Source organism: Hippocampus zosterae, chromosome 5 (assembly GCF_025434085.1).
Source record: "Hippocampus zosterae strain Florida chromosome 5, ASM2543408v3, whole genome shotgun sequence".
Lineage (NCBI taxonomy): Eukaryota > Metazoa > Chordata > Actinopteri > Syngnathiformes > Syngnathidae > Hippocampus > Hippocampus zosterae.
The window spans coordinates 8,984,913-9,269,913 of NC_067455.1; the positions used below are offsets into that span (position 1 = coordinate 8,984,913).

A 285,001-nucleotide genomic window follows, 5' to 3' on the forward strand; every position below is an offset into this window, starting at 1 on the left:
AGAAATATCGCTTGGCTTTAATATGATATTCTTACTTCATTCTTGACATGATTTTTAATTATTTTTTTTTCTTACAAATGTTGAGCGGGTTACAGACTTACAAGAAATTGGGCCAAATGCGATTATTTTACTTCCTGACTTCAATTTGATGTATTTCTACTTCATTGGCCTAATGAGATAATGTCGTAATCATTTTATCACATGCAATAAAATATTGAAATATTTTTTACATGGACATTACGGCTCATTAATTCTAATGACATTGATTAGACGGAATGATTTTTTTTTCCCAATTTGTAAAATCAAATGTTCATGTTCATTTTCATGTCAACTTTCTTGTCAAATGTGCAACAAACAGCACAAAAGTTGGCCCATCCCCGCTATAATATTTGACTTACGTTTTTTTTGCTGGATTTGTGAAGTATGTCTCTTGCCAATGACAGAAAGGACTACAAAATAAAAATAGAAACAGACAAAGATGAATGCTAATGCCTAAGTAAAAAAAAACAAAAACAAAAACAAAACAAAGACTCAATATTGTTGAGTTTGGTGCACTGCAGCTCACCTCCTCGACGTTAATACTGGACTTGGCGCTGGTTTCAAAGAACCTGATACCGTGATCTTTAGCCAGCTGTAAACAACAAGCGCGACATAATTACACAGGGCCAGGATATAGATGGCAATCACTTCCTGTTTCTTATCTCAAGTAAACAGAGCGTGCAGCCAGCAAACGCTTGTACCTTACGCAAACAATCCCGCCCCTCTGATCATTACTGTCGGCGAGAGCTCACACGTGTCACGCTCGCATTGAAAATTGCAGAAAAATAAGCATCGCAATATCGAACGCAGATGGCCATCGCTGTCAGGGTCAGCTCACCTTTTCGCCCGTCTCCTTGGTAACCTTCCGCTTTGCCTCAATGTCGCACTTATTTCCGAGCAACATTTGGCTCACCCCTGCTGATGCATTCTGGGGAAGAAAGTGGGGAGGGGGTGTATTGATTAGGCCGGGTTGAGCTGCATTCAAATGTTGGCTGGGGGATGCGTTCAAGGGAGAAACGGACAGACCGACATTACAAGGCAGCAAACAAACAGGATGATGGATGTTTGTAACGCCATCACAGTCTCGTTTCTAAAGTCGAGATAACTGACAGCGTTTGAGACAAAGTGAGTCAATTTGCGGCTGTTTGGACATTGACACATCCTATTTGGTGATTCAAGTTCCCGGGATGTCAAAACAAATACGTCTTTGGGACACCCCAGATAAGACGGTTGTTCACAAAATGATCAGGTCATGTACTTATTATACACTTGCGTCTAAAATGTAGCTTCAAAATCACAAGAAATACGCCCTCATCCATCCATCATCTACCGCTTATCCGGGGCCGGGTCGCGGGGGCAACAGCTTTAGCAGGGAAGCCCAGACTTCCCTCTCCCTAGCTACTTCTTCCAGCTCTCCCCGGGGGATCCCGAGTCATTTCCAGGCAACCTGGGTGACATAGTCTCTCCAGCGTGTCCTGGGTCTTCCTCTGGGTCTCCTCCCGGTGGGACATGACCGGAACACCTCACCGGGGAGGCGCTCAGGAGGCATCCGAATCAGATGCCCAAGCCACCTCATCTGGCTCCTCTCGATGTGGAGGAGAAGCGGCTCGACTCTGAGCCCCTCCCGGATGACCGAGCTTCTCACCTTATCTCTAAGGGAGAGCCCGGACACCCTGCGGAGAAAACTCATTTCGGCCGCTTGTATCCGGGATCTCGTTCTTTCGGTCACGACCCATAGCTCGTGACCATAGAATACGCCCTGTTCATCAGTAAACCACCAATCAAATATCGCTGTTAATACTTAAATACATTTGCACATTTCCAAACGGTGTTTCAAACCGAATGGCATAGTGGAAATTGTTGTTTCACTTTTTCATCCATTTTCCAATCCGCTTATCCTCACAAGGGTCACAGGGGGGGGGGTGCTGGAGCCTAACGCAGCTATCTTTGGGCAGTAGGCGGGGGACACCCTGAACCGGTTGCCAGCCAATTGCAGGGCACACAGAGACAAACAAGCATCCACGCCCACACCTCGGGACAATTGTGAGTGTTCAATCAGCCTTGCCGTGCATGTGTTTGGAATGTGGGAGGAAACCGGAGTACCCGAAGAAAACCCACGCAGGCCCTGGGAGAACATGCACTCTTTAAAGGAATGCGATAAACTCTACTTTCCGTCTATCAGCATATTGATTGAATAAGCAGTAATGTACATGTACGCAGACGCGTTTCTGTGAAGTGTCTCTTTTAACCGTCGCGCAGTACTTGCAGTGAGTAAAGGCAAGACACTCATGACTAACACGTGTGCGACTCACTGAGCGCGCTATTTTTAAATGTTCGCTCGAAGGAGAATAGACTCACTTCTTTGATGCTCTTCATCCAGTTCTGGATGTTTTCGAAGGACTTCTCGTCTGTGATGTCGTATACCAGGATGATGCCCTGGCAGAGAGCGAAAGAGAGGTCAGCGCTCTTTACCGGATGTGATGAGCACAAAGACCTGATCATCTTACCATGGCTCCTCTGTAGTAGGCCGTGGTGATGGTCTTAAACCTCTCTTGGCCCGCTGTGTCCCTGCGCATTGCAAAAGTGGTCAGAACAGAGTGGACAGAAGGCAGGGCTGCACTCTTCATCTGCCGGGTGCGTTATTAAAATGTTGGCAGGGATCAAAACGGCTATCATCGGCTTGCCAAGAATATGTGCAGACGCAACCAATGAATCTGACTTGAAGTGACAGCATGGAGAGCTACAGGCAGGATAGGAAATAATGTCACAATCAAGCACAGTGGAACTGCTGAGGAATTCAGAATTTGACCTCTCTATGAAGTCGCATGAAATGAGTTTGAACGGAAGTCATGCATGGGCACCAAATGATTAAATCTGGGGGTTTGTTTCACCTTTTTGAAGAGTCACTACGATGGATGACATCCAGCTGCAGTTTCTGGCATGTACATTAAGTGTGGCCACACACGGCAGCGTTGCTTAGGGGGTCGGATGTGCCAAAATTAAATACAGGTAAAAATAAAAAGTCTGATGAAATTGCAACCATTGGCGTTTTTTTAATGTTGAATTTGCATTGTGGGGTTGGGCGGTCTCGGGGAATGATGCGAAATGCAAGTTAAACTTTGCTCTAGTATTGAGACAAGCCCGTGGACAGTGTCCTTCAAAAATGATCATTCTTGCCTTTGTAAAGACAGAAGTTTGAATACTGTTGGAGCTCACTTTGATGGAGGTGCTTATAACGTGTACTCAGCGAGTGTCACGTGACACACAGTTCAAAAACACATCATCATTTCTTACCATACTTGCAGTTTCACTTTCTTCCCGTCAACTTCAATGGTTTTAACTTTAAAGTCGATGCCTGGGAAGAGGGGTTGGGGCAAATAATCTGTTAAAATATCACAGTATTGAACCCACCCACTGATAAAGACACACAAACGAAATAGTGTAGCATAATATAAGTCACAGACCGTTGGGTGGAGACTGCTTCAAAATCACAGGGAGAGATGGTTGGAAAGATTGGAATGAGTGTGGGTGGAAGAATGAGATCTGTGTGTGTGTGTGTGTATGCGTTGTGTGTGAGTGTGCGTGAGTTCACATATTGAATAGGGAGAGGAACAATGTGTGAAAAAGACGAGAAGACAAAAGGCACAGGCCAGTCTAGACATGGTAATAAAATGGAAGGAGAGCTTCAGTTGGAAGTGATACCCCCGCCCCTGCCTAAAAATTTAATATATTTAAAGAAAGAAAACGTACCGATAGTTGAGATGTAGGTGGAGTTGAAATTGTCCTCAGCAAAGCGAATGATCAGACAAGTTTTACCGACTCCACTGTCCCCGATGAGCAGCAACTTGAACAAAAAATCATATTTTTTCGCCATAGTTTACTGACGTTCCTTCAAAGAGAGGTCCTTAAAAGTTGACAGAAGCGCTTGGGCTTTTTTTTGTTGCAAAACGTTCCTCCCTTCCTTCTCAAACTAACGCCGGTGCTAAATTCGGATTCCTTTCAGCGCCCCTCTTCTGTCCCGTTTGGGTTGACTAGCGTTGTTGACCAGTTATTCACATCCGCATACATCACCGTAATGTCGTCTTACTTTTTCAACAAAAATAACTTTTGAGTCCGTTTACAAACATACCAAAGTGTCTACGTGTTTTTTTTCTCTGGCTCCCCCCAACAACAACGAGAGAAAAAAAATTGCTTCGGCCCAGATTTTCGTGGGAGTATCTTTCAGGCGAGCGTTACTGGGAAGCTACACTAGATGGCGCCATTTGATTGCTTTAAAAGTAAGGTTAGCATGAGCTTCAAAAGCAACGTAGGTAATGCTTTATCAGAGGTTGGATGAGTACCCAAAAGTATACTCAAGACTAGGCATCCTGCTTTTATGACACCGTAAAAAAACACATTAATTAAAATAAGATAATGAATTGAGTAAAAGTAAATAAGTACTCAGTTACAAAACTACTCAAGAGCCGAGCAACTTTTAAGGTCTGATTTTTTAAAAGAAGATCAAGAACTAAAGAAAAATATAAAATATGAATATGCACCGGGCGGCCCGGTAGTCCAGTGGTTAGCACGTGGGCTTCACAGTGCAGAGGTACCGGGTTCGATTCCAGCTCTGGCCTCCCTGTGTGGAGTTTGCATGTTCTCCCCGGGCCTGCGTGGGTTTTCTCCGGGTTCTCCGGTTTCCTCCCACATTCCAAAAATATGCATGGCAGGCTGATTGAACACTCTAAATTGTCCCTAGGTGTGAGTGTGAGTGCGAGTGCCTCCCACATTCCAAAAATATGCATGGCAGGCTGATTGAACACTCTAAATCAGGGGTCTCCAACGTGGTGCCCGCGAGCACCAGGTAGCCCGTGAGGACCACACCAGTAGCCCGCCAGTGCTAGGATTGTGATTTGCTCGTAGAAATTATGATTTAAAAATGCAAACATGGGCAGTATTATAGATTCTATAGCTACCTATTTAGCTATCTAACTAGCTAGCTACAGTATACGTCTAGCTAGCTAATGTTCTAATATTATTAAATTTAATTTGTACAAATGTTATTTCAGACGCGTATCAATTTGGTAGCCCTTCACACAATCAGGACACATGAAGTAGCTCTCACTCTCAAAAAGTTTGGTGACCCCCGCTCTAAATTGTCCCTAGGTGTGAGTGTGAGTGCGAATGGTTGTTCGTGTCTGTGTGCCCTGCGATTGGTTGGCAACCGATTCAGGGTGTACCCCGGCTACTGCACGGAGACAGCTGGGATAGGCTCCAGCACCCCCCGCGACCCTAGTGAGGATCAAGCGGTTAGGAAGATGACTGAATGAATGAATGAATGAATGAATGAATGAATGAATGAATGAATGAATGAATGAATGAATATGCACCTTCAAACATTGTCCAAATACGGCGCTTTAACTAAATGGTTAACTAAATCTTTACGAAATACCTCAAATTCAGGAAAAATCAGCGATAAGAAATTAAATGGCAGAGATCAGAATGTCTCAGAAAAACATTTTCAGAAATAGGTAGATATCTTGGCACCACAGACTCAACTCTTTGCATACAGCATTAAAAAGTGTAGTTTTCATTACAAACATTTACATAGCCTTCTGTCATTAAATATTTCCACAGAGGAGATAAGTTCTAGCGATAGTCATTATTGACAATTAAAAAATACATATTAAAATACAAGGTATCTATTGTAAATAAAAGTGTGGAACAATATGCAAAAAAGGCGATCTTTTTTTATTTTTCTATTTTTTCCCAAGGTCACGTGACGCTCTATCAACTTCCGCTGCGTCATCCGCGCGTCTTTTTCCGGTCTAGACTCCGAACAAGTACAGACATGCCCGTAAGTACGGTTACGTTCACTCAAGTAGTTTCCGTCTTTTAAAAGTGTATAAATCGATAGGGTTATTTCGCAATTAATGTATGTTTTTGTTTAATTCCGTTGGTGACGAGTCGTTGTGAGTGTGTAATGTGGAAATTAGAAGCCAAGAAAGGACGCAATATGGCGAGACACGTGGACGAAAAAGCAGCCCACGTTGTCCATTGGCGATGTGAGCTACCCTGTCGTTGAGATATAGTGCAGACGATTGTTTAACCAGATCGTATTGCTTCTTTAATCAAACATAATTCTGGCAGTAAAAAAAAACAAACTCGCATCTTTTGAGTTAAAACACTATCCATGATAGTTTACTGGGAAATGCAGTCGAGATATGATTAAACATTTTTCGTTATTGCCTCAAATTGTTTGCTTGTCATATCCATTGATGATAGTTACATAGTAATGGAGTTATTCTCGACTCTTTGTACTTGCAGCTTGCCAAGGATCTGTTGCTTCCCTCCTCTGAGGAGGAGAAGAGGAGACACAAGAAGAAACGACTCGTCCAGAGCCCAAATTCCTATTTTATGGATGTAAAATGTCCAGGTCCGTTTGTTAAGTTTTTTAAAAAAAAAATCATTATTTAAACATGTAAAAGCAGTGGTAGCTGTATTCTGCAGTGATTCTAGTTTTCCACTTAAAAATATTTTGCTAATCAGTTAAATGATTGTTGTTTGACTTTTGGCTTAGTTCCCATTATTTAGTTAAAAATATAATATGCTCCAAAATATTCAATGCATACGTATTGTACTTTGAAGTTGACTGCAGCTGAACTATATTACTTTACTCGTGATTTGATCCTTTGCTTTTTACTTGAGGGATTTTGCATGCCACATGAAAAATCACTGCTGTGGAGAGCGATTTAAGTATAAAGAAAAAATACATTTGATAAACATCTTTGGATGGATACTTTGCCTTGATGTGTTGCCCTCTCATTGGTCTATGTAGTGATGAGGGTGTCAAATGAGGCACACACTGACTCTTGCGGCTGCTATTGAATTGAGTGTGAAATGACTCCTTTGCAAGTGTTGCTGCAAGCACATTAGGGCTGAAATGCATCCTCAAGTAATTTGTATATCTCGGTTAAAAATAATTTTGATGCTATATGCATGACAGTAACCACTGAGAAGGCCAACTTCAAAATAAACCATACCTTACCAAATAATATGTGGACATCAGTCCCTTGCGCTGCTTTTATTTTGAAGTTGCTCTCGACGGTGTGTAACAGCTTATTTGACATCCAGACTGTTTGGACTGCCACAAACTGTTATCTATTTTCACAACAGTTGTTTTAGCCGGCAAAATCGCTACTGTGCTTCTGACATCACCTCGTCTCAAAGATAAAATTATGTGGGGAGAGATTTGCCTAAAATCTCACAAATCTTTCTGGAGACGAAAATAGTGTGCTGCAATGAATGCACAGTTTGACTTAAAAGTATAAATTGTTTGTCTAAAAATGAAAACTGGTTGGATGTTAATTATCAAGTGGAAATTGATTTTTTTGTCTTCTGTTTTTGTAACCAAGTATTTTAAAATAATTTCATAATACCTGATTATCCGATAGAATTTTCAGTAGGATGTCCGAATACCAAAATATTCAATAGCCACAGCCCAAAAGCGCGCACACAGTTGTGTAATTCTGGGCTGTCATATTTTCAGGTTGTTACAAGATCACGACCGTGTTCAGTCACGCTCAGACTGTGGTGTTGTGCGTCGGCTGCTCCACGGTCCTCTGCCAGCCTACGGGTGGGAAAGCTCGCCTAACGGAAGGTATGTGCCACTTTAGTGTTGTCTTCTCATGATCGCACACTTGTAGTTCCAAAACGGTATTGAGAGTACTTTACTCTGATCATATAATTTTGATGACACACGTGTTTGTCATCAAAAGTGTAAAATGCAGTGAAACCTCAGTTTTTTTTTAAGTGGCACTCATCTGAAATAATGGGGGTTGAAATAATGAGCTAATTTTCACACCTGAATTAAATGCACAACAATCTTAACTGTCAAATAAGTGGAAGTTACAACAGAATCTGTGTGGGTGTGTACAAACAGGAATATATTTGTTGACATGTTGCAATGCGTGTATGCAATCTTGGAATGTCAAATTTATTGTTAGTGCTGTTTCTCTAATGCTGGCACAAAATGAGACTACATTTGTGGCCACTAGGGGGAGTCATAGATAATATAATTTTAAAAAAGACCTCCTTACCAATATTGTAATGACAAATGCTTGCAACAGAAAAAATGCTCAAATGCAAATGTAACCAAATGTGTCCCAGTTTGGTGTCTATATTTATTTTTCTACATATTTCACTTTCAACGGTATCAGTTTCCTGTGCATATTTTGTATTGTAGAATAATATACAATTCATCATTTTACATGTTTTGGCTCTACTAGAATCCCAAGGTCTGGGGCTCTGTGTCATCCGTTACAGGATTTTAGAGAGAAATCAAATCTTCACAAAAGCCTCAAGCTTTCAGTGTATTATGCATGTGTTTAGACGGTGTGACACAGCCGATCTATACGGAATCACTTTAGAAAGTCTTAAATCATTGCCTTTGTGTTGCCCTTTCATCGCATCCATCGTGAACCGGGTGTCGACTAAGGCAGACATTGATTCTCGCAGCTGTGACAGAAATTCATCATCACCGATGCATTTCCAACACATTCAACTTGCGAGCACAAACACGGCGCGGCATTTTTGCGGGTGAAAGGGAGCGGCAGCAATGGTTCCAGAAGGCTGATGGCATTTGAAGGTGTTCGTAAAGGAACGCGGGTGCACAAGAACAAGACGGCAACAAGACTCTACTTGTTTGCACTGGAGCATCCTGGCTTTTTTTTTGGTTCTGTATCTAGCTGCCATGGCAACCATGACTTTGGCAATGAGCTGCATTTTGAGATGGTGTGGGTGCACCTGACCTCCCCCCCAACACTGCATAGCGCATTTGTCGAGACGTCACTATGATCGGGTAGATAGAATTAATGTCTGTCATTGATTCATTCTGTGACTCTGTTGGCCCACCAAGATATATGCACAAACTTTGTGAAATTTCAATCTGGCATCACATTCAGTCTCCCCACAAACTTAACGTTAAAACCACAAGGGGTTATTTTTCAACCCACCAATTATTTACTTAGCCATTCACCCATCTCTTTGAGGTGTTTTAACAGAATTTCTGTCCGTGTCTCTCTCTTCCCAGGATGTTCGTTCAGGAGGAAACAACACTAACTTGAATCAGGACGCAGTTGAGAATGACCAAAAGTTTCGAATCAGGTGCCGCTGCTTTGGCGTCGATGAGGAGAACGCACAAAAGCAAAGATCATCCGAGTCGAGATAAACAGCGCCCCATCCTCAGCCGCCACGTAATCATGGCCTTGAAAATAAACCCAGTTGGCTCAAATGTTATCGTTGCCCAAGTGCTTTGTGTGCACTCGCTAAGATAAGTTCAAATTTGCTGAATAATTTACATGAAGCAAGACTGAGGTGGTGAGAGAACGGAGAATATCCAACAAATCCAAACCAATTTTAAGAATAGACACATTTGGCTCCACGTGGAGATTACAATTTCTTGATCTGATCCTGTGAATGAGTCCCGAATCAGCCGTTTGCATGATTCATGAAAGACTTTTAAAACCTGCCAAATAAATGCAACAATTAGGTCAGCATTTGACCAAAAAAAGTTGATGTTGCGGTATTTGATATGTTCGGGAATTGGCCGGGGTCGATTTCTTTCTGGGGGATTCAGAGGACCACGTTGATTTTGGCTTGCTACACATACGAATAGACATTATGATGGCACTTTTTTGTGTGTGATATCAGTGAAAAGGTTTTTATAAGGTTGCACAAAATCATTTGCTGTCATGTGTATTGGAAAAAAAACCTGGCTACACTGTTGGCCATTTTCACAATGTGATTAATCTTATGCTAAACGTTCAATTATTTGCTTTTGCAGTTTTTAATGTTACTGTGGTGTATTTTTTTTGCTGTCTTGTTCATTGACCAAATAAAAAAAATCTGGCTGATGTCGAATCTGATTGTGATTACTCTAGTTTTCGTACCTCGTACTTCAGAGAGTCCTCATCCATATTTAATCTTGGCTGATTAATCATGACACTCATTCATTCGAGTTAATTTCTTGTCTGGGTTGCACTGATTGGGTCTCCAGTTCTTGCAAGATGAAACTGCAGCCTTCCTAATGAACTGCAATCTAATGAGAGCCGACCAAGAGTAGTATTAAAAAAAAACGGCTAAATAAGGCTGTTTTGATTGGCATGTCTACGGCTCAAAATAACTTTTTATCCTGAGCAATTTTGCGAATGAATTATTCATTTGAGGAGCAATTTTTTTTGCAATCATTCGAGGCTTTTAGCATTAGAGCAAAGGTTTTTATTCGTTATTTAAGTGGGTAATTAAAAAAAAAGATATACCTGTGTATTTGAGCTGTGGCTTGTTTGCTCTACACAACGTCATGTAGTCAAATGTAAGACTTTCTTATTATGATGTACATTTTATATTGCAGTACTGTATTCAATTTGCTCATACATCTAAAAACGCTGAACGTGTCACAAAATCCACGCCGTTTGACTTCTTGTGGATTCACTTGCGATCTCATTCAGGCTTGAAATTTAATTCGGTGAAAATTTCCAATAGCCCCCGCCAAAAAACATTGACAGCTCATCGGCACGTTTTGTAAAATCTTGATTCCGATTCAGATCATTTGAATCGGGTGTGTTGGAGGAGAGAGACATCGAAAACAGGCCAGATTGGGGGTCTGTTTTGGGGCCAACATATGGTGTTGTTTTAAATATACAATGTGCAATTCTCTTCGTTTAATGTTTTTTCTGAGAGTAAACTTCAGATGGGAGTGTGGAATATGTAACTCGAAGCCTCTTTTTTTTTTTTTTTTGCCAAAATGTTATTTTTTTCACTTGGTGCTCATTGTGAGGTGACTTGAGCTGGATTTAAATTAGGTAATTTTCTTTCAATACTTTTAGTACTTTTTTTTAAACACCACACCGCACATTAAACCTTTTGGTTAGCATGTCTGCCTCACAGTTCTGAAATTCAGGGGTCACAAATCTCCCCTCCGGCCATCCGCCGTAGACTGTAAATGTCAGTTTGTATTTATGTGCCATGTGATTGGCTAGCGACCAGGCTGGCTATCATTCCAGAAACTGAATAGATGGGTTTGTTTACACCAGTTCCCGTACCTTCTATCAATCAACGAAGAAACAACACCACAGGTCATGTAAATTCGTCTAACCTTTAAATTTGATTCTTTTCTCCTTTTCCAGGCGCAGAAGCTTCACTTATCTTCCTGCTTTGCGTGCATGCAGTTGGTGTAGGTCAGGACAACGAGTCGGTGTGGACTTTACGAGAGCATAAAGGATGAAGGTAAGACACTCATTCATCATCTGTCGACCGGTGTTGGGCCGGAGTAAAATCTTGCTGCAGGGAGGAGGAGGTAAACTACCGTCAAACTTCCCGGCAGCCGCGGCAGAGACTCCCAAAATACGTATTAGAAACAACTCTCAGTATGATCTTAGTGTATTTTATAACCACTGAATCTCAAATTAACATTATTGGCACTTGCTTGTTTTTGATATATTTAACTCATTCACTCCCAAAGACGTTTTTAAACGTCTTTTCAGACTTGGTCTAGAATTGGCTGGTACTGAATGAGTTAAGAATACCTCAAATTATCAATAACAAATACTGTACAAAATCCCAAAAGTTGGACAGTTTGAAATATAAACGCTTCAAAAGTTAAACAAAACCCGAGTTCAAATACAAACTATGCCAAAGAAATGAACATGGAACTCGCATGTTTCAACACTTTCGCGTTCCATCAGTAACTACAAAACACCACTAGGTAGCGGTATCGCTTCGCATACACTTTGCTGTTCCCACTCTAGAACGTGTCTGTCAGCGATCTAAAAAAAATGAGTCATTTTACTTTTCTGTAGTTTTATTTATGCCATTTTTTTGTATGAGTGACTGGAAACAATGTTGAAATGTTGCCTCATCATTATCGGTACAATTAATAATGGTAGTCTGAAAAGGATTGATTCACTAGATCAACGTGGACACTTTTTTTTCCTTTTGAAAGCTTGCCCACATTTTTGCGGAAAACAAAAATTGGTGGTTTGTTATTTGAAGAATTTTTGGGGTGTAAAAAAACCCAAACACATTTTAATTAGTGATGCTAATTCTCCAATGCATTTCAATAGGCGATTCTCATTATTTGTGGCGCAGTCCGTTCCCTATCCTCCATGAAACAGCCAGGGTCCATTTTAATGCATATATTCTGTCACACCAATCCAGGAATCTTTCTGACACCCCTTGTACATGATTAACCGAGAAATCTGTAGTTGAACTATTAGATGTAGATGGTAAAGAAAAATAAAGTCTGATGAATTGTGTAGCTGGAGTTATGCAGTAAATGGAAGCTGATGGAAGCATTGTAAGTATGTTTGAGACATAGAGTATTCGTATCTTGGTAGCATATAAAAAAGGAGAATAAAATGGAGGCACTCGTTTTGCAAGAGTTATGAAATGAAAAAGGAATAAGTAGGAGGATCATTAAGAATATTTGAATGGTTGTGGTGTAAAAATATTTGCATCTGGACAGACTTGAAGTGGAAAAACCCAACAAGTGGCAATGCTGTGGGGTGTCTAATCCTTGATGCACGCACGCACGCACGCACGCACGCGCACAAACACAAACACACCTTGTCTCATACATAATAGGACGGAGGTAAAGGAGCACAGTGGGAAGGTGTGCGTGTGGTGTGCAGTGAGTGTGTGTGGTGTGCTAAGGACTCCCAGGTAGCGCCAGTGGAAGTGGCAGCAGTAGGAGTTCTGTCAGAAGAGGTAGCGGCGCACAACTCCCCTGTGAGATCATTAAAAAAAAAATCGTCTTGTGCCTTCATAACGATTCAACTGTCTGAAAAATAGGTCAGTTAAAAACCTCTGCTCACGCGTACGTGAGCAATGGTGCATCCCCGTTGTATGATGCTAAAGGGAAACTGGGGTGGGTAGGGTTGGGGCGGGGGAGGGCGTCAAGTGTGGGAGGTTGGCGTTGTCAGGGAGATGATGTTGTAATCGTCTGCACTGATGGTAACCAAACTACGTCCCGCTACAGTGAGCAAAGTGACTCCGCTCAGGAAATGTGCTCAATACTAATAAACACAAACAGATGGTATGCTCCATAGAAGATCTCACCTCATTAGTCGCTTACATAGCAACTGGACAGTCAAATCCGTTAGGAACCAGGGAAGGTTTTTCGATGCAAAACATATCCTCTCCATTGAGGAAAGTCTTCAGTGTACTTCTTTGCTTGTGAAATAACGGCACAGTAAGAACCTGTGCTGAGTGGTTGTCCATTCATCCATTTTCTGTACACTATCCTGGCTGACTTTACTTAAGGACAACCTGGATTGTTACGAGCGATCTGTTAGGCCAGGGCACATACAGACAAACATTTGAACTCACTGTGGGATTGAATTTAGAATGTAGGAGACTAATATTTAGCGGATGTGGTGACTCAGGGAGCACCAAACTAAATGAAAATGAGAGCTACTTCTTGGTGACTGATTAATGCAAAGGGATACCAGACCAATTTGACATAAACTTCTACACGTAAAATAACAAATTCGTTTGAATTACTTGGTGATAATATTTGGAAGTTTTGAAAAGGCGTTTTTAGATGAAAAAAAAACGATATATAGTCAGGCATTTTTACCCCCAAAAAAGGACCATAAATAGTAAGGCGTTTTTAGCCCAAAAACGACCTTGTATAGTAAGCCATTTTAGCCGAAAAAAACGACCATGAACAAAAAAACTTTTCGGCAAAAAACGCCTTACTCTACATGGTCGTTTTTTTCGGCTAAGAGCGCCTTGCTATACATGGTTGTTTTTTTCGGCTAAAAACGCCTTATTATACATGGTCCTTTTTTTTCGGCCAAATACGCCTTTCTATACATCGTCGTTTTTTTTCGGCTAAAAACGCCTTACTATACATGGTCGTTTTTTTGGGTTAAAAACGCCTTGCTATACATGGTCGTTTTTTGGGGGCTAAAAAATCCTTACTATACATGGTCATTTTTTTGGGCTAAAAACGCCGTACTATACATGGTCGTTTTTTTCCCGGCCAAAAACGCCTTACTATACATCGTCGTTTTTTTCAGCTAAAAATGCCTTACTATACATGGTCGTTTTTGGGGTTAAAAACGCCTTGGTATACATGGTCATTTTTTTGGGCTAAAAACGCCTTACTATATATGGTCGTTTTTTTTCGGCTAAAAACGCCTTACTATACATTGTCGTTTTTTTTTTCAGCTAAAAACGCCTGACTATACATGGTCGATTTTTCCGTCTAAAAACGCCTTACTATATATACATGGTGGGGTTTTTTTCGGCCAAAAATGCCTTACTATACATGGTCATTTTTTTGGGGGGGCCCAAAATGCCTTACTATACATGGTCGTTTTTTTTCGGCCAAAAATGCCTTACTATATATACATAGTGATTGACTTCTATGCAAAGTCATTTCTCAACTTGTCTTCCGTTGCCATGTCATGCCTGTTGAGTGTTGATTTACTTCATATTAAGAAACGACTGCACCAAAACATTAATTCATAAATGTATATCATATGCTTTCTTGTTTTTCTCAGTATAAATAACACATACCCTGCCTGTTCTACTTTTTGAATAAAAACACTTCATTCAAGCGTTAGGGAGTGCAACGGGTTATGATGGAGGGGTGTTGCAAATCATGAAGACCTGCCAAGCGGTATGATAGCATTGTTTTATACATGTCCTCGGCGAGGCCTCAGCTTCAAAATCAGTCCTTGGTCCTTAGCCTTGGAGGCAAGTCCTTGATCCTTAGCCTCAGAGAATTTCTCAAGTCCTTGGCCTTGGCCTTGCCTCAGAAAATTTTCCAAGTCCTTGGCCTTGGCCTTGGCCTCGGAGGCAAGTCCTTGGCCTTGGCCTTGGACTCGGGTTGCCGGTCCTTGGACACAACACTGCCCCCTAGCCACCTGGCCAGCATACACATTAGAATTCTACATACTCTTGCGTCACCGTATGCACACATATTTTCTCTCCGAAATACTCATCTAAATGCGAAATAAAAGATGGCGACGAGGCACCACTTTGTGTCTTCTGTTCAGATCGTCATCATATAAACGCAGCCTAAAACAAAGATTTTAGAGTCACTGTCTTGAAACACTCAAGCCAAATTCCGAAACCTTGGCCTATTGATTTTGTCTGCTCAAAGCTATCAGTGATTCACACTGCGTGCGGAGACTACGGGCTCTCCTTTCATCATCGCACTTCAACCTACCCAACGTTGCCTTTCCCCAAAATGTGCACAAATGCACATCACACTTCCTTGCAGAATTTAACGTGAGCACACACGGGTACAGACCAGTAGATGTCAGTGGAGCACGCCGTTGTTGCTGGGGAAACAGAGGGGGCATAAGAACATAGGCTTGCTATTCGTGCAAGGAAGTCATAACTCCAATGGGCCCATATGTCTTAGTTCACGACTAAGAATCAATTGCATGCGGAGTGACAAACATTGGACAGCAGGGATTTACATGTGAGCGATCTAGCATTAAACTACTTTGTATTCCTCGAAAAATGCCCGCTGAAGGAAAATGAGCATGTCTGAACATACATGACATAAGCTGCGTTCCATTCCATTCCATTCCATTCCACGTGTTTATTTCCTTTCCAAGGAAGTGTAAGGCTATGCGGTTATATTTCCTGTAGGATTATGCGTTTCATTTCAGCTGCTGCTATTTGTTCGTATATATTAATATATATGTATTTATCAAAGGTTGAATTTCTTGGCACTCCGTTTGCAAATGTCACGCACGCAAGATCGAGGCTGCTTTCCCTGCACGTCGCCTTGTAAGCCCGCCTCCATGACTGTTCCCCCATTGTGTTCTCAATCAATCACTTTCGAGCATAAAAAAAAAAAAAGGTCAGGGTCCACACATGACAGCAGGTAGGGTACATGACGCCAAGAAACAAAACGACATTACTCCTGTGCGTTGTGCTTTTTAAATTGATATTTTTCAGCGATGGTAGATAGGAATGAATGCAACAAATAATACAGGGCTCTTGTGAGTTTATTTGATTAAGTCACATGGAAGTCAGCCTGGTTTTGAAGGGGCGGACCTGTCTCAAGAAAATGAACCACTGCACACCCTGCCCACATTGCAGAGTATAATATTCATCTCCACAATGACTGCAGTGTGAACAAAAAGCAAACTGTTAAAGCATCAATTCTGTTTTCACTTGTCGAGGCAGCGCTTCCCCACCGTGCTGCACACTAGCTGACAAGTGTGTATTATATTGATAAGTGTACGCTCATACTTATGCACTATAAGAATAAAAATAAAAACTACACATACGTTTTTTTTGTGTGTGTTCGTGTTTACGTCTGAGATTAAATTTGCTACAGTGAAAAGTCCCCTGTTGTGAAAAATGTCTTGCTGCAAACATGATTTCGTTGTAGAGGAGTTTCAATGTACATACTTGAATGATTGAGGCAAAAAGAAAACAGTGCCATCTGTTGGAGTTGGTAGGGCATTGCATCACCTGCCCCTCATGATGAGTCCATGTGTGGGTTGATACATTTTTGTGCTAGCATTTTGAATAAAATGTAACTAACAGATACTTTACCTCATCTCCACTTTCTCCGGACTGGTGGACCAGTGCGAATTGAACTGTCATGCTTCTTTTTCTGTCCTCCCAGAGTAATCATTGTGGGGGTGTCCTGGTGCATGCAAAATGACTGAAAATCACTTTAAGCTTCGAAGTCGGTACACAGATTACAGCAAGAGAGGCATCATGTTGTTGGAGCACATCAAGAGAGTCGATGAGAAACCTGGCGGCAAAAAAGGCAGATAACATGTTGATCGTCATCCTGCTCGTGGAGCACCGCCGCCTTGCATTCACACCTCTGTTAACCTTGTTTTGTTTGTACAATACACAGTGGATTTCGATGACACCTTTACAAATACACCGAAATCAATTTCCTCTGTCAAACGGAATCAAAAGTAAATATGTAAATACGACCACAAGGAAAACTGTTCGGTTGTCATGTTATAGATGTATACTTTATTGATGCTCTCTGATAAAATAAAATTAGAAAATAATTTCCAACTTAGACATTCCTTCAACGCATTATTAATGTACAGTTTATAGAGTTGTTATGACGAATGAGAAGAATACGATATATAAGATATCTGCTAGGACCGAGTTTGAATCAGAATGGTAGAAAAGACAAAGCGATACAAAGCTAGTCCAGGAATTAACAGCATACTGTACAATTATATTCAGAGCCGACGTAAATCAGTCTTCCGGCCAACGCTTGTCACTCGAAGACACTCTTCCACACTGTCTCTAGAACGCCACGAGTAGGCCTTTTTTTCCCTATTCCCAGCACTCCAGTCGACCTTCATCTCTCTCTCTCTCTCTCACCCTCTCTACGAGTTATTAAGTCATTATTTCAAGAGTATTTTCTTCATGGCCATGTATCCTTTATAAGGTTTATTTGTGTCTGTCAGAGTCCACCTTGGGTTGTTTTGTAAGCGGACGTGAGGTAAGAAGCCCCCCCCCCCCCCCCCCCCCCCCCCCCCGTACTGCTCTTCGGTACTCCAACAAGTCCATGCCTGGATTTTCACAGTTATTCCCTTGGGAAAAAAATATATCATCAAGGTGTCCATGATGTCTCCTGCTCTGTTTTGTCCCCCACCCCAGCGTTCCCTGCATTTTTATTGGAGTGCATTTAGGAGAGAGCACTTTGGTTGTTGAAGGGTGTTTGAATGTGTGCGTATCTCCGTGCGTGTCTTAAGTGTGGTGGTGGTGGTGGTGGTGGTGGTGGGGGGGGGGGGGGGGGGGTATGTGACCAAGTGAGCTCAAGCATACATTCATGGTAACAGTGAGTTGTTTTGCTGTGTGGAGAAAAAACATTTGGCAGTACAGTAGTTTCCTTCTATATGATGGGTCACAGGGCTGCATTACAGGGAGGAGGGGGGGTAAGATTTGCTCTGTGAAATTGGATTTTAACTGTATATGATATGTCATTTCTTCCCTAAAGTCCATTCTCTTCATTTAGTCGCATTTCGCTCGGCTGCACGGCAATCGGGCAGCAGAATGGCGATTGAAATTTGAACTGCGGGAAGTCGAATCGAAGCTCCATAAACTTCCTGATGCAAAATTCAAGCGTAGTGAAACTTTACTGTGTATAAGCCGTACATCATTTTTTTGTGGCGGGCCACATTTTTGTTACCATTTCCCTTGGAGGGCCGTTATGACTGAAATCAGATAAAGAAGTCAACAAGAACAGTTGATTCAACTATTTTTTAAGTTACATTCATGAGGTGTTTGGCAACAAGAAAATGCTTACAACGTCTCTTATTTGTAATAAATGAAAATTAAAAATTTGGGTAGATATTTTAGCAAGCGTCATGGAAGTTGCCATGTTTGATTTGCTTTCGCGGGCCACATAAAAGGACAAACTGTGCTTGAAATATTTATAGAACTCGATCAAATTCTTCCGCAAGCTTAGAAATGACTTCTGTTGTATTGCCAAAGCCATTTAACCATGAAATGATCGCTGTCATTTGTGCAGAAGATTAAAAAAATAAATAAACAATCCTCGCATGTCATTAGTATTTGATAAGTGCATGACATCACATCTCCGGATGCATGAAGTGCAGTTTAATTCAAGTCAAGGCCGAAATGTGCTTTGACCAAATAGTGGATGTGACCTCACAGGCATGCATTTGCAATCCTCGCTGAGTTAGCGGCGTTCAGTGTCACAACTCTGCATTGGGGATCTCAAACTCAATCGAAATGTTGACATTGGTTTCTTGCTTGGCAGTGCTGTGTGCAGCTTGACGCTGCATTGACGACTGGCAGTAGAGGCTTCGAGTGTTATCTTAAGGGCATTGTGAAAGTGTGCGCGCATGCATGCGTGTGTGTGTGTGTGCGTGCCCGCAGCGCATGCCAGCGTTTTATTTCCTTTTTTCAAATATATTCTGTTCGTATTGATCTAACCTGTTAAAGGGATGCTCGTTATCACACAATTAGCATTCTGATAGAAAATACATCATAAGGGTAAAAAGTCATGGTCATTAATTCCTGATGAAAGGGCAGGGAAAGCGAGAGAGAGAGAGAGAGAGAGAGAGAGAGAGAGAGAGAGAGAGAGAGAGGAAAAAGAAAGAGAGTTAAAGGCTTTTTCTTTTTTTCCATTCAGAGTTCGCATAATTAGTCCTCATTATTTCTCCTCCTCCTCATTTTATACGTCCTAGCGTCATTTGTCACCCTCTTGACGTCCTTCCTCGGCCCCCGCACCTTTCCGAGTCTCCGTTCTTGCTAAATTTCTCTTGCCCCCGTTGCTCTAAAAAGGGAACGCCCCCCCCAACCCCCCAAGTGACATCACTCACACCGGCGCTCCCTCTCGCTTCCATTACTTCTCCCCGTTGTCCCATCTTCATCAATTTGAGAGGCTCATTTGTCAGCGAGCCCACTCTCGCTCGCTTCATCTGCGGGGGCCCTCGTCCCTGCGTTTGTCCTCTCCTGGGCTCTCTTCAGCAGGTGGAGGTGTTGCCGTTTGGACTTGTAAGCAAGCTCCCCTCTGGGTCGGGCAAAGGGGGCACTGTGGGGGCCAGCGAGGGGGCAGGAGGAGGAAGAGCTGGCGTTGATACTGGTGTGGCCGTAGCTGGAGTGGAGGTTCGAGAAGCTGCAGGGGAGAGCGGCACCACAGCGCCTGATCCTGCATCCCTCCCATCCCTGGAGTCCCTCTCCCGGAGGAGGTGCACCAGGGCGGCGTGCTGGGCGCCGAGGGTGGCCGAAAGGTGCGCCGGTAAGGCGTTGAAGCCGGCCGTGAGCTGCTCCACCCGTTGCTCCAGGGACAACATCTGGCGCTCCAGGTCCTCACTGCGGTCGTTGAGCTCCGACATGAGCTCGTACATGACGCTTTGCATCTAAAGGGCGAGAGATGAGACGCCGGATGACTCATGATTTTTTTTTTCCCTGCCGTGAAGGGAAGGATAGGGCGTTTTCAGAACTTTGTTGGGTCAAAGTGTCCTCATTAGGATCAATCATTGTGAAAACGTAGCCGACTCCGAGGTCTTATTTTAAGTGGACAAAGTTTGGCTACACACGAGTACAGGGGTGACCAACCCGCGGCTTGCGAGCCGCATGCGGCCCTTCGGCTGGTTCAATGCGGCTCCTGGGTTTTCACACTACAATTGTCGAAAACGCCTTGGCGATGGCGCTCCCATTCAAACAACGGTGCTCAATACACAGAACGTAACTACGTCAGCCTATCATCAATCTCGTTACTCGATTGACATAGAGGGCAACCAATCAGATGACTGAATCAGCGCTCATGCTCAGACAACAGCGCTAAGTGCTAAGCTAGTCAGTGAATTACCTCTGTTTATAAGGCAGGGGTACCGAATACGTCGATCGCAATCGACCAAGAGCCAGCAAACTGGTCCCAAGTCGACCACGAGGGGTGGGAGGAGGAAATGGGTGGGTGAGGGGGGGAGAGATTTGTGTGTTGGTGTCTTTAGGTTTCATTTATGTTCGGGCGCTCCGGCTGTTGCTCGTCGTGGCGTGCATGCATATGTGCGCGAGTGCATGGTCATATGTGTGTGTGTGTGTGTGTGTGTGTGTGTGTGTGTGTGTGTTCATATGCTTGCACGATCGGGTCGATCATGGGAGGTTGGTCGCTCCAAAAGTTGATCTTTGGTCAAAAAAGTGTGTGTGCGGCTCTTAGCAGTAACACAGTCAAAAAAATTGGCTCCTAATCTCTGACTGGTTGGCCACCCCTGCACTAGTACAATGATTAGACGACACGTTTCCTTCATTTTGTAGACTCTTAAAAACTGCAGCATTAAAAGTAACCCAACATGGAGTTAAAAATTGTGTGTCTTGCTTGTTCTCGATATGACACCAATTGAAATGGAGCGTTGAGGCACTGCCTCAGACACCACTGCGGCCATCCAGATGATTTCACTAGTAGCAAAGGTCGTAAAGCTCACCCTACCACTCTCTGCTATTGTTGGCCGGTGTAATCTTGTTACCAAAAGGACAATATCGTGTTGAGTTTGAACGTCACGCAGAGACTCTGGAAGGGGTTTCGAAGGAGCAGAAGTGGAAATAGGCCGCCTGAGAGGAGTGAGTAAGTCGGAGGGGGGTAAGGGGGGGGGGCATGGATGTCAGAGATGGAGCGGATGCAGGAATAAAGAGGAGGCTGGAGGGAAGTCGCTGGAACATCGTGAGAGACCAGAGAATGAAAGGAAGGACTACACACCCGCACACACACACTTATGTCAGCTCACATGCTCACTCAGACACCCACACGGTCGCACCACACACACAAAAAAAAGAGAAAAACACTCCTCTCTTTTCACCTCACATTCCCACTCAGTCATCCCCTGCTTCATAACACCAATTCCGGTTGCTAGGGAGAGACAAACAGGCAGGTCGTCATGGGAACGGCTCAATTAAAAAAAACAAAAAAACAAGTTCATTAACCGAGGCTCTGCTGTACGTGACTCACCTTTGACAGGTCCACCAGCGTGTTGGCCTGATCGCTGAGCTTCCTCTGTTCCATTTTCACGCTGCGTAATCTACCCACACACACACACACACACATGCACGCACACAATTAGATGCAGGGACAGCCATCCAAAGCTGCAGCTCAGTGAGTACACAGTGGTCAGCGCGGTGAGTTAAACCCCGACGAACTATGTGACAACAAAACTGCGGCACGGTCACCTTGCCCCCGTTTCACCTTTTGCTGCTCCCTGCGCCGTGTGTCCGGATGCGTGAGTGTGCAAAACATTCAGGCACACCGTGTGCTCTCCCTCTCTGACGGCTTCGTAAATCACCGGACAAAATATTTCAGCTCCGTCGGAACCGAGAGCTCGGCAGGAATAAATAAGTGTGGCCTTTAATATGACGAGACCTTGGGAATAATGAGTCCTTTGGGGAAATAAATGAAGGGGAATACAATTAGTTTTTTTTATAAATTATCTTGCCAGGCAATTATAAGGAGGAGCCGTTAAGTTCTCGGAACATGGAGCAATGACTGAGTTGTGATCGCCCGTTATGATCAAGTGCCGACGGGATCATATGACCGTGCGTCTCGAAATGCTCACCGTTGGTAAGAAGGCCGCCATTAGAAATCTTGTTCTAGCAATGCTGGAACGGATACAAAAAGTCTCCACACCCCTTGTTCATGTGCAACATTTTTGCGATCCATTCATCCACCCATCCGTTATCTGATCGGCTTTACCCACGCGAGGCTCGGGTGCCGGAGCCTATCCCAGCTGACTTTGGGCAGTGGGCAGGGCACACATAGACGGTCATAAGCACACCTAGGAAAAATTTAGAGTGATCAATTAACCTACCATGCATGTTTTTGGGAGGTGGTAGGAAAGCGGAATACCCAGAGAAAACCCACATCGGCATGGGGAGAACATGCAAACGCCACACAGGAAGGCGTTTGCACCCTGAGGTGGACGTGCTAAACCGTCAACCACCAGCATTTTCGTGAAGATTTAGAGGAAGATAAATAATTAATTAAATTAAAATAATTTCTTAACTTTTTACATGATTAATGGACATATAACCTGTAAGACTCATGTGAAAATTATTTATTTATTGCGGGTTAAGCAACAATCAATTGCACACCATCATACGATCGCCCTCTGCCGTGTGCATTTTGGCCTGTTTTAATGCCCATTCTCCTCTCCCCTTGCCCCTCCTCTGCTGGTCAGAGAGTAGGCTAAATGGCGGCAAAGGAAAGTTAAGGTTGTTGTTGTGGCAGATTCTGCATCCACCGACAGGTCCTGAGAAGAACCACTTGCCTGGGAGGAGTCTACCTGCGGCGCTTCGTTCATTAAATGGACCTTTATTCTATTGAAACGAACATTGTACAATCTGGCATCATGGCATGTGATTGCCCATTGCAGCCTGGTCATCCCGGAACGGGGGAATCCCTCCACCTGCCAGAATGAACGACGCACTCGTATTACAATCAGTGCGTTAGGTATGATGATCAAAGTCTTTGTCACGGAATGATGCCTGTCGGTTACCCACAACTGTATTTGACTGGATGAACCTTCAGTTGGTGATGATTCATTGAAGTCGTGGGTGGAAGCAACTGATTTCAAAGGTAGCGTTATCGTGCGCATGTGTGTGTGTGAGAGAGAGAGAGAGTGGGTGTGTGTTAGTTGTGAGTGCTCTCACTGGTGAATTGCCTGCAGGAACTTCCGCTGGTGTTTGCGGACTCTGGAGTGGTCGATTTTCTTCATCAGCTTGGTGTGCTTGTAGATGAGCCAGGTCTCCCTCAGCACGTTGGCCGCCGCGTTTTTTATCTGCTCCCAGACGACACACGCAAACACATAAGCAAACGCATAATCATGAGCAACAGGTCACCCTTTTGCAACAGATTTGTTTGTCCTTCGCTCTGTTATCTTAAAAAAACCCTTAAGCATGCTCCTTTTTCTTAAAGGATTCCCTCATTCTCAGTATAAAACACACACACACACACACACACTTTGCCTGCCAAAGCTTTCTTTTCAAGCGCACATAAACAGCTCGTTCCTCGGGGACTTTTGGCAATGAGAACCAAGCGGAGTCTCTCCCCCACACGCTGTGCCACAATATATCTTAGAGCAGCTCAAAAATGAGCTGCATCACGATGGCTAGCTGCGTGTGATCCAGTACGGTGGTTTATTAAAACAACAACTAAGAGAAAATTAGTCGAAGCTGATACAGAAGCAGTGCGGAATAATTCCACAGAGCAGCCAGTGCGGATGTTCAGTGATGGTCGTTTCTCCCCATTTAGTGGCCGGGGAAAAGCAATTATTTTGACAGTCAGGGCAGGAGATTGCTAAATATATAAAAACAAACAAAGCTGCTACGAGAACTTGGCAATGTTTAAGTACAAAACGAAGAATGTAATTGGAGGAATAGAAATCATGCATTTTTGTGGTCTTAACCCTTTGGGGGACAGCGCTTATGACAGTGAACAGCTTATTAGCTTACGGGTTATCATGACTGGTGCGTAATGTTAAATTTGACCAAATAAATGTTGAACATTGCCATACTTTCAAAATATTTCCGAAGCGAGATCGTAGAACTCAACAATATGGCAAAAATGCGGCCATTTGTCATGATTCGGCTTGCGACCAATAGGTGGCACTGTAGGGCGTCCCCTGCAGCTGCACACCTGTTGGTCGTTAGGTAATCAGTTCTATAAAAGGACTCCCGCCCGAACACTCATTGTCGGGTCATTGTTGGTGCGCTTTGCTACTGTCATGTTCGTTTGTTGCTGTCATGTTTGTTCTGGTCATGTTTTGGTTATTGATAGTTTTTGTTTCAGTCATGGTTTTTGTTTGTTACTTTGGACTTTGTTTTCTCTGTTTTAAATCCAGTTCGTCAAGTACACCCTGCTTCTCCCTTTTGCCTGCTTTTTGGGGTCCACCTTCCATCGCGACACCATTAAATCATTCCACAAATATGGCCGACACCTTTCACATTTCAGTCGTACAATCTAATTCATCAGGCCGGCCATAGTTGCGGAATGGTTTGTGGCAAGGGTTTACCGCTTGCGGGTTATTTTTCGGCAGAGTTGCGAACATCAGATGACGATTTCCCCAGAATTTAAACAAGAGCACATTCGACTGATTTTTACGTTTCGTGACACAAATTAACCATCGGCGAATGTACAGTATGTCTCACACGTGAGTAAGTGTGACGGATTGTAATAAAAGGTTGCCGCGTAGTTCGAAGAAAAGCCAAGTGGCCAACAGCGCGGCGGTGTGGCAGTGGGCAAGTAAAGGGAAGCCTGGAATGTATTAAGGACATAAATTGAATGAGAGACTTCAAAGCCAAGCTGAGCGCTGAACAAAGAACAATTATACCGCCACCCCAATCACCCCCCCACCCCTTGTTTGGGGAGCACAAAAGACCCCATCAGGCCGGCTAATCAGCACCCATCCACTGCAATCGAGCTCAACACACACACACACACACACACCACACACATTGACTTAGTAGTACACGACACTAGCCTCCTGCATGTACTTTTCAATGACACGCACGAAGTCAACCTGGCAAATCACAAAGGATACGGGAGGCCAAATCAAGAGTTCATGTTTTAACCCGCCACCCCCACCCCGTGCAAAATTGGCAAATTTGAGCTGTAACAGAACACCCAAGCTCTATTTTACTTAACTGTATCATTCTGCAGGATTTGACACAGAACCAAGCGCACATTGGGCATTAATTTAGATTTTTTCTCTGCAATGCCATCTCATTGTAATCTGCATAGGACCTTCAGAATCAGAACAAGAATATCCAAGAGATGCAATGCAGACAGAATTTCTCAAATGATGTCATGATCATTTTGAGACGGATAAGGTCAAGTAAATCTTCACTCTAGGCCCAGGAACAAAATGAACAGCCCCCATTCCATGATATAAAGATGGCATCCCGCCTCACATTTTACCTTCAAAGGTAGAACTTTGCTGGGTTGACACTTTTGTGTCGGGATACAGAACAGAGACCCTGGGAAAATGCTGACTTTTACAGATAGTGTAAAAAATGGGCTGTTGAAAGGCACAAAAGCCATACCACGTTGTCATGGGCAACCGCATCCTTGTCGCATTTTGCCTACCTACTGTACGTCAAGGACCCAGCAGACGTTCGTGGGCGGTTAATCTCGAGACAGTTTGATAATGACCTGAATTTCCATGGTGTAGTATTTTGCCAACTACATTTTGTGAAAATCCAAGCCCAACTACATTTTATGATGTCACACTTGAAATGTGGGGAAAATGTGTGTATGGCTCTGATGAAACCAAGGTAGAATTTTTTTGGGGGGGCCAGAATTTCATCACATTAATAGTAGAAATACGTAAAAAAGAAAATCGGAGTCCAATTTTTTTTATATCACAAATAAGTGGCATTTGAAAAAATGGAATGCGGGCTTTTTATGTCAGCAGTAGTGGCGGCATATGTTTTGTTCATGGGGAGCTGTGTTGCTGCCATCTGGGCCAAAGGTGTTCCGTTGCATCCCGCGAATGGTGCACCTTATGTCAGGCACACGGGAAATATGTTACAACAAGCGGCGTTGAGAGGTTGCCATATTGTGAAGGATTAATCAATCACTCATCACCGCGACGGTGGCTGCCTGCCCCTTACTGCCTTAATGACCTGCGTGTGTCTGTGTGTGTGTGTGTGTGTGTGTGTGTGTGTGTGTGTGTGTGTGTGTGTGTGTGTGTAAAATAGGTGATTAGGTGGAGGGGACAAAAATATAAACAAAGAGAGCGGTCACCTTGGCGACAAGTGCCCACCCTGTTCCTCCATGTGCCGACTGGACACGTGTCGACTCTCGGGTTTGACTTTCCCAGCAAACAATGACACGGAAGATTTTGATGTCCACTCCCCCAAAACAACAAAAAGGCAGCGCGGTGTGTTTTCGTGGTATCCGCATGCTCGGAGCTGGATTGAAGTAGTCAGAGCTCCTTTGCCAAAATGTTTCCGGAAACTACAGTGGTACGTTGACTTACGAATTGAGTGACTACATTTGCCAATAAAGGACCTCGAAAGCTAACTTGCGATGATTTCAATGAAAAACGTAAAATTTGTGCTCGGATAACGCCGTATGCTATTGGGGAACATATCGTCTGTGTGTCTAGCTTTTTCTTTAGATTTTTCATGACGCCGCCACAATCAATGATGCAAACAGGGAAAAAGTGAGCTTAATGACTATCGGTCCAGTTTTGAGAAGTTTTCCACTCTTAGGATTACAAGTCATCATTGGTGTGATCGTCGGATGTGTCAAAAACAAAATACTGAGTGATTATCCGGTGGTGTGGGATGTGTTGAAAGTGATTTCCTCATACCCCTGAGTCTGTTTTGGGTCAATAATCGGAAATTTTAAGCCCGTTTATTATGAGTGCAAATGGTTGTGTGGTCGCGCCATGGACCCGCGATAGCGACGTGAAACGGAACGATAGCCAATCAGGAGGCTCGTTGAAGCTCACGCTGCTGCTAAAACGAGTTTTTGTATCCAGCAGCACGTCGGAATAAAAAAAGACGAGGCAAGTTGGAATTTTGTCATGGGCTTAGAATCTTTTCATTCTAAAAATCGAATAGACTGTAAAAATAATTGCTCCGAACCCGTTTAAGGAAATTAAAGAATTGGATTGCTCATGACGTTATAAAGAAAACAAATGAAACCTTGACGTTGCCTTGGCGACAGCGCTGCTGGTTTTGCCTGACTTGGCTTTGTCAACAGGTACATTATGTGCGACAAGAAACATAATGACAAGCATTGTGAAAAGGAGATTGCTTGAACAAACTGGGACTGCGTATTAACCTGGCCTTCAACAAATTATTTCAGTAAATTGAAAACCCCCCCCCCCATCTCAGAGAGCATCGATTTTCTGAAAGAATGATCAGGAGTGGGGATGGTGTAGTCCTTATTTAATTTTTTCGATTTTTTTTTTCTTTTATGGTTAACACATTCCAGCTCCGGCTTCCCTGTGTGGAGTTTGCATGTTCTCCCCGGGCCTGCGTGGGTTTTCTCCGGGTGCTCCGGTTTCCTCCCACATTCCAAAAACATGCATGGCAGGCTGATTGAACACTCTAAATTGTCCCTACGTGTGAGTGTGTGTGCGAATGGTTGTTCGTTTCTGTGTGCCCTGCGATTGGCTGGCAACCGATTCAGGGTGTCCCCCGCCTACTGCCCGAAGACAGCTGGGATAGGCTCCAGCACCCCCGCAACCCTCGAGAGGATCAAGTGGCTCGGAAGAATGAATGAATGGTTAACACTGTATGTTATGTCATGTTGAATTTATGTACATTTACATTTAGCATTAAATCCCATTAGAAAAAAAACAAAACCAAAAAAAAAAAACCCTCGATAAGTCAACAACGACAACAAGAACAACAAATGGAGAACATGCAAATCCTGCACAGAAGGGCCTGAGCCGAGAAATGTGTCACCTTTTTGTACGTTAGCTGGTTGGTAAAGTTCATATGTGTTTGCTCTTGTGGCAATGTTCCTGGCTGCCAACGCTGATAACGCTGTTCCCCATTCTGCGCATGCAACAACATCGCAGCCCTGCGTGTCTTTTGCCACTGACATGACAGTGATTACATTTACAGTGGTACCTCTACTTACGAAATTAATTGGTTCTGGAAGAAATTTCTGAACTAGAAAAGTTTGCAATACGAGACGCGTTTTCCATGTTAATGCCCTAATCCGTTCCAAGCCTCCCCCAAAATTCAGACATAAATGTTTTCTAAAGCATAAAAATGCAACAAAATATGTAACAAATACACGTTACACTTAGATCATTGCACAATAAATGACAATTGTGCATAATGTAAAAACAAAAACGAAGAATAAAAATGCTGGTCATTAAACTTTTAACTGCGTCCTTGTTGTTTTTTGCCCTCTTTAGTTCATGTTCTCTCTCAGAAGTTGTTTTTGCCTGGCGTTTGGTAAATAAGTGATCCAAGGATGTTTGCTTTTGTCGACTTAACAATCCTTCGAAAATGTCCATGGCAAACCTCAGCTTAGTGAGCGATCGCCCGACTGGTCAACACTTTTACGTAAAACTATTGGAACACCTTCTACATACACAGACACGTACGGTAGAAGTCCCTCTTAAGCAATGGGGTGCCAGGATGATGCTTGGCAGAGCAGCTATGAGTATGTTGCGTTCAGGAAACTATGCGAGTAGCGGGCCAGACTATTTTTACCTTTTGTATTGAAGTGTAATTTGGAATTCCCTCTCTATTCCTGTAGGTGGCCTTAGAATGTCCACCTGGCGTCAGTGACACGATTCTATTCTATATTTGTGGGTCAGGGAGAATTCAGTTTCAGCAATGTGTGCAATCCTATAATAAGGTATTGTGGCTGTTGCCGTCCATCACTGTTAAGGAATTATTCCGCTAGAAGTAGTAGTAGAACATTGTTGGTGAATTTCATCTTGCTGTGAGAACCATTGACACTAGTCTCTGTCCTGAACATCTGCTTGTACTTGGAACAAAGAGTGTGTTGTGATGTCTGGGCCCTAATTTCCCTTTGGTTAATTAACAGCCCCCCAAGGGTTTTTATTGCCTCCACTTCCTCATAAAAGTCCCTGAAGGCTCTCAAGTGCCCTCGGCCCCCACCACATATGGGGCCCCCTCCACGGGACATGTTTTTGCAGTTGGTTCTCATAACCTTTGGTCTCCTCCGGCCACACCGGGACAGATGACATGTTACTTTCTTTGTTTCGGGATTTGCATGGGAGGCGTACCTCCCCGCCTCTCATTATCATATTGTCTCTATATAATCTCATGAATGTGTTTCTTCGGGGCGGCCTGAGAAAATCGGAGACTCACAGGAGCCAGAATCGATTCCACTCTGACATCGGTAGAATAAAATCTTTTCCCAATCAGCCGTGGTCCCTGAAATGCTCATTCGTCGGGAAACAGCTACCGATCACCGAGTGTTTTCTGAAGACCAGCGAAGCAGCAAACACCATATACCACATTTTTGGCGTCACGAACAGGATTCGTGTTCTCCAGGGGACCGTCCCGTCCGCTCTCTCCGCGAGCATCCAGCGGCCAGCCGACGACCTGTTGTGAGGTGAGTTGCTTGCACTCAAAGTCGCCGCAGCATGCTCGCTCTTGGAAAGGGGGGGAGGGAACGTTGTCCCCCGCACGGAGGACAGTTAAGCGGATCTGATGGGGCCACGGCGGGCTCCAGGGAAAGTTGTCTCTCCTAGTCAAAAGCCGTCATAATGCGACTATTGAAGGGGGAGTGGCCCCAAATAGAGACAGCGAAAGAAAAGTAAAAATAAAAACAGGAAAAATAAATAAAAAACAATAAATAAAAACAGGAAAATAAATAAAAAACAATAAATAAAAAGGGAACAGTAACAAAACGTTTTGGGAATTGTATGCGTGACATGTCTGGTGTGAATGATAAACGAGAAGAAAATAGTAGGAAGTCCCATAAAACGTGGACGTGGAAATTAGTCGTTTCAGTGGTCCCGCAGAGGATCGAAATTTTAGCTGTGTGATTGTGGCGGAAACACGGGTACGATTGAACTATGCTGCGACAAGAGATGGGTGAACCCAAACGGAGATGTCCGGTGGGAGCCTAGTCCCTGCCAAAGTCCAGCGCAAAAGGGAGGTTGCGTCGACCGCGTTTGGCTAATAGGAACGAGCGCAACCTTGGCATCCGTACCGTGAAGTGTGAGAGACGGCCAGCCACGGAATGTGGGCCGAAGAAATAGACGGCCAGCCACGGAATGTGGGCCGAAGAAATAGACGGCCAGCCACGGAATGTGGGCCGAAGAAATAGACGGCCAGCCACGGAATGTGGGCCGAGGAAATATACGGCCAGCCACAGACATGTGGGCCGAAGAGAATGATGCGCGCGAAGCCACGTCGTTTGGGCACTGATCGAATTAGAGGTGTATGTGAGTTATAAGGCTTGTCAATTTAAATGCTGGTGTAAGAGGCCCCCAGGTAAAACGAAGGACTGGCGGTTTTTGAATATTGATTGAGCTGATACGATCTGCTTGCGGTTCGATTCCTCTATGGGGACGTGTCATAACAGCATACACATCTGTCAAAGTTTGATAAATTTGAGCCTGTACAGACCGCGTTTGGGAAATAGGTGCTGGACGGCTTGTGTGTGTAGAGAAAATCCCTCTGTGTGAAAAAGGGAAAACGTGGCAATGAGGCCTCTGGAATGCAAGGAGTGGTATACCTGGGGAAAAAAGTATTTTGTGTACACACTTAAGTTAAATTCTGCAGAAAATAAAGGGGAAAATATAAAGCGCTATTAGAAACGAAACGAAACGAAAGTTAAGTAAGACGTGCGTATTTGTCAGTGCATATCTGCACTGTTAAACAACAAACTGCATAGCCGCAGTTGGCAAACAGCAAAACGTGGAATGGATTCGAATCCTGCTCTGTCTTCTTTGTTTGTGAGTGTCTGTCTTCTTTGTTTGTGAGTGTCTGTCTTCTTTGTTTGTGAGTGTCTGTGCGTGCAGAGACGTGTGGGATCCCTGTGTATGTGTGTGTGTGAGTGTACCCATGGGTGTGTGTAGGTGAGCGTGCGTGTGTGCGCGTGTGCGCGATCGTGAGTAAGTGTGTGTGTGCTCTTGAGTGCGAGTGAGTGAGCGTGCTTGTAGAAGAAACGAATGGAATGGATAGGATATTGTGCTTCTCGGTGCTCTGGGGCGCATGCCCGCCTGCGGTGCCCGCTCGGGGAGGGGAATCTGGCTTCGGGGGCGGGACAGGGACTGGCCAACCTGTACCTGCCCACCGTGTTTCAAGGCTAGGCACTCCCCGTGTGGGTGACGTGGGGGCGGGGCGTGGGACCAGAGTTGGGCCCATTTTGGGGCCGACCTTGCTGGTAGCGAGAAAATGTGACTGGATGATGGGGGACGGCATGCTGAAGGAGCAAAAGAATGCATGATCAACTGTGGAGGTCCTGAGGTAACTGAAACCCAGGAGAATGAATGTGCCACAGCTGTCTAACAAGAAACAAGAAGCACGGGAATGCTACCTAACGACACTAATATAGATGTGCATGTATGCATCTCAAGAAAGAGTGTGGCCCCTCATAAATAATACGAGGGTCAGCTGGCGCCCCCTAGACCCTCTGGGAGCAATGAGAAATTGGAGTTGCAGAAAAGCCCGACTTGTTAATTTAAATTAAAGACAATAGTTTGAAATATAAAAAGAAAAAACTAAGTGTATTCAATTTGAGCTATAATAATATAATAATAATAATAATACATTTTATTTGTGGGGGTCTTTCTATGAACTGAAGGACACCTTACAACAAGCAGTCAAAATCACGAATACAATGTTAAGATCAACATCAAATAAAATAAGAAAAAATACAACAACAGAAAGAATAATGGCTTTATGGTACGAGTGAATAGGCTTGTCCAAACAGATGTGTTTTGAGGCGGAATTTAAAATGTGTTAATGAGTCTGTATTACGAAGGTCAGCGGGGAGCAGATCGACTGAAGGCTCTGTTTCCCATGGTGACGAGACGAGCAGGGGAGGCAGAGAGAAGGAGAGAGGAGTAGGAACGAAAAGAGCGGACAAGTGTAGGAATGTGGATGAGGTCAGGTAGGTATGGAGGGGCTAGGTTATGGATGGCTTTGAATGTGAGGAGTGAGAAAAGAGCGGAGCCGGTGGGTGTTTCTAAGATGATAATATGATGTGGTTGATATGCGAGGGGAAAAGAGAGGGTCAAGTTGACAAGTAGAGGTTCTTCTACATATTGCATTTCATGGGTAGTTTGAACACTGCCTTCGACATTGGAAAAAGAAAAAATATATAACCAAAGTAACTCGACAAAGTTATGATAAACAAGGCAGCGAGGATGCCTCCTTCACCGCATGAGGTGACGAGCGCTAAAATTATGACCTCACTACAAGCGCCGAGTGGTCACTTGTACATAGACAAGGCAGAAGAAATTGGAGCGGATGGTCAATCTGCAGGCAGAGAGACCTGAGCTCACCACACACACGAAAATGTGTCTATATTCATGACAATCGCAGACACTGTTGTGAGGGTTAAAGATATTGAGTGAATTAAAAAAATATATATATAAACGTCTTAACAGAGGGGCACTTTAATCATTGTGTAGGCTCCACAGGCAAGTCTGTAAGCACAAACCTACAGGAAGGGGGATAACACATACTAGCCGTTTTACTGGCCCCCACCCGAATCCCTTGGGTGCCAAGCTTCCCCCTGATCTGCCCAGGGTGGTTCATAAACAATTGGTAAAAGTAGAAAAATGTATGCAAATTAAACAGGATAATGAAAGCATGAGTGTTTGGGATGCGACCACTTTTGTAACTAAGGAGACTGAATTGACGAGGCAAATATTGCTGGATTTGCCCAAAATTGACTAGGACATACAGTTGGGAGCAATAGACTGGCTTAAGAGTAAGTATTTACCCAAAGAGATTATGGACCTATTAGAAGGAATAGCCTCTTGCAAATTGACTAGGTTGAATGATAGACAATCAGACGCGCTGAGTTCCATTTATCCAACAACATTGGGTCCTTCACAACAATTGGCGTTTGAATAGCTATCTGAGGTTCACCCAATGACGTATTTGGTTAATTGTATGGATGCTTGGGTGACAGGCAAGCAGTGCTGGGGGGTTGTCCGTCTGATGTGCAGAAAATGATGACTAACTCTCCCACTCTCCCCACTTCAGATGACGTGAATTGGCGAACTCATTTCCTGTATTATGTGCAACAATCTCGAATGAGAGCCGAGGAAGAGACTGAGAAAACATCCAAGCTACAAAACGACTTTTTGAATTCACAAGTACAAGAGGCTAAGAGAGCCTCCAGTAATGCATGCAAAAAAGAGAAACTTGGGAGATCTAATCAAATGTCAATCAGTGTCTCTCAACAGGCTCCACCACGGCTGATCACACCCACACCGCAGCTCCAAGCCACACCTCAACATTACGGCCTGCCGACAAGGCAGGGCCGAGACGCATGGCTGGGGGGAGGTCTGAGACGGGAAGGTGGGCGTGGACGAGGAAGTCACGGGAGCCAAGCTGGCTGTTTCATTTGTGGTGATGTGAATCATTGGACAAGGAAATGCCCGCGCCGCCGGCACCCACCTGTTCATCAATCAGGCTATGATCAACAAGCTCTGACTCCTCCTCCGCAAAACCAACAACAATGACAGGATACGGCACCCCCACATGGACAATACCCATCTGCTCCATGGGTACCTGACTCCCCAACAATAGGGATCACTGCTGGCCTCACTGAAAGACTGTCATGAACTTGGACATGCTGGACCACACTTGCTCCCAATGCCTGCTGATGCAAGGCTGACTGTTGCTAAAGTCAGCCGATGACCCACCACAGAACTCTGTCTTCCAACAGTATCGGCTTTGGTCTCCTTAGACTTCCTCCATATGACCTTACCATCCGCTGATCGGTCCTTCCCACTGCACAATGCTTTTGACAAACTAGAGATTGAAATTTATCGCATGGCCTGGTTGGGTGAAACACAAGGCAATTTGTTTAATGTTCCCTCCTCCTCAATTATTGTAGGTCCTGAAGGGTGTGGCAGCCAGAGTGGACCTGTCAGAGGATCTCATCTCATTGACTGGTATCTAGGCCTGACATGGCCGCGCTGCTCATACTTTTTGCCGTCTACTCAAATATCCAAAAATTCTCATTCGTACACCTTTTTTGTAGTCAATTTAGCCAAGTTTTTTCCATATACCACTTTCAGAATCGTATAGGGAATTTTCTCATTCTCTCACCTTGGAGTTAAATTTTACCACACTCGGTTGCCCCACGTATTCGATTTTGTCTTCTGGAATTTTTATCCAAGTGCTTAAACAGCTACTCTACTCTTTCCGACCCATGGATGGCGTTGTACATATTCGGCATGGTAATGTTCTTATCGATGCATCATCTAAGATTTGCTGTTTGGAAGCCGCAAGGTGGCTCCTTTGACGTTTGGCTTTTTGCGGTTTCAAACTATCGCACGGAAAAATTGCAATGCGCACTGCCTTTATATTTTTGGGGAGACTGAACACATCAGAAGGTACAGCGATGCCGGTTTCTTTTGTGCAGCCTGGTCTAGCTGATTTACTTAGATGTTTCTGAAAAAGAAGGTTCTGTTTCTGTAGTTCTTTTTCAGAAAAGAGAGGGGAACGTGAACAACAGGGAAGTAAAAGACTAATTTTGATGAATTTTGACATACGTCAGCAGGCAATTGGACCCAATTGAACAAAAATATTCAGCATGCATCAGATATGCGGCAGCATGACGCAAATGTTTACAATAAAAAATTTCAAAAACTGCCACAGGAACATCGATTCAACATAGTGAAGAAAAAACAAAGAAACAAAAAACTTAGAGAGGCTCTGCTAAAACCAAAAGAAGTAGTTATTAAATGCAGGGCACATATTAGAAGGACTTTCCCACGTAAAAGACAAAATGAAAAAAATGACAAAGCAGACTAGATGACTAAAGAGACTGCAGAAGACGACTTGATCTTTAGTGATGGAAGTGGAATCAAAAATGGGAAGTTGTATGTTTTCCAAACTAACAACCTTATTTCAGACCAAGAGAGGGTATCCCGGAGGAGAAGAACTAACCGGGTGGCCAGGGATGAGACTGGTTTGTATCGGCATGAAATTGATGGACGCCCAGTCCTGTCAGCAACTAAATTGAAGACTCCAATTCGGGAGGCATGGTTTTTTTTCATCTGCAATTCAAGGTAAGCTCGAACCAACGTATCAGAGGCTTATATCAAAAACTCAGATGGTGATGGCCTGAGTTTGTAACGATCAAAAGCCGAAGTGGTGCCACAACCGGCCTCGGCCCAACTTGCTGAACTGGTGGGGTTAACAGAAGCATGCCTGCTCGCAGAAGGGAAAAGAGTGACAATCTACACAGATTCGGCATATGCGCATAGCGTGTGCCACCTGTTCGGTGCTGTGTGGAGGAATCGGGGGTTCAAGAAGACTGACGGTTCCCCCATCCAGCATCATGCGCAGATAATGAAGCTGCTGGTGGCCATGATGAAACCTAGAGAAATAGCCATTGCAAAATGTGCTGCCCACAAGTCCGATGCATCCAGAGTCACGCAGGGAAATAGAGTGGCGGACGAAGCAGCCAGGGCTGTCACGAAAGGCAGCCAGAAAGGGAAAGTTTTGTTGGTTACGCATGAGGTCGATCTCGAAGACAGGGTCACACTCAGAGATGTAATCTTAATGCAGGCAGCCGTTAACCCGATGGATAAACACCTTTGGGAGTAAAGGGGGGCGAGTCAAGACCCTACTGGACTGTGGAGAAATCACGAAGGTCTGGTAGTGGCGCCGTCGGATTTGCTGGGACTATTAATCCAAGAGGCACATGGGTTGGCCCATGTGTCAAGGGGGGAGGTAAAGAGAAAAATAACCGCAGAATACGGGTTTTGGGCGCCATATTTGCTCGAACAAATCGACCAGGTAATTGGAAAATGTGCAATCTGTTTGAAAAACAATGTGAGAAGAGGGGTAGCCACCCCCACGGGTTATATCCCGACTCCTAATGGCCCCATGAGAGAACTAGTGGTGGATTTTGTCGACATGATACAACCTGTCGAAGGGAAAAGATATATGTTGGTGGTCGTAGACCGGTTTTCAAGATGGCCGGAGGCCTGGCCAACTAAACGGAAAGATGCTCAGTCTGTGGCCAAGTTTCTGTGCCGCGAAGTTATCAGCAGATGGGGTCTGCCGGATAGGATTTCTTCAGATAACGGGAGAGAGTTTGTGGATAAAACGGTCAAAATCATAATGCAAAAATTGGGAATTAAACAGCGACTCGGAGCAGTGTATCATCCACAAAGCCAAGGCATTTGTGAAAAAATGAACGGCGTCATAAAAAAATCGAATTTCCAAAATTTGCCAACATACAGGCTTGAATTGGATAGCTGCCTTACCACTGGCACTGATGGTTTGCCGGTCGAGTGAACTGCGCGATTTGCATTTGACCCCACATGAATGGGTAACCGGTAGACGCATGCCTTCGCCGTGTTTGCGTACCAGTGGGAAAGGCCCAAGCCTGTCAATTTTGGAGGACGAAATGAAAGCCTATGTCAAACATTTAACCAAGATACATAGGAATATCTCCACCTATGTTGTTGACAGGCAGAAACAAGAAGAAACACAAGAGAGACTCGAAGCAAATACTAAAGACACGGTTCAGCCAGGAGACAAGGTGTATGTGAAAGTGTTCCGCCGCAAGTGGTACAACGAAAGACGGCAGGGGCCATTTGAAGTTGTCCGCTGTACCGGAACAGCGGTGCAAGTGAAAGGGTCGCCTACCTGGGTCCATCTGACACACTGCGTCAAGGTGCCCAAAGATGGAGAACCCCAAAGGGGGAGTCGCGGCTGCGAGAACTCCGAACAACTGCCAGAACAAGAGTCGCCCAGGGGCCCAGATCGGGAGGAAGACGGGCAAGGTCGAACTGTGGTGGATAACGTGTCTGCTGTATCTGTTCCTGAGGACATCGGGGGCGGCACAGCCGACGATCAAGGAAGCCAACAGTTCGACAATGTCAATCTCGACAACGCGCCCTCCCCAGATACAGGTGGCTCTCCCCAACACAGCGACACCGAGCCAACTACCACCGGAGATGGTGTCCCCAAGGGACACGGTCACCCAACAGGACCCAGTGACGGACGCCCAGTCCGCCACAGAGTCCGGTCGCAGCGTTACATCGAGCAATGTTGAGGGAGTGTTGGGAAGTGCTGTCATACTGCCATGTAGTTGCGCAAGGGCAGGAAGGTCCCTGTGCAGACACACAGCCAAATGGGAAGACAACACCGGTAACACCCTTGCCCTGGCCCAGCGTACATATGGGGACAATGTACTGTTACTAAATACATATAGGCGATTTGAGGTGTTAGGAGATTGCGCTCTATTTCTGACAAAAATTGGCATGAGTGATTTCGGAAACTATACGTGTACCTGTTTCAAAATGGGAGTGGGAAAAGCAGAACGCATGGGCGACCAAACTACAGTAGACAGTGTTACTTTCGTGACATTGACGGAGAAAAATGAAATTGATGACGAACAACCAGACAGCCCAGCCACTGAGTATGTTAAGACGGAGAAGGCAGACACAATCAAAATTGACAGTGTATCCATGACAACGAGTGGCGACAACATTGAAACGCAGCTGGCCGCGTCGGGGACGCGCATGACAACGGCGGAGGCGGTAAAGCCGACGCCTGACGTTCCAGGACCTGTCCACGAAGCGTTTGCGGACTCGGACTGGTCCCCGGCGGAGGTGCGAACCAATTTGCATGCTATGGCAAGACGGGAAGCTGTTTGGAAGGCTTATGGGTTCGATGCTTTGGCACTACCGGAGGTTGATGAATGGGCAGGAAACATGACATGGCTTTGGATTATATCTTGGCGAGGCAAGGGGGGTTGTGCATAGCCCTAAACTTGACGGATGACGCCTGCTACACTTTGATCCCTGATAACACCGACAACATTACCAGTATCATCGACGCGCTTAAAGTCATTCGAGATTCTTTTGGGCCGTCTGAGGGAGCTGGTTGGTCAGCAACCAGCTGGATACAGGATAGACTGGGACCTATAGGGACGATAGTGGCGCAGGTGTTGGGGGCGCTCGGAATATCACTATGTGTGATGCTTTGTTTTTGCACTGTGATAATGACTGGCGCAAAGGCCATGATATTACGGTGGATAGGCGTGGTAATGCCAAGGGACCAGACCCAGATGCCGCTGCTCCCGATCGACCGTAAGACTGAGTCGACTTACTCTGGTGAAATGATAGTGACTGACAGGTACTCGGATTAAACATAATAAAATGATAAGGGGAGTGCATGTGAGAGGAGAATTGATATCAGAAAAATACAAAAAATAGAGCTATACACGAAAATGAAAACCCAAAGTTAGGGGATGAAGGGGTGGGAACATCGGCGTAGCGCCACTTCCTCGGGTTTTTATTTTCCTGTTTGTGTGATGTGTTGCATGATCCTACTGGAATGTGATCCACCATATGTCGTTGTCCGGCCCGCGACCAGTTTACCATCGTTATTGTGTCAAAAGTTGCATGTGTTTTGCGTTGAGTGCCATTGTCATCACGCGATACTGGCAGGAGCTCTTATTCGTTCCAGAACCTCTGGATGCTGACCGGGGCCGTGCAAGGGACTCTATGGACAGTGACCTGGACATAAGGACTTTGTATGGACAGCAGGCCCTGGGCAGTGATACCCAGCACGGTCCATCGCTGAAGATTCGGGGAATGGACTCTGCCTCGGCACGCACATACACATGAAGAAGGGGGGCGTCGTTTCGGGGGCTTGTTTTGATAGCATGTTTTGATATCTCATTACTATATACCTCATTGTTTATTCCAGTATTTTTACCTCATTTTGTTACCTGCTGGCCGGCTGATCATGTAACGGTACAATTTCACTGTTTGGTGAGCTCATACTGTTTTGTGGATTGTAATGTGCCAGGGCTCCTTACACCTGGTTGACACCGGGTGAAGGGAACCACTGGGAATGGTAGAAAGGGCCTTCCTCTTTTTCCTTGTCATTAGACTGGCGAGGTTTTTTTCTTGAGGAGGGGCCGGCAGCTTTTTGGGGCTTCTAACGGGCCACACCAAATTCATTACTTTGCAATTTGTCACCGTTGTAAGGGTATTACCTAAGGGGGGTGGTATCGTCGTTTGAATTATGCGGACTTCAATTTTCTCTGCTTGTGGTACCTGAGAGGCCTCAGATTGTTGTCAGGGAGCAATTGGCTAACTAAATAGTTTGAGCTTTCCTAGTTAAAATAACCTTAAGTAGCATGCCTTGAGCGTGGTTTAGGCTGAAGATTTTAGGCCAAATTGTAGACGTGAACATATATAAAATTTGATTGGGGAAAGATGTTTGGACCTTTACCGATGGTATCTTTTGTTAGACCGTTTCCGGGACTACTACTTTGTCCCGGAAGGGGGGAATGAAGTGTAATTTGGAATTCCCTCTCTATTCCTGTAGGTGGCCTTAGAATGTCCACCTGGCGTCAGTGACACGATTCTATTCTATATTTGTGGGTCAGGGAGAATTCAGTTTCAGCAATGTGTGCAATCCTATAATAAGGTATTGTGGCTGTTGCCGTCCATCACTGTTAAGGAATTATTCCGCTAGAAGTAGTAGTAGAACATTGTTGGTGAATTTCATCTTGCTGTGAGAACCATTGACACTAGTCTCTGTCCTGAACATCTGCTTGTACTTGGAACAAAGAGTGTGTTGTGATGTCTGGGCCCTAATTTCCCTTTGGTTAATTAACAGCCCCCCAAGGGTTTTTATTGCCTCCACTTCCTCATAAAAGTCCCTGAAGGCTCTCAAGTGCCCTCGGCCCCCACCACATATGGGGCCCCCTCCACGGGACATGTTTTTGCAGTTGGTTCTCATAACCTTTGGTCTCCTCCGGCCACACCGGGACAGATGACATGTTACTTTCTTTGTTTCGGGATTTGCATGGGAGGCGTACCTCCCCGCCTCTCATTATCATATTGTCTCTATATAATCTCATGAATGTGTTTCTTCGGGGCGGCCTGAGAAAATCGGAGACTCACAGGAGCCAGAATCGATTCCACTCTGACATTGGTAGAATAAAATCTTTTCCCAATCAGCCGTGGTCCCTGAAATGCTCATTCGTCGGGAAACAGCTACCGATCACCGAGTGTTTTCTGAAGACCAGCGAAGCAGCAAACACCATATACCACAGTATCTTGAAATTTGTTTCGTAACAAGAGGCAATATTTTCCTGTTTAGGCATTTTGTAACTTGAAAAGTTCGTATGAAGATACATTCGAAAGAAGAGGAGCCACTGTAGTTCATTTACCTTGTGGCACAAACAAAAAAGGCAGATCTTCACCTACATTGCTGCAAAGTCATTTCGTTTATTTGGCGTAAGGCGGCGCACATAAAAATACTCGGTTGCCTCATTTGATACTTGATTGGTGGCGGGGTACTCCAGAGACACCATTTGTGCGCACAGGCAATTAAAAAGTCAGTTTTCCATCACGTCTATTTAAATTATCACCACCTCCGGCACACAAGGTGTTCGGCCTTGGCGGACAGCTTGGCTCAATGGAGGGCTCTTTGTTTTCTTTTGGAGTGGAAGAGAGCCCGGGATCTCTGGGGAATGGGCTGTTCCCAATCGGCTCATGGCGCAAACAGTGAGCGATCTTGCAGCATATTCTCTTTGGCTGCAGCACGAGTCAATGAATTAGCCGGTGCTACAGAATGGGGGCCAAAATCGAGTGCAAGTTTGGCCCGACAAGATATGAGATCATTAAAAAAAAAAAAAAAAATTATGACTAAAGTGCTGCCATTAAAAAAAAAATGCAGACATTTGTGTCTTGCTTCTGCTTTTAATTGAGATTTTAGCACCTGCGATTTTTCCATCATCCACCACGAACGTGTTCAGCTCGCTGCAAAAAGCGGAGCGCCGAGTTAAGCGCCTGCAGCAATTTAGATAAAACCTTTGATGCTAGTCCTGACATCTCACATGAGCAATTAAAACCTCACACACCATCGACTCAGGGGTTACGCTAACTATTATCAATTAAGATCTTAAATCCTATTACGGGGAGAGGAACACTCAGCTGAACTGAAATTAACCCTGTGCTCTCGGTGTTAGCTCATCACCGATTAAGCCTCGGCGTTCATCAGCCCTTACTGTGATGTCATGATGGCTCGCAGTTGATCGGAGTGGCGACAATGTGATTATATCGATGAAATCTTACTCAAATCTTATGCACGTCTAGACGAGTGTTATGCAGAATTTGCTGCACTCCATCGCTGTGAGTACACATTCAAATTTTTGTGTCCAAAACCCGTCCTCGCCGGGCTTTACAAATTAAAACAAAGCTGAGCAAGCTCACTAAGAACACTTTTTCATGACACACACACAAACCCGCGGCGACTATCGACGCGGTCCACCGGTCGCGCTCTCCACTAATTGGCAATCCATTCTTGCTCGCCTATTTAAAGGGGGGACATCGTGCCACTGAAGTGGATGGCACGTGTCTCGGTGTAATTCCGTTTTCCCCGAGTGTATGTACAACGTCGGCAAGATGGACAGGATGTCAGGCGGAGTCTATTGTTGTATTATTCATCATTATGGACTTGAGTGATTGTGTTCTCGCGTTGCTGGCCCATAAGACGGAGAAAGGCCCGGGTGCATGTAAATCAATATGCGTTCAACAGCTTCAATCATGAGTTGCTCAGTAATCGAGGGCAGGAGACAATTACCGCCGCGTAAACCCAAAGACCCTGTGAGGAAATGTCATTGTGCGCGCTGCACGTTGAGTGTGTTAATTGAGATCACGTCACTTTTCAAATTGTATGACATTTCTGTTGGGATTGGGGGCCTGGGGGGGGGGGACATTCAATATACAAGCAAAGATACTTTAGAAGTCAATGCGGAAAAGGCCGGAGAAGCAGATCTCAGGGTGATGGTGTGTGTGTATTTTTTTAAAATAGTTCCTAAAAAGCCCACACATAATGTACAATAAATATGGCTCTGGGGGGGGGGATTTTTTTTTGTCTATTCACTGTTTAATCTCCAGCAGCAGATGACAGATGATCCTAAGGGCTCACCCCCCCCAAAAAAAAATAAAATTAAAAAAAAAAAAAAAGATTGACATTTAACTCATTCACTCCCAAAGACGTTTTTAAACGTCTTTTCAGACTTGGTCTAGAATTGGCTGGTACTGAATGAGTTAATAAGAAATGAACCAAATACTCCCTTGTGAGCACTGTCCAAATCGTCAAACACGTTGTGAGGCATAAGGACGCCCAGAGGACTACCCTGCGAACGACTTATCCTCTTTTGAGGAACATGAAGTCATTGATCTTCCCTCCTACATTCCCTGCTGCCATAACGTACGCTACATATTTGATACTAGCTGCTATTTTTAAAACGTGGGTCCTTCAATTGTATGAAAAATAGAAAAGGCCCAGAAGAGCGAGGGAAGGGAGGCCAAATGGCAAGAGCCACGAGAAAGAAAAGCAAAAGAAAAGAAGATGACGGATTGAAAAAGAGGGTCGGGAATTTACAGTAAATGTGACAAATGTCGCACTCGTGGAAGCAGGGTGGGAGAATTGGAGGACGGCGGAGGGAAAAGCTCGGTGATGGAAAGACAGTACGACATTTGGCGAGACAAATTCAGAGGAGATAACCTTTTTTTTTGGCTTCCAATCTGTAGAATAACACGGCACGGTCACGGCGACGCCGAGCGGGATGCTGTTATTATGGAGGGCAAAGGAGGCGCAGCAAAAGGACAAGCTGTCAACCCCCGACTGACGTGAAAATCCCTCAATGGGATAAATGCGGTCCTCTCCCCTTTCAACTGAAAACCGATTCGCAAAAAAAAGGGGATTGTTTTGGCAATGGAATTTTACAGCTTGAAAATGCCAACACCCTTTACCACACGGCCTCTGCTTGCATTACTTAAATACCACAAGTTTAAAATCCACTTAGCGTAATGGCCTCTAATAGATGCCGTGCACCATTTAATCATCCGATAAAAGGTCACGAGTGAAGCCATTTTAGAAAAATCCCAAATGGAATATTTTTATGTCACAAGTCAAGTAATTAAAACAAAATACCGGAGACAAATTCCTTGTGTGTTCTTCATACTTGGCCAATAAATATGATTTTGATTCTGTTTCTGAATAGGGCATAAAAATCAAAAATTCTATTTTGTAAATTGGACAAAGTAATCATTTTCCCGGAGTGAGATTCTGACGAGCGACAAACTTGCTAGTGTGATATCACATCAAGACAACAATAGCGGGGCTGACTGTGGAATGTGTACAAAGCCTGTCGGAGTGGAGGCGAGACCCATCGGGATTGGAAGAACGATAAGCTGCGGTTATTAGCTTAGCATTATTGTTTGCAATTCGTTGCTGTATATTGCGCATGACGGGATTCCCTACTTGGTGCATGCATTCCCGCTAGCACTGAGCGTACACGTTATAGTGAGTTGGTGTCCGACATCGTCATTGCCAAGGTAGTTACGTTGGGCGGTCGGCCACTCCGCACGTTATTGTAAGTTGCAAGCCATGACACAGGATTCCAACCATGCACTCATATAGTTTGAATGTTTTCGTACAGGATTACTCAACTCAGCTGCATTTATGGAGCACTTTCAAAAAGCCATCGCGGCATACAAAGTGCTGTACATGGAGCAATTTAACATATACAATAAACAATAAAACAAATCGGTAATAAAGACGCTATATCCAGAGGCACACAATATTTTCAGAAACGTGGCCCCGGTGGTCCAGCGGCCCCTGTGTGGAGTTTGCATGCTGTCCGCTTAAATGAATAAGCGACTCGTTGGGTCAGTGGTTAGGTCGTCAACCTCACAGTGCAGAGGTCGTGGGTTCGATCCCGGCTCCAGCTTTCCTGTATGGAGTTTTCATGTTCTTTCCGGGCCTGCGTGGCTTTTCTTCGGGTACTCCGGTTTCCTCCCACTTTTCGAAAACATGCATGGCAGGCTGTTTGAACACTCTAAATTGTTCCTATGTGTGAGTGTGAGCGTGGATGGTCGTTCATCTGCGTGTGCCCTGCGATTGGCCGGCAACCGGTTCAGGGTGTCCCCCGCCTACTACCCGAAGACAGCTGGGATAGGCTACCAAGCAACCCCCGCGACCCTCGTGAGGATAAGCGGATCAGAAAATGAGTGAGTGAATGAATTATTATTATTTTTTTCCAAATCGTGTTGAGAAAGCGGAGGTCTTCTCAGTGCTTGTAACAAAAAAATGCTCATCGACACCGGCGTGGAATTCATTCGCTTTGCGAGAACCGAACCGTATCGTTCCAATTTTCTGGTCCATTTACGTGCCCTAGTCTTTTCTTTTCGGACCACTCAAACAGCCGTTCGCCTGAACGTGAACGGTGCATCGGCACGCAGCGCCGAGCCATTTTGCCGAAAAACTCGACAACGTCGGCAAGGAGCGGTGAACAGGACAATCAACAATGCATGACGATGGCTGACTGGCGACTCGGCATTTCCGTCACTGACGTCACTCAGCGGAGCCTCTCTCATAAAATCATTTTTGTTGTTAAGCGTGTCATAAATATAATTGGTTATAATTGTTGTAGAGGCACAGAAGGAATAATAATACTAATAATACGATATTTATGTGTACATTCTGTTTCTATTATACATAATACATTTGTATTCCCATCACTTTATATTCATTCGAAACAATGGCAAAACAGAGCCAAACAGACTTTAAGAAGCCCCACACACTAATTTACCCGCTACTTGCCATCCCCCTCATCTTCCCTCCACTCATTACTTTTATGTGCGTAGTCTGTTAAGAAAATGGCGATGTCTGTGTGTGTGTGTGTGTGTGTGTGTGTGTGCGCGCGCGCTCATGTGGCTTGACTCAGCATCAGCCGTTAACTTGGAGAAATGCATGCCAATGAATCCTTGTGAGGAGGAAACGCTTAAAAATCCACTCCGAGCAGGAACAGAGAGTTCACCGAATAATACACGTTGGTCGGCGATTAACGCTTAAAGTTACGCTCGCTCAGATGTCAAAAGTCCCTCCCCCCGTTGGCCCGCACGCTGGTTGCGTCATTCGCCGAAGATTCACGAGCAAGTGACAGAAAGCGGCAGTTCCGCTCCCGTCTGACAAACGGGGTGGCGGCTGACATCAGTTGAGGAACGAAACGCTCCGTCAAGTGATTCCATTCAGGACGTTCACTCGAGAGACACGTCATTGAGTTCGCGGACAGATTCGTGAATATACATTGCACATAAGTTTTGTTCATGACGCTCACCCTCTTGGTGAGCTGCGTGTCCATCATGAAGTTGTGGACGTGCTTCTCGGCCTTGGTCAGCTCCAGCTTCCTGGCTACCACGGCAACCACCAAAGCCGTGCAACCGGCACCCTGCAGGGGCGGGTGAAGGGGGGGGGGGGTTGGGGGGGGTCGTATTTTGTGTGTGTGTGGGGGGGGGGGGGGGGGGATGAGGGGGGGTATAAATAGAAGCAGAACACCGAGTCAATTGCTAAGGAGGCGGAATTGCCTAATTTGACTTTGAGAATTAAACCCGAGTGAGTGACAAGAGAACGCAAACGAGCGCCGAACAGAAGTGATAGGAGAGAGAGGCAAAGAGAGAGGGGCTGGAAAAAAAAGGATTAGGTTAGACTTCCGTCTCAGATCCGCAATTCTTCATGTCTGCGAGCAAGCCAAATCTATTTTGGTTTCCAATCCATCTGGTAGAAGATCCCTCCTCCTTCCATACCTCTCAAATACGCCACTGAGACACACGCTGGAAAAAGCATCGGAGATTGACACTCCGTAATGTCATTTCACGGGAGGACAGCGATCTTAATTGCGTGGTGTCGGTCTTCGGGCGGGCCGACGGGAGGCACGGATGTCGGGGAAACGAGCGGCGGCGACGGCGAGTTTGCTACGCTTGTGCGGTGAAGTGGGACAGCGGGGAGGATGACAGACTGAAGTTAACTTTCAGATTAGATACTGTTTTCAATGGGGATGCTGAGTGCTGGGAAGAAGAAGGGGGTGGGGGGGGGAGATGGAGGGAGGGAGGGAAAGATAAAGAAAGCGAGCGCAGGGCGAGTGCGTCCGTATGGCGAGACGGGATGAATGCTGGAGGAAGCGGACGACGATGGCGAATGAAGGCGAATGTTAATGAGGTCGCGTATCTCCTGATAAGCAACGAATTAAGATTCAGAGCGTTGAAGGAAAATTTATGGCCGCTTCCTCCTTCCTCGTGGCGAGAGGAGAAGAAAGAAGCACACCGCAATGCCAAAGTTGTTCCCCAAAATAACTCTGCCCGGGGTCAGTCAAAGGCAACGCAAAAATGGGCGTGAGTGCTCATATACTCGATATACTCGTCCGGAGCTATGAATAAATATAAAATATAAGTCAATGGAAAGCCACAAAGCGTTCACAAATATGAAAGTGTCTCAAACTTTATACTCCTCCAAAAATTCGAAACCAGTGTTTCTCAACCAGGGGTTGGGCGAGTCGGTCTCAGGGGTTCGACGGAGCCTCTGCCGTGAAGGGTAAGACACACGCAACTCAACATGTTCATTAGTTATGACACGCCCGCTTCGCCATCACTGACTGCAGATGATCACATGACATTGCTTGTCCAATCAGTGCTGTGGGAAATTTATTTCGCCTCGTAGTCAACGTGTGACTGTCGTGATAGTATGTCATACGATTGGAAAAAAAAGTATATTTATCTCTTGAAATTTTATTTACATTTTTCTGTTTTTAATAAATGCGTTTTTTAAATATCTTGAATTTGTAAAAAAAAATCTCTATTTTTCACTCATGAAGGGTTCGGTGAATGTGCATATTAACTGGTTGGGTTCGGTAACTCCAAAAATATGAAGAACCACTGTTCTAAATTTTTTTTTTTTTTATTAAAACATTTTTTTTTTAGCCTGATGCTAATCCCAGTATGGGTCAAGATGAAATTCCAATAACTGATTAATCGGCTGATTAATTATTTTCCAGTGACTATTGTCTGTTCATATGTGTTGCTCCAGTGAATGTGCATATTAACTGGTTGGGTTCAGTACCTCCAAAAATATGAAGAACCACTGTTCTAAAAATTTTTTTAATTACATTTTTTTTTTTAGCCTGATACTTATCCCAGTATGGGTCAAGATGAAATTCCAACAACGGATTAATCGGCCGATTCATTATTTTCCAGTGACTATTGTCTGTCGATATGTGTTGCTCCAATGTTTGTGTTCATATATCTTGCTTAAAGGGTTATAAAATGCAACATATAATATTCATTCGCCCGCGCCTCAGGTGTTTTGCAGTATTTGCTTAGCAAGAAGCTAAATAGACTTCCCTAAGACATAGCTATGGTTGTTTTAAATATACCAAGCATTTGCGTAGTGGGGGCCCTTACACTGGCAAAATGGAATGTTTCTAGTAGAGCTTAGCTTCTCTGATCACAACAACCTGCCACGTTCTTGACCTTGCTCACGTGGATATGGGCCTTAAATGCACACAATTTTTACTTGTCCCAAACAAACAATAATTCCACTTCATTAAACCCGTTTTCGTCTTTACATTTGTGTTATGGTTCATATACTCCACTTTAAAAACCACCGCTGCCGAGGGAAAAAAAAAGCTCTGATGAATCGCTGCAGGAGAACGTGTACAGCACAACACCGAAGCTCTGCGTGTGCAATTGTGCCCTGCGGTCCAAATCAGCATGGTGCTGATTGTTCTATGTAGACATTGTGTGTGCCCACGCATGTGTGTGTGTTGGAGTGGGGGGAGGGCTATGTGGGAGTTTTTGTGTGTACTCCCACACATGTTGGATCCGGCGGGGTTCCCCGCGTAATCTCTGCAGACTGACTGACGAGAGCTGAGCCGCTGTGATTTGTTTCTTTGGCTCAAGTGTTTCCCCTCGCTTGCTCCGCCACGCCGCTGCGATCCACCTCGCTGTCAGAAAACGGCAAATTACCATCTGGGCCACCGCCTGACAATTGCGCACCGCGAGACAATTTGGATCATTTTAGCTTTGAGAAAAAGCTAAAAGGACACAAAGAAATGATACAAACTGGTAATCGTGCATCTGCCTATAATGAACACAACCAAAATTCCATATTCTACACATCATTACCATCAACCTCACAACCTACAGATCATAACTCACTAACTTATTCTACCTACCTACCTAACCAAAAAACTTTTACGATCGACCAACTGACCAATCAACTTGTTCTGTCTACATTCACTCCCAAAGACACATTTCTATGTCTTTTCAGATGTCACAATTCAATCAATCAATCAATTTTCAGATCTGCTTTATTCTCACCGGTGGCTGGAGCTTCTCCCAGCTGTCTTCAGGCAGTAGACGGGGGACACCCTGAACCGGTTGGCAGCCAATTGCAGGGCACACAGAGACGAACAACCATCCGCACTCACACTCACACCTAGGGACAATTTAGTGTGTTCGATCAGCCTGCCACGCATGTTTTTGGAATGTGGGAGGAAACCGGAGCACCCGGGGAAAACCCACGCAGGCCCAGGGAGAACATGCAAACTCCACACAGGAAGGCCGGAGCAGGGATTGAACCCGCAACCTCTGCACTGTACATTATAAATGCCGCGTTTTGTCATGTAAAGTTAAAAAGATTGCCTTGAGTTTTTTTTAAACCTTTATTTATGTTTAGTGAAGTCTAGAAAGACTGTCTCTCCCTTTTTTTAAGTAGCTCACTTAATTATAAGTGAGTCAAAAAAGTTGTCTTTAGTTTTACTTTGGATAAAAACAAACTTCATTCTTAAATGTCACTTGTAAAAATGCCCGATCAATGAAGTGGCAAAACCGAGGTTCATTTTTATGCAAAGCACAGTTGTCGGTATCTGCTGAATGTAACTAGTAAAGTCACGTGTAATCTGAACTTGGTTACCGTATTTTCACGACTATTCGACGCATCGTACTAATGGCCGCAGTCTCATTAATGCGTGACATTTCTGTATTTTACACATACACAGGACGCATCGTACGAATAGCCGCAGTTTTACAGTGGCAAAACATACGCCAGCTTAAACATACGGCATGCATGCGCACACTCTAACACGTTAGCTTGAAGCATACGGTAGCATGCCAAGACATACAGATAAGATAAAAACACGTTTTTAAAAAGGCAACGAAAGCAGAACTGAGTTCGGGTGTATTTTATTTAGCCATCGTACAATGTTCTCACGTTTTTCGATCAATCATCACCCAGAAATCCATCAAAGTCCTCATCCTCTGTATCAGAAGCAGAGGACTGCACATCTCAGTTGTCATTGAATGCATCACATGCTAGTGTGAGTTGCTACGCATTGCCGAGCGGAAAGAAGGAGTAGCAACAGCAAAGTCAACATTTCTCTCGTGTGAAGCTTTCCCACATTTGAATGTAAAGAACAGTGCGAAACATGGTGGCAGCGCGTGTGTGTGTAGAAAGAATTGAACAATTGTGCAAGTACCGTAATCCATCAAAAACGCCGCGTTCCCTCTCGTTGTTGCGTATTGTGGCGTAACTCGCCCAGCGCTGCCTCTCACTCTTTGTAAAGTTGTGTTTGCCATCGATCATTGTTCCCATGCTGTTCGCAACTTTACTTTGAACGCCCGGTTGATGCCAATGTCCAGCGGTTGGAGTTCTTTAGTCAAGCCTCCGGGAATAACGGCAAGCTCAGAGTTCATTTGCTTGACTTGATTTTTCACCGCTGCTGTGAGATGGGCACGCATGCCAAAGGCATAACCGGTGGCTTTAAGTTTTAACTGAGCTTCGTAGGCATGTCTCTTTGTCGAATTTATTTTCAGGGGTTCTTAGAAACCAAAACCGGAGTTGTTTTGCAACAATGCACATTGCCACACGCTATACAAGTGTTGGTACTGGCTTGAGGCGTCCACTTACACGCCCACCCTTCACCATTGGCGGACTAGCTTGTCTGTCCTCTCTCTCTCTCTCTCTCTCTCTCTCTCTCTCTCTCTCTCTCTCTCTCTCTCTCTCTCTATGTATATATACACGCCCACCCTTCCCTGATTGGCCGACTTCTTTCACAGTCACTTCCGCCTTTTCTCTATATAAACAGCGTGTCGGCTGTCAGTCAGATTTTGGAACTCAGCGCATATAAAGGACGCTCCGCACCATAAGGCGTCCTGTCCATTTTGGAGAAAATTTAAGACTTTTAATGGCGCCTTATAGTCGTGAAAATACGGTACTTTTAAAAGCAAGTCATCGGGAAAGTGACTAGGGCTTCACTTTTCCCTCACACACTGGAACACTCATCACTCCTCCTCTGATGAGCAGTGAAAATAAACCACTCCGCAAACTCTGATGTGTGTGTGTGTGCGTGTGTGTGTGTGAGTGGGAGTCCTCTTTAAGAGTGTGTGTCAAGCACTGTGTCAGCACGCTGTGGAGGATGCAGCCCGCGGCGGCGAGCATGGGACGCTCGCTATTCTACCCCCTTTGTTTTTGCGACTGTTGCCTGGTTCGTTCTCTCCACATTCGGAAGAGCGCTAGCAAACATTTAGCCTTTACCGAAGTAAAGACGATTCAGTTATATTTGTCCAAACCTGATTCAATTACAGTCCAGTGGTAACTCTACTTATGAAATGAATTGGTTCTGGGAGACATTTTTTCACTAGAAAATTTTGCAATACGAGACGCGTTTTCCTTGTAAATGCCCTAATCCGTTCCAAGCCCCCCCAAAATTCAGACATAAATGTTTTCTAAAGCATAAAAATGCATCAAAATATGTCACAAATACATGTTACAATTAGATTATTGCACAACAAATGAGAGTGGTGCATAATGTAAAAAACAAAGATTAAAGAATAAAAATGATGCTCATGTAACTTAATAATAATAATAATAATACATCACATTTGTAAGCGCCTTTCACAACACTCAAGGACACTGTACAGCCAAGACCAATAGTAAAACACAGATAAAATAATAAATAAAGAAAGAAAGATTTAAGGCGGGTAGGCAAGTCTGAATAGGTGGGTTTTGAGCTGGGTTTTGAATAAGGAAAGAGAGTCAATATTACGAATGTTGGGAGGAAGTGAGTTCCAGAGTTTGGGGGCAGAGCGACTGAAGGCTCTGCACCCCATTGTACTGAGACGGGCAGAGGGTAGAAAAAGGTGGAGGGAGGATGAGGACCTGAGTGAGCGAGAGGGAATGGAGATTTGAAGAAGATCTGACAGATAGGGGGGCGCAAGGTTATGGATGGCTTTGAATGTATAGAGAAGTATTTTAAAGTTGATTCTAAGTTTGACAGGAAGCCAGTGGAGCTGTCGGAGGATGGGGGTGATATGATGGAAGGAGGGGGTTCTCGTGATGATCCGGGCTGCTGAATTCTGAACAGCAGCCCTTGTCGTTTTTTGCCCTCTGTAGTCCATGTTCTCTCTCTGAAGTGGTTTTTGCCTGGCGTTTTGTAAAGAACTGATCCAAGGACGTTCGCTTTTATCGGCTTTTAACAATCCTTCGAAAATGTCCATGGCAAACATCAGCATAGTGAGCGATCGGCCAACTGCAGAACATTTTTTCTGGGTGATTCACATTTACGTTAAACTATTGGAAGGCCTCATGGCCTGAGGGGTGAATAACGAGGCCGCTGCATAGACACATTGTGTCTATCTCCACACTTGGTAGAGGTCCGCCTTAGCCAATGGGATGCGAGGAAGATGCTAGGTAATAGCCAATGGCCAGAGCAGCTATAAATATGTTGCGTTCAGGAAACTCTGAGCTGCGAGAAGCCGGGGAGACTGTATTTTTACCTTTCTTGAAATTCCTTTCGTAACAAGAGGTAATATTTTACTGTTGAGGCGTTTCGCAACTTCAAAATGAAGTATGAAGAGACATTTGTAAGTAGAAGTACCATTCTCTATTCTTAGGCATCTTCACATGCGCAAGCTAGCAAGAAAAAGAGCGATGTAAAACGATTGCTATTCACTACACTTTTTCTGGATGAAAAATGACATTTTTCAGCTAAAGATTTGTTTGTGAAGAGCGGTCTTTAAAAAAAATAAGTACAGGCACCCTATGCCATGCCTGTGCAATAATTACCCTGTCTAATTAGCATGTGGCACACGAGTGAAGTGAATGGATTATCTCGGCAAAGGAGAAGTACTCACGAACAGATCTAGACAGAAATCATTTGAGATTTGAAAGTACACAGAAGAAGTCTGAACCCTGTCGAAGCACGCACGAATGTGATGTATTTTCATAAACAACTTGCCTTGTACGGTACTTCGCACAAATTGTCATCCCCATAAATAAGAGCTTCGGCTGAATAATTCCGCTCTTCAAATTGCAAAGTATAACCAAGTGGCTTCAATTACTTGGAAGTAAATGGATTTAAAAGCATCCCCACTATGAATTTGCATTTTTTGGAAAGAAAAAAAAAACGCTTCTGAGAACGACAGCTGACACGCTCGGGGAGCTAAATCATTCCGCCATTCGGAACGTTAATACGATTAGGTAACATATTAAAAAATGTATCACTCCCAATTGAGGCGCGCACCCACTGCGCGCTGTCTCGCAATTAGTCTCCGTATGCTACATGTCCTTTGAGGGAGGCAATCATAGGTAACATGCTTCATTTCAATCTTCTTCCCTTTGCCCGACTGGGCAAACTTAGTCAAAGTAGACATTTTGGGGGGAGCCATTTGCAATAACGTGAAAAGTCCATCATTGCCTCACATCAGATTAATCATGTCAATCAAATAGATGACGAGTGGCACAAATAGCCAAAATCGCTTTGAGGCCAATCCGAATGAGTAAATTGGAATGCCGAAAGGGACACTGAGAGACAGACGGCGGGTAGAAATAAACAACGGCCCCGGCACAGGATGAGGAGGAGTAGATGGACAGCCAGGGAAGCGAAATGTGATAAATAGGAAAAAGATAGAATTGGAGAATGAGCGAGAGAAACTGCGAGTGGGAGGATGTGACACCCTTGAAAGGTAGGACCTTCATTATGCGACGAGGACATGTGCGCACACATGAACATTAATGGGCTCTCTCTTGTTTGTGCACCTACACGCAAGTACTGTCGAATTTGGCTAATTCAGGAGGGAGGTCGGGGGTGGGGGGTGTCCACGTTAAACGAACAGCTGAATTTCTTAGGCGAGGGTGAAAGTGCTCTGTACTCTGTTGACCTTTTGAACGAGCCAAGGATGGCAAAGAGAGAGAACGAGGGAGAACGGCGGGGCCGGGGACTGAGGGAGAGGCTGCTGTTATGCGTGCCATGCCCTCCAGGGGGCAGTGCATGCAGACAATACATAGATTTAATGAAAGGACGCGACGAAGACCGTTTTTTTTCTTGCTGATCTGAAATAATCCATGCCTGTGAATATGAGGGTCATTCAATATATAAGGATTATTTGCTATTAGGACTTCCAATAGAGATAGACTCTTTCCTTTTTTTTTTTTTTTTTTTAATTTTCAACGTCATTTTCACCCTTTGGACTGATGCCTCAGCCAGTCGCTTACAACACTTTTGACTTCTCATTGTCACTTACACCGAATAATTCACCTTATTTATTGAATGACCCTCGTATTAAATTTCAAATGAGAATGTCAACAGCTTGAAGAACTGTTTGCTCTATGCCAAACCGGTGAATAGTATACAGTAATTATTCCCACCTATGGACTTCTGTCAAACGGAAATTCCCACACCCTGAATAAAAGCTTACGCATAAAAATTTCGACTACAATATTACTTACTTTAACGATCAATTCGTAACAACGGAAGTTCCGGTACCTGAAACCAGGGAGCCATACGGAAGCCCGCAGTGGGGCAAACACAAGCAAGTCCCGCTCGATACTCCGGAAAAACAGTGTCCGCGCCGCTATTTGCTCTCATTGGATCCAAAACGGCGACACGTAAGTTATACTGTAATGTATTTTGTTCATATACCTGTAGTGTATGCTGCAGTTTCTGTGTTATAAACTGTTTTTAGACCATATATTTGGACATGTACCATAGTCGTTTCCCACATAAGGAAATTCTGTTATAAGGAAAGATTGGACAACACAAATAAGATTCATTATGAGAGAATATATATATATATATGCATGCTGGTTAAGTGGTATCAATGTTATTGTATCGGAGTATTTTTATGTGCTAGTTGAGAAGAACAGTGTGGCATTGTACCCACCATGATTCCAGTCAGCAAACACACCCCTTTGCCACAGTAAGTATGAGGGACCATGTCTCCGTAGCCAATGGACAGGAAGGTGATGGAGATCAGCCACATGGCTCCCAGGAAGTTGCTGGTCACATCCTGTGCATCGTGGTACCTGCATGACACATGCACATCCGGCTAAAATGTCCTCAAAGGGGGAAAATCGACCGATATCTTTTGAAAACAACTCCACATATTGTCAAAACAATCTATAAATTAAAAAAAAGTATTATTTGTACATTTGTGAAACAAAAGTTCCATTAAAAAAATAAAATAAAAACAAATACATGAAAAATGGCAATTAAATAACACAACTCAAAATAATAATAACAATAATACAGTTGAGAATGTATGTTATGAGAGAGCGTAATTATAAAATGGAGCCCTAGGATGCTTATATATGGACAAAAAATCCTATTATTATATTTCAAAAAAGTACATTTAGAATTAAAAATGACTTCAAATTGCATCCCAAAAAACATATGCTGAGAGTACGTTGTTGTATTTTGCATTTCAAGATGGATTGTATTGCATTGTATCATTTTCAATGCATGATTGGAATTCACAAATAGCACAATGAATGCAGAACAACAGCGCAAATAAATCTCAATGTGTTTTTGAGAACTCCAACAAAAAAATCTTGGCACACTCGCCCGAAACAGAAAACGATGCCGAACCACAGCTCATTTCGCTCCAGTGCGAGCGCGCCACACACACACAGACACACACACAGGAACACAAATACTGTTACCATAGCAACCGTGCCGGTGCAAATCAGATACAATCCTGTCTTGTCGAAAAATATTCATCAGAAAGGCATCCTGTCGATGATAGCTTTGAATGTTTGCAAGAGTGCGCTCCCTCTACCAGGTCGTGAGAATGTTGCCGCGCTCACAGTTTTGCACCTCATTTGAGGCCCTCTTTTGTCCCCTTCATTAGTTTGGCTCGCAGAGGAGAGGGAATACCAATTAAACTTGGATGCCACCCAAACGAGGGCTTCCCAGCCCCAGTCCCAGCAGCAGGGCATTGATGCATTTAAATAAGCTTATTAACCAACGGATAATTCCTCCATATTGACTTGTTTTTGGCCGGCGAGAAGTTAAAATGATGCGTTCGTAAGGCTGCAAAACTTCAACAAATCAGAGCATCGATCTTGAGAAGTGTCGAGAAATCCCTTTCGTTCTTCCGTGTTTGACCTTGCGGGAAAAGTCTTCCTCGAGTTGTTGTTTTCTAATCTCGCAAGGACATTCGGTATCATGGAAAAAGTGCTTTTTAAGGGCTTAGAGTGGCGAATGAAGTTTTATTTGCCCGCAATTACGATGGCACTGACTATCCGTGACAACAGCAAGAGCCAGATACTATTTTGACAGTCGCTGTAGCACTGCTGTCAATGTCAGCCGAGGAGGATGCAGAAGAGCCAAAGTGGAGAGCGGGACGAGTGATGCTTTTCACAAACATGCGAATACAGTATATCCATCCAACCATTTTCTGACCCGCTTGTCCTCACAACAGTCGTGGGGCCTATCCCAACTGTCTTTGGCCAGTAGGTGGGGGACACCCTGAACTTGTATTACAGGGGGGGGGGGGGAATTGAGGGAATAAAATGTCAATGCATTATGGGAATAAACTAGCATTTTTTTCAAGGAAAGAAGTTGTCAGTTTAGAACAATAAAATATTTTTTCAAATATTTTTTCTTTCTTTTAAAAAAAAAAAAATGTTATGCAAATAACGTTTTTTTTAAATCTAAAGAAGTCACATTGATAGACAAGCAATTGGGGGATTTAGTAGGTTGACCATCACACACACACACACAAACAAACACACGCATACATGCACTGTACTACTGACCTCTCACACACTCGTACAGTCCAGGCAGCGATGATCCATAGCGAGATGCTGAAGACCAGCAGCACCGTCCCGGGGCAGATGGTCATGAGCGTTTTCATGACGAACCGCGTGTTAAAATGCACCTGTAAGACACCCACACAATCTTGTTACATGATGGCTTACAAAGTACACCCTGATAAAACACACCAATACGGTACAATATTTTACTTGTGGTTGTCATCATCTTCATCGGCGCTTTACCTTCCTGATTTATTTATTTTTTTGCATTGTTGTATGCAGGTTAAGAACCTGACCGTAAAGTTCAATCATGGCTTTGTGTCCTCGAATAAAGACGCACAGTGTGCTTCTTCTCCAGATAATACGAGTTCATGAACAAGATTAGCATGCATAAATGAATGAATGAATAAATGAATAAATGAATAAATAAATAAATAAATAAATAAATACATCAATCAATCAATCAATCAATCAATCAATCAATCAATCAATCGATCGATCGATCGATCGATCGATCGATCGATCGATCGATCGATAAATAAATAAATAAATAAATAAATAAATAAATAAATAAATAAACAATGTTTTGTTACCCGATGCAAACAAGCAAGAGTTGAATTTCAGGGCTTGTAAGCCTCCCTGTGTATGTTGCAGTGCATCGCCGCAGTTATGAAGAGAATTTGACGTGTACAACTTGAAGCCTTTTTCCTTCTTGGCAGCTGACGCGGATGAATTTGCTTTAATGGTATGACCATTGGAGTGACCTTGTGAAGAATGCAGTCATTTTGCTTGGATATAGCCTTACTTGAAAGAAAAAAAAGAAAAAGAAAAAAAAAGAGCCGGTCCGTATAGCCAATGTAGTCTTCATCCTTTCTTTGCAATTACCTTCAGCGGGGAGGTTGTATCTTTGTATCTTTGTCTGTTTGTTTGTTCGTAAAGAGATGTAACAAATTGCTGCACCAGAGCCGTAACAGCAAACAAAGCATTTTTCTGCCTTTATCAAGGACAGAGATTCTCGACACAGGATCAGATAATTGCTGCAGAGGCAGCATCTGCTCAGAATACTGTACTTTTTTAACAGGGGCGTGCAGAGGGTGCAAGCAAGGGGGCAGTGCCCCCCCCCCCCGCCCCCCAGCCTCCCCCAATCCTACCAAGATTAATGCGCATGTGGAGAGGGGATCCTGCCAGGAAAGAATGGGCATATACTTTGAGAAACACTTGTCAAGACTCACTTCGCATACCTTCTAATGCGGTTATAAAGTGCGACGGCGGACCGAACTTTCAGCTCAAGGTTGGTGGTTGCCGCAAGAGTGGAAACACCAGCCTTGGTACATTTTTGCCGCCGATAGTGACGGGAAATCCAAATGAAAATCCTTCATTCTCAAAAGGAAATGTGTCAGTATATTCAGTATGTTGTGCCTTGAGATATGCGTGATGCGTGTTTTTCGAGACATTAGCAGTCATTCAGCCGATTTTTGGGGGGATTTTCACTGGAACATTTGCGGTACGAGCGCTGAAGAATACTCAACTGGTCGATAATGATAATTGCTCAAAATGTAGACAGTCAAAGTAAACATCAAACAGGGAGAATTACACAAAAGCTTTCCTTCAAGTTGCTAGCTTAGTGCTATTGCATAATGGGAAACACCATAGTCTGACAAATGAATAGTGCCTAAGTGGTAACCCTTTAAGCAACAAATATTTGAACACAAATTTCTGCAGCGATTCATGCAGTGATGTCACAGCAACACTACTGTAGGAGGTGGGCCGTCTTGCCACAGTTACCTTGAAAAAGCACTTTAGATGATTGACTGATTATTTTTTTAAAAAGTTAGATTTCAAGTTACAGTACTTGAATAGCAACATTCAGTGAATAGCAAAAAGTGTGGGTATCGATGACGTGGCATCATTTGGTGATGTTCCAAAGTACGATAATCTTTTGTGGTTGGATCAATTTCCACATTGTTTTATTTGTCAGTTTAGGTCAGATGCTCAAATTCAGGCAATTGGTTCATCTCAAAGTTGTGAAAGCATTCACTCTGATTGTAGCCTCGCCTCTTTTTTTCACCTCATTGGAGGGATAGGAGACGACAGAATTTCTCCTCAAAACATCCTGCGTCTTTTTATATGTGCATTCCGTCTAAACACGACATCATCATCATGATCATCATCATTTAACGTCATTAAAAACCAGCGCTGATCATTTACCGCACGGCTCCGGCACATCCCGCTACCACCTCGATCTTTTCTTTTCATGGCCCATTTGAGCCGCCCGTAATATCGCGCTCCCATTTCAAGCTCTCATTTCATATTGCGTTATAAAGGATTCCGAGTAGCTTATGTCTCGAGTGCAAAGGCAAGACGTGCGATAGGAAGGATGGAGAAGAACACGGATCTCATTTGAGCTCAAGGGCTTTTTGACCTTATCATTTTCGCGCAGGGCATAGCGACAAAAACGTGGTTCGCATGTCCTAGTTACACCAGTTCTGAAGTTTGGAGGCGGGTGGGGGGGGTAATCTCAGCATCCTATGGGAAAAGTGTTACAATATTTCTAGTAGGTCTTTGTTCAGCATTCGAGAAATGTGCAGGGGGCAGGGGAAGGAGCCCTGCAGCACAATGAGGCAGCCCAATGGTCCAGTGGTTAGTGCGTCGACCTCACATTGCAGAGGTTGTGGGTTCGATCCCGGCTCTGGCCTTCCTGTGTGGAGTTTTTCTCACTGTGCCTGCCTTTTATCTGGGTACTCTGGTTTCCTCCCACATTCCAAAAACATGCAGGTTAATGGAACACTCTAAATAGTATGTAGGTGTGAGTGTGAGCACGGATGGTTGTTCGTGTGTGTGTGTGCCCTGCGATTGGCTGGCAACCCATGACCCTGATGGGGGTAAACACTGTAAACACGATAGAAAAAGAAAAGGATGCCGTTCTACGCAGCCTCTGACCTTATTGAGTGCACCTATACTCCTTGACGAGGCGTCGGTGAAGAGTTTGCTGTGCAGGAGCATGACCCTGGCGATGAGGTAGAGGCGCAGGAACATGGGCACGCTCAACACCATGTCCAGGTCGGCCTCGGCCTGCGACGGCGCGTACGAGAAGGCCAGTCGCGCCCGCCACTGGAACTTGAAGTCGCCGGGCACCGGGTGCACGGCCGACACCAGCAGCTCCAGAGCGATGAGCAGAACCCTCTCCATCGTCATGGCGATGCGCCAGTCGTCCGCCCCGTTGTCGATGACAAACAGCTGCGGAGACGGGAGAGATGCCACAAGGGGTCCACTTATCAGTATGCATGATGGATGTGATGATCTAGGGCAGCGCTTGCTATTTTTAAGGGCATCAATTGCTCTTGATAGGCATCTATTCAGCCTTGGTGCCGCCTCATGAGCACAACACACAACTCTTGCCTTGCACACTTGCAGAGTCATCTCGCGTCGGGGCTGCTGAGCAAAAAAGTAAAATAAAAACAACGGCTGCTTAGCCGAGTACTCTCGAGAAGGGATCATCGTGACCGTCTCTGCTAATTGTACTTCTCCCCACCCTGTTGGATTTGCGTGTTGTAGTTGCTAATTGCCGTGTTAATCTTGACGTTGCTATGAAAGGCGCCAAGGAAAGCACTAAAGGAAGGTTTCATCACACAGAGAGCTGAGAGGCGGTGGAGGGTGGGGGGGTGCTGATGAGACCAGGCGAGAGATGGATGAAGAGGAAATGAAAAGATATATATTGGGCCAGAAAGGCGAATCTGTTCTGCGCCGCTGGTTGACATCTTATTTGTTTGGATTAAGAAACAACTTTCCCATTAAACGTAACGGAAATGAGAGTTGCCGAGGGATGGGCATGTGAAGTGAAACAAGCCAGAATATTTGAGGTAAGTGTTTACAAATGGAACAATATGTTTTCATCAAATGCAAAGCAATTTATTTCCAAAAATATTTCAATTCCCTTCATTGATGAGTATTACGTACTCGGATAAACCGAGTTAGGGAGGGGGATCCAAAAAACGTAGACAAAAAACAAGGTCTCCGATGTAAAGACAATTTAATGTCTAAATCGAACCGAAAATAAGCGAGAACATAAAGCGCTGGTCCACAATGAGGACCAGGAGGTAAATCAAAAACGACTAACAAAAGGTGCTTGCACAAAAGAGCAAGAAAAGGAAAGTAAAGCCCACAAACTACGAACGAAAAACAATGTAACACTTTGTACACGCATGAAAAGCCAGATCATCAAAACAAAATGGTACTTACACAAAAACTTGGTACCGAGACTACACATGAAAACACGACGAGGTCAAAAGCCACTAGTCAATGAGCAGTGAGAACAGCAACGCCATAAACAATACTCCCACAACAGGTGTAGAACGTAGGAGTCCTTAAATAGTGTCTCTCTTGATTAATGATTGCCAGCAGGTGTGCTAGGAAGACCGCTCCTGCCACCTGCTGGCCAGACCGAAAAACCGAAACGTGACAATGAGCATGGAATTTAGTAAATTTCCACTTTAGTGAAAAATAAACGCCATTCGCCCCCTCACTAAAAAAAAGTCTCCAACTTTTGCAACCCAAATAATTTGGTCTGGGGTAAAACTGTTGCTGCCATAAGACAAAGCAAAGACAAAGCTTGGTGTTCGGAAGGAATTGTGCATTTGGTTAAATGTACATGTGTACTTCCCTTTGCCTACTGTTATGTTTCACAATAAATTCAACTGACTAGAGTTGACACGTGGATCCTTTGGCACTCAGAGATTCGCCTATTCATGGTTTAAAAAAAACATAAAAAAATATTTTATATCAAAACCAAGTGTCACTATCAGGCCAAAACCGGCTATCGGGTACTCGTGAAGGCTGCCGATACCAATACCAAAGGGAACCAAAATCTGACCTCGAGTAGTCGCCTCGACACTGCGGCAGTTTGCCGCATGTTGCAAATTAGCATCTGTCTCAGAATGAACTCATTCAGTACCAGCCAATTCTAGACCAAGTCTGAAAAGACGTTTAAAAACGTCTTTGGGAGTGAATGAGTTTCTTTGTTCACATTTTGTCTTCATGGCTTTGAAATTTTATACATCAAAAGTACGACAGGTATCGGTACACCGTATCGGTGAATACTCAAAATGGAAATACTCGTATCGGTCTGAAAAAAAAAAGTGCTCCTGAAGATCACTAATATTGAAGGTTGTTTTGTTTGTCCTCAATGCATTTAAATAGCCGCAATTGACCGTCGCACGGCGGCCCGGTAGCCAAGTGGTTAGCACGTCGGCTTCACAGTGCAGAGGTACCGGGTTCGATTCCAGCTCCGGCCTCCCTGTGTGGAGTTTGCATGTTCTCCCCGGGCCTGCGTGGGTTTTCTCCGGGTGCTCCGGTTTCCTCCCACATTCCAAAAACATGCGTGGCAGGCTGATTGAACACTCTAAATTGTCCCTAAGTGTGAGTGCGAATGGTTGTTTGTTTCTGTGTGCCCTGCGATTGGCTGGCAACCGATTCAGGGTGTCCCCCGCCTACTGCCCGGAGACGGCTGGGATGGGCTCCAGCACCCCCCGCGACCCTAGTGAGGATCAAGCGGTACGGAAGATGAATGAATGAATGACCGTCGCACATATATAAAAGGCGTCTGGTGTCAAAGTATTGAGTCCAAGTACGAGTAAAGATGTACAGTTTCACCATTCCTGGTTTGAAAGATGTATACTTTAACACACAAACATTCATTACACGTAATATTATTTCATAAATTTAGCATGGCCCTCAGAGGACTTCCCCACTCGTGGTTTAGAGTGGAAGAGTCTTGGCAACATGAGAACTGTTATAAAAATAAATGGAAACCGAGAGGGAATTGACATCCCTGTGGCAAAACATCGAAGCGCATGCTTTTGTTCTTCATTTCAGAGCTTGGCTTATATCCCTGTAGAGCAAATAAAAGTTTGGAAAAAAAAAAACAGGATAAAAGGTAAAAGCAACACCTCTGTAGTGGTACTAAGGATTAGGGACCCTGTGACGCTTAGGGAAATGAGCCATGGATCTTCCAGCCCACCCCATGTTGTTAGTTTTGTGCCCATCAACGCATCTCTTCAAGGGAAAACAAATGAAAACGGGATTTCACCAGAAGCCGGCTCCGCGTGGTCGATGAAATGACAAATCTCTGCCATGACCACCTATGGATGAGCGCCTGACAGTCCATCATTAATGTGGTCGATGGCTCAGCAGGATGTGTGCTTTGCCACACGGCCTACACGCGTGCACATGCCGCTAACATGTGCACAAACACACTCGTATGGAGTCGATGGGGGAAGCCATCAAGCCAACCAAGGGTCAAACGCTGGTCCTTGCTTTTCCATCAGCCAACGTGTGTGTGTCTGTGTGTGTGTCCTGTACTCGTGTGAGGGCGTGTGCGTGTGTGTGCAGACCCAGCCTCGTCATGGTGACTGTTGCCACGGCGACAACATCAAAGAGCCACCAAGCTTAATTAGGATCCCCGGCGAGAGCGAGAGGGAGCAGCAGGAAGATGGCGGAAGCGAGGGAATCAAAAGGAACAGAAGAAGGGGGAAACACGTTGAGAGACGAGATGAGAAGAAAGGGAAAGGAGATGTCGGAGAAATGACGGAGGTGTGTGTGTGTGTGTGATACAGAGAGAGGGAGGCTGAGACCGGCTGTCTCACAATGGAGATGTGCATGTGTCTCCACATGTGCATGTGATTTGGTGGAAGGGGCACGTCTCATTCCTTGTTGAAAATGCAACAGTATACAGTAACTATAAAGTAAGGCAACTTTCAAAGCAATCCAACAAGAACTCTGAACATTTATGGATTTATGTCGGCTAATTGATTGCCGAACGAGACAACCCCCACCCACACACACACACACACACACACACAAAATCATGCTTGGTGGCACAGCGCCATCCGCATTAATGAAACAAAAAAAAAAGGGCATATTATGGCAAGTGGACTTTGAATGGCTTCTACACAAATAACTGGGCCTTAGTGGCTTTTCTCCGGGTATTCCGGTTTCCGCCCACATTCCAAAAACACGCACGGCAGGCTGATTGAAAAGCTCGAAACTGTCCCTAGATGTCAGTGTAAGCGCGGATGGTTGCTTGTCTCCGTGTGCCCTGCGATTGGCTGGCAACCGTTTCAGGGTGTCCCCCGCCTACTGCCCAAAGACGGCTGCCGTAGGCTCCACCAAGCCCGCGACCCTCGTGAGGATAAAGCGGATCAAAAAAATGGATGGATGGATGGTCTATCTGCCTACTCCTCAATTACAAAATGAAACAACCAAGCAAGGATAAACTGATACCAAGACCAGTACACCTGCAGTCGCATTCCGATATCTGCAAAACCTGCTGCGATTCTACAGTGCCGATCTCATTTCATCAGCCTGACAGATACTATTCAGAACCTCGCAAGTGTGTGGTGCGCAGTTTGGTGAGAGGTTAATCAAAAAGGATCCGTACTGATGTGGGTCAAGTTTATTTTTGCAGAGGATCTGGAAATGGCCACAATAAACTCAAATTGGTCACGTCTCATCAACAAAGCCTGTCATATTTCTGTACATTTTTGAGGCGGAACTTCCCAATGTAGCACTTTATCGTTCACTCTGTTGTGCTAAACATGCCCTTTAGACTTCATTGGTGACAATGCCATCGTTTTGCCAGACTTTTCAAGCGGCACTACTGAGTGAGTTTGAACAACTGAACTTTTTTAAATTGAGAATTAGATGTGATCAATTCTAAAACCCTATTTGGACAGTCTCGATTCATTCATCTTTTTCCCTTGCTTGACAAGGTAACACAAAAAAAAAAAAAAAAAGAAGAGGTGGTCCAGATTTTGCCACAAGGAAATGACCACCCCCCTCGTCCCCCCACTGCCCTCTTCTACTCCCGCCTCCTTCCAACCTTCCGGTCCTGTCCTTCCCCTGCCGCCTCCTGCTGCTGTCGGTCTTTTCCTGGCTAAACCGCCATGAGGAAGGGATAAATAATTAAATTCCATTAAGAAAGTAATCTGTCAATGTGAGTGAGTGAGTGAGTGAGTGCCACTGCCCGTTCATGACCAAAATGGGAGGAAAGTGGGTTGGCGGTACTTTGATGTTTGGATGTGTGCACTTTTGACCAAAACAAACACTGGATAAGCCCCATAAGGAATCACTGAGCAAAACCCTATCTGTCGTTTGCTGCTTTAACGTTAAGAAAATGTGACAGCGGAGGTCAAAGGGCGAGCGAGACGACGTCACGAAACGAAGAGTGAGCCGGACAGAAGGAGGGCAGTGCAAAAACAATAGCAAGAAAAAGAAACAGTATGCACAAGGAAAGCCGACGTCACACGCCGGACGCACTCCTCTACCCTCTCTGCCGTGACCTTTCACCTTTTCTCCTTCATCCATCCATCTCTACCGAAATTCCATCCAGGCCTTGAGGCCATTCCACCCATCTAATCGGGTTAAATCCCCGATCGGGCGTGTCTCATCACGGAAGCAGATGCGGCGCTAGACACGAGCTGCCAGCATACACTGAGATGCAAACTTTACACCCAGATAGATGGTCTCGACAAGTAGCAACCATAAAAGAACAAGAAGAATATGCGAGCAAATTAGCCACGGGGTGGTGTTTCCCCAAAGGCGGGGTGGCGGGGAGGAGGGAAGACGCAGCTAATCAGCGAAGGAGTACGCCAGAGCACAAGACACACACACACACACACAGTCACACCCCTGGGGAGCGTGTGCGTCCTACAACTTGGAAATCCCCCAAACAGGCGTGCATGATATAAATGGAGCAAGACAAACACATTTGCAAATCGACAGATCGGCGCATACGCTTTGGCACTAAAAGATGAAGATAACATGCATCCTTTTTCTATTTTGACTCCTCATGTGTTGGTCACGGGTGAGCTTGAGTCTATCCCAGTTGACTTTAGGTGACGAAGCAAGGTTCATCCAAATCCACGCAGAATGGGTTTGTCTTTCGTTTTTTGTTGTTGTTGTTGTTGTTTCTACGTTTCTTCCACATGCAACGTCGATTTGGGAGCTGGTTGCGATCATTTTTCGAAATTGGGTCGCAGAGGGAATCAATCTGAACACGCTGCCCTTGAGTTTCTGAGCCCGATTTTTGTGACGGGTGCCCGTGCGTTCGGCGTAAAAACAGGTAAACCTTCATTTTGGTGTCGGGGTAAGTCGAATTTACTGCGTTTGGGAATTTTGGCAGACCACGTCGCACCTCGCTAGGCGTTTGGGTGAACGAGGCAGGCCCGCCCCCGGTGCATCTGACAATTTGGTGACAGAAAGGAGACTGCGCTCAGCACGGATGCAAAATCGGGGGTGGAAGGTGCTGTATTTAAATGAGGTTGGGGGGGCGGGGAGCTAAGTGGGAAAGCAAAATGACATTAGGTGAGTCGGCTGTTTTAAGAGATGTGCTTTGACTTCTGATTGATGAAAAGGTCGCTTCCATGTTCCGCCATGCTGTTCGTGGCACCGTGTATGCTTTGCCATGCGAGCAATCAAGCGGAAAACAGGTGCAAACTGCACTCGGCTGACAAACTCTGTGGCCGTTTTTGCGCCGGTATGTCATTTGTGGAAAATCCTTTGTGAATAGGACGTTCAGACGAAGCAAATTGCGGGTGCGAATTGAAGTGCAATTCAAGGTGCGAACAGCGGCCGCGGGACATTCTTTCTGGATTGGGCCCTGAATATTCCAAAAGACTTTGCACATCTTACTTATGGTGCTCACAGTTACCCATTTAATCCCATTTGCTTTTGTTTTTTTTGACCCGTTTTGTTTTTGCTTTTTTAAATTTTGAATATGGCTCATCTTGTCGACCCGTGTGCCGATAAATCCACATTTTTTATGCTTGTCATTATCGTCGCCATCTCCCACTCATCTTGTAAGGACAAAACAAGAGAAGTACACATGCTGACTTCATTCTTTAGATCAGGGATTTCAAACTCATTTTTGTCGCTGGCCACATTGAAGTGACCGTTTTCCTTGGAGGGCCATGAGGTAACACGAAAATAATGACAATATCTCTCTTATATATTACATATAAGAAGTTGAAATTTTGGTCCAGATTTTAGCAATCATGGTAGAAGTTGACATGTTTGATTGGCTTTCACGGGCCGCATAAAATGATGAGCCGGGCCAGATCTGGCCCCGGGGCCTTGTGTTTGACACCTGTGCTTTAGATGCTTGCTGACTCATCACCTTGTAATGTTAAAGCTCCACATTTTAGTGTGACTTTCAAAATAGATTTTCTACCGCTGATCATGTGAATTATTTGACAAAAATGATCAACGATGACTGAACCAGGAACAGGAAACAGATAAATATCAATATGCAGCACTATTTCTTTCAATTCTCGAAACTGTTGACATTTACAAACAATGACTTCCACAACGTCCTAGGAAATCCCAATATCCCATTACTGGTGAACTATTTTTGGGGGAACGGGCCTGCTGGTTACTCATGTGGTCTTTTGGGACGACCTATTGGTGACCCGGCGCTGATATAAGATAAGAAAACCTTTCTTAGTCTCACAATGGGGTTGGGGATGTAAAAAACAAACAAAACACCCAAGCCTGATTGTTCACGGCGTCAATATGAAGAGTGGGACGTGATGAGGTGACAAAGAAAAACGTTCACACTTTGGCCGTGTGCTGAATTTCACAAAGGTCTAAAAACAGCAAGCAGGTGTAAAGATGATTCCCCCGGAGATGTCTCGAGATGGGAACTTCCCTTCATTCGCCGCTAATTTGCATTGCGCCTATAAATGGCAACAGGACCGGGCGGGGCAAATAAATAAATAAAGCGGCATGTATGGGAGACGACGTGCTGCGCTGCATTATGCTCTTCCATTAGCGTTCCCAGGGTGCATACACAATGTGGTGAGCGTCATTAAATGCCCATTCAGATATTAAATACCAGCCCGGCACTAAGAGGATGACCCTTCATGCTTACTTTACTTTCCGTTCGCCATCTGCTACTTTGTGAGCGCCAAGCCTGGTGTCTTGTTGATCAATGGAGCGCTTGGGAAATGCACCAAAAGTAACTGAATCAACACAGTTCACTAATGCTAGAAGCGCACTAATGGACTGGAGAAATACCGCTCTTCACTCTCTCTTAAAAGGCACACACAAGCACACACACACATACACATTCTTGTTTTGTATTTGATTCATTCAAAAACAACTTTCATTTGTTTGCCTCTTAAACACTGGCACTTAAGACAGTCAAGGCAGGAGGCAGTTCAGAATAGGGCTTGACAAGAAATCAAATTCAAATCGTAAAGACGCGCAGTTTGGAAAGGGCTAATAAAAAAGTCATTTCATTCATTAGGCTTTATTTTGTATTGTTATTTATTTATATGCTGTCTATATAAGTGCAGCTCACGTGTTTAAGTATCGTCAGTTTACTAAAATAATGGCCAAAAGTCATTTGGTCAGTTTTTTGAGAAAAAGCAAAAACAACGAAACAAATAATTTCATTTTGGGGGCAGAATCGGACAATCTGTTTCACTAAGGATGTAGCCGATTTTAGCAGCCTCCTGGGGATCTGTATGGGGGAAAAAAAGGTTTCCTTCATTTATTTATCCATCCCGCCATCCATTTTCCGAATCACTTTATCCTTGCAAGGGTAGAAGGGGGTGCCGGAGCCTATCCCAGCCGTCTTCGGGCAGTAGGCGGAGGACACCCTGAACCGGTTGCCGGCCAGCCGGAGCCGGGATCGAACCCACGACCTCTGCACTGTGAGGTTGACGAGCTAACCACTGACCCAACAGACCGCTTATTCATTTATTTTTGTGAAGATATGACAAAAGCCGTTGTTTTGGTAGTGGTGGGGGAGAGGGTGCAAGGGCGTCCCTGTCACTCAGAAAAACGATAAAGTACCATATTTTCTGCACTATAAGGCGCGCCAGATTATAAGAAGCACTTTCAACGAATAGCCTATTTTCAAACTGTTTTCATACACAGGGCGCACCGCATTATAAGGCGCATCGAAAAGAAGCTCCAATAGTGGCTGCGGTTGCGCGATGCCTCCACGAGATGGAGCTATTCTCAAGAGAATACAATAGAATACAATACAGCTTTATTTATAGACAGCCTTCGCAACCACTGCAGCTGCAACAAAGCTATATGAACTGGTCACAAACACGGACATATAACTACAAATGGTAACAGTAAATGAAAGACAAACGTTATGAAGACAATTGATTCAACAAAAAGGCACACAAACCTTGTGGGCTCACATCCACAAGGGGTTAAATATCCTTCGTCTTACTTGTCTCCTTCCTTCATTTAGTCAGCCATTAACGATGCTTTTGGTATGATCTTCGTTTCATAACGGATGCGCGGAGCTCACAAAGTAGTTGTCTGTTTGAGTGCGTGTTGGCGAATGCACAAGTCAACTATAGGTAGTATCGGGTAGAAACCCTTTTAGGTTACAATTGGTTCCTGTTAATAATCACCACTAGATGGCAGAGGAACAATAGCAGGGAAACACCTCAAAGGGGAATATAAAGAGAGTGCGACACCATATATAAGGGGAATCGGATTATAGGGCGTACCGTCGGCTTTTGGGAAAATGGAATGCTTTTAGGTGCGCCTTATAGTGTGGAAAATATGGGAGAGGCTGCCAAGTCCTCATGGCCTCATGTCTATTCAATTGATACCTGAAAAAATAAAAAAAAAAGCATTTCGTGATATTTACAACACTCTGTATTTTATCTTATTTTCTCGGAAACGCTCATAAAAATGAGTCAAAATTGAAATTCCCCCACTGGGAACCATCCATCTGCATCAAACACTATTTAGGAGTGAAACAACAGTGCTTACTTCTTATGGGAGAAAAATTACGGAGACACTGAACGCTTCAAACAGCCCAGAACGTCAAATACTTGCCGCTTGCTACATAAAATGTCTGTCTGGTGCAAGCGTTTTTAAACATACAATTTTTGGACAATCCCCCATTCATTCATCTCCCGAGCCACATAACCATTTACAGTCTTCTTAATGGGAATAATAGTTGTCTTCGGGGTGTTTCTCCTGATCCATAACTATTATATTTCAGGCCGGCCAAATCAGACAAATGGCGGCGTGTTTGGACATAACGGCCAATCCATCACAGCACCTTTACACATCCTGAGGGAGACGGGCGATGTTCGAGCTGTAATGAAATCCATTTCGCGTTCGGCTGTCAGATGGGCCGTGCTTTTATTATTTCTTTTTGTTTTTTATTATTGCGTTTATTTTGGTCTTTGATGGCAGATTAGCGAGACGATTTATGGCACTGTTGGAATACAACACGAGAAGAAAACAAGCAGACAAAGTACGATTATTTACCGAGGTTGACACGGATTACATTTTTTTGGGGGGGGGGCTAAAAGAGTCATTTGATTTGGAAGAATTGAAAATGTAAATTCTTGACATTTATGCCAATAAATGTTAGTTCACACAACGACGCAAGCAAGTTGTTTGCGGCCAAACAAATTTGCAGACAAATTTACATGCTTTCAGTGAATTATTTTTATATGACTCCACATTATTTCCCAATGAGAATTTGTTCAACCAGCGTCATGGAACATGTTCCACTTTGGAAGTTTCATTGCATTGTAGTTTTTTTTTTCCCCCAGTGGATTGAACACGACGAGGTTATTATTGAAGGAGCAGAAAGATGTCGGGAAGTAATGAGGGTAAATGGAATATGTAAAAGGCAATTAGCAATAGAATATTCTATAGGCAGCTCATGTTGACTCTGTGATGGAAACGTCTCATCTTTAAATCATCTTAATGTTTAACTCATGCCTTTCATATAAGCCCTCGTGGTTTCCAAAACGGAAGAGTTTATATCCGTCCTGAGAAATCGACCAAATGTTCTTTACACAACAACACTCTGTACAGATCTTTTTTTTTTTGCAAATGTGGGAACATACCGTTCCGCTCAAGGGATGAAAATGATTTAGCGCTCCAGCGCAGGAATGTCATTTTATCATTTTTTTTTTTTTAAACCAAGCTAGAAGCAGAGAGGTGTGATGGCCACGTGCAGGGTAATTAACATGGCCGCGAGCAGCTCCATAAACACTTTGGAATATTGCACTTTGTGAAAGGTCAAGTTGAGGAAAAGCGCATTTCCGTCTGAGGAGGAATAACAAGAGAGAAACGATGGCAATGCAGGGAGAAAAAAAAAATAACCGTCTGTTTGGTCCCATCTGGTCGACCTGACTGAATGTGTAATCAACGTGAATGCTCTTTTGGCCAGTTATTAATGACAACCGCACAGCAGCAATATGTGGGACTCCAACTAAGCCACAACTCAGAAAAGCTGTCATGATTCACAAGCAAAAAGTTTGACTCTGAATGCATTGCATCATCCATGAGATTGCTTCTTCGGGCAGTTATAAACAGAGGTGAGGAAGTCACATATGCGGGAGTTCTGAGGTCCTTCACTTCAAGTTTCTAGCAAGATTCAAGTTGCTGTGGCAAAAATCAACTTCCCCTGACTTTTCAAGTCAAGTGACAATTCGCTCATTAGATCACAATAACAAATGTAAGTTGACGGATAGCAGACGGTGGGCTCAACTTTGATGCTAATATAGTTTACCGTATTTTCCGCACTATAAGGTGCACCTAAAAGCATCCCATTTTCTCAAAAGCCGAGAGTGCGCTTTAGAATCCAATGTGCCTTATCAATATTCTGATTTCTTGGACGTAGCATTTGAAATGTTCCGTAAAGCACTTTGTTACAGCTGCAGCGGTTGTGAAAGCGCCATATAAATAAAGATGTATTGTACTGCCTTCAGTGTAGCGCCATCAAGTGGATGCATAATGCAAAAGCAGCCACGATTGCCACTTCTATTCTATGCCCCTTTCAATGCGGTGCGCCCGATATATGAAAACATTTTCAAATAGGCCATTGACTGAAGGCGCGCCTTATATTGCGGAAAATACGGTCCATGTTTATTTGAGTTTTATAGAGACAGATGAAGTGACTGTACAGTAGATGTGTCTTCTCAGTTCAAAAACTGACGTGTTGCCATGGGTGTGTTGAATTGACTCCATTTCTTTTCGTCAAGTTGTTGCACAAAATGTCAGAAAATCTGCCTCCAGATATTCTTGAAAATGCTGAAATGTAAGACTTGTCAAGCTGTGTTGCTCATTCAAAGTCAAATTGAGTGTTTTACAAGCAAATCCCAAAATCCTAAAATTGGCACAGCAGCCAGATTAGACTTGCTCGAGTCAAGCCGTGTGACTCAAGTCCAACACCTCTGGTTATTTCTTGATCGTTATGAAGTAATGAGCGCACAATCAAAATAAACAACTCTAAAGAAGCCGCACGATTGGAAACCCTCGAGTGATTCATTGTTGTATTGTAAAGTGATGCTTGCGTTCACGCTGGACGTAATTGTAATCGATGTGATTTCTCTTTCCTGACAATTATTGATGGTTGACGCACAAATAAAACAAAGGATTAAAACAAGACAAATCGTTCCACAAAAGTGTTGCGTTATGAAGTGACAGTAAACGCCAACGTGAAAACCGCTCACTGGTTTACCATCGCCGACAATTAGGAGTCCTTTGTGTTGAAAGGCACACGAGAATCCTTCGACCTTGGTGCTCCGGCAAGCTTGAATACGTTTGGAGGACTGAAAAGCAAGGGAATGTGTCAGCATTGTTCTCAACACGGAGGGGGGAAAAAAAGTCTCACTTCAAAATGAAGAATTTCTTAGCAGGTCAGCCTGCTATCTTCCCTTGTGATGCCCTACACACACACACACACACACACACACCCACACACACACACGCAAAATCATCCAGAGCAAAGCAATCTGTGAAAACTTACGCTGCCTCCCTTGACAAGACGGAATAAAGCAGAGATTTGCAGTCCGGTGCGATTAATGATGAATTGCGCTATAGTGAGGAGCGATTGCCTTTGCTTTGTTTCAAGCCAGACACGGCTAGGTCGGCCTGTCCACCACCCCACGGCCCCCCTCTTGACAGATTAGCGGAGAGGTTGAAGAGACGCAAAGCGAGCAGTAGGGGAGAGACTGATGAATTTTGGCAGAGAGAGCGTGTGAAACCCGCTACGGGTTGAAAGTCCAAAAAGTTGAAAAAGGGCTTTTAGAGGGCGATGTTGGCGGTACAAGCAGGCGCGAGTTGAATAGGTGAGATGTTGGATACGGAGCCAGAAGTGAGGAAGGAAAGGATGTGAAGTCGACGGGCAAATTGAATTGAGTCCCAGTGGAACAGAAGGGAGGCAGATGTAATGTGATAAAGACCGATGGAGGGAGAAAAGAAACGAAAAAAGAAGAAAGATAGCCGGGGAAGGTGCTAAGACGCTGGTGCAATCTTATAACATCTTTCTCGTGTTGCTTCCTACAATGTCCGTGTGTGTGCGTGTGAGTGTGTGTGTGTGGAGGAGGCGTGGGGGGGTAATATCATGTTACATCCCAACTTGGAGTCTTCAGTCGAGTGTCCTAATGTGAGATGGCCATGGTTATCGGACAATGCCTTTCAGTTTGCATGCGGCGCTTATTTTTTGTGTGCAAAGAGCAGACGCCGAGTGAAGCGAAATTTGCTATTCTGCTCATGTATGGAAGCAAACGTCAAACATGATGACGCGTGTGATGTGTCACATTTTGAGACACAAAAAGCTACGGTGATGAAGAGTCGTATTACAAAGTGAAGGGACACACATTATAGGGTTGCATCGTCAAAGTGATTGGACCTTCAAATGTCCTCCATGCACCGAGCGTCACGCCCCAACACAACTGAACAAGACACTCGAAAAAAAATTTTTTACAGTGGGTGTTTCCATCATTGACTGTACTCTTGGAGTGGAGTACCAGAGACTCTCCACCCTTTGCTTGATTTATTTATTTTTAGCTTCAAGTATATATAAAGTGTGTGTGTGTGTGTGTGTGTGTGTGCGTGTGTGTGTGTGTGTGTGTGTGTGTGTGCGTGTGTATGTATATATGTATATATAAAACTGCAGGGTGTAAGATGCTGGCAGGGAAACGCCATAACCAGGTGGCTGGCATAGTCTACCGAAACATCTGTGCGGAGTATGGACTGGAAACCCCAAGGTCAAAATGGGAAACACCTCCGAAGGTGGTGGAGAATGACAGAGCGAAGATCCTGTGGGACTTCCAGATCCAGACTGACAAGATGGTAATGGCGAACCAACCAGATATCGTGATCATAGATAAAGGGCAGAAGAAAGCCGTTGTAGTGGATGTAGCGGTCCCAAGTGATGGAAACATCAGAAAGAAGGAACATGAGAAATTCGAGAAATACCAAGGGCTCAGAGAGGAGCTGGAGAGAGCCTGCAAGGTAAAGGTGGCAGTCGTGCCTGTGGTGGTCGGAGCACTCGGGGCAGTGACCCCCAAACTAGATGTGTGGTTGCAACAGATCCCGGGAACAACATCGGACATCTCAGTCCAGTAATGTGCAGTGCTGGGAAAAGCAAGGATACTGCGCAGAACCCTCAAGCTTCCTGGTCGCTGGTAGAGGACCCGAGCTGAATGAGGGACGGACACCACCCGAGGGGCGGTGAGATGAGGAATTTTATACAATAAGGATTATAAATCCATTATATATTTTTCCCGCTCAGCATTAACTTCCACAAAATAAGAAAAATAATCATAATTATAAATTCACATATAATGTGGGCTCGTTCTTGTGAACAAATGTTCTTTTGGTCAAAACATGGACATAAACAAATACAGAAACATTTTCAACATTAGCTAAATTCAGTCATTCATTCATTCATCTTCCGGACCGCTTGATCCTCACTAGGGTCGCGGGGGGTGGAGCCTATTCCAGCTGTCTTCGGGCAGTAGGCGGGGGACACCCTGAATCGGTTGCCAGGCAATCACAGGGCACACAGAGACGAACAACCATCCACGCTCACATTCACACCTAGGGACAATTCAGAGTACTCAATCAGCCTGCCACGCATGTTTTTGGAATGTGGGAGGAAACCGGAGCACCCGGAGAAAACCCACGCAGGCCCGGGGAGAACATGCAAACTCCACACAGGGAGGCCGGAGCTGGAATCGAACCCGGCACCTCTGCACTGTGAAGCCGACGTACTAACCACTGGGCTACCGGGTCGCCAACATTAGCTAAATGAACCGTCAAAATGCCTGGCTCGGCTGGTCCAATATTTAGCAGTTTGGAAGCACATACCTCGGGTCAAAAACTTCCAACATGTCGATAAATCACTGTTGTTGCAACATATTACCGTAGTGTTTACAAAGTCTTTGTTCAGAACAAATGGCTCCTTTCTTGTCCCCCACCAACCCCCCACAAAAATGGAAATGATTCTGCTCATGTTGTAGGAATTAAAGTCATCGGGTACCTTAAAATAAATTACGGTAATTAAGTCTAGTGGTCAGAGGTTAGCGACCACGGCTTTTGTCCAGAAGCTCCTCTCAGATCAGTCGATTTAAAACGAGCAATACAATTCAAACCAAATCGATCAAGTTAAGATGTTAAAATAATCTGTACCCCCGCTTTCGGCGACGTTGCAGGCGAATAGCTAAAATGAAACATTCAACGTCTAGACTGATAACATCCCCCCCTTAATGCTTCACAGTCACACTTTCCTGAACTCCTCCTGTGATTTCATCAAACAGAATCATATCACGGATAGGACAGGATGTTATATCTCTTGTCACCGTAACTTCTTCATCCTGCCGCCGCACGCAGCCTCTACCGTCAGCGTGGGCGGATGAGACCAAAAAGCCTTTTTTTTATTTTATCAATGACTCTTCAGCCGTGTACTACTCAAATGCATGCCGTGCACAGTACACGGCGGTGGTAATGGACTTTTCGATACTGTATAATGTCATGTAAGCAAGTCACGGCATTAAACTAGTATGAGGCTGGATGGATGATTGTGATTTCGCTGATGGGGAGTAATAGCTGGCGTGGGGGCAGAGGCGGGGGCGGGGGCACTCACGGCTCACATAAAGTGTTGATGTGCAATGAAGAATGAAAACACGGGCCCAATGAGTTTAATACCGTTGTATTAATCCAAACGACCGAATCACATATGATGAAGCATGAAGGCACACGTGGATCGATGGCGCAGAGCATTTTGGTCGTTAATGGCATTAAATGGTGAGGCGGACACACACCTGCCCCCCCCCCCCTCTCTCCCTTCTCCCACTGATTGTCGGAAGGCGCCTGAGGGATGGAGCGCATTAGAATGGGAATAGACCTCCATCGCAACAGCTGCACAGCGAGGCAACGTTCAGGTATAGTTCACACACCAGCATGACACTTTTGCATAGTTAGCACGTCATGACGCAAGAAACCTTTTTTGGACACACTGAACTTCTCGTTTGCCATGATGTCACTTGTATCGATCTCACTGGAGCAACCCCAAAAAATATAGGATACAGCTATGATGACAAAGCTATCATCATCAGATGTGCTAACATGCCATCCTGGTTAAATGTAAGGTATGAAAAGTATTACAAATGCTTATTAGGACGTAAAAGTAAGAAGATAATGTCAGAAAATATTTTTCATTTCCATGTAATCCATTATTAAGGGTTAATGGAGTGGGTGCAATGTATACTCCAGACCAACAGAGGGAAGCGTAAAACCGCTGCTCATCCACAATAAAGGTTTGACACCAATAACTAGCTCAATGAAACGACTATTGCTACTCCTGCGCTATGTTGCGGTCCGGTTATTGCGGCTTTACGCTTATCGCAGGGTTACATTTGTGATCACAACTTCATGTCTTCCAGGTACAGTAATCCCTCGCTATTTCGCAGTTCGTTTATCGCGGCTTCAGTGCATCGCGCATTTTTTCAAACATATTCATATATACATGGAGTACAGTACTGTATATGTTGCTCTATGTGACTCGCTGTGGTTTTGCAGCTTCTCGTGGACCATTTGCGGGCTTTTCGTGGACGCAAACATCTATTTATTTATTTATTTTAACCTGTATATGTTCATAGATCGCTACTTCGCGGATTTTCGTTTATCGCGGGTGGTTTTGGTCCCCATTAACCGTGATAAACGAGGGATTACTGTATTTAACATCGGACTAGTCAAGAAATGTTGTCCATCCATTCATTTTTTGACCCGCTTTATCCTCACAAAGGTCGCGGTGTGTGCTGGAACCTATCTGGGCTGTCTCCTGGCAGTAGGTGGAGGACACTGAACCGGTTGCCAGCCAATCGCAGGGCACACATAGACGAACAGCCATACACGCTCACACTCACACCGAGGAACAATTTAAAGTGATCAATCAGCCTGCCATGCGTATTTTTGGAATGTGGGAGGAAACTGGAGTACCCGGAGAAAACCCACGCAGGCCCGGGGAGAACTTGCAAACTCTACACAGGGAGGCCGGAGCTGGACTAGAACCCGGAACCTCAGCACTGTGATGTTGACATGCTGACCGCTAGACCACTGGGCTGCCGAAATGTTGTTTGTTAATATTTTATTTATTTATTTATTCACTCTTTGCATTACTCAGGGTGTGCGTATGTGTGTGTGTGTGTGTTATGTTCTGAGAGGCAGAGCACGACCCCCTCTCATTAATATCGCGATCCCCTCTCGTTAATTTCCGGACACAGCCTCTGTTCTAAAGCCAATCGGCAGCTCGTGCTTGGACTGTTTTCCATCCGCGCTGCCTGTTGCACTGGCACATTATTTCCCCAGTTGGAGTGCAGAGACTCTCGGCTCAAAGGCTCGAAGGCAATCTAGGCCCAAGAGCACGCACCAGCACTGTTTTTTGTTTTTGGCTACACTCTCAATAACTGCACAGCACATTTCAACAACACTCTGAGTTTCTGAACAGTTGGCATGAAGCAGTGTCAGCTCAGGGGAGCTCGTTGCCCCCCACCCCTCCAAAAAAAAAAAAATCCCGCCGCCCTCATCGTGAGTGCATTCGGAAATACCCTCCAAGCACTTCCCTCAGCCTGTTTGGAAACTCAGAATGTTGCTCAAATGTGCCGTTTGGTTATTCCGAGTCCTCCCACATTACAAAAAAACCTGCATGGCAGGCTGATTGGACGCTTTAAATTGTCCCTCGGTGTGCGTGTGAGCACGGATGGTTGTTCGTCTCTGTGTGCCCTGCGATTGGCTGGCAACCGGTTCAGGGTGTCCCCCGCCTACTGTCCAAAGATAGCTGCGTTAGGCTCCAGCACCCACCACGACCCTCGTGAGGAAAGCGGATCGGAAAATGGATGGATGGATGGATTTCTTGTACATCTTAACTTTGAGTCTTTGAGTCGCATGTTGGCAATCTCTTTTTCCTAAATTGATTAAAAAATATATCACTGTATATATATATATATATATATATATATATATACATATATATATATATATATATATATATACTGTATACATGTGTGTGTATATATATATATAATTATATATACATATACATACAGTGATCCCTCGCTATTTCGCGGTTCGTTTATCGTGGCTTCAGTGCATCGCGGATTTTTTCAAACATATTCATACTTTTTTTTAAGTCCGCAAAATGACAGAGTGAAGCAGCGAAATTCAGCAAAACAACAGCGAGTCACATAGAGCAACATATACTACATGTATATGTTCATATGTTTAAATCTCTTAGTATACAGCATTAAGTCACATTAATTACTTCAAAATTTACTTCTACATGCATGTAGACCATTAAATTTGGCCTTATAAATATTATGTACTGTACATGTACCTATACGGAGGGGAGGCTGGGTCGCTACTTTGCGCATTTTCGTTTATGGCGGGTGGTTTTGGTCCCCATTAACCGCGATAAACGAGAGATTACTGTACTCCATGGATCCAATGTTGTGTCCGGTGTGTGTTCAAAAACAAACAATCTGTTTGGGGCGAAAGCAAACGCGGCGGCAACCGATGCCGAATCTCTCGCTGAATCTCTTTTACCTGAACCTCCCGTGCGTGATAGGCGATGATGAGGCCCAGCAGGATGACTGTAGACAGGCTGATCAGACACTTCAGGGCCAGAGAATACATGGAGCTCTGCAAGGGGGGAGACACAGAAGGCTGCAGTATGAGTAGAAAAACACACACACACACCAAGCAGGAAAGATGCAGCCTTTTTACATATTGGGTCACATCGGTGTGAGCTGTTGCCCTGCTTTAAGCCGACATTTACCAAACCGATTTTCAAAGGCCGAGGAGAAGTACGGCACCCTGTCAATAGCGCTCGGCTGCGGAGATTTAAATCTTCTGCTCGTCTGCTTTCACAGGGCTTATAATCAATGCAGCGAGGGGAACTTTCAATCAATACAATTAAATCGCACTTCTGGGGGTTTTCCTTCAGCCCACCCCCACTCTCCCCTCCCTCTGGCGCACTTATGCAGAGCTAACTGAGCTGGACTCGATACGTACACGCACGCTCAAGGCTATATTATTCTTTGGCTTTTTGGGGGAATACCAAAGAGATGGAAAAGAGGGGAAAGGGGAATTCTCCCCCCGACCCCCTCTTTTTTTTTAAACAATTGCATATGCTAATTTAGCAATTTATGGAATTCAAATAGACATTGCAATGTACACTAAATCAATCTAGTATTGTTTATTGTAATACTGATTGATTTCTTGGTTTGTGTTTGAAAAAAAACATAGGTAAAGGTTCTTGAAAAAAAGAATCACATATCAAATCACAATTGCGATATCAAGGGGGAGGGAGGGAATTGCAATTCGATATTTCAAACATCTTTCAACTTTCATGTGAATTCAATGAATCAAAATTGAGCGGATTCATTTTCATGATGACGACCAAAATATTGAAATGAACAGTTCTGCTCTGCCCGCGCAACTTGCCTCTCACTCCGTTAGCTGGACTACAGTGAGGGTTGGTGAATCATAACAAAATAAGTGGACATTAAAGATTTAAGGGAAAGCTCTTTTTCCCTTTTATTGATTGGCCATAATTTAAGAGCATGAACGCCCTCCAAAGTCTCCGGATGCATAAATATCTTCACAATACGTGTCTTCATATTGAACACTCGATCAGCTGAGTAGGCAAGTGGTTAGCATATCTGCCTTACAGTCAAAGAGGTCTTTGAATCAAGCTCCAGAGTCCGCGTGACCCCCCCCCCCTCCCCCCACCGTGCTTGTGATTTATTTCCCAAAGCTGGATGGCAGACAATCCAAAATGGACAGTTTTTTGTCCATCTATATACCATGACATAGATTGACAGGGGGCGCGATTACATGTTCGTCCACTAGATGGTAGAAGGTACAATGAGCATGCATATTCACCTGCTGAAATTCAGACATTATTGTCATAAATTCTCATTATTACCATAATACATTGGCCATTCCACAGGAAATAAAATACAAAAATGCACGATGACACTAAACGTAAAATGTTTTTTTTTTGTTATTGTTTGATGCAAAAAAAAAAAAAAGTCCTGCACATTGATCCAATCAACACAATTTGAAACGCGGGATGACGCAAATACAAATTCGGGACCGTACTGCTGCTGTAATTATTTTTTAATTTTTAATTATTTTTTTTAATGTTTTTATATATTTTTTAATATTATTTTGGGTTGAAACGAGGTAAGCTTGTGAAAAACTGTTGTAGTCTATCATGAGGAAACACGACATCCCAGTGGTCTATTAACATCTACTTCACACACACACGCACACAGCTGGAGATCACATCTTAATTTTTTTTTTTTCTTGTTCATATCCGATTGTTCTTCTAAGCCAGTTGTCCCGACGTCAGCAACGAGTAAGATAATGCTCAAAAAGTTCATTTTGAGCGAGCCCTTGTGGAGAAATTTAACACACTCCGGGGTCACATTGTAGATGATTTTCTTCATTAGTTTAACTACTGTGTACTTCACAGCTATACCAGAGGCTCACAACGGCGTGTGGAGACGATCGTGAGATTGCGCCGTTGTTAATGGTGAGCTGCATGTGTGTGGAACTCAAAGCCTGATAATAGCCCAAGTGCACATTATCAGGTAAATGCACTTTAGTTTATCCCAAGTAGACTTGGGATACTGGCAGTCAAATAATTGATCAAAAATCTTCTCTGTAGGGTTCTAATTAGCTGTGGGGGGTTGAAGGCAACAGCAGACACATAAAAAAAAGGTTACCAGAGCATCATCTCATGCAACTCACGGTTCTCATCCCAAAAATTTGCGCTTGAACGCACCGCACAAACAACAGCAGATGTCCTGCGACCGAGTGCTGCGGATATCAACACTGCCAGGCTCGCAGTAATATTCAAAGCCCTCTCACATCGTGCATAGTTCCAATTGAATTGGAATGGAATATCAAAGTATTCAAAATGGATGACAACTGAAGAAGAGACCTTTAACTTCTATTACTGTACTGTACTTTGCTTACCCTATTTTACTACACAAGAGAGTTAAGATATTTTTTTAAAAATCAGGATAAATATAGTGGTTACTACGTCAGACACATTATGATGGCGACATGTGTGTGTGTGTGTGTAATCGTGCAAAGCACTTTGAGTACCCGATCACAAGTGGATTTTGGCCTGTTTTGCTACCACTTCTCCTCTTTTTGCTCCTTCTCTCCTGCTTGCTTGTAGAGGCTCCGAGAATCTTTTGTGCATCATCCCCTGCGACATGTGCCACCACATGCGGAATGACTGCATCATATCCTAATAAAAGTTAATCACTTTTTCTCCTGTTTAATGTTATGAGTGCTGAGTTGTGCCGTTGGATGTTATTGAGTATCCAACCTCATTCAATGTTGAAATTGAACCGAGTTTATGATTAGTTCATCAAAGTAGAAGAAGTCGACCTGCAGCTCATTTCCTCTTTATTCTACACTACAACCACTCGCGACGGCCAAATATTAGCGCACGTTTTTATTTTTCTTCCCCAAAACAACCTCGCTGCCGTGACTACTTGAAGTGTAATGCAGCTCTGACTGCCCGAGTCGAAGCTTCACACGAGCGCGCAGTCAGAGTCTTAATTTAGTCTCTGACTCCTGAGTTTCCCCCATGAGGTGATTAAGCACAATCTGCATTGGTTCATGAATATATATTGCGAGTCAGTGTCCTGGAAAATAGAGTGTGTCAGTGTGTTATCGTGTCTCTTGCAGCTCCTCCAAAATGTGCGTGTTGCCCCAAATAAGTGGAAATGCAGCTGCATGTAAACACACCAGCTGCCGAGTCGTCATTTTTATGTCACTCGTAATATGGGCATCATATTTTCATTAACTGAGCTGATTGCGTGGGATTTCCATCCGTCCATCATTTAATGTGAATGAATTCAGCCGAGAAACTTGTAAGTTGAGGTGGAGTGCACTTGTTGGCGGCAACCGGCAGAGGTGCTGTTCGTTCAGTCTCGACTCGTTTGCTTTCTAAAAACGTCCAACATGTCCACATAGCACTCTGAAAACAGTTGAGTCCAAAAAAATAACCCAAATTGGGTCAAAATGGGATCGAACCAACTGTTTGGGTTAATTGTTGAACATTCAAACTTTTTCTAAAATTAATAACCAACAAAACATTTTGGGGTTGTGGAGTACAAAGCTGGATTTTTCATCAGACTTTTGAAGTACATTTTGACATTTATTTATTAAATTCAGTTAATTTAAATTAATTATCAAAGCAGATTTGTTAGTTTTTATTTGTCCATTTTTAAAAATAATGCCTCGTTTTAGTTGAGTTTTTGTTCATTTTTGTATTTTTTTTTCAATAGATGGAATATTTGGGGAGTGTAAGATTAAAAAGAATAATAAACAGTCAAAGTATCGAGTAATGAAGTAAATCACAATTGCATAACAACTGTTTGACCTTCGCTGTATGGACGAATAGCAATCCCGAAATAAATACACTTTGTTTTAATTATAGATAGTTTATAAAGATCAGTATAAACAGGAGTTCAGAACATTCATATAAGGTCCATCCAGCTTTCCATTTTGTACCGCTTGTGTTCATTTGGGCCGCGGGGTGAGCTGGAGCCTATCGCGGCTGACTCTGGGCGAGGGGCGGATTAGATACTCATTTTATTTTTTAGGAAATAAATAAATAAATATGCAATTATTCAAAAAGATAAAATGTCTCATGTGATTGAAAATCATATCCTGCAATAATAATTCACATCGTTGAAGTGAGTTAGTAGTTTGCGGTTGTTTGTTATGAGCCCCTCCGCAAAACACTTTGGCTGATTTTGGCTCAAAGCTTAAGCGGTCGTCTGCTTTTTTTATTTCCCCCATTTTCTCATGTTCCTGTCTCACTCACCCCCCCCCCCCCCCGTCCTCCCCCGATTGCAAACATCTCATTTGTGCTCACTGGAGCAAAAGTGGCTGCAAAGGAAGCGCCGCTTGTCTTGTTAATGAGAAAAATACCCAGCTCAGCGGCCTGACTGTAAACACGCTGTCACACCAGCGAGTTGCACCCTTATTTTATTTTATCACCTCTCTCGTTCTGCCTTTGTTGTTCTGTTGTACTGTTTTTAGTGGAGAGAAAAAAAAATCCGTTTTGAGTCTGTAGGAGTCACCTGGATTAAAAAAATAAAATCCATTTTGAGTCTGTAGGTGTCACCTGGATGCTTTTTTTAAAGTTTCACGAGGGCAGATGGGGGCGGAAAATGTATGATTGAAGCAGTATTCGATTTGACACAATATTATCAGATTTAATACAAGGAATGTATTTTTTTTTTGATTGTCAGAGATTCACTTCACAATTGTCTTTTTTATTGGGGCTGTACATCGAAGTAGTGAACAATTTTACAATTATGAGGTAGACAGTGGTATGAAAAAACATTCTTCCATTAAAAAAAAGTCTAATTTTCTTTTTTTTTCCTATTTTCACACCTTCCATCGCTTTCTTTTTTTATTTAGCTAGAGAGCCAAAAAAAGAGGTATGGAAAAGCTTGATTTGGAGTTAATCAGAGGTGGAGGTTGCTGACTCCTATTTAACATCAATTTGAATGTTTGGTTAATTTTGACCCTAGCTGTCAACTCGGTGATAGGAGGGTGCGCACAATTTTACATTTACGTAAAACTATCGGAACGTCTCATGACCCATAGACATATTCTATCTATCTACACACATAGATAAATACGGTAGAGGTGCCTCTTAGCCAATGGGATGCCAGGAAGATGCTTCGTAATAGCCAATGGCAGAGCAGCTTTAAGTATGTTTGCATTCAGGAAACTCTGAGCTGCGACTAGCGTGCCATCCTCTATTTTTACCTTTCGTAATTTGAAATTTCTTTCCTAACTCGAGGCACTATATTCCTGTTGAGGCGTTTCGTAACTTGAAAATGTCATATGAAGAGACGTTCGTAAGGAGAGGTACCACTGTAGCGTCATCATGATAATTATTATTCTTTTCGTTTTATTTATTTGATTATGTGCAGAGGTACCAGGTTCGATTCCAGCTCCGGCCTCCCTGTGTGGAGTTTGCATGTTCTCCCCGGGCCTCCGTGGGTTTTCTCCGGGTGCTCCGGTTTCCTCCCACATTCCAAAAACATGCATGACAGGCTTATTGGACGCTCTAAATTGTCCCTAGGTGCGATTGTGAGCGTGGATGGTTGTTCGTCTCTGTGTGCCCTGCGATTGGCTGGCAACTGATCCAGGGTGTCCCCTGCCTACTGCCCGAAGACGGCTGGGATAGGCTCCAGCACCCCCCGCGACCCTAGTGAGGATTAAGCGGTTCAGAAAATGGATGAATGGATGGATTATTTAAATGGACAAATAAATAAGAGTTCGAATCTTTTACATGTATGATATTACGGATAGTCAAATAAAATGAAAATGAGCACGGAACACGAAGAGCTCGGGTCATCGATTATATGAGCTTGCACTGACGGCTGCAAGTGTTTCAATAGTCTAGGTTGGGGTTGCCAGGCAACCAGCCAAGAAGCTTTTGCGGGTGTAAATAATCAAAGGGATCACGGCTGGACTGAACGGGAGATACGTTTTTGTTTGACGATGTTAGACCTTAAGAGCAACAACAATGGCAATGCGCTGCGACTCTTTGAAATGTCGTTTGCCTTCACGGTGGCCCTTCAATTCACAAACGTGACACTCATAATATATTATGGCGGTTCATCCACACCAAATGAATTCAAGCATGCCTTCATGGACCTTGACTTGTCAAAAGGGCGGAAGATAAGGATCGAACAAACGCTCCAGGATGAACAAAGGGGGCTCGCCCAACTTGGCATTGATCGTTCCAATTGATTACGAGGGGTGACCAAAGACTTTTATCTCACACATATGGGTTTCCTTTATTGCTTAGCCAAGTGTGTATATGTGTGTTTTGATCGACATCTTGCTGGACAGCGAGGAGAGATAAAAGACAAAAAAAACAACAACAACAACCAAAAATCCAGTGGAATCGGATGGATTTTTGCTCATGAATAATCAGCTCCACAGTTATTTTGAATTTGACTGCTTTTGCCTATAAGCACTCGCACACACACACCCACACACACACACACACACACACACACACACACACCAATGGTTTTGCAAAACAACATTCAACGTGTGATTGAAGTGTAGTCCACAAAAACACGACCTGCCTCAAGTACCGAGGGTACAGAGTGCAACCATTCTCAAGACAGCTAAAGTGGATGATTGCAGAATTGTTGGCGAGGGGAAAAACAAAAAACAACAACAACAAAAAAATGAGGGATGACCAACTTCACAACAAACAGTGTTCAAAAATACTCTAGAGAAAGTTGCCAAAATGTACCATCTATGGTTGCACGGATGACTGTTATTAGTGTTTACAACGAGGCGCACACCACAAACTATTTGAACATTCGGGAACAGGAAAGGGAAATTACTTTCCGCTGTTCAGACACTGAAGAGAAAAAAAAAATTGTATTGTGTATTAGACATGAGAATGTAAAGATAAGGATCATGATCCAAAGCAAACCACATCATGTGTCAAACATGGCGTAAGGAGTGTTATGACATTAGCAGCTAGACATGAGCACTAATGGAACACGATGGCCGGTGTTTATTGATGATGTAACAAGATGAATTGTGATGTGGATGGGACGAATGCTCACAATGGCGTTAAAGTGAGAGGACAGATGGATAACGACTGTAAACACACCGGGAAAGCAACTCAATACTTTTCGAAGCCAAGGGTATAGAAAAAAAATCAGTCACCCGATCAGAAGCAAATAGAGCGCGTGCTTTGAATTACCTGAAGGCAAAACTCCGGCAAAAGCTTTCCGTGGCAAAAATGATGAGAGCAGTAAAAACAAAAAGGAATTCCAGAATGTGAGATAACATTGTGTTGTGGAGAGTTGCCACAGTTACCTTGAATGATGACTTGATTTTGAAAGTAACTCGGTTAGAAGAAGTTGCTTAATTGGTTACATTACGTAGATGCCGACAACTGCGCAGAACATAAAATGGCAGTTTTGCTTTTGTTGGAATTACAATTTTGTATGTTCAAGCAATATGTTTTGCTTGAACATAAAATAAAGACAACCTTTTTTTTTTTTTTTAAACGCACCAATCGTTATTTTTATTTTGGGAAAAAAGTCTATGGATTTCACTTAACATAAAAAGCTACTAGTTTTTATTTAACAAAAAAAAGTATTTCTCGATTTCACTTATTTTTTTTAAAATGTAGTCTGTTTTAGCTTGACATTTATAAATAGATTGATTTTCTTTTTTCTTTTTCTCAACATACTGCCAGTGTGTTTGAAGCTCAATAACACTTTGTCACCAGCACAGAATGTGCAATGTCCCCTCATATTTTCTTTCACTGACACAAACACAAAATAGGAACGGTATTTCCAGCTTGAAAATGCAAAATTGATCTGCTTTGTTGACGTTTTTCATGAGGTGGACACATGACGTGACGCATGCGTGACATCACTTTATAATTAATGGGAAGAGGGAGTACCGTAAGCTGACTGTCACCATTCATTGCTATGAAGTAACAAAGTGTGATTTTGCAACTGTCATCCGATTACTTCAGAAAGCAACACGTTCGATTAGTACTTCCATTTCGTCGAACAGGAAGTCGAGCTTTCAATGACGTTTCATTATCAAAGCCATTAAGACGGCCTTCAAAAAGTTTCACTCTTTTTGGGAAAGGGTGGGGGGGGGCATTGATAGAGACAAAAAGCGATTTGTGTTTGATTCCATGTGCTGCTGCTGATAAAAATGAATCTGGGTACTTGCGACTGCGTCGGAATGAGTTAGCCTTGAGGCGCTCCTTCTGTCAAAGTGGCACTTTCTTGCAATCAGTCTCCTGGGAAACAGGCGGGGGGCAGAGAGGCTATTGTCACCTTCGCCAGATGTAATCACACACACACACACACACACACACACACACACAGCGAGAAGACTGACACCAAAGCCGAACAGGACTCTTCACCACACTCCAACTTAGTTACATCACAAGCACCAATCAATAATTCCAATAGTACAGGGTGTCCATAAAGTCTCTTTACCATTTCAGATATGTATTAAAAATGCAATTTTTATAAATAAAATATTAAATATTTTATTCACATTTGTTCTATTGTATTCAGTGTTTTAGTTTTTTTTAATCACATTGCATTTGTGGTGTGGGATCATGTGCAATCGAATAATTGGTCCATTTTTCTTCAACGAGACATCCATTTCTGCAAATGTTCACCTTGACCTTTGAACTGAATATATGGCACCACAACTGAATGACCTTCAACCAACCATCATTTTTCAGCAAGATGGTGAACCACCACATTGGGGGCTGCATGTTCGTGGGTTCCTCAATCAAACATTTGCAGACCGGTGGATTAGGAGGGATGGGCCAATTCCTTGGCCGCCACGTTCACCAGACATCACTCCCTTGGACTTCTTTCCATGGGGCTATGTTAAAGTAATCATGTATCGAACAAAGATAAGGGACATTACTGACCTAAAGCAAAGGATGACCGATGCCATTGCCACAATTGATGAGGCTATGCTACAGCGAACAAGGCAAGAAATCGAGTAGCATCTTGATGTGCATCGTGCAACTAACCGTGCCCATGTAGAAGTGTATTAAAAGAGATTTTTTAAAAAAAACTTTCATAAACTCTGAATACAATCAATTGCATTTTTAATACATTTTTGAAATGGTAAAGAGACTTTATGGACACCCTGTATATAACGTAAATCCAAATAATCCATTCCAGACATGAAAAAAAAATCTCTCTCTAAACACACACAGTATATACTGTATTTCCAGTATACTCTGTATACATCTACTGTATATACGCACAGAGAGAGACAGAGAGAGAGAGAGAGATGCCTTACTACAAGGGGAGAAATTTGTAGCAGTTAGCAACAGGACCTGAGGGATGCAGTGGCCCTCAGAAGCCTGAAGGTGGCGTCGTGGAGGGGGAGGAGGACCGTGACAATGCGCAGAGGGGACACAAGTACTGGAGCGGTTGATGACTTCCCCAGAGAATACTGTATGTACGTCAACGACAGGCTAGTTTAATGCTCTGCCTCATTTATTGTTGTTGTTGTTGGAGCGACCGGCGAGCTACCACAAGAAGGAAAAAGGTCACTCCGGAAAATGTCTGCCAGAAATGTCATAGATGCAGGGGTGTGGCCAAGGCAAGCAATGAAGGGAACCTGCTGGGGTAGAAAGGACACCACCACCCTCCACCCCCGCCTTGAGGAGATGGAGACGTATTTCGGATCTCGCAGGGGAGGAGGAATATAAGCACCCTCTTTCAGTGTGGAGGAGACGACGAATGAATCCACACAATGAAAGATCACCTTTCGTAGGACGGTCACGTAGTTCCCCAAAAGGATGGTACATGGAGTCGCACAACTTTGTGGGGCGACCACGTCAATATCTAATAGTATACGAATCACGATGAAACGCCATCTCCACAGAAATGGAACATTATCTTGACTACAGTCCGTTTCCATCAGTGTTTTAGGCATTGACGGCATCATTTCCATGTTCCACACAGGCGCCGAACACGCAGGTACACAGCCAAATAAAGTCCATCCATCCATCCATCCATCCATTCATTTTCTGAACCGCTTATCCTCACAAGGGTCGCGGGGGGGTGGGGGGGGGGTGCTGGAGCCTATCCCAGCTGTCTCCGGGCAGTAGGCGGGGGACACCCTGAATCGGTTGCCAGCCAATCGCAGGGCACACACAGACGAACAACCATTCGCACCCACACTCACACCTAGGGACAATTTAGAGTGTTCAATCAGCCTCCCATGCGTGTTTTCGGAATGTGGGAGGAAACCAGAGTACCCGGAGAAAACCCACGCAGGCCCGGGGGAGAACAGGCAAACTCCACACAGGGAGGCCGGAGCTGGAACCGAATTTCCCCAAAAAAGTGGGACACCTATGATTGAAGTCCGTGGGACTGAAAGGTACACATTTAAATATTTTTTTCTGTTTTTGATTGCCTGTCAGGTGCGCGGCACCTTGCGTGTGACGTCATTCCGGTAAGTCTGTTCTAGAAGCCGTTTGCCTGTCGCCGACGACTCGAACAGAATTGGCCGGCCTGAAATACTGACGACAGCTTCCCAATAGACTGGCGATGCCCGCCTCTGCTAAACACACCACATTGCGTAGCGCGAAATGTCAAAGTCTAGTCGTCCACTAATTGCCGTTAATAGCCTCTAGCCACATAAACCTTGATTCAAGAGTTTGATTCCTTTCCCTCCGTATATTTTATTACATCTATTCATGGATTACATTCCTCAGCGCTACGCCACACACACACACGCGCGCACAGGCAACAGGCACAGCAGCAGCCATCTGTACAGTATGTGTCTATTGACAGGTGATGTTGACAACAGCTGTGCATTCGCCCAGAATAGCTTGTAGTGTTTTCATCAGCGGCCCAGAGACATGTCGCGCTGGGCCCGGGGGCCACCGAGGAGCAATGCGGGGACTTCTTCCAATGATGTATTGATCCGAGAGGCCTCACGCTGCGGTCCCGAGTGGACGTGTAGCTTGAGTTATTCTCAGATGGAAACGGATGTCAATCTGCCAAGCTCTCACTTTAATATGTCGCTGGAAAATCCCAGAGTAGAATCGCTTAAAAGATGTCTCTGATTGCTGCTTGGCTCGATGTGAAGATGCCAGGCTTGCTGTCAGTGAAAAGTGAGCCCAGGAAAATTTCAGGTGAAAACAACTCTGTAGGATGGAACCCAATCGAGTTTCGACATCTGTCTAATTTGGACTAACATCAAGATGATCATTTGACCTAAATTTCAAGGGAAAATACGCCTCACGAAAGCTCATTTCATTTTGAGTTTTAATTGATTTTTAAAAATTGTGATTTTACACGTATTCTGAAAGGAGTGGGTTTTTTTCTAAATATAAAAAAAGCAGTGTAGTTGGTATATATTACATAATCCAATAGAATGAAGCGAATAAAAAAACGTGCATCACGATTAATTCATTGCAGCTCCTTTTAGTGTGCATAATTTGGCCACCAGGCACAATATAATAAAGTCATGCAGGCACAAACGAAGAATTAGTTGGTTTTCGCAAAGAATTGAGAATATATTTTAAAATGGACAAAAAGCCACTTTTTTCCCCCAATTTTTTTCAAGTGAAACAAAGTAGGCAAATATCCGGTTTGTAATTCATATCTATATTGTTGTAATTGTTATGGGACCCCCCCAAAAAGGTATTTAATTTATTCCATTTTTTTTCTTAGTCAGCCCATTAATCAGTTATCAGAATTCTGCCAAACACCGTAATAGGGCTCCAAAAACCCATCATCTGTTGAGCCCTGGAATATATGCCTGCGAGCATCAGTATTTTGTTTGACAATATGTGTTGCTACACCATTTGTGTTCCACTACCCATTGCTTGAAGCGTTATTAACAGGCTACTCCATTATATGTTTGCATTAAGCTAACAGACTTTAAGGCGATGTGACGTGGTTGTTTTAAATACACGTGTAATTCCTCTCCGTTACATCTTTGCATGAAAACAGTTTCACATCTCGGTTTCAACGACGTGTTCACTGTCAAAGATCTAACCGTAAAGCAAAAATATTTCTGTTTCAATTAGTTTCCGTGGTCCCATCATAGGAGAAAATATGATGTTCGACCTTAGAGGCACCGCCGTATTCTACATATGTCAAATTTAAATAAGCTAAATAAGATTCATGCATTATTCATGGTAACTGAAGGGAAATGACAAAAATAAATTGGCCATTGTGCAATAATGAACAAATCCCATTGCTGCAACTTCATAAAAAGGAAATGGACTCTTCCTTGGCCCGTGCCCTCCACAAAAGATGAATGGAAATCAGTTGTGCAGTTTTGGCTAGCGGTAATAAAGCGAGTTGCAAAAAACTGCAGACGTGCAAACAAATCAAGTCTCCAAAGCCTCCTTTTGCATGAAAAGCCACATTTGTGCCGGAGGGCCCCATTTTCCCCTTTCCGTGAAATATTGCATGGTTCAATACTGCAAACTGTTTGCAGGCCAGGCAAATTATGCGATGATTAGAACCCAATCCAATCATGTGCAATGCAAACTTTCTGATAAGCTTCGATTTCGTTTGATGACAAGGCGATACGAAACGTGCATAGCATAGCAGGAAGCGGGAAGAAGGAAAGTCGAGCAGTCGTCTGGGAGCTGTGGTCTTTTTACCGTGTGTCGCCGAGAAGCGACGTCTAAAGAAGCACCAACCACCAACAGATGATGTCGCTCCTTGGCGATGAGCATTGTTATGGCTCCCCTACTTTTGTCAATTAACTCAGCCCATCAAATGACGCTAGGTAACAATCGCTCTCCTTTTTTGTTCACATATACCATTTATATGGAAAAATAGTCCACAGTAACACCGGGTTTATGGATGATGGGTTTTTTAAAAAATAGTTTTTAACCCTTTCATGGACAGCGGTCACTACAGTGGACAGTTTATCAGGTGATCAGGTTACAGGTTCTCATTATTTGTGCGTGAAAGGGTTAAAATAATATGCTGTTGAGTTTTTCCTACACAATATTACGGTAAGCCTGGTGTTTTCTTTTTAAATCTTGCACACAAAAAAAAAACTAAAACTAATATTAAAACTAATACAAATTAAAACAAAGCATTAAACAAACGAACAAGCATTGAAAAATCTGTTGAATAAGGCAAAAGATTGCCGGCAAAGATGTCAAGTAAAAAAGTCTGAGATAAAGGAACCAACAAGTTCAACAAGCACGTTCTGAAAACTAAATTAAAAAAAAAAGTTTAACGAAATTCCAAAACTATTGTAACACCATCAGACACAACAGCAAACACCCTTTTGGACAGTGTCAGTCCTAAATGAGCATTATTATCTCCATAAAACCACATATTGATATTAGATCTCATTCAAGCGTGTGTCCAGACCGGTCAGTGTGTGTCCAATATTTGCCCTCTTCCAGGAACAAGCATGCGTACACAAGCAACACACCCTCTTTAGTTCCATTCTTATTCTTCATATCTATTTCGGGAGGCTACACGGAGCAGCTGGACCTGCTCAACAACAATCACGCAATGAATGCAAACATTAAAAAAACAAACAAAAAAACACAGTGGTCAAATGAAATACATTGTGCTCAAATAAATTATGCCGGCAACGGAATTGACCGTAAACACTGACGAATCCGTTCATTCCGATTCCAAGTTCCTCATGAGTTGTCAATAAACAACATAAAACACAGCACCTGAAAGGCAGCATCCATTTGCGGTGTGCCATTTGAGGCAGTGCGCCGGGATGGATGGCGCATACCGGTGGGAGATTATCAATAATCAATAGTTCAATCATCACCGAAGACCAACGCCGTCTCAAAGACGGCTGAAAAGTTGCAGCTCGAAGCTGCGCACCTCCCATCCGGTTTGCCCATTTGCAAGCCATCGGTTACAACAGCGTGCAAACTTTTTTTTTCCCCATTCGTTTAGCCAGTTCAAGTGCCTGCACAAGTCAAACTTGATCAGTGGCGGGGTGGGCAAACTTCAGTCCCATGAGCCAGAGTAAAAAAAAACAACAAGGAAAACCTCAACGGAACGGTTACTTAATAAATCCACACATTGGTATAATGTATGACAATTAGGGTAAGGCGAATTAATCGTCCAGCCGATGTAATAAAATGATATTAGGTCTTTTTTTTTCTCTCTCTTTCTACACATGAAAACATGACTACATAAGTTAAACATATACTACCGTACATACTCTGATAAAACTGTCAACTGTTCTACCTGTAATTCATACCGCTGTTGCTGTAACCGTGAAGAGGACCCCCCCTGGGGACTCCCCTAGCAAAAAACAAAACAAAACAGTGATTGTCATATATACTGTATATTTTTTAAAAATAATATCATGCACTTGATTTTGAAAATCTGCCGAAGCAGAGTCCCAATCATATACCTTTACGATGCATTACACGGGAGGGGGCAGCGGGGGCAAATCAAAACAGTACAGAGTGTCTTCATTTTTACGGTGATCAAGTGGTTCGCACGTCAACCTCACAGTGCAGAGGTTGCGAGTCCGATTCCGACTCCGGCAACCTCCTGTGTGGAGTTTGCATGTTCTCCCTGTGCCTGTGTGGCTTTTCTCCGGGTACTCCAATTTCCTCGTACATACCAAAAACATGCTTGGTAGGTGTGAGTGTGAGCGTGGATGGTTGCCCTGCGATTTTCTGGCAACTGGTTCAGGTTGTTCCCTGCCTACTGCCCGAAGACAGATGGGATTGGCTCCAGCACCCCCCACCCCCAACCACCCACCCACCCACCAACCCATGTGACCCTAATGAGGATAAAGCGGTTCGGAAAATGGATGGATCAACGCCTTGCTGCATGAACACCCAATTGGGAATAGATTTATCAAGATGAAGATAACACCTACAAACATGGTACCCTCCACACACAAATTCACCAATGCGGATCAATTTGAATTGATTGGCCCGAGCTGTTGCGATGTGCGGCATTGCTTATAGCTTAAGAGCCTAAATCAGGCCTTTTTCACACACACACACACAACCTTTCATTTCTCCCCTCCAATCCCACTCCCCCACTTCAACGCCAACTGGAGTTGCAGGCCAAAAAAAAAGTGAGGTGAGGTCAAAGAAAGAAAGCCAAATAAAGAGAGAGTCAGAATAGAAAAGAGACAGAATGATCACGCGGTGGCCGACAGAGAGAACGAAAAGAGACGTGAAACAATTCAGACCGTGAATTTCCCTTAATGAAAAAAAAGAGTCAAAGACGATCGCAATATAATGAACGGAGAGTAAAAGCTTGAAATGTGGCGTGGCCAGATACTTTATTCCTTGCAATCATTATAATGGAGAGTCTTCTAACCACCAGATGGATGATGCCAGACACGCCCACTCGCCAAAATCTTAAACGGCGACGTGTCCACATCATCCATCGTGCGTTTGTCGAGCCCATCGGGATGCTTCCACTTTATTAGCTGAGCCCCCGCTGACCTTTTGTGCTATGTCACGCTAAAACAAAGGCCGGGACAAGGGCGCTGGCAGGGAAGAGCCAAGATAAACAGACAATAGCAGCTGGAGGGGGGCCGATTCATCTTATTACACTCAGCATTTAGGCAGACAAATGAGATGCTGGCTTCCTGCTAATAATCTACATTGGCCACCACTTGGCCTCTTTATCATGATATTACATCACTGGGCACACACCTCCGGCATCTGACCGCTGAAACGTCATCACAATTCACTCCATCTTCTCGTCATACCCCGAGAGGAGCTCAAGTAAGGAGTCTGTAAAATAACAGATTCAAATGGGTAATTATCGGCTAGAAACATATGCTCCTGTAATTTAAAGTGGCACACAAACTGAGGACCACATTTCCCATGATGCAACTCTACAATATTTTCATTTTCCACCAGACCATAGCATCAGTTTGTTGTTTCCCACAAGGGCAAAGGCAGTCGATAAAGCAGTTCTACACCCATGAAACTTCAAAAGAAAAAAAAAAAGCCAAGCCGACTCGGGGGACAAGCCCCTCCTAGCACCTCTCATCATGTCCACAGCCTTGTCAACTCTCGTCTTTACAACCTCCTCGGTTTCACTCACAAGTCCCTCCATAAACGTCAACTGCTCCAGAATTCCGCTGCAGGTTTCATCACAACAAAACTCTCACTTTCCATGACCCCCCCCCCCCCCCCCATCTCAAAACAACTTCACTTGGGACCTGGCCAAACTCACAATTCAATTGAAGGTGCTCCTTTACGCCTTCAAGGCCATTCCCAACCTTGCCCCTCCATACCCATCTGACCCTCTCCGCATTTCCTCCATTCATCCGACTGTTCCACCTGCCCGTCTCAACAACACTACGCTATTTAATTGCTTCTTGCCATTTCAAAATGCCAGACCAGACACAGTCTTTGTCTTTAACCCAAGTGACCCCCCACTGATGTCGACTCGCCAGGAAACCAGAGACGACACGTCTTCAGTTTCTACATTCCTTGCTGTTATTTAAAAATGTCGAATCTTCATTTGGAAGCCTTTAGGCCAAGTAACCTCGGTTCACACGACATCAAGTGGCCGCTACACCACGCTTCCTATAATGCAACATTAACGTATTTAACGTCCACCGTTATTTAATAATGCTAAACCCACCGTTCCAAGTCTTTAGTCCAGGGATTGCATGTCCTAAAATGCAACTATTCACATCTACATCATACTATTATTTCAAAATGCCAAACCCCCGGTTAGTAGTCTTTAGGTCAAGTAAGCCCTGGTAAACCCTCTTTAGCTTATCCAGACAGCCATGACTATAGCCTATATTGTAATAATGTAACTCGACAGTATTCCCCTGAAATCTTTGCGAAATAAACCGCATCCCAAATTTACCAAAATCCGGTTTCTCGGATGATCCTGTTCTTCTGCGTCTCCAGCAGGTGGCAGACGAGGGACTTTCCATCAGTGTGCACACCTGCTGCCAATTATGATCAGCCATGTATTTAAGGACCGACGAACTGCCTGCAGTTTGTCGGATTATTTTGACCTTGTTGCTGCTCTTGCTCTTGTCATAGTCATTATTGTTACCTTAGTAGCCCGTTTTTTTGGGGGGGGGGGGGTTAGTACAGTACAATAAACCTGCAGTACAGTCTCCGTTTTGAAATTTGACTGTTTTTGTTTCACCTGTCAGATTCTTCACAGTTTGTTGGTTTTCTCGATTTAACACATTTCTTGCTTTTTGCTAGCAGTTTTTTGTTACCGTATTGTTTTTTTTTCTGGTTCTTATTGACGAGAGATTTCTGCTCATACTTTTTCGGTGCACTATTGTTTTTGTCAATGTTTTTGTTACAGAGTTTCATTCAGTGTCTCTGTTTCTGGGATCATAAACATTCGGTTGGTTTCAAACCTGAAGAAGCCATGTGAAATCATGACATACATTCCCCATGATGCAGCCATTCAATGTTTCAGAGTAGACACAAAACTAGTGTCAACTGCAGCCAAAACTGCTTTTGAGAGTCATTGTGCACTCTCAAAAGCAGATAATCCACACAGATATCACCTAGACAGCCATTACATGAGTGTAACTATCCTAATCGATAGAACTGAAATCTAGACTTTCCGCAATACAAAATGACTGGACAGTATTTCATTGATTCTTTGCTAAAATAAAGATCGTTAAAAAAACAAAACAAAACGTCAAACCCTGATATTCGAGTTTCCAAGACAGACTGACGAATGTCATGACAGCCACGACGAGAAACTCCATTTGATAAAATGCAACTCCAAAGTATCCTATCGGACAGCCAGTACATGATACAAACAACCATTCACACCTACAGATCATTTAGAGACTTCAATGAACATAAACATGCATGGTCTTTTTTTTTATGTGGGAGGAAGCCGGAGTCCCGATGGAAAAACCTACGCAAGCAGAGGTAGAAGATGCAAACTCAGCCAAGATGAGAGCTTGCAATTCCCGTAAAGCAACAGCACAGTGTTTTATTTCACAAGTGTGAAATAGACAAGTCCCATCCAGAGGTTTTAGTTATCGAGCCAAGTCACAAACGAAAAAAGACAAAAAAACAAATGAACAAAAAAAATAATTACAGAAACAAAAGACGATACTTTTCCATAATGCAGCTCTACAGGACCCTCGTCATATTTCTATTGGTGCACTTTTCCCAAAAAGAACCGATCAGTGCCAAGTGAAATTTTGTGGTCATATTTCAGTCAATTTTGGACCTGCAGTTTTCGTGATCATCCTCAATTTCTGTATCAGGTGCTGTGAAAGAAACTTCCAACATGTAAGCATGTGCAGGTATGTTTTAAGATACGAGACACAAACAGTACATTTTCTTTGGTGTTCTCCAGCGAAATTGAGACGGTAGGAAAACGTCGAAAGTCGAATGTGACAGCAGTTAGAAACACACGACTTCTTTGGACCTGTTGCATCGCAAAGAATTTGTCCCGCATGTTCAGGACAACATCAAAACAGGACGAGTAAACATGGTCTCACCTTGGTGTAGACACCCCAGGACAGCTCCGTCTCGATCACCATAACGACGATTCCGAACATGCCAAAGATGAGAGCGTAGTCACTCAGTCGCTTCCTCTTTTCGAAAAGCGCCCTGCGATGGCCGAGTTTGTAGCCAATGTTTTGATTCTTTCGTTTGGGGGCCTTGGTGCCGGTCCTGACCCCGGATCCCACTGTCCCGGAGCCACCCTGACTTGCGCCCCTCCCCGGTTGCGCCCGGCGACTCTCCACCAGGGCGTTGTTCTGGTGGTAGATGGACATCTGGTTGGAGGTGGTGTCGCTGATGTCATATCCTGCCCCGGGGTACGGCGAGTCTTCTTTCGATGAGATGACAATCTCTGGGGGGCTATGGATGGGCGCTTGACTCGTGGAGGACTGGGTGACCGAGGAGGTAGGCGGGGCTTCCCGCTGCCGGTCGTGACCCCCGGTGGCGCTCGCCCCGGCAACAGCGGAAACCCCGGCCTCTTTGGTTTCGCTGCTGCTGTCCGATTCGATGAGGTTCCTTCGGGAAGCGCTGAGGCGGCTCAGGGGCTTCATGACGCCGCCGGTGTACTTGCAGGAGCTCATGGCGATTTCGGTGAACGGGTTGCTGTCCCTGCGGTGGACCAGGGGACTGGCCTGCCTGTGCTTGCACCCGCGCTCCCGGTCCCGGTCGCGATCCATAGAGGGCGAGTGGGAGGTGTAAAAAAGGGTGTTGTAAATCGGAGAGTTGTCCCCGCTTAGGCTGTGCTGTGAACCCAAGCAGGAAGAGAGCGGGGTGTTGGTGGGGTGCAAGGCATTCGGGATGGTCGGCGGGGCCACCGTCGACAGCTTGGGCAGGGACGACGGCGTGGCGGCGGGGGATGGCGACGGGTTGCTGCCATTGAGGCGGGCAAGGCTAGATGGCGTCGTGTGATTGGAGTGGTTGGATCCCGGACCCTGGGCGCCGGGGGCCGCGGAGTGCGAGATGCCCGCAAGGGGGAGGAGGAAACGCTGGTCTTCTTCCTCGCTGCCTCCGAGGAGAGCCAGACTCAGAGAGGGGCCAGGCTCCATGGTCACAGCTCTGAGCCGTGTACCTCTTGTCTGGAGGAGACAAACACAAACAATTACCGTGACGCCTCTGAAGCATCAGGTGGAGGCCACCTGAGGTGACTGGATCGAGGAAATTATACACAATCCGGGTGAGAAGCAGAACATGACTTATGCACGAGCAATATTTACTACAACATGTCAAGTTGTTTCAGTAGCTGAGAGATAGATGACTCCTGGAAGAAGCTTAGGTGAGATCCAAACAATAACCTACTTTCTTGGTGTGACATAAGCAGACCCCCCAGCCACATTTTCTACCTACCGGTACCTCTTTTCTTCCACTCCCCCAGAGCAGATGTGTTGAATCACTTGGTCGGATGAATACAGATCACCCCACTTTTTTTCTTTTTCATGTTGTCACAGCCATGCCATCATCCTCTCGCTTTCTCTCCGTGCGTCTCGTCTCTGCGTCTCTCTTCCCCAGCGGTCGCCTCCGTGCATGAGGCTTCCTCCACAAGTCCACCAAGCCGCCTCTCGAGCTTTGCGCACGGCGTCCCGACACTCCAACGCCCCCTCGCCTTTCCTCCTCTCTCCTCCGCCCTCCTCGTCCTCGTTCGACGCGCTTCACTCGGCGTGCTTCCCCATCCTGGGCGAGCCGTCCGCGGGGATCCACTTCGACGACGACGTCGCCGCCGTCGGACACGGCGGTCGCTCACGGACGACGAGCCGTGGCGAGATGTGTCAGTCAACCTGTGGCTTGCGCGTCTCTCTCTCTCTCTGTCTCTCTCTCTCGCAACCAAGAGAAACCACCTCAAAATGTATGCGCGCACGTCGGCGCGAGCCAAGTGATTGAATACGTGCGCTTCCACTCAATCGCCGCACGGCGCGGACGCGGATGAGCGTCTCTCACCCTCTCCTGCAACTTCCCTGCCCTCCCTTCAACTCACCCCACCCCCGCTCGCTCCCATTGGATGGAGGCAGAAACAGGTGGCCACGATCTGTATCCACCGTGTGGGACATGCAATTACACAGGATGGAAATATTATATCAGCGTCATATCGTTTCATTGGAATGAAGTCGACCATCATGGCCTATTTGAATATGGATCGCTAGCGATTTGCAAAGTCTGCATTTTTAGCCATGTCATTAAAATACATTTGGCATGAGATTGCATTTTAGTTCATTTATAAAGTAAATCACATAGTCATCAAATGCATTATATCAGAACGTAAAAAAATATATACTTTTAAAAAGTAGACAACGCCTCCATTGTGGTTTCACAGATTTTTTTTTCATTCCACTGATGACTATTATAATGGTGGCACAGTAAGAGTTGACACTAAATTTCACTAACAAGAATACAAACAGAAAATACTGTGTTTAAACTCACCCGCGTTTTTTCTTGATTCCTGAATGTCATTCCTCTTTGATCCTGCTTTTTACGCCTACGCAAAGCAACGCCTGCAGGTTTATTTTATAATGTAAATCTTTGGGGATTATTTATTGAACTGTTTGTTGTTGTTGTTTTGTTTTGATATATAACTGTGGAATGACAAATTTGTTCATTCAGAAAAAAAAATTATTTGTTTACTGTAAACACAGATGGATCACCGGTACACTGTCCAATATTTTTCTGTCATTCATTCTCTCTATATACTGAAGAGCAGTATAATACAGATATATGGCTGAACATGGACGCTGTCAACACCTCAAGTTCGCCACAGTGATTAGTCAGTCTCCACACAAAGGATAAAGAATATATGCCTCTGCATATCGTTATACCAGTAACCTGTTTACTTGTGTTGCTCAAACATATACATCCAAATATCCATTGCTTAAAATATTAAACACTGGAACACTGAGGCTATTTGAGTGCCCATCTATGATGTTTCCCAGGAGACTTAAAGGCCTAGTTAGTTGGCTGCTTTAAATACACAACATATAGTTCTCCTTATGTTTAGTTTGACGGTAAAATTCAGATGGGAGTGAGAATAAATTTGCAGGATTCCTCGCTATCCGCAAAGTTCCTTGCCACCATAAAGGGCAAAAAAAATAGGTCGGATATATACCCTGCGACTGACTAGCGACCAGTTCAGGGTGTAGTCCGCCTTCTGCCCCAAATCAGATGGGACGGGCTGCAGCAATCCTGTTCAGGAGAAGCGGTGTTGAAAGTGGATGGATGTATGTTCAGCATAATCCTGGCTAATGAGACCGTGATACCTGGATTTAATGGTACGAATATGACGGGCGCGCTAATGTTCGTTGTAATCGGATGAGCTCAGCTCTCAAATTTGAGGGGGAGTGGATTGAAGAACATACTGATCACAGGTCAGCCTGACGGGCGTCAATAACGCGGATCGAAGCGTATAATTACAAGTATTAGTCATGTACACAATAAACAGACATGCAGAACTTCTTCCACGGTGAGTCACTTTTTTTTTTTTTCGTTGCTGGTTTTAATGTCACGCTCGCATCATTTCATGTGCTGTTTCAGGTGGGAGGAATTAGTTAGAGGCTTGTTTCTACACTGCATGTGTGGATTCATAATAGGGCAGTAATGGAGAATAGCTCATAAAGGTCAAAGAAATAAGAAAAGCTTTTGTATGGACAATAGGGTGCAAAAGATGGAAAATGAGGGGGAGGAAAGGATGTAATTGCAAGCTTTGTTAGGCTTTATTGGAGGGGGGGACTATGATGCACGCTGATGATGATATTTTGAGGATGTGTAAATATGCTATGAGGTTCTTGATTAAAGGTACGAGTTGTGCCCTTTAGACGTTCAAAATCGGATTTTTAATCAGTCAGCTGTCGAATAGGTTTTAAACTTCTGCTGCTGTTCAATAAATCACTGCATGGTTTGGTTCCTGAATACATTAAAGAAACCTACGCAATGCACGCAGTCGTGGGCATGCCATCAGTACTGATGGAAAGTCTGTCAATCCGTTACTGACCGCTGCCTGTTTTGCTGAAAAGAAAAAAAAACCTGACAGACTAAGCACTAACAGAAGTGGGCGTGGTTTCAATTTCAAAGAGACACCAATCAGGATCCAATCCATCTGACAGGCCATTTTAACTCAGCTTCAGTGTTACATCTTCGACTACAGAGGTTATCTTACTGCTGAGTGGTGTTAATGCAAAACCAATATTCACTTTTTTTCTTCCCCCAGCTTATTGCCATGGTGACTCTGGTGTTCACACGAATTAACCTTTGCCTGATAGATTGCCTTTCATTTAAAGCCGTTTATTGCCAATCCCAATTGAAGTTTATTGTCAAACTAAACATAAAACAAAGAGAATCACTCGTGTGTTTAAAATATCATCACCTCAAGAAGCATGAAGTGGATTTTTTTTTTTTTAAATCTTGCAGAATAAGAAAATGAAGCACAAAATTATGGGTGGCCCGGTAGTACAGTGGTTAGCACGTCGGCTTCACAGTGCAGAGGTACCGGGTTCGATTCCAGCTCCGGCCTCCCTGTGTGGAGTTTGCATGTCCTCCCCGGGCCTGCGTGGGTTTTCTCCGGGTGCTCCGGTTTCCTCCCACATTCCAAAAACATGCGTGGCAGGCTGATTGAACACTCTAAATTGTCCCTAGGTGTGAGTGTGAGTGCGAATGGTTGTTTGTTTCTGTGTGCCCTGCGATTGGCTGGCAACCGATTCAGGGTGTCCCCCGCCTACGGCCCGAAGACAGCTGGGATAGGCTCCAGCACCCCCCGCGACCCTAGTGAGGATCAAGCGGCTCAGAAGATGAATGAATGAAAGCACAAAATTATTCCTCATCCGGTTGACCACAACTATGCACAAAAATATCAGCGGGGTCACGTCAAACGACTCAACCTGCGGCCCTAGACTTGCCGTCGTGCTTATTAAACGCCATCCGTTGCATTATGAGGACTGGATTGGCTGACCTGTAATGTACAACTACTGCCAGATGGATCGCTATGCATATACAACCCATCCGACATAGTCAAGGGCTGTATTATATTGCTTTTCATAAATCTGTACTTGCGATGAAGACACCCAGCATTTCTTTCCGTCCCTGTTTTATGAAACCGTCAACACAATACCCAAGGAAATGAATAGCGGATTATGGTGCTTGCATACACATTACCCACCCGACCTCCAAACATCACTGAAAATGAGCATACACAATATGATATCCAGGTATTGGATATTGCATCTAAACTATTGAGTATATCAATTTATTATGATGCATTTCTTATCATTATTTGATATTAAAATCTCACCGCTGTCCCCAAGAAAAGTACTGTACGTCAAAATCCAGAATTATGAGGGGGTTTTTTTTCTTTTTCATGGCTGACTATCATTCTGCAGCGTCAGCAGACAGACACGGAAGGTGCGTTCAAGTGCGCAGACACACACATACGCACTTCCCGTCACTTTAACATTCCGGTCGGATTTCTTCTAAGCTCCCTTAAGAGATGATTCAGATGTCCTTTTTCTTTTCTTTCTTCTTTTTTGAGCAAGCGTCGGTGTCTACACCTCCATCACCCCCCTCTGCAGTGATAAGACCCTCATAAGATGCCGTGTCCACATCGGGCCTCGTTTAATACATTGAAACCCTGGTGGAATGCTGTCGCGGTGTCACATGTGATTGAAGAGGCCAGCGGTCTAACTGTGGCTGCGACGAGCGCACACAGCAGTCCCTAAGCCAATATTTACAAGTGGCGCACGGGATAGCTGCGCTCCCCTTAAAAAGTCAGCGAGATGGTCGAAATTTATGCAGGGTTGGCGTTGAGAGATGACTGCACACGCTTCCCCCCGGTGAGTCAGCTGGGCCCAAACCGTCAGCCAAGTGACGCCATTGGTTTGTCTGACTCACATGTCACGCCACAGCTCCTGTCACGTGACCACAGTTTTACATTTAGCAAGTAGGATTACCAGGGTCCATATCACGATAAAGATAAAGAAATAAACTGCAGTTTTGGCATACGTTTGGTGATAGTGACTCACAGCGGAGAATGAAGCCTAATTTGGAGAAAAATGCATGGTTGCAGACTGCTGGAGTGAAATTCAAGGTCTATGGGCCGGATCAGGCCCGCCGTGTCATTTTATGTGGAAACAATTCATGTGTGTCAACTTCCATCAGAATTGCTAACATCTGTACCGAAATGTCAAATTTTCATGCGTAATAAGTAACATTGAGATATTGCAATAATTTTGTTACACACACCTCAATAATTGAACAAGCAACAAATAAAATGTTTACTGATTCCAAAGCTAGTAATACATCAATTTGTTGTGTAGAAGTAATCATATGATGTGATGATTAAACATTTTCATTGTCGTCGCAGCCCCCTACGAGGCAAGACGTCACACTCCAAAGTGGCCCGCGACAAAATGAGTTTGACACCCTTGTTGTAGACAAACAAGGTATCGCAAAAGACATTTTATCATGAATTACAAATAATGAAGCATACCCTATCAATGCTTTGGTTTCATCAAAACATTTGCTCACAAATAGTCAATACATTTTCAAAACTTTTTGCCCCTCAGCGGGGTTGTGGTTAACTAAAGCCGTTTCATACTTTGTTTTACCCAAATGCTCATACATACACGTGTGTTTATGAATATTTTTTTTTTAACCTATCCTCAATTTTCCACTTCAAAACTCACCTATTCCCCGTTTTTGTGCTCAGGCCAAAATATAAAAGTATAGGAACTGCTTGGGCGCCATCTTTGTGCCAAGGAACTATGATGAAGTGAATTGAAGACTTCCATTTAGACAAATGCAGTGCTTTGCGACCATTTTGCAGCATCTATAGGCATTTGTAAACCATTTAACCTTTGTTTTCAAGGAGGGTGGCATGGGGGCGTTGTTGCGGGTTTTCGTTATCCAGGGCACTGAATTATTTATTCCCACTGGTCACATTTAGTGAATGACAGGTCCATGAAGTGGCCATTAAATTCAGGAATTATGGACAAAAAGTTGAGCCACTATTTGTTCTCTCCTTTTGTCCAATTTGTAACCCTGTGAGGCTTTCTTACCCCAGCCGCCTAGTCTTTATTAAGCGTATATGCACTTACAAGTTGCTGTGATCTTGTGTCTTTTCACACTTGACTCCAATGAGGACTTTGCACGCCCCGCTCGGTTTCTGAGATATTCCCCCTTTCCCTCTTCTCATTTATTTCCTTTCGAGAGCATCGATTGGCTCCTCTAAGCACTCTGCTCTGGACTAATATTTCACTCCAAGACCCCCCCTGCCCCCCCCTCTACCCCTTCCTCCTACGTGCTTGTTGCCTCACTCTTCATCATTAGTCCCACTCTCAAAATACTTGACTTGGAAAAAGGCTGTGGGGGCGGGGGGTAGCATTGATTCAAATAAGCTCTCATTATTGAACAGATGCATGCATAGCGGATGACAAATTAGTTTGGGGCTAATAAATACATAAGAGATTATACAAATGTTAACTCCTGCGTGTTGTTGACTTTGTTTTCCCCAAGTGTCTTTAGGAAGGGATGTTCTAATAAAATTATTTATGAGTGACATGACTAATTAGCTGGTAAAATTGCTGCCAGGAACAACGATTGCTCAGCTATGAACAAGCTCTAACAGTTAACGTCATTCAAGATCAGGGGCAAAGTCAGTCATTTGGTGGCTCAAGACTCCGGTTATTGCACTAACAAAAGTTTTTCCACCTCAACACGAGGTCTTCAATGATAATGTACTTTGATTATTATTATCTAACAAGTCATTCCTATTCTGCAAATGGTAAGGAAACGAATCAACCTTTCGACAGTTTACAGTTTGGACCACTTTAATACTCACAAGTCCGTGATGAAAAGGGGCCGTCACTCATCGCTCATGTAGCTCTTCCCTTCCTCTCGATTACACCTTCATCGGCTGTCACTTCTGGCAGCAGCGCTCCCGCAGCTGGCAAGATTGTTTGGCTCTGGCTGTTGACGGTTGCGCAGATTCGGTGTCACCCTGAACAAGTTGAAACATTTTATAGGTTTGATTAAAAAAAAACAACAACAACAAAAAGGGAAGAAAAAATTCCTCTCACCGTCTCTCTTCGCCGAGTTAACTCGTCATTGTTGTTGTGCCAACGGGTTTGGATTATGAGTGACTAAATCAAGTCGGCACATGCATAATTAAGAAGATGGAATGGTTCACTGCTTGAAAAGAGAGGGCGGTGCGGTCAAAGCGATTACGATCGATCATCGGTGTCAAACTCAGGTCCTGGGGGGCCGCTGTCCTGCATCGTTTTCCAAGTCTCCCTGTTGCAACACACCTGATTCAAATGATCAACTCATCAGCAATCTCTGCGGAAGCTTGACACTGAACCTGTTCATTTGAATCAGGTGTGTTGCAACAGGGAGACTTGGAAAACATGCAGGACAGCGGCCCCCCAGGACCTGAGTTTGACACCTATGCGGTAGATGAAACATTGACGTGAATTTAAGAACACCAATTAAGACGACAACAACTGTTTTTAAATCTGGGAGAAAAAAAACAGTTCTTACAAAATGCTCAGCCCCCCCCCCCCCCCGTTTTGCCGAATGGCAAATCTTTCTCTGTTCAAGATGACAATGGTCCTTCCACTTGTCACGTAGAAACGAAACGACGTGAAATTAAAATGTAGTGTTTCACCAACTATACCGAAAGTGACAGAAAATAGCCCCTTTTTTACACGAGTGACAGACAAAAACGTAGGACTGTAGAACGCAAATGTCTTGCGTCATTCTCCTCGGCGACTACCATGCATTGGCGAGGTACAGCTTCCTATTGACGCGTCTCTTTCTACACGAGCGACAGATTGCGGGATCCGAGTCACATCGGAAGACGCAGCATTCAGCCGTTTTACACACAACTCATCAAAGGGGGAGGGGGGAGGGCATTGCTATCACTGTGTGCCTTTTCACACAGCAACGCCGTTTCCCTAGAATCAGATCTGTTCGGTGGCGTTAGCGTGGGAATCATTGATTATCCAAGAGTGCTTTTAACACATCTGGGAATAAATACACTTTCGCAAAGACATCGTCCTACGGGGTTGCCAACTCCGGTATGGGTACGGAATTTTCAAGTTATAAATCTGTAGCTATACCCGTGCTTACATTGTACGATTTCTTTCAGTAGCCTCGGTGTTCAAACTTTGCCATGCAGATACCGCAGTGATTGGCAAGACTTTTGCACTGAGGCCCACTCAAGAAACCCTCAGACAAGATTTTTTGAAAAAGCATCAATAACATCAGGTCACCTCGGACCTGATTCCACAAGGTCTAGTTCTACATTCCCATGCCAAGCCACCCCCCCCCCCCATTTGTATGGAAGCATCACATCCTTTCAGTCATCTTTCGGCATCGTGGGCTAAGCACATAGATTTGACACAGACACGGCCAAACCCTGAAGGTTACATACAATAGCGCGCCGGGCTCCAATATTGAGCCCCGAGGTAATGAAAGCACCCCGCGCCTCAGGGCTTAGCAGCAGATGATGTATGAATTCTGTATGATGGCTGAGAGGAAACCTCCAAACACATTTTGTTGGAATATGATTAATTTATTCTTTTTGAAATTTCCAATCTTCATTTGTAAAAAAAAAAAAAAAAAAAAAGCACAGTTGCATATAATTTTAAATTATACACATATACGCACAATGAGTGTATTTCTAACAAGGCGTCCGGAGGGACAACTATTATTTTTATGCATTGATTGGAAAATAAAACATCCTGTTCAAACAGATTTTGCACCTACACCAGAGGATTGAAACACTTGGAAAGGATGCACCACGCCATTAAAAAAAAAAGGGGCTTAGGGTTACTATCTTAAGCTTTCAATTACTAGAAAAGAAATGCAGGGTGAACTTTTAAGAGCTTTGCCGCAGGCGTCAAGTAGGCGCATGGGAAGGAAAAGCAATAAAAACTCAAACTTACTTTCCAGTTGAAGCGTACGTGTGCTTAAACGCGGTAGTCAGGAACACTCGTTTTTCTACAGTAAGGACATTTATTCCTCCGACAGTCGCGCAACATTTGGGCTACTCGTGTCTGGACTTGGGTATTTGGATCGCATATTTGCATTGGTATCTTTTACATATTGCATCACCAAAATAAAAGAAGAAAAAGGTCGCTAGGTAACAAATATGGTCAGGGTCGAGGTGCTTTTCAATGTACCGGTAAAAAAAAATAAAATATATGGATGCCGGACAAGGTAAAAGAAACGCGGTGGTGGGAACCTCACAGAAGTACATCCTGACGAAAAGAACGCGCGTGCAGCCTGGAGGCCATGACATCTTCTTTCTTGTGTGTATATATAAACGCATAGGACTGATAAAAGAGGTGCACGAAACTCTGATGTGCTAGCGGTAACCACGGCGACCACGCCAGGATGGATGTGTTTTTATCATAGCTGGTTTAAAATCGCTAGAGGCGCCTTTAGTCCACTCAAAGAAAAAGCAAAGTAAATCTCGCTGCTGCTTGGTCATCTTTCAGCATCACCGTTGGTCATCGTGAGAGATCTTTTAAAGACTAAAGGAAGTCACGAGCATGGACTGCATGAGACTCTACAAAATGGCGCCTTGTCAACGCTAACATAACCTGTCGTACATAGCAGCTTTATTTTGCTCCTCCATTCTTGGTCTTTCTAGTTTGCCATTTTCAAGGCCGTTCCTCCTTCAGGCTTCTGATCTAGCTCCTCTTCTGCCCATACTTTGCCATCAGTTTGTCGTTAGCCCGCAGCCACGTTTGCATCAGACGACACATGGGCGGCCGGTGGCTAAGGTTTGATTGTCCTTTTCTTGTCTCCCTCCCTTCTCGATCCGCCTGGCGGCCGAGTACCATGAGCACCGCAAGCTACGCCTCCGCTTGGTTGTATTCCATCGCTCCGCCGTTCCGAGCGCCGCCGAACGCGGCGGGCACGCTGGGCGACTCCTCCCCCGCCTCAAAGCTCTTCTCCTCCAGCGGTTTGCCGATCCACGCGCCGTAGCCGTGGTCGCCAAGCGCTTGGAAAAAGCGGTACTTGGCCAGCTGGAAGGAGTTGGCCGCCAGCTTGGCCTGAACGTATGAGTGCATGGCGAGGAGGTCCTTGCGGTCGCAGCGCTGGCACAGTGTGCGGAACAGACAGAACAGGTTGGACTTGGACACACGGGACACGCCCAGCTTGTTCCTGTCGGGACCAAATTTGGAGCTTAGCTGAGCTATGCTTGAAAAGAAAAACACAAGTTGAAGTTTGTGTTTATTGTTACAGCGGAACCGTAAAACCTGCAACAAACCGACCCGAACCCGAGTGACTCATCGTGCAGTGTGCGATAACTAGCTTTCACAAATCGCTGACCGTTTACTCCTAGTTTTGCAGCTATTCCAAATTTAAATCGGCGTTGAACGGCATCCCAAAGTCGTGGACATAAAAGCCAAACAAAGATGCATTCAATTTCACACACTAACGCAAAAAAATGAACAAATTCTGGTTTGGTGACATACCCATCGAGTTTGCCTTTGGTCCCATCCAGAACCTCCACACTGGTGTGGTCTGGAAGGCTCCAGTTTACGCTCGACTCCTTGGTTTTGCCTGTGTGACGTGTGGAGTCGTAAACGCTGACTCGGCCCACCTATGGAGCAAAGCAGACGGGATGGGATGCAACAGGGTGTTGCATTGCGCCTGGTTAGTATCGAAATGCTAACGCAGTCTAGTACTCGCATCCAGGGTAATTAGTGCAGCGGTCGTCGGCTCAGAGTAAAAGTGACACTCGTTTGGTGCCGGCAGATCAATACGCTTGTTTCATTGATAAAGAAAACAGCTGGAGGGAGGGCTTTGATTAGCGAAAGGAACGCGGGGTGATTTATGACAGGGCTCTCACCTCAGGGTGGTTTAGCTGGAAGGGAGCCGGGAGACTTTGGCTGAATCCGTCGCCATCCCGGCCCAGCCGACAGCACACAGCCCGAGTCAGGTGACCGTGGCTGTACAAATAGCCTGAACAGGAGGAAAGATGGTTACAATGTGAATGAAGATCGATGAGGAAAGTTAGGATTATTTAGACACAGAGAGATGTGTAGACGCAAGAAAGAAGGAGAGCCATATGCGACAAAATGGTTTACCAAGTGTAATTGACTTCAGGTAGATGGGATTCAGAAAGTGAGTGAGCAGCGCCCCCTGTAGGCCCAGTACGTTCCAGCGCAGGATCTTATCACTGCAGCTCATGGTGCGCAGCCTCTCCCCATGCTGAATGCCATCCCAGGTGGGCACAATAGCGCTAGACTCAACCGGGATGGTCCCCTCACCTTGTAACAGCACACACAAACCGACAAAGTCACATGGGTCCACGCTGTGCGCCAGATATCATCATTGCGTGTTTCGAGGCTCTCACCGTTCTCCACTTTGGTGCGCAACTTGCCCTGCTTGGCATTCTCAAACAGAGGCTGGTGACAGCCCACCTCTTCTCCCGTTTCACTGCACGACTTGTCAAACAGAGCGCCATCCCCGCATGGTGCCGTGCTTCAAATTGAGAAAGAAAAGACTAGTTTGAAATGACATATCGTTGCACATGTGGCGGTAAGGGGGGGCAGAAGGGGGAATATGAGGGACAGGGAAAACATCATCTCACCTAATGTAGAGGTGAAAGGTGATGTCAGATTTGATCTGCAGTTTCTTGTCCTGCGCGACCTCAAATATACTGTTGTCTGCACCCTCAAAGTGCTTCAGCAACTCACTGTACAGAAATCTAAGAGCGGAAAGACAGATTTGTGAATAACGACACAGGAGAGACAGGTTTGTGTTCCCAAAATGAAACAGAACAATTTTTTTGGTTTGTTTTTCCTCTAGAGATCAATTTGTACCTAACAAAGCCCCTTCTGGAGATGATTTCAGCATGGCCGTCATTCACAGTGTCTCCTTTGAGGCTCAGCTCCTCCCCTTTCACACAACGGTTGCCTGGAATTGAAAAAAAATGAATCAAATAAAAGAAGAGGGTCAATGTCGCAAATTACGGATCGATAAGAGTTTTCTGGAAAAGACCGCACGCACCCGTTCCCAGGCTGACAACAGTTCCCAGGCCTTCGCCCCTCCTCATGACGATGGTGGCCAGAATCTTGCGTCCCAGCAGACTGTGTTGGATGCGCGTGGTCAAGGCGTTGAAGCGCTGGTGGCTTAACATGGCGATCTGGTCGTGCAACGTGCTGCCACTCACGGGAAGCTAGAAAAAGTTAAAGTGACAGGATAATCACGACATTCTACAATCAGTTCTTTCACTCAAAAACAATTTCCTCTGGCTGTTACGAAGGCATACTGGACACATAAAAGTTGTTTAGGACAGTTGTCGCTTTAGGCCAGGTGAACAATTCTGTTGATTTATTGATGCATCTGCTTGCTAATTAAAAATATTTATCCATTGTGATGTTTCTTTTATAACGGAATTACGTGCGACTGTGCTGTAGAGATTGTGGATGTAAAATAAATTGGAAGGTGAAAAAGTACCGAGAACATAAAGACACCACTGGTCTCTGTGACTTGATTACCTTGGATAGTGGCCACAGACAATGACTCACTCATCTATAATAAGTATCAGACACAGTGATCGACTGGTTAGCACGTCAGCCTCACGGTGCAGAAGTTTAGGGTTTGATTCCGGCTGCGGCCTTCCTGTGTGAAGTTTGAATGTTCTCCTCGTGCCTGCGTGGGTTTTCTCCGGGTAGTCCGGTTTCCTCCCATATTCCAAAAACCTGCATGGCAGGCTGGTTGAACACTCTAAATTGTCCCTAGGTGTGAGTGTCAGCGCGAATGGTTGTTTGTTTATGTGTGCCCTGCGATTGGCTGGCAACCGGTTCAGTGTGTCCCCCGCCCACTACCCCGAAGACAGCTGGGATAGGGTCCGGCAACCCCCCACAACCTTTGTGAGGATAAAACGGTTCAGAAAATGGATGGATTATATACGCTTGGAATTATTGATTGTTGCATGTGATGTAACCAAGTTGGAATGTGCCCACAACCCGTGTGAGGGTAAACAGATTAGCTGGATGTTTACTGGAAAGGGGCCACTAGTTACACAAATACATTTAAATATAAAGCAAGCATCCAGAACCACATTCACTGTTGAAAAAAACACTTGGAAGCATTATTTTCGATTGTAGTACCTTAAGAACCGGACTAGCCATTCATGACTAAAACTAAGAGTCTACTTGGAGGGGGGGGGGGATACCTCAGCAGGGATCAGCTCCCCGGTGCGGGCTGCCCTCTCTGCCTCTCCAATCAGAACGCGAAGAGCAGCGTCGGCTGCCTCCTGTTTGCCCTGCTTCTTGTTGGAGGCGCAAACTGGCGGGAACCAGCGTCCACCCAGCTTGGCCTGATATGTGAACCTGAAAGCCGGAAAGGAAATCAGGACCTGCCATTTTTTTTCACACCCACATCGCACGGCATTCCAGCGACCATTGAAACAACACACGGGAATCTCTCACATACTTGGGCTCGTGCGCTGACCCTGACTGGCCAACCAGGCGGATCTCAGCAGCAAATCCTCTGGCCCTGGCGTACTCCAGAAGCCCCGACACGGCGTTGTTATTCAGGTGGTTGATAAGATCTCCGACTCCGGCTTCGTGGGCGGCTCGTAATTCGTCGGCTGTCAGAGGTGGCAGAGAGGGGCAAGTCCCGCAGCTATCGCTGTCGCTGGAAGACCCGAGGGGCAACTGGGGCTGCGAGGGAGAAGGCCAGGAGACAAAGCTTTACGGAACAAACAGGGAAAGGAAGACAATAAAACCCGGAGGAGTTTGCTCCTATTATTGCCCCTCACCTTGTTGAGCTGCAGCCTACCGTCGGCCATCAATTCTTTGACGGCCTCCTCAGCTGCCAGCTGGCGCGCTGCCTTTTTGCTCGGAGCAGAGGCCTCCGCAAACAGATTCTCTCCAACCTTTACTCTGTACATGAACCTGAGGACGAGAGAGGCGGACGGAGCCAGTTGGCGTCGAGTTGAGCGTTTGATCTCGAGTCATCATCACATCACGATGGATGTTAAATGGAGGCTCCCATTGGACGGGGAAAGTACCATGTACAGTACAACTATACTGTAAATATATTGTTGCAATGAAAGGAGCTGGTGGTGCAAATCAAGACAGAATATGATATGACTTGTGGCAAATTCAGAAAACACAAGCGTTCTGTGTGTCCTAGTCAGCTGACTGTGAGAAGGTTCGGACTAAACGTAGAAATACCGGGAAAAATACTGGCCAGGCAGGACTGTGCTCCTGGAAGAGGAAAGTGGGATGAGAAAGAGAGCCCTCTGACAAACATGTGAGAGGGAGGGGGCATCACACTCCAAAAGGAAGACCCCGGAGGGGGGTAGCGAGCAAACTTAATGCTAACTGAAACATGGCTGGCTTTTGGTTTTCTGTGCAGGAATGTTTAGCGTTAAAGGAGGGCTGCACTGCTGCCATAATTCATGGTTTTTGAATCACTTTTAGCGTGTAAGCATCATTCAAACAAAGAAACGGGGGTTTGGTTCTTCTCACCGCGAGGAGAGGTAGTCGATCTTTCAAGGACGATTCGGATAGCATGACATAAAAAGCCAAAGGCTGTGTGGCAGTGAAGTCGAAAGTACCTTGGATCATGTGGCGGGCCAACTTGGCCAGTGATGATAAATTCAATGGGGTTCCCGCTGCGCTGGCTGTATTCCATCAGAACAGACACGGGGTTCTTCCCCCCAGGCAATGAACGCGACAGTGGCTGGCGAGGTCCCTCGGGCATCCCCATCACTTCCACAGTACCTGGTCCGAACACGCCCCCCGAGCCCTCAATGGTGGCCTGAAAACCACAACCGATCGTTATTGGATTGTCACGATTGAAACTGAAACCGGGAAGTCCTAACTTACGTCCGAGTTGGAGTGCACGTCCCTCGATTGGTTCATCCCAGCGGTACTCCCTTCATTCCCGTTACTCGCGCCTCCCTGCATCTCGCCGAAGAGAATCAGCAAAGTGGCGGCGGCGGCGTCTTTCTTTGCGACCTTCTTAGCGGGGGCTTCGACAATTGGAAACAGTCTCCCGTTCAGCATGACCTGCATGCGGAATCTGGCAAACGGCGCGCCGTTAAAAGACAAACGAGATGTGATCAGCTAAGCAATCATCCGGGTGCGAGCATTAAATGTCTGTATTCAAAGGTATTGATTTTTTTTCCCTCTAAGTGCAGCGTGGAGATCAATCAATGAAAACTTCACGGTCTGAGCGCGGAAGACTAACTGACCTGGGGTCATGGGAGGGTCCCGACTGGTCAAGGAGTATGAACTCACAGCTCTGGCCCAGATATTGGGCGTATTCCATCAGACCGCTCACGGGGTTCTTCAGACGAACCTCCTGCAACTTTGCCCAAAGGTTCTGCGCCGGCGGGGCGGCCAAAGACACAGCGACAGTACCGATCGGGTTGCCGTACTCGGCGGACGCTCTCTCCGAGTCCGTCTGTTTGCGAATGGCGTTCAGGTATTCCGGGATATCGTCGGAGGCCCACTGTCCTTCCACAGCCATTTCCTCCTGACTTGTGTTTAAGGGCGGACGTTGATCCGTGGCAGGGGACAGCTAACGGGAAAATAAAATGTGTTATTCAAATTAGGGAGCGCTGTGCTTCACTCTTTTGTCTCATATTGGACTTTTTTAGAGTAAAACACTTTGGGAAACATCTGATTGTTTGGGTAGAACAGCATTTAGGAGCAACTTTCAAACATTCTACAGTGGACCACAGGAACAGGAAAAAAAGATGTATTCAAAAAGTCAAAGAAGTGGGCTTGATTTAAATGATGCCCTATGCAGAAAATGACATTTTTTTAAATCCAAACAAATCGAAGGTAAACATATGAATCAGAACCTACCACTTCCGTCTTTGGTATCCAACTTTCGTCAAATGGCAGCGGCTCAAGTTCAGACATTGGCTCAGGCGCTAAGAGAGGCTTCTCCTTATTTTTGGCTGGCGCCATCTGCTCGCTCTGTGTGGCTTTAAGGGTCCTCATCATCCTCTCTTTGCGACGGGCTGAGAGCTCCCACGTGGGCGGCTTGACGTCACCGTTCTTCACGACGTCGCCAAGCTTCTCGAGGGCGTACAAGGTGGAATTGACCTGCTTGGAGGTCTTCAAGCCCATGTTTTTGGAGAGCATCAGAGCAGTTACCGGCGCCAAGTTCAGGAGGTGCCGCAAGACGCGCTCCTTTTGATCTGTCATTGTGAACATTTCTTGTGGCCGACTAGGGCTAGATGAGTGAGATGCTTCTGAAAGTGACGATTCTGAAGAAGAACAGGAAGACTGTGTCTCTCTGTGGGGGTCTTCCTCTCTTTCTGTTTTGATCTCTGACTTCACTTCAGCTTGTTGGGGGTTCCCAAAAAGAGACCTTTGAGGGTCTTCAACCTTTGCGGGCTTAATATATAACGTCCACTTTGGGGGTGAAGTTCCTTGCTTGGAGACTTTCTGTGAACGCTCCAACGAGTAAAGGGCCTGGTTGACTATCTTTTTGGGAAGATGTAGTTTTTTGCCCAAGGATTTTGCCGAGACTCTTTTGGTTGGTTTTAAAGCCCTGTGCACCTGGTCCTGGATTTGTGGCGTGAGAGTGATGACGCTCGGTCTCTTTTGGTAGACGGACAAGCCCTGGAAACTGTCGCAGAGAGCGTTAGCACGTGCGCTCCATTCACCGCTGGTGCCGTAGGATTTACTTTGCGCCTGGTTTTGATTCGGGTGTCCAGCAAAACTGGGGGGCTGGCCGTAATAACCTCGACCCCAGGGGGGCTTTGGATATTGAACGTAGCCTGACTGCTGCTGGTGTGGGAAATTATTTAACCTGACGTGTTTTTGAGGAGTGACTTGGAACTGCGGCGCCTCAGTGCGCTGTCCTCTCAGAAACTGGACCTGCAGGTACTGAAAGGAATTGAGGAAAGGGCGGGGATTGTAACTCCGACTATGTGACGGTGCGTTCGGGGTGGGAGGTTTCTGAGTAGAGCTTGGTATGGGCGGGGCAGAGGGGGTAAGGGGAGACGGAGGCCGTGGGGATGCTACAGGACAGACAGGTCTGTTGTAGTGATTTGGAAATGGCTGCTGAAGCTGCGGGCCGCTTCTTTTGAAGGAAGCGGACGGGCCGGATCTTTCAGGATGCTCCCTTGCTTGGTAATATGGTGGTGGGTGCCGGTAATACTGTTCGTTGTAAGGCCCTCCTCTACCTCTGCTCATAGCGCAGGGGTCGAGAAAGAAAGGGGGCCGACGTGGCTGGATGCGCGGTCTATATCCAAATGTACACCATCCAAAAGCAAACCCCGATCATCAGAGGAGGATAGCTTCGGTACACCTAGAAGACAAACAAAGACAACCATAGGACAACATTAGATATAGACAGAAGCAGGAAAGGGATAGAAATACGAGAAAAAGAAGAAGCTATTTCACATTAAAACCCCCACTGGTGACCCTTCAACCTGACATGATCAAATCGCATAGAATATCCAATATCAAGACCACATCAGGGGGCATTATTTTACCAACAGAAATTCCTATGCTGTGACATAAAAAACCTATATCAGTATCACGGGGAAAAAGACGATGGAAATCAACACCATGGCTACCAGCCCGCCGTTGTACGCATTTATAGAATTATAACCTTGTCAGTCAACAAAGACATTGCAAGGTGACACTCGGTACCAGTCACGCAGAAACTTAATCCCCGGGTAAAAGAACATTGATGAATAATTTAGATCTCCTTCCGACTATTCCATTTTATTTGGAACCTTCCAATGTTTTTGATAGATGTGAATTTAACACGGACTGTTGCAAACAAACGTCACCCGACAATGAAAAAGGCTCAGAAACTAAATTTACTTACATCCACAATACACTACATGCACATATACTGAAATTGACGATATTAACTTGATATTTATAAGTTACCAAAAATATATAATCAATTAGCAAGAGCTTCATGATCATCTCCTGGTCTCTCTTGCTTGGTGTTGCATGCTTAGCGAGTCCTTTTATCTCTTTGGCGAAAGCTACTCGTGAGAAGGGGAATGTTTTTTTCACTACCGAGGACAAGCTCCACACCGCACAGCTCGCTATTGTTGCTCGGCACGGACTGAAGAGTAAGGTAGCTTGGCACATGGTGTTCTCAAACAGTCACAAAAGAAAATGGTCTTGGTCTTTCACTTGTATAGCGCTTTTCCATCTATTAACCCTCCTGTTGTCCTCATTTCCTGTACACACCCTGTGTGCTCCGGGTCAAAATGACCCATCTTCACAAACCCCCCCCCCAAATAAGCAGCTAAATTGAATTTTAAACACCACATTTCATATTACTTGAAGAAACAACCTGTCCTTCACCACATTATGTGTGATATAGTTCTCCCTCTTCACTTGGACTTCTAAAGCTTAAGAAAAGGAAAAAGAATTGTGCGAAAATTAGTTGTGGGTGTATTTGTATTCATTCCACTGACTAAAGTTGTTTTCTTTTTTTTTCATCTAGTAAACTATTTAGGAAAATACAAGACAAAATTATGAAAAATAAGATGACCCATTCAACTAATTAGCACATGTAGCGCAGTATGCAAGTGCACTGCCTTTGCAGATATATTTCTTTCACCTAGAGCACACAGTATGTGTTTTACAGTCCTTCTTTTGAGGGCAGAACTGGCATTTCTTCTTCTTCTTACTTGCCCTCGCTGGGGAATTGGCTGTAGAAGGTGGATCATCAGGTTTCTCAGGAGCTCGTGTACGTTTTGTTCTGCATGCCTGCCTTGTTGGTTGTATGCTGCTGAGGGCCATGTTATTTTGCCATTTTTTTCAAGGAAAGTCTCTCTTTCATCTTCAGGGATTTCTTGTTCTGAAGATGATTCATCATACTCTGGGTTATATTCCTCCCCATCTTCTTCTGATACATCCTCTACTTCCTCTTCTGAATCAGTTGTCTTGCTGGACAGCAGAAAAAAAATCAGCTCTAGAGCCTCTTCAATGTCATAATGCACACTAATGGCGTCAGCACAGAGAGAATTCGGAGTCCTGTCATCTGTAGCACCTTTATAACCCCTTGAAATCTACAAAAAAAGAGTTCTGCCATCTACGAGAACGCGACCTATCTTGACTTGTTTATGTCTGCTACTGTCTTGTTCACGTGTTCTACTAATTTGATCCGAGACACAACTAAAACATTGAAAGGTTTTATGGTGTGTAAATAACTTTGTGACCTTGATTTCAACCCTATTAGCCTCATGGGTCATTTTGACCCGAAGACCACCTTTGTACTTCTTTTGTACAGCTTCCATGGAAATGTGAATAAAAACAACACAGTTGGGGCCGATCTAGGAAAAGTCATAAAATTTCAAGTTAATAAAATATCATTTAGGGGCGTTTTTAACACAGTGACGGGTCATTTTGACAGAGGACAACAGGAGGGTTAAGGCACTCAAAGCGCTTCCCACTAATGTCACATTCACCTACTGATGATGCAGCATCAGGAACAACTGAGGGATCAAACCCAATACCTCTGGGTTGAGGACACAACCATTCTACCACTGTTACATGCCGAAATAAGTTTTTTTAAAAATCGGATGTTATTAAATGCTTTTATTTTTTTTCCCAAGTGATTTACAGTAGTATCAGCAATACATGTGATCCTCACCTTATTGTTGGAAGCGGCTGCAATTAACACTTTATAAAGAAGATTCCTTAAAATGGGCGGTGGTGAAAATTGAAAATAAAACTCCCAGTTGTGTGCTTCAGGTTACAAAATATTTATCTGCTTCTTCCAAGTGAGGACTGGTTCTCGGATTTGTCCACGAAACAAAAACAACATGGGTGATGATATAAGTACGTTATGTTAAAAATCTATTTTAAATATACAACTGATCTCACGAGCAACCCCCCAAAAACGATGCAAAAGGACGAGGTGTTAACACTGCCACCAGACATTCGGTTTCGATTTCACTTCTTGAGGTTAGCTTTTGTTTGAGTCATGTGACCGGAAGTCAGACTTATGCTGTATGAATGTTGTATTGAACCCGCCCCCCTAAACTGACTCCTGTGCAGGGAGAAATTATGATGCGTTGTTGTGGCATTCGGACAGAAAGTGGTCACCACAGAAAAAAAACACGGCAAAACATGATATCAATCAAGAAACAGTACGTGCACGACAGCACTTTAAACGAAAACCACAGCCGAGGAATCAAAACGCATTAAATAAAAAGCGTATTCTATTTTAAGCCTAATTTTACCGACAGCCCATAACAAACAAATACGCATCACTCTTTTTCAAGTGTGCACCAAAACATATTTTACATGTGCTACAGTATTATAACACGTTTTGTCGAGAGGGCAGCATTGCGCGATTAAACCACGTGCACGCGAATTCGGTGCAATTTTGAGACAAATAAAGAAACCGTGACAGACAGGTGCGCCCCCAAAAGTAATCGAGAAGTGCTACATTTTAAAAGTTTTGTTTTTGTTGTTGTTCGTGGCGATTTTGAGGTAGCGAGACAAAGCGGCAACAACCTCCACGATCTATCCAAAGAACACGTGTCTTTAAATTTTTCCAAGCATCACGGTAAAATGAATTAAAAGTGCGAAGCGGCGATAGCGCCTCTTCAAGCTAACGGAGGCTAGTCCGTTTAGTAGCCTAGCTCCATTCCGATGGCGGTCATATATAGTGTATACTGCACCGCCACTGCGCCATTTCTAACCTACTAGCCTGGCGCACACGCCAGTCGTTGGCTATATATCATACCGTTTCATCAACAAACAACAACAACAAGGAATTCCATCTCTTACCTCAATCCACTATTTTGCCCAGCTGGCTCAGGGAAAAGCGTCACAGAGATGGAAACAAGCTCGGGCACCATACAGAGAATTTTGACGATTACGCCTTGCGACAAGAATGTACGACGACCTGTCGCGGAATTATGACGTTGCATCCAACGTTTTCTTATTTTGGCTTGAAAAAGGGAAAACATTACAATACTGTACACAAATAATGAAATCCACAAATAAATAATATGTAGTTCTAACAAACAAATACAATGATTAAATTATGCACAATGCAAACAAACAAGCAATGCATTTTTGGGGAATTATAGTAATTAAAGGGAATAACCTATTGCGCCTCAATTTATACAACGGTATAACTCATATGATAAAATGTTTTAAATACACCAACAATGAAATGTATTTTTGCACTTGATCAAAAGTTAAGCGGGTTAAACGTAACTAGGTGATTACATGATCAGTTTAGAGAATTTTTAGTTTCACTGTTTATTGAAAACGTTTTGTTGTTACGCAGACAATACATATGGGGATGTCTTATTGTCCTTAAAAATATATAGCATTGTGCTATTGATATCTACGGTATAGTATGAACATTCTAAAAAAGAGCGGGATCCCTTCATAACATTCCCAATCTATGTGCCGTGGCACAAAATTGTACTGTGCTGAGAGTCAGGAAATTCTTGAATGTCACTTATTTTAGGGGAAAAAGATGTCGATTTACGAGAAAAAAAAGATTTTGGTTATGTACGTCAGTGAGGACTAACAGGAAGAGCGATTAAAATGCTCTCCCACTAGATGGCAGAAGGTACATAATTAACCTGTTTATCCACTTTTTGTGACATAAATGAAGCGGTATTCTGTTAGATCTTTTTTTTTCAATGTTAAATTTGTGCCTTGGCTAAATATAGGTTGGGAAACACTGCTCGACTCATTTTCATCTGTCTGTCTCGGGCATCCATTTGGGTATGCCTGACACATCCCTGAAGCACATGCGCATGTGGAGAAAAGAAGCCACACAATACAACATAGCGGAGGAGCCTCCACCTACACTTGATCATTCCATAGGATTGATCTATGACCAGTCTCCTACATCTATTACTGGGGTTGTGCAGCTCCTCAGCCTCAGGCCCGGATTGGGTAATCTAAATGTTCTGGTAAATTTGCACTGGGGGCACTGCATTGCATTGCTCAAGTGCTACTCCATTCGTGCATACGCCATTCCGTAAACATAATGGATTGATAACAATGGCTCAGCTGATGGTCCTTTTGAATGGTTACGGCAAAAGATAAACTTCTATACCTAGAGTTCAGACTGTCTTAAAATAACTAAATGCTGCATGTGTTTACGTCAATGTAAGGCACACTACTACTAAAACAGAGCATCCTCCTTTATCCCACCAGTGTTTGTCTCACTCTATCTCTCTCCCACCTGCTCTCTCCCCTCCTCCTCCTCCTCCTCATCCCACCTCCCGTTTCTTCCCTCACTCCACTGCTGTTCATTTCACATTCAACCTCTTCTCACATCTGGATCTGGATCTATCCATCATCTTCCACCAGTCCTTCTCTGTGAACAAACGAGGGGAATGCACGCAGCATGTTGCAGGCTGCAGCTCTTTGGCTTCTGACACTTGTCACGCAGCTGCCCGGTAAGTAACTTTGACAGGGCTGGCCTCAAACAAGTGTGGTTTTGTTTGTGTTTGCATATCTACCTGTGTGTGTGTGGGTGTGCGTGCGTGCTCGTCATTATTGCTAAGCAGTGCATGAGAGTATTGATGGAACCATCATAATGAAATAAAGACACAGCAAATAGGGATCATTAAGTGGTTGCTTAAAACGACTTGACACTTTGGACGCTATCAATATGATCTGTGCGCATATATACTGTATATATATTTAAATATATATATGTTGTGCCTCATCTACAAATGACATGGCCTACATGTTTGTCTCAAAAATCAAATATGGCTCTTAAGCACATAATCTTGCCCACCCTCAAATATGGACAACATTATCCAGACACACTTCATAAATCAATATATTAATTAGTTAGACATTGAGTGTTACTCCTTGCAGCTTAATATTTTAATTTCAAAAGATACTCTATACTGCATCTGACTGTGGGAACAATGTGAGGAAGGTCCTTTGGTTCCAAGAGCTTTTTGAATAAGAACTGGCCAACGCTTTTGTCCATATGCAAAGTGTGCTGTGGCTCTTAAATGATCGTTGTGTCCACATCAGTGTAATTGCCCTCATGAGAAATCACTGAATCAAAATCCCCTCGTCTGGAGTTATGATCTGCGGAGTGAAAGCTCATTTTCCAGTCAATGCTGTGCGTCCCGGTTATCTCCACGTTTAACAGCCACACTTTCTGCGACCGAAATGAAGCGGACATCTTTACAACAGCAGGAAGACATTGTGTGTCCGCCAGTGATCCATCAAGGGTTGTAATTGATTAAAAGTACTGAAGTTCTATTACTCTTTTGCTTTCTTCTGACACAGCATTCTCTTCTTTATGGTTCTCCTCTCCTCTTTTGTCCCCCCACATAATCAATACTTTCCAAATTCTCCATCTTCGAATTGTCGATCCATGAAGAGACCACACAGGGTCCCCATCAACGCTTTTTGCTCAGGGAGCTGCTGAGAGATTATAACCCCATGGAGAGGCCCGTGGCCAATGACTCCGAGAGCCTCACCGTCCACTTCTCCATCACGCTAATGCAAGTCATGGATGTGGTAGGCAACTCGACGCAACAAGCACAACACAAACAATGTCCCAAAAGTCCATCGTCCAAAAAAAGACTTCATGCTCATTAGGATCACTGCACAGCAAGCAAAGTAACTAAACAGTTCGGAAAACACATTTTCTGAGTGGCCGACTGTTGGCAGCTAGTTTTGCTGCAATTTTTTTCTTCATAAATAAAGAAACAACAATCACGAAATTATAGTACTGATCAAGTCTTCATAATAATACTGAAAACGACTTTATTCTTATGGTCTAATATTCATATTATTCTTGTAAAATTAACATTTTACAAAGTAATTAAATGAAACAAAATTTAAAAATGGTAATGTAATTTTAAAAAAACGAGAATAAATTAAACAAAATGAATTGTTAAAATTGTAATTATTAATAAAAAATAGAAACAATGACATCTGCCTTTCGCCCGATGTCAAGAACTACACGTAGTACCGTATTTTAAATCGTATACCAGTAATCTGAGGTGATTTAGGCCCGATTACTTTTTTTTTTTGGTCACTTTGCAACTCGCTATGGGACTTCTCTCGCAAGGACACTCCTGACGTCCCACGTCAGATGTTTCCTTTGATGGCATCTTCTTGCCTGACGGCAACAAACTCTCGAATTAGAACTTTACGGGATACAGTGTTCTCTAACTTTGGGTTAGATGCCTAATAGCTTTGTTTACACTTAATTAAAGTCAATCAAAGTCAATCAATACCTGACAACTGTTCAACGGCATCGAGTCGGCTTGGGCTTGCCAAGGTTGACCAATTCTTTAATTGCTTAAAAGCTTTTTTTTTTTTTAAACCTTTGATTTTTTTTCCCAGGATGAAAAGAACCAGATTCTCACCACAAATATCTGGCTGCAGATGGTGAGTTTTTAATTCCCCATCTGTTATTATAGCTGTGTAGACCTCGACAAGCCCACATAGCAACGCAGATGGCAAGAATAGGTGGAACACAAACGCATAATTGAATAATTGAATACGGATACCCGCACAGGACTGTTGTATAATTTATGCACGTTATCCAGAGCTGACTACGAGATTAATAATCAATAACATGTATCTTTACGTCCCCCAGCAGTGGTATGATCACTACTTGCAGTGGAATCAGTCAGAGTACCCTGGAGTTAAAAATCTTCGCTTCACCGCAGATCAAGTATGGACACCTGACATATTCCTATATAATAGGTGGGTCTCTCACACACACTCACACACATACTGCTTTTCATGCAGGATGATTCTCGATCATGATATTTAACATAATGTCATGATTACATGATGTCTTTTTTTTACAACATCCGTAACTGGCAATGATGACACCTCAAAGTTGCCTACTCATGGAGGAAAGCATCTTCACTGTGCATCTTCAGTGATTGAACCTGGTGTGCATGTCGACGCAAGACCTTGTAAAAAAAAAAAAAGGCCTTAACAGTTGGAACAGTGCAGAAAGACACCTCCCCACACTTCTTTAGGTGGTTGCTTAATTAAAAGGGCTTTGGTTGGCGACGTCACATTTGTCTTGATGTGCACACTCTAGGTGTTGAGCTATCTTGGCCAAAGGCCTGGATTAGAGCAATACAAGCAACAATGTCTCCTGCTGTGCATTCTTATTGCACTTCTTTTATGGCATGCCGAAATACATTTATTGTACTACTTGAACTTGGTTTGTCCCGGGATGTTGGTTGAATCATCTAATTGGAGAAAATCTTTAGCGAGAGTAGGTTTCATCTGATTTGGAAAAAAGTAAATCCCTTGACCATGGCAAATTTGATGCTTATTACATCTTGATGGTGCCAGTTTTTTAATACAGTGGTGGCTTGAGATACATGTGACATCTAAGCCGGCAATGTTTTGCTCTGACTTGAACTTAACTGACTTCACAATATGCAGCAGTTTGGCAGCTAGAAAACAATTCTTTAAAAAAAGATTTCAAGCCACTGAGGGGATTTCAAGGGGACTGCGGAAAAACTGTCAAACTGAATAAAACAAAGGGAATTACACACTGAGCATTTAAAATAACCAATAACTTTGCCTAAAAGTCCACAAGTTTAATGCTAACAAAATGGGTAACGTCATCGATGGGCTAGCAGATAGCATCGGCTGTATATGGCACGTTATAAACGCCTAACATTTGAACACAAACGCCGCAGCAATTCATGGAGACAGAAAATATATACACAGTCACAGTTACAGAAATGTATTCTTTATCATTTTGGAAAGCGATTAAGATTAGGGGAAATTACTGACTCACTTACAGTAGTTATGAAACTCTTTTTGTCTACACTACCCAGTGGCCAAGTCACACACACCAAACGGAGACACAATGAATTCATCACGATGGACAAATTGATTATTTATATTTTATCATGTGTAATCATTACAAACATGCACTCATTACTGTCATTCTACTGCAGTGCTCACGGCAAATTTGACGGCACCTTTAAGACCAACGTGCTGGTAAACTCTAGTGGCTTCTGTGAATATCTGCCTCCAGGTAAATTGCTATTTTAATTTATATCTTTTTTGAATTTCTTTGTGTTGTATTCATACGTAATTAAAACTATTTTTGTTGCTATTTTCTCCCTCTGTGAAAAATATTCTCTTGTTTGCATGCCTCTGGAACACTAACACTCTCTCTTTTCTTTATAAGGAATTCTTATCAGTACCTGTAACGTGGACGTACGCTGGTTTCCCTTTGATATTCAGCGATGCGAATTGAAGTTTGGCTCCTGGACGTTTGACGGCTGGCTGCTGGACATCCAGATGAAGGAGGCAGATGTGTCGGGATACATGCCCAGTGGAGAGTGGGACCTACTGGGTGAGGCTGCCTGTTAACACCCTGGATGGGTTGCCTACATTGAGGATGGAAGATGACAGAAGTTGGTGTTCAATATGAACCTTTCATGCCTCATTACGGGTTGATGTTGTAATGATATACCATACTGTGAAAAAGTCATTGCTTCCTTTGTTGTTTTGTATAATAAAACAACAAGAAAAAACATTTTGCATTAGTTACATTTATGTTGTAAACAGAAATTGTTAGATTGTATGATCATAGCATTGCAATAAAACACATCCCTTGGTTAACACAGTACTACAGTATTCCCGGGAAATACAATTATAACATAAAATGTTATGACCAATTATTTTGGCAAAAGATGAGATATTGTCATTTCAGTTCGGTCATTAACAGCAAAAACCTACATGCATTGATCGCAGCTTTAAATATCTCAAGAATATGCCAAGAACTAATAACTAGAAGTGCAAGCAGCTATCCCACTGGGCGTCCATTTCAGCATTCTATATTTAGCATGTATTTCTACCGAGAAAGTTGCTCCCCCGATGGGATATTTTTTTCCCCCATAGAAAAGTCCCCACTTATTTTCCTTCTAATTTATAGTCTAAAATGCGTTATTAGCTCTGCTGCAGCTCCTAATTTAACAACCTACACAGGAGGTGCTTCATTTTGCTTGGCTTCCTATGGTAGCGACGTAACCTGAATTTCAACATTAACCAGAACACTAACTTAGAGTCTCAAGAGAAGAAAACGAGAGATCCACACTTGCATGCAAGAAGTGTCTGCCTATTCCTCCATTGGTGTGGTTATTTACAATTTGCACACATGAACGGGCAGTTATCGACCTCACGCAACTGCACCCCCCACTCCTCCTTCCAACTACAGATCAGTAAAGTGATAGTACAGTATCAGTAGCCAACAGTATTCAAATTAGTTAACTGCACACGGTTCTGATCCGGGTCATGGCACCAATTGAACAATTCTGGCAAACTCCAAGGATCCTTTTATCTTTAATGCTTGCAAAATTATACTAACAGTAACACCCAGAAGAGTGTATACTCTCAGTTGAACTATTTCTTGCCAGGAATGCCAGGAAGATTGAGACATGCCATGGGGCCATTTTATGACATGCAGAAGATTTAGTCTGCCTAACCCATGTGACAACATGTTACTTGATGCTTTTAACTGTATTCAACTTGATATGCAATGTGTGCAATCGATAAGAAAGCCAAGCAAGAGCGAAGTCACAGCGTCACAACGTCCTAGTTCAAGTCACTTATCTAATTATCTGTGCCAAAGAGGCCTCATCTAACAGTCCATAGCCTCAAAACCTCATAAACAGTATAAGGACCATCATAATCTGAGGAGCAATTGTACAGTATTTTTTTCCTTGTCCTGACCCACTTGCTGCATCTCTGACCCTTCCGTGTCTCCCTCAGAGGTACCTGGTGGTCGCCATGAGGTTTTCTATGAGTGTTGCGCAGAGCCTTACCCTGACGTGACCTTCGTGGTCACCCTACGACGGCGGACCCTGTACTATGCTCTCAACCTCCTCATTCCATGTGTGCTTCTCTCATCCATGACACTGCTGGTCTTCCTGCTCCCTGCCAACTCTGGCGAGAAGATCAGCTTGGGTGAGGAGACACGAATATGAAGAAATCGTGCTCGGGTTATAAGTTGAAACACGCGTGCCTGTCTACGGATTCAACCCTCTTGTGGTGTTCCTCAATTCTTGCTCTGTCAATTTGACGAGAAAAATTTCCTGTCACGCTTCGGAGACGCTGTAGGGAGAATTGCGATGGGACTGAGACGGTGAAAAAGAACAGACAAGAGGGAAGATGAGAGGGAAAAGAGGAAGGAGTGTTGTCAGAAAGTCAGCAGAATTAAAAGTCAAGCACAGAATACCAAGTACAGTAGAGTCGTGTTTCCAAGTTCAACCGCAAGAAGTAGAATTTTGCATATGGGCATACCACACGCACCAAACAATCTACCTGTTCATGACAAGCGACAAACATCCGGCAGCTAAGAAGTTGCCAGCTAGCATAAGAAGCTAACGTAGCAGTCGGCATCTTGATGGACTCAAAACGCACACAATCATAAAATATCCAAATCAAAGGTCCTGTATTGATAAAAAGTTGTGTTATCAGCTGAGGTTCTTATCCAGCAAATGGAACAAAAACAGGAAGTAGAAACCAACCAACATTTCATAGTAAGAGTTGAAACAATAATTGGAGTACACTTAACAGTACAATTCATGCACCAAAGGGCGGATAGTAAATACCTACTGGGAGTAAATAATGTCAGTGTCTTTCCCAAGGACATTTCAACAGCATGAAGTCACAACCCGGATTTGAACTAGTGGTCCTTAAATTGCTGCATGACCTGCTCTAACAAATGAGCCACAGCTGGCACCTAAAAAAAATATAAAAACAGCCAACACAAGTGACATTTCTGCTTCGGCATCCACATTATAACTGGCCAGCTTCAACTATTATGACACTGAAACTGGACTGCCTGAGTCTTTCGCCGAGGTATATGGAAATGGAAAAAAAAAGTCACTTGTTGAGGCAGCAGCTCACGCGTGTACGTGGCACAAGGACACTTTACTAAACATGAATAGGTGTATGCCCATCACACTGACAACTTCACTGGGCAATCAAAAAACCTTAAGCGACTTTGCTGACCTTGTTCAAAGGCATCTCTGTATCCATTTTCCGAAACAGGCAGACACAAAATGTATTTGATGGTTTCATTTTGCCTATAATGGTGGAGCTACTGATCCAACTATGGGTATACAGTATAAGCAACAAAAAGTTTCCATGATATAACTTGACCCTTTAAAACAAGTTGCGGCTTGGAATAGTGTGCATTAACAAAAAGAGATTGGCTCTCATCTCCTGTCCCATGTAAATCCATTACATCTGTGCTCTATGTTGCACATACTGCACACTTGACAAAGTTGTACTTGACTATGTCACAGTAACTGTTGCAAAAACCCCAGGTAAAATGCTAAACACACGCAGCGTTCATCCTTTTGACACTTGCAGAAATTAGGTCAGGGTAGGTGTGCTGTCACTTCATCCGACATGATAAAGGTTTCAACTCCATCTTGAAGGTACCCCTTTATACTGACTCTTCTATGAAAGATGTTTATTTTTTATCTCTTTCTTCCAGGCATTACCGTTCTACTTTCCCTGACTGTCTTCATGTTGATGGTTGCTGAGATCATGCCCGCTACTTCAGATTCCATCCCACTCATAGGCTAGTTTCTTAATTTCTTTGCAGTTTGACACCGGTCTAAATGGATTTTCAGGAAAATTGACCTTGTTGACTGTGTCTATCTCAGGTCAATATTTTGCCAGCACCATGGTGATTGTTGGAATGTCCGTTGTGGCGACAGTCTTTGTCCTTCAATTCCATCACCATAACCCCAAGAATGGGAAAATACCACATTGGGTGAGTTGAATCCTTCATGTTGTTACCTCTACCAAGAAAGAAGGTGCAAAAGTGAGAGCTATTTATTGTATTCTGTTTTCAAGCTTGTACAAAAACCACGTGGGTAGGTGATACACCTGCACAGCAGGAACCCACTAAATCCTGGTGCTCAACAAAACAAACGTCGATTGGGGAAACTGAGGAAGGCGATTAATGCCTTTGGTGGCATTTTAGGGCAGTGGTCCTCAACTAGAAAGGCTTTAGGTCCACTTTTTTTTTTTATAAGACCAAGGTCCGGTCCCATGCACGGCGGTCATGGGGAGCAGGGCTATATGCCAATTTAGTATGGTCAAGATGAGCTTATACAAATCAACACTCCTCACAACCAACCAATAATGGGGTGCATGAAAATAACAATTATTCACTTTGCCAGTACACAGCAAATAATGAGAGGTATTGTGTTGAAGCAGAGGAACTCTTTTATTTTGTTAAGTTGTGCTTGCTTAATAATAGAAATAGCCCTTTTAGGGAAATAAGATATTTTTACTTTAACTTTGTTAAACAGTAGTTGTCTTTTTTCCCTTTAATTTAACAAAAGCCAAACATAAATACTAATTTTACCAAAATAAATACGTACTAAACATGAAAACAAAAATATTATTTTCATTTGTACAATTCCCCTTTTCACATCCCCTCTGAAATCACTGAAAAATATATCAGAAGAGGAGTTAAGAACCATTTTAAATAATGACACAAGGGAGCACACGAATGCGGAGTGCCGTTCTTCCACTAAAGGTGAATGCAATGTCTGAGGCAGGCAAATATTATTTGAAGACGCCATTGGGATGTTCATTTACCACGTTGCGGTGTTCTGCTGTTAAACAGCTGCAAAGATCCCCGGGTAGACGGGAGCAAAACTGCACACAATCGAAACCTCCCGCGATTCGTCTTGTCTAATTGTCTGTGCGCGGCTCTCCTGTGCTGAAGCTGTGAGCACACTGTAGCGTCGCGCATGCATCTGTTTCCTGACACAATCATCCATTTTGAATGCGTGACGCTGATGTATAGGCACACCTTAAGTTCAGAGGAGCCAATCAGCGCATCGTTATCGCCGACATGTCCTGCTCAGCCAGCCATGAGCATCAGCCAGTTCGTCAAACATTATACATACACAGTCGCGCTGCTGTGTCCTCTGCAATACATCTCTTCGTGCACGCAAATAATAAAACGGATACTTTTAACAAGCGATCGCGGTAATGCGCAGATTATAGTAAAAAAATATAAAATGTATAACGTAAAAATCACTTTATAATTTATTATTTTATACAATTTGCCGAGGGTCCGGACAGATGAGGTCGGCGGTCCGGTCGTGGATCGTGGTCTGCCAGTTGAGGAAGACGGTTTTAGGGTGTTTAAGAATCAGCATAAAAGCTGTGAATAGGTGTGGTTTTCATTCAATGGCTGAAGAAAATGCGAATAAGTAAATTTGGGATGGCTGGATGGTGCTCTGCAGTGGACTTGAAACCCGAGTGTACACGGACTCTTGTCCGGTGCCATCAAGGATTGGCTCAATCTCAACTGAGACCCTATTGAGGACAAGAATTATAAAAAAGGGATGGCTGGTACATGTATATGACATCTTATATATATTTGGGGGATGCCTGGTAGGATACATTGTGGTTTAAAAGCTAGTTGCCGTTTCCTCTTATTCTGTTGTCTCACAGGTCAACCTGGTTTTGCTGCAGTGGGTTCCTTGGTTTCTCCGGATGAAACGTCCGGGCGATGCAGCCGAACAAGAGCTTCACCACAGCCAGGGAGAATCTCAGAGCAAAAACCTGTCTTCACCTGCCACCACCACCCAGCTGACCTCAATCCTCCCCCAGAGCCTAGCCTCCCTTACAGCCAGCCTGGCTCAGCTCCACAACTCAGCACCACACGGGTGCATCATTCTCCCACATGCCATCCACAGAGAACCAAGCCCTAATTTTCATCCTCAACCGAATGGCCATCTGCCTTATATGGGGTTTCAGGTCTTTCCATCCACAGCAGAACTGGAGACTCAGAGTCACAGTCAAATGAGACGCTCCTACGCACCAGCAGGCGGAGATGGAGAAGCATTAGACGGAGGGGGAGATATGCCGAGTCATCCACATCTTTCATTTAGCAAATCGCAGGAAACGCTAAACCATGACTCAACAACCACATCTCCGGGGTCATGTGGGGTAGATGCTGGGATGGGCTTAGGGAGGGCTGACCCCTCAAATGCCCAAAGTGGTCTGAATGGAAGCAGGGAAGTGGACAACCAGCTCCAGGCTCTTCTCACGGAAGTGCAGTTCTTGGTAGAACGGGTTCGCGAACAGGACCGGCAGCTTAGTCTCACCGAGCAATGGCAGTTTGCTGCAGCCGTCATCGACCGCCTGTGTCTGGTCGGATTCAGCGTTTTCAACATCATCTGCACCATCGCCATTTTCATGGCCGCACCTAACTTTGGAGAAGCTCTGGCCAAAGACTTCTTCTGAGAGGCAACCAGACAGACTGGATGAAGCAAGCACAATTGCTGGTCATGATTTTTTAAGACACATTTGCCGCTGTTTGACCAGGCAACATAAACGAAACCTGAAGACATGAGAACTGCATGAAAAATACGTGTCACGTCACATATCATGTCGCATACCGCATGCATGAACATGAAGTCTGAGCTCTTCAATCTTTTTTTTCACATTGGCAATTAAAACAAACTGCTCACATTTTCAGAGGAAAGATTGGTGTTTCTTTACAGCAATTAAGTCTTGCTATACTGGCATTTATAACATGGATCTTCATTGCCAACATTTTTTTCAGATCAGGCCAGTGCAAGTAGTCAACTGTTGAGAACTAACCCATGATGATATCAAGAAACCAATACCAGTAGTAGTTTTGAGCCATAAATAGTGTAACATATAGAATTAAAAAATATTTTTTCCCCAAGATGGCAGCCATCGGCAAGTGCTCTTCAAAAGCCTTGTTTTTTTTTTGTGTGTTTTGTTTTGTCACATGGTGTTTGTTGTTTCGTCATGTGCAACAAAAAGCACGTGCTGCCTTCATTGTAAGCCTTAAATAAGGCGTAGACTTTTTTTGCGGCTCCAGACATTATATATATATATATATATATATATAAAAAATTCCTCGTCTCACCCCCCCACCCCTCGGCTAGTGTCCGTCCCTCATTCAGCTCGGGTCCTCTACCAGAGGCCAGGAAGCTTGAGGGTTCTGCGCAGTATCCTTGCTGTTCCCAGCACTGCACATTTCTGGACTGAGATGTCCGATGTTGTTCCCGATCTGTTGCAACCACTCATGTAGTTTGGGGGTCACTGCCCCGAGTGCGCCGACCACCACAGGCACGACTGTCACCTTTACCTTGCAGGCTCTCTCCAGCTCCTCTCTGAGCCCTTGGTATTTCTCGAGTTTATCGTGTTCCTTCTTTCTGATGTTTCCATCATTTGGGACCGCTACATCCACTACAACGGCTTTCCTCTGCCCTTTATCTATGATCACGATATCTGGTTGCTTCGCCATTACCATCTTATCAGTCTGGATCTGGAAGTCCCACGGGATCTTCACGCTGTCATTCTCCACCACCTTTGGAGGTGTTTCCCATTTTGACCTTGGGGTTTCCAGTCCATACTCCGCACAGATGTTTCGGTAGACTATGCCAGCCACCTGGTTATGGCGTTCCATGTAGACTTTCCCTGCCAGCATCTTACACCCTGCAGTTATGTGTTGGATCGTCTCAGGTGCCTCTTTGCACAACCTACACCTTGGGTCTTGTCTGGTGTGGTATATCTGGGCCTCAATGGCTCTGGTGCTCAGGGCCTGCTCCTTGAGCAGCCAGGATGAGTGCCTCTGTTCTGTCCTTCAGGCCAGCCCTCTCTAGCCACTGATAGGACTTCTTGAGATCGGCCACTTCAGTTATGGTCTGGTGGTACATCCCGTGTAGGGGCTTGTCCTCCCATGATGGTCCCTCTTCCAGCGCCTCATAATCTTCTGTTCCCTACTGTCTGAGACATTCTCTGAGTACGTCATCCGTTGGAGCCTTCTCCTTGATGTATTCACGGAGCTTGGATGTTTCATCCTGGACAGTGGCTCTCACACTCATTAGTCCCCGGCCTCCTTCCTTTCGGCTTGCGTACAGTCTTAGGGTGCTGGATTTGGAATGGAACCCTCCATGCATGGTTAGGAGCTTTCGGGTCTTAACGTCCGTGGTCTGAATCTCTTCCTTTGGCCACCTTATTATTCCTGCAGGGTATCTGATCACTGGCAGAGCATAGCTGTTTATTGCCCGGGTCTTATTCTTGCCATTGAGCTGGCTTCTTAGGACTTGCCTCACTCGCTGGAGGTATTTGGCCGTAGCCGCTATCCTTGTTGCCAGTTCGAGGTTGCCATTGGCTTGTGGTATACCGAGGTACTTGTAGCTGTCCTCAATGTCTGCTATTGTTCCTTCAGGGAGAGAGACCCCCTCAGTGTGGACTACCTTTCCTCTCTTAGTCACCATCCGACTACATTTGTCAAGCCCGAATGACATCCCGATGTCGCTGCTGTAGATCCTGGTTGTGTGGATCAGGGAGTCTCTGTCCCGTTCGCTCTTAGCATACAGCTTCATGTCATCCATGTAGAGGAGGTGACTGATTGTAGCTCCATTTCTGAGGCGGTATCCATAGCCTGTCTTGGAGATTACTTGGCTTAGTGGGTTCAGTCCTATGCAGAACAGCAGTGGGGAGAGTGCATCACCTTGGTATATGCCACATTTGATGGACACTTGCGTAAGTGGCTTGCCATTGGCTTCAAGTGTGGTTTTCCACATCCTCATCGAGTTCGCAACGAAGGCTCTTGGGGTCCTGTTCACCTTATACAACTCCAAGCATTCAGTGATCCATGTATGTGGCATCGAATCATAGGCTTTCTTGTAATTAATCCAGGCTGTGCACAGGTTGGTACGTCGGGACCTGCAGTTTTGTGCGACTGTTCTGTCAACCAGGAGCTGATGTTTGGCATCAACTGTAATATATCTATATATATATTGCGCGTCGTCCCGCACGCGGTCTGTCCTTCCGTCTGTCCCTTTTCAAAACGTACCTACTTCACCGCGCCGCTGCGCGCCGCCACTGCGCCGCTCAGGCAGTGGCTCACTACGATCGCGCGGGCATCTTAGCGAAAAAATTTTGTCTACCCACAACCATTGCAATGAAATTGTTAGTTATTTAGTAAAGCTAAACATCTCTTTATTTTCGCGATAAGCAATGAAGATGAACAAAAAGTTGAACCAAGCAACAACACTTTTGTGGGCCGAAGGCCCACCTTACCAGCCTTCCGCAGGAACTAGCTGATGAGCCGCCCGGAGGGCGGCGAACCACCACCTTACCAGCCTTCCGCAGGAACTAGCTGATGAGCCGCCCGGAGGGCGGCGAACCAGCTAGTATATATAGATTATATACTGTATACTGTGTTTGCAATATTTTGGGTTGCAGACCACTGGGTTAAACTATCGACAAATTGGTGTGACTTGTATGTATTCTGAATTGTACATCAATTTATGCTTATTAATATTTGTGCTATTTGCGGAGCATCACGAGACCAACCCCTGAAACGCTTCCTGCGCATGCTGCAATAACAAGCAAGACAGCAGGTTGAGATGCTTGAAAGTGGAATAGCAAACAAACCAACAGATTAATAAATAATCTTTATGGTTGGTGTCTTTGGACAAAAGTTAAATTGATTATTTAGTTCTACAAATCTCATATATGTTAGGATAACTAAGATTCGTTTTTTCATGATTTATTAAATATCAGGTGAAATTGATGTAGAATAACCATTTACTTTTATTTTCTATCTCCACTTGAGAACGCGCTTTTCTGAGAATTTTTATTGTCCCTCGGTGACCTTATATTTGTTCGACAGCCGAGAATTGAATTTGTAACATTCTTTTAAATCCAAACCACTGACGTGCATGGATTAGTTGTAACGCTTTTATTTTGAAGGTGGCCAACGCCACTCGCTGGCGGCAGATTGCCGTTATGCACAGTAGTGACAATCGCATTGGCGGCTCACTTGACTTCAGTTTTGCCAGTGGAGGCGAGCGTGACCGCAGTGAAAAGTTGCCGTTTTTTATATTAGGACAACCACTCGTTGAGAAAATACCAGTTGGAACATATTTGAATATCCGACTTCATAAATAGTTTACCGAGAAATCTTCAGGCAGAGAGGCGCATGACGTAACAAAGGAAAAGCTGTTTCTTTGTGACGTGAGTGGTGACGATGAAAGGGCGAGTTTTACATCAAAGTGATGAAAGGGCCTCCGCACGTTAAACCCCACAGAGTGTATAAATATACAGTAGAACCTCACTCTGCAAACGTAATCATTCCAAAACAAGCAGAAACGCGTGGAACACTCATAGGACTTCAACAATGGGGAATCTATCTTCTATCAGGTACTGTATATAAACTTATATGAAATATTGCATCTGTTGAGAAAAAAATTAAGTTCAGAAATGAGTTATTTTAAGTTGCAATTGCCACATGAAGTTTTCTTTACTTACCTGTGCAGAAGATTCTGGGAAATTATTTCATATAAAATGTAGACCACACTGAAATATTGCACCTTTTTTTTAATACATTGCTGATCTGTTTTTATCTCACGGGAGGCTTTTTCATATGTTTGATATTGCATTCCCATGATACTCAATATTTTGTTCTGTTCTACAATCTGATTTCCCAAGACCTTACTTCAACGATGAGGCCTTTAACCTGCTTAAAGAGCTCACCGAGATGACTTCTTTAACAGAAAATGAGCAACGAATGTCCAATGCGGAGGTAAAGGATTTTGAAATGTACTACGAATATTCTGTCTTGGTGGAGCATATCAATAGCATGTTTTGTGTTTGTGTTGTCAGAAAGCGTTCATGAGACAGTTTGTGCTCTTGACCAAGGAAAATCGAGTACCACCATGCCTCTCACCCAAAGACATGAAGGTGTGGTTGCTGAAGAAAAGAAATTTCCAGCAAGAGTGAGTAGAGTGTGTGTCTTGTCTGTGTGTGGGTAAATCCAAAAGGTTGGCTGCATGTGGAAATAACTATTATTTGTGTGAATTTGATAGCTACCAGGAGATGCAAACGAGGATGGATCCCAGGATGTTTTATATGCTTCAGGTGGTAAGTACAGAATATTTGTGTTATTGAATGAGCAATTATACTTCATGTTTACAATTACAAGAGCACATTATACTTCCAGTTAATGTTTGCAATTACCAGTGTCGCTGCACATTAAGAAAATTGTGGGAAAAAATTATTTTATCGCAGCGTTTTACTCAGTGATACTAAAATATTGTAGCGTATATATGATTTATGGAGTGAAATATTTCCTTTGAATAATTTGTAGGAAATCAAGAAATTGCAATATTTCATGAGAAACAATATTTTTTTTCTTAAAACAGCTCAAATATTTTCATTTCAATGTGCTTCATTCATTTATTAAAATACAATCGATGAGTTTCACTTTTTGGCTTCAACTACTGAAATACATGAGCTTTTCATTTTTGAGGCTCTTGCATCTTATTTTGTCTCAAACGTATTCATAAATGCATTTTAAGACAAGCGTTGTGTATCTGCTATTCATTTATTTGGGACAATTTTAAATCGAGAAACATTTCTGTCAAGATGCCTCTTTTTTATTTGTGACTGTGTTTGCGGTGTACAGGCCTGGACAATAGAAAGGATCCTGCACTTGAATAAAATACAAAAAGAAGTCTACACTGAACTCTATGAAGAGGAACGCCTTTCGCGATTGCTAGGGAGGAAGGTAAAGAAAATATTTCTTACCCTTAATGAAGCCACGTGCAACAATTGGGTCACTTATCCGTTTGTCTTCCAAAAGGTCACACTCCAAGGCCTCGACACATACTTGAGAGTACTGTGGCCCCAAGCTGAACGGGACACCGAGACCTTCTTCTGCCATCTGTATAATGAACTGATGAGGTCATTGCAGAAGACCAAGATGACCAGGGTACAAAGACTGTTTTTTTACCCGCTGTTTCATCGTGCTATCGGCACCCTGGCGCATGAGATCACAGAATTGGCTCAGGACATCCTTCTGGAGGAGCTGGAGCCACCTGGCAATGAGAAACCCATCATGGCAACGTTGTCACAAAGAGCTGACGACGCCAGCAAGGCGATAGGAGGTATGATCGTCGACGCTCTGGCTTCCATCCCCGTCCTACATGAGTACATCGCACAGGGTGATCTCATCCGCATGTGTTCGGACTGCGCTTGGAAAATGATCCAATGCTTTTACAAAAAATTTGTCGAGGGCTCGGAAAACTTCCACCTGATGGACTGCGACGATACCTCGGCCACTGCGCGGTGTGGCGTCCTGAGTGCCATTGTGCAGATGGTCTACACGTGCAGTCAGTAGAACTCCTTGCTTCGTCACTGCTGTTTCACACAGAAGGAGGAAGTGATGGGTTCGGAATTTCCACATGTATATATTTTTTTGTACATTAAATGGTTTTACAGAAATTACTCATCGTGTGTGTTTTTTTTTTTTTTGTCTTGTGTGCGCAAGTCTCTTGTGCACTCTTAAACTACAGTCAAACCTCGGTTTTCGAACGTCTCTGTTCTAAACCAAATCGGTTTTCGACCAAAAACTTTTTTTATGCCTCGGATTATGACCGAAAATCGGTTCTCGACCAAACTGAGCGCACTTGAACACGCCACTTGACTCCTCTCACCTTCCTTACACGAGGAAGTGACGCTTCCTCCTGTAGCGTTCCATTGTGAGGAGACGTGTTCACTAAAGTGTTTTTTTTTAAAGCGTGGTTTCGGTTTTCGAACAAATCGGTTTTCGAACAGCCTTCTGGAATGGATTATGGTCAAAAACCGAGGTATGACTGTACTTGTATTCTTCCACCCAGACATCTGATGCAAAATCGGCAAGTGAACACTCAAGAAGTGTGATGAATTGAAAGATAATTGTCATTGAAATGCATGAGAAAAAAAAAACTTTACTAACCTTTAAACACAAAAACACCTTATTTAGGAGATCTGCCTGTTTCTGTCGGAAATCTGAAAAAAGTAAGTTAATCAGAAGACTAAAGTATAATTGTGATTGGATGCGTGTGTCTTGTGTCTGCCAGTAGTCGGGGATGGGGCGCATCCTCTGTCTGGTGTTTTCATTTTTAAAGGGGGCCTCAAGGCAAACATTTTCCTTACAATAATATATTCAATGTGCCCACAATATTCTGGTGAATGTGACAGTGGAATACAAATTAATAGCAAAACAATCCATCTATTTTGAACTATCTCTTGGCCCTGCCATCACAACACGAGACCTGTGGGCACACTTCAATAATTCCCGTGACATGTTAATTCTTATTCATGAATGCAATATTCATCCGAATAGTTCGGGGATATTGTCTGAACATGTTACTGCAGAAACATTCTTCTTATGATTTGAGTCTCCATTTAAAGTGTGCTATATTTGTGTAATGGAAAACTTTTTGATTGATCATTTCTCTTTCTACGGCATGTTTTCTTAACTCACTTCCTGGGATCATATTGTACGCCAGCAGCAGTCAATAGCTTTTCATTATTTTGCGATGGGGAGTTGATGTGGGTCGATAAGGAACGGCCCTTTCTCCGCATTTGGGTATTTGTCTCCCACATCTCATTAAGAGAAGTTGGAGACGAGGAGTTGTATGAGAAGAGAGCAGGTTGAGAGAAGCAAGTGGGAAGACTGGCGGAAAATCCCCCCGAACAGGATCAGTCCCATTCCAGGGGCTCATCCGAAAAGATAAAGAGGGTAACCAGTGCTTCAATAAAACGGTTTTATTTAAAAGAATACTTTACAATTTCTTACAATAAGCCAACAATCTGCAGGTTGCCAGTCATTTTTTTTCTGAGGGAATAGGCTTATTTCCACTTCACATCGATGCAGAAGTTGATATCATTAGTCAATAAATAATCAAGGCGACAAAATAGTCTCAAGCGGGACTGAGCGAGTGAAAAAGAAGTGCACGAATAATCGAGAACATCAGACACGGCCCATTAAACAAAGAATCCCGCAAAAATGGCTCCGGCAAAGTCAAAGCGATCAATTTGAAGCTCATCACATTCAATTACCGGTACCTTCACACAACTCTGTTGATGTTCAATTAATCACTTTTAAAGTAAAGTAACATCTTCCAAGATTGCATTAACCTTGCTATCACCGAGAGCAGTGTTTTTTGTTTCTTTTTAAAGTGTGTGAGGCGCAGCAGTTTAAAAAAACTGTGCTAATAAACTAACTTCTGCAAAAATGATAGTGGTGGGAAACAGTTTGAGAGAGAGAGAGTATAACACTTTCAAAAAAAGACTATTGCAATTCCATTTGTTAATGAGGGCAGCTATTTAAGACCTTCTGGAGTGAATTCAGAGGTTGGTTTAGAAGTACATCACACAAAGATAATTGTTGAAAATGTGCAAACTGAACTATGCAGTATTCAATTGAGCAATAGCATGAAACAGATGTTCACAATTTCAGCGTTCCTGTTTTTTTAGCAGTCGCTAAAATAACTTAGTTAAATCTTAGTTGACAGAAATGTTGAAATTTAATATTTATTCTACACATTTTTACAGCACTGGAAAATGTTAAGAATGTTTGTGTTATGTTTGTCCTCCCCCAGAAGCCATGTTAAAACAACATTTTGTTGACCCCCGTCTTAAGCAGTTAAGTGCAGTTGTGACCTGCAGTTCGTTAGCGACTTATGCCAGCACTCAAATAACGCATCTTCCCTTTGGATAGTCCTATGGCGTAGCCACTTTAGAACACCTCGTTGTCAGCTGTGAGTGCAAGCGCACTCCCCAGAGATCGGCGGAAGGGCGAAAAATAATATTTTAACAAATCCGTTTTGACAGCCAGGGGCTTCGGGCTGGCTGGCATAACCGCTTTAGAGCGCCACATTGCCTGCTGTGAATGTGTCACGTCACAGAGAGAAGTCATGATGAACTATGTATACGTGGCAATTGTTTTTTTTAATCCTTCAAATGTGGCAGGGTTGCTCATCCCTCTCTGTGGTGCGGCAAATTTGCAAAACTTATTTCCACTCCACAGGAACTTTAAAAAGATTGGCTTATAGTTAGTGAAAACTAAAAGGTTCAGCACATTCACTTCTGTGACAATGGCAGAATTCTGAGGTACTCTCATTTTTAAAGAAATCCCCCCTCCCGCAACCCCCACGGCGAATAATGCATAGTGAATTAATTTGTTGCAGGCTTAAACAGGTGGCATTATAAAATGTTAATTAAGTCTCCAGGCTATGTTTTAATGAACATTTTTGCATTCTTAAAGTAAGAAGCAATTTAAGTGCGGATGTGGAGAAACGCTGGTCTGACAATGCCATCAAAGTACAAGTACATATTGGTACATCAAAACTTGAAATAATTAACCCTCCCAGGCAAAGCATTACTATCATGATAAGGCAGAATTTTGAAACTTTAAGTGCGTGACTTTGTTTTGATGACCTCATCATTCACGACACAGATTAAAGAAAACATGAGGGTTCGGTTTTGATTACAACAACGACTTTTCCCTCGTACATGACTCGAGATACAAATAATAACAAATATCTCTATGTATCCCTGTTTCACAGATGTTAATGTTGCATATTTTGTTTGAATAATGTGCTAAACTGTAATTACAATCTCGTATTACATTCCTCATTTGCCATACATCATTTTGGTGCCGTTTGAATTAGATTACTGCGGGAAACAGTAACAGGATATTAAATTAGACATTTCATCACATTAGACTGCAACTACAGCGTGTTCAGCCTTGTCGAAAGTGCGTGTGTCTTTACATTTAATTAGCATGAATTTCTTTTGTGCTGTTGTAAATATTTGTCAAACAATGTCTGAATCGAGGGAGTGTGAGACATTTACCCACGAAGCGAGGACGCATCTGCAGTGGTAAAATTGTTTGAATTAAGTCCGATTATCAATCGTGTGGACAAGGTAATCACTGCCGGTGGGGGAGCCAGCAGATGGAGAAGGGCCCACGCTCTTCTGTCTGGGTCATGCACACAGCTCAGAGGAAACAACTGTCACTTTTTCTCAGGCGAATGCCCCACAGAGAGTAAGCCAGTAGGCTTGTTTATACAATCCTATAAACATATGAGGGTCAATGGTGGGTAAATGTGGAACATGCAGTGGCTTATTAACCAGTCACTCACAATTTCAAGTAAACGACAGTGCAAACTGCATTCTACCGTCAAGAGAGAAAGTGATCAAGAAAAATTTGACCTAAATCCAATTGAAAAGCAGGAAATGGGCTGCGCCCTCGCAATCTGACACATTTGGAGCACTTGCTGAGAGACTACGACCGAAATACTGCTGAATACTCTCATGAAATCAAACGGTGCTTCAACAATTGTTACGGTCTCACAGATTTCAGATCAGTTCAATGTCAGAAAAGATCTTTTGAGAGAGTTTATCATGGTGTCAGAAGAACCTACTATTTTGACAGGGGCTCACGTTCTATAACCTCAGTTGATGTCATCCTGTCATCCTTGTGGATAAAGCGTTAACCCATCCGAGACGTGCATGCACGGTGGTTCCTTGAATTCTAAGCGACTTGGATTTTTGCTTTTGGCAAAACTGCAAGATACAAGCGCAAGGTGGTGGCAGCAAATTCAACTCAACTCGCTTCAAAAGAAGTGAACAAGTCTTTAAAAAAACGACTTTGAGCTGCTTAATGCCAATAATGTCAAATAAAAAAAGAATTCCGGATCGTTTATTTAAAAGAACCTCAAAACCTTGCCTTAAGAATCTCCGCTAGCTTAATGGTCACGCGCAATGTAAAACACCATAAATGGGTTGAAGAATAGCACTGGTGTCACGATCTGGTAACCCGTGAAGCAACGGACATCTGAAGACAAATGGAGAACGAACAAATGAAGGCAGTCGTACTGTATTATATTTTCCTAATCTTACCCCCCCAAAAGAGTGCCGCTTACTGGGTCAGTTGCGAATCTCTTCATGTGTGTCTCCGGCTGATTTTGCAGCACAATGTGATGCTGCAACATTGTAAGGGAATGAAAGTTGGAAGGGAAAGGGAAATTGAGTTCAAAGTGTTCTGAGGTATTAGCATAGTCACGGATCGAATTAGACTAGTTAGACTGTATACCCCAGTTTAGAACAAGCTTTGCAAAGCCGCATTATTTTCTCCTCTTCTTTCATTTTCCACATTACAAAATGATAAATTAATTAAAAACACAACAACACAGATTCTGCTGAGCTTGACTAATGAATGACACTGACACATAATATCCACACCATAGCCGCCATACTGTAGACGCCGTTGCGCGTTTATGTAAATGCGTGACGCCGCGTCACCGTGTGAACACATACACAGTTTCAGCAATATCTTGCTTCGATTGTGGCTCTGTGTAAAAGCCAAAGGCTGTCGTATCTTGTTGGGGGTCTGACGAGCCTATTTTGCATCCATTTGACAAGACCTTTTCTTGCATGATCAGTTCCCGTGCGCTTTTACAACCCGTTACAACATGCCAAGCCTGTCTGAGGATCATGGTTCCATGCTCCAGATTTTCCCGTTTCCCTTTTCAGAAGTTTCAAAAGAGTTGTCTGTTCAGCTTAGTCTATTGAGGCGAACTTACCTGCCTTAAGTTGTCCGCACTTTAGTGAAGTCGTTCTTGAGGCGCCCAATGCCTGATTAATGTGCTGGATTTCAAAAGTTATCTACATGTTTTCTTGTTTTGCAGATGTTTTGCTGGGTCTTATGAATAGGAAATGTGGATCTGCTGGATGGAAGCGTAAATGCTGACTATGTCCTCAACAGCCGAGCAAGCGTCTCTGCATTCAGAAGAGGGCCGGGCTGGGCAGACCGGAGGATTCTGCCGCGTCGTCAAGCGATAGCGATTTCTCTTGCTTGGTGCCTCCATTCTTTCGATGCCTCAGCAGCTGGAAAATATTCTGCCACATCAAACAGGACGGGGTCAGAAATAGACCCGAGGGGGAAAAAAAAAGGAAAGATCATGTCAGGCGTTTGGTTATTGGGACAGAGGCAGGCATACTGAAGCCTTACCTTGCCACACATACCGTCGTGGGAGACGTTCTTGTTGTCTTTGTCCGTGGCCTCCTCCTCCACCTGTGGACATTGAAAAAAACTGCTTGGTTCTACTCATGACATTTTTCCATTGGCAAAAGCATGTACAGAACATTTGCTGTCTGGTGGAATCGTCACCTTGACAAAATCACTACTTTTCAGGATATCAAAAGATGTCCACATTTCTAACCAAACACGGCATTGTTCAAACGGGCAAATGCAAAATTAGAACATTCCAAAAGAGCTGCTGAAGGCCACAACTCACGCCCAAATGCTAACACTGAACTAACCGGGCAACTTTAGTCCAGTTCCCAATGTCACTCACACAGCCACGCCCCCTTGTAGGCACATATCCAAAACACCAATGCTACAGAACGCTCAGTTAACTACTCTATAAAAGCAGCGAATTTCTTTCCATTATAATTTGTTATGCTTTTATACATAATTGAAAATAAATGGTGGCTGGAATTGATTGCAATTCATTTTAATGGAGAAAATCGATTTGTTATATGAATAATTGAGCAAGGAGCTTGGCCACAGACCAATTTCAACCTCTATGTCAGGGTACCACTGTACATTTTGTGACAAACTTTTATCATTACCGCGTCCTTGTCATTTGAGGGTATACGGCTCGAAATACAAAAAAAAAAAAAAAAAAAAAACAACACACGCTAACCCTAGCTTACCTGCGGCACCATTAACCTGCTATACTCTTGAACATAACTCTGTGCTTGACAAACCCTCATTACCCTCTGTTGTGGGAAGCAGCCAAAACTAGATGGTCCTTACCTCCTTTCTCCACTTTAGCTCGCAGAAAACTCTCTCGAAGCATTCATGCATGTAGTTAAACTGGAATGACAAATAAGAAGTCAGTTGTGGTCGAGTGCAAAATAATTCCACTTTTTTTCCTCTGATGAAATGACCAAAACAAAGAGATGTCTTCTCACATAAGGTGTGAATATCTTGACCCAACGTGGTTTCTTCTCCCCCCGCGCATACTCGAAGCAAAAGGCCATGCCCTCTTCGTCTGTGTCCCACCTCAGCATTTCCCCCCACTCAAAGGCAATCACCTGGTTCTGAAAGCACAATGGAGTCCATTCAGACACAGTGTTTGTTAGCAGACACAATGGAGAGAAAGAACGAAGAGCTGAACATGAACATTCACTGGTCACTTCATTAGGTACACATGCATTTGATCCACATAAAGATCTGCATCAAAAAGTCTGATTAGATCATAATACAGATCTGCTGAAGGAATCTCATGTAGGTAATGTATATTAAAAATAGACTATGCCGGGGTTACCAATTGAAGTGGTGTACAGTACAGCACTGCAAAATAACGTGAGCTGCAATGAACATTTTAGTTGCATATACAAAATCCATTTGTATAATATTATTTTAGCTGTACAATTTAAGAACCGGGACAAAATATGAGTTGCACCTTTAATATGATGCAAAGCAGTACTTCACTGAAAGCATTAACCACAATAATAAACTGTTTCTTGTTAAATTATCTCTCCAACTTGGACACTGAATGTATATATATTTTTTACCCATTGAGCGGAACAGCTTTTTGCGGTTGGCATCTGCTTAGCTCAAGGTCAGCATCACGTATCAAAGTAAATAAAGGAAGTTACTGCCCCCTGATAGTACCACCTGGATTTTATTTTTTCCTGAGGCATACAGTGTTTATACTTAAAGGGAATGACATATCCAGTAACCAGGAGCGGCAAGGGCATCTATTAGAGCAGAGGCCAGTATTGTTTCATAAATGGCCTCTGGATTGGATCGCATTAGATTGTGCAGGTGTACCTTGTGACGTGCCTGGAGAGTGTATGTCTACAGTTAAGTGGCGCACGCTAAGAAAGAGTTGCCCTTGCCTCGATTGTCCCCTCCTCTGTGCAGGCGTGCAGCTTGAAGTGCTGAATACTGATGGCTGCGATGACGTGTCCTTTACGTCTGGAGTCGCACGAACAGTGAGGGAACAAGATTTCATTGTAGCCATCACAGCCTCTCAGCAAACTTAGATACTGCAAGAGTCAAAGGGAAAGGACATCGCAGGTTTAAACATGACTTGAAACACGATGAAACTTCTGATCTTTTTTGACAGATTGTTTTTAGTTTTACACACTGCCACAATGGATTTTAAATCGAGTCCACTATGTGATCACATTTGTCCTTGGACTCATGACCCAAAGTTATTTACAGGCTAATGAAAACGGATTAAGAACATTTTCTTCAATTTAAAGGAATTACTATTGCTCTGGGCTTAATTCACACACTCAAAAACACATCAAAACATTTAATGTATCACGAAACTCTGGAGGGCTCCCATTTCCCCTCTCTTGCAATGGACTATTCCATGTTCTTAGAATGTATATGTTGATGAGTGTTATCAATTATAGGAAAGGTGTTGAGATGAGTCACTCATTTCCTAGCTCAGGAGAGTTTCCGTAAATTCACACTTTAAAGGGATGCGGAGGGTCTTATGAGTGCGTTTGCCTTGGGCGCACAAATAAAATGAAATAAATGTGCCTCTGGTAGCTGTAAACAACTGCAGCTCATGTGGATAAAACGTATGAAAGCAGCTGTTGTATTTGAAAAGTGAGGTTCACTGCGATTTAAAATGGATGCAATTGTAATGTTGTGAAACATCTTGAACTGAAGCTGAATATCTATAATTCGATGACATGTACATTGTTTTATTTCAAATTCACTGCGGTTTTCAATAGGCTAAATTATAAGAACGACATCATTGTCCAAATATTTCTGCACCCCCGCTCTGCACAGTTTGAACCCCGATGCTGTTGTGAAGAATGATGCAAGAAATTAAATGACCTATTTGGCAAAAATGAACTTACCATTGTTTGAATGTGAAAGCTGTGTACAGAATATAATTAAAGTCATAAAATACCATTGTTTTATAATCCAATGGTCACTTCAGGAGTAGGGATTTCCGAGAAGACATTGACCTACTTTTACGAGTTCTGACAAACGTGGATTGGAAAGCCACTGTAAAACCATTACTGTGGTGTAGATGCGAGACTGACCATGGACATATTTTTCTGCTCTGCAACCATCTGCAACTGGTAGGACTTCTGCTCTACTTTGATAAAACCTTTCTTGACATCCTCCAAGGCCTGTAAAAGAGAAATCGCTTTAGAGGGAGAGAAATATATGTCCCACCATGATGTACAAATGCAACATAACTCACCTGGTGGAAGAAGTAGGAGACAGCAAGTTGGTTGTCATTGAGTAACGTCTCCTCTTCGGTAGTGAAGAGCCACTTGCGCATTGTGAGGCAGGTTCTAGGGATGGCTGAAGTGTAGTTTTGCACGTACAACTTGTGGGGGAACTCGTTGGGTGCAAGCTTTCGTACTGAACAAAAGAAAAAGAACAGTTGCAGAAGGCCAACAAATTCAAAACATAGTGGACAAATATGCCTCAAAAGATAAAGAAAACATGGAGTTCAAATTATCATCATGCATAAGGGCCACAATTGATTCTGATTTGAAAAACAGTCCAGGGTAGTAGCAGGGCTAGAATAACCATTTTAAATGTCTGTGTCAAAGTCGGGAGGTTCTTTTTTTGGTTTATAAAAAAAACATGTTATTTAATTGACATTTTATATTCATTATTTACAGTCAATGTGAGTAGTTTTGCTTCATTTGTTGAATTGTATTTTATTATGAAGTGGTTCCCCCATGTTTATACTGTATTAGTTGTGTAATACTTAAAACAATGCCTGGACTGTTGTTAAAAAGGTTTCACTTTATTTCCTCTACTTCCGTCCGAGAGTGAGAGTGAGAGAGTGAGAGAGTGAGAGAGAAAGAGAGAGAGAGAGAGAGAGAGAGAGCAACTTTGTGTTCAATTCTAATATTTACTCACAGAAGGTGTGGTTGATGACCTCAAAGAGTGCAAAGTAGCTGGCCGTTATGCTATCAATCCCGAGTTTCATGACCAAAGCCTGAAAGACAAAGAAAGGGGTCAAGGATGTCGGGCATGAAATGGACTATGATGGTGATGATTATAAGATAAGATAAGATATCCTTTATTCGTTATCATGTGATAAATGATTTTTTTTTCCCTTTTTTTGGATACCTGGTACACTTGGTCAGTGGTGGAATTTTTGCGAACCCGCACAGTAAGTGAGGTCTTATCGGGAACGGCTATTCTCAAGTCCACATCCCACAGGCCGTTGTAGTTCTAAAACATGAGAAGGAAAGATGCGGTGAGGTCACAGTCCCGTGCAACAAAACCGCATGCGCAGGTTTAGAGGACACCAATCATTTCTTACTTCATCTGATTCTGACAGGAACTCCTGCATGATGTCACTTTCGCCAATGACCCTCACAGAGCACACTGCAGATAAACGGTATAAAAAAGTAAATGTGGAAGGAATGGATGTTTTACAAGTCCTTCCAATTCAGTGTGAAAACAGTAAATGCTATTGGGAGTTCATTCATTCATTCATTCATCTTCCGAGCCGCTTGATCCTCACTAGGGTCGCGGGGGGTGCTGGAGCCTATCCCAGCCGTCTTCGGGCAGTAGGCGGGGGACACCCTGAATCAGTTGCCAGCCAATCGCAGGGCACACAGAGACGAACAGCCATTTGCACTCACACTCACACCTAGGGATAATTTAGAGCGTCAGATCAGCCTGCCACGCATGTTTTTGGAATGAGGGAGGAAACCGGAGCACCCGGAGAAAACCCACGCATGCCCGGGGAGAACATGCAAACTCCACACAGGGAGGCCGGAGCTGGAATCGAACCCGGTACCTCTGCACTGTGAAGCCGACGTGCTAACCACTGGCCTACCGGGCCGCGCTATTGGGAGTTTATAAATACTAATAAATACTTATTTAGGATCCATGCTGCAAGATACACTCAAAAATATTGCAGAGATACTTTCTCACTCCACACCTCTCTCCAGATATTCTTCCAGGCCTCTACGTCGCGCATCCAGCTGCTGCTCCGACAGAGAAAAAGGCCATTTCCCGGGCAGCTTGGGGAATGTGAAGTTGGCAAACTCCCTCTTCAGGTTTTGGTGTAGAATCACAAACTCTCTGTAGCGTTTAGAGCAGAGCTGCCTTCCCGCCATGAAGACATTATATACCTGGAGGGAGAGAACAGATGGGGTTGAACCTGGGAAGCATTAAATAAAGATAACTGCAGTATATCACACATTTCCTCAAATAACAGCTTCCTGTTTGATTAGCAAAGGACTTTAGCGGTTCCAATGTATCGACTCATTGACCCAAAACCTTCCAATCCATCCCCTCTTCCCCTCATGTACTCACCACAAACTTTTCCTGATGGAGCTCAGTGTGTTTGTAGCTGGGCACAGAGATGGGGACGGCCTGCTTGTCGGAATAGTCGTAACAGTACTGGGCCGAGCCATCGTCTCCGACATCCAGACAATCGGCTTCCAGAGGCGGGACTGAGAGCACGGTCAATACCAGTTCCCGCTCTCCAGCCCGGATCAGGTCCACCACCTGTTTGTGTGTCGCGCCTTCAACATTCACCCTGTTCCTATTCAAAGGAAGAAAAGACAAGCACACATTTCAAGGAAGGCAAAATGATTATTCATTGACAGGGTCACAACATTTCACATTATGTACATTACCGGTACTTTCAGTGCCCAACCCTGTTTCATCGTTAGCTCATTTAGTAGAGCCTGCCACCGCTAGTTACAATGTAAGCATTAAAAAAAATATATACTAACAAAATAATTGATATATGATCTGATATTGCCACAATTGAGGGCCAGGCACTCAATAGTCAACAGACAGACTGGCTAACGGTCAGCCAGCTGCTAACCTGAACCACCTCAACATTCTTATTAACTGATTCCCACATCATTCACCAGGCTAGCCTCCCCCCATCTTTTAAAGCCACACACACTGAAAGTCAAAAGATATAACGTGGAATGTGACAATGCAGATCTCAAGTTGACAACAACAATGAATCCAATTATTCATTCATTCATCTTCCGAGCCGCTTGATCCTCACTAGGGTCGCGGGGGTGCTGGAGACTATCCCAGCTGTCTTCGGGCAGTAGGCGGGGGACACCCTGAATCAGTTGCCAGCCAATCACAGGGCACACAGAAACGAACAACCATTCGCACTCACACTCACACCTAGGGACAATTTAGAGTGTTCAATCAGCCTTGGAATGTGGGAGGAAACCGGAGCACCCGGAGAAAACCCACGCATGCCCGGGGAGAACATGCAAACTCCACACAGGGAGGCCGGAGCGGGAATCGAACCCACGACCTCTGTACTGTGAAGCCGACGTGCTAACCACTGGACTACCGGGCCGCCCTTAATTATGGCATAATGTGGCATTTGTGCAAGCTAAAACCCAATGTTGAAGTGAGGAAAAGAACCTCGTTAGACACGCCATCACCCCGTTTATGCAACTCACATTCACATCTAGAGCACTTTAAAAATGGACAATTGCAGCTGTAATTGGAAAATTGGAAGTTGGGTTTTTGTGAAAATGTTCTTAGATGTATTATTTTAAGGTCACCATGAAACAAGGGCAGCATCGTGTTAAGTCTGTGGAGGAGATGTTTATCGTAAAGCAGCGGCCAAAAGTGTGCATTAAGATAATTAAAACCATTCCCAGAGAGACCTGATGGTGTTTAGTGTTGTAGATGGTAGTACCGCCGAAGCCAAGGATAACAGCAGTGAAGCAATATGCACATCCCTTTACAATCGTCAGCTGGAACTCAGACTAACAGGAAATGTTTCAGTGGAACTTGTGACTGACAGCTCATCTGGTGTCAGATGTAATCATGTCACACAGCACAGTGTTATGCTATGTAGATACAACAAATGAAGCCAGGGGGTTAGAGGCAGTAAACATGTATCATGACAAAAAAGCGGTGACCACTGTAAAGCACTGAGTTAGCGCTTTGGCAGCACTTCAATCTTGCGGTTTTATGACTCCATAAGCACCTCATGCAGTGACTTCTGGTCTTGCACATTCAGCACTTTCCACTGTGCCATCAAGGCAGTTGTTTTCCCGTGATTCCAGGGAATGATTTATTTTGCCTTGGATCAGTTGCTTTGAGATTTTTTGTCATTGTTGTTGTTAGTTCATTCATTCATTCATTCATCTTCCGGACCGCTTGATCCTCACTAGGGTCGCGGGGGGTGCTGGAGCCTATCCCAGCCGTCTCCGGGCAGTAGGCGGGGGACACCCTGAATCGGTTGCCAGCCAATCGCAGGGTGTTGTTGTTAGTCATTTATGATTTCACCCTCTTGGCAAAACTAGTCAATGTAAATGTACTCTGGACATTTAACTAATTTATAATATTTTTTGTCTTCATGTGCCACCAGTTTTTGCATGAAAATATATTTATAAAAAAGAAAAACTATTGTCCATTTGTCATACTATCATATTTCTATGTCTAATAAAACCTTTCCATCAGGTCCACCGGAATAACCTGCAAAAAAAAATGCTCCTCAAAATTAGAAAGTCGATCCTCAAATCAAGTCTTTGATTCGCAATTGCGCCTAAAAGCAAAAAAAATATTTAGAGCCTTGCGTACCACAAACCAGATGTTTCATAACAAAATCAACATTGTGGCAGCACAGTGCCACGGGGCATACAAATGACTGGAAAAAACTAATAACAAAGAGCAGTAGTAGTCGAAGAACAAACAATGAAGCCAGGCAAACTGATGGGCCAGACTATTCTGAGCGGACCGATCTTTTGCTGGGATATGTTCTTGCCATCATAGACATGTTTTAATAGCATAAGAGCATTTGACTTTCAAGTACTTTCGGTGCAGTGACAAAACCTGGACAACAAGCGCCCAGAAATAAGGGGGTCAATCAAACTGCCAGGTTACTGCAGGCCATCCATCGACAAAGCGGGCAGGCAACTGCCAGCCAATGAGATGGCAACTTTGCCAGAGCAAAGCCAATCAGGGATGACCGTTCTTGTCTTTCTGCATACCTTGCACGCACACACGCGGAGATGATGCTGAAACGGTTGCTGCACGCCCCTCTCCACAGCAACAGAGCCCAACATCAGCCACCAATCACCCCACAGCACGGCGTAATGCGGTGAAATATTAGAGCGCTAGCCAGTCACAACTTAGTGATGTTGATGAGAGTTGACTAGCTTAGCTGTGATGGTACAATAAAAAGGATGCATAAATAGGAAAAAGGGGGAGGGGTTTCGTATGTGGGGCTGAGATGGAAGGAGTGTGACAGGAATGTTTAATGAAAGACCCTTACACAAACAATCCATTCACCATCTCGGGGTAGCTTTAACAGTGGCACTCACCGTTTTTCACGTTCATTTTGTACACAGACAATTAACAGCATGGGTGACCCTTTAAGCACAGCGTCCATACGAGAGCAATTCCACTTACACCTCAAGAATCCTGTCTCCTTTCGAAATACCGGCTATGTCGGCGGCACCTCCCGGCAGGACAGCGCTGACGTGCTGCAGCGGGGCGTACAGTTCCCCGTTAATGCTCCGGAGCTGCCCTCCTTCACTAACTTGGCCCCGGACGTTGAAACCGTAGCCCGAGTCTGACTTGACTATTCGGATGAGCCGTGGGCCCGACGTCACGGTGGTGCTCGGGGTCTGGAAGCCGCCGCCGGCGTCGGGCGTGATATCGCCGCTCCGGGTGCCGTTATACGCTGAGTGCTGAGGCAGCGGTGTACAAAATGCGTGCCCCTCGACATCCGCCATTTGTTACAGCACTTGTGCCATCCGCCCTACTTGGGAAAACGGTGTATAAGTGGCGGATATTAGCTGGGTAGCAGCAAGCTAATCAGCTGTGCTAACTAGACCATCAAACTGCCCGGGAAGGCGAAAAATGCCGAAAGAAGCCGATGATTAACGAGACCGCGCCTTAGCGCGTTCACGTGAGCTGACTCTGCGGTCACAGTTGTTTCAGCCGTGTTCCCTTCCATAACCTCTGTGAGCAAAGACGCGCATTTATATTCTGGAAAAAAATGTCTTTGAAACAAATTTCACGGCAAACCACCATACAAAAACGTCACAAAACCTATGAATACCGAAATAAATACAATACAATACAATACATGCTGATTTATATAGCGCTTAGTCTCAATTTACTGCAATTGATTTAATGTGTAAAATGGGTTTATTTACAAAATTTATTTGATTTAATTTACAATTCATTTATTTACAAAACTGACTTTCACGTAGTAAGCTATGATATTAGAGTAGCCAAAAATTCAAGAGTAATGTGAGCTTAGAACAATATTACTCAAGTAAAAGTTAAAAGCACACCTCCAAATAATTACTTGAGTAAGAGTAATTGAAAAAAAACTATGTAAGTACAGAGTAACTAGTAAGTTCCTGATTTATTTATAAATCATAATATATAAGATATATAAAATATATATCTTATATAAAATATAAGATAAGAATAGGCAAATCCAAATATTACCCAACAACCGAACGTTCTTCTTTAAATTAACTTTCTTTAACTCGTGTGACATTTTTACTTGTGTGAAACGGCACAAGAGGTTCGCCACATAGAAATGATTAATTCTACAATTAATACATCATTTGATTAAATTGGACTTTGACAGATGGCCCTGATCCGACTGACATGTTTGATTATTAAAAAACTCAACATGAGGTGGCAGCAGAGATGTAAAAGCAGTCAATTGGATACCCATGCAGTAACGTATAATTTAAAGTGGAACAGCATTTCATTGTTTCACACAGTCAACCAAATAAGTCATTTAGTTTTTTATATTTTATGGATGATACTGTAATACATTGAAAAAAAAATCATCTCGGTTCTTTGGCTGTAATTAATTCGGACATGTCCTTCGTTTGTACACGATTAAAATGTGTTCAAGTTACAGATTTGATCTGAATATTTTCAAGGAAGAGAGTACACAATTATGTTCACCACATTTTAATCATATGTAATCAAAAAAGACATACTTTTTAAGAAGTGTATAGGTTCTCGAGGACTCATGTTGTCCTTGTTAAAGCAAGCATAAACATGCACAATCGTTTCACATACCGGCAGGTTCCAACAATTTCAAGAATGTTGCCATAAGAACGCAAAACTCATTGAAGTCGATAACACCGTCACCATTGGAATCCAGCTTGTCGAAGAACTCCTTCAGTGACTGATTGCTGTCGAGCTAAACAAAAGCAGGAATCAAATCGCATCGGAATGTGAAGGAACGTAATCTTTCGCTCTCTCTCTCACCTGTACGCAGCACTCTTTATGGAGCATCAAAGCAAAATCTTCTTGAGTCATACTGTTTTGGTCTCCTGATTTCCCTGCATACTCCACAAATGTTTGCTGGAGAGTGCACATCGCCTCGATCAACCTTACCTGAGTGGTCATGTTGGCCATGGCTGGAAAGAACATCATATGTCTTATTTGATGCTTAAAATTAAGTATTTTGGAAAGAAACAGCCACTTACCAAACTTGTGTGATCAGTTGACGAGCTCAAGTGGTGCCGGCAAGGAAAAATGTCAAAAGAAGGTGGCTCACCTGTTATACAACAATCGGTACAACGCCCTCTCACGCCTACCTTTTTGATTGAGGTGAGATGTTTTGTCTGAACCACTGCTGCTTGTTTTGTCATGTTTTGGTATTTTTAAGTGTGACAAGAATTTTAAAAGCATATACAGAACAATGGTGCCTGAAAATGCAAGTTTAAAGTTGAGCTCAAGTCTAAAAGTGGCATTTTGATTACCGGTAATATTGCATTTTTCGTCCATCTCAGGGGACGGCCATTTTGTCATTCTACCACCCACTGCCGTTGACTGAAATTAACATGAAAGTACTCTCTTACAAACATCATGTGACCAAACCCATAAAACTGGTTATCCGTGACATGAACAAGTTGGTTTGCTCATACAGTATTTCCAGGCACCACCGCGGTGGACGAGTACAGCTTCCACCACGATTCCCAAAACAGGCGTGATCGGTTCATTGAAGGCTCTGACTTGCGCCTGTCCATACTCTCATTCATTCAGGTTGTGGTATTCTTAAGACATAAATCTATCACAAGTGGACTATTTTGTTTGACTTAGTCGAGATTTTTGCCTCCCATCCAATTCAAGGTTTCATCATTTCATGCACATGGGCGAGCTAGGACAGTTCGATCCTGAGTGTTGGCATGGAAAACAATCAAAGTGGAACCTCTATTTAATTAACTAATAGGGAGGAGGGGTCAAGCAGCCCATCAGTTTGCTCAGAGTCAGATAGGAGAGTCTCCAGATCACCGGTGACCCTGATGAGGACAAGCGCTCCGAAGCATGGATGGATGGCTCTCCACTAAGAATTTAGCACTTAAGCCATAGGTGTCAAACTCAGGTCCGGGGGGGGGCGCTGTCCTGCATGTTTTGCAAGTCTCCCTGTTGCAACACACCTGATTCAAATGAACAGGTTCAATGTCAGGCTTCCACAGAGCTTGCTGATGATCTCATCATTTGAATCAGGTGTGTTGCAACAGGGAGACTTGGAAAACATGCAGGACAGCGGCCCTCCAGGACCTGAGTTTGACACCTATGACTTAAGCCAAAACACAAAAATGCATTTGAAAAGTTGTGAACTTTCCATCATGAAGGGGAATTGAATGCAACGCATTGAATGAGGATGTTTTGGCATGCAACCGTAGATGACTTTTTTTATTTACTTGTTGTTACTGAGAAATGTGCTTCTATTTTTGGCCCCATTTTGCCGACACACCTTGTTTGTTCCAGACTGCAACAGGTTCACACATCCAATTTGATGTTGGCAGTGTACCGGTAGTTATGAACATGAGGATTTGTAGACGTACCCAACAACACACCACAGATAGTAAACAGTATGTTATGGTTTCATTTGAGGGTTTGGAGTTACATAGCAAAATGACATTCTCTTGATAAAGGCGACTGTAACGTGTTCATTTCAGCTGGAGTCTATCCCAGCTGACTTCAGGGGAAAGGCAGACTACACTCTGAATTGGTCGCCAATCAGTCGCAGGAAACGTATAGAGAAGAACAATCATTCACACCCAGCTCCACGCCCTCATTGAGTCATCTCCTTTATCAGTAATGAAGTAATCCTAAAATAAATACCACAATTGCTTTAGGACAAGTCTTTCAACAGCTTTCTCGAATGCCTTTTTGCTGTCATGGCAACTGCCACAACAGAACATGACATGACCTGATCCGACAAGAAATGACATGACAATCACTTGACTGGGCATGGTGTGGTGTGATGTGACGTGTTGTGACATGATCTGACATGACATGACCTATAGAAAACATGTACCGGTAAGCACAGGGAGAGCATGCAAACTCCACACAGGAGGCTCAGAACCAAGATTCACCTCAAATGATGTACTTTTAATTAAAGTATGTGACGCATATTGATTCACGCTGTGTATGGAATGCACTATAAATCAGTATATATATTTTTTGGGGGGTAAACATCTAAACAATGTGAAATATTTTTTTTTTCTTAATAAGCCCCCTGTATCATACCCCCAGCCACAATTGATTTTTTTTCCTTTCTTAAAAATAACACACACATATATACACACACACACACACACACACACATACTTTTTGGGATGGAATTTTACAAAAATATTCAGTATGTATACTATAAAATAATAATAATAATAAATGTACAGGATCACCAATAGGAAGATATAGCGTTTTAATTTACTTTCATTGATAAAAGCAAACACAGAAACAGCACGAATAAATGACCGACCATTATTAGCATTTTATTCATCATCACAGTCCCTTCCGCCCTTGCCGCCCTTGCCGCCTTTGCCACCCTTACCCCCCTTACCACCCTTACCACCGCCACCCCTACAGTCTTCATCATCATCGTCACTGCCCCTTCCTTTACCACCTTTGCCCCTGCAACCTTTGCCGCCTCTACGGCGACCCTTCCCTCCAGCCTTTCTGCGTTGACGTTTTGTCATTTTAACCATGCACATGATGTACTCCTGGAAGCTGAGCTGGTCGTCATCGTTCTTATCCAGCTGGTCAAAGACCTCATCGATATCGCATTTCTCTAGTTTTCCCTGTGAACATACAAAAAGGGCCACTTGACAAAAACAAAAACAAAACAAAAAACCCCCCACATAACCGCATTCTTTGGTGAGAATAATTTTGCTGATTTGTCACTTACTTTATAGTCAGGGGAACTGATTTCATCGATGACCAGCGCTTTAAACTCATCCCTGCTCAAACAATCGTTATCCTCACTGGCGTACTCTTCAAATAGATCCACAAATTTTTGAATGCACTCTTCCAGTTTGTACATGGCTGCTTTGGGAGGGAAACAAATTTGTTTCTGGTAAGGTTCTGGAGAAACAGGAGAAAAAGGCATTGATTTAGGATGGCCGAGAGTTCAGCTCAAGGGGTCCGGGATATTCACCATGTTTACAAAAAGACTAAAAACCAAACCAGAAGTTGTTACTAATGCACATAGTGTTGCAAGATAGATAAAATCATGTGGATAATGTTGATAGTCTCAAAGATAGACTCGTAGAAAAGTCATACAGTTCATATCAGAAGTTCCATCAGTACTTACGGTACGGCGATGTTGTCTGCTTCTCCAGCAAGGCTAGTGTGCGAATGAGGTGAAATCCTGTTATACAGTCAACACAACAGCCTGATGACTAATCTCACTGATGAATAGGCGTGCAGTGCATTTGGAGCAGACGCAACATTTTTGAAAGACTGTCAAGTCACTCCAGAACAGGTTATACAAATGTTTTTGTTTTGTAGATAAGCAATTTTATATTCACGGGATTCAAACACATTTTTGCCAAGAACACTTGGGATGTTTCGGTTCAAATCTAAACTCAGCTCATCTTTTTAATAAACCTGGTTTGTTAAAAGTGGGTCGTGTTGAACTGCATCTGTGTCAGGTTGTCACTATCAATGACACTGAAAGTGTTCAGATTCGCTTACGTCCTTTTCGACATGGTGGTGATTCTGATGGCAACAGATTTTGCCAATATAACCTGGGTTGAGGCCAACCTCGAATCAAAACGGACACAAGTCAAGCCAATGCTTGACGTGTTGCATGGGCCAACTTCAAAAGAAAAGCCTTAACAAGGTGATGGCGTGTTACCATTCTGTATAGTGGCACTGTCTTGACTTGTTTTGTCAACTGGAGTCTGACCTGATCACAGTCAATAGAAGCTAGAGCAGTGGTGGGCAAACTACGGCCCGCGGGCCAAATCCGGCCCATTGGTCTTATTAATCCGGCCCGCCGAAGGTTGGTCCACAATTAAGGTTCGATGTGAATGATAGCATTCATTTCAATTGGACTTGTAATGACAGGCATTTTACCACCAGGTGGCGCATTGACTTGAAGTTGCAGAACAGGGGGGGGGGGCAATCTTTTCGACCACCTAGTACCTCTGTATCGCTCTACTCCTACTGGTCTCATCACAACCCATCTGCAGCGATGCACAGGCTAAAATAGGTCATCAACAACACTTGTCATTCAAAAAAAGTATATTAATACCGTACTTTCATGCTTTTGTTCTGTTGATGTTTGATATGGACTGTCAACAAATGCAGTTTTTTTTAATGTACCATAGCTCGTGCTGACCTGGCACTTTTGTCAAATTTTAAAAGTCAATGCGGCCCCCGAGCCAAAAAGTTTGCCCACCCCTGAGCTAGGGTATCAACTTGAATGATAAGAGGACAAGCTCTTGCGAGTCAGCCAAGTCGAAGCTGGCTCCATAAGTGGCTCTACCGGATGTACAGCTTGTTGCTGAATAACGAGTATTTTTGTCTTGTGCTGTTCGTACCGCAAATAACCTGAGCAGGAGGCGCTGATACATGTCTCAATCTCATGACTCGGCACTCTCAATTGACTGAAAAGACTTAAAAATGGCTGCCCATATAAATGAGGTGATGCCATGTTTTAAAAGAATGATGTTTTTTGTAGACTTCATTAAAAAGCATTACATAGCGAAGATATTGACAACTCAAACGTAACAGAAAGTTTTGACATCTTGCGTTTAGTTCCTCTGAGCCTTTTTGGTCCTTCAGAAGTACAGTGCTGAATGTGCGTCACAGACGAGATTATGTTTGTTTTGTCATGTACGCAACTGGCTTTCCATTGGATTAATGGAGGTGGCGTGTTCCAATAACCTGGAGGGCGTGACTGTCTACAGTTCGCTCCTGGTTGAGTCACACTTGGCAGACCGGTCTTCGGGGAAGGTCAGTCAAAACGTGTTTTTCCATTTCGGGCCATTATATTTTTCACTTTTTAGCATTTAATAGAGGAACAGAAGGAAGGAGGTATCACGACCAAGTTCACCGTGGTTGACATGGCCTCGAGCGACAGCGCAATTATAAAATGCATAGTGATTGAGAGAAATGACGCGCCACTAAACCCGATGCAGAGGTGACATGAAAGTGTATTTTTTGTTATTTGCACACACAAAAAAATGACTCTAATGGAAAAGTAAAGATGATTGGCTGCTACTCCTAATAATGTTGCAGTTTTTTTCATTGGGCGTATCCAAAAAAGATGGAGAGCCATTGCAAGGTTCCATTCCGATCTTCCTGAATGGAGTTCGCATGTTCTCCAAATGCCCACGTGAGCTTTCTCCAGGTACTTTCCTCCCATAATACAAAAACGTGCAGACACTCTAAATTGTCCCTAGGTGTGATTGTGAGCGTGAATAGTTGTTTGTTGACGTGTGTCCTGCGGTTGGCTGGCCACCAGTTCAGGGTTTTCCCCCGCCTACCGCCCAAAGACAGCCGGGATAGGCACCAGCACGCTCCGCGACCCTCATGAGGATAAGCGGATTGGAAAATGGACGGAAGGACCCTCAATGGCTTGTTAAATGTGTATTGAGAAAAATCATACAGAAAAAAAAAGACCAGCAGCTTTGTAACTGACCCACATATTTTATTGGACCCAAATGAAACAATTCCTTTGCAGTCAATTATAATAACATGTTGCCATTTTTCATTTAATCATCATATGACTTTGTCTTGTTGCGGTGGTACACAATCGCCAGTTGAGTCAAAGCTCTGCCAAAGTCAAGGAGTCTGAGCTCGGTCTCTTGGTTACTTTTCAACTGTTTCAAGCTCCCCTTGACAATGTCCATCGTGAGGTTCCCCTGTCAAAACAGAAATCAAGAGAACGTTAAGTTACAGGCGATATTGCACGCATCCGTCATCGAGTCCCGCGCTTCCGAGTGCCTTCACTGTGTTGGCTCACTTCAAAGTTGTTGAAGTCGACTTCCTTCTCAAGCAAGACTTTCATCTCCTCCGAGTTCAAATACTTGTCGCCGTCAGCGTTGTATTCCTCAAAGAGGCTCGCCATCGTTAAAATTATTTCATCCAGGCGGCCCATGGCGACTCAGCTTGGGGAAAAATTGGTTCCTTTAATTTTTTTTCTCTTTTAAAAAAAAAATACAATAGAATCGATTCGAATATCACCCACGATTACCAACACATACATCCAGCATACTCCAAATGTCATCGCACAAATTCGTTTAGCACTTACAATTTGTTCAGTGGCAAAGAAGTGATCTTGTGTGATTTTCCAGAGATGTTCAACAGGCTCCCGTGAGATCGTCTTATATAGTTCGGCTAATTCATTTAATGACACACCCAAACTCAAATGTGATCCAAGTAAAATGTTGCAGACTCTACCTAGACTGGTTTTACCGTTCTGATGTTGCCTCAAATACATGCGCTATAGCCAGTTTGACAAAGAAACCACTTGTATGTGTGAGCGCGGTTGAACACAAAGGGAGTTTCTCCAGGTGATTAAGTTGGAGGTGTACTTAGAAAAGGATCGTTGTTTACTTGCCACACCTATGTTAAAAGATGCTTGGTGAATCCCAAGTATTATGTAACAACACCTTTTCTAAATATAACGATCAAATGTCCAACCACCTATTTTCTGTGAATTGTGATTTTTTTTTTTTGATTCATTAGTCCTCCATAAATGCTTACCGTCCTGTAACACTGTCATGTTGCACAATATGACAAACCATTGATAAAACTACTCTATTGTCAAGTGCTGTGGCACATGAGTGTGTCATAAGATGATCCAATATCACCGAATTGGTTCATAAAATTGTATTTATTGACTTCAAATAATGTATCTTTTATCACGTGTTGCGATTGGTAGAACTAAATTCCACCAAATGGCAGATGGTAGAGAATTAACCAGTGTATTCACCTGCAGTTTCCAGTAAGATTTTGACACACTTTTTGTCTGGTGATGTACCATGATATTTCTCGAATGGAAGCTATTGATCCTTGTCCCAATAAAAGTCAAGAAACACTGCCGTCGGTCAATAATATGAATTGACACGGCATGGTTAGGCGGTATAACATACTGGGACTGTAGTATTTATCTGCGATGGCAAAAGATGCTACGGCAAGAGATAACATGATATTTAAATTTCCCCAGTGTGGGACGAATAAAGGATATCTTATTGTATGAGAAAATAAGAGCATCAAATTATCCTCAAAATGAGGGTAGTTCGGGCGTGTTTTTTTTTCTCCCCCCCTCTTCCTCTCTTGTGGTTTCTTTCCGACTTCCGGGTTGAGTGAACGCTGGTGCGTTTTGGCTGCCGCTGCTCAACCCGTATTGTTTTGTGTTTTTTGTTATTGTAAAGTGTCCTTGGGTGTCTTGAAAGGCGCTTATAAATAAAATGTATTATTATTATTATTATTATTATCTGACGTTTGTTTCTGGAACAATCTGGTCAAAAATGGAAAGAACGTGGTCAGGTGTTCATTTGTGCAGCATCGATGATAACAAACTAAGAGACAGAATTACATGATTGATCTTGATTGCTTTTTATTGTCTGGCCAAGATCAAGAGAAACAAAACAAACCATGGGACAGATTTCTCTTGCTTATCTGAGAATGATGGCAGTCAAATTTGGTGGGCAAAAGAAAAGCGATGATTGTGAGCCGTTACTTGCAAGAGCCCTTGCCAGCGCAACGCCCTTCACCGATTTTTTTATAATAGCAAGCTTTGATCAGTAGACCTACGACGGCGCTGTACTCTTCCATGTCGAGCTTGCCGTCTTTATTCTGGTCCAACCTGTCAAAGAGCTTATCCAGAACGCTTTCATCAATGTTCCCCTGTGGAGCACAAAGTGGCCTTTTTAAGAAAGAAAAAAAAAACGTTTAAAAAAATGGGAATATACTTGCTGTGTTGTCGCTGATGTACCTTGCACTCTTTTTCGACGATTGCTCTAAATTCCTTCTTGTCCAAAACGCCATCCTCACCCTTATACTGATCAAAGAAGGCCAACACTCCTTGGATGCTCTGGTGGATTTTGGCCATGGCTACTCGGGTTGTGTGAAATATATGTTCCTGGTAAATTGTAGTATAAAAACAGGACAGACATTTCTTTAATAAATAATAAAATCAATAATAAAAATACAAGTCTAGATGAATTTGTTGATGTGGGGATTGTTTGAAAAATGTCCAGGTGGTTTGTGGTAAGGGGTTAGGATTAAGTTGTTAGGGCTACGGACGGTTTAGATCGAGGATTTGGGTTGGTGTTAAGATAATGGTTATGTGGTTAAGGGGTTTGGGTTAGATTTAGAGTAAAAAAGTTAAGGCTGGCGTTCATGGGTTATTGGAAAGGGAATGGGAACAGGAGGTTGTGAATGATTGCAGAAAGGGGCTGTTGAAAACCTTGCACCGACTATTTTCTCCAAAGTAAACAAAATGCTTTCTATTATTCAGAGATTGTGGGCTTCCTTCTAACAGGAACACAAACTAATGCCTGTAAAATGATTTTTGTGTCGTAATGAACATTTTGGGAGCAGCCGGAGGCAGATGTTGGTTTTTTTTTCCCCCAACATATCGCCAAGGTGAATTTAGTTTCAAAGAGTAATGGTTTCAACTTAAACGTAAATTAATAGAAATGCACTTTAGTTATTGGTTTGGTTTAACTAAACGAATTGTCAAGGGTTTGAGTTAGGTTGAGGGATGCAATACAATACAATACATATTGTGGAAGATGCTAATTGAAGTAGCGTATTCATGTCGTCATCGTGGCATGAGATTGACAGGTGACAGTTGCATTCAGCCGACACACCCATGGCACTTGAGAGTGGAAACAGGAGCAGGATTTTTCTTTTTTCTCATTTTAAAGCCACTTTTAGATATGTGGCAACTGTTTTAGTCGTTCCAATTTGTCACGGTTGTTAACTGAACTCTTCTCTGCAGTGTTCAGGACTTCTGACTTAACAGGGACTATAAAGTGTCGCCAAAGATACCTATTTATTGATGGAAACTGGGCTTTTCATTTATCCTTTATATAATTGATGCGAGGTGGCACGGTGCGCGACTGGTTCGCACATCCGCCTCACGGTACGGAGGTGCAGAGTTCGATTCTGGCTGAGGCCTGCATGCTTGGCAGGGTAATGGAACACCCGAATTTTTCCCAAGGTGTGAATGTGACTGTGAATGGCTGTTTGTCAATGTGTGCATTGTGATTGTCTGGCAACCAGTTCAGGGTGTCCCCCGCCGACTGACCGAAGGCAGCTGGGATAGGCTGCAGCAAGCCCGGGACCCTCATAAAGATAAATAGATTGAAAAATAGATGAATTGATAATTTATGTGTCCCCAACATTGTATTCCACCATGTTATTTTTATTCTCTTCAGGAAAAAAAAAATACAGTATACAGGTCGCGCCCTCGAATACACAGACGATGAGTGACAACTTGTTTTGCCAGTTTGTTCATGGGATGTTTGAAACCACAATTTTAAAAAAAACATCTTGAAAATCAAGTTTGTGTAGAGGCGAGAGCAGCAGAATAAAAAGTCGCGACATAAATTGGAAAACACTTTGCAAAAGGTTCTATTCAAACCGGCTGATGAATAAAAACAATACAGTCGCTAATTTGTTCCATGTCAAGGTCTGATTTATGAAATCTATCTGACACTAGTAATTGTCGTATTTTTTTCCTGAACTAAAATGATCTTCCTTGCCACCTACAGACCCTCCAGAATTTTTAAGTGAAACTTTGAAACTGTTTGTACACTCTCAGCCACTAAAACTCTCGTTTGATTATCAAATCCCCGTAATACTCACGGTATATTTAGGTGAAGTGAGTTCTTGTGTTCTCCAGCAATGCCAGCGTGCGATGGTGTCACACTCAAGACACGTCCGCCTTTTTATAGCTTCCTGATCATTATTAAGATAAGATAAGATAAGATAAGATATCCTTTATTTGTCCCAAATACACAATACATTCCTGAAAGGGGAAAGGAGATGAGAGCAAGTTTTCACGATTAGTTTTTGTGCCTGCAAGCGAGCAGTTTACTGCATTGTATTCTTCCTTTCTGTATTCACTTTGTATTGTGTTTCATAATCCTGAAAAGTGAGCTCATGACATGAATGACACCCAAAATAAAATGAATCTGTCCGGAATCCAGAGACATATTATCAAAAAAATATATATACTGTATATATTTTACCCTCTTAGAAATACTGATCTTATTGTAATATTTAAGTTTATTTGAGTAGGTGTTTTTTTTATCAATCATCCTTCAGCTGAGTCAAGAGTCATTTTTACTTATTTATTTGCCATGAAAATTATTTTTATAATGGCCAGTCATTTTACGGAGGGCATACTTGCATACTGCCAATCCTAAAATTTTAGAGGACAGAGGAACAAAATTAGCACCCCACACATTTCAATTTTAGTTTAGAAAAACAACAAACTGTATCATTTGAAAAATAATATTTTTATTTCACACAAAGATAGGTTAAAAAAAAACGTGTGTACAAAGCATTTGCGTTTGTGGCAGCCACGTACAAGGAATTTATAAAACAGCCATCGGCCATCTCCTTCTACCTTCACGCCCAAAGTAACTGTGCACGCCAGCTGCGTCTTTAAAGTCAGTGGCTAAGTACTCCACTCGTTGATAGGTACTTAGGAAGACAATGGGCAGTAATTAGGGTGTGACACATATTTGGTTTCTGTGGGGAGGAAACAGACTGGAGAATCAAGTCTCCCTCTTGAGAGTCTGAATGTTATAAAATACCTCTCTGTCTTTTTAGGCAATAATAGCAAAAAGATGATTACCTGTCCCAGCCACCGAAAAGCTGGTTGCACCAATGAAACCGCTTCTTTTTTCAAAAACTTGTCACCGTTACAACATTGAGAAATTATAACGTAAGAGGCGACCAAATTGGTTGCACTCACACCATGTAAACCAGGGGTGCCCATTAGGTAGATCCTGATCTACCGGTAGATCTAAGACGGGTCCCAAGTAGATCTGAGGAGAAAAAAAACAACAACCATTTGTGTGTCTTTGTACATATTAATAATATATTTTTTGTGTTAATGTACACTGCACACTTATCATCTTATCGGTCTCATTTTCAAATTTTCAAAATATTTAAAAAATAAAATAAAGCAGGTAAATCGTGAATTTACGGTGGGGCGTGATGACATCACCGGAAGTTGTTAGCCCTCAGCAGTCTGCAATTGCAGCTTGTGATCAGAACTGTTGCGCTGTATCTTTTATCGTCATTGTTCTCATTCAGAGTTTGCTTCGTGTACAATTCACCAAAGGCACAAGCAAAGAATATGAACCGAGGAGGGCCCAGGGAAGCACTTTAAAACGGTATGTGTGAGCTACGATAGTTACAAGGCTGCAAAAGTGCGTGGCATGCCTCTGTTTCAGGCTGTTTCTCATCATGGCGAGTGTGTGCGTGTGTGTGTGTGTGTGTGCGTGTGTGTGCGCGTGTGTGCGTGCGTGCGCATGCGTGCACCGATAAGGGTAGATCCCGGGAGGTTAGTTGATCGAAAAGTAGATCTTTGATCCAAAAAGTTTGGGCAACCCTGATGTAAACAGAACAACTTGAAATCAACCAAGAAATCAGTAAGATCCAATGTGTTTGGGGAGTCTAAATGTAAAACACTCTGGAGGAGGTGGGCAACAGAAGGATGCTAACTAAGCTAAGAGCTATCATGGCCAGTCCCTCCCACCCCCTCCAGCCCGCCCTGACAGCACTTGGTAGCTCCTTCAGCCAGAGACTGTTACACCCGCGCTGCAAGAAGGAGAGATACCGACGCTCGTTCCTACCGACTGCTGTCAGGCTGCTGAATAAAAAAATATCATAATAATAATAATTGTTATCAATTTGTGTTCATATTGTATTTAACTGAAATATGTTTGTTGTTTTTTTTCTCTTTCTCCTTTCTTCTTTCTACATACATTCTTGCTGCTGGAGGCTGTAAATTTCCCCATTGTGGGACGAATAAATGATATCTTATCTTATCTTAAAACAACAGCCAGTAGTATCTTCCTCACGTGACCCCCCCCCCCCCCCCCTGTGGTGCATCAGTAACGGCGCCATTTAGAAAACAAAGCCAGTTCTTCACACCTTTGCCTTTATGTTAGCCCTTATACTCTGACCACAGTGGGATAGTCTTGGGCAGGGGTGCCCAAACTTTTCGGATCGAAGATCTACTTTTCGATCAACTAACCTCACGGGATCTACCCTTACCGACGTGCGCGCGCACACGCACACGCGCACACACGCACACACACGCACACGCACAGACACACACACATACGCACACACACACACACACACACACGCACACACACACACACACACACACACGCCATGATGAGAAAGGCATGCGACGCACTTTTGCATCTTGTTAACTATCGTAGCTCACACGTACCGTTTCAAAGTGCTTCCCTGGGCCCTCCTCGGTTCATATTCTTTGCCCGTGCCCTCGGTGAATTGTACACGAAGCAAACTCTGAATGAGAAGAATGACGATAAAAGATAGAGCGCAACAGCTCTTATCACAAGCTGCAATTGCAGACTGCTGAGCGCTAACAACTTCCGGTGACGTAATCAGGCGCCAACGTAAATTCAAGATTTACCTGCTTTATTTTATTTTTTAAATATTTATTTTGTGAAAATGAGACTGATAGGATGATTAGGGTGCAGCGTACATGACACAAAAAGATCTACCGGTAGATCAGGATTTACCTAATGGGCACCCCTGGTCTTGGGGGAGATCCCAAGATAATCAAAAAGGGAGGACCGTCAGGTGTAGGGTCAGATTTGGACTCATGTCCCAAAAAGGAGACCACTGGTAAAATTAGGGAGCACCAAAATCTCTGGGAATCCCAGTGTTAAATATAACACATTAAACTACTAGTAACACAAACACACATATGACAAGGATTAAAGTCCTTCTAGCTTCATGAATTAAATGTATTGCGGCACACGTTGCATTTTGGAAACAGGGCTATTACCGTCGTATAACACACACACGCGCGCGCGCGCACGCACACGTACACGCACGCCATCGGACAATTTAGTGTTCAATTATGACATGATCAGTTAAGATTACACAACATAACAAAAGAGAAGATGACGTGAGGCTGATTGTTTATCAATATGAGCAATAAAAGACAGAAAGCCAAACACGCATGTCAAATTGTTTCAGTAAAAATAAACAAACAGGGTTTAAATGGGGTGCATTTTGCTGCTTAATTCATATTTCACAAACGCAATATTAATCAGAATGCCTTGTGAAGAGTAGTAGGCATGAATAGAACATATTGTAAAGAAAATGTTTGACCTGATCGATGCTGCCACCTAGTGCTTAGTTTATGCTTACCAGCTCCCTTCAGCAAGCGTTTGAAAAATACAGTACATGAACTCGAATCATTGCATACCACCTGTTAGCATTTTAGCAATCCTCTTTGAAAAGCTTTGGCCCGTTTTGGACTCGGGCTTGCTTATTGCTATTTATGCTATAGGTTTTCATAGTAAATGGTAACATATTAATATTTCAGCTGTTGCTATTAGAAATACAACCAGACTACCGAGTAAAATCCAAATCCATTGCATCTATTTAATTGCATTTATTCAAACCAAGGTTGCTATTATTTCACATGTTAGCATTGTTAGCATGTTAACACCAATTGTGTAGGTTGGCTTTAGCACAACAGGCTGTGGCGGGCCGTGCATTTCAACCTTCGGCCTTCAGTGACGTCACATATATTAACACAATATGGGCTCGTCAGGCAGCACTTTATTTCAGGAGCATTTAAAACCATCAAGTATGCATTCACAATTAAGAGCAGGAAACTAAATTTACAGATATATCAAAAATAAAAAGATTAAAAAAATACTCAATAAAATGCCACCCAAATTACGCTATGTAATCCTAAACAAGTCTGTCAAATAAATTGCGCAATGTCACAGTTTCATATAAGACACCAACCACACAATAACAAAACAAACTATTCTTTGAAAATAAAATTAACAGATCATTTGCATTTTGAGAATAGGCTATACAACAGCAAATAACTGAGAATGTTGAGCAGCTGAGATTGAACTAATTTTAGTGCACGAAGCTGACTACAATGCACCATTATAAATCGCAGGTGAGCTGATTTATTTGATACATTTTTGTATCTTTGTCATTTTATTTCGTTACCATTAATACTAATGGAATAGAATAACAGGAAGAAATGCAAAATAAAATTCATTTACACACCAATGTAGTGCCTGTTCACTGAGCTGCAGATCTACGCGAGTGTCCCCAAACGCTTTTAAACGCACCGTAGCTTGTGAGTGCCCAGCCGTGCTCTGATCTTTCCTTGCTGCCTTGGTAAAACAACTTAAATTGGTAAATCCAGTGGAAGGTCCGTCTTGAAAATTGTGTGGAAAGTAGTCCTACGACCAGATCAACGTCTTCTCCTTCGGCCATTTTGGGTCAAAATGCAGCAACAGTTCCCTCTAGCAGGCGCTCATCCAATCACCGAACGCGCACGTCCAGTGTCGACGTAAGCCCTTCTAGCTGGCCCTGGTACGCAGACTCGTGATCTGATTGGCTATTGCAAGCTGACAGCGCACAGGGGCCTGCTTTGTTTCATCTGAAGCCCCCGAGCAAGTTTAGTTTACCTGGCAACACAAGCTATCTGAAATATGATTGGTTAAAAACTCTACCATAATAAACAAGTTATTTATTGAGTGGCTTTGAATGTTCTTTAAAATAACATTGAAAGCCACTCAACTAAGTGGAAATAATATGACGTGAAGAATACAGAGAATACTTTTGTTTACACATTTATGGAAAATAAAATAACATCACTTACATTTATGTTATTCTCAGAAAAGTAAATTTACTTCCAAAATGCAACGTAAATTTACTTTTCTGAGAATGTTTAGGACAGCAGAGAAGGCCTTGCTGGCCCTGACGGAACACCACTGACAACAGCACATGTCCTTTGAGGAACATTCCAGAATGAACATTTATGATTCCATGCCTGATTGTAAGCATATGCTTTAAGTTACCATGCCGACCTTAAATTTTGTGTAGTACTGCTGTCATAATGATAAATAACTTTGGTTTGATTTGGCACTCCCAAGTAATGTCATCTATTTGAAATGACTGGATTCTAGTGTGGGCTAACATCGGTGCACACAGTGTATACGCAACGCAGCGTTGTCATGGCAATGTATCAGAAACTTGGGATTCCTCAGATACAACGATCCTGTGTTCTAAGGGCGTGATATAAACCACTTGCAAACCTCCGTGCCAGATGCTGAGTCATCCTGCAGGCGCTGTTAAATATTGAAGTGGGAGGAGTTTGCCTCTATTAAAGGGGCAAGTCTTGAAAATTTCTCACCGGCTCCAGTCCATCGTGCTGCTTTAGAATGCTGTCTGTAATCTGCAAAAGTTGAATCAAGGCAACTTGACTGAGTGAAATTGTGAAGCTCTTTTCCTTAAATCTGGACAGATCATGGTGTCAAAAGCGAAAACTTTTGAAGTTATGTCATGAAAAATGTGTTTCAGTGTTGGTTCATGGCCGATTACAGCTTTCGGGTTTTTTTGGTGTGTTTGTCTTTTTTTTTGGTCTTGTATTCACACATTTTTGGACCCCCGTGAAACTCTGCGTAGCAACAGCTGTAGATGGCCAGTTGTTTTTCTTAATTTCTTTAATAAAAACAAGAAGAAAACTCGTGAACATTTTATTTCAGCCGTGAAAGTTTTTTTCATGACTCACATACATGGACAATTAGTTTGAGCATTTGTTAGCTTTAGTACACAGTGGTGAGAAGATCGTACTGCCAAAACATTTTTGGGCCACCTGCTATTTCTCAACTTCATGCTTATCAATCACACTTTTTCAGAGACAGGAAGAACAGGGTGGACATCTTTGGACTAAAATGTTTCCATATGTTCAAATCATGGCGAATACAAAGACAATAACATCCTTTCATGGTGTGAATAATCATGCAGACAAAGTGATATTCAGTCAAAGGTTTATACTCATGTAACACTACAGACTCTCAGAACTGAAGTGTCCATTGCCTTTATTGTTTGCCCTTCTTTTGGTGGAGCACGTAGCACTTCTCACACGCCAAGGAGAGGCCCGCGACCAGTGGGAGAAACTCTTCAAAGTCTAACTTGTCGTCTTTGTTCAGGTCCAGGTCCTGCAAGATGCAATCCACTGTTTTGGGGTTCTTTTGAGTCTGCAATAACAAGCAATGGGCGGGGTTAACTTTTCATCACATTCCATGAAGATCGAAAAATCAAATACCGGTACTTCATTTTAGATATTGTGGAAAAAGGACACTGGTTTAATAGAAAAATAGGCATGTTCAGGTTATTTTTAATTGTGATATGTTGTTTGAGCATTTCTGGTTGATGAAAAGCCGTCTGTCTCCATTCGTCCATCCACTTTCTATCAATTATCCTCATAAGGCTTGTGGGAGAGCTGGACTCAACCCAACTTAGAGCCAGCAGTCAATTGCAGGGCACACACCAACAAACAACTAATCACACTCACATTTACAAATCAAATGCACAACCATATTGTAATATACAGTTATGGTAATGACTTTCAAATGACAGTAGCTACTCATAGCCAATATGATTCATTTTGTAAGTGACTCGCACCATTACATCGAGAGAACATGTTCTCACCTTGAGGAAGGTGGGTAGCTCTACCTCCAGTAGTTTTTTCAGTTCTTTTTTGCTTAGCGTCCTGCCATCGCCGTCGTCTTTGGCGTAGCGGTGGAAAATGACAATGAGGTTCTCCATGCATTTCTCCAAGTCACTCATGGTTGCAGAGATAGGTGGGCGCTGTGAATACGCAAGGGATATTATGAGGAGTGGTCCTGGCAGAGCAGTTCACGATGTGATATTGCTGATAGATTTATGATGAATTTAAAAATGACAATTGTCATTCAGTGTCACATTGGACAGTGATAATATAAGGATTTGTATATAGACTGTGCGTCTTAGATAATATTCTGCTGCATCTCCTATTATTTGTGTATTATTTGTTATTCAAATATTCGTTTTAAATTAAATCAAATGAATATATTTTATTAATAATTAACTACCATATATTTTATTCGGTACATTAACAAAATTATGATCATTGTAACAATAATAAACACAGTATATATACCTGTGTATAAGAAACAAAAATAATATATGACAGCATGATAGCATAAGCTTTGTTTATTTAAAGGGTACCTTAAGAACAAACAGTTCATTATATCATCCGCAGCCAAACCAAACAGTGAAGCTCTATGGGAGGACACGGGTGTTGCTTTCATTGGCACTCGGAGCAAATTCTTTTAATATTACAACAAATGTTCCAGAAAAAACGGACATCCTTATCTCACGGCTGCTGCCCTGTGCTCTACATCCGCCTTTTTCCGACTGGATTGCAGCAAGACAAAAAAGTCGTTAAAAAAACCCCAAAGGACTATAATGGAATCACGTCTCACAAAAGGACAGGAAGCAGAAGGTCTGCAGCAACGACTTGTCGCTTGGGAGAAGTGCAGTGTCCCAAACCGCAGACCACCCAATGACACGCCCAGTGTCCAACATGCGACTTTTGGCGTAAAACTGAGAATGAACGGCAAAAAAAACAAAAAAAAAACACCCAAATGATTCACTCAAATCCATACAGGTGACGTTTTAAACCTTCGCGAATGTGTGTTTTCCCATTTTCATTGAACTATAGTTTCTGGTGTAGCACGATGCAAGCGTAAAATGAGCGCAACCTGCCCAAAAAAGTGTCAAATTGAAGAAGCGGCGACTTACCAGACGAGGAGGCTGAGTGAACAAAATGGGTTTGAGAGAAAAGCGGGAGTTCAAGAGGATTTTATCCGAGTATATATAGTCAGACGGGCAACGCCCGGCAGAAGGAGATGGGAGGGAGATGAAAAAAGAAGAGGTGGGAGGGAGTTAAAGCAAATACTTTGCTCATGCCTCTACACTACACACCCATTTGAACACGACTCCCAAGATTTTTTTCGAATATCAAGACCACAACCGCAATTTTTTCCCGATTGACGTTTAGATGGAAACTATACTCTATAATCAGCGTTCTTGCTTGTCGTGTGAGACGCTTACATAGTCCGTTTTCGTTCCCTTTCTCGGGCCGTTAATTGAAAGGGTGTGTCGAAACTTTTCACTCAAACGGCTTTAAACGGTATCTGAAACTCTTCACACCAAGCGCAATGCTGCCTTGAGATATGACTTTTATTCGTTCTTTGGCCACACTCAACACGAGGCACTTGTACCTGTATCTCGAATCATTTCCCTTTTTTAAACGAATACAAATGCAAAAAAAAAATCGCAACGTGTTACTTGAATGTACTGTTCGGCACCCACAAATCCGGTGGATTTTCTCTCGCTATCTATATAATTTATATTAGCTTTCAATTTTAGCCGATTGGTGGACTAGTCCACAATATATAATGACATAAGTCTGGTGTGTGCGTCTTGGTTACCCGGGAGAAGTATAAAGGCCAATTCATACTTCACACTTACTTTCCCGTGCAGGAGCCAATTGCAAAGGGGCACACCCCACCTACAATCCCAGCGGGATTTAAATGAGACATAGCCCATGAAAAACTGATTCCAGCAAGACAGGAAATCGTGTGTGTGTAGAACACGTCATCATGCTTGATCCTTGTGCTTCCTCCGCAAACTGAGAGCAAGAGCCCCGCCCCACCCACGATGCAGACATTCGATTGAGGCACCGTTGGAGGGCACCTTGACCAGCTTGCATCACCAGCGTGTGGTGCGGCGGTTGCACCGTGTCCTGCCGAAAGAGTCTGCAGTGCATTGTGAGAGCAGCTGAGATGATCATTGGTGTCTGTCTTCCCCAACTCGGCGGCCATTTCCAACTCTCGTCTGACCTGCAATGCCATCCGGATCACAGGTGACCCCACCCACCTATCTCACTGCCTCTTCGACCTGCAGAAGTCGGGGAGGAGACTGCGATGTCTCTGTGCTAGAACCAGCAGGCTCAAGAACAGTTTATTCCACCAGGCGGTCAGGAGCCCCCCCCCCTTCCATAGTCGGTGACCCTGCCTCAGCATCTGACATCCAATTATTGCATTTAAGCAATTCACTACCTAAGCTTTAACCTGCAACAACCACAAGTGCCCTTCCGTTGTCTGTTATCTATTGTTTTATTTGTTCCTATTGACATATTTACGTCTTAATTTTTTGTGCAGTTCAGGTTGCTGCCATTATTTTTCGTTGTGTTTCAATGTGCTGCATGTTTGCACCGTGGTTGAGAAAGGAAAGTATTTTCATCAGCGCTGTATGTTGCACGTAGAGCATATTTGACAATAAAGCTTGACAATTACATATTTCTTCTTATAGCACCTCCTCTGAGGTTTTATTTGCCCTCAGAATTACTACGCCAGCCGTAGGATTCCCCGAGCCTTGCTATGAATCCTCAAGTCTACAAGGACAGTCAGTCACCATGTGCTCTGCAGCTGAAACTCACTGTGGTAAAAAAAAAAACATAACTATAATTTAACTATGTGAGTCACGAGTTCAGGTTCAAAACCACAATGTTCAACTCAGACAAAAGTATTTTAACACATGTTACTTAGCATCAACAGGAAGTCAAGAATAAGTCACTTTTGTCTTCATTTTCAAATGAATATCAGTGGAAGTGTTATTTAAAAAAAAGTCAGCTGACAAAGTTCCAGCAGCCAAACAACAATAGCCAGATGTGACGTCAGCTTCTTTGTGGTAGTGTGCCACGGCCAGTGGAATTTACTATTAATTAATTTTAGCACTGGTGCTTCCTATTTGTGTTATTTAAGGACACAAAAAGAGAACCTCCAAAAGTTGGGTGATATTTGTTTTTCATTGTACAGCAATGATTTGTTGAGGTGATGATGTCATACTTGGCTATCGCACAGTCTCTGTTCTAATTTATCATTTGAGGCATTTGGTAAGGAAAATCCTTTTACACCAAACCCTTCCAAATGTGCCTTGACATACCTGAGGAGCAGAAAAGAGCCGTCTGAAAGAGACAAAACACATTCAATGTTTTTTTCTTTTTTAATTTAATAACAAAACGACTTGTGGCGTACGACTATGATGTGCAGTCCTAATCTCCAGAATGGAATGTGGATATGGCCAATGAAAGTTTCTGTCAAAAGTGGGACATCTGTTTTCATTCATCAGTTCTTCCTCTTGCCCTTGGTGGCCATCTTGGCCGGCACCGCCGTGGGCACCGCCGCCTGGTAGAGGGCGGCTGATATTTTGTTGATGTAATACAGGGCGAAGAGAGAGAAGATCAGGCTGCAAGGAGAGCATATTGACCGATTTAGGAAGAAAAAAAAAGAAGAAGTACATGTGAAGGATGGTCAAGTGAAAACGAGGTGACTGACCATGTGGTGACACACACGCGATGAACCAGGCCGGATGCAAAGAGCGACAGGCAGAGGCACAGCAGAACTGAAAGTCGAACAATGTTGGTCAATCAGAGTACTGTGCATTACACTCACGTTATGTAATGCAAGAGAGACGAATTCCTTCTCTTCATCCCTTTACTTTCTCTAGCACTTGTCCCAGCTGACTTTTAGGTGGGAGACGATGACTCATTTATACAGTACTGTCATATTATTTCACTGAATTATAAATTGAATTCAATCCAATAGTTACAATATGATCTAGAAATACAGCATTGGTTATTAATCAACATTTGTGTTGAAACAGTCTCCTCCAAAAGCCAACGGAAAGGCCAGGATATTGTACTGCAACACTGAACTTGCTTAACAACAAATGGAGTTTTCTCTGGTGACGACACTAAAAACAAGCATCATCTGTTAAGCAATCAATCAAAAGTGCCACGTTTGAGCAACTATCAGAATCAGCTTTATAGGGCAAGTATGCAAAACACACACGAAATCTGTCTCCGGAAATATAGGCTACACTCAACAAAAAACAAAATAATTGACCGTGCCGTTTAAATACTTTCTGACTTCTGACCACGTTCCAAAAATTATTTTTCAGGTGAGTGGCAGCACATTGATTGGTGTTTAGCATGTCTGCCTCACAGCTGAGATGCTCTGGTTTGGATCTCAGTTTTCTCGCGATGCTTCCTCCTAAATTCCATGCAGACTGCACACATGAGCTCAATGAAAACTCTTGATGTGCTGATATGTGAAAGTACCTACATACCTGTATATTATTACACACTAGGCAACGTGTCCAAAAAGTCCAACACTTTCCTTTTTCTATTTAGACAACGTGACCTCATCACAGTTTAGTGGATGGATACAGACTGTTAACATTGAATCTATGATTTAAAAAAAAAACAATTGGTATATTTTCATCTTGCATGAACTTACTTTCTGGGAAGATCTTAGCTTGAAACCCTTTCCCAAAAAACAGATTTTCCAGATTGCTAAATGCCTGAAGAAGCCGAGTTAAGGTTAAGTGTTTGTAATAGAGAATGTTACGTAATGGCAAAAAAAAACACAAGTCAAGTGATCACTCCCGTGGGCACAGAGGATACGGTGAGGGAGCAGATGAAGAGCACAGAGCCAAGGAAGCCCCCCAGAATGGTGAGCCACTCTGTGGATGCCAGCTGCTTATTGAACATCTGCATGCCGGCAAACACCAACACCGACAGCAGGCTGGACAGCACCAGAGACGTGCCCGTGTTCACTGCTGCAAGGACGAAAACAAGAAAGTTAGTCCGCTTGTTTGCTCCATTCACGACATCAGCAACATATCAACTAATATACCGGTTAGGTTTATTTGCTACACAAAGGGCGAAAACATTAAATCTCTCTGTATAATGATGTGAATATACTACTTTCCAAATTATGAATTATCTGAAATGACTAAATATTCAATGCGACTTACAGTGAAAGTTTGTTTTTGCAAACAGTCCTACAACCTTCTAGAACAATGGTTCTCCATCTTTGGTATGGGGAAATTTTGCACGATATTATCTCTTTTTGAAGGGCATATCTACAGTAAAACAAACATATTGAACCAATTACTCCTCCCTTCATTGGCTTTGGGCCATTTAACAGGGCGGACGCGAACACAAAAACATGAATTTGGTCTCAGACTTATATCAGTGAAATAAACCGACAGGAGTAACAATTTTGCAAAAACGTCGCCAGAAAATTACGAATGAAATGTTAATTAATTCAGAACGCATAAGAGTTTGCAACGCAGTATACATATATATTAAAAATACACCACACATACGAAACTGATTCATTTTCGTAGATGAAGTCAATGAACATTTTCTCACTTGTATTGTTTTAGCTGTATTGTATAGGCTAACTTTTTACTTTTCCAGACTGAACCACTTTGGGAAAGCCTTATCATCATGTCAGTACAATAATGGTCAAACATCCATTTCATGTTTTAGAACTGTTCTCTCATAAACGCCTTCCGAATGACACGTCAGTGTCCAAGGGAAAGCCTTCCAAATGCTAAGCTAATGCTACCGTTAAGTCAACGCACGTAAGCGTAGCCAGTTGTCATGTAAATACAACGTTTTATATTTAGAATAAAGCTTATTGCCATAATCAAGCAAACATTGACTGCTAATATTGTTATACATTGGTGCTAGTTTGCAACTAGTTAGCTGGACAAGCTAGCTGATTGTGGGGCTGAAAGTCTGCATACACACGAAAGGCACATAAATAAACGATTAAGCGCGTAATACATACCCATAGTTCCAAATGAATTGCTCGTAATTGTGGTTATTTATTGATTTTTTTCTTTTCAAATGTCCAATTTAACTTCGCCGAAATAGCCGAATTGGGAAGAGTTAGGACCTAGGAACCAAAGGAACCTTCCTTTACCCGGAATTGCATTACAAGGCTGCTGAGCGTTGTCGAGGTATAAAAAAATAGTAGCAATTTAAAAAGAAAATTACAAATAGTCAACAAATTCTCATTTATCTGTAACAAGATATCTTATGATAATAATGTAATCATAAACGGGAAAAAATACCGAAATGAATTAATGAACGGGAACAATCAACATGACCAATAAAGTATACCGTAATGAATAAACTTCAATAATAAAGAGCTTCAAAATACATTTCTCAATATAACTAATCATCAATATAAAAATAGTGCAAATAGATAATCATCTATACAGCTATTCGTAATAAAAACAAAATCAATGCGTAAAACAATTGTAGATGGTGATCTACAATTGTTTTTAAATCCATAATATTAAGTGAAATGGAAAATTATTTTAAAAATAGATTAAATACCGAAGGCAATAAAAGGATATAAGAACAAGGACAATAATAACATATAAAATAAGATATAGTAGTGTTAAGCCATCAAACATTAAAACAAAAAAGGAGTCAAATGTTGTTGTTTTTTTACAAACTGTATTTATTATTTTACACTTATGTAAAACTTTCAGGCAGCAGTAACAGATTTCAATCGGACAAAAACCAAACAAATAAACAAAAAAATGGGTGCTAAACTACAAATACGCGGCAGTCCACTGTACATTTGAACATCCTTCCCTCCTTCCATTTTCTACAGCACTCATCCTCATTAGCGTTGGAAGCTAGCTGGAACTTGTCGCTGCCAAACACAGTGCCCAGGTACATAAGCAACCGTTCACACTAACACTCAGACCTAATAACATTTCAGTCTCCAATGAACTTAGTTTTTGGAATGTGGGAGGAAGTTAGTGCAGCCAGAAAAAAAACACAACACTCGCATGAGGAAGACCATACTCCCGGTGCTTGCTCGACACAGAGAGGCCGGAGATAAGATTCTAACTCACAACTTCTCAACTGTGATGTATGGACTTACTAACCACTAGCACGTCGCTTACAAGTGAACATTATAGACCGAATACAAAGGAATGCCTTTGCGACATTGTTTTTATCCACGTGTACATTATAGTGGCTTCTTTGACAGTCCAAAAACAGCGATAAGCAGAAGAATTTCCATGAGGGCAGGCAGCACACTAGAAGAAAATGGAGAGAATGACATATACAAATATTATTTTCAAATTTACATTCTCGGTCAATTTTAACCCCTGAAATGAGACCCATACATATAAATCTGTTTAAATCAGCACGTGCACCAACCTGCAAGGGACAAAAATAATCCAATATGTCCAGCACTCCCACTTCTCAAAAACAAAATAAGACAAGGAAACGGAGGCGCTGCAGTGGACCGTCAATGCTAGGTCATGTGTATGTCAGGGAAAAAAAACCCCAAAACTCCTTTTGGGAAAACTATGGCAAACTAACCTGCAGAAGGCAAGAATCCACCAGTAGACGGCACAATCCCATTGCTCAAATAGAAAGAAAACCAGAGCAACTGAGCCACTGGCATGGGCCCCAGTAGCTATTGCAGGAGTCATGGAATTGCCGTACAACCGATGACAGTTAACACTGCAAAATTTACTTACATATTGTAAATTGATACATGATTTTATTTAGTTTTAGTTTTTTTTAGGATCGACAAGTACTTCCTCTATTGCTATTCTTGCTTGACGAATTTGACCAACAGTAGCTATAGAAAGTTAACAACAAATGTGTCAGAGGGGAAAAAAAGAAAAACTAAAACAAATCAATCTGCCTACTCTTTTCTGTTGAAGTGCTCTATATGAGTCGACAGCAAGGGCAAGTCTTTTGTGCACAGCCCCCTTCGAGTTCCTCCATGTATTTGCAATTAGGGTCAGGTCTGGGCTCTGGCTACTAAGTGTTGTACAAACAAGTTGAATAATCAACTAGTCAACTACTCCGCAATGACGTTTAGAGCATGCGATAAAGCATTCCCTCCTCCTGCAATTTTTTTTGATAATAGTAATATCCTGGAAAAAAATATCAATGACATCATCTTGATGTTGACTCAGCTTCGTTAAAAATCTGAACTCGAACTATTCGTACTGGCTTCCGACCATCTGTTTGGTAAAATAATGGAGTGATCATTTCGTACGTCACAATAACCTCCATTTATGCTTCAATAAATATGACATACATTTCCTCTTTGTGACACTTTCTTTGACGGCTTCAGCACAATCTAAAACACTGACTTGTTCATTATTCACAAGCTGAAGTCTCACAACATTGCTGTTGATGATGTTTTCAACTTGGGACTGTTCAAATTTTGGGGCACGACACTTTGCAGTTCAACTTAACAGGGATGTGCTCATTTTGTCTTAACGTCGCATGTACATCATATATATTATGTGTTCATACTTATATGAACATTTCAGAGTGGGTGAAGGATACACAGAAGGCCTTGGCTGCCGTTGAACATGGACACTCCTGAGAAGAAGCCAGCAAGCTCGATGGCGAATAACCCAAGTGTGATTGACAGAGCCACCACCAACCTGCAACACACATGCGTGCAATGCATATTGGTTTATGATGTAAGCATATCGGTCTGCATGCATTCCGTTTGTACTTACTTTAAATCCTCACTATTGTATTGCTCTTGTGTAAACTCCAAAGGCAAGCAGGCCTTCACGTTATATTCCTGATGAACCAACAAGATTTGGTGTCAGCTCTCAAACCAACTTGAATATAGCCAGCTAGAGCAGTGTAAATATTGTCAACTCATTCTACCATGCTGCCGCTGCAAATTTTAATCCAAGGATTTTTCTGATTCAAGACAAAATAATTCGCTTTTTTTATAAAAGAACAACCAGTGTAAATGAACTCACTCGCGTCCAAAAGATGGTGATGACAATCACGAGGTGGGCGATGATGGTCAGGAACCTCGCAGGAACAAGGCTGCTGATGACCGACATCTTAACTTTCTAGTTACCTTTATGAGATTAAAACAACAATTAGTGGGGTAACATTTCTCTATTAACCTGAGGGTGGTGGTGGGGGGTTAAGATTATTTGTCGCCGAAATATGCAGTAAAATACGCGCGACGAGACATCCACAGCACGCTTGCCGTAGAACATAAATACAGTATGAGGTTGCGTGGATTAGTTTGTTTCGCTGTTCGACAACAACATAACACTACGCGCAGCACCTTTTTTTAACGAACTACACGTAAATTCACCTTGTTAAAGTGCACAGCAGACAAGAACAATACACAAGGTAGTTTCGTCCATCTGTAGCAACCTTTAACGTGTTCCAAATCACTCTGGTACAACCGGAAGTAGCATTGGTTGCCAACAGCAACAGTCAGATTGGTGCATTCTTGATTGCCAACCGGAGGGAAACAGCTTTTGAAGGTTCCGACTAGAAACCAATAGCGAGGAACGATTTTTTCCGGTCCATAGTTCTTGTAGTGTACTTCTATGCTGCCGTCTGTTGGCAGTAAATGAAACTAGGCCACAAGATTTTAGTTATTAAAATGCTGTCAATAAAATTGTAACATGAGAACTACGTAAAAGTAGAAGGCAGGGACAGTAGATTAATTTTTGAGAACTCGAACACATTTAGAACTGTTATTTGATGATAATAATAATAGGAATGACAATAATAATAATTGTCATTATTATCATACATGGAGGGGAAAATGGCAATCTAAAAAAATCTCGTTTCAACAATTCGGCTGGCCGGCCTCTCCCATGTCCCCCCGTCGGCCCCTCCCAACAACGTTTCTCATTCCGTTCACTGATCTTCTACATCACCACCAGCATAATAGATGGCAGTGTGGACGCTCATAGCTGCACGTCAGTAGGATGTGTGGGCCTATTTTACTAGCACAGACATAAAAGAGCTCCCTGGCACCGGCATTGCTTCATGGCAGACACGGAATTAAAAAGCTTTATCTCCACCATGGACTCCTTGCTTCGTGTCAGCGTGAGTATGAAAAACACTCTTACGATATTTATTCCGCCAAGCAACGTACATTATCGCATCTCACCTAAAAACACTTTCAAATGCACCTAGTCCATTTTTTAGCTACCGACTGCTAACTGGAGGGTTTTAATGGCTAGAAAAAGCGGCTAATAATTAACGTGAGTCCAAATGTGAGGCAAAATCTGTTGAAATATAGGACATAGCAGGAAGCTAAAATCAGAGATGATGTACGTTGTCATAGAAACGGGATGCTGCTTCAAGCCGCTCATGATAGAAAATAGATGTGCTATATTTATTTGAAAATATTTGAAAGATAATTTTCCCATTCCAGTCCAACATGAAGAGCATGGAGCCGGAGCTGCGTTGTCCCGTGTGCAACGACATGGTGAAGCAGCCCATCCTACTGCCGTGCCAGCACAGCGTTTGCTTACTGTGTGCATCCGACGTGTTGGTACAGAGGGGCTTCCCTCCTCCTGACCTCCCCCCGGAGCCACGGTCGCCAGCTTCCACTCCCAACTCTCGCTCCCCGCGCCAGCACCGCAGACCCACGCCTCGGACCCCAGAGCACCTGGAACGCATTCTAAGAACTAGTAAGGGCGGACGAATGCGTGGTTTAAGTGTGTGCATGTGTTGAATGTCCCAAAGTGTGTGATTTTTGTGATATAATGAGACCAAGATACATTCTTTTATTTGGAGTGCTTGAATAAGAGGAACCTTCCAATGTCACCCGCCAAATTGGCAAACAAATTTCCCCAACAAATTTTAAAATACTGACACTGCATATAGAGGTCTACCGCGACATCCTAGATGACTAGCCCACTTTTGGATGCTGCAAAAAAAAAAAAAAAAGCACAACACTCTCTGAAGTTGGGTTCGTTAGGTATGGTGAGGTCTCGCGTGACGAGATCAATGAATGCCGTCCTACTTTTGGAATGAACATCACGAAAAAGCAGACGACAAATCAAAACATGAACTCAAATCCTTTTAGGTTTGCTGAGCTCTCGTGAGGGCTGACGATGTCGCATGTGATATCATTCAATGTCAGGAAAAAGCCAAAGAAAAAGAACAACGTGCTAAGATGAGCATTCTTTGTTTTTGAAAAATCCAAATAAAAATCAAATCACGCACCCAAAATGAAGACATTTTTGCAATGCTAATGTGTGTGTAAATACATCCTTTCCGTTGACAATCGATTCCACATCTTCTTTCCTGTGCCCCCAACACACATTTTCTCCTCCCCCCCAAGCATGCAGCACATACCCCGGGCGGCGGCGTAAAGACGCGGCCCCTCCTCCCATGCTGTTCCCATGTCCTTCCTGTCAGGGGGATGTGGAGCTGGCTGAGAACGGCCTGACGGACTGTCCCCGCAACCTCACCCTGGAGCGCATTGTGGAAAGGTAACTGGAATAAAACAGACGGAGGAAGGAAATGAAATTAAAAATTGTATGACACTGGATTAAAAAAATAAAACAATCTGTATAGCTACAAGCAGCTTAATTCAAATATGTTTGATTGCATTTCATGTTTAAAATTGTATTTGTATACAGTGATTCTTTTGCACATTATTGAAGAGAGCCCACATTCCACTCTAAGGACTCGTACCACACTTCTAGAATCATTATTCAATTTTATTGGAAAGCACCTTTATTTATTTGATCTTAAAATGTCTTTTAATTTATGCCCGACCACAAGTAGTAGCCTGTTCTGGTAGACTTCCGTTACTACACACACACACACTATATGACATGGATGTGTTTTGCTGTTGGTCTCTGTCAGGTACAGGCACACGCTGAGTCTGGGCAGCATCGCCATCATGTGCGCTTTCTGCAAGCCTCCGCAATCTCTGGAGGCCACCAAGGGCTGCGCCGACTGCAAAGCCAACTTTTGCAATGAATGTTTCAAACTCTACCACCCCTGGGGGACCCCCCGAGCCCAACACGAGCACATCCTCCCCACAAACAACTTTCGCCCAAAGGTTTTGTCTCTCATTTCGTTTCCTGCTCATGAAGATTTTCCGTTGAAGCTCATGGTTTTTCCTCCCTCAAGGTACTGACGTGCACCGATCACGAGCAAGAGCGTCTGCAGTGGTACTGCTGCGCTTGCCGCAGGTTGCTGTGCCCGCTGTGCAAGCTCCGCCGCATGCACCACGGCCACAAAGTGTTGCCGGTGACACAAGCCTACCAGGCCCTCAAGGTGCCCCGCATCTGCTCGTGCCGTCTGCTTAACAAATTGTTGACATCATTGTTATTTTTATTTTTTGGGGAATTCTGATACCATCTGCCTCACAGTATCAACTTTACTTGCTGTTGTCACAGGATCAGCTGACCAAGGAGGTTAACTACATCCTGGCCAACCAGGAGACCATACAGAGTCAAATCACACAGCTGGAAGGGACCATCAAACATATGGAGGTCAGATTTGACCTTTTTTATTTTATTTGTGTGTGTTATTTTTTAAATTGCATTCTTTTAAGTGTTTTTTTTTCTTAAAAATACATCTTGGTTAGGCGGCCGTAGTGGTTTTTCAAGACGTATTTATACGTCATGGGGAGTAAAAGAGTTAAACAACCAACATTGTTGACAATGATAACAAGCAGCTAGCATATGCAAAGCTAAGACATCTTTTTTTTTTTTTCGGTAAAGGTCATTGAGTACATTCTCAGAGATGCCGGCCTTCTGTTTGTGTGCGCAGGCCAACAGCGCTGTAGCTCTCGGCCATCTGAGCCGCTGCGTGAAGGATCTGGCCGCATCCATAGCCGAGCGTCTGGGGGTCTTGTCTGTGGCCTTGGAGGGCTCACGCAACCGCAGAGAGGAGGCGCTGTCCGCCCAAGCGTCAGCCAGGCGAGACATGCTGGAGCACGCCGGCATGATGGCTTACACTCACGAGCTCCTCAAGGAGACCGACCAGCCGTGTTTCGTGCAGGCGGCCAGAGTCACTCACAACAGGTTGCTTGTTCTTTACATTTGCTGAATGTAAAAAATTTTTTTCCTTCTAAGTTTGATTGTTTTAATTTCCCTTGGCAGGCTGGTGAAGGCCATCGCAAACCTGCAGTGCTTCTCTCCCTCTGCTGATTCCTCATTCAGACATTTTCACCTGGATGCAACAAAAGAGATCAAGCTCATCAAAGGCTTGGCATTTATACATGGTAGGTCCTGCACTGGACACTTCTTTAGGTATATTGAAGCATATTAAATAGTTTTCATGAAACTGACCAAAGGTTTTTGGTCAGTTTCATGAAGAAAAAAAAATAGCGGCAATTTAAAAATCCATCCATCCACTTTCAACACCGCTTATCCTGAACAGGGTCATGGAGAGTTGCTGGAGCCTATCCTAGCTGACTTCAGGCGAAAGGCAGACTACACCCTGAACTGGTCGCCAGTCAGTCACAGAGCACATACTGTGACAAACAACCATTCACACCCACATCCACACCCTCACTAAGTGGGAACTGATCTCACACTCACCCGCACACAAGTCGGGCGAGTGTACCACTACACCATCAGCAACTTAATATTCAAACAGTGTTTCAGTACAAAAAACTACTATGAAAAAACACGTTTTTGTGATGGATCAATCATTGAAATGTTCAATATGTGTCTCATCAAATTTAGTGGTGGGAAAAAAAAGTGATACCTAATGTTGTGGTTGGTGAATGTACAATATAATAGAAAGCAGGTTGAAGTACCGGTAAATATCTCTACCTGTTTCGTTCCTCGCAGCCCCTCTGGCTCCAGTGATCGACACTCAAAAGACGCTGGCGTACGACCAGCTCTTCCTATGCTGGCGTCTCCCTCAGGACTCGGCTCCAGCCTGGCACTTCTCCGTCGAGTACCGAAGACGGACAGGGGCGTCGGGAGATACGTGGGGAGGCACCCGATCCCCCAACGCCTCCACGACGTGGCAGAGACTGGACGAAGTGCGAGGGACCAGCGCCATCGTGGACCAACTGCAAATAGACAGCGTTTACATGATGAGGGTTCGAGGCTGCAACAAGGCCGGCTTTGGAGACTACAGTGAGGAGGTGTACCTTCACACGCCGCCCGCTCCAGGTAAATTCTCTTTCACGTATTCTCATTTACATTCGCTGCCAAGATTAAAACTAATAAGCAAAAACTAAAATCAAATATATATGTTATTCGTTATTATTAGTTTTCTGTGGATGATATTCTTTGACTAAATCTGTATTGTTTTAATATTAAGTTATTATTCATAGAAGTTATATAATAGCGGTATATTTTGTGATATTAGTAGTCTTAGTCCAAAAAATAAATTGTGATATTAGTAATATTAGCCCCTGCAATTGACTGGCAACCAGTTCAGGGTGTCCCCCGCCTACTGCCTGAAGACAGCTGGGATTGGCTCAAGCACGCCCTGCGACGAATGTGAGGATGAATGGAAGTAGTATTAGTCGTATTTGAATTTATGGAAAAATTTCAGAGGAGGAAAATTATTTAAACTTGAACTAAAATTACTTCAGTTACATGTAATGACTACATTTTGCACTTTATTTTGTGCCTTCATATAATACATAAATGTACTATAATACAATGACAATACTCACGGGTATATATTCTTTATCCTTTACAAAGAATGATCAATATTATAGCCTCACTGAGGAGCTAAGACTCTTTCGGCTATGCTGATTGAATTGTTTATGTGATGTTTATTCAGATGGGCAAAAGGAATACACTATTCCTGTTAACTCATTCACTCCCAAAGACGTTTTTAAACGTCTTTTCAGACTTGGCCTAGAATTGGCTGGTACTGAATGAGTTAATCTGAATAAAATTCCATTCGGATTCCATCTTTTTATTCCAATCAATATATTTATGGAGAGCATTTTCATTCCGATTAGTCATTTGGTTTAATTCTAATCGGAACATGAGGCTCTGGGGAAAACCTGGTTTATGCCTCCACGTTCATGATTGTTTTTCAGGCTGTATTATACTGCCCCCAGGTGGCCAAAGTCTAAACATCAGAAGCAGCAGCATATTAAAACATTGAATGTTCATCTGTGTTTTTTGAAGCATGTTTTTTTTAGGTTCAATTTTGTTCCCAATGCATTTTAAAGGGTGTTAACATTAAATAAAAATGAAACAAATTAATTAAAATATTACATAGTTGTCTACATATTATTATTAGTCTTCATCATACTGGGATTTATATGCTTGCGAAAGAAATTAGTAATAAATCATATCAAAACTCCTGTGAAAATGTGAAAATCCTCATGACTACTTTAGCCCAAATTTGCTGCTAATTTCATTTTGTCCTTTCTTTTGCGCGTCCTACTGCTCATTTCTTTGTGTTAGCAATCATTGCATCATAATCAGGTTGTATGATATTCCTTTGCAACGGCAAAATGGCATCAAAATAAATACTATCTTTCCATATTCCCTACTCCTTCCCTGATATACTCCTCCTGTTGTTTTCTCCATTGTGTGTTCAGCTTGAGAATTCCTCTTCCCTTTTTTCCCCTTCCTGTTATGTCCTCTGTCCGATTCTCTTCTCTTTTCCCGCCAGTGTTATCTTTTTCCCTGGACTCTCGCTGGGGCTTGCATTCCGACAGGCTGGCGTTGGGCAAGGGTCAGACGTACGCCCGCAGCGTGCCGGGAATCTCCCTGCTGAAGGTGGCCGACCGCGCGCTCACTTCCTGTCACCTGACCGCCGACCTCCTGGTGGCTGACCTGGCCGTCTCTCAAGGCAGGCACTACTGGGCCTGCTCGGTGGAGCCCAGCTCCTACCTGATCAAGGTAGAGAATGCTACGTTTGAAATTAGCTCAAAGGGGACATATGGAAAATTCCATCTATCCATTTTCAGATCCACTTATCCTCACAAAGGTCGCGTGGGGGTGGTGGAGCCTATCCCAGCTGTCTTCGGGCAGTAGGCGGGGGACACTCTGAACCGGTTGCCGGCCAATCGCAGGGCACACACAGACGAACAGCCATCCGCGCTCACTCACACCTAGGGACAATTTAGAGGGATCAATCAGCCTGCCATGCATGTTTTTTGTAATGTCGGAGGAAACCGGAGTACCCGGAGAAAACCCACACAGGCCCGGGGAGAACATGCAAACTCCACACAGGGAGGTCGAAGCTGGAATTGAACCCGGTACTTTTGCACTGTGAAGTCGACGTGCTGTTTATATACAACTCTTTGTGTCTGTAAGAGAGCTATTCTGAATTTTGTTGGATTGTGACATAATAGTGGGGATTATTTACAAAATATCACCCGGCGCCAAGTTTTTCCACCCATTTCAAGGGATTGTCATGTTAGCACAGATTAGCTTTGGTTGTCTGAGTATTTTGATGGGAGCGTATCACAGAGATTTTGTTAAGACGTCGATAAATGACTGTCAAGTTTTCTTATGTCAATCATGCAGGTCGGAGTCGGGCAGGAGGCGAAGCTTCAAGAGTGGTTCCATCAGCCGCAAGACATGGCCAGTCCACGGTGAGCGCCTTAAATATACTTTCATGATTGACAGGTGACCAGGGCAAAAAAAAAGCTGCACACCACCAAACTAAAATGTCACAACTGCAATCTCGCACTCGCAAGACAATGGCTAGCTGGATATGTCCTCCTTTACTAAATGTTTTCTACCCATCCTAAGCTATGACCCAGACAGCGGCCATGACAGCGAGGCAGAGGACGGCCAGGACTCGCCCTCCTTTTGCTTCCTCACCATGGGAATGGGCAAAATCCTTCTCCCTCGAGGCCAGAAAAACACTAACTCGAAGCCCGCCCACCCTTACACGACGCCTCTGCCGCCCAGACTGGGCGTGTGCTTGGACTGCGATGAGGGCAGCGTGTCCTTCTACGACGCCCACTCCTTACGCCTGCTGTGGGAGGGCCACGTGGACTGCTCGGCCCCCGTGTGTCCCGCCTTCTGCTTCATCGGCGGAGGGGCCCTTCAGCTGCAGGACCTGGTGGCCAGTCGCAACATCGAGGAGGATCCCCCGCCGCTGCCGCCGAAGGTGACCATCAAAACACGCGCAACCAATTTTAGTCAAGAATGAAGCGACTTTCACCTTTAATTACATTTATGTATTTTGTTTGGTTTGCTGCTAATCTTTGTTGCTTGTCGACTCCCGAAGGCATGAAGAATGCCGTTTTAAAACTGTGTGGTCAAAAATAACTCGGGTCAAAATGGAACATCATTTTGACCCAACTTCATTCAGCACAAAAAAATGTATGGGTCAAATGTATAACCCACAAAATAACCCAATTTAGGGGTTGTTTAGAACCAAATGGTTGGAGTATTCATTTTATGAGGCAATATATACACTCTTAAAAGTCAACAAGTCAAATAAAAAAATAGTCTTTACAATAATATGCTCTATGCGCCCCAACCTCCCCCCACAAGTCTAATAGAGGGTATTCTGAATAAAGTTGTGTTTGTCGAACATGAATTCCGATACAAATGCACCCATTTTCATCCATTTCAAGTGGCGGCCATTTTGCCTCATATTGCCACTTGGTGTCAACTGACAAATGACATCATCATCATGCCCCAAGGATCAGCTTGCGAACATCATATAACCAAACGTAGAGATCAGGTGAGCCGTAACAGTCGTGACTTCAGCCCTTTGGCACTGCGATGGTCCAAGTCGCTGTACATGACAAAATGGCCGCCACTTGAGATGGATCTAAACGGGTGGATTTTTCTGCCTAATTCATCGTCCACAAATGCAATTCTCATCAGAATAATGACTGTGGCAACTGTTTGAACAATTGGGGGTGCACAACACATATTTCTTTAAAAAAACACAAAAAAAACCCAACAACAACTTCACTTCCCCTTTAAAAAATCGATCATTGAATATTAATGTAATTAAAAAAATATGTTTGGTTATTTCTTTGATGCAACTTTGGGGGTGAAGTGAATAATCCAAAAAGATGTGTGTCGACTGGTCCGTTTTCGGCGCATAATTGGGGTTATTTTTTGGGAGTGTCTGATCACAACAGAGCTGGAAGCCGCCATCTTTCTTGTGGGCATACACCGCCGCCTGCATTGGAGTCAAGACGAATGTACCCCGACAACATAAGTGACCCATCAGGTGACCTCGGTGGTGTCATCAAACTCTGTTCAGCTAGTTTTTGCAGGTACTATTTAACTTTGCCGTGGCACAGATTTGGAAGGTCTTGTGTAGGTTCCACAAAATGTTTCATCCTAAATCCAGTGTGATGGCCCATCATGACACAATAATCAACACTTTGCTATATGCGGGTTCATATTCTGATTGTTACCATATTAACAGCACGACAGATGTACAATTTCTCAGAGTTAGAAGCCTTTATTTATAATGTCGCCATTGGGGAGAGGTCATGGTTAATGACGGATCCCATCAAGCTTCATTGACATTTCATATGACCGTTTTGTATGTTGACCATGTATCGATTGCATTTTGTGCATCTTGTGACGTCTTTCAGAAGATCACGGTACTTTTATTTTCGTCGCATGTGTTGGAACATGCGCCAACAGTTCATGTTTGACTTACTGTATGTGTTGCCTCGCCAGCTACTAAGGCACATTTACTGCATCATAACTTAGTTTTAAATCCCTGCAAACAATAATAATATGACATAACATGTTCAGTAATACCTCCGTAACAGTGTCAATGAAATATGAGCATTCTTCTGTTTTTTGTGTTGATTGGTGCAGGTAATGAAGTGGTTGTTTATGTCTGACAGCACAGATTGTTTGTCTATATTGTAATATTTCTACTTGATTGTAGATTTTTTTTTCGAGTGAATGTAAAAGAAAAAAAGGGGAACCACTTAAGACTGTAACAGACATTGTGCTTTGTTTTTCTTTTTCGTTTTTTTAAAATTATGACACGAGTGAAAATAAACAACTGGTAATCTGACACGTAACAGTGTACACTGTGGAAAAGGAAACACACACGAGAACATCTTTTCTCGTTACGTGATACGTTTGCGCCCTTGAGCGACTGAAAGATTGGATGTTTTGTTCGCTTCTACTTTTTAATGATGTTGTCAGTTTGGGATTGTTAACTAGGAGACAAGTCAGGATTAGATTGCGGGGGTGGGGATATACACACTCTCCAAATGAGAATGTTGCACGACACTGGCACTGAGTGCTGCCGCAGTCATGTAAGGGCAAGCCTCCTCTTAATTGTTGGAGTGACATAACCGCTCCATTTGTGTCAAGGGGATTCGATATCTCAGCGCGGAAGCGGATTTCATCCAGACAAAACTCATAAATGCAAACAGGTGTGGGTGGGCTACACCAGTGGTTTCCACTCAAAGGCCGAAGTTTTATTTATTCACCCCCGCCAGGCAACTTGATTACCTTTCAAAGAAAAATAGACGTGGGGCTGGGTGAATGGCTCCAGACATGCACCTGAAGGGAGGCATAAATTTGGGAAAAATTCCCATCCGCCACACCTGAACAGGATTTCACTTGACGGTTTCCAACTATGGGTTAGGAATCAAAAAGTGTTGTTTTTTTTTTGGGGGGGGGGGTGTTGGGCGCCCTTTCAAAGTAGGGTTTTAAACCAGGGTTAGTGTTTGTAGGGTTTAAGGGTAAGGGTTAGGGTTTGCAGGTGAGGTGACAACCAAGTGGGCCAATCGGACCGGAAGTTAGGGGATCATTTCAACAATATCACACTGTTTCACATGACTTGGCTTTTGTCTTCGTTTTGTCACTCCGGTCAACAGCAGTTCAAAATAAACAACAGTGCAGTCCGCCGAGTGGTCTAGCAATGTCAGATATGAACCAGCAGGTGGCGATATTGACTTGGATTCTGTGGTTTTCCTCCTGCCCAATGTGAGGTGGCAACAAGTACAACTTGCAACAGGTTGGATGCATAAAATTCAGAAGGATACGACAGGCTTGCCAGACGTAGAATCGCATGGACTTTATTTCCATAGCGAACCCGTATCACCGCCTACAATTTCGTGTACGACCACAACTCCAGTGACGTCGGGACGTTCTGTTAACCAGGACCTCAAGCACCGACCCGCGACCGCACGTACACGCACGCATGCCATGACGAGCAACAGCCAGAACGGTCTCGAAAATGAACGAAACAAAAAAAATCAAGTGGATATAAGAACCTGTGAGTGTATAGATAGGAATCAGCGCTTACCTTAGTCGAGCTCTGATGCGGCGCCATGGGACGCACTTTGGCTGCATCTTCAGTGCGACAACGTCACTATCGTAGCTCACTTGTGTAGTTTTATAAAGCTTCTTCTGGCTCTTCATATTTCCATTCTTTGCTAGTGCCATCGATGAATTGCAGATGAAACAAACTTTTATGAGGATGATTAAAAAAAACAAACAAAGTTATCGGGCAATACGTGTGTTGACAAGATGGCTGACTGCTAACAGCTTCCGGTGATGCACGTCACGCGCCGCCGTGGGTTAAAGGTGACTCGCTTTGTAATATCAGTTTATTTTTTAAATACTTTTTGTTTGTGTGAAAGTGAAACTGCAACATACAGAACTCAAAACTGAGCACAATGCTTTGCAAATCATGTTCAACATGTACTTAATTGGATCCGCGACAAAGGCACAATTATTGAATGTTCACAATGATTAATTAGATTTTTTTTAGCATCGTTAACTTAAAATTTTATGGCTGGGACAGGTGGAAAAAAACTGATATAGTTGAGGAATTTTCATCAAACACCTGTTTGGAACATTCCACAAGTGAACAGGCTGTCCGGGAACAGGTGGTTGCGGCGATTGGGTAGAAAAGGAGCTTCCTTGAATTGTTCAGTCATTCACAAGCAAAAATGGGGTGAGGTTCACCTCTGTGTGAACAACTTTGTGAGAAAATTGTTTCAGGGCAATGTTCCTCTTCGTACAATTACAAGTGTCAATTAAATATTGGTGCATTATGACTTTCATTTAAAAACATACACGATAAAATGCAATGATAATAATAATAATAACAACAACAATAATAAATGAAACAAATAACAGAGCACGTCACTGCAGAAAGCAAAACACGCTTTTAGCATTTTTTTTAAATTGGAGTGTGTTATCCTAAAAAAGTGCACTCAATCTTCACACACACACACACGCACACACACACACACACACACGCACACATACAGTCGACTGAGAGTTGTTTCAGTGGGTAATTTGTTATAGTTGCATTATGGTGAGAAAATACATTGTGTCTTCAGCAGTTACGTGCAGGCACAATCACATGCTGCACTCCTACAAGTATCGACACATGCTGTACACCGCAGGGCATTTTCTTAACACAGTGCTTGTATCTCTCTTTTTCTCTCTCTCTAACTCTCTCTCTCTCAAACTCTCTCTCTCACACATGCACACACATACACACGGACTTGAAATGCATCACTTTGGTTGTGGTGAGCTTTATGATCCTCAAGAAGTGTTTGGTCCTCTCATTAGGACAACAACAAGTACGTAAACACACTTTATGTACATCCCTTGCTTGGTTTGGTGACAGCCCAGTTATACTATATACTATAAATATAACCCCAGGAAGATTTTAGTATCCAGATCAGTCATAACAAGTACACGCGTGCGTGTGTGCACGTGCACACGCACACACACACACACACATGTTCAGTCGTGACTGGCTTTATGGTCCCCACAAAGATTTTGGTCCATACACGAGACACAATAACGCACACATATACACAAACTTTACATGCATTCCTCGCTTTGTTTAATGAGGGCTTAGCTTTATGTTCCCGGGAAAACTTAGGTCCCCAGTCATAACAAGCAGACACATACACGTGTGTATACACACACACACACACACACACACACACACACACACACACGACACATGGACTGAGGAATATAAGTCTTCAGCTGTATGCAGTTGGCACTTAAAGATCTTTGCTCTATACATATTGTCGATATACATGCAGAAGCCACCCACATTGTGTGTGTGTGCGTGTGTGTGTGTGTGCGTGTGTTTGTACTTGTTTTTCTCGGGACACTGCAGAGCAAACCAGATTGTTTTACCACCTTCCTGCTCATCTTGCGGCTATTTTGCTGGCTTTGCGACGGGCGAGGTGACATGTGGACAGGCGCTCATTAAGCTGTCAGGGCAAGACGGGCCGCCTCTTGCCTGCCTGCATGCATGCACACTTCTTCATTTCACACAGATCATCTAACATGCATATCTCACTTTACACTGACGTTTCAATAAACTCATTTCATTTGGCCACAAGCCGGATTTACTCACTTGTATTCTTCCATAGCGTAGTAAGCTTTTTTCTTTTCTTATGGTTTTTTTTTTTTGTGGAAGTTTGTGAACATAACAGGTGCTTGCGGCCTTTTCGGATGGTAAATGTTATTCCACGTCAAACTATGACACACGTTCACAACTTTACTCCCGCATGTCTCGGCACGCTCCAAGCCTGTGGCATATTTTGGGTGTGTGTGGGGGGAAGGGCAAATATTGTTGTAATACAGTATAGACAAAAGCATTTCTGATGCCATTTTGAAGCCTTTTGACACTTTTTACAAACGTACATTGCCTGAAATGAGTTTGTGTTTGTTTGCACTGTATTTGTTAGCATGTGCACTGTAATTGGAACGTGTATGTAAGTGCAGACTTGGTGTGTATGCAGGTAAGTGTGCACTCTGTGTGAATACTTGTACTGTATACGTCTGCATGTGAGCCGGCATATGTATGAGCACTGTACAGCGTGCATGTGCAAGTGTACAAGTTTTTGTGTGTGTGCAGTGCATGTGCACAATTTGTGTTGTTCAGCTGTGCAGAGCATGCAGGAGGCAAAGGCTGCTCTTGAGAGCAGAATTTGGTCTCTGTTCAATGTGAAAATAAGACAAGTGCACCTAAGTAAACAACACCGGCACTTCTTGGCCGGAAATAAGCATGTGTGCAGTGGTCAAGCACATGTCAGAAGCGGGGATTGAAATGGGGGCAAAAAAATTGAAACCATTGAAGGTCTTTAAAGAGTTAGGCCTTCGGAACCCAATGACGGCCTTTATCTTGAGAGTTTACGATGCTCGCAGTCAAGTAAACACTACAGTGGACTTGTTTGTTGCGTGTGAGTGTGTCGTAGTGGAGGAAGGGTGAAGGTGGTGTCGGCGGCGGCGGTGGGGGAGGCTACAATCAGCTGAACAATGAGTTTGACTTGCAAACAGGATCCCTCTGTTTCCTGCCTCCTTGCGGACTCCACACACACACACACACACACACACACACACACACACACACACACAAGCTGACGCTCGCATTTTGCCCCCCCCCCCCCCCCCCCCCCCCCCCCTGCATGAAGCACCTTGTACAGCTCGCAAAGTGATGACACACACACAGGGTTAGCGGACACTACTCAGCACTTGGTGCACCCACGCAGGGAGGCATCGCCTGTCCGAGTCAAAGCACACCTGTTCCAGCTGCTGTTTTCCACATTAGGAATGTGCTTTCTCTCATTTTCTACCCTACGGTACACCCACCCCCGCACCTCATCATCACACCTGATACAGTGGTGCCTCTACTTACAAAATCAATTGGTTCTGGAAGACATTTATTAATTAGAAAATGTGTAAGTAGAAACACGTTTTTAATGCCCTAATCCGTTCCAACCCCCCCCCCCAAAATTCAGACATAAATGTTTTCTAAAGCATAAAGATGCATCAAAATATGTCACAAATACATGTTACAATTAGATCATTGCACAATAAATGACAGCTGTGCATAATGTAAAAAACAAAGAATAAAAATGATGGTCATGTAACTTTGAACTGCGTCCTTGTCTTTTTTTTGCCCTGAGGTAGCACTGTACTACTAATTTTACCCAAATAGAAAATAATGGGGGGAAATGTGTTCCAGGGTTGACGTTTGTTCATCAAACTTGAATGAACTGTACAGACACCGGTTAAATTAGTATTTCGACATTCTCAACTACCATTCAAGTGCAAAAATAAGTCGATCTTCATCGACCTTAAAAACACGTTACCACATTTGCTATTCTTGCTATTTTTGCTGTATAGTTTTTTTCCTTTCGTTTTTCTTTTTTTTGCAGTAAATATATTTTCTCAGTTGTAACCAACACTATTTTAATAATTGATGAATCTATCGACGGATTTGTCAATTACACAATGAATTTAAATGTCTGCCTTTGATTCATGGCCCGCCTTCCATTCAATATGCCGCCGACTCTTTTGGCCGCCGTTTGTTTCCCACCTCCACTCACTTAGTGGCACAATGCCGTGTTGTGTCTGCGTGTGTTGTGTCAGGGCTGTTTGAGCGCAGGAAAAGGATTCATTTAACACACACACACAGACGGGATGAGAACCTCTGCCGTGGCCTTTCCCACCACTGGCCTCTCTGTATCAACACACTCACATACAAACAAGTCCATTGGCACTGCTGCGCCATGAAACAAGCTTTTGTCTTCTACGCACTCAGGCGAAATCCTTTACTATCAGGGGGATGGGCTCCAGGGGGCGCTATAGCTCCCTCTGGAATACCATCGGTGTTAATATATTTTTTGTCTGATTCTTATTATGCTCATTATGAAATGTGCAACTGGTCACAAATGCACTTTACACGTCCAAATGTAGCGATGGCACAAGCGTCACAACAGCGCATGACACATTGCTTCAAATAATGAAACTCTCGAGATGATCAGGATTGATTTGGATCCTAGATGTGTCCGGAAAACTGCCCCATGATGGTATTACAAACTTAAAATGGCTACAAAGATGCCCAAAAATATAGGAAGAAAGCGAACGGCCATGAACTGCATGATGTTCGAATAGTACATGCAATATGTACATACAATAGTACATATACCGTATGCTTTAAATGGCTACAAAAACAAAAAAAAGATAAAAAATTTGTTTATTATTCTATTTGCAGTTCAGTGTGTTGCTTGGTTGTACTGATGTCGGTTCCTAATATTTGGGTTATTGATTGCCATAGATCGGGGGTGTCAAACTAATTTTACTCCAATTAGTTTGGCCAATTTAGAGTTACATCTTCCCTCGCAGGGCCGTTATGACAGTGAAACCACAAAATTATTACTTGCACAAAACAAATGAACAGATCACTAGTTTTGACATTAGTCAAGTCAATTATAATAGTTTGTTTAATATAATGAATGACGAAAAAATTACTGTTCAAATGAGTGTTAATACGGTAACCAAATTATTGCACAAATTTCAACGTTATTTGACATTTCGGTACAGATTTTAGGAAGTTGACACAGGTGATTTTGCTTTTGCGGGCCACATAAAATGACCTGGCGCGCCAGATCTGGCCCCGATGCCTTGAGTTTGACACCAGCGGCATAGATGGTTGGGTTACATTGAAGGAAAAAAAAACATTTGGCACTTTGTCATCCTTCATTGACATAAAACAGCCTCCAATCATTCAAAGGTCCATTTGCACTTATAAAAAAAAACTTATTTAAAAAGCTTGCAAAAAAAAAATTGGCACAGTCAGCATAACGTACTGCCACTGATATACAGTGATATGTTATCTAATATAGACAGGCACAAAAGTTAACAGAATAGAAAAGTATTTTCCCATTAGAAGACGGTAGAGAGGAAATGCCCGTTACGAGTACACTCTATTCAAAATAGCAGCTTATAAACAACCTCCTCTTTGGATTGTACAAAACAACACAATCCAAGTCAACGCGTTCGAATTGAACATTTCACAATGTTGGTGGCTCAGCAAATGTCCTTTTCTTCAGAGCAACAACTGCGAAGGAGGAGTGGAAACACCCGAAAAAGAAAACTTATACCACGGAAACCAAACAATGTTTTGAGAAAATGTGCTAACATTATGCTAAAAGCTTTTTTCTGGGGGAGGGGGGAATAAAATTGAATTTTCTCAAAACAAAAAGTTGCACTCTTACGAGAATAAAGTAACTAAAAGGAAAAAAAACCCCACTAAATGTTCAACATAGTGATTCTGGAGGAAATAAAAGTTTGGTATTTTGGGGGGTGAGAAAATAACTAATCTAAACAAGAATAACAATTTCCTTATAGAAGTCTTTATTATGTTTTTTAAATGTTAAATCTTAATACACGTCAGATTGTCTTTCAATGAGCTCTCCCTGTGTTTCGGGGGGGGGGGGGGGGGGGGACTCCATACCATATTTTTCGTACCATTCGGGGCACCGTATTTGGAGGCACAGTATCAATAAATGGGTCCAGCCATCTCGTTACCTCTGCGTCCCGCATCCTAGACGCAGAATTTTCCCGCGGGACGCACAGTTCCAAATAATGTGCATTTTTGTGATGCAAGGAAATTTCTCAGTCAAAACATAAAAAAAAAAAAAACTGTGGTAAATCTTTTTTTGTTCCAGCAACGAACGCAGGATGCCCATCACCGCCATTGTTGTTTTGATCACTCGTTAAGTAATCTCGCGTGACAAGATTGCCGTTCTCGCAAAACGAGATTGGCAAAATCGGGCTTCACCTCGCGGGAAGCAGACGATTGCCAAGTTGTGTAACGTTAAAACAAGTGTTGCGAAAGTTTATTGCTGAGATATCACAGAGGAAGCAGCTAAAGTTGGATAGTTTTTTTGGGGGGGCGATAATAAGTTGACTTTGAGAAAGCCTTGCATCTTTGGAAGCAGAGTAAAGAGAGGAGAAAGACTGAACCATGGGATGAAAATAAGAACCTATTTCTCAGCAAATCTTGTATGCCTGAATTACCTTATTGGCCCGAATATAAGACGGTGTTTTTAATACGATACCATATTTCTCCCCTTAAAAAACGACTTTTTGATTTCTTTTCTGTTTACTACCTTCTCTTCAGTGTGTCCCTTTAATACTCACTCGTATCCAACACAAGGCACTTGAAGGGGACAAATTAAACCGAAACCCAGATTTAGTTTTTCTTCTCCAAAGTAATTTTTGAATACATCCTTGAAAAACAAACAATCTTTGTATACTTTTCGTGTAACTTTGTGGAATGTAGACATTATTGCCAACCTGCCGCGTGGCGGTGCTTTCTCTTCGTGCAACGTCCATTACTGTACATATCGTGGTCATATCCGCATGGATTTATAGGGAGGGCTGACGTGGGCAAATCTCCAAAACAAGTAAAATCTGATGACGCTAGTGAGGATTCCGGGAAGGTTCGGAACCTAAAATGCACACACACATAATAATAATAATAATATTTAAAACAATTATGCTAGTCCCGTGGTGCACCAACTTTCATTTTTTGTGTTGAAGGAACAACTTCAACCGATTACGCCATTGGGACCACTGCAGTGGGAATACATTTTGCTGCGAGCGTGTCGTACCAGGATGTAGTAGTCATTCAGCTGGAGGCCGTAGAAGAACCAGGAAGTGGAAGTGAGGAAAGTGGCCACCGTCAGAGGGAAGGACAAGCACTGCACGTCGCCACTCTGCACGATGGCCATCTGAACGTGAGGACCAAACAAAAATATCGTCTGTGTTGCAACACGAGGAACAGACTCGACAAAAGGCAGCTCGCAGAAGACTTGAAACGAGTTCAACAAGCGTGAACAGGTTCCGTGAAGTGTTGGCAGACTCAAAGGAGTAAGACTTCAAGAGTAGACATGAAGTCTTTTCAGTTGTTGTTTTTTTGTTTTTCTTTTGGGGCTGGGGGGGGGGGGGGGGTGAGCGGGATCTAACGGAACTTCAGTTTTTCCTGGAAAATTGTTGAAGGCTTATGAGTGTTTTTTGAAGACATCTTGGGGTTGTAAAATGTATTCAATCGATTTCATAGATGGTCAAGGACACTTGACAAACAACAAATGAGCGGATGCACCACATTTTTGTCTGTTGAAAAGACACATTTTTCAAAAAATAGTCATAAATAAAAAAATTGCCTATTTAAGAAAATGGATTTTATTTATAGTTATAGTTATATTATTATAACTGCATTTAGCTCAGACAAAGGTTGTGCCATTTCTTAGGAATGGTCTTTTTTTTTCGCAACAAATTTATTTTTTTTTGTTTTGTTTTAAGATTATAGTGAGGTTTCTTTTGGAAAAAGTCAATCTTGTGAAAATAAAGTCAGGTTTTTAAAAAAGTAATTTGGGAACAACTGTTGTCATTTCCAAGACTGAAATTCAATTTTTGAGAAAAATCTAAAATTAAATTGATTTAATCACTTGGCATTGAGAAAAAAAAGACATATTACTGGAATTCCTTTTTAAAATATTATGTATTCATCAGAACTGTGTATAATAATACTACAATAATAGTCATTAAAAAACAAATTGTGAGTGTTAAAATGTTCTTCAAACTGGGGTCTCGACTGTTCATAAAGGTGTTTGAGCAGATGACAAATTATTTTTATTATCATTACTTATTATTATTCACATTCATTTTAGCACCAAATACAAAACGCTATCTAGTCATTCATTATTTTAAAAAAGTCCAAGTTTGGGTATTTGAAATCGACTTTTAATGGGTCAAGGACAATCGGGATGAAGAACCACTGAAAGAATGCTTACTAATCAGTCTTGTGCCCGCTGAAATAAGGACAGGATTTTTCTAACTAATTAGGGGATGCCAAGTGCCAACACGTCATTAGGCCGACTGTAAGAAGGCAACCTGGCGTCTCCGAGGGGATGGGGGTGGAGGGGGCGCAAACGGGGAAGGAATAACAGGAAGACGCGGATGAGGAGCAGAAGAATGGCAGGAAAGCGACAGGCTCGTTTCTGACGGCGAGGCAGATGGAGGGAAGGCGACAAACAGGATCATATACAAACACAACAGGAAAGAAGACATCTGATGGGCCCCCGCGTGACACCTGACTGTTCTCTTCGACGTAAATATACACACGTGGGAGCACCAAGCCAACGATATCTGACAGTATTGAGCTGGACAACTGCACCGCAAGCGACAATCGTGGGCAAAGTCCAATGAAAGTAAATATGAACGGCATACTGGTAAAAAAAATAAGGTAACTCGGCCCACCCTCGAGAGAATGAAATGATACTCAAAGAAGCCATACACGACGATAACTCGGCTATATTTAAAGGAGGGCAGCACGGTATTGTAAAAACATGCACTATGCGATAAGGGTGTTGCATATTTATTATGGCGATATTGAACATGTACTGGAAACAAATGCCATCTTTATTATCGAATGAAAGCAATGCATTTTTTTTCTCATGGCGAAAAATATGAATGCATTCTAAGCTCATGATTTAGTTTGAATTGTGCGCCTAGCGACTGTTCTCCTATTGGATGGCAATGCACATTTAAGGTTGCATCTGATTGGATAACGTTAGAATAAAGTATACGATCCGATATGAATTTAGCAAGTGTCTTTTTCAGCAACAAGATGAGGTCCAGATGTCACATTTGGACATTCGTTCATTTAAGGACAAGTTTATCTTACCAGGTCCACGAGCGGGGACAAGTACACGCCCACAGTGGCCACGCTGCAAACGAGTCCCAGCTGGTTGAGCTGAATGTCACCTGGAGGAAGAAACAACATGAAGTACATCCCGGCGCTGGTCACCACTGCTCCGATGGCAACTATTTGGAATAGGATCTTTCTCTGATAAAACAAAACAAAACACAGGTTCAAGCGTCAAAACGTAGACGCACACAAACGCAATGACAGCTGCCATGCTGACCTTTTGTTTTGTGTACTTGAAGTAAACCAGGATGTAGAGGGCCTGCAGTAAAGCCCCGATGAGATTGACCACAATAAGTGTTTGGTCTGTCTTCAGCATCCCATAATAGAACCATCCGAGGTTACTGTGGAAACAAAAACAATGGAAAAGGATGAACGGGGCAAGGCGAGAGTACAAACAAGTACACTTGTAATGTCAGCCATGTCAGACTGTGTTATGACATTTAAGCTCTGTTGCCTTTTTTGTGACCCGTGTCTGTGATTGCCACGTAGACCGCAAGCAAAGAAGCAAAAAAAAAAAAAAAAAGGAGAAAAACTTCAGAAAAGGATTGGTGAAGGCCTATATTACAAAGTGTTTCTATGGCTAATGGCAGATTTTTTTTTCCAATTTTGAAGTCAAGATGGCGCCCGAGTAGGATTTTTGTTATTTTGACTTCAAAATGGTGCCGCGTAAGTGGCTGCCTTTCCAGCAACTCCTCATTACTTTGCTGCTGTGAATCGAGAATTTCTCCATTGTGAGACTAATAAAGATTTTCTTATCTTAAAGAATGAAAACACATGATTTTGGTTATTCTGGCAAAATAACTGGAATGAAAGACTTTAATATAAGGGACTGTGTTGCACATTGATTTTTTTTTTACCCTGTCAGTGTGTGTTTGAAAAATTTCTAATCTAATCAAAACTTTTTGGGTCACCTGCTAGACAAAATTGCACAAAATGTGCTGCGACAAATTTGTGACCTTGGCATTTGTGAACTAATCAGCCGTTTGGAACACAGAAGGACACGATGTTGCTGATCGTCTTCACAAAAAGTAACATCATTTTTAAATGTTGTGTGGAGTACTCATTTGAAACATGCAAGTCTCCACACCCACACTTTAATTCAACTGCAAGACCTATTAAAAGTTGCTCCCGTTTTGATTACCAAATGCCTCAAACAACACATACTTGGCACATGTGGTGAGGAAAGGCAGAAATTGAATGTTGTCGGTGCTCTTGGATGTTTGCATTTTCTTTAGATCGACCCTGCACAAACAAACACAAAGATCATGCCATCATTAATCTCGTAGATATTATACACTGAAACAGACAGCTACCGTGCAACACGTTTACAGCACATTTATTTCCGCCAGTTGAAGATACTTCACTTCGCAGACACAATAATAAAAAAGTAAACATTTGCATAGAAGCAGGTTTAAAGTTTGCCACGCCGCAAAAACTGAATTCCACTTACAGACCAGTCGAGAACATCCCGAGTGTGAACACGATGCACGCCCATGATAAAAGATACAGCAAATCCATAAAAAGGATTTAAAATAAAAAATACATATGTTAGGTATGGAGACTACAATGTATGCTCTTCGACTTTTAAAAGTCTCGAAAAGCAGAATTAAAAAAAAAACGCAACTGGCTTCTTTACCGGATAGATTTCCGTGTTTGCAAGCAGTGGCTCGGTGATTCTGCGTTGCGATTGGGTGTTCATCGAATCACGTGATGCAGAGTTGGTTCAATGGGGTGTAGAAACGAGCGTCTGACGTCACCATGTCAACAAAACCCGGAATGAGTTTAGATTTGGTCCAGGAAGTTGCGTTTTCTTAAACTTTAGAAATATATATAACACCATTAAAATAACTTGTCCGAAATTATACAACAAAGTAAAAATTACGTATTAAACTATATTACTATATAACTATATATAAACTGTACTAGTATATATATACTAAAATTAAGTATTGTCAGACATTCTTTGATTAAATTAGGAGGTTGAAATCAAATGTTTTTCGGATACCGGACAGAAATCTATTTATTTTATGTGATATCGGGCTGCAGTTTTGATCAACGCAGTCAGAGTAGTATTTATTTCACTGATGTTTATTGTAGTGGTGCATTTTAATTGAAGTTCATTTTATTGATACGTTCTACAGTATTCAAGAAAAGGTCTTGTCTTAGTATCAAATAAATGAAGACAATATCAACTGACGAAACGAGTTTTGTAGAACATTCTCGTCACGTGGACAACACTCGTGAACAACTCTCAAGTTTGACCTTTCCGGATAGCCCTGCACGTATAATTTCATCTCCCTTCCTGTCTATGCTTCGATTTTTGACATTTTACTTGACATTTCACTATTGCTTTCCCTTTGCTCTCCTTGTTTTATTATCTTATTTGACTTATCGTGTGGACTCGGGTTTGTTAGATTGCACAATATCAGAGTGTCTGAGCTCATCTCTGGCGAGTATGTATAAAGCAGGCATGACGTCATGGTGGAAAAGCAAACAAGTGGTCCTTATGTTCTGTTCTGGGATTTACAGTATATCTTGCTCAGTTTTACAGAGGATAGCAACTTTTAACAGTTTCCAGCCATTTTTGAGGTTTTTGACGGCTTGTTTGCCGTGTCGCTCTCATTCCAACGTGTGGGCACGTCCTCTTTTGCCTGCAGAGAGGATGTATGGAGCAGTAAAATAAAGGAGGCAAAAAAGGCCAAGGGGGGAAAAAAAAGGTGCAAGCAGTGAAGAGGCGAGGGTGATACCTTCGCACCCGCCTGCAAGTGTGCACCCCCCCAACCATCCGTGTTTGGTTTGCAGTCTGTGAAAGGGAAGCCAGAGCAAACTGCGGGACACGGGATGAAAGTCGTGGAAAGCCGAGGCCGTGAGAGGTTGGGAAAGACCTGTGGGCGGGTTTGGAACATATTGGTGGGGGGATAGCTTAGACATTTGCCAAAATGGAGTGAGGGAAAAAAAAGACGACAACATTTATATTACAACACTTTTGTTTATTCCATCAAATGTTCACATCTTTAAACAATATCTTATATTTTTTCTATGTACACATGTACATATAAACACATAGAAAACAACTGTACAGTGTATGTTTTCAAGAAGTCCCTTCAGTTTGAGGTTCGACAAGTTGGGTGGGTGGGGGGGTGGTGGTCGGGGGCTGGGGGGTTTCGCATCTGCAAGCGTGTACCATGACAAGACTGATTAAACATCATTGCACTCAATGTTGGATGATTTAACCATTTGGGGTTCTCAAGGACTCGTGACCATTCACCAAGGACAGAAATGTAAAATGTTTCCATATTTTTAGCCAATTTTGGATGTGCGGTGAAAGAATTACTACCCAAGTACAACTTTTAGTCATTTATTTTCCCCAGTATTAATTTCATGAACACTTAAGGCTCGCTGCACCTCTGTATAATTAATGTTGACCATTATGGTGGTATTTGAAGCTCTCAATATTCACCTGGGGGGCGGGGGGCGCATGGTGTAAAAAGAATGGAGGAAAATCAACGAAAGGAACAATTTAAAAGATATTCATTACAAACATGATTGAACAATGGTCAAAGTATAAAAACAATTGTACTGATGTCGTGAACAGTGGGATGCGGTCTTGAGGCTTGCGGAGATGAGTGCTACATAACAACGGCCCCCCCCCAAAAAAAGAAAAAAGAAAAAGGGGATCCCAAATAAGCGCCACGGTCGTAGTGGCTGACTCAGGAACTGGAGGTGTACCTACCGAGTGGTATGAAAAACCCATTAGACTAATTGCTCAGAACGGAAAATGCTGCTTCATCCTCATCATAATACAAAAAAAACAAAACAAAACACACACACAAACAATACAGAAGTCCTTTGAAGTGATCCACACTCCACATTCACATTGCGATACGCATTCACTCACAGCTTAGTCTTTGTATAAAAGCTCTGTATTCATTATAAAAAAAAAATAACAATAATAAAAAAAAAAAAAAAAAAAAAAAGAGAAGTGTCCGTGACCCCAGTGACCCGCACTGGGCTGCTTTGCAGTTTTCTTTTCAGTGTAGTATTGTCACAAAGAAAACCGGGAGGAGCGTCAAGAGGAAGGCGAAGGAGACGGGCCTCGTTCCCGAATTTCCAATGCTCCTCTGGACGTTGGGTTCCATGGCGGTCGGGTCATCTAAAGTCACACACACACACACAAAAAGACAAGAAGTGAGCGTGTGACTTGGTGGCTCGGGGGTGCGAAAAAAGCACCCTGGCTACCGGTTGATTCCTCACCTGCTGGGAGACGATTGGAGAAGTTGTGAACGCCGCCGGCAGAGACAAACTTGGCTTTTGACGCATCCGCGCTCTTCTCCGCGTCGGCCTTGGACTTGCCGGCGAAAGTCTTTGCCGAGCCTTTCTGTCCGGCCACGTCCACTTTGAGCCTCAGACAGTCCTGGCCGTGATGATGCATCGGCTTGGCTGTTGGGAGCACACGCAGAGGGAACTTATTATTAGTTCATATTTCAAAAATACAGTCTTGAAAATTAACTTCATTTCATAGTGCATGCTTTTCCGTTTTTTTTTACTTGAACAGTTAAAAACAGTTGCTAACTTGTTTTAGCACCACTATGTCAGTAACAATGTTAGAATTTGTTTCCAAAGCAGAGAAGCTTACCATGTATGGTGAAATACAGTCTCCATTATGTGTATATGAGGCTCAAATAGTGAGTCGTTTGCCTTTATTTTTTGTTGTATCCTACAGTGGTTGTCTTATTTTGAAACTCGTGTGGCATGTTGGGAACGATAAAATGTTTCACTTTGACAAATTCTACTTTGCAGCGAAGCTTTCTGTCAGTCATCCACTGTGATGGAAACGGTCTTGAATTTTTTTTTTCTTTTTACGCCTCCTTGATGTGTCTTTCGGGCCTCAAGTGGTGAGCGGTTTTAATTGATCGTAGTTGTAAATAGAAAGTGGTTGACTTCTTTTTACACTTGTACGATCGTTAGGAATGTGAAAAGTCCAAAAACAAAATTCGAAACAGTGACCCCTCTTTGATTAAAATTGTTTTGTTGGACTTGAAACTCTGCATGGTTCCTAATTGTTTGGCTACACTTTGACTTTTGCTTTCCATGACTTCTCCTGGGGGGGTGTAAACGTGTTTATCCTAACCTTCCTGAACCATCGCCCGCGTTCAACCTCATAGTTTGCGCCGTACTCTCATGAATATTTCTAAGAAATACTTACAGATGTAATAATAGCTCTCTCCCTGCTTGAACTCCTTGCCCAGGGTGAAGGGGGTGAAGCGCTGGAACTTCTCCGAGAACTTCTCGGGGGCGTGGGGGGCAAAGGGTCGCGAGCACTCCCAGCGCAGCTGGTCGAAAGAGTGCGGCTTGCACACGTCGTAGTCGTCCCTTTCCACCATGTAGAGTACGTAGCGCTCGGCCGAGTGCGGCGGCACCTCGCCGTGGCTGTAGTGCGGGCAGATGATGTCCAGGTAGTCATTGATGCGGACTTCCACCGTGTAGTCGTCCCATAAGAAGCTGAGGAGGGAGCGGGAGGGGCAAGAAAGGCACATTTAATGATCGAGGGCCTCACAAATGTTTTGATTGCAAGCAACCACATTGACACGAATAATGAGGTTTAATTACGCGTGGCAAAATGCAACACGCACCTGTTTCCCTTCTGGTGCACGTGGAGAGTGTTGCTGTAGTTCAGCTTGGTTGCATAAAGCGCTAATTAGTGTGACAACTTAAAAGTCAGGTTGGACTTGTTCAGCCTTGGCGCCATCCTGCTTACACACCTTACACTTACTCTCGCGCTAACACTTTTTTTTTTTAAAGAGACACACACACACACACGCACGTGTTTTTTTTACAGTCTCAATGTGTTTTTCTCCACTTTGCTTCCTTCAAAGACGGAGACAGAGGGGGCGCGGTCGAGTCAGACTGTCGCCCTCCCTCTCTCTTTTCATCTTTGTCCTTCCTTTCGGTTTTATGGCTCTTTCCAAGTCTCATCGTCTCCGCGAAAGGGTTGCCTCACATCAAACTGGCTGAAAACTATGAGATTTGGGGCTTTATTTTTAAAATGTTTTCATTCCGGTATTACTGTTCATTTAGTTTAATTGTGAGGATTTATTACATTTTTTTTTAAATCTTGCACTCAAGAAATACTTCCAACATAAAACAAACTAAAACCAACACTCAAACTAATAAAAATTAAAACAATGCATATGTGAAAACATAAATGTCATTCAAAAATGTATACCCACTAATTTTTTTTAAATAACAAAATTTAAACAACAAAGCCAAAATGACTCTTTAAAAAAATGCGTCACAAATGACGTGCTACGATTTGTGCTGCTTTTGAGCAAAGTATGCCCAAGTATATGCGAGGAAGGCAATCTATCAATGGCAGGCTTTTAATTTGAATTGAAACCCGCTTGCAAACGAGAGTGCAGCAATGAGTGAAAACCACAACAGCTCCTGTGTGGCGTTTGTGCGTCTGTCACCATCAAAGCGCAGGACGTGGTGCCTCTTTAACCCAGACCCCCCCTCCCCTCCTGTTGTTGCGTCTCCCGCTTGGACCCCCCTGGCCAAAGCAGACACAGTGGCTCCAATCACGGGCCTTTAACCCCTCCTTCCTGCCTCTGCATGTGCGGATACGTGCGAGTGTGTTCGCCATAACCCTCCAGTCAAAACATGTTTTGTTAGCCGAGCACGGTTCTAAACTTTTAATAATTGGGACTAATAGGTTGGAGAGCTACCCGCAACCGCTTTTTGCAATTCCTCAAACATGTAAAACCATAGCCGAGTTGTTGCCTTGTTTTATTTATCTTTTGCGTGACACGTTTAGACATTCAGTTAAAGCAATCAATCAACCCTGTCACCGTAGCTACTCAATATCAGCTTCAGGTCCATGTACTAACTATGCCTTATGTCTTCACGAGTAACACCCCCACCCCACACCCGCCCCTACTAATACCTTTCACCACTGTGTGACTAGGTTGCACTAGTACAACAACTACTTGCTACTCGTGAGGCATCACTGCATCATTTGACATCTGCGTGCTCCTTCGAATACAGTGGTACCTCTACTGACCAACGTCTCTTCCTACGAAATTTTCAAGTTACGAGATGCCTCAACAGGAAAATATTGCCACTTGTTACGAAAGAGATTTCAAGATATGAAAGGTAAAAAGTATGGACTGCTACTTGCAGCTCCAGGTTTCCTAAACGCAACACACTTACTTATAGCTGCTCTGCCATTGGCTATTACTAAACATCATCCTGGCATCCCATTGGCTGAGAGGGACTTCTACCGTATGTGTCTATGTGTGGAGATAGAAAGATAGATAGACAGATCTGTGTCTATGCGGCGTCCTCGTCATTCGACCCTCAGGCCATGAGGCATCCCGACAGCTTTACGGAAATGTGAATCACCCAGAAAAAGTGTTCACCAGTCGGGCGATCGCTCACTATGCTCACGTTAGCCTTGGACATTTTCGATGGATTGTTAAAAGCCGATAAAAGCAAATGTCCTTGGATCAGTTCTTTACAAAACGCCAGGCAAAAACAACTTCTGAGAGAGAACATTGAGTAAAGAGGGCAAAAAACGGTGAGGACGCAGTTAAAAGTTAAAGACCATCATTTTTTATACTTTGATTTTTTTTTCATTATGAACAACTCTCATTTATTGTGCAATAATCTAATTGTAACATATATTTGTTACATATTTTGATGCATTTTTATGCTTTAGGACATATGTCAGAGTTTTGGGGGAGCTTGGAACGAATTAGGGCACTTACATGGAAAACGCGTCTCTATTTACAAAATGTTCTAGTTAAGGCATTTTTTCCAGAACCAATTAATTTCGTAAGTAGAGCAAAGAGCTATGTCACTTGTAGTACAAGTAACATGCACTCTCAACTCAGAACAGTTTTGCCTCACTAATGAGCAGGGCGTGGAACTGCCTTATCGTGAGAGGGCAAAGAGCATACGACAAAGGACTTGAAGCGAGATATCAAGAATAATGAAGAAATGCTTGCCGCTGTACCAAGAGTGCAAGTTTGTGTGTCGGTCCGTCTGATTGGCTAAACAGGCTTTTGTTTTGTCTCTCTAGTGGTTCCATCTAGCGGCTCGGGGCCAAAGAGGAGCAAACGGATTTTTCCTTCCTTTATTCGTCCCGCAATGGGGAAATTACAATCAGAATTCAGAAAGGAAAACGTTGGGTTAGTGTCGCCAATTCCGTTCACAGCGTTCATCATTAGGAAAAAGCCTCCTTTTATTCAGCGCCTCCAATGGCCGAGATAATTAAAAGCTGTTAAGCGGTTGGGGGGGGGGGGCAATGTGTTGACTAGAAAAGGAAGGGAGGAGAAATGAATCGAGCGTAATTAGAGCCTTCCCCTCCCCATCGAGACTGGAGGCCTGAAGGCTCCGAGCCTCCTCCAACCTCGGCCACTTTACCCCCCCCCCCTCCCTCTCCCACGGAGCCTTCACATTACTGTGATTAGAGGGGATGTGTTCAATTTATGAGCTCATCAGGCGTACATTTTCCTCACAATTAAACCCAACAGTTGTTTTGGAATGTATCCAAAGGGCTCTGTGATGCAACAATCGGAAAACGTTTATTTTGATGTATTATGAGCATTTGTGGGTTCAGAGTTTTGTTTTTTTTTTGGGGTTCCCAAGGGCCACTGGTTTCCCGCCGCTTTACATCTGGCCCATCAAAGCTCTCCCGGCAGCCGCAAGACTCGCTGCCACCGGCTGGCACTTCTCACGGACGTGAGAGTCGCGTTAACGTGATACCGAAGCCGTGTCGTGTGGTTGCGCGGCCAGGGGTGCGTGTGCGAGCTCACACCGATCTGCTCAGGTTTTTCCCGTGCGCGATTCTCACGGGAAGGCGCTCCGAAGGCCCACGTTAGTCTCATAAAGAGAGAGGGGTGCATTTCAGAAGGCTTGCAGTTTAAACGGTACTTAAGAACTTTTGTCAAAGCGCCTGCGCAGGTAACACACAAAGTGGCGCAGACCGACTCGACCTGATTCTCCGCTGTACTGTTTGGATGAATCAACCCTGTTGTATTCTGCCCTTTCTTTGAGATGTACTTATAATGAGTGGCAATTAGAAGTGGATATTCTTCATTTGCGGGCAAGCCCATTACTGCAACTCTGGCTTTCCCGGTTACCCCATCGTTTAATTGAGTAATCGGATAAAAATAAAATAAAAATAGATGATACGTGACTAAACACAAGTACGTGCACGTGAAGTGAAGGTATTATTTTTGTCTACTTTGGCTTTAAGAGGCGGGGCCTGGCCTGGTGACAGCAAATGACAGTGTTGGCTAGCTTTTAGCAAGCTAACCAGTTAGCCACTCGGAATGTTCAGTAACTTGGCCCAAGTTGTGTACAAATACGCGTTTGTTTTCGCTCCGTTTTTCAATAAAGTCAGCGAAAGTGACCGGCGAATGTGTCTATCCTTCATTGGCGGGGACATTAATATATCGGTAGCTTATATCGATTTAACGAACATTGATTTAGTAACTTGCTATGCCAAGCATAAAAGTGTTATGGTACATATATAAAATGCTTTTCAATGTTAGTTTTATTCTTTTCGTGAACGCGAATAACCTTGATACAGTGTTTTGTGGGTGTCCGTACTGCGGTAACATCAGCCAATGTAGATAAATGTTCCTTGCTAAGCTTGCGAGGCAAAAAAAAAACCAAGGATTCAATTAATCGCCGCCACCCTACTGGTCATGCCGTGGGGACGGAACAGTGCCCAGGTCCTGTTCCTAATTGTACTGCTTGGTGGAAACAGGATTTAAGGCGGCGCGAGACACATTTCGCTCTGAAAGAATCATCACTTTGGTACGAGAATGTACCGTGCCGAAATGAAGTGTAGCGCCTGCTGCCAACGTGGCTATTGAGGGCAACTCGTGCCGGCGGGCTCATGAACACATCTGTTTATTAAGGTCGACTGTCTGTTTGTGGCAGAGGTGGGTCGATTCCCACTAATGAGCTTTTTGGAGGGCATTGTTCGCACGCGAGTGCCTACAGCGAATTTGTTTCGCCCATCGTCGCATTTTTCGACTTCAACCCCTCCCCTCATTCACTGGTCCTTTCTCCATTTCACCCCGACCCCGCCGGCTACAATGCTTCCATTTGTCCCCGGAGCGTTTGACTGGCTGGTTTGGGTCAAACAACTGACACACTTTTTTTTTTCACGCGTGGGTCAGGAGGTCAGAGTTCACGGTTGCTACGCTTCGCGTCCGAGTCAGCGGCAGCATGCGAATAAATCTGTTTTGCACGGGCAAAACCGCAGTCAGCAACGTGGAAACGCTCAACAGATGAACCTCCGATGCACCTCGCAAGCGCCATTTGCTACTCAGGTGATCGGAAGTAAGCGTGGGTGCACTGGAAAGTTTAAGAAAAGGGGTTTGCAGTTTGGACGGTTTAGTGCGAAGTACCTGTACTCGGATGTGCTCATTTAATACCCGATGAATTCACTGCGGCGTGTCACATTTCTGACTCTTAAACCCCGGCCAAGGAGCTGTCAATGTTCCACCACTGTTGGATCACTCCATTACAGTCTATTGACTTGAGTGCCGTGCCACTATTATGCAGTAAAAGGTTGGGCATAATCATAACAGTGCTTGATGAACGGATCATTACTCATTCTGCCACTCGCACGGGGTTAATTGACTGATTGCAACAAATTGGGAGCGCACCGGCGGAGTCGTCTCTCAGACTACTTTTGCCATCAAAGGAAAAACAACATGATGATGTTTGATACTTCTAAAGACAAATGAATCTCAACGTTTGATTTATTCCATCCATTAGTTCCGGATGACAAACTGCTCATCCATCTACGCCGGTGACATCTAATGACAGGCAGAACAATTAAAATTTAACTTAATTTTAATTTATTCAAAAATGATGGTATAAGCAACCTGTGGATCCATCCTAAATTCAAGCCTACTTTTTGTGTCTTTTTCATTGAGTGGTGGAATTTTTCAAACGCGAAATATAGAACTCTGGCTTTATGGCAAGCAAATGGCATGGGAATGGGAGTTCAGAATAATCAGACAGAGATCGCTTCATCTCATATGTGAGTGTCGATTCCCTACCAAGGAAATCTAGTCAAAGGGCCATCCGAGTCAAGACTTTTTTTTTTTTGCACAATGTTTCCTAAGGGGATGATAAACCCAGCCCAATTCTGTCCGCTATTTGCTTTTCTGCGAATACATTTTTTTTGACATTTGCAGAATAAGAGGGCTTAAAATTGTCACCGCCACCATTTCACACCCACTGAAGCCCCCAAACTGCTCCACTCCCTTCATCCATCACTGTCCACTCTCTCCTCCCTTCGTCTGCATTGCCTTTATTCTCCCAAATGAGCCCAACCCCCACGTCTTCACCTCGGGGTTGTTTCCGTCTCTTAATGTTGGCTTAATACACCAGAGCTCTTCATCCAGGCTAATTTTTCAACACACAGCTTCACCCTTCTTTCACCCTATGCCAAGACCTCTACTCCTCCCCTCTGCCCCCTAAATCCTTTCACTCATCCCCCTTTTCCCCTCACATCCCCCTATTCTGTCAGGCATGAATAGAAAAAGGCTAAATGGTATCATCTCGGAAGAATGTGGTGGAGGGGTACCCACACGGGGAAACATTTTGTGAGAGGCTTGCATTATAAATCGACCAAGTTCCGATTTCATTAAGGCGAGAGAAAAACACCCAGCAGAGCTCAAACCGGCCTTAAGGGGGCGATGGTGGGCTACAGGGTGGATTTGCACAACTATGTCTGAAATGCAATGAATGGGCAGTGTACATACACATAACGCATGCCTGCCCACACATACTACAATGCCGGGCCTCTGGGATACTAGCAGAGTTGAGAGGTGCACTGTCCACCTCCAGTGGAAAAATACCAGGGCCAAAACAGAGGAGGATCTGTGAGAAATGGTTTGGGGAGGGGGTGGGGGGGGGGGGCGTAAAAGTGAGTTGGAGAAGGAGGAAGTCTGGAGCACAGATAAGGAAGTGAGATGAATAGGAGAAAGAAAGAGAGGACAATCACAGAGTTGGAGTACATCCACAGACAAGTGAGTGATGGGTGAAAAAGAACTTGGCCTTGTTATTGATTTTTTTTTAATGCATCCTCAGAAAAAAGGGGGGATGTATGGTCCCATTACTGTCATTAGTGGCACACTACACTACTGGACTCAAAGGTAACTACAGTGAACCATATCTATTCGTGGTTTGGCATTCACTATGATGTGGCATCTTGGTGCCATAGAACTATGTTGAAGACGGTTGAGGAGCTTCATTTGGACAAAAGGTGTGCTTTGTCACCGTCTTGTCGTCCATTTGTGTCAAGGAATTTTGTTGAGGAGCTTTATTTGGACAACAGCAGTGCTTTGCCAGCATCGTGGTCCCAAGGAACTATGTAGAAGTAAGTTGAGGAGTTTTCATTTGGACAAAAGTAATGCTCTGCCACAATATAATGGCATCACGGTGTTTCAAATCTTTGTTGAAGTGAGTTAATAAGGAGTTTCATTTAAAAGGTGGTGCTTTGTCACCACTCTGCGGCAATAATAAATGTTCTTAAGGTGGAAGTCAATTAGTCACAGTGCTATTCGTTGCAGGGCTTGATCCCCTTCTCCTACCAACAGCAGGGGGTTCACTGCACAAAGCCAAAACAACACATCTACACTGGCTAAACATTTGGGGTTACGGTCTTTCAAGTGTGCAGATCGATTCGGAGGACGTTCAGCTGTCATATCAAATCAATTGCATTTTAGCTGAAAACCACATCCAGAGTGAAAGGTCAACTAGGAGAAGCTGGTCCGTGCTTTTATCTCCAGTAGACCTGACTGTTGTAATCTTTTTCTGACTGAAGCTATTGTTTATTTCTGTAGTTTGCTTTCAGATGTCTTTAGTATTTTTGTTTGTAAATGCTTTCACATGTGTTTTTAATTATGTAAATCAGATTGTGTATGAAATACGCGGTCTAAATAAAGTTCGCCTGTCTAAATTAGATTTTGGAGTCAGCCAGTCAGAGCCAAGAACTAAATTGTATTGATAAATTGCGCCCCTGACACACAGTAATTGAAGCCCTTCCGCGTGTGCCATGCTGTTAGAACCTCATTCAGAAAGGAGAAAGTACAATAATAGTTTCCGAGTATAAAACCCACATCAGAGATTATGCAAGGATTCATCCTGGTGGCTATTTTTGCCTCATAGATTGTCGAGAAAATAATGTAATGAAACGGGCCAAAACGTTATATCACCGGATCACAGGAGAAGATAAAAAATAGCACAGAGCCAAGCCAGTGAGATGATGGTTTTGTGTCTATGGGTCAGATGGTCAGATTACAAACCGTCTGTAATCTATGTTAGTATGCGCTCTCCTTCTGGCGGGATTAAATGGCCTGGGGGAACAGACGGGCTGGGTCTGAAAAAGAGAGGGTTAGGAGTGAGAGAGTTGGACGTTGGCTCGGAGGGGAGGAGTGGGGGGTGGTTGGGGGTTGTTTTGACCCTCTTCAACTTAAACTCGTGCCGAGACAGGCCCGGCCGACTGCCTCATGCTGAGACGTCACGCCGGAGTCCCGACACACAAATCACGGGAATGCGCGTGGGATGATAGTCAGGAGTCTGGAGCAAGTTCAGGGGGGGGGGGGACAAGAAACAGAGCAGACAGGTACTCACAGAAAAACGTCTCCTAAACACGCAGCTGACTGCGTGGACCAGAGCACAGGAATGCCGCCCGTTGCTAATATTAACATTGAAGTCCACCCGCCCCTCTCTCACCACCCTTCAGCGTGTGTATGTGTGACTCACACATTTTCAAGTCTACGTGACGGGGCCTGAACTGATTGCCTCTCCCCATTTGACTCTGACGTGTGCACACGGTAGCCCACCACTAATCTCCAATCATTTCCCATTCAAAGATGGCTGGAGGGGCCAAAGGCTTCTATGAAGTAATGCCACTCTTCTACTCGGGCACACACAAGAAGAGGCATGCAACATGAAAAACAAGAAGAGACCTGCGAACAACACGCCTCGCCACCTGTCATGAAGGAACACGCACACATACACACGCACTAAATCATTACCAGCGGACACTTCTCCCAACACACGCACGCACCCACACACATACACGCCTACATGAATAGGCAGTCTGCTACCATCTGTTTACCGTCCTCATCCCTAAGACAAATCACTCGCTGTACAATCGAGACAGAGAATCAATTAGCATCACTTATCCACAGTCACGGGGCTGTCAAAGGGTGCTGGCGGATTTAGTGAAGCTCTCCCCCAACAGGTGACCGATTGATCACCAGGGGGTGGGGACCAGATTGAGGATTAAAATGAAGAGGATTGTCAGCTTGGAAGTGTGTGATGAGTTCAATCTCTGTTAAGACACCTCACAAAAATGAAATGGTGGGTAGGATATTTACTTCGTGTGACATATTAAGACCACTCCTGTTATTTTCCATAGTGCGCCGGTGTCAAATTTATGGCCTGAGAGAGCATTTCTGAGAAATGTGAACAAATAAAACCTCTGTTGTGAAATCCATTTGACCCACCAGGAAACTTTCCTCCCCCCCCTCCCCCTCAGGTGGAGTGATTCAGGTGTGTCAAACCTTTTGAATCACTCATGACAGCAAAACAACTCATGGCAGCAAACTTTCCACTATAGCCTGACCCCTTAAAAAATAAAATCAATTGCAGGTACTAATGTGGTCCGTTTTTGTAGGCTTATTGTCATGGTAAAGGTCAGCCGGAGCGCCACTAACGTAATAAAGACATCGGGCTTAAATGGCTGTTGCCTTGCAGTTTTTATTTTTAGTCTCGATGAAGCGAATGAGCAATAAGGGGGCGTAAGCTACAGTCAGTCCTATTTAAACCAAATAAAAATAATCTTTCTTTTCTGTGTACATGGCCCGAACCGAGAGCTCGATTAATCGCACTTCTCCACGTCAAGCCGCGTCGATTCTATTGTGTGGTCGGCTGGCATTACGTTTCTGAACCCCCCACCCCGCCACGGCAAAGGAGTACAATCGGCATTCTGTGCACGAGATGTGGCACTAAGTGACGATTTAGCATCATCCATTTATTGCCTTTACACTGTGCATTGCTGTTCAATACACAGCCTACTAGTGCACTAGCTGCCCGAACTGTTGCGGTTGGAAAAAGTCAGACGCATATGATGCTCTCTACATCAAATGAATGCAAGTCGAACTAATACGGCGAACTAAATGACGTTGAACGCCTTTCAAAGATCATCAAGCATCATAGTGGACGACGTACATTGCCTCCCCGCACTTACTTTGGATTGGAGCTGTTCCAGTAGACGCTGTGCCTCTCCGCGCAGGCGAACCAACCTCCGACGCTCAGCACCAAACACAGCACACGCGCCAAATCCATGGTTTAACCTTCTCACCAAACAAGCAGCGCTTTTATAAACTCACGCGAGTTTTTTTTAACGTTTTACTCGAAGTGGGTCAGGCGTTCTAAACAGAGTATCGAAACTCTACTATGTGTTTGGCCGGAGCTCCACTCCCGTCTGTTTTGTTAACTCCTAACTCCGCCCCTTACCTCTAGCTAACCAATTATCGCTAGGAAGCTGCCTCTTTGCCCCGCCCACTCAGAGGACCAAGCGCCCTCCAGCTGCCACTGAAAAAAGAGAGAAAAAAAACACCCAACACAAAAACACCCATGAGGAGTTGTAGAAATGGAGTCAACAAGGCGTAATTCGTAAAGCGATTTCAAAATAGTTACCTGCATCAGGGCAGACGGTCAAAATAGCATGTCAACAAAAAAAAACAACGCAGAAAATGCATATTCCCTACTCAGAAAAGTTGCAAATACATTTGTAAAATCATATAATCACTGTAAGAAAAAAATATTGTGGGACAAACAGGAACGGAAAGGAAAAGAATACGGTAACAAAATTGTCTTGTATTATTGGGAAGTATCCAAGAAAAAAAGACTTACCGGTACTAAACTTAAACTTTTTGAATCAGACAGTGTGAGTACTTTTGCCACATCTGGAGCATGATAAAAATAATAATAATACATTTTATTTATAAGCGCCTTTCAAGACACCCAAGGACACTTTACAGTAACAAAAAACCAAACAATGGGTTGAGCAGCGGAAGCCAAAACGCGCCAGAATCAACAAGATACAGATGCAGATACAATGTGTTGAATAGGATGTAAATGTAAATACAGCTGGCAAACATAGTTTTTGTTTCCCTTCAAAATTTATGAATGTATTTGTAAGAAAAAGGGTATGCATTATTAAACAGAAAGAAATGGGACAAAAAAACGTCTTAAAAAGTTACAAAAAGCTTGCTTCAAAGTCAAGTATGTACATGTTTCACTGAAACCAAACATCTCATTAAGGTGCTGGTATGACCAACTGCCTTTAAAAAACAGCTTCACGGTGATAAACACTTTTTGACCTTCAAAATATGCAAAACACGTTTGAGTGGTTGGGATTCAAATACCTAATGACCAAAAACTGGACACAGTTCAACAAATGATGAATACCGCAAATATTTTATGATTAAATGCCATTTCTGTTTATTGAGGCCTCATTTAAGTTGCTGGTGAGCCTGTGCAGTAACCTTTTTTTCACTTCGCTTCTCATAAATATTTAAGTTGTAGAGTTCGTCAGTTACAAAAATGGTGGGGGAAAAAAACACTCTGGAAATAATTTACTTCAATCACAAAATGTGGGTATTTGCACTGGGGTGTGTAGACTTCTTATATCCCCTGACAAGAATTCACATATAAGGAAAATTTAGAGTCTTCCATGAAGATAGCATGGGGAGAACAGGCCACAGTTCAAATTGAAAATCCTGAACCTCACAACAAGGTGCTACCCGTTCATATCTCGTTGAGTCTGTGTTCCTTTAAAAAAAAAAAAAGGAAATAATGCACATTAATCAAAGAATTACGCAATTGTCAGTCAAATGTTTCTCCAACACTTCGTCTGAGGTTAATGTACAAGTCATACGCATGTTCCCCCCACTGCTGGCGCAATCTGTTCATTTCCACACTAACTCACGGGATTTGCTTTCTACACATTTTGTGATATCATATGGCGATGTTGTAACACAAGTGGTCTGTGTATCCTCTCTCGTGACGTACTGCGCTGCAATGCACTAATCTACGAAAACAGACTGTCAAGCCGACCGCTCGTATGAGAACCCGACTCATGAGAAGTGTGTATTTAGTTCCAGACCGTAGCCGCCGAGGCGGGCTGATTACATTTTGTCAGGTAGTCAAGAATTATTACGCTCTTATCAGTTCCATCTCGTGCTCGGCACTCGGGCCTCGTCCCCAGACGGGAGACTGGAGAAAACACGGTCACAGATGGAGTGGATAAAGTCCAGGCCGTGGTGTGTCAGTGGGATTGTGGCCCCAGCAGGAGAGGCCTTCCCTGGGGCAGGGATGGAGCCCAGCCCGGGTCAGCTGGCTGAGAGTTCCATGGCTGGGGGGTGGGTGGGTGGGGGGGGGGGGGGCAGGAGGGTGCATTGTCTGTGCATGTATCGACATGGACGTGTGTGTGTGTGTGTGTGTGCGCGCATATGGGGGTTGGGTGACGCGGGTTGTCTGTCTGTCCTGAGGCTTGGCTGGGCAAGCACACACACGCTCCACTACTCTGACACAGGATCCCTCACACACACTCGGGGTGTTAATCATGGCTGAGGGAGTTATTGCACTCCAGTGACGGGGAAAAAAAGTACGCAAAATGATGTGTGACTAAAAATACTGAAACTTGTAGTCAATTAAGGAACCAGAAGAATGTCAATAGACTCACCAGCCACTAGTAAGTCAAGGAAGGAAATACTGTCGAAGAATATCAAGATTTACCAACCACTCCATTATGGATACCAGCTCAGTTTTTGACACGATCTGTGAGGTATTTTCTTCATGTTTATTATTAGCCTATGGAAATATATTGCAGAGGTGAAGTGCACTGCATCATACCGAGAGCTGTTTTTAATAATTTGGCGCCCTTGCTCAGCTATGAGAGGTGCAAAATCCACAAAAGAGTTCTGAGGATGATGTAGAGCGGTTCTTTGGCACTGCAAACTACAGCCACGATAATAAATCTATGTCGGAAGCTTGAAAGTTGTGAACACAATCGTTTCCAGGAAGCTTTTCGGACGCCGGTTTGTTGATATTGAGAAAAAAAAAAATTCCAATAAGAAACAATGGAAATAGAAATCATCTGTTCCAGAGTTGACTTCCATCATCATGCAATCTTCATTAAAAGGTCAACTGTGAAGTCATTTTAGAAAATGCTAAACGAAATATCTTGACGTCGCAAGAAATTAAACAAAATACATGAAATAAATAATGCATGACAAAATAATTTCTATGGTGATCCTGACAAAACCGGGTCACATGACGTCACTTCAAGACAACAATAGCGGGGCTCTCACTATGGAAAGTGTACAAAGCCAGTCAGAAATCGATTTGGGAAGCGACGTTTCAAACTTATCTGAGGGGATCCAGGTGTTTGAAGGGTTGGAGAAAGAGGAGGTTGTTGGCAAAACGGTATGTTGGACCATACATGTACGAGCCAAATGCTCAGGACGCGGAAAATATTGTGCCCGAACGGCCAGACATGGAGGCGAGACCCAACGAGATTGGATTGGGTTACGTGAAAAAAAAATAAAGAATATGCTTTGTTTGCGTATGCTTGAAATAGTTTTAGCCCCAATTACTTAAAAGATGGTTGGCTGAGTTGACTTCAAACCTGACCTTTAATTCGACAGACAATGTTTGAAGTAACATTTCTAAATGATCTAAAATATAGGATGATAAAACTTAAAAAGTAGTCAATTGGCTACTCAGTAACTTGGAGGAGGTTTGAAGGACATATGCGACAATGTGCACAAAGTGTGCCTGGAGGGCGAGTCTCTCCACATTAGCACTCAACACAGCAGATTCAGGAGTAGAAATTCTGTGCTCGCTTACTCAATGATGCTGACTTGTTGCTTGAGCGATACTGTACTGAGTAGCCAGGACGGAACCACGATTTTCCAATCAGTTCTATTCCTTGTCCTCTGGTCGTCATCCCACTTTTTTTCCTCTGCTGCTCGAAAAGCCCTCCAAAACAAAAAAAATCTAAAAACGATTTACGAAAACGACCTTCATATTTTTATGTTGTTTTTCAGTTGCAAACAGTTTCAAATATCAGCACAAAACTTTCGGACTTCTGCTCAAAAGCTAAAAATGTCAACATGTGCCTACTTCACTTAGTCCATGACCCCTCTGAATAATCATAATAGTCATCATCGTCGTATTGACATGTTTTTTAAAAAAAATTTTGGGAGGGGTTGGGGTAGGGGGTTAAAGCTCTTATGTTGCTTCTCTCGTACCCAACGCTCCAAAACCCCAAAATAGAATCAAATATAAAAGCTCACCAATCCATCTCAACTATAAACTGGTGTCAAGCGACAGCCCAACTGCATATTGATTACTGTGGGAATGCATGAAATGCAAATACAACTCCAGCAGCTCCAGAACCAGCCAATGACTCACAGGGTTCAGACTACTGGCAATCGGATCGCCCAGTTCTCACTCTCACACACACTTCAGGGAGTGTACGGTACATGTCAAACGGCCCCTCCACTTCCCCCGGCCGGATTGAAACACCTCCTCCTGATCGTTTCGACATTTACAACCCACAAATACACTTCGCCTCTGCCGAGGCTGCCAAGCATCAGACGGTGGGGATCTCCCTTCGCACCCACAGAAGATGAGCAATATTCTGTAGATCCAAAGCCAAAAGGTTGCTGGGTAACTGAAAGGCTAGAAAACACACACACACATGCGTGCGACATAGAGACAGACAAAGTGTTTTAAGATGACAAAAAAAGCCATTTGAGGGACATCCTGACCGCGCTGTGTAAAACTTTCCGGAAACTCGACTTGTTTATTTCCCGCTGAGTTGTCTCCAGGCGGTGCAGTGTGTGTGCGTGCGTGTGTGCGTGCCAGGTGTTATTCAACAAACTATGGGAATTCCATAATGACATAACATCTCATGATGTGACCTGAAAGCAAAATGCTTTTGAATGGAGCAGCTTTTCTTTGCGTGGAAAACATGTTTTTCAGCAGAGGGGTGAACATGAGGGCGACGTGGAGCGCACCACGCAGCTGTTTTTAACCCTCAATGCACTTTTTGTTGACTCGCCGAGCTTCTTGATCCTCCTAGTCAACAATTCTCTTTCTTGCGCGCACCACCTGTCTAACCTGCACCTCCAGGTTGCTCTGAGCGATGAAGTCGATAGCTGCTGACCTGCGTGAATACCGTGTTGTTCATCATGCGTGCACGCTGATGCTTGCCACCCGATTGTGTTGCTGTGTTAGTTCTGTAAAGCCTCCACGCAGCGCACTTCTCGGCAGTATGACGATATCCGTGCTTGTCTTCCTATAAATGGATGAGGCAGTGTTGAGCCAACAGCCACTTTTTCTCACCCAAAAAAAAACCAAAATGTTTTTTTCTCCATTTGGTCTATTAACGCTGTAACTTTTTTTTTTGTTGATAAAACTTAAGACTTTATTCTTGTAAAATAACAATGTTTTGACTTATTCTCATATTACAAATTTCTTATTAGGTTATGACTTAAACAGAATGACAGAACTCTAAATGACATTTTTCTCATAGTCTGAATTTATTATCAAAAGACACAACATTTTATTTCTCACCCCCCCTCCACCACAAAAGTCACCCTTTTTCTTGAATTCTATGAATTATTAAAAAACTGATTTATTCTCATAAAACCTACATTTTATTTCTCATAATTTTTTTCTCCGGATGTTTCTCAAATGTTCTTATGGTCATTTATTCTTGTAAGATTACAACTTTTGTTGTCCCAATGACTTATTCACGTAAAATTACTTCTTTTATTTGTATGACTATTCTCGTGAAATGACAGTTTATAAAATTCTGGGCTTTATTTTCGTGACCAGCGCAACATATAATCTAAATCCACGCAGAGGTGTAAGTAATTTTGCAGATGGCCGCCAAACCACCGTATTGAAAAAAGGGCGGTTTGAGCCGTTGTGGGCGTGAACATAGCCGGTTTCATTCACCGCCAATTCAAGGAACACCTCTGATTTTCTTCAAAATCTCACATGGAGACAGAAGGACTCAGCAATTTGTGTGTTGTCATTTCACTAGGTCGGCATGGCAACAGACATTTACGTGGGCATCCTCAATAGATCCAGAATGAGCTGGTGATAACTTGTGGTGATTTAAAAATGTCAGTGGGCCTCATGTTTCGCTCCACACCACCAATTGTTGGTGCATCATCCACATCTAACTGCCAAAGAGGCAAACAGGCACAGCAAGCCTTGCGCCTGGATGTTTCCCCACGAAAATGTCCTATGACTTTGTTTTTGTCAAATTAGAACTTTTTTCTTGTTTTTCGTGTTTGGACCTTGTATTTTAAAAACTAAAAATCTTTTTTCGTCGCCAGTAAAGCTATACTGTAAATTAAAGATCACATGAGAGGCAGCAATTATTTTTTCCTACAAGGTCCTGGTGAGTACCATCCTCATATGTGAGAAACTTCAAATGTTATTTTTTGTTAACTATTTTTAAGCTTGATATTTCAGAAGTAACTCCCTTTTTCACACTCACTTCACGAGTATGATTTCTATTTTCCTCGGTCCGCTTGTGTTCTTATCTTACCTTTTAGCACATATGCTTCTCATTGGCTACGATGGCCTCATGGTTCGGGGGTCATTGCACTCCCCCGTTGCTTTGGTATGCACTTGACAGGAAAAATGTGTTTGATGAAGATGGAGATTTCTTTTAAACACCTAAAACAACAACATTAAAAAAAGCAACTCTTTTTAGCCTTGATAAGTTCTTACTTGAGATGTAACCAAATAAGGTCACTTGACCTTTTCCCCCCAGTGATGCGGTTGAAAAAAAAAAAAAGCAAAAACAAAAACACAAAAAGACATGACTCATTCATCTGAGCACCTGACAAGAGAAACACAAATCAAGGTGGAGTAAACGGTTGAAAACATTGCGTGGCTGAAGGGGGTGTTGATGCTAAAAATATGCATGGAAACATTGAGTGTCACCCTGAAGCTTCATAAAGACGTAAAGATCTTTCGACTAACGCAGGTCGGTGCTTGCGCGGATAAATTAAGAATGGGTGCGAGCGTTTTCTAATTTTAGAGAAAGGACCTGTTGACGACGTCTCTGACTCGTTTTCTCATATCATTGCACGTGTTGCCAGGTCGCCCATCATCGTCGCCTCCCCGAAATCACTCATGAATAACCTTGCGCGTCACTGTAGGGGCGGGTGGGCGGGAGGAGGGTGAGGTCATATAGCACATCAAACATGATGATGAAACAAATGTGGGATGAAGGAAGCTCAACTCTGTAATATGCTTCTATTGACTCTAGCGGTTCACTGATTGCATTTCAAATGGCGGGTTTGTCCAGCCGATCTTTGCCATTACTGCCAGCTTAGGCTTGTTAACATTAACACTTGGCATTGTTTCATGTTCACATGGACAGCTTGTCACCTCCATGCCCTCTGACTTTATCCCCCCCAGCCCCTGCCTGCGTAGGCCCATTTGGCTCATAGCGGCACACTCTGACAAGCTGCTGCCTCTCTGGCACCACAAAAGGATGTCTTCTGCCCCCCCCCCCCTCTTTGCACGCATTCATCTGCATACAGGTGGCCTCCCATTCACGCGCTGTGAGGCACACTTATGCTGAATAGTGCTCCATGTGTTCACAGTGCCAAATATATAGATTTGGCAAAAGTACTCAGGCTCTGTAGTGAAGTAAAAATACAGTGGTTAAACTAGAAGTACTGATTCCACTTTGTACTTTGAAATGTACCTAAAGGGGAAGTCCAGTTGAACAATTTCTTGACAATTCTGTTCTAAGCGTCCCAACGAACGACTGTCACAGCTCAACTGTTTTCTGGGTTTGGTCATGTGGCGTTCAGGAGCTTCGACTCGAGCCGAGGTTGGTCATTTACAATTCATTGTTCACACCATGTTCCTTGGGAGTGTTTTCATTTGGTATTTGCGTGTTTGGCCGTTTGTCACAGTTAATGAATATCCGAAAGTGCATCTCGTGAATCAAATTTGGGATTTTGGCTCGCAACACAAAGCAACATGGGAAAACTTGTCGGTTGGGGCCCTCGTAGGGTAAGGCACCGCTGTGCGTGAAAAATCGACCCAAATCCAGTCGCAAAGTATTTGCACTTCACGAATCGCCACCGCTAGAAATAAAAGATGATTTGCGCTTTGAATTTGAAACTGCTGTCGTGCCTAACAGTGCAACAGCATCAATTCACATGTAGATAAAGTTGAAAAATGTTGCGTGCTCTCGGGAAGTAAATGAGCTTCTCTACAACCTCCCGATGGGCTAACACTGTCTCACTATTCAGAGCACAGGAATCATTAACCTGGCTAGTCAACAGACACACTTCGCTCGTTCGCTCCCTTCCCGCCACTCTTGTCCTCCTTTCTGTCTCCTGGGGACTACCACACATGCTCATGCAAGAGACACACACACACACACACTCACTCAAGCGGACAAAGGAAACCAACACAATCCCAGTGAAATATTTAACCGAGCCGCCCGGCTGTCATTTGTTCTCCTGTATCTCCTTCCTCAGCCCTCCTGTCTGTTCTCTCGGCTCATCTGTTGTCTCTGCTGTTGCTCCATCCTTCCCTCTTCATCTGTTCCCTCAGTGGTCAGAACATACCAAATGTACCTCACACAGGCTACTTTCACATTCCAATTGTTGCTTTTCCCCCCCCGCTCCGTTGTTTTATTCAGGCCAGCGTGGAGCAGATTTCTCTTCTTTCTCAGAAACCTCGACCTCAGGCGGTGCATTTGTCAAGAGAAAATCCGTTACCCGACTTCATCCTTCCTTTCCATTGTCCTCTTTATCTTTCTCTGTGTCTCTCTTCTTACCCTCCATTCCACACACGCTCCTGGCCTCGGCCCTATATTCATTACCGCAGTGCTAATGATCCCAGATGGACCGACATAACCTCGATGGGAGGGAGTGGGGTGGGGGGGGGTGGGGGGTTTGCGAGCGGTTGACACGGTTGCGCGTGGGTTGTTCGTGAATGCGGGTATGGCTTCCGTATACAGTATGTGCATATGTTACCAGTGATATGCATTGCTTCAACCGACTGTTTAGCAACTCTCAACCCTCGCGTGAATCACAAGCACTGGAGATTCGATGACGTTGTGAATTTGAATGGGAAATGGCGATGTATATGGGTACGTTCATCACAAAGTCAAATGAAACAAAAAAGTGGAAATTGTCAAAATATTTGTCGAAATGACAGTTAATGTCAGTTTATTGCAAATCATCAGCAATCGCGTCAGTTATGTCCGGGTATGCCACAAGGCTCTGTACTCGGTTAGATAATATTTAGCAAGCCTTCAATGATTGTAAACGAACATTCTCATCACTTACATCTGTGTGTGCCACATGGCTCTGTACACAGGCTGAAAATCAAAACATTGAAATAACTCATAGCTCAGAAAAGATCATAACATATAATTACCGGTATTATGATCTAAAATACTATCTTAAGTCAACATAAGGAAATGTCTTATGAATTACGATTTTTAAATCTCATACTACTATCTATATAAAGATCCTCTTACACAATCAAACCCAAAAGGTATTTCTACTTGGCCTGGTGGAATCTCTGTAATATGTCCATTAAAATGTTCTTAAACATTGGACCTCATTTTACAAATTGTACGGCAATGTATTAATCTGCAGTCCCAAACCCTCAAATATTCATTAAAATGGATCTTCTATATTTACTCACATTGATTTTTTTTTCTTATTTCAAATGATTATTTTGCACTTCTGCGAAATAGAACAGAGGACAATAACATGATATTCCCAGAATCAAACTTCTGTGCGGTGAGGCAGAGATGCTAACCAATTGACAACCGTGCCTCTTGTTTTAAGATACTTGGCACATTCTGATCCTCATAAAAGCAAAATACTGCAATGCTAGTAGATCTGGAATGTGTCTAAATATGAAATTGCCCCAGCACTCAAGGACAGGTCCTAAAAAATGTTTGCTACGAGTTTGGCATGGAAGCGTTTGACTGGTTCTTAAGGATCCCTGACCCTAACCTCACTGTGACACATTTGAAACAAAGTGTACCACAAATTGGTGTCTAGATAATCACAAAAAGATCAGCACCCGACCTCATGAATTGTGCTTGGTACGTGCGCTTGTGGGGTGTGTTTGGACATTGCTCGGCTATGTAGTAATTGCACTATGTCGGACTTTAATGCATGAATTCACCACGGGAACAACCCTTAAACATGTAAGCTATGCTAATAGTTTCTATGGATAGACCCAAAGGATCAACACAGAGACCAGCCAAGATGCTAAACCCTTGCTTTTAAACGCGATAATGCTGCACGCGCCCACACGCACAGACACACACTTGCTAAGGTCAGAATGTTACAGGTGCAGGGCCAAAGTGCACGAATGTGTGTCATGGATATAGTCACATTCTTAAAATGCATGCACACATTGCTTGACCCATTCCAAAAATAGTTTTGAACATCCTCACTTGTAGATCGAATCCCAATTTACCAGTGGTGGGTGGTCGGGGTCGGCAAGGCCTTCCCTGCTGGCAGAAACGCGATAAAAAAAAAAAAAGATTTGTTTGATGCAAATTTGCATGATGGAAAAAAAATGTCAGCTATATGTAAAATGACACATTGAAATTGTCTAAAAACACGCTTTCCCCCCCCAAGTGGTCAGACCAGCACGGACAGTGCTTCTGTATATACCAGGGGTCATCAATGTGGTGCCAGTGGGCACCAGGTAGCTTCAAAGATCACATGAGTAGCATGCAGGCCTGTTTTAAACCTAGCCCACCAGTGATGGGACATTGTGATTTCCAAGGAATGTTGTAGACATGATAATTTGAAAATTTAAACACTTGCAACCCCACTAAAGGCTTTTACGAATTACAAAGAGTTTCCAACTGACTTTTCATCAAGTAATGTATCTGTCTCGTAGTGCTTTTGATTTGACTGTCCCTTTGTTTTTTTGTTGTTGTTTTTTTTAAACACAGCCTCCTGTTCTTTTATTTGTCTTCAATCACAGGCATAGGCAAGCTCGTTGTGTAATTATGCACACACTTGGCTGTCAATTTCAGTCTCACACTTATCAGACACAGTGCTTGTTTCACTTTTGTCTCACGCACCATATGGACAAAAAAAAACAATGGATCAGTCTCTTTTGTCATCATTCCTACTCGTTTTCTTCGCACCTGTTGACCAAAAAATTTGAAGTGCCACTCGAATGAAACCTGCATGTGAAATTACAGATGCAAGCTAATCTAACGGAGCCAATTCCACCCACGCTCAACCTCTTCGCCACACACCTACGATTGTTATGCTCTCTTATACAAGATTTCAAAGACTGCAAATTGCTTGGAAAAGTGATCACCGCAACAGGCACAGAGCAAAAAATAAATAAAATAAAATCACAACTCTGAAAGCTTTGTGCTCAAATAAGAGGATGGAAAATATGCGAAATTCTCTTCGTATATGTACATTTAACGTCATCCTCAAACAGAACTTTGCTTGCAATTGTAATGTTAGCGGCTACAGTGATTTCACACGGGAGGTTCCAACATTTAGTTGCAAGCGAACAAAAGGAAAGCTTAATGGATTTTCAGAACGTGTTGTAACGACTTGCATTGCAATTTAAAAAAAACTGATTCTCCAACTCAACTCTGACTCACAGGCTTTTTGTTCACAATTCTTGGCACTATTCGATTCATTCCGAGAAGCGGTTCCAAATCTTGCAAATTAAAAAAGAAAAAAAAGAAGGAAACATCTGATTTAAAATATGAACTGTCATCAGATGATGAGAAGCCCGCAGAAGTCACTGCAAACCTTCATGTGTGCTCGTGTGAATAAGTGACAACACCGGGTCGATATGCTAATGCAGCTAATGAGAAGTCATCGCATCATTTAACAGGACTCTTAATTTTGGAAGTGGCCACTAAAAAACGAATAGCGTGACACATCTTGATGTGACACAAATTGTCCCACTCACTCACTCGTTGAAACTAAAACAAGTTTCATTTATTTATTCATTCATATATTTTTCAAGACAGTACTGACACATTGGCTAGTTAGCATGTCACGATACCTGATAGCGGGATGGCTTACACAATAGTTTGCTGCTATTTGTGTTGCGGGAGTCCGATATTGATTTAAAAAAAAATACAATCTAATTTATTCTCACTTATTACTGTTACAGGCTTTGGCTTACACAATGGTTTGCTGCTATTTGTGTTGGGGGAGTCCGATATTGATTTAAAAAAAATACAATCTAATTTATTCTCACTTATTACTGTTAGCAGGCTTTACACGATCATGTTTTTGGAGGCAACCATCGATAGCCGTTCACCGATCCAATCAGACGATGGACCAATCTATCTCATCTATTCCTATAACTTTGTTTTTGCTACTTGCCATTTGCAAAAAAAATAAATAAAATAAAAATTAAATTATTAGTATTTGACGTCCATTGATTTGCATTGTGAAAAAAGTAATGACAATTAAACCCTAAAAATTCCAGACCAGCAGCCAGGAACAGACTTATGACGTGTCACTGTATGTTTTTGTTTTTGTTTTTTGGGGGGGTTGGTGCGGGTGTCTGCCCAGAATGTTTGTGCAGCATGTTTCAACAGGACTCTGACATTTCTGGGGTTTGTGGTAATATGGCTTAAAAAAAAACCCCAAAAAAACAACAACAATTTACAAAATAAAAATACAGTAATGCTCAACTTTTCCTATAATTCATGGCTAGCCTTTCGGGAAAATAAAACACAGTTACGATGAGGTTTGAACGGGTGATAGTTCCGACGTACGCTATGCACAACATGTTCCGTTGTGATATTCCAAACCTGATCATCTGAGGGTTATCCACACGTACTAAGAGGCATACTTGCCTTGAGTGATTGATTGACGGGCATCCGCTGGAATGATACGAGTGTTCTTAAAGCAGGCGGAGGCTGTGCATCCACTTGGCTGCTGACAGCAGGTGATGGCCTGTTGGAAGGTCACCTTTGTGGAGTTAAAACAGACGGGGAGAGAAAGTTCAGAGGGTGGTCTCATCTCAAGCTCAAAACTGCTCCCAGATGTCATCCTCGACCACAGTGGAGCGGTCGCCTCTTTGACATTGATTGCGCGTGACACACACAAAAGACATATATCAGAGGCTTTTGGGATTGGGAAGGATGTTTTTTTTTTTTTAACATGTTTAGTTGCAATGAGGGAAGAGGCCTTGATCTCCTCATTCAAACCGAATGTTCTCGCTTGATGTGAGACTGTGTTGGGACTGTCAGCGAGGGAGTGCACGTTCGCCATGTGTTTGGCCCCGTGCCACGCGCATGCAATACACCCTCAGAAAGAAATGGGACGCATTGCGCAAGATCCCAGGATTGTAGTTGTTTCTGTCAAAAAAACGGGAGGTCGGGAATGACACACGAAACAAAAATTGGGTGTGTTTGAGACGTCTGGCTACGATTTCAGCCACGTGCGGGTGCTTCCATGCCAAACCTTTTTTCTTGACAGGCATGTCCGTGGCTTGAAAACATCATAATATTCTGGTATTAATATCCCCTCTTTCCTATAGAGAACAAAAAATCATGCGTCTGGGGGTCTCCTGGTTGACAACGTCCATACACTGGAGGAATGTAACCCCACACGACGTTCAGGGTGGTCGGGTTAGAGTGGATACCCTTGAAGGTCACTGGGTTAAACAAAGGCGAAGATAGAGGACACCGTCGCACGGGGTAGTTTTTTTTTTTTTTTTGTGCCTCCAACTCTTGTCCAATTACAGCCGGTAACTTTACAGGAGGCAGGTGGGTCTTGGTCCAGTTTTAATAAGCTTATGGGAAAAGACCGTAAGCAGCCAAGCGGGACGGGTCATTGGACCATCCAATGTGCCGTCATCTGGCCTCATCGGGAAGGCGAATTAAAATGAAGCTTTTAGCGCGGATGAGTTCATGGTCTTGAGAGCGCTTCTGTCAGCGTGAGAGGAAATCTGATCATTGGATGTTATACTTGAAGTGGGTTGACGTCAGTAGCTTTGGTGTAAATGACAACATTGTGGCGTACTGTACATATTGCTCTAAATCAGTCACGGACACATGACCGATGAGGGAAAATTATGACTCCAAATGAAAATATGAGACAATTGATGTTCATTTGGGACCACCCTTGCACTCTTATGTAATGAATGTTCCCTAAAATGAAGACGTTGCAGCGTTATTATTTGGATGTTTTGATCCATGGATCCAGAAGGCGTCGGTTTCAACGGATGTCACTATTGCTCATAGCAAGATATTACTGTTTATCTCCACTCGCTGCACCGAAATAGGATTTAAAAAAAAATCAGTAGGGACCGTGGGTGACTTAAATACTCACATAATCCACCGCGCGGCACCGATATGGATTTTTAGTGTCAACTTTTCAAATGAAATCCGCCCGGCTCCGCTCAGCCTCCGCGCATTTTTTGTTCGCGTCAAAAATTGGAGGAAATAAAATACAGCCTGCTTGAAATTTCATTAAAGCAACCTTGGCGGATGGCATGAATGCGAAAGTAATCGCTAAACCTCGAGGGCGAAGAAGAGCCCTCGAGTCAAGCAATCTCAAGGTTGTAATATCCTGCGATGTGCTGATGTTTGCTCATAAGCAAGTAAATACGAAACTAAGATATCCCCCCTCTCCGAAGTTTGCCGTGAATTTTTTTCAAGCCAGCATATTCAATGAACAGATTGGTCAAAGGGGAAGTCAACTCTCTTCTCCGCTGTTGTATTTTCAATATTCTCGAGGAGCAAGCTGCACATTTTCCCTGTGGCTAGCCTGCTGCGGTGTCTGAGCTCTTCCCCGCCCTTCTTCTTTTTCTTCTTGGGACAATCGTTTTCTATCACTCCTTTGCTGGCTTCCACCCCCCAGCGTGACCACACTGGAAATAATTGCCTACGGACTCGGTCTTCGGTTCAATTCCCACTTCGGCTTCCACGCAGAAGCGAGAAAGAGACATGGGCCGAGACGAACAATTGGTCAGCGCCGACGTTTCTATAATTACGGAGCGGAGCGAAGCCGGTTAACGCACTGTGCTTCAGACTTTCTGCTATAATTACAACCCAGGCTGACATAGATGGGCCCTGTCTATAGGTGTTAAGCCCCTCGGGGTTCTCATTAGAGGGCATGGCCTAATGAGTCCACCACACACACACAGACACACTCTGCACACACACACTGTGTCCAGACAGCGTTGTGCTTTTACAGCGTTCTGGCGCCCTTAATTTCTCACTTGTGCCTCCAGTGACACACAGAGATGCATACAATCCAAGAGAGGTGCGACATTAAGCATTATGAATGGGACCTGCGAAAAGTCCAATTACGAGAGTGTGATTTTAATTATGCCAGACATTTTACGGCAGCCTCGGGAGGAAACAGAAAGTCCGGGGGAATTGAAAAAGAAAGACTTGGAATGGTGGGAATGGGCACGAGAAGGAATTTTGACAGAGTTGCAAGCCAGGCGGGAAGGATGGAGGAAGACCAGCGAGAGGTGCAAGATGAGGGTTATGGGTAATCTGATCCATGTCAAATGTATTTTGGATGGTCCCAGAAAGGGCTCGCCGTTACCGAGCAGATTATCAAGGCAGGGGAGAAGACTAGCGAGAGAGAGAGAGAGAGATAGAGGGGGAGAGAGACAAAAAAAAAACCCTGAAAAATGAAAATGTCACAAGATTAGTTCTCAGACATAAATGGCTTAATTATTTACCAGGGGTTGAAAAGTCAGGTCAAGCACGTGGCATGTCACACTGAGAAGATTCTGGGCGATACACACACACACACGATTGTTTAAGTTGTCGGTCTCTGAGGGTTGGGTGGTGTGCGTGTTTGGGAGGGGTGCATGAGTAAACACTTTGGCTTGGAGCCATGAGGCGTTCTGCCTTTTGCTTATTTTGGCCCGCCGTAACGGATAGTGCTCGCCTGAAGAAGCGCACGAAGCAGCCCTTTAGCGACCATCTCTCCCCGATCGTTCCTGTCTGAAGATCACATCACGCATGAATATGTCAGGGTTGCCGTGTAATGCTCTGACCTACATGCGAGTAAGTGACCATAGTTGCAGACGTCCAACAGTAGGCTAAGCCATGCTTAAGAGCAGGCGCACAAACAACGACCGCAGCTTTTCTTCTCTGTTATTACAAGTAGGGAAATGCAGCCGCCTTTGCTTGTGAGAATCACGCAGAAATATGAGGAGAGTCACATTCGATGTAGCATATCCTCATGCATTTCATGTCACTTTTAATGCACACTTTTAGGCCAGTGGTCCTCATCCATTTTTGGGCCATGGACATGTTTCATGTGAAGCAGTATTAAACTCCCTAAGACGTTTTTAAACGTCTTTTCAGACTTGGTTCAGAATTGGCTGGTACGGAATGAGTTAATGGACCAGCATTAAAAAAAAAAATACAATTCAGCATTACATTGAATGTATCGTATTTTATCGCCACTATAAGCCACTTTGGATTATAAGGCGCTTCGTCAATGAACGGCCTATTTTAAAACTGTTTTCCAACATCGAGCGCACCGCATGATAAGGTGCATAGGATAGAAGCTATGGTAGTAGCTATGGTTGCGGGATGCATCCACTCGATGGAGCTACGCTGAAGGGAATACAATACGATCCAGCTTTATTTATAAAGCGATTTCACAACTGCTGCAGCTGTAACAAAGCGCCTTAAAATACATTTAATATATTAATTCTGAGAAATCAGAATATTGCTCCATATATAAGGCGCACTGTCGGCTTTTGAGAAAATTGAATGCGCCTTATAGTGCGGAAAATACGGTAGTTGTAATTAGTGAGAGCCCTGCACTTGTTTTCTATTCAACAAGCTGGTTCCATTGTGGGGTAATATGAGACAATGACAACCAATGCCCAGTCTACTTAGTAATTTTGTTTTGGTGTGATTGCAAAAAACCAAACCAAACCAAAAAAACCTCCCTCAAAAAAGATGAGATGTTGGAAACTGAGGCATTAAGAAATTCAGTGCTCTACTGGCAATCTTAGGATATTCAGACTTGATTTAATTCTGACCTCATCTGCGTCTAGCGAAGCAGTTTTGAAGGCTTTATTGCCTCATTTGCGAGCCTGTTTAAGACAAATCATGCGTAACGGCTTGGAGCTTGAGAATCACCTGTCGCAATATTAAGTACGACTGATGTTGTTTCTTAAATGTCGCTTTCTCTTCGAACTGATAGGCTCTTCATCTGTTCTATCATTTATGTAGAAGCTCTCCAAAGAGGTTTGTTTGCTGCTCTTTTTGGCCAGCTTGTGTGACTACCCAACTCAAGACTAGTTGGATTCGACTACAATGTCAAGAGAGACTTGTCGGAAGTCGACTCATCTGTCGTTGATATTTTTTCGGCACATTATATAAAGCAATCCAACATTTGTTCTCTCATGATTTGCTTGCTGTGATGTTGTGTCATAAAGCGTCACATAGTCGGTTGTATGTCGTATCGGGACACTTTCTGTGATGAATACAATACTTGTTAACACAGAGTTCTTTTCTTCGCGTTATTGCACGTAAAATGACCTTTGCCAGTTATGTTATCTCTTTTCCACGACCAACTTATTTTCGTATTCTCTGACCCGTGTCGATGTATGAAGACCGTGTGCCTTGTTGGCGTTCTAATCCCGCTAATTTCCTCTCGCCAGCGACAGGCAAGCAGAAAATTGAATAGAAATTGCTCGACTGTAAAAGGGGATGTCAAAATTGCGTCCTGAGTAAACGTCAATGGTTAGGAAGGCGCAGTCAAGTGATTTGAGAGCCTTGCAGTAGGTTATACGATCGGCAGTCGGGTGTGCAAGTAAACTCTGCCATTAATTCGTGCAAAAAACAATAAATTGAACCAAATCTTAATAGACTTTCCTTTCAAATCTTAAAAAAACAAAACAAACAAAAACAAAAAACAGGATGAGACATCCTAGGACGGGCCTTTCCACCTCCCTAAATTTGCCTTTGGGCAAGTAGAGTGGCACACCTCACTGAACTTTTTTCAGATGCTGACGCTGAGAAACATATTTTCTGTTCAGTCTCGCTCAGTACCGGATGGTCCATGGGTGATACCAGTACCCTCCAGTGGTTGGGGACGACTCCTCTAATCCACTCAGTGGGCAGGTCCACAGGATCAGACATAATTGACTTAAAGCCGCTTCCTAACGGAAAAAAAAAATGAAAACCCTCCTCCTGTCCTCACCGTATCTCAAAAAGATGCTTTTTCTTGTTTCTGTCAAGCCTAAGGGGAGGAGAGAAGAGAGACCAGTCCTTGTTACCATGGCAACTACAGATGCAGGAGCTACAACTGCTTGCCGTCCCCCCATAAGGGCTGCATACATACAATGTCAGTGAATTCATTACCGAAGGGCTTACGGCCGGCATTATCAACAACGACAATCACTTTTGCGTCCAATCGCTCAAGTTCCACACGGGGAGCACGGAGAGGTCATTCGGACCTCTGTGAGGACCATTGGGTACGTGCACGTGTGTTTGTATGACACGCACATGATTGCGCAGGTTGACGGCAAAGCATATGAACCAAGAAAAAGGTGTGTTGACATCATCGTACCCGTTGTCACACCTCAATAAAACCTTTATTGTCTGACAAGTGTAGGCGCAAAGTTCACTGGAGGGACTAAAGAGCAAACTTTGGAGGCGTGTGTTGTTCGGGGGGTCGAATGCACAAATGTATCCCAAAGTGTTTGCTTCTTTCTGTATGGGCAAGAGGCTATTAAAGCCTCTGAACGAGCACTTGTGTGTGTGTGTGTGTGCGTGTCTGTGTGTGTGCGTGTCTGTGTGTGTGCGCACGCGCTAGCACGTGGCTCTCCCGCCTGAAGTGCCAGCTCAGTATGTGATGATAAACACAAACAGGTTGATGTCTGCATCGATTTGAGGGTATTAAGAACAACTGACGCATAGGAGATAATAATAAGCACAACAGGGCATGTTGTGATCCGAACAGGAGACGTCTGGGTCATGTCGGAGAAGTCACTTCAACTCTTTGACCAAAATGCCCCCGCTGATCATGTTTTGCTCCGTAAACTAAGAGGGCGTTAAGAATATGTTTAAAATGTGAATATAAAGTTGTATTCTACACACTTCGACTACAATGAAACTAACGCTCATGAAGAAAAGAGGGGGGAAAAAAAACAAAAATAAAAACACATCTGGGCATCAATACAGCCTTAGGGTGAGCGGCTGCTGAGCAGGAAGTGTGCTGTAACGCATTATTCATGAAGTAAATCAAGCAGATAAATGTAGTGGAACCTCTAAAGTCTGAGAAGTTTGGAAAAATATGCCACTGAAGTTGCACAAATAAACCCCACAAAAAAGTTGAACCCATACATAATGGGAGGATAAATCATCCAAATCGGGGACATCTAAAACAACGGTCTCCAACCACTGTTTCCTGGACCGGTACCGCGAACTTTGTGGTACCGGCCACACAGATACATGAAAAAAAAAATATATGTATATATATTTAAATTTGTATTGGAATATATACGCCCTAACCGACGATTAGACGAATCTTTATGATCTTGAATATGCCAGCGCTCCCGTCGATGAACAGTTGCCACTCTGCAAAAAAACCATTATGAACCAATCCTGGCAGAACCCCCCCCCCCCCCCCCGCCCAAAACAAAAAAAACAAACAAACAAACAAAAAAAAATCTTTAATCTTTAGGAGAAGATTCACCTCACGAGCCTGTTCCTGCACATATTGATAAGCGTATCCTTCATCTAAGTTGAATTAAATTCAATCTGAACAAAATGGAAAAGCACAAGAGTTCTGTTTGACCTCGGTGACTTCAGACATTGCGTTTGCTCAGCAGACGTAGACGGTTTATTTGCATTCACTCTATTAAAAAAAAATAAAAATCACTCTGGTTTAAAGTCCATGTTTTGTTGAGCTACAAGGAAGTTGATTCGAAAAATGACGGCCAAACAGCAGAATCGCGGTCAGCGCGCCTTCCTCATCGTCGACAGATTCTGGGTTCAAATCAATTCGTTTGCTCAGGCCTTCTTTTGTGGAGTTTGGACGTTCTTCCTGTGCGTTTGTGGATTTTCTCTGGGTTTATCTTCCGACATTCCCGAAACATTCTCATTTCATCGTAGGCTAATTTGTCTGTTGGTGTGAATGTGAAAGTGAACGGCCATTTGTCTAACTGTGCCGCGGGACCCTAATGAGGACGCGCGGAAAAGAAAATGGATGGATAGTTACGTTCCGTATTCCTGATAAATGAGGTCAGACCGCACCTATTGTTGTTGTCTGTGCAAATGTCAGCACTTCCTTATTTTGTCCTGTACTGGAACAAACTTTGTCACACAATAAAATTATCAGACGACGTTTACATCAAGATATGATACGCTAAAGTTCGGGGACTGAAAACTGGGAGCAAAACAACGACAATATTTTTTTTTGTGTGTGTGTGTGCAGGTGTAAGACGCTAATGCGCACAACAGCTCAAGTTTTTATTAGGGCCACTGATCTAAAGACATCCAATTAAAATAGTTGTATTAAAATATAACACACGCTAAAGCAGAACTCATGGTTGGAAGCAGACCGCTGGACAACCAATCACAGGAACAAACGGGATACAGCTAAGCTAACCGAGTAGCTTACGCATCTACAATATATCACCATATAGGATGGCACCGTTAATAATAATAATAATAATAATAACACATTTGACTTATAAGCGCCTTTCACAACACTCAAGGACACTTTATAATCAAGCGCAAACAATAAAACCCCAAAAGTTTGAATAGGTGCCAGCAGAATCTCCTCCAGATCAACCCTAGGAAAACTAAGGAGTTGGTTGTGGATTTCTGCAGGAAAAAGTCCTCACCAGCACCGATGAACATCCAGGGTATGGACATAGAGAGGGTGACAAACACGGACACCCTGATTAGGAAAGGACAGAGCCGACTCTTCCTACTCAGGAAACTGAGGTCTTTTGGGGTTCAGGGGTCACTCCTTAAGACGTTCTATAACTCGGTGGTGGCCTCGGCCATCCATTATGGCATTGTCTGCTGGTCAGGCAGCATCTCAGCCCGGGACAGAAAGAGACTGGAGCGACTGGTCAGGAAGGCCAGTTCTGTCCTGGGTTGCTCCCTTGACACTCTGGAGGAGGTGGGCAACAGAAGGATGCTAACTAAGCTAAAAGCTATGATGGCCAGTCCCTCCCACCCCCTCCAGCCCGCTCTGACAGCACTTGGTAGCTCCTTCAGCCAGAGACACCCGCGCTGCAAGAAGGAGAGATACCGACGCTCGTTCCTACCGACTGCTGTCAGGCTGATGAATAAAAAATAACAATCATAATAATAATAATAATTAAATGATGTGAAGGAAAATTGTAAATAGTACTGTGATTTATCCATTTTGTGTTCATATTGCATTTAATTGAAAGATGTTTGTTGTTTTTTTTCTCTTTCTTTCTTCTTTCTACATACATTCTTGCTGCTGGAGGCTGTAAATTTCCGCAGTGTGGGACGAATAAAGGATATTTTATCTTATCTTAAGTGGGTTTTGAGCTCGGATTTGAATGTGGGAAGAAAGTCATGTTGGGAAGCAGACTGTTCAAGCGAAACAATCTACCCACAAGTGATGTCATCTCTCATTTGTGATTTAGAAATTGAAGAGTGAAATTAATTGTCAGTCAAACTGACAAATGGTTCCGGGAAGTGAATTACTTGGAATTGGTTGTTTTCGATTCACATTCCGAGTGGCTGGCATGTTGCAACAGCACCACAGAGAAACTGGTTGTCATGGAAATGGACAAATTTGGGGGCAAAATCTCTTTGTGACTTTTGCCGAACAGCCTCTTGTCAAGGTGGACAGCAAATTGAACAGTTGGACGTGTGCTTTCAAAAGAGAAGGCGAGATTAAGTTCACCCTAAAATGTCACCTGAAATCACGATGGGCCAGAGAGTGTTTTCAAAAGCATGCTCACACTTTTCCATATTTTGCAGTCCTGACAATCGTTTTCCTCCATTGCCTTGTCACTCTCAAAACAAGATGACATCATGAACGTGCGTAATCCAATTCTGGTCACCGATACTACACTTTACCATCCGCACGCATCAAGAAACTTGACACTTGTTTACCTCCCAAGCTGCTTCTCGCTCTATTGTCTGACTCAAGCGCAAGTGTGCTGCTGCTGCTGCTGCGTGGGCCCTCATGTGACGACGCGCTGCGGTCAGCGTTATTCCAGGCGCTGAAACGGGAAGCCTTTTGTGACATGGCTGTAGTATCGCTGCTTGAACTGACACTCCTCAATGTCTGCTAATTGCAGCCTGCCTGTGCTCGTTGGCTTTTTTTTGAGAGGAGCGGGGGGGGGGGGGGGTTATTTGGTTTGTAGAGACCGTCCAGTCCAGAATATTCAGGAAGACAAAAACAATAACAACAACAATAACAACACTTTTAGCAGGAAACTGCTACCTGAACTCGACCCTTTTTTTTTTAATAATAGCTTTTCTTTCACTAAAAGCGTTTCTTTCACAAAAATTTTTTAAACTACCGCTGTGTCCTGTGGTGATTGCAGAGAATACGTCACTTGGTCTTTTGTAAGTTAGGTGGAGAAAAAAAAAATAGTGTGCTTCCGGTAACGCGACCGACCGAGAATTTCTACGTCAAAAATGCCAACCGTAAAGTGTTGTTTTTTTCCCCAAATAACCCTCTACATTTTTGTGTCGATGGTTTACATCGGAGCAAACTCTCACGATATTCACGTTAAGCGCGTGCGTCGTTTAGCAACAACATTGAATCATGGCGGCGGCCGCGATCTCCAACGACAGTGCTCACACCGTAATGTTATGAAAATAGCATCCATCGATGTATCGAAAAAATTCTATGAACTATTTGATGAACACTACAGGCCGATTATAAACCACGTGAAAATAGCACAGTGTCAATGTAATAAACGGCGAATTCTATGACATTGATGATATGGATATGTCAGTGTTTCAAGTTTTAAATTCTTTACTTACCTGACCTAAGATCGATTCGATTTAGATGTATGAAAAAAAAAACACAAAAAACAGTGGCAAAAACAGAAAGTGTAGACGTATTCGATGTCATGATGAAAGCAGCATGTACAGAAAAGGAGAAAAACAAAGAATTTCAGAAGAAAATTCCAAGGTAGGTGGGTCTATAACGTGTAACTAGACAGGGTTTTGAGTTCTGAAACAGTCAGAATGTTTCTTGGTTATTTTCATTCATTCATTCATCTTCCGAGCCGCTTGATCCTCACTAGGGTCGCGGGAGGTGCTGGAGCCTATCCCAGCTGTCTTCGGGCAGGAGGCGGGGGACACCCTGAATCAGTTGCCAGCCAATCGCAGGGCACACAGAAACGAACAACCATTCGCACTCACACTCACACCTAGGGACAATTTAGAGTGTTCAATCAGCCTGCCACGCATGTTTTTGGAATGTGGAAGGAAACTGGAGCACCTGGAGAAAACCCACGCAGGCCCGGGGAGAACATGCAAACTCCACACAGGGAGGCCGGAGCTGGAATCGAACCCGGTACCTCTGCACTGTGAAGCCGACGTGCTAACCACTGGGCTACCGGGCCGCCTGGTTATTTTGATGAAAAATAAAATAAAAACAACAACTTTGTCCTACCTACTGACACTATGCTGAAATGTTTTGTGCTTTTTTGTTTGGCCTTAGAATATTCTGTCGCATTGCACTGTCCCATGCGAGCAAAAGAAACCAGTGGTGGCCCAGCTCTCACATATTGGGTCAGAGGCAATGAAAGCCAAGGCTTTGTTGTCCCCGCCGTCCTCTATCGTTTCAGGCCTCTTAGTACCATCGCTCCTCGGAGTCTGTCACATCCGTTTCTGTTTGTTTGTGGAGTCAAACACAAATTGTTTTTGTTTCCAAAGGGGAACAATTAGAGCAGTGTGTGTTTGCGCAAGTGGCTTCTGAGCGTATGTGTGTGCAGATAGTGGCCTTCGAGCACTGGAGTTGGATATCTCCGTACTTGAGGTTTGCACATGCGAAAACGGGCACAAACTTGATTGCTTGAGCACACAGATGAAATAGTGAAAGCTAATCTGCAAAGCGAGCGCAACCACAATTGTGTCTGCCAGTGCCGGCCGTTAAATTACAGCGCAATTCATTTTGAGAGGACGAGAGGCAAGTAAGATGATTTTAGCACTCGGCAATGTGATTTCTAAAACCTGACATAAATTGCACTGACTGATTTTACATCTTTAAATGGCGCGCCTGAAAGGCAAGGTGTTAATCAGCGCGAAAAGTGCCGTCGGCATAGATTTTTTTTTTTTGTTACCAATTGCGTGCAGTGTGAAGCGCTGTGACAAAAGGGATTTGATTTGAAGACAATACAGGATGAATTGACATGCCGCATCATGAGCAAAAGCACTCCACCCCATTGTCAAGATTCATCCACAGATTTAATTGTTATGCGCTCAACATTTCCATCGCTGCCTACACAGTGGATGAATCACGCTGCCTTACAACAACAACAACTCCCAAGAGCACTTCACCTTCTTGAACTTGAAATTACAAATCAGGGTTGATTGCTGGCTAAGCCGGTTTCACGCTCTCACTGCTCGTCAACAATCTGGAACACGTGGCCGTCACAATGATTGAGTCATGTCTTGTTGACACCAAATTTACCGGAGCTAAAATGGCAAAACGGAAGAGCGAAACTGCCTGTCGGGAAAAGGCTAAAACAGGAGGCTTATTATATTTAACCCTTTCATGTACCTTGTAACCTGATAACACAGTAAGCTGTCCACTGTAGTAACCGCTGTCCCGCAAAGGGTTCATTCTCTTTTGTCATTTTGTTGGACTTATGTAAAAAGTGCGGGAAAGCTCATTTAGAAAAAAAACAAAGGAAAGTAGTTAGCGCGTCGACCTCATAGTGCACAGATACTGGGCTCAATTCCAGCTGCGGGCTCCTTGTGTGGAGTTTGCATGTTCTCCCCGAGCCTGCGTGGCTTTTCTCCGGGTACTCCGGTTTCCTCCGGCATTCCAAAAACATGCATGGCAGGCCGATTGAACACTCAAAATTGTTCCTAAGTGTAACTGTGAGCGTGGATGGTTGTTCATCTATGTGTGCCCTGCGATTGGCTGGCAACCGGTTCAGGGTGTCCCCCGCTTATTACCCAAAGACGGCTGGGATAGGCTCCAGCACCCACTGCAACACTTGTGAGGATAAGCGGATGGGAAAATGAATGAATGAATGAATGAATGACCATCTCGCTTTTCACTTTTGCTGCCGTTTGCATATTTACTCCTGGTTGGACTGCAAATTAGACACTTGCTGCAGTGTCCTATTGCGGACCAGCATTATATTTTCAGTTGAAACACATTTAGAACTTGTTTAAAAAGTGTGGATATATACATTGTGGTTTTAGCACGCTGGGCGGGGTATTTTAAGGCTTGTTCGTTGCGAGCAATGTAAATCTAAGACAAACTAGCCTAGCTCTGTTTTAGAACAAACACAAGCTAGACCTTGTTTTGTTGTCTGTGCTGGCTGTGACAGTAGTCCGGTGGGGGGGGATCACCCCGTGGTGCCCTTTCAGAAAACAACACGGATGGTCAAGCAAAAGCACCCAGAAGCATCCAAACCTCGTCAGTCATGCATTATATCACCGAGAAGTTGTTTTTCGATCGGGCGCGATGGTTTGTTGCTAACCAAATTAGACACACAAAATGGGGCCAGAGATGGCAGATTTTTTTTCCTCCTCCATAAATGATTGATTTAAATATGTACTAGTCTCAGGCCATACCGACAAGCTTGATAAATATGACCAAAAAGTGACTTTTCAAAAATTGTACACTTTGACCCTTTCAGGGACGGACGCCGGCTATCTTACCATGTTATCAGGTTACAGCTCAGGTGTCAAACTCAAGGCCTGGGGGCCAGAACTGGCCCACCACATCATTTTATGTGGCCCGCGAAAGCAGCTCAAACATGGAAACTTCCATCATCCTTTCTAAAATGTCTCCCAAAATTTTAGCTTCTCACATGTAATAAATAACAGATACATTCTAAGCATGTTCTTGTTACCAACCCCGTCATGATAGTAACTTAATAATTGAAGCAACAGTTATTCTTGACTTCCTCATATGGTTTCAGTCATAACGGCTCTCCAAGTGAAACGGTAACTAAAATGTGGCCCGCATCATAAATGAGTTTGACACCCCTGGGCTACAGGGTACATGAAAGGGTTAAATATGACCACAGAATTTCCAAATCAGCCTTATAAGTCTCGGTGGATTGTAATCAAGCTGATTTGACCGCTTTCTATTTACATCTTCTTTAGGTTTATGTCGTCATCTGTGGAGGTTGAAAAAAAAATACAAGCCTATTTTGACAACGTAAATGGGAATCTGTTTTCAAATGTAGGGAGTGAAAGTCAAAAGTTCACCCGCAAAATAAATACTCAAGTAATACCCAAGCGCTGTAGCCAAGTATTATTTATTGTGTGTACCATGTTATTTCCCAGCGCTGCTGACATGCAATGACTGCTGTCGACTGTTTACAGCCCAATAGTTAAAAAAATAAATAAATAAACAGGGGAGCAGTCAAAGCGCACAGCCCCTTTGATTGATGCATAAAAAAATAATTTATTACCTCCATGTGGCCAGAAGTAAAAGGAGGAAGTGTGCTTGTGCGGCGTTCCGTGAGCGTGTCACCGCACTGCAGATGTTCCCAGATTACTACTTTCCTCAGTCCATCCCTCCATTCATCATGCTTGACCTCCAGTCCTGCCCCACTGATTTACCGCCGTTGCTGTAATCCCACCTTTTAACTCCCTCTCCGTCTTTATTATGCATTTGTCTGGCCATCCATCTTCGCGAGTAATCTCTCCTCTAATACTAAGCGTTTATTTCTGGACGTGCCGCATATGGAGGGCACGGGCGTATTTTTAGACTGCAAACTAGAATGAATAGCGCCTCAATGTAAGTGCACGTTTACATGCCGCTGATGCCAAAATGAATCAAGGGCAGCCTGCAGGATGCGTGTTAATGAGGGGATTCATCCGTGTGTGTGTGTGTGTGTGTGTGTGTGTGTGTGTGTGTGTGTGTGTGTGTGTGAGTGTTCTGCCCCTTTGTTGTTGTATCTGGGACTGTGTGTGATTGTGTGACTCCAGTTCCACTTCATGCATATTTTAATTTAAGCCTATTTCCAACAAAAGGAGAAATTTTGTTCTTAATGAGGAGTGTGTAATCCACGGTCCCCTCCAAAGTCAAATATTTTAAAGTGCGTGAAATTTTGAGCCTGGACCAGAAATTCTGTTTAAAAAAAAATCTTTTTTTTCCCCCCCCTGGTTAGGAGATTTTAAAGAAGTTACAGTTCATGATTTAGGGTGGTGACACAACAACCAGTGTCTCGGAACTGATTGCGTTTGACTTTGGAGGTTCCGTTGTATATCATCGTCAGAGCAATCCATATTCCTTGAAACACAAATATACGACTGCTGTCCACATCGAGGCCGGGAATAGTAAATCTTGGGACGTGATTACATGCTCTTACAAAAGAACACATTTATCTTGAGTACATAAGCTAAGTGCCAAGTTTTTTTTCCTTTGGGGGAAGAAAAATAATCAGAGCTGGGATTTAAGTGTCTGTCTGGGTGTTTTGGATACAATAAACAAAAGGAGTCACGCTGTGGCCATTTGTTTTGAAAATATGAAATGAATTGAGTTGCTGCATATGAAAGAACCTGAACTAAACAGTTAAGATGCGAAAGTTTATATCCTCACAGCTACAACGTTAGCAACACCAGCAAAACTCAACATATGCGATACCAGAGCAATAATTCAAATTTTAATCCTCCAACTTTTTCTCATTCAAAAAACGAATGACAATGACTTTATTCAAATCAAGTTTTACTTTTTGGTCGTTTTTCGCCCTCTGGGATTTGCGTGATACCAAACAAGCGTTGAAAGTTTTTTTTCCAGCATTTTTCACCCCCACTAATGAATTTGCATTAACTTCCACATAAATAATAGAAATACATATTTTCTCCATGACAATAATGTATAAATAAATGCTTCCACTTGGAAAAAATGTCCCTTTCGTCAAAAGATGGAGTCTGTTAACACAATCCCTAATAGGTCAACAATTTGACTAAATCAATTAAAAAATATATATTCATTTATTTTTATGATCATTTTTGGTACAAAATTCCCCCCGTTTGTCTTTATTAGGACCCTGCCTATCAGGATACGTGACTAAATGATCAAAAAACAACGACAAATGAGTGCGCAGTTAAATTCCAAGCACACATTTTGCTACGCTAATTACAGTTGCTGATTTGAAGCAAATCTCAAAATGATCTTTTTAAGGACTGGATGTTTGATCCAGCTCAATGTTAATTCCATGAAAGAAAGGCTGCATCTACCGTCTGTGTAAGCGCGCACAGTCAGAAACGGTCTTTGTTTGCAAAAATAATTTTACCATTCAAAACAACAATTATTTTTATATACCGGTAGCACAGCGGTAGCGCTAGCGCATTCACAGCTGGTAGCTGTTGGGGGTTTGAAAAACATGACATCTGCTTATTTTTTTTATTTGATTTTTTTCTTCACACAATTACCACCTGCGCACGATGCAAATCGGCAGTAGTTCACTTGTGACAATTACAAAAAGAGTGAGATGCTTGGGTTTGAGCTACAGCGTGTTGTTTTTTTGTTGCCCCCCCCAACCCCCACCATAAAATCGCTGCTTCTGTAAGCATTCTGCAAAGCAAACTCCATTTAAGCAGTGCGAGTTAACCTATAGGGACATCAAACAGATGGCATGCTATATATGTGCATGAGTATGCTATGCAGTTCAGTTCTATTTTTTGCAACCTGACACAACATGACTTCGAAGCGCAATGCTTTGATAAGGTGACAAGACAAACGGGGGCTTGATCTTTATTATGAAATATTTTGGACTTGAATGCACGCGGGAGGTTAGATCAGCTGTACTGACGGAGATTAATCACGACATAACAATGTCTGGCTCGCGCAACGGCCGCTGTAAATCGTCCATGCATCTGGTTCTGGAGCTATGGAACCAGTTGGTGTTCATGGCATGTGAAGGTCAGAGGTCAGGCCAGATCACTGAGAGAGTCGATTGGTTATGAAACCGATTAACGGCTCATCTTGTTATGTGCGACTTGTATAAATATTGGAGAGCATTGAAAGCCCCTGCGTGTTGCCATGTCAATCAAATTGGGACGAGGCCTTCTGAATCAATGGTGTTGGCAAATGTCATTTAAATGACATTAATAATGTGTCTGCATCTTTAACCAATCAGATTTCAAATTTGTCCTGGCAGGGACCTAGCGCTGGCGCTCCACGACAGTATTTTTCTGTCCTCACTTGGTAAGAGCGAGCCAAGCATGACATACAAAACACCCCTGGAGCAATCTTCACATTAACACATCTAATTCGCATCATCTCTAGGGAGGATGATGTTTTTATCATGCTATTAGACAAATATTAATTCAGGTGGAAATGAAAACCCGATGAGGAAGACACGAACACAGAACAAGAAAACAACACGACGTGAAAAGAAACAAAAAGTAATTTAACAACAACAAACGAATGAAAAGCATCAATAATTGCTGGGATTCCTCCCCAAAATTATATTTTCAACTCCGTTAAAAGATGTCCAAACAAAAGGCAGCACTTAGCTCAAATAGAAGTGCGTTCCACAAGACACCTTTTCAATCTTGTGTGTGCGACAGTAAGTAAAAGGCGGTCAGCAGACCGCAGTGATGTAATAGGACAATGGACGTCTTCCAGATCCACAAAGTATGGAGGAGACTGACAATTGAGGGCTGTAAGAGTAACTTGAAATTTTACACTGAATCCTAAAATGAAAAGAGGAGCCAGCGCAAGGACAACAGAATGGGAGTGATGTCAGTGAACCTTTGGGATCAAGACAAAAGCCTACCGGTGACATTCTAAACTAATTGGAGATGGTCAAATAAAATTTTGAGAAAGGTGAAGAGAGTCTGGCAAAAGCATGAATGATTATTTTGACCTAAAATTAGAAATATTTTTGAGAAGGAAAACAAAAACAAAAACAGAAAAAGGGTTGCAGTTTTAATTTAACAAAAAACAAAACAATTTGACCCCAATATTTGACAAGGGATACTTTAAAGAAAAAAAATGGCCAGGCTGTGGGCAGCAACAATCATGACTTCACTGAATTCAACTGAAGTGAGTTGGGAGTCATCCCGCTATTAATTGCGGTGAAGCGATTATTCAGTGAACTTAACTCAGGGCTGAAAGAAAAATGAATATGGAGGTCATTTGCATAGAAGTGGTATCCAAATCTTCGGAGACATCTCTGAACATGTAGAGTGTGGATGGGCTCTAATATTGAACCTTGGGGAACACCTCATGAAAGTGAGACCAACTCTGATTTACGAGGGACAACAACCTATGATTGATGGGCAACGCGCCGAGGGTGTCGTCAGCCAGGGATAGGTTCTAGCTCCTCGCAACCCGTGACAGGATTAGCAGGATAGAAAATAGATGGATTTTGACTCCAATATTTAAGACATGACTTAAGTGTAAACTCATATTAAATTTAGTAGGGTACACAAAAATATTGTATTCAAAATTTAATGCAGCACACTTCCATGTCCGTTGGCTAAAAAGTAAATGGATGAAGTGACACAATTGTAAATTTTAATCACTTTTTAAAAATTACATGGCTGTCTGGAGTCCACGGACATCACCAAATTGTGAGGTTTCTGGCTGTCTTCTTTTATTTGGAAATGAAAGTCAAGCTCTTCTGGGTTGATATCACTTGGCCATTGAATAAAACCCAGTTAATTGCCTTCAAAAAGTCTTCACAGTACGTTTAGGGTCCTTGCCCATCTGCTCTGTCACTTGTGGAGCATTAATTTGAATGCCATCAGCTAGAAAAGTGCGATACACCTCACGATTTTATCTTGTTACATCTGTCAGCGGTCCCCATCATCAATTAACACCACAGAACATGTTTCCTTTGCAAAATACTTGTCCATAGCATAACACCTCCTTGAGCGACACGATGTGGAATACACTATATCGGAGGTCTGCACTCCCGTTCCCCGAGGGCCGCTGTCTTGCCTGTTTTCCATCCATACATGTTGACAAATTCACATCGCGCACAACTTTGAGTCTTCAATAAACCATTCATGTTCATGCATGGGGGGAGGGAACATGCAAATTCCACACAAGAAGGCCTGAGCTGAGATTTGAAACCAACAATCTTTGAGTTGTGCTCGTCACGTTTGCACCACAACGCCTTCTTTTACATCATTAAAAATAAAGATAGTATTGAGACTCTTGTCCCTGCACATGTCCCCAAAGTGGACGTTTTATGACCTCTGTCTGCACGTATTCTTCCAGAGAGCTTTGGCTTGAGTTTCTCGACTGTCTTTTCATCACATTGGCGAGCATCTGACTCACTTTTCATGATGTTATTGTTCAACCTAAATGTTAGTCATTCAACTTAACATCTGGGGTTACTCCCAGAACTGTTTTTTTGTTTGCTAGAGCACATTGCACCGAAGAAAGAAGTTCTTTAGTGCCAAATAGCAAAAACGGCATGTTTTTGTTATGTTAAAAAGGCTTTTGTTGGCGTGACATAGTTGTCATTCAAGAGACATAAAGGTGACTGGCATTACTTATGCTTGAATTGAAAACTATTTTATATTCAGTTTAAAAAAAAATCTGTAAACCTTGGATACATTTGTAAAAACAATGAGGGGGAAAAAACACATTCCATACATGCTATCTTGCTATGCTAGGTTCGACCAATTTCCAAGTGCACAAAGCGTACAGATGTGACAGCCAATAATACTATAGCTCAGCATAATCCATCGTTTTTCAATGATTCGCAGCAGCTTTTCGGCAGTCTATTGAGATGGCTGCCAGAGGACGTATGCGGCCAACGCAGTGCTAAGCCAATGTTGATTTGTAATTAAATGGGATAAGAACATGACTGGAGGTCTAGTGCATGGCTTGTCGAAAAGAGAGAGGTTATTTGAGTGCTGGGGGGGACAGGCTTAGGCCACAATGCTGTTATGTTCGCGACCCTGATGTTTCCTGCCCGTGCATGCATGTGCCAACGATTACACGTGCAGGCAAGCGCGCAAATGCAGACAGCCCGCACACACAACAATGAAAGCATGGCGCGAAGTTGTTTTCGCTCATCGGTTCCTGTTTTTGCTCTGCAGCGCAAACTGCTGCACGTGCGTGCAGGCTCGAGACAGCTTGACCCAATTGGATTAACACTTGGGGCTTTTTCACCAACGAGGTGTCCAAAAAGATGAAACGATAGGAGGAGAAGAGACCACCATCAAGGTATAACCTTTCGCTGCTTTGGGTTCACTGGGTATATTAGCATAATAGCATTCCGTGCTTCAAGGAGGAAACATACAATGATGGGAATGTCTTTCATTATTGCACGCTGGAATGGTTCCATCTCGACTCAAACGATAAAAAGAAAGAAGACCTTCCTCATGATTTACCATGAAACGTGTCTGTCCATTTTTTTGGACTTCCTGCTTCATCTGGAAGCATTATCTGGATTTGTGGCAACATTTAACACGTTTTTCACACAATATGCAATTCCGGTTCATGGATTAATGGCATTTGAAATCATGTTTTGCTGATTAACAACAACCGACAAACCAACCAACCACCCGTCAAATTAAGGAACAGACTGACCCCCCCCCCCCGAAAAAAAAAAGAACCAAACAAAAAACACCAAATTAATTAATCATCCATCCATTTTCTTATCTGCTAATCCTCACGAGGGTGGCGGGCATGCGGGAGCCCATCCCGGCCGTCTTTGGGTGGTTGCCAGCCAATCACAGGGCACATATTGACAAACAACCATTCGAGCTCACAATTACACCGAGGGACAATTTTGAGTGTCCCATTACTTGCCCAACATGTTTTTGGAAAGTGAGATGAAACCAGATTACCCAGAGAAAACCCACGCAGGTACGGGGAGAACATGCCAACTTCACACAGAAATGCCAGAGCCAGGATCGAACCCTGCACCTCTGCACTCTGAGGCGGGCATGCTAACCAGTCGATCACCGTGCCGCCAATTAATGAAACCAACAAAAACAAAACAACCCCCCCCCCAACCAACTGTCAAACTAACCAACAAACAAACCAATTGAAACAAGAAAATAAACAGCTAACTAACTGGCATATAAACAAACCCTGCTGAGTTCAAACTGCAAAAGGCCAAGACAATCTAATCAGGAGATGCACTGCAGTACAGATACAATTGCTTTTTTTTGTTTGTTTGTTTGGGAGGAGGGGGGGATTGACCTGAACTTTAAATCAAATTCTCTTCCAAAAATATATCAAGGCCACCGCTAAAAGTGAAACTAAATGGAAAAAGCAATGTGCATCCTTTCACAAAGCGCTGCTCTGCACAGCGCTGCCTTAATCAGACAGCGCTGCGATATTATTAAGCGTCACAACAAAATCCACAGTGTATCACAGCCAGACCAGATTTTAACAAGTCACACACACACACACACACACACATACCAAAAAAAAAAAAAAACTGTGTCCCAGCACGACAGGCTGTTATTTCTTCCCTCATTAATTCCTCGATTTGGTTCAAGCAGTACTCAGTAAGTTGCAACGTGCCCACACCCCTCGTGTTGTGCGTGTATACGTGTTTATGTGTGTATGCCAGACGGCTCAGCTGCTTGTTTGAAAGTCATCAGCCGTTTTAAGGACTTGTGTGGATAAAAGTGGAAATTACTTTACAAGTATGGGAAAAGGAAATGACGTCCGTGCGAGCAGCAAATGTAAAAGTAGTCGCTGAAGCTCTTGAGAGATGAAATCTCGAGCCAGCGCAACTTGTAGACCGAACACCATTTATGCCGAAGCGATGCATTATCCACTCTTCTGTGCAGCAGAGGAATACGGGTGGACGGCAGCAAGCAGCCTTTTATTTTGCTCCTTGGGCACCAATGAGATGACGGGACATCACACTCCTTCAGCAGCCAAGCAGACTGGTGCTGATTCGTGACCAAACAATGGACGAGCACAGTGCTACTATGCCTCTGCCAGTATCAAAATGTTCTCAGAAACCCATCAAATAGCACCCATGTCTAATGTGTGAACCTAGATCCAATTAGAAAATAATTCTACTGTTGAGATATCGTGATTTCCATCACATTCTGTCAGCGGGCATGATCCGGTGAACAAATTCACCGAAAAGGGCCAAGTCGACACGCGCTTCCAATTTGATTCATTTTCATGAGATGGATGGGACGTCAGAAGGCGAACACGTCGTACGTATGCGCCGCACGTGAGGACAACGTGGGAGGGTGACAAATGACACAGTGACATACGAACCTGTTTGCAGCCACGCGTTGGTGTGCTTTGCGGCACCAGTTGGCGTTTGCATTAAGAGGTAATCAACATGTGCAAGTCTTGTAGGCTGGGGGTTGGGGCGGGGGGCATGAAAGTGAAAGTGCCTACCATGTGAGGACGTGTGGGTTAAAGTGCTCAACATGCGTGCATGGGTGCCATCGTGGATGACTCGGACAAGCGTGACAGATTTCCACCCATCAAACTTGTCATGGCACAACCACGCGTCATGTGTGGGTTATCTCTTGGTTACTTCCAATCTTGATTTGACAAGGATCTCATCTGATGTGACTACCAATGTTCCATCCAGCCATCTTTCTTCTTATCTAGGACACAAGTGCAGCAATCTAAGCGCCTCAGACATTCCTCTCTCTGACAACTCCACCGGGTGGATGCTTAACTCATTCAGTACCAGCCAATTCTGGACCAAGTCTGAAAAGACGTTTAAAAACGTCTTTGGGAGTGAATGAGTTAAGAGTGTCCAAATGCGGTCGCTCCGGTGTTTCCTGGGTGTGGCTGAATCAACCGTCCACCCACCTAACAAAAGGAAGCAACAAAAGCAACAACTCATGAGGTATGAATGTCAGGAACTCGGAACAGCCCTCTTAAGCCTGCCGCACACCGAGCAAAGCAGCCGAACGTGACTGAAGTGGACCTTCATGAAAGAATTACACTCTCCACCAGACACGAAGTGACCGAGCACCGCACATCTACGAAAATACTGCAATGGAAATACTGCTACCCTGTATCAGGTTTTGACTCTGAATGTATGATTGTCAAGGAAGAAGCACATTTCCCCAATGGGGGAAATGTCCCATCATGAAAGCATGAATGTGGGTATCGTGAGAGGCTGCTGGCAAGGATCAGTTGCCCTATTCAGTGACTGTACTTGTGCATTTCGGAGACAGAGACTCTCCGCACTTTGCTTTGCAGCCACAAAAGAACTGACTAAGAGGTTTTATTGTAAAACAACTTCTACATTGTACTTTATGTACAGTATTGGTTAGCCCTGGTAGCAAAGCTATGACTCAAGATAGCAACTGACCAACCAATTGATAAACCTGAGGTTCCTTTTACACAGCTTCCATACTGCCTTTATTATGCCTCTGATTCTACCTCATTAGCGAGCAAATCCTCAGGTCGACTTCAACCTCCCGCAGCAGAAAGAACCCAAGTTTGACAGCCAGTGTGAAGCGGGCTTGCAAACTTGAACTGTGACTCCGTTGCAAACGGCTGAGTGTATCCGTCCATCCATGTTCCATTGTGCTCGTCTACATTGGGCCTCATCTCACTTTGGGCAACAAATGGGGCATGCTCGCCAGCCCATCACAGGGCAACAATATGCGATGATTTAAATACCATCTAACTGCATATAAAAAACAATTTCAGATTAAAAGCATATTGGCTGTTCTTGATTTGTTTGACATCACCAACTGCTGGTCTGGCATTTGTATAACTATTCTGTTTTGTTTTGTTTTCTTTTTTTTAACTGTCGGGAGGATCAGTTTGACGTGAAACTTCACAAACTTATTTGTCATTGTTGTGCAAACCTGACCTTGGATGTCAAAGAGATAGCCTCGCTGTCATATCACTTAACGCACGTCGAAGATTTATTGTCTTGAGAGGCAAATCACTGAAAAACACAGACAACCTCCCCCGGGATCCTGTTATTCAGGTTGAACATAATAACTCGGAATTTGTTCAAAGACTCCATTGATCAGCTTCTTTATCTGACAAAAAATGTTTCTAAACAGCCCTAAATGTGTGGAAGAGGAAAGATAATAGCCCGCCCCCATCACAGACAGAGATCGCACATCATAAAGTGTATCACCTTCACAAGGTGTTCTTCTAAAAAACAAATCTTCCAGTATGACGACTTAAGACTTACAAACCCTTATATGCCTGCCCTGAGATTGAGGCTGTTTCTCTTGAAATTTGCAGCCATTATAAGCTGGTGATTAACAGGCTAAGCAAGGACATTTCAACCATGGCGCTGCGCCACTCCAATAATGAATTAAATCTAAAGCCATTAAGTCGATCTGATAACCAGTCTGCTGTTCTTAGCACCTCCACTCGCTCTGCAGAAGCAACTGTATGTAAACGAAAACATATGTCAGCACGGGGAATATTTTTCTTACCGGGGATCGTTTCATTTTAGAGGGTGTCTAAAGTTGAATAATGAATGAATAATTGTTCAGTTTTGTACAGAATAATACAGTATTTGTGTGACAAATATTTCCTATGTTATTATTATATTATATGTATTTCTGGCCAATTCTTCTGGCATTTCACACCCCAAAACATCCGGAGGTTTGAGTATATTGAAGCAAAAGACTACAGGGTGAAGTGCCTCTTTTGCCAACCTAAAATGACAGAAAGATTGACTTTTGAGACCTCGGCGCCCAATCTGAATGAATAAATGAATGACTATGAATCCAGTGAAGTGAAAATGTCATTGTGCTTTCAGTTTTCAAGTTTGTTCAACTTGCTGGTCAGGCTAATGTGTGCTAGCTAATGCTTATAAGCTAACACCACTGACGTAAATGAAACAAAGACAAATAAAGGGGCTTTCTCAGACATATTTTTCAGAAGTAGATTTTCACGCTTGTTGGGTGGGCGGGCACACCATTCACTGAAGATTCTATACACAAGTGATTAAAAAGTCAATTTTCCACAATAGATCCCTTTCTATGGCTTTACTTCCAATTGCTTTCTTCTTAAAGTTTCACAAGTGATATTTTTATGAGTGATTGTATATTCTATTTCAATACCGTGGCGGTGTTCAAGCTCGCGTTGGCCAAGCGTGTGAGGCAGAATAAATATAACCCTCCCATCTGCTGGTGTCGTCCAGATGCTGTCTCAGAAGTAGAGGATTAGAGCTATACTTAGAGCGAGCAGGCTGCGTGTCGAGGGGGAAAAACTGGTTTGTGAGTAACTTGCGGAGCATCAATCTGAGGGCAACTGACAGAGTCGAAGCAGTCAATGAGAAGGAGGAAACAGCAACAACAACAACAACTTGAGACTAGTGGAGGCAGTGTGAAAATAAAGCCATCCATAAGCGTGAGGAGCCGCCAGGAGGGGAAAGGAAAATGTCCAAATTGTGAAGACAGCGAGAGAAATGGAGGTTGATACAGCGACAGGGCCATTTGTCACAGTCAGCTCAGTGACTCTGTTTGATGAGATCAAGTAAAAGAGAAAAAGCATCCACTGTGTTGTGGAATCTGCTTGCGCGCACCAGAAGAAAATTGCCGCAGCGGTGTGTCGAGACAGGGCCATAGCTCTTCAAGCGCTGCATTTTTTACAGGGAAGGGAAAAAAAAGTTTTGTGGCGAGACAGAAGCTAAAGTGACTAGCTAAAAGAGAATCAAATCCTGTTATCATTTCACGCTGCATTCAAACTAGTTAGGATACATGCTTCGGGTGCTCTATGAAAGGTGATTAAAGGGTGACATGAACAACTTCCGTGTGAAACGGCCAAAACGTGTCCAAAGAATTTAAAATGAACGTGGATGAAATGGAGGCTAACTGATTTCGTAACCAATCACAGGGTACATAAAGTATATCCTTCACACTCACACCAATTTACAGCAACTTTAGAGTCTTAAATGAACCTAAGAAGCATGTTTTTTTTTAATGTTAGCGGAAGGCTGGTTCTTAAAATGTGCGATATGTGCACTATTCAAGTTAGGGTCGCCATTCGATTTTTTAAGAGAGAACCCAGGCAAGCACCAAAGCGTTACACATGAAAGCTCCGATGCTGTGAACCGCAGTCAAAACCGTGAGGTGGACTTGCTAACCACTTATACAAAGCACTGCCCTGGTAAAGCGTTTTTTTTTAAAATTCCGACAGATTAAGTGCTTTTTTTAAGTGAGCGCTCAATGCGCCCCAAAATGCATTTATTTTTGCAAGACTGTGCATCCAGGGTAAAACGTATTCTAAGGCTCCCATTGTGACCTATTGACACAAAATTGGGCGCACATATCTGTCATAATGCACAAGCAAAAACATCAAGGAGCCAGCCCCAAAATTGAACAGGAAGTCCACCATTTTAGGCAATTTTTTCTTAGTGTGAGAAAATGTGAAAAAGTGGGTGATTGCAGCTTCTGTTAGTTCGAGCAAAATTTTGGATGGCAAATCACCAAATATTAGGTCATACTGAAAACTCAAAAGCTTCCCCACAAGGCGTTTGTAGACCACATGAAATGACCAAAATCGGGAGCTTGGGGGGTAAAATGGCAGACGTCCTGTTCATTTCACGGCATGTGTTCATCTGGATGTTTGCATCAATTGTTGACCCCCCCCCCCCCCCCCCCACACACACACACTTTCTGGGTGGTTCAGATTTAATAGGATACATATGCGTTTGTCAAATTAGGGGAGTAGTTGTCTTTGTTAACAGCAAAATAGGTGTCGTGGGCACTCATTAAAAAATAAAATTTAATGTAGCTCTTTTCACTGCTCATTCAACACTCACCCATTTCCTAATTACGTTCAAAGGGCTTCACAAAAGGCGTTAATCACACACAAGGTTATTACACAGAAATTGTATAACCCCTGCCAATCCTGTTGTGGCGCAGCGCCAAAATGTTTGACATCGATAGTTTGAGGCACTTTCTGGCAAAGCTTCAATCTTGCCAAGCAGATTCCAGCATTATTTATTCAGAGAAATGCAGAAAACTCTTGCAATGTATTGTACATATCGGCACCCGATAACCTGCGGCCCTTTGCGTGGGTCTCTTCCACCCGTCTTGCATCTGATCTGTTTGACTCCTGTGCTTCAGACGTGTGCTTGCCAATGCAGAAGTAACAAGTAACAACACATTCGATTATTCCAGCAATTCCATTTTTTACATTAAAATGCATACATACATACATATTAAAATATTCCTTCACACTTGTTCTCACACCCATTTCCAATAAGATGCAAAGTCTTTTTGCTTCTCGCATTTGTCATTCCTGGTTCAAGTTTTTTGTAAAACTGTGACACATAAAAACAAAAGAGAATTACACACTGTACATTCCAACCACACTATATACTGTCTTCCAAAGAAAGTCTGTTCGCTTTCTGCTGACAGAGTATAATGCAAAAGGCCATAGACAGGCTAACCGAAATGTGCAAATACTGTATGTTAGGGTATTTATAAGCAATCAAACATCTGCTACTTTCAGCAATATGGAGCAGTAAAACAAAGACATTACAACAATAGCTGCCCTTTGGGAGTAACGTTTACTGACGCTTAGTTGGGGACCTTCTCGGCTTCTTCTTCTAAATTATTGTATGTTGTATCTCTTTCGGCTGACCTTAGTGCTGTCTGGCATGTTGCGGCACATTTTGATACGACAATGAGGATGTGCGACGCTAAATTTGGACTCATGCGTATGCTGTAAAAATCAAAATGATCACTCAAAAGCCGCAATATCGCAGAGCAACACTGTATTCCAACGTAATAAACACAGTATGTGTATATGGCCACAAAAACAAGCACTTAAGGTAATTATGACGATATCTCTCCAGACACAACCTAAACCGTATATTTTGAAGTCACAACGTGATAATGTGTGATCGTTCACCTACTGCTTCGCTATCCATTTATAAGTGGCGATGACACAAGCAACCACGTGGCTAACGCACGAGGCCCAGGACACGAGGCAACGTGGTGAGACTGATGCATGCGACACCTTACGCCAATAACGGCTCAGAGGTGTTTAAATGAAAAGGTGGCTGCACATGGAGAACGCAAAATGATTAAAGATGAAGCGTGAGGGCTTCCCCTCCCTGCCGTCAAGGCAGACATCGGATCGGATGTACTGCGCTAGAGTTTGCCAAACCGAAACAAGGTATAGCTTGGGAGGGTGGGGGGGGGGCTGCAAAATAATTTCCAATAAATTATTGGCGGATCATGCTAAAATCATGCATACCTAAATTGTAAAAGAAAACACACTAAACCTTACGTTCGTCTTAAAATAAAGAGCGTCCTTCCCCGTTCAATTGTGAAAAGCCTACTAGAACATCTGAACTTTATTTGGGATCAATCAGAGACTCTTGGAAGTGTTTGCTGTCCATTTAAAATGAATTTAAATATGATTGCTTGATTCTGAACAGATCAACACACCTCAGTTACAAGAGGGTATGCACACTTATGCAACTACATTATCTCGTTTTTTTTTTGCGTCCTCTCTCAAAAATATGTCGTATAAGTCATACTCATGGAAAACATTAACACTATTTATCTTGCTCTCATCTCATGTTTCACAAAAACCTGCCATTTGAATGGGGGGGAGGGTGGTCAGGGGGTGTAGACATTTTACATCCACAGGACATTCTTATTCCGACTAGAGGCGGACACAAACACAGCAATGCAGTGCAGGGAAGACAGATTGGAAGTGACTTTTCCTCTGTGACTTTCCATGCAAGACCTTGACTTGTCACTGATAACGCATTCAATCCTGTGGTAGTTCTGAGAGTTGTAGTCTGCGCTGTGTTTAAGTGCGCATCTCTTCACGGCCTCCAGCCGCACATTGCCGCTCTCCTCGACCATGAACTCAGCACACACGTACACACACGGTTATATCATAACCCGATAAGGCAAATCTGACCGTTTAATCCCAATGACTGTAGTTACACAATGGCCACTGTGACTTGAATGGATTTGTTTGTCCTCATTAAAGATTACAATGGAGCTAACAGAGAGGCACCTCTGGTCGCTTTACAGTGACGCTCAGCGGCTGTGCGCAGTACTGCAGTTTGTTGGGGAAAAGAAACTGAAAGCAAGTGACGCATTGGCGGTTATAAACATTTCGTATTTTAAAATACAAATGCAAAAATAAATACAAATCAATTTCTTGACCTATAGGTGAACTTAATCAATGCAATAAAATGCATTACATGTTCAGTTTATCATTTCATTCACGTCAAATTAAAAAAATAACAAATATGATTCAAAGTGTTTTGTTTTTAGACATCTGCCTCACACCTTTGAGATTTCCAGTTCGAATGCTGTTTTGGGAATTCCTGTGTGTAGTTTTCAAGCTCTCTCCAGGCTTGCCTGGGTTTTTTAATTTTTATTATTTTTATATGTAATTATATTTTCTCCAAGAGGCGGCCCGGTAGTCCAGTGGTTAGCACGTCGACTTCACAGTGCAGAGGTACCGGGTTCAATTGCAGCTCCAGCCTCCCTGCATGGAGTTTGCATGTTCTCCCCGGGCCTGCGTGGGTTTTCTCCGGGTACTCCGGTTTCCTCCCACATTCCAAAAACGTTGCATGACAGGCTGATTGAACGCTCTAAATTGTCCCTAGGTGTGAATGTGAGCGTGGATGGTTGTTCGTCTCTGTGTGCCCTGCGATTGGCTGGCAACCGATTCAGGGTGTCCCCCGCCTACTGCCCGAAGACAGCTGGGATAGGCTCCAGCACCCCCCGCGACCCTCGTGAGGATCAAGCGGTTCGGAAAATGGATGGATGGATTTTCTCCAAGGACTGCATCTTCCTCATATTTCAAAGGTTCGGGGTTAAAATAGCGTCTGATTTTTTTCATTATAGGCCATTTTGTTTTGACTTTTGTTTTTTAAATTTAAATAGTTTCAACTAGTTTTTAGTGCAAGATTGTTCGTTTAAATTTTTTTCAATGCTTCATATTAGTTTATATTTTTTTAGTCTTTGGATTACTTTTAGTTTTTTTTAATAAATGTAATATTTATGGTGCAAAAATGTCAATCAATAAAAAAAATAAGTATGAGACTGCATGTTGGGAACACCCAAACCGAATATTTGCTACCTGTATGCGTATGTATACACAAGACAAAATTAATGTGCTTAACATTATAGTTAGTTTTAGAAACATGAAGGAATGAAAAGTAAAGTATCCATAGTGTGAACAGTTGTTTCTCTGAATGTGCCCAGTAGTTAGCTGGTGACCAGTCCAGGGATTAGGCCTGCTCCGCCCTTCACTCAGAGGCCATTAAAAACAATTTAATTCCTTTCAAACATGCCGTAACACGAATATACCGAGAGGGGCCTCCAACACTTCATGAACAATAGCCTCGCAGACAACTCTTCACTCAGACAGCGGATGAGACACACAGACGTACAGTATGCTGGAGAAAAAAAAAAGTGCAAACCAGCCTGAAAGAGGCAAAAATCATTTCACGGGATTCTTGCTATCAACTCAGACTGTGAGACCGTGAAGGTATCTGAGTGTGACTTCTGACTGGATAAGAGAGTCGTGGGGCGACTGGAAGGAGAAAGAAGAAGGTTCTGGGTGAAGGCTTGAGCAAAACACTAGCAGGATGTTTTTTTTTTGTCCATTGGCAATGCACGTACCTTCAAAATCACTTTTCAGTCAACCCGTAAAACGGCATGTTTGTGCAATCCTTAACATCGCATTGTCAAAGACAGCAAGCCGTTTTCAATGCCGTATTTTCTCCAGTTTAAGACGCTTTGGGGTATAAAGGCGCACCTTCAATGAATGGCCGATTGTAAAATGGTTTTCATATATAGGGCACATCGCATTATAAGATGCGTAGAATAGAAGCTACAATAGTAGCTGAGGTTGCGTTATGCATCCACTGGATGTCGCTACGCTAAGGGGACTACAATACAATACAGCTTTGTTGATATAGCGCTTTCACAACTGCTGCAGTTGGAATAAAGTTTGTTGCCAGGAAATGTTGAGTTAATAACTCCCCCCTCCAATAATTTTTTTTCACCTGGTATCTGTGATAGTTTCGCATTGAAATTCATTCATTCAAATTAAATCAAATTTATCTGGGTTAAATCTATTTGGGCCTGGGTTTTACTGCAGGATCAAATGCTCAGGTGGGTTGTCGGTTGCCCACCTCGATAGTGAAATAAACATCACAAAGCTTATTTGAAAGTGATCAGCTCATTATGTTTCTCAATGAAAACGTTCTAACATGACTCTTGACACACATGAGGCCAAAGAGGAAATGATGAACGCTGTAAATGAACATAAAGGAATATAAAGTGAAACTAAAAGCCTAAAGCATTGCAAAGGCTGAACATGATCACATTAGATTAAATCAAACGCCTCGATGCCTTTTTTTCCGCCCTCTTAAAAAACACTTATTAGCCATTAGTCATCATTACTACACCGTCTCTCCTTGAGGCGCTTTCCTGATTTTTTTTCTGTAAAACCTTACCTGAAATAAATGGAATCGGTCTATATGATATGACTCACATCATGTCTGACACTGCGATTTTCTCTCAAGGTTCATTACTCAAAGAGCCCGAGAAGGTGCCTGAGTCATTCTCTTTATCACCCGTCTCGCTACTTCGCTTGCATATGGGTGCTGTGATGAAAATTTAGTCATCATCCAAAATGTTGAGAACTATATCATGTTTGGACAAATTTATCATAAGTCATTCTAATGGAACAATCACCGACGCTCACCCAAAATGTTATACAACCTGGACAAAATTCTATTCAATTATGACCACGGAGCTGCGGGATGAAGAGAGTACAGCTACTCTAAAAGAGGAAGACTTCATTTCTACAAACTACTTGTGTAAAATCTGAGCTAGTCTGTTCTAAGGTTGACAGAAAATCATTAAAACTAACTACATAACATCAGCAGTATTTGTCTGTCGTTTTTTTTCTTCCTTTCTTCCAATCAATAACGCAGTGTAGATTGAAGCAGAACGCAACATTAACATCCACAACACAAAACTGACACAGTCGTGGTTGGTTTAGGACAGCAATATTGAAGAGCAACATTGTTCCAAAAAAGCTATCTAAAAAGCAATAAATACTTTTTAAAGACAAACACTTTTGCTCTGGTGCTTGAGAAGAGAATTTTTACAGCCAACCTCAAAAAGTTGTGAATTACTGTGCGGCGTTTGGTCGCAAGAATACGTATGGGAGGGACAACGTCTCATTTCACGATTTACCGATAATAAAGTATTTCCTACCATGCTAAGAGCTACGGCCTTGAGGCTAAAATACTTCGTCATCGCGTCTGTGTTTGCCACTGCATCCTAAGTTTCTCTATACTATGCCAAATTTTAAACCCTCACCTGCTGACATCGAATGAGGCTGAAAATTGTACCGTATACCATTGCTGATTCGAACCAATTACGGTTCGCGTTAAAACAAAGTCACACGATTCTGACTATTAGCATACGTAGCCGACAACAAGGCCTACATTGTTTACCTCGGGGCGGACAAAGGGGGATTGAAACAACTCTATGGATGACCACAAAGGTTTATCCAGAATGTAGATTCAACTTTTTTTTTAACTTTTAGAAACGGAATAAAAAAAATAATACAAAAAAGCGCAAGTGCCACCAAGCGTATCCATAGTTAGCTTCGTTAGCTTAGCTGGATAGTGCCAGGAGTAGTAACCAGGCTTCACATGCATAGCACAACATGGTTGACAAACAAAAATATTCCATGACAAATTGCTTTTGCATTGCTTACCTTTTCTGCCAAAGCACGTTTGGCAGATTCAATCTCAGTTAGCAGACCACCAACTTTGCACCCGTTTTACACTTGCAAACCTGGAGTAAATCAGACACCTCCCCCCAATGGTTTGTTTTTGTTGTTGTTTTTTTTAAATGAGCTGTTTATTTGTTCAAGTGGATGTCATCTCCATTAACAGTAAAATAAGTTACCTATGTTTATGTAAAGGCCACTTTAGTTTACTGTACTTACATTCGACATGCTGCACAAACATGGCAACACTCCGACAAGCGACTCCCCCACCTGCAATCATTCACGTGGCGAGCAGGTGACAGAAGCTCTTATCCGTGGTGTAATCGGAGCGCGGAAAGTCATTACTGGCATGGGAGAGCGTCAACCTTGATATGGAACAAAAATCCTATCTGACAACATTATCGACACAGCACGCACACGTTGTGCTGCAACATCTCCAGCTGTTGTCCCTGGATTGGATTACCGGTCCATTTTGTCACATCCTCAAAACCAAAACCAGATTGTGTTGATGTGTTTGTGGGGACAAATAAAAGAGGCGGAAGCGCATCTTGTTAAAAGTAGGATTTGTATTATTTTGTTGTCACGCTCGTGGTTAGAACCTCTGTTGTTATGCTTTGTTTGTTTGCTTGTTTGCTTGTTCAGTTTACATTTAAAGTCATTCCAGTCGAAAGGTAAACATGATTGTAACTGTTGTTTCCAACTCTAATAAATGCTTCTGTTGCGTCGCCAAGTGACGTCACGTAAACTTTCACACGCTCGCACGCACACGTACGTTCTTTTGTGTCCTAATTCTTAAGTGCAAGAAGGATTGCCCCCACCCCCCCCCCCCATCTCCACCGCCCCGCACCACCACACTCATAGCCATATATACACTTGGGCTGAATCGCACACTGCAATGGTGCTGTGAGACTACAGACTCCATATAGGTTGTATTTTAATATGGTTAGAACCACACACTTGCTCTTCAGAATTAAAAAAAAAAGTTGTGTACAAATATGTGTGTGTTTTGTACTGGTTTGTATATTGCTACAATTATGATATACCAAATATCGCTCCCGATAGGTTGAAATATCATCACTTTTTCCATAGTTGATATTATGTGTTCTGTTGTATTATTCTTTTGTTGAAGGTTCTGTCAAGCACTTTGTTACAGCTGCAGTTGTCATGAATGCACTATATACCGGTAAATAAAAACGTGTGTGTGTGTGTGTGTGTGATGTAGTATCATCCAAATGTGAGTGCAAAGGCCACATTTTCTGAAAAGTAGACTTCAATGCGATCATATTAATAAAAAAGCCTTCAATCATGTTGTGTTTCAATAAAACTGTCAGAGAGCGAATACAGTGATACCTCTGAAGTACTTGTGGTAAATTCAAGGACAGTTTGAACCCTCAGTGATGTTTCCTTAGTTCCATGAAAATGATCACTACATTCATATAGTGTCAACATTCTTAAATTTGTTTCCTGTAATTTCTTCTGGTTGCTTCTGACGGCAAACAAAGCGGTAACAGATACACTGCGTTCAACTTCAGAGGTTACACTATATTACCGCATGCAGCAACACGTGAGAAGATGCTTCAAGCTTCATTTTAAATCAAACAATCGCAATGAAATGAAATTTTTGCAAAACACAAACAAGCTCAAGTTTCGATCACCAGTCTGCATGCAGCCCAAGTTGACATATGGCTCCATCATATCCCATCACTATTAACAAAGAGATGTCACAAAAAACATAATTAAAAAAAATTAAAAATCAAACCAAAGCTACATTGAAGGACACAGAGTTTCAAGTTTGTAGGAAAAAAAACCCCCAAACACTTTCATTACATTTCAAAACATTTAAATGTTCATTTGCGGTCCAGTCTTGACATTTACACGCACGCCTGAACGCCTCACGTGCCTCTTGTTTGTGAAGGGGAGAGCAAAACAGTTCGTCAGGGTGTCCCAAATAGAGTTCAGAATGGTTGTCTGGCAGGGGAGTGGTAACCATGGTGAAATAAGGTGCTAGTTGCCATGGCAACACTCTCCTTGGTCGGCGGCCCGTTGTATGAGTAGTAGGAGTGGTTGACTTTTGGCTAGACACAACCTCCCCACTTTCATGTTGAAGTTTGTTTTTTGTTTTTTTTTCAATCATTTGAATGAAGTGTTAAGTGTGTGAATGTATTGGTGAGATGTTAACATTTGCTCACACACCCGCGCGTACATACGAGACAGATTGTGGTCGAGGATAGCGACGCCAACGCACTCCTTCATCCCATCTCAGTATTGCTGAGTGATCAAATGTGGGGATGCTCTGCCGCGACTGTGCGCACGTGTGCTTTAACCTCAGACCGTTAAATGCTTTTTATGAATGCCCCCCCCCCCACCCCGCACTGCTTGCTTGACTGCTTGTAGAGATAACGAAAAATAAAAACAGTCCCAGGATATGTTCATGAAGCATCTTCTGCTTCGGAAGAAAATAAAATGTCCTTTTGCTCTCCACTGTTCCCATTGTATCCCAGGAAAAATCCATTCGATTCAGTTCAGTTGCCCCGTTGCGTGTAACTATGGCGATGCACCAACAGGAAGTGAACCTGCCAATCATATGAGTGGGTGGATTTATGTGATTTTTTTTGTTGCCTTTTTATAATTATTTGATAATTTCAGTCTGATGCTGCCACTTTTATAAATGCTTTGTGTGGCGTGCATGACCCAACAACCAAACACACACACACACACACAAACACACACACACACACGCACCCCCTCCTCCCCCCACACACACACACACACAAATGACACACATACACAGACTGCATCTTCACTGTCCTGCCCGCCACTGGACCGTCCACCCTCCGAAGGCTGGTGGGCATGGTGATGCTGACGCGACGGCCATTGCTAGGAGACCAAGAGCACACTCAGCAGCAGCGTGGTGACGGTGAGCAGAAGGCGGTCCCGGGACGGGCTGCTACCGCTCACGCTCTTCTCCAGCTTGGGAACAGAAGGATTGAATTCATCTAAGTGAGAGAAGAGGGGGGGAAAATGGAGTTACATTTGAGATCGTTAAAAATGGATGTATAATGAATCTATCTATCTATTTTGAGTCCGCATGCTGAATGCCAACACATTCATGGGAAACACCAAAGCCGTGTTTAGACTAGTGGGGGCACATCGAACATATTGTTAGGAAAATCTTTGACTTGACGTCCCCTTTAATTAAACAATGGGTATTGAATACAAACAGTGTAGCAACACATGCAGACAGACAATCGAATAATAATCACAGGCATATATTCTTTATCCTCTGAAAAATAGTCTGCTGAGTCAAATACTTTGTTTGTGTCTAAGTGACCATACTCTTACTTGCTATATTCCTCGTATTTTGTTGCCCCTGGTCGCCAAGCTATGCCCAATAGAAGGAGCTGCAATAAATTAATCACCTGTTCAATCACCTGTTTAATCCTTACATTCTATTTATGTCATTACTATATTTTTTTGTAATGTGTACTATTGTGGAGTGCTATTTTCTGTATTTAAAAAAGAAAAACACATTACAAAAATGGTTTGCACTCAAATTCCTGTTAGAGTGGTTCTCGTAAAACTTCCAGGTCAGGTTGATTTGCCTTCCTGACCCTTTGTGTCACCTCCTATCTTTCCTTTTCCGTCCTGCTCTTTGTGTCTGAAAAAAAAATCTGCCTTTACTGAGATAAGATGAGGCACAGTGACTCATGATGTGATGTATATCTTGCTATTGGAACTGGAATGTAAAAACATGCACAAACAGTCTTCTTTTGCTTTTAGTATACAGAACAATTAAAGAGTTGACACAGGTTAAAGCAGGGATGGGCTTTTAGGGCCTACGGAACATAAGGGGCCCACAGCATCCACTGATCCAACCCCCGAACCCCCCCACACTCCAAAAAAAAAAAAATCTGAAGAACTACTAAAAGAAAAAGGTCCAAAGCATGCAACCCACCCACAATTTATATGTATGACGTTTGGGGAAAAATATATTGTGATTGAGACCTTGCTCTAAGGTAGGATTACTGTGTGATTCCTTGAATAATCAATGAAGGAGCACAATGTTTTGCTGTGAATAAAAAGAAAATTTGGGTCATAAAAAGGATATAAAAACGTGAAAAATAACAAGGGTTAAAAGAAAAAGGCTTGAAATGTACTCTTAATTATTTCTCAGGTTAGATTTACAGGTATTAAATAAAAAGAAATCACAAAAAATATAAAAATATATACATGTATATATATTTCCATATATGGATTGCAGTCTGGTCTGGAAAAATGCTTTGTTTCCATTTTTTTGGTCATTTTATGTAGTCACATGGCCGTACTCGCAAAATATTACATATATAATTCAGCTACCACTGCAAACTTCCAGCAGAATAAACGTATCGTGAAACAAATACCACTCGAAGAGAAGCAATCATAAATAACCATTTACCATTACCAATTTTGAAAAGGCAGAGTTATTTGATTTATATCTTATTAGAGTGCTTAGGCGTACCCAATGAAGTGTCCAGTCATTAAGATATCCCTTATTTGTCCTGCAATGGGGAAATTACATGTTTAGACATATAGCAGACAGGCGGCTCAAATGACACATGCAGCGTGTGTCAGCTGTTTTTATAGCGCTTCTATTGTTCTGCAGTGACGCACTCACTGGCAGACACACACACACACACACACACACTAAAAAACATACATGTGGCGAAGTCAAAGAAATAGTGCTGCACACCAAGTTTGGTCTTGCCGTACTTCATGACGTGCGGTCAGGCACACCTTCTGACCCAGCCGCCTAATAAGACGGGGGAGCAGACAATGTGTTATTCATGTATAATAGTGCTCAAAAAAAAATAAAAATAAAAAAAGGCCGATATTGTCTGGCAGCTGCCTAGCGGCTCAGACAGACAGCAGACGAATGTAATGACAGGACGACACCTGTCACCTGTCTCCCACTGCTGCAAACTGATGAACTCGCTGCAGCCCAGGAGATCAGATTAAGGAAGGTGTGGCCAAATGGCCTGCGGGCCATACTTGGGCCGGCTTTGTTCTTTTGTTTGTTTGTTTGTTTGTTTGTTTGTTTGTTTGTTTGTTTATTGAACATAAAACATATACAGTAATAATTTGACAGAAAATAAGGTAGATAAAAAAGTAAAAAGAAAGAAATCAGTCTTCATTCAACACAGTTATTATGTTCAAGGGAGTAGGATGAAGTAAAAAAACTCATCTAGTCCTACCCCGTTATGTGTTTATATCTACTAAATCATTTTTATATCAATCAGAAAAGAAAAAGTAAGAAGAAGTCTCCATTAAGGCTCATACTTTAGCCTTAACCGTGATATTTTCACAACTTTTGGTTTGTATCGGGATTATATACATCCTCACCCTGGCACTCTTGTGTCAATTTTCTCTTGTATTCATAATGGATATTTCAATACCTTTCTCTATTTATCAACTTAGTTCTGATTTATCATTATATTTAATGTTTAGAATTTATCATTTTAACTCTGATTGATGTAGGTTGTTTGTACTATTTTTTTGAATTTGTTTTTGAAATCAGCAAGCGATTTACTCATTTTTAGGTCCGTTTCGAGATTATTCCACATATTAACACCTTTGCTAGATACACTTCTTTGCTTGATGTTTGTTCTTGTTTTGAGTTTTTTGAATAAGTTGGTACCTCTTAATTCATAGTTGCTTTCTCGAATTTCAAAAAACTTCTGAATGTTTGGCAGAGCAGGTTATTGTGTGCTTTGTACATTAATTCATTTAATTTAATCAGGTCCACTGGGCATTTAACTTACATTAGCACGTGTCTTGCATTCATATTTTTTTCGGAACAAATGTAATGTGTAATGTATCATGTATATACTGTAATAATGTATAAGTTGATTTTAATGCAATAGAGCAGTGGCTCTCAAAATTTTGGACACCAAGCATGATATCAAAAAATACGACCAGAATGACATACGCGTATGTTGGCAAAATGTTCATCATCGTTCAAAAAAGTAGACTTATTATCATTTCAAACCACTAAAACAGTGGTGTCACGCTCATTTTTGTCACGGGCCACATTATAAATTCCGTTTCTCTTGGAGGGCCGTGATGGCTGAAACTACATGAAGAAGTCAAGAATAACGTTTTATTCAACGACTGTTGAAGTCCCTGCAATGAGGGATTTGGTCATAAGAAAATGCTGATAACATGTCACTGATTTATTACATATGGCCACATCTGGCCCCCGGGCCTTGAGTTTGACACCTGTGCACTAAAACATGGACTAGTTGGTGAAACAAAGTCACTGTAATGTAAAGAGTTCAGTAAGTACTGGGGCCATTTGCAGTCTGTCGCTAACCAAAACAGCATCATAACAGTATCTATCTAGCATTGTGTCCATAAATCAGTTTTTGATACAGTTGCATTTAATTGGTCAGTGTTTAGGAGCAACGGCTTTTATTTGTACTTACCTGGAGACTCGTCTTTTATAGCGGGTATCATTTTACAAAACATTACATTGGAAGAGCGGACTGCAAATGCTCAACCTGTGCGATATTATGTAATTGGATCCAGCAGGGCTACGAAAAGTGATGAAAAGCTGTTTTGACTGCACAAATCTTGTTTGAGGTCATATCCAGTGTGGGGGGAAAAAGGTGTCCTCCGGCATTTTAGTGAGTGAGCACAACACACTCCACCGTCTGAATAGAAATGTAAGATGAGCGCGGGCTAAATTTAACCGCGCTGAACTTTTGCTATCTGTAAGGTCTTGCCAAACAACATAAATATTGATAGAATAGTTTGATTGTCTGAGGAAAACAATCCCAATGGGGTGGTCTGAGTGAAAATTCAAGTCCCAACACGGGCCACAAATCTTCAAGCTCACTGACTTCTGTCATTTCAAATGTCAGTCAGAACAATTCCAGACAGCAGCTATCACTTGTGATGCTTGCGAGTTTGGCAATTTGATGAACTCAGCGATTCTGTTCATTGTGATATCCTGCTCATCATCATTTCAACCTCAACACACATTGCCCTGAGCATTATTACTTATAAAAACCATATTGAACGCTAATTACTCATATTGAAAATTGACTCAGCTGCAATAAGATCTGTCATTCTTCATTTTGGATTCATTTATGTCTGTGCGTGTTATTATATTGTCTGTCTACTTGTGTTGATGCAATATTTGTGTTCAAATAGCCATTGCATGGTGGCCATCGGGAATTTCGGGAGTTTCCCCGAAAGGGCTTTTCCCCAGCCCATCGCTGAATAAATTTCAGCACATGTTGGCTTATTAATACCGGATTTTCCATACTAAAAGGCGCACCTAAAAGCCTTACATTTCCTTACAAGTTTGCCTTAAAATCTGATGCGCCTTGTGCCTGGTTATTACGGTAATATGACGACCCCCAAAATGGCTCCTTGCTTGAGCTATGACAACGCAGAGTTCAAACTTAAGGCGATCGGTTACGCGTTTGAACACTGAAATAGAACAGTGGCAATAGAGTTCAACGTTAACGAGTCAATGCTATAACTTGCTGTTGGTTAAGTGAACTGTGTCGCTGCTTTATCAATACGTTTAACTGACATCTGATCGTCCTGTTGGCATTTCCTTGAGCGCAGTTCCATCTAGTGGATACATTGTAGATTGCATCTTATAATACGGTGCGTCCAATATATGAAAAAAAAATACAAAATAGGCCATTCAATGAAGGTGCGCCTCATAATCCAGTGCGCCGTTTAGTGTGGAAAATACGGTAGTTATAAATTAATTCAATTTTTTTATTTTAGGCGGCCCGGTACTCAGTGGTGAGCACGTCGGCCTCACAGTGCAGAGGTACCGGGTTCGATTCCAGCTCCGGCCTTCCTGCGTGGAGTTTGCATGTTCTCCCCGGGCCTGCGTGGGTTTTCTCCGGGTGCTCCGGTTTCCTCCCACATTCCAAAAACATGCATGCCAGGTTGATTGGACGCTCTAAATTGTCCCGAGGTGTGAGTGTGAGCGTGGATGGATGTTCGTCTCTGTGTGCCGTGTGATTGGCTGGCAACCAATTCAGGGTGTCCCCCGCCTACTGCCCGAAGACAGCTGGGATAGGCTCCAGCACCCCCCGCGACCCTAGTGAGGATCAAGCGGCTCGGAAGATGAATGAAAGGATGAATGATTCAGGGTGTCCCCCGCCTACTGCCTGAAGACGGCTGGGATAGGCTCCAGCACCCCGCGCGACCCTAGTGAGGATCAAGCGCTTCGGAAAATGGATGGATGGATGGTTGGATGGATATTTTATTTCAGAATCATTTGATTATTATTACTTTTTTTTAAATATCATGATCAATTTCATTGCACAACAATTATTTGCTTAAATTTTTTACTTTGCTACCTTGCAGGTTCAACAGGTTGAGGCCCGAACAAATTCTCTTCACATTACACCCAATGGGAACAACTTGGACGTCAACGAGAGCCTCGGAATGTGTCGCGTTCAAGTTTAGAGGTTGCACTCGATCAAAGTTGGAGACAATGTAATTGCAGTTGAAAATAAGAAGCCAGCAGATCAGTAAACAGCCTGCCGTCGATATTAAAAGAGGCCGAGTGACTAAAATTACATTCTCATCAGTGACGTCCCTCCTGATGTTCCTGGAAGAGGTCGTCTGACACGTCGTCGACGGTAATTGCTGCGATAATAAAGCCCATTAAAGAAAAAGCTTCTGATTTCTCCGTTAATGGCCCGCTTTGTCAGAAGCTGAAACCTGAACCCTTGGTGACGGGCAAATGAGCATCACGGTGTTGCTCGGGGATTCGCTGACGCCACCTCGTGCCTACTGAAATCCAATCGCAGAAGTGCGGTAACAGAGATGGAGGCTGAGCGAAACGGACACAGTGTCAACAAGCGGCCTGGTTTGGAACGAGCCGGCGTCCTTAGCGTGATAGGTGAATAACAGTAATTAAGAATGCGATGCGACAAGCGTAATTAGATGTCAGTCGAGGAGACGCCTTTGCTTGTTGAGTTGTTGTTTTATGTGCTTTGTTTGTCCGATCGTTCTTGCCTGGGTGTGACAACGTGGAAAAAAACAAAGATTGTTTTTTTAAGGCTTTCCTTGCAAAGTCTGAACACGCTTTGGCGCAGATCCAAAAATCCATGGATCTGAAGTTTCAAATGTTTGAACCTCCGGCAGTTCATAATTGGACGGAGAAGGAGACCACAAGAAGGTACATCTTATCACAACGAGTTTATATGATGACTTTCCTCATGACAGTTCGGAGAACAGATTGATTTACGAGGCAAACACACAGAGATTAATAGCCTGCATATTTTACAAACTGCCACGGAAGAGCGCAAACACTTGACAGGATGAGGATTGATGCCCACGTGGCAGCTTCCATAACACGACCTGGCCGGATGCAGCACATTGTTGTTGTTGTTTTTTGTCGCCGGAAAGCCAGCGAGCGCACGATTGGCGGAGACGTTGAATTACGTCTGTCACTTACCGATTTACTAGGCGCTTGGCTGCCAACCTCAAGTCAGCGCTGACAGATTTAGCATCATTCCTGTGACATCAAGTGCTGGATAATCTTGCGCAACGTAAGGCTTGCCAATATGTTGTAACTGCGTGGAAGAAATCCAGCCTTTGTGTTTACAGTCACAATGCAATACAGTCGGGGCCAAAAGTCTCAAATTGACTCATCATGTTTGTCACATCCACTGCTTATTTCAACACTGTCCACCGGAATTAGAAACAAATCCCATCGATTTTTACAATTGCATTGAATATAATCGATGCTTAGGGTCTTTTAAAGCATTTTAAAATTCTTAAAATTCTTCCCCTCGAAAAAAATCGTGTTCTGGCACTGTACGTGTCCTCCTAGTAATTTCAGTAAGCTGCTTTTTATCTCTTTACTTTGTTTCTAAATGGGTGAACGGTTTTGTTTGTCAACGCTTTTAAATATTGAACTTTTAATTAAACACATTGAGTTAAATTCCGTATGAAATGGACAATATTAATAAAGCTTCCAGGTGTGGCCTTACAATCTTTTGGCACATTTATTTTTAATTTTTAATCCAGAAGCTACTGGAAAAACAAAATTTGGCATGAGGATGGCTCATCCAAGCTTTAAGATACTTTAACATGTCTCCAAATATGCAGCTATAATTTATGACAACCAATTAAAAAAAAAGTAAACATGAGAGGGAACTTGTTGTGCCTTGTGAGTAAAAGATTTCCACCTGTAGGAACGAATGACACTCATGCTCTTTTATGACATTTGGCATGAACGTTGACGACCCAGCTGTGATTCCAGTGTGAAGAAGTATGAGTGTGGCTTGTTCCAATGCAGACGTGTCTCAAATATGTTTTCCACACTTGCTCAGGTGCGGAAAAGAAAATGACTCACCAACATCGTCCATCTTTAGGCCTGGTCTAAGCGTGTAGTCTGCCTCTGTTGGTTCTGGATCATTGTCTCCATCAGAGGCTAAGAGAAATAGAGAGAGTGAGAGAGAGAGGGGGCACAGGAGCAAAGGTTAAACTGTTGACCAAAGGGCTTTTAATTACTTCTAACCCGAGAGCTTGACAGACACGTGCAAGAGAGTAGCAAAGGGAAGAGCTCAGGGGTTAACAAAATGGCCAGGAGCGCTTTGACTGACAAGCCACGGCAGCCCTGTGAGAGCAGAGGAAGAGTGTGTGTGTGTGTGGGGGGGGGCGGGGGGGGGGGGGGGGTTGGAGTGAAAAGGGATGAAGGGCCAGGGAGGAGAGGTTAATATTTCAGGGATGGCTCAGTTAAAATGACCAGATAGGCCAGGGATCAAAGTGCGTGCGCATGTGTGTGTGTGTGTGTGTGTGTGTGTGTGTGTGTGTGTGTGTGTGTGTGTGTGTGTGTGTGTGTGTGTGTGTGCGTGTGTCAGAGCCAATGAGAGAGGTTAAGACTACTTATACATAGCCACCCACTGGCCACACATAGAAGTTATAAATTGATTCTGACAAGGGGTGAGGAGGATGGTTGGGGTAGAGAAAGTGCGAGAGAGAGAGAGAGAGAGAGAGAGAGAGAATGGTGGGGGAAGGACAGAGTGGAAAAAAAGAGGAGGGAAAAACAACAACAGGGGTTCTATGTGGAACCACTGCAGGGAAAATTCAGCAGCAGTATTAAAAACACCATAACTGTTTTCGACAGTGTGTGGATGCATGTGTGTGTGTGTGTGTGTGTGTGGCGTGAAAAATAATACACCTGAACACCCCCCTCCCCCAAAAATAGAAAATGGATGGAGGATCACAATCGCGATTTAAAAACTGGGTCCACTTCAGTACGTGACCAGCAGATGTCCCCAGCAAGCATAAAAATGTGTAAGCGTGTGTACATGCAGCTTCAATCCAGGTGTGAGGATACTTCCTTACTCAACAACTTTTAAGGAGCCGTGCATTTTTTTGTTGCACATTTGAAAACGACTATCAGGTGTTTTAATTCTGGAATGTGGAGTCAACATTTTTGATCGGCAAATACGTTCAAACGTATTTACATGTTACTTGAATGTGCAAGTCAATCAGGCAAAAAAAAAAAGCATTAGACGCATAATAAAACCAGAAAAATTACAAATTAAAACATCTGGTGACTTAATTAACTTTGGAACGTGTTGGTATAATGTGGGCCAAATGGTAAACAAATATATATTTTTAATCTTTTTATTGTTATTATTATTTTACTTGTGCAAGTCAATACCCGTGGCATTATGGGGAACACATTTGATGCTTTTAGCATTTAGCTTACAGGGACGCTCGACCATACTTGCAAATATGTTTAAAAATATTTGCCGGTCAAAAATGTTTATTCCACAATGGTATTCCTATGCGTCCTTATTCAATAAAATGTCTGTGGCCTGCTTTTGTCCCCAAGAAATAAGAATTTGAACACACTTTAAACACCCTAAATTGTCTCTAGCTGAAGTTAGCCTGGATTGTATTTTCCATTGTGAAGGCAGTGTTTCATCACCAAGCCGCCTGCTGTTGACTTACATACGTCAAATTTGTGGTTCTGTGCATGTGGCACATGCAGCGGACACATCACCAATACATTGGAACGCTGCTATCCCCTTCATTTGCGAGAGGCGGCCATTTTGTCACTTGCTGTCGACTAGAAATGACGTCTCAATTTTCCATAAAATGTCTCTTTTTGGACCTTGACAAAGATCTTTGAATCAATTTTTTTTTCTTGTGGCAGTGCAGCCAGCAGGTGTCCACAGGGAAGCATGACAAAGTGTTTGTGGGAGTCCAGATTGTATGCGCGGGCAGATCAACCCAGATGGATCTTGGTTGTGGGTGTTAAAACGTGCCAGACTCACCTGTGGCGCAACAGACGTACACGCGTAGTCTCAGGCAGCTCCGGCCGTGGTGATGAGTCGGCGTGGCTACAAAAAAACAAAACACACGCGCACACACAAAACGTTTAGATCTCAATAAAGTCAATAAATGAAATCGACAGATACAAATACTTACAGATGTAGTAGTACTCCTGCCCGACGTGGAACTCGTAGCCCAGCGAGAAGGCGCTGTAGCGCTGGAACTTCTCAGAGAACTTGATGGGGGCGTGGGGGGCGTGCGGCCGGTTGCACTCCCACCTCTTGAAACCCATCTGGGGGTCGCAGTTCCGGTAGCCGCGGTAGCTGACCATGTAGAGGACGTACTGCTCGCTGGTGCCCACGATGCGCTGGCTGTCGTTATAGTGAGGGCAATAGATGTCCAGGTAGTCGTTGACGTTCACTTGCATGGTGTAGCCCTCGCGACGCAGACTGGACGCACAAAGACAAACCAGGACATCGTTTGTTATCAACAGGACGATAAAATGAGTATTGTCATAATCGGGAAATTAAAGTCGACAACAAAAAGAAAAAAAAGTCAAGGTTAGTCGCAATTGGTTGAATTGAGAAAGGCACCGGCACAATTTATCCACACGTTGACACACGTTATCCCTTCGCCCCAATGCTCCTACATCAGCCCGCACACTATTCAGTGCTCATCATCTAAAAGAAAGTGTGCCTGACGAGAAGATAAGCTTCTGGCAGTGTGTACGCGTGTTTTTAGGTGAGGTGACAAAATGAAATATCCTTTATTCCTCCTTCCAGGACTGACTATGGTTCATATGTGCTGTAAATCAAAAGCGTACAGTGTGTCAGCAGTAGCATGATGCAGCCAGTTGGAAAAGTTCCATCAATATTGATCACGGGGTGTGTGTGTTTTGTTGAAACGTCACAAGGGGGCAGCAGAGTGTCAGGCTGGGCCTGATGCAGCTTCTCCTCTCCTCGCCGGTTCTAGGTCAGGTCTCCAAGGAGATTATTATTCAATTATTAAATGAAGATCGAAACACTGCGCTCAGTGTCTTCCGCTCGCCGCCGCTCTCCTCAAACCCTCGTCCTTCTTCTCCCCCTCATTTCCTCGCTTTTATGGCTACATGAAGGCGTAATTAAATGTTAGTCTTTCATTCCGTTGTTTCCTGCCTCGACGAGATGTTTTTCTCCCTGGGCAATCGCAGTGTTCTTTTTTTCTTTTTATGTGAGCATGTGGTTTAGTTACGCCGGATTAGAGCAAAAAAAAAAAAGGAAGGAAAAAGGATCTTCAGACATAGAAATGAGAGATTTAGTTTGACAATTTGGTTTGAAAGGAGGACTCTGTGAAGAACCATTTGGTAACTTCGAAGCAAGTCAAAATGCGACGTTCCTAGAGGACAACGTGATTTTGAGCAGCAATGAAATACAAGTACAAAAAAAAAAAAAATCATAAAAACGTTTAAAATAACGAGATGTAAAAAAACCCAAAACGTAATGAAAGTGACTAAACATGTGAAGAAAAGGAAAAAAGGTACAAAGCTCTAAAGTCATAGAAAAATATTTTAGGATTTAAAATAAATGGGTGCTTCATGAAGTGCATCTATGCAGATGCTATTTTCATTTTGTAAAACAAACTGTTACCGTTACCATACAACTCTGAAAATCAACATGTCCTTTTTTAAAAATTCTGTATTTTATTTTTACTGTCTTTCATTAATCATCATCCATCAACATTTCAATCCAAGACTTTTACCACGCTAAAATTATACCGTCTATCGACTTACTATAAGTTTATTAACTTGGTGTCTCACACATTTATGACGCATCAACATTCACAAAATGTCACCGTTGTTGCATGATACAAGTGGACTTTTTTCTGAAAGCCAATTTTAATAATTTCAAATGTAAGGATGAGACATTTATATTTAAAACCTTGTACATGTATTAGAGGACGACAGGACTTTATGGCGACTTTTCAGGGTGAGGTTCATCGGGCTCTTGAAATTGCTTCATTTCTTCACCTTTATTATTCTTCCATGAAGTAAGTTTGTCTGGCGGTAGATGTTTTTATGCTCCAGATGGCGCCATCTAATGCATCGTGGTGTCAAGGAAGTATGTACAAGTAAATTGAGGAGTTTCATTTAGCCAAAAGTAAAGCTTTGCTACCATCTGGTGGCATGTACACGCAATTACAAACCTTTTGGCAGGGCCTTAAAAGTCCTTGCAATTTTTTTCCCCTCCGAATTTGTGCTCGAAAAACCTTTCATCGCTCGTTTCAAAAAACAATCTAGCAAACACACACACTCACTTTACTTCCTAATACGGTTCCTTACATCATAAAGAGTCTTTTTCTTCTCGTGTTTACAACTGACTTTTTGAGTCAGCAGAAATAGAGCCATTGTAGCGGGTGTCGCCTTCTCCCCCGCTGCACTGGAGGCTTTTGTTGCGTTGGATCAGTCTAACAAAATAGTGTCAAATGTTTCAAGGAGGCAACGCCATTTATCAGTGTCTTTAAAAAAAAAGAGCAATGTAGAATGCGTGAATCTTCTAACGAGGAAGTCTGAATGCAGATCAACCGAGGGAGCGGTGGGAGCTAAAATGGAGCAGTCACGTAAAAAGGAAAAAAAAAAAAAAAGAAAGAGTTTTAGTGCTTGCAAAGACTAGCAGGGGAGAAAACAAAGAGAGGGAAATGAGCTTGGAGCATCTTGAGTAATCTGGAAGCAAATCCCCGCTTTAAGATAAAAGCAGGTTTTACCATCCCCACTGTGTCAGCGTGTGTGTGTGTGTGTGTGTGTGTGTATGTGTGAGTGTGTGTGGGTGCATGCGTGCGTGCACCTGCTTTGCTTTTCTGCTGTGGACAAGCATTTACTGTGTGTGTGTGTGTGTGTGTGAGACATCAAAGCATCAAACTAGAATCTTACTGACTTCTAAACTGGATGGAAGGCGTGGATCAAACCAAATATGAAGGAAACACAATTTTAACCGCAGGACAATATTTAACTAATCTTGAATCCAGCAACTGTAATGAACACGAGGAGGGGGGGAAAAAACAACCCCCACACCCCCCCCAAAAAAAAGATCAGCCCAAAAGCAGAATGACTTTGGATACTGCAGGAAGGAGTTTTCAACCATCCGTCCAGTTGTATGTACCTCTGCAGGCTAATCAAAAAGGAATGTTAAACAAAATAACAGCCACACAGTCTCGGGGAAATGGACTGAAACGCCAAATGCTGCGCAACACTTAAACGACACAAACGACTGAGGAAGTCCACAAAAATATTGATATATTGATCCAAATTGGCACGTGAAGGACCATTGGAAGTAACGGACTTATTTAGTGGCGTACGATGTGGGCTTTAGTGGTTTCCCTCCTGCAGGGAGCCTGAAGATTTCACTGGCAGCTGGAGAAAACGATAGACGAGAATATATTGCTATGAAACCAGGTAAAATAAGAACAGATGTGGGGGTGGGGGGTTCCCCCCCTTACTGGAAATGCAAAATAAGGTTCCAAGTAGAAAGCAATAGAAGAGTGAGTGACACAAATTTTGACTTAAACGTGTTTGAAATACAATGGGCCTCAATTGAAAACCTCTTGACTTGTTTTTTGAGGTACACTTAGGCCTACTACGCTACTGTATTTCTTTTGTTGGTCGTGTTGGTGGTACTTTGAGAGATAAATATTTCTTAAGCGGGACTTGATTTGCAATATTCAACAATTTTGCTCATTCATGATGATAAAGCAACACTGCGTGGCACAATCACAAGGAATTGTTTGATTAGATACGCTCTGTGATTACATCAAGTGGGAAATCCAACCCAAGCCGATAGCCGAGCGAGTTAAAAAAAAAATTCTCAGTTGCGAATGAAATGTGGCCACCGGATGCTTACGTTGCACAATTGTTTGTTTGGTCAAATTTAATGTGACACTTTCCATCCTCTCAGCGTCACATTTCTTCCGTGAGCTTTTACGTTTCAATAACGGAATCCATCAAAGTGCGTCCGTTTAGACTGTAGAGGGAAAATGGATTTTTGTGTTATTCCAAAATACCATAATGGATTTCCATTTGCCTTGATGGAGTTTATTACATAAAAAAATGCTCCTGGGAAATAAGTGAGAGAGGGAAGGAAACAAAGTGGTTTTGTCTCTGTTTCCCTTCATGTTTCATGTTAGATCACTTCTCATTCCATCTCTCGCACGAATACAAAAATGATGTGATAATATTACCGTATGAAAAGATTATTTGCTGGGTTTGTTCGATCGTCTAGCCAGATGTAATTTTTAAAAAACATTTAATCTTATGAATAGAGGACAAGTCTTGAGAGAGACAATGGCAAGTGGTGTCAAACAATCACTAAAATTATTGTTGGCATGGTCTACTTTTGTTATTTTTAATAACCCTGCCAAATTTTAAACAAGTGGAAAAAAAGGTGAATAAAACGAGGCTTTTAAAAAAAGTTGAAAAATCAAGCCATTCTCAAAATGCTGTGGATGAAACCACGTCCACCTGTTTTAGCCACGCCCGCTCCCCCCCACAAAAACCAAAAACAAAAACCAAAATGGTGAAAATTTTTGTTACAGGAATTTGTTACAGGATATCTCCACACTAGAGTACTAAACATTTTTCGGTCTTTGAACATTTTCAGCAATTATTTTAAAAATTGTGTCGTGTATTTTGAAACAAATCTCAGAAATTTCACAGGGGTTGTACTTGATACATCCTACTCTCTGTAGTGGAGTAAACAAACGCTGAGGCAATACATGAATCGTAGGTCAGTTATCAGTTCTGCACACTAATAAAGAGGAGGCAATGTTTTTTTTTTATTATAAAGATGGATCGAGAGTTGGCTTTATTGTATGGAAGCGCCTTACAAATGTACATTCCCCAGACATCATCTCTTTTATCGTAAATTGCACATAACGGAAGCACCGTTACATGCCTGCGCCCAGCGGAGAGCAGTTTCTCACTCTCTATTATTTTTCCACGCCTAACCAGTCTTGCTCCTCCGGTGGATGACGTGCAAAAGCTCACCAGTGCCCTTTTGAAAACACTCTCCAGTGGGAAATAATATTAACAGGTACATTTTGTACTAGGGCTTATTAAAACCCCATTGTTCAGGAGAATGCGTCTTAATTGGAAATGGAGGAATCATCTCATCAGCAGCCTTGAAAAATTGGCGTGGAGGCCATTAGCAAGACAAGAACGAAGCAGAATGAGGTAATTGCTCAACTGTCCACTGTTGAATTACACATGTAACTGCATATTAATATCGTTTCGTCATACAAGTGGATGGAGAAACCTCATTCACGCTTGAACTGATTACGTCTTTGGGTGCGACAAGTTTCGTCTTCAACATGAACGCTAAAGTTAGCCTTTCCCGTGTTTATTTGTAGGGTGACTGCTCATGTTTTTAGCTCACGGAACGCACAATTAAAATTCTATTTACCATCACGACACACCGTTCCATCGCCGCGTGAGTTATAGGCGTCTAATCACGCGACATCATCGCTAGAGATGACACACCCTGTCACTGGAGGCGAGCCAGTTAAACAGGCGTGGATGTGGCGGCGTTACCAACGGATTCGCCTTCATCTAATTATGTGCACATGTCTTTGTCGTACATCATAATCATATTACAGAATACGATTCCACAGCGGAACCTCGGAAGTTAAACAACACATTCTGTATAGGTTGAAGATTTTCAAACCATTCCCCCCCACCCCCCCCCAACGTACTACAATGGGAATTGAATGAAACTGCTGCTATTATAAAAGACAAAATAATGCACAGTGGTACGTACACATACACATTAGAAAATGTTATTTTCTATAAAGAAAAATATCACTCTAAAATGCACTTTAGAGGGAAAAAAATATTTTTTTTTGGCCTCATTTTTGCACCCCCAAGACATTAACAAAGGCTGCAAAAAACTTTTTAAAAAATCTGCGAATAGACGGGTGTCAAATCGTGAGTATATATGGGTCCTCCGTACATTAAGCCGGTCAAAGTTGCTCAATGAGCCACAGTAGCAATATTACCGGTTCTCATTTTTTCGCAGAGGATAAAGAATATATGCCTGGGAGTATCATTATACTGTATATATATTTTTATCTACATTTGTTGCTCTGTCATTTGTGTTGAAATATGTGTTGCTTAAAGTCCATAACGCCGTGATACTATTTGTTAACCTGTTCTAAGGCCTTTTGGACTGTTAACATGAATCGACGCAGAGTTTAACAAGGTCAAGCTATGTGTTGGTTTGAAATACACAACATATTCTCTGTTTTGTGTTTAGTTTGACAACAGATGACAAATGTTAGTTCGGTGGCTTGTACGTTATACAAAACGAATGGCTAACAGTCAAGTTACATGCAATTTACATCAGCCTTGCTTGGGTCAAAATGTGTCACTGATATTTACCTTTTCCTTGATACCACAACGGGTCGCCTTAAGTTAAAACAGGAAGTTCAAATAGTCAAAGCAAAAGCGAATCACACTTCCGTAGGTAGTTCTTAAGATGCTCAGTGAGCAGTGGTCTCATAACAACTGAAAGACTGGGCATGGTATACCACTGGAGTTACCGTTAAACACGGTCGATTAACAATGGAATGGCAGTATGTGCAGAAATGTTCAGCTTTATAGAAATGGGCCCAAATAGATGTAAGTCTGTGCTATCTTCAAAGCAGACCGGCCATGTTGCAAACATTGCGATTCAGGATTTAAAAGCTGTTCAGCCTCCCGGGGGCCACCATTCTTCATCTCATCTTATTCCAGCACAGGGATGCCAATGGAGTGTGTGCGTTGTGCAGTGTGTGTGTGTGTGTTGGGGCGGGGGGAGTCCAATCAGGCATCAGAGCGGAGGATAGAAGGTAACATCTCTCCTGCTGAATGGAGACTCCCAGACATGTGTAGCATGACTGACACTGCCATCAAACACCGAGGAAAATCTTCCTACCCCAGCTCCCTCAGGTCACAAGTCTTTTTTTTTTCCATCTTTGTGTCCTAACTTCCATTCAGTCTCTCTCTGATTTTTGTACTTTTATTTTGATTTTTTATCCCTTGGATAAATACAGACGAGAGCTAAAAACTTTTGATAGCGATGCCGCCTTTGGTACACCTGCGCAATCGATTGAGATCTAACACAATAGATTAATCCAAATCTCTCTTGTCAAAACAAGGACGAGAACGCTTATTGTGGCTGCAATTTGTACTGATGTAGAACCGCGGCGCATCACAATGCGAGACGTACAGCGAGGCAGCAGTGACGGGCGGTGTTTATTTATTCAGCTGAGAATAGAAGGAGGCATATATTAGGGAGGAGGTGTTTATGTGTATGCATTTTTAAAATAATCTTACTGGTTTCGTGCCATTTATGTCAAGTGAAAAGTAAAGATTACAAGAAAGGGAGGCAGATTGGGCGTAAAATAATTCATCGCTCTGGAATATAAACACAGATGCAAACAACATTGTGGAGCGATCGTATGTCAGCCTAAGCTCATTTTTAACACGCTGAGGATGTCATCACATTATCCACATGAATAAACAAAATGGGGACAGACAGTAGCAGATGTTAGTTCATGGGACAGTTGTAACATTTGAAATCGACACCGGGTCCGAACCTAATTTGATTCATGAGAAAGATTTCAAGATACTGACTGAAAAGCCTGAAAAGGTCAGAGGAAAAAAAAAAATCACACCCCATGAAGGCTTATAATAATCAGCCACAACAAACAAAAAGAAAAAGCAGAGCATCTATTGTATAAAGACTGCCAATATGAAAATACTCATTACTCAATACTCAATACTCAACAAGGCAAAGGGCCAGAGCACCAGCACACCAAGGGAAGTGAAGACATCGGGCCTCAACTGGTGTTGAATCGATTTTTAAAAATGAAATGTAAATCATAAATAAATAAATAAATAAATACATAAATAAGTAAATAAAAAAAATATTTATTCTACAAATATCTTATGAATGCTATCTTTTATATCGCACGTATATTTAACTGTGTACAGTTCTTTTCTGAAACATAAATTTTTTTATTACTTTTATACTGTCATGATTCGGTTTAGGGACCAACAGGTGGCACTGTAGGGCTCCCCTGGCAGCTGCACACCTGTTGGTCATAACTAATTAGGGCTTTAAAAGGACTCCCAGCCTGAACACTCAGTGTCGGGTCATTGTTGCTTCTCGCTACTGTCATGTGTGTTGCTGTTTGCTCTTGTTTTCTGTCATGTTTTGTGCATTGTTATGTTTTACATTTAGTCATGGTTTTTGTTTGATACTTTGGACTTTGTGTGTTTTGGATTTAGTTTTCTTTGTTTTAAATACAATTCTTCAAATACACCCCACTCCTCCCTCCTGCCTGCTTTTTGGGGTCCACCACCACTTTGCTACGTGACATATACAATCCCCCCAATTTTGCTGCTGTAGACTGCAAATTTTCCCATCTTATCTTATCTTCTCTTTCAATGTAGCTGAGCATATGTGGCCATAATGTACAGTACATTTATCCCTGGTATCCAAGTTGGTCCTTATTCAGTGATTGTCTTCGGCCCGGTTATCAGAACAGCTTCTAAATCTGTTCCCGGCCGTTTTCGCGCATGTCAAGCTTAAGTAAATCAGCCACAGAGATGGTAAGTGTACATCTGCCTTCTAAGGATCAGGCAGTAACTTGACTGAGGACCTTTGCTTACTTGTCCTAGAACTCCAAACATTCACTCCTCACAAAAGGAGAAGGGTCGAATATTTTGACGGGTCTCATGTATTGGATGCGCAGACGTACCTAATGAAGTGGCTGACGGGTGTACTTTCTTCAAGCAGAAATCAATAAGTGTCTGGAGTGTGTCAAACTGGCTGGAATATCCTTTTTTTCGAGGGTGATACAACACGTATTCTCTCTCCTCATGGTCCATTTGTGGTTATCGATAAAAGTGTTGCAGTTTCCAAAATCTTTTCATTCTCCTGCCGGGTTTCTCTCCCTCACCCTTTCTCCCTCTTCTCATCTTCGCAGCATCCCGTCTTTTTTCTCCTCCGACCATCAATCCTGGCTATCTTTTGCTCTCTCTGCCTGCACATCTCAAAGATGTGTACAAGCCGCGCCAATCCAACGGTGGGCCCTTGAACGGGTACCGTTTGGACAAAAGTGTTGGGACCTCATGTTGGGACCACACTCTTGAAAAGTGAGGAAAATATGGAGTCGTTCTGCTTGAATAGAGCTGCGCTGGGCCAGGGTGGTTCAGGAAATTTCCTCGATTTACAATGGGGGAGGGGGGGACAAGGGGGGAATTAAAAATCATTTTATGACTTGTTTTTTGTCGGTTGCTATTTACTGTATATCTGAAACGCAGCGAAATGAACGCTTCTAAAATAGACGGTTCTCTGTATGTCAGAATTTTTTTCCCACAACAACTACAAACCCCCCCCCCCAAAAAAAGCAAAACTAATTTAAAAGTTAATCTTGACGAATGCTGCGACTTTCGAAGCTTATTTATTTATGATGCATGTTCCCCCTGTGCTTTGAAAATGGATGGGCGGATGGGGACGTTCGACCTAGTTCCACTGTATTTTTTTTTATTTTTTATGTTGCCGTCCAGCAAAAAAACAAAACAAAAACCCTACTGTCTTTCAAGACATTTTTTTATTTTATCAAAGGAAAGTTTAATTCACTTTTTTGATTGACAGCCGCAATATGACATCCATATTCCATTTACATCGTCAAAAACGTAAACATATCTCATCTCTCTTTCCGCAATCATGTGTGAGCGCGACATGGAAGGGAAGCCGAAGCCGAGATTCAAAAATGGCAGGCAGCCCGCCACAAACCGCCGGTCCAACGTGCTGACATGTACGCGCATGTTCACTCTTTTTTCCTCATCGATCAAATCTGCAGTATATCGTGGGTGCATAACAATCACGAGCGCAATCGATGAGGTGGAGACTAAAAGAGGAAACTAAGGGAGGAACAGATATACTGTCGGTGAAAAAAAACAAAACACAAACAAATGAGGTCTTAAGCGGTGATCAAAGGGAAATGTTGGTTGGGGATAAAAGCCTGACAAGGTTTTACGACCCTTAATTTGATTTGGCTTTCACCTTTTCTTATCAAGCACTTGACAAGCATCCAGTATATGCATATCTCGTCACTTCTCTCTGGCAAAGCCTCAATCCCTTTCCCTTTATTCCGTCCCTTTTGCTCCCCATCAGTCTTTTCAGGGTGGTTGGGGGCTCTCCATCCCCGCACGCTGCCCAAACGGGGGCGGAGGGGACGTAGGCCGAGCGAGAGGGCGTGCAAGTTGTTGGCAAAGCTCTGCTATGATTGAGGTTGATGCAGTCGGATGGCTGTGGATAGACTCAGCACTCAGCCAGACATTACCTTCTGACCCAGCTATTGATTCTCGCATTCACTGCCCCGAATAACACAACGCCCGCCTGACCCTGCTCGCGCAACAACCACACTGAAGCACACACACACACACACACGCGCACGCACGGGCACACACTCGTGCATAGAGTGGTCCAGATTGATCGTGTAGCGTCGTCCTGTGAAAGCTGATCAATGTGCCGCATAACAATCACTCTGCTACTTCCTGGCTCAGCGTGATGGTCCTCCGTCCCACTGACTGATATGTTTGGGTCAGGCGCTGAAGGCTCTAATATCAGTCCTTCGGGAGTGGGGGGGAGAACTCCAGCAATGTTTCCAAAGATAACAACATCACCCGGGACCGTCTCCTGAGCCACATTCAAAAGGAGATCCGACGGAAAAAGACATTATTTTCCAGGCAGAGAGATGATGTGGGGTTGGAAAAAAAAAAATCTTGGCGTAGATAATATTTGCCTAAAGTGGAAAGGTGGAAAAGATCTGCCTCATAAAAGACATCACATATGAAGAACGGCTGTGAGCTTGTGACTTTGCTCACTGTGAGATACTGAAACCTCAAAAGGAGAGCACAATCTTTTTCGGAAAACTGTACGAAAATTCAGCGGACTTGCAAAAAGTTGAGTTCCCCACAATGACAGATGGTGAGCTTAACCTAATCGGCAAAACCCTGACCGAAACAAATCTACACATAAGATAAACGTAACCTAAACCATTCCCACAATAACTTAACCTGCCCGTAAACAATCCTAACCGACACCAACTTAACATGACCCAAACAAACTGAACCCAAATCCTAAACAAACCTAAAATGTGGTCATCTATAAATTAACTTGACCGATACAATCCTACAGAAACCCAACTTGACCTCAACAAACAGATTTTCCAAACAAAACGTCACTCTCCTTTCATGCTCCAAACAAACTCAACCTGCCAGATTATTCAATTGTTTAACCTGACCTAAACAACCCCACCTTAGAGATAAGAAAAACCTTTATTTGTCTTTAAATGGAGAAATTCCCAAACTAAACAAACTGATCATAAAAAAAAACCCTTCAGGAACTTAACCTGACCAAAAGTAAACGCTAACAAAATGAACCTAACATAAACACATCTACACTAACCTAAACAAACCGAACCTGATTGAACTTAAAGAAACGTAACTGACCTAAACAAACCTACAGTCACTGACTCTGATCTAAACCAACCTAACTGGACCGAAACAAACCTGAAGCTTCGACTCTATTCCAACTGCAAGACCCCCCCCCCCCAAAAAAAAAACCCCGCACATGCTTTAAACAGGGTCAGAATAATTTGCCACAGCTATTTGAGCAAAGTCGTATATTCTGACAAGTTAGACACAGGGCAGCGGATTTGATGACTGTAAATCCGAGGAGACTAAGCTGAAAAGAAAGAGTCCTAATGGGCTTCCAAGACAAAACCACAGCTGGCTTTCAACATTAGTCGCCATGGTGACAGAAGAAGCCCTCGCCATGGAGCTTTTGTAGGCCCCCAAAAAAAGAAGAAAAAAAGAGGGAGGAAGGAGGAGGCTGCGGGAGTTCATTGCTTGGTCTTCCAATCCATCCATTCGCTTTTTATCCACATCCCTCCTCAGACTCCCTAATGGCTAATTAAGTAGCACTTATTACTGCTGCACATTATCACAAATCATCAGCTATTACTGTGTTCGATCCCGTTTTTTTTTTTCGAGAGTAGAAATTCTCCCCCCCCCCCCCTCCCTCATCTCCCTTTGGTTTGAAAATTGAACAAAGAACAAGACTATGAGCAGCGGAGGAGGCTGAGTGGATACCGTGGACTGTGGACAATAACCTGGCTTTTATGACTCAGTCATATTCACAAGCACGTGAATTATAGGGGAGATATTTTTTCAAGATGCTGGTATGGGTCCGAGAAAAATCCCATTTGAAGTCAGCGTGTTTGACATTATGTATAATTTTTATGTCTGCCATGATTAAGATTTGGATCCATCACGGGAAGTATTTGTCAGCGTCTGAAAGTTGTGATTTAGATTATTGACAGCAGTCGTTGTTTATGTTGATTTACTTTTCATTGGATACGAAAAGCGGTATGTATACTTATACAAATACAGTCCGCCGACTTGTAAAAACGCACCGATACTACATACCCATACAACTTCACCCTCGTGACATTCTGTATACTTTCCGGGTGGGGAAACGTGTCAGCCGTGGGACGATAATTGAAAGTCAAACTTGCCAACCGCACATTGGAATGTCGTGTCCGAGATTCGAACCCACAACTGCAGAGCTGAGGCAGACGTTCTTACCAGTTGGCCGCCATTTTGTGGTCTCACAAAGAAACACAAATAGAGCAATTTAATTATTTTTTTTTGTTGGGTGTATCAATAGTAATATGTTTTCCGTTGTCATCTATTGTATTGTTATTGTCGAGCGCATGCTGCTGATTCCAGAAAATGTAACCCCCCCCCCCCTCCAAAACAACAACAACAACAGAAATACAGTCCTTTTTTCTTTTCATAGGACACGCAAGGTTAGAGATACTTCAGCGACGAAACTTTGCGGGCTTGAGAACAATTAATCAATCTGATGCGTCAGATGGTTTTGTTTATACACATATTTTCCTTCATCAATCCGTCTGGTGAAGAGCCAAAATAAATAGCTCGGAGTCGGCCAAGCGCTTTCATAACCTCAACCCGACCACCAACTAAATTAATTCCATGTTTCGCTCTCCAAAAAAAAAAAAAGCACAACCGTTAAAAAGCAAATGGGAAACTCATGCTCAATCCATTTTGGAAGTAACAGACGGGGAGGCACAATATTACAACATCCACAAAACTAGCATAGTACTAGCTTAGCATCCAGTTTTTTTTTTTTTTAAAGGCAAGGGTTTCAAAACCTCCTTTCCAAAAAGAAAAGCCTTCATTGCTGTTCTTTAGATTAAATTCAGATCAAACTGCGAGCACAACAGTTCCTCCCGTTCTTCCGTAATGAAGTCATCCAAAGCGGACCTTGATGGATTTAGCTTTTTTTGTTGTTGTTGTTGTTGTTGTCCAACATGTCTCCAGAAATATGCTCCATGTGCTCACATCATCATCTGTTTGTCTTGACGTGGTGAAGTTCCAATCTAATTCTTGTACGCTCTGCTCTCTCATTAACTGAAAACAATTGGATGCTATTGCAACGAGGTGGCATTTAAAAAAAATGTAATTTATTTATTTTTATTTTTATTTTAGCATAGCCTCGAGGCCCAGTTGGTTCGACATTCAAACACATCTTCCTTTGTTGTGTTGGTGCCCAGAGACGTGGGTAAAATAAATGAAAGGTATTCACCCATTATTGCTGTTGACGTGAAAGCCAGCAGATTGGAACAGATTGTTCATTGAAGAGTTTCAAGCTCAATTGGCCATTATGAAAAATAATTATCTGTCAAAAGAAATCACTGGAGCAAAACAATGCGAGGGAAAAAAAAACAATGCTCAGACTCTCTTCTTTTCTACTTTCTGCATAAACTGACTTCTCACTGTGAGAAATGCATGCACATGACACACATTTATTGTTAATGGGGATTGTAAATAGCAAATCTTCAAATGTCTTTCAAATTTCGCTAATGTCACTAAACACACTCCAAAAGGAACAAATAATACTGTAGAGCATTGCGGTGTAGCCTCTTACTTTGTAAATGCTAACATTATTTCAGAAATACTTTTTACAATGGTGCGCGAGTAATTTTATCATTTTAATTGGAATATACAGTGCTTAACTTGTCTTTAAAGTCCTTGTTAAGTGAGAAGAAACATATCTCCCTCCGCAGCGGAAACTATGCTTAATTTCAATGATTGAAAACAAAATGGCCGCCTAACGAATCGCTAACAAACACTGACGTAGTTCAGTCACCTCAACTCAACTCATTTTTATTTACCGGTATATAGCGGCTTTCACAACAGCTGCAGCAGTAACAAAGTGCTTTACGGCTACCATAATATGAAACGTAAGACATAATAAACATAAAACAGCAGAACACAAAAGATAAAATATGAACAATAATACAATTACAACAGCCATTCCGACATACGCTTTGTTGTTGAATTCTGGGCGGGCATAGTGGGTTCTGTTTAAGAAAAAAAAAAAACTCCCCCCCCACCCATTTTGTTCAAGGTCTTCTAAAGATTTTAAATCATCTCCCCCACCCCACGTTTATTTATTGAAGAAACCACATATTAGTTGTTTAAAATTGTTTGTAAAGTTTTCTGTTAATGCCTTGAAACGTCAATGTACGTTCCCGTAATTTTTGTACGCTCTGTTTTTGCCACTGTGCTTCAGAATGCCATTGCCGTTAGTGTTTGTAAATGCTTGCAGCCGTCGTTTCTTTGCTTGTGTGAAGCACATTGAGTTGTCTTGTGCAAGAAATATGCGATATAGAGAAAAAAAACTGTCTTACAATGCAGTGTCTTCTATTCAGTGATAAGTGTGAATTCTTTTCAGTATACAGTACGACTGATTGGTGACCCGTCAGCTGGGATAGTTTGCGGGTTTCCTGCAAAATGTATTTCACATAGCTGGGAAAGCACTGCGGAATATATGTGTGTTTTGTGGGGTTTCTTTTTGTCACGACTTGGTGATGTGGTGATTCTCT

The 285,001-nt window shown here is 43.1% G+C and overlaps 16 protein-coding genes and 4 long non-coding RNA genes across 35 annotated transcripts in view; 5 read left to right on the forward strand and 15 right to left on the reverse strand.

The window, feature by feature from the left end:
* The window catches only part of rab13 (RAB13, member RAS oncogene family), a 5,023-nt gene extending 1,014 nt beyond the window's left edge, over positions 1 to 4,009 (reverse strand). Inside the window, exons 1-7 of the mRNA XM_052066250.1 lie at positions 3,790 to 4,009; positions 3,334 to 3,394; positions 2,547 to 2,607; positions 2,398 to 2,475; positions 878 to 967; positions 566 to 631; positions 399 to 449 (exon numbers count right to left, since the gene is read on the reverse strand). Of these exons, the coding sequence (XP_051922210.1) occupies positions 399 to 449; positions 566 to 631; positions 878 to 967; positions 2,398 to 2,475; positions 2,547 to 2,607; positions 3,334 to 3,394; positions 3,790 to 3,913 (531 nt within the window). The 5' untranslated portion in view covers positions 3,914 to 4,009. The remainder of the gene's footprint in view (positions 1 to 398; positions 450 to 565; positions 632 to 877; positions 968 to 2,397; positions 2,476 to 2,546; positions 2,608 to 3,333; positions 3,395 to 3,789) is intronic.
* A 1,772-nt stretch (positions 4,010 to 5,781) lies between these two features.
* Positions 5,782 to 9,932, forward strand: rps27.2 (ribosomal protein S27, isoform 2). Its single transcript, XM_052066249.1, has 4 exons — positions 5,782 to 5,875; positions 6,346 to 6,454; positions 7,568 to 7,678; positions 9,110 to 9,932. Exons 1-4 carry the CDS (start codon positions 5,870 to 5,872, stop codon positions 9,136 to 9,138), a joined length of 255 nt encoding a protein of 84 aa, XP_051922209.1. The 5' UTR covers positions 5,782 to 5,869; the 3' UTR covers positions 9,139 to 9,932.
* A 9,435-nt stretch (positions 9,933 to 19,367) lies between these two features.
* On the reverse strand, positions 19,368 to 104,645 carry kcnn3 (potassium intermediate/small conductance calcium-activated channel, subfamily N, member 3). 4 transcript variants are annotated; one of them, XM_052066180.1, is made up of 10 exons: positions 104,283 to 104,645; positions 96,469 to 97,548; positions 77,986 to 78,081; positions 59,044 to 59,340; positions 56,107 to 56,228; positions 54,231 to 54,372; positions 45,356 to 45,466; positions 23,197 to 23,324; positions 21,503 to 21,572; positions 19,368 to 19,916 (listed from the first exon to the last, which is right to left on the reverse strand). In XM_052066180.1, the coding sequence occupies exons 2-10, from the start codon at positions 97,516 to 97,518 to the stop codon at positions 19,521 to 19,523; spliced, it is 2,412 nt and encodes an 803-aa protein (XP_051922140.1). In that variant the 5' UTR covers positions 97,519 to 97,548; positions 104,283 to 104,645; the 3' UTR covers positions 19,368 to 19,520. The 4 variants fall into 4 exon arrangements, with proteins under 4 accessions (XP_051922140.1, XP_051922139.1, XP_051922138.1 ...); XM_052066179.1 differs by lacking the exon at positions 104,283 to 104,645 and adding an exon at positions 97,813 to 98,493 and having other exon boundaries at positions 96,469 to 97,543; XM_052066178.1 differs by lacking the exon at positions 104,283 to 104,645 and adding an exon at positions 97,823 to 98,492.
* adar (adenosine deaminase RNA specific) lies at positions 73,039 to 118,341 on the reverse strand. Of its 4 annotated transcripts, XR_007962496.1 has the most exons (17): positions 118,210 to 118,341; positions 113,293 to 114,748; positions 112,674 to 113,002; positions 112,306 to 112,501; positions 112,035 to 112,237; positions 111,231 to 111,366; positions 110,903 to 111,132; positions 110,643 to 110,799; positions 109,472 to 109,640; positions 109,285 to 109,378; positions 109,053 to 109,169; positions 108,816 to 108,943; positions 108,547 to 108,729; positions 108,309 to 108,421; positions 107,932 to 108,059; positions 106,772 to 107,653; positions 73,039 to 73,051 (listed from the first exon to the last, which is right to left on the reverse strand). XR_007962496.1 is itself a non-coding variant. In XM_052066161.1 (16 exons), the coding sequence occupies exons 2-16, from the start codon at positions 114,631 to 114,633 to the stop codon at positions 107,305 to 107,307; spliced, it is 3,837 nt and encodes a 1,278-aa protein (XP_051922121.1). In that variant the 5' UTR covers positions 114,634 to 114,748; positions 118,210 to 118,341; the 3' UTR covers positions 105,996 to 107,304. The 4 variants fall into 4 exon arrangements, 3 of the variants coding, with proteins under 3 accessions (XP_051922121.1, XP_051922119.1, XP_051922120.1); XM_052066161.1 differs by lacking the exon at positions 73,039 to 73,051 and having other exon boundaries at positions 105,996 to 107,617; XM_052066159.1 differs by lacking the exon at positions 73,039 to 73,051 and having other exon boundaries at positions 105,996 to 107,653.
* A 1,090-nt stretch (positions 118,342 to 119,431) lies between these two features.
* Positions 119,432 to 129,929, forward strand: LOC127601141 (neuronal acetylcholine receptor subunit alpha-7-like). Of its 2 annotated transcripts, none has more exons than XM_052066191.1 (10): positions 119,432 to 119,849; positions 120,797 to 120,936; positions 121,771 to 121,815; positions 122,030 to 122,136; positions 123,363 to 123,442; positions 123,599 to 123,766; positions 125,185 to 125,379; positions 126,920 to 127,006; positions 127,092 to 127,201; positions 128,905 to 129,929. In XM_052066191.1, exons 1-10 carry the CDS (start codon positions 119,798 to 119,800, stop codon positions 129,697 to 129,699), a joined length of 1,779 nt encoding a protein of 592 aa, XP_051922151.1. In that variant the 5' UTR covers positions 119,432 to 119,797; the 3' UTR covers positions 129,700 to 129,929. The 2 variants fall into 2 exon arrangements, with proteins under 2 accessions (XP_051922151.1, XP_051922149.1); XM_052066189.1 differs by having other exon boundaries at positions 119,433 to 119,849; positions 122,027 to 122,136.
* Positions 129,930 to 133,063: 3,134 nt separating this feature from the next.
* LOC127601155 (uncharacterized) lies at positions 133,064 to 135,687 on the forward strand. The gene is made up of 6 exons (XM_052066218.1): positions 133,064 to 133,644; positions 133,933 to 134,026; positions 134,107 to 134,219; positions 134,310 to 134,364; positions 134,909 to 135,010; positions 135,086 to 135,687. The coding sequence occupies exons 1-6, from the start codon at positions 133,622 to 133,624 to the stop codon at positions 135,620 to 135,622; spliced, it is 924 nt and encodes a 307-aa protein (XP_051922178.1). The 5' UTR covers positions 133,064 to 133,621; the 3' UTR covers positions 135,623 to 135,687.
* Positions 135,688 to 137,019: 1,332 nt separating this feature from the next.
* Positions 137,020 to 150,245, reverse strand: snx27b (sorting nexin 27b). 3 transcript variants are annotated; one of them, XR_007962497.1, is made up of 14 exons: positions 149,699 to 150,242; positions 146,609 to 146,840; positions 146,232 to 146,424; positions 145,605 to 145,669; positions 145,409 to 145,513; positions 145,196 to 145,274; positions 144,522 to 144,685; positions 144,358 to 144,447; positions 143,188 to 143,337; positions 142,255 to 142,383; positions 142,097 to 142,156; positions 141,287 to 141,349; positions 140,859 to 141,174; positions 137,020 to 139,839 (listed from the first exon to the last, which is right to left on the reverse strand). XR_007962497.1 is itself a non-coding variant. In XM_052066198.1 (13 exons), the coding sequence occupies exons 1-13, from the start codon at positions 150,022 to 150,024 to the stop codon at positions 141,107 to 141,109; spliced, it is 1,710 nt and encodes a 569-aa protein (XP_051922158.1). In that variant the 5' UTR covers positions 150,025 to 150,245; the 3' UTR covers positions 140,189 to 141,106. The 3 variants fall into 3 exon arrangements, 2 of the variants coding, with proteins under 2 accessions (XP_051922158.1, XP_051922157.1); XM_052066198.1 differs by lacking the exon at positions 137,020 to 139,839 and having other exon boundaries at positions 140,189 to 141,174; positions 141,301 to 141,349; positions 149,699 to 150,245; XM_052066197.1 differs by lacking the exon at positions 137,020 to 139,839 and having other exon boundaries at positions 140,189 to 141,174.
* A 974-nt stretch (positions 150,246 to 151,219) lies between these two features.
* LOC127601178 (uncharacterized) lies at positions 151,220 to 151,686 on the reverse strand. The gene is made up of 2 exons (XR_007962499.1): positions 151,535 to 151,686; positions 151,220 to 151,466 (listed from the first exon to the last, which is right to left on the reverse strand). It is a non-coding gene; the product is annotated as an uncharacterized LOC127601178 (long non-coding RNA).
* Positions 151,687 to 153,969: 2,283 nt separating this feature from the next.
* LOC127601166 (protein S100-A12-like) lies at positions 153,970 to 155,020 on the reverse strand. The gene is made up of 3 exons (XM_052066238.1): positions 154,875 to 155,020; positions 154,470 to 154,645; positions 153,970 to 154,362 (listed from the first exon to the last, which is right to left on the reverse strand). The coding sequence occupies exons 2-3, from the start codon at positions 154,602 to 154,604 to the stop codon at positions 154,057 to 154,059; spliced, it is 441 nt and encodes a 146-aa protein (XP_051922198.1). The 5' UTR covers positions 154,605 to 154,645; positions 154,875 to 155,020; the 3' UTR covers positions 153,970 to 154,056.
* A 4,099-nt stretch (positions 155,021 to 159,119) lies between these two features.
* On the reverse strand, positions 159,120 to 164,138 carry LOC127601171 (protein S100-A11-like). Of its 2 annotated transcripts, none has more exons than XM_052066245.1 (3): positions 164,004 to 164,138; positions 159,513 to 159,659; positions 159,120 to 159,424 (listed from the first exon to the last, which is right to left on the reverse strand). In XM_052066245.1, the coding sequence occupies exons 2-3, from the start codon at positions 159,627 to 159,629 to the stop codon at positions 159,254 to 159,256; spliced, it is 288 nt and encodes a 95-aa protein (XP_051922205.1). In that variant the 5' UTR covers positions 159,630 to 159,659; positions 164,004 to 164,138; the 3' UTR covers positions 159,120 to 159,253. The 2 variants fall into 2 exon arrangements, with proteins under 2 accessions (XP_051922205.1, XP_051922204.1); XM_052066244.1 differs by lacking the exon at positions 164,004 to 164,138 and adding an exon at positions 161,393 to 161,500.
* A 3,463-nt stretch (positions 164,139 to 167,601) lies between these two features.
* s100a10b (S100 calcium binding protein A10b) lies at positions 167,602 to 169,578 on the reverse strand. Its single transcript, XM_052066243.1, has 3 exons — positions 169,412 to 169,578; positions 168,278 to 168,436; positions 167,602 to 167,823 (listed from the first exon to the last, which is right to left on the reverse strand). The coding sequence occupies exons 2-3, from the start codon at positions 168,413 to 168,415 to the stop codon at positions 167,665 to 167,667; spliced, it is 297 nt and encodes a 98-aa protein (XP_051922203.1). The 5' UTR covers positions 168,416 to 168,436; positions 169,412 to 169,578; the 3' UTR covers positions 167,602 to 167,664.
* Positions 169,579 to 171,183: 1,605 nt separating this feature from the next.
* krtcap2 (keratinocyte associated protein 2) lies at positions 171,184 to 174,487 on the reverse strand. Of its 2 annotated transcripts, none has more exons than XM_052066239.1 (5): positions 174,319 to 174,487; positions 173,142 to 173,296; positions 172,975 to 173,038; positions 172,012 to 172,078; positions 171,184 to 171,922 (listed from the first exon to the last, which is right to left on the reverse strand). In XM_052066239.1, exons 1-5 carry the CDS (start codon positions 174,320 to 174,322, stop codon positions 171,802 to 171,804), a joined length of 411 nt encoding a protein of 136 aa, XP_051922199.1. In that variant the 5' UTR covers positions 174,323 to 174,487; the 3' UTR covers positions 171,184 to 171,801. The 2 variants fall into 2 exon arrangements, with proteins under 2 accessions (XP_051922199.1, XP_051922200.1); XM_052066240.1 differs by having other exon boundaries at positions 173,142 to 173,293; positions 174,319 to 174,482.
* A 488-nt stretch (positions 174,488 to 174,975) lies between these two features.
* On the reverse strand, positions 174,976 to 177,825 carry tmem107l (transmembrane protein 107 like). 3 transcript variants are annotated; one of them, XM_052066235.1, is made up of 6 exons: positions 177,649 to 177,825; positions 177,299 to 177,402; positions 177,044 to 177,111; positions 176,865 to 176,965; positions 175,713 to 175,809; positions 174,976 to 175,588 (listed from the first exon to the last, which is right to left on the reverse strand). In XM_052066235.1, exons 2-6 carry the CDS (start codon positions 177,383 to 177,385, stop codon positions 175,519 to 175,521), a joined length of 423 nt encoding a protein of 140 aa, XP_051922195.1. In that variant the 5' UTR covers positions 177,386 to 177,402; positions 177,649 to 177,825; the 3' UTR covers positions 174,976 to 175,518. The 3 variants fall into 3 exon arrangements, with proteins under 3 accessions (XP_051922195.1, XP_051922192.1, XP_051922194.1); XM_052066232.1 differs by lacking the exon at positions 175,713 to 175,809 and adding an exon at positions 175,878 to 175,974 and having other exon boundaries at positions 174,976 to 175,197; XM_052066234.1 differs by lacking the exon at positions 175,713 to 175,809 and adding an exon at positions 175,878 to 175,974.
* Positions 177,826 to 178,160: 335 nt separating this feature from the next.
* trim46a (tripartite motif containing 46a) lies at positions 178,161 to 187,262 on the forward strand. Of its 3 annotated transcripts, XM_052066184.1 has the most exons (12): positions 178,163 to 178,397; positions 178,729 to 178,987; positions 179,644 to 179,794; positions 180,174 to 180,372; positions 180,444 to 180,590; positions 180,713 to 180,808; positions 181,089 to 181,342; positions 181,421 to 181,542; positions 182,117 to 182,446; positions 183,918 to 184,147; positions 184,778 to 184,845; positions 185,006 to 187,262. In XM_052066184.1, exons 1-12 carry the CDS (start codon positions 178,338 to 178,340, stop codon positions 185,409 to 185,411), a joined length of 2,322 nt encoding a protein of 773 aa, XP_051922144.1. In that variant the 5' UTR covers positions 178,163 to 178,337; the 3' UTR covers positions 185,412 to 187,262. The 3 variants fall into 3 exon arrangements, with proteins under 3 accessions (XP_051922145.1, XP_051922144.1, XP_051922146.1); XM_052066185.1 differs by lacking the exons at positions 184,778 to 184,845; positions 185,006 to 187,262 and adding an exon at positions 184,216 to 184,749 and having other exon boundaries at positions 178,161 to 178,397; XM_052066186.1 differs by lacking the exons at positions 184,778 to 184,845; positions 185,006 to 187,262 and having other exon boundaries at positions 178,164 to 178,397; positions 183,844 to 183,992.
* Positions 179,657 to 191,828, reverse strand: LOC127601183 (uncharacterized). The gene is made up of 3 exons (XR_007962505.1): positions 188,508 to 191,828; positions 182,099 to 182,343; positions 179,657 to 179,798 (listed from the first exon to the last, which is right to left on the reverse strand). It is a non-coding gene; the product is annotated as an uncharacterized LOC127601183 (long non-coding RNA).
* A 1,624-nt stretch (positions 191,829 to 193,452) lies between these two features.
* On the reverse strand, positions 193,453 to 199,439 carry slc50a1 (solute carrier family 50 member 1). The gene is made up of 6 exons (XM_052066227.1): positions 199,195 to 199,439; positions 198,909 to 198,986; positions 197,962 to 198,085; positions 197,721 to 197,882; positions 195,646 to 195,765; positions 193,453 to 195,483 (listed from the first exon to the last, which is right to left on the reverse strand). Exons 1-6 carry the CDS (start codon positions 199,260 to 199,262, stop codon positions 195,385 to 195,387), a joined length of 651 nt encoding a protein of 216 aa, XP_051922187.1. The 5' UTR covers positions 199,263 to 199,439; the 3' UTR covers positions 193,453 to 195,384.
* A 1,274-nt stretch (positions 199,440 to 200,713) lies between these two features.
* efna1b (ephrin-A1b) lies at positions 200,714 to 213,322 on the reverse strand. Its single transcript, XM_052066224.1, has 4 exons — positions 213,034 to 213,322; positions 202,951 to 203,246; positions 201,999 to 202,184; positions 200,714 to 201,897 (listed from the first exon to the last, which is right to left on the reverse strand). Exons 1-4 carry the CDS (start codon positions 213,129 to 213,131, stop codon positions 201,776 to 201,778), a joined length of 702 nt encoding a protein of 233 aa, XP_051922184.1. The 5' UTR covers positions 213,132 to 213,322; the 3' UTR covers positions 200,714 to 201,775.
* A 38,551-nt stretch (positions 213,323 to 251,873) lies between these two features.
* LOC127601186 (uncharacterized) lies at positions 251,874 to 252,766 on the reverse strand. Its single transcript, XR_007962508.1, has 2 exons — positions 252,123 to 252,766; positions 251,874 to 252,037 (listed from the first exon to the last, which is right to left on the reverse strand). It is a non-coding gene; the product is annotated as an uncharacterized LOC127601186 (long non-coding RNA).
* Positions 252,767 to 258,246: 5,480 nt separating this feature from the next.
* efna3b (ephrin-A3b) overlaps positions 258,247 to 285,001 on the reverse strand; it is a 62,669-nt gene continuing 35,914 nt past the window's right edge. Inside the window, exons 3-6 of the mRNA XM_052066225.1 lie at positions 270,164 to 270,456; positions 270,010 to 270,075; positions 268,074 to 268,151; positions 258,247 to 260,694 (exon numbers count right to left, since the gene is read on the reverse strand). Of these exons, the coding sequence (XP_051922185.1) occupies positions 260,576 to 260,694; positions 268,074 to 268,151; positions 270,010 to 270,075; positions 270,164 to 270,456 (556 nt within the window). The 3' untranslated portion in view covers positions 258,247 to 260,575. The remainder of the gene's footprint in view (positions 260,695 to 268,073; positions 268,152 to 270,009; positions 270,076 to 270,163; positions 270,457 to 285,001) is intronic.
* The window catches only part of LOC127601184 (uncharacterized), a 130,698-nt gene continuing 111,196 nt past the window's right edge, over positions 265,500 to 285,001 (forward strand). The window contains exon 1 of the long non-coding RNA XR_007962506.1: positions 265,500 to 265,647. This is a non-coding gene — a long non-coding RNA (uncharacterized LOC127601184). The remainder of the gene's footprint in view (positions 265,648 to 285,001) is intronic.

What these genes read in the sequence shown, in the direction of transcription:
- LOC127601171 (XM_052066245.1), bottom strand. Translation starts at nt 159,629, where the DNA reads ATGGCCAAAATCCACCAGAGCATCCAAGGAGTGTTGGCCTTCTTTGAT. An exon ending in TCGTCGAAAAAGAGTGCAAG is followed by an intron (nt 159,425 to 159,512) that starts GTACATCAGCGA and finishes TGTGCTCCACAG; the next exon opens with GGGAACATTGATGAAAGCGT.
- rps27.2 (XM_052066249.1), top strand. An exon ending in TATGGATGTAAAATGTCCAG is followed by an intron (nt 6,455 to 7,567) that starts GTCCGTTTGTTA and finishes TCATATTTTCAG; the next exon opens with GTTGTTACAAGATCACGACC. An exon ending in GAAAGCTCGCCTAACGGAAG is followed by an intron (nt 7,679 to 9,109) that starts GTATGTGCCACT and finishes CTCTCTTCCCAG; the next exon opens with GATGTTCGTTCAGGAGGAAA.
- kcnn3 (XM_052066180.1), bottom strand. Translation starts at nt 97,518, where the DNA reads ATGGAGCCTGGCCCCTCTCTGAGTCTGGCTCTCCTCGGAGGCAGCGAG. An exon ending in CCTGGGGTGTCTACACCAAG is followed by an intron (nt 78,082 to 96,468) that starts GTGAGACCATGT and finishes CCCCCCTTGCAG; the next exon opens with AGCTCCATGTATTCTCTGGC. An exon ending in GTATAGGTGCACTCAATAAG is followed by an intron (nt 56,229 to 59,043) that starts GTCAGAGGCTGC and finishes GGTGTCTTACAG; the next exon opens with GTGCATTTTAACACGCGGTT.
- krtcap2 (XM_052066239.1), bottom strand. An exon ending in AGCTAAGATCTTCCCAGAAA is followed by an intron (nt 172,079 to 172,974) that starts GTAAGTTCATGC and finishes TTCGACTTTCAG; the next exon opens with TTCTGCTGTGCCTCTGCCTG. An exon ending in CGCGTGTGTGTCACCACATG is followed by an intron (nt 171,923 to 172,011) that starts GTCAGTCACCTC and finishes CTCTCCTTGCAG; the next exon opens with CCTGATCTTCTCTCTCTTCG.
- s100a10b (XM_052066243.1), bottom strand. Translation starts at nt 168,415, where the DNA reads ATGAGTGACTTGGAGAAATGCATGGAGAACCTCATTGTCATTTTCCAC. An exon ending in AGCTACCCACCTTCCTCAAG is followed by an intron (nt 167,824 to 168,277) that starts GTGAGAACATGT and finishes TTGTTATTGCAG; the next exon opens with ACTCAAAAGAACCCCAAAAC.
- LOC127601166 (XM_052066238.1), bottom strand. Translation starts at nt 154,604, where the DNA reads ATGTACAAACTGGAAGAGTGCATTCAAAAATTTGTGGATCTATTTGAA. An exon ending in TCAGTTCCCCTGACTATAAA is followed by an intron (nt 154,363 to 154,469) that starts GTAAGTGACAAA and finishes GTATGTTCACAG; the next exon opens with GGAAAACTAGAGAAATGCGA.
- LOC127601141 (XM_052066189.1), top strand. Translation starts at nt 119,798, where the DNA reads ATGTTGCAGGCTGCAGCTCTTTGGCTTCTGACACTTGTCACGCAGCTG. An exon ending in CAAATATCTGGCTGCAGATG is followed by an intron (nt 121,816 to 122,026) that starts GTGAGTTTTTAA and finishes TACGTCCCCCAG; the next exon opens with CAGTGGTATGATCACTACTT. An exon ending in AGATTCCATCCCACTCATAG is followed by an intron (nt 127,007 to 127,091) that starts GCTAGTTTCTTA and finishes TGTCTATCTCAG; the next exon opens with GTCAATATTTTGCCAGCACC.
- slc50a1 (XM_052066227.1), bottom strand. Translation starts at nt 199,262, where the DNA reads ATGGATTTGCTGTATCTTTTATCATGGGCGTGCATCGTGTTCACACTC. An exon ending in GGGATGTTCTCGACTGGTCT is followed by an intron (nt 198,987 to 199,194) that starts GTAAGTGGAATT and finishes TTGTTTGTGCAG; the next exon opens with GGTCGATCTAAAGAAAATGC. An exon ending in TGAATGACTACTACATCCTG is followed by an intron (nt 195,484 to 195,645) that starts GTACGACACGCT and finishes TGTGCATTTTAG; the next exon opens with GTTCCGAACCTTCCCGGAAT.
- adar (XM_052066159.1), bottom strand. Translation starts at nt 114,633, where the DNA reads ATGAGCAGAGGTAGAGGAGGGCCTTACAACGAACAGTATTACCGGCAC. An exon ending in GGCCCGCCACATGATCCAAG is followed by an intron (nt 111,367 to 112,034) that starts GTACTTTCGACT and finishes TCTCGTCCTCAG; the next exon opens with GTTCATGTACAGAGTAAAGG. An exon ending in TGTTGTCAGCCTGGGAACGG is followed by an intron (nt 109,379 to 109,471) that starts GTGCGTGCGGTC and finishes TTTCAATTCCAG; the next exon opens with GCAACCGTTGTGTGAAAGGG.
- snx27b (XM_052066197.1), bottom strand. Translation starts at nt 150,024, where the DNA reads ATGGCGGATGTCGAGGGGCACGCATTTTGTACACCGCTGCCTCAGCAC. An exon ending in GGAAGAATATCTGGAGAGAG is followed by an intron (nt 145,670 to 146,231) that starts GTGTGGAGTGAG and finishes GTTTATCTGCAG; the next exon opens with TGTGCTCTGTGAGGGTCATT. An exon ending in AGCTAAAGTGGAGAAAGGAG is followed by an intron (nt 141,350 to 142,096) that starts GTAAGGACCATC and finishes CAATGTCCACAG; the next exon opens with GTGGAGGAGGAGGCCACGGA.
- LOC127601155 (XM_052066218.1), top strand. Translation starts at nt 133,622, where the DNA reads ATGGGGAATCTATCTTCTATCAG. An exon ending in GGGAATCTATCTTCTATCAG is followed by an intron (nt 133,645 to 133,932) that starts GTACTGTATATA and finishes TGATTTCCCAAG; the next exon opens with ACCTTACTTCAACGATGAGG. An exon ending in AAAAGAAATTTCCAGCAAGA is followed by an intron (nt 134,220 to 134,309) that starts GTGAGTAGAGTG and finishes TGAATTTGATAG; the next exon opens with CTACCAGGAGATGCAAACGA.
- efna1b (XM_052066224.1), bottom strand. Translation starts at nt 213,131, where the DNA reads ATGGATTTGGCGCGTGTGCTGTGTTTGGTGCTGAGCGTCGGAGGTTGG. An exon ending in TGGAACAGCTCCAATCCAAA is followed by an intron (nt 203,247 to 213,033) that starts GTAAGTGCGGGG and finishes CTCCCTCCTCAG; the next exon opens with CTTCTTATGGGACGACTACA. An exon ending in AGAGAGCTATTATTACATCT is followed by an intron (nt 202,185 to 202,950) that starts GTAAGTATTTCT and finishes TGCTCCCAACAG; the next exon opens with CCAAGCCGATGCATCATCAC.
- trim46a (XM_052066184.1), top strand. Translation starts at nt 178,338, where the DNA reads ATGGCAGACACGGAATTAAAAAGCTTTATCTCCACCATGGACTCCTTG. An exon ending in CAAACAACTTTCGCCCAAAG is followed by an intron (nt 180,373 to 180,443) that starts GTTTTGTCTCTC and finishes TCCTCCCTCAAG; the next exon opens with GTACTGACGTGCACCGATCA. An exon ending in CAAGACATGGCCAGTCCACG is followed by an intron (nt 184,846 to 185,005) that starts GTGAGCGCCTTA and finishes ACCCATCCTAAG; the next exon opens with CTATGACCCAGACAGCGGCC.
- tmem107l (XM_052066232.1), bottom strand. Translation starts at nt 177,385, where the DNA reads ATGTCGGTCATCAGCAGCCTTGTTCCTGCGAGGTTCCTGACCATCATC. An exon ending in CGGCAGCCAAGGCCTTCTGT is followed by an intron (nt 175,975 to 176,864) that starts GTATCCTTCACC and finishes CTCCTGCAATAG; the next exon opens with CTACTGGGGCCCATGCCAGT. An exon ending in TGGATTCTTGCCTTCTGCAG is followed by an intron (nt 175,198 to 175,877) that starts GTTAGTTTGCCA and finishes TGTGTTTGGCAG; the next exon opens with CGACAAGTTCCAGCTAGCTT.